General features: G+C 40.9%; 2 protein-coding genes across 7 annotated transcripts; both read right to left on the minus strand.

The window, feature by feature from the left end:
* Nucleotides 1-36,108: 36,108 nt before the first annotated feature.
* On the minus strand, nucleotides 36,109-238,959 carry CCDC85A (coiled-coil domain containing 85A). 6 transcript variants are annotated; one of them, XM_045884958.3, is made up of 7 exons: nucleotides 237,870-238,959; nucleotides 230,026-230,983; nucleotides 73,915-73,991; nucleotides 48,385-48,519; nucleotides 45,288-45,407; nucleotides 41,741-41,839; nucleotides 36,109-37,812 (listed from the first exon to the last, which is right to left on the minus strand). In XM_045884958.3, the coding sequence occupies exons 1-7, from the start codon at nucleotides 238,128-238,130 to the stop codon at nucleotides 37,723-37,725; spliced, it is 1,740 nt and encodes a 579-aa protein (XP_045740914.1). In that variant the 5' UTR covers nucleotides 238,131-238,959; the 3' UTR covers nucleotides 36,109-37,722. The 6 variants fall into 6 exon arrangements, with proteins under 6 accessions (XP_045740914.1, XP_064428557.1, XP_054365840.1 ...); XM_064572487.1 differs by lacking the exon at nucleotides 48,385-48,519 and having other exon boundaries at nucleotides 237,870-238,956; XM_054509865.2 differs by lacking the exon at nucleotides 41,741-41,839 and having other exon boundaries at nucleotides 237,870-238,956.
* Nucleotides 103,032-105,371, minus strand: LOC135361765 (akirin-1). Its single transcript, XM_064572488.1, has one exon. The coding sequence runs from the start codon at nucleotides 105,273-105,275 to the stop codon at nucleotides 104,697-104,699; it is 579 nt and encodes a 192-aa protein (XP_064428558.1). The 5' UTR covers nucleotides 105,276-105,371; the 3' UTR covers nucleotides 103,032-104,696.
* Nucleotides 238,960-288,358: the final 49,399 nt, after the last annotated feature.

Consider the following 288,358-nt stretch of genomic DNA (forward strand, 5'->3'; position numbering starts at 1 on the left):
AATTGGGTTATTGGTTGACATCCATCTAAAAGTATAATCTTTCCAGCTTTTCCAAAGCCTTTTTAATTGATAAAGACCCAGATTTAGTATATGAGCAGTGGAAGGATGTTGGCATCAGGGACAAGGATAACAACCCCAACACACCCTTTCCATATAATAGAAGATTGGAATAAATATTGGTGCCACAGAAATACCGAGAGAAATACCAGAACCTTCTAGGGACAAGGCATAAGTGGGTCCTTCTCCCCAGACTTTTGTGTTTCCAAAGGAAGAAATCTTATAATCAAAATTGTAGTCCTCTTCAGAGTACATGATAATCTGGCTTATTGGAATCATGTGAGTGATTATAGGAGCATCTTCTATTTCTATGTACTTGAGACAATAAATGAGTTTGATTGTTGGGAGTCTGATTTGGGCTAAGATATGAGATGTTTCCAGGGAAAAGATAGATGGAATTAAGCTTCTACCATTTTTCAGATTTCTGATTAATTCTCCCTATTATCCAGTTAAGGGAGCACATCTGCTTCCCCATATCCAGTTCCCTTATAAATTTCATTTCCCCATCATAAGGATACATAAAAAGAAATTACATTGCAGTTGTGTAGACTTCAATGTGGAGTGAATTCATGATCATCTAAATCCTATAAAAACCAAACCTTCAATGTCTCACCAATGCCATTTTTATTTTTTAAACATAGGGAAAGATCATTAGTCAAAGTCCAGATTTGAGAGTTATTCTCTTTTGAGCAGGGACAACCCAATGAAAGGCAAATTCTATCCAGGGCATGTTTTCCAGATGGAAGTTGATGAGTATCTTCAAAGACTGTAGGGGCCAAGGGCAGGCCACCCCAAGATGGGCCACTTTGACCTGAAAATTATTTTGAATTAAAGGCAATTGAGACTCTGCAGGCTCAGGAAAAACTTTTTGCCCCTCCCTTAACTACCTAGAAGAATCTAAGTTGGAAGTCTTTCCCAGACAAATGGTTATTACCAGAGATAAATTTTATGAGTGACCCACCTGTATGGCAGGGCAAACATCTAATTACCAAACATCTGCTTTTCTTTTTGCCTTTTACTTGTAATCCTTCCCTCCAAAGTCCTAGACTCCTACTCCCTTCTCCTTAGTTTAGGCTATCTGACACATGGCCAGCAGAAGATAGCATTTCTTACCATGTCAGTCTCCCTGACTCTGTGGAGTCTGATGGAGTGAGTGTGTTGAGAGTCTTTTTCTCTAAATTTAGGTTAGCAGGAGAAAATATTTGTGGAACTATTTCCTCAGGCTTAGAGACTCTTTGCTTAAATATGGTAGAGTATTTTCCAGCTACTGATCCATTGCCTCCCAAAGATAGTCTTTGTTTTTCTTTGTGTCTTCTATGTTTGTCATAATGTGCACAGGAGGTAAAGGCTGTTGCTAATAGACCTCTTGGAAGCCAATGCCACAAAATTGGTGGGCACTGGTTGAGCACTTAAAAGCTCTTAGAGCACTTGCCACTTAACTCAAAGACTCCAGTGTTAGGATAAGTTGGTCATAGAATGGGTTAGATTGACACTAGGTCATCTGCCAACCTCAAGAAAACTTTGATGCATGGAAATACACTGTAAAACAACACATAATCTCCAACCCCACAGCACATCCTTCTAGGCATTGGTTTGGCTCTGAGAGATGCAAGGCTTGGATAAAGCGGTTACTGTGCACATACTGGATAAGATTTTTCTTTTCATCTTGCTCATGTCCTAGGAGCTTGGCTTTGTGACCACTGAGAATATTCTCTTTGGTCTCTGCCATCTGGAGAGAGTACTTACTGGGGTGCACCTTGGTAGCCAGTTGAATAGAGTGGGTTTCTGAGTCTCTGGCCATGCCAGTTCTCAAGGGAGTGTCCTGAGAAGTCCCAGCCTATAAGAATCTTTGTCATTTGAACTTTCATTGCCTGTTAGTGCTAAAATATCCCTTGCTTGGTGTCCCACATTAACAGGTGTATGCCTGGAGGCGTCTGACGTTTTCATAGGAGACTGGAGACTTCGTTTTCACTACATCATCCTTACTGCCTATGCAAAGAAGGCTTTGCTTTCTTCCGTTGCCAGGTAAAATGGGGAGACCTTTGGCCCTGAGGCCTCAATCCAGCCCATCCCAAAGATGTTGCTGAAGACTCTTGGTCTCATCAAGAGAAAGAACTCAAGGAAATACACAACACAGTGGACGAGTGATACAAGCAAGAAAGCTTATTAAAACGAAAGTATACTCTCAAGATGGGAGAGTGGGCAAGCTTGAAGGAGACATCGAGCTACATGCCCTGGGTTTCTATCTTTTATTGACAGTTGTTATCTAGGAGATGGACTATTCATGATTTAGGGTGGGATGACTTGGGATTAATTGGAAGCAGGGTTCCATGACCACCACCACCACCACCCCCAGCCTTTTTTTTTTTTCCCTTACTTGGTCAGGGCTTTCTGGCCTACTTTGTTAGCCATCTTGGGTCTTTGTGGTTTGATCTGGCTTCTTGAGGCTTTGTTTTGGAGTGCTGCCAGGACAGGTCTCTGACTTTCTTGATAGCTGGCCATGACTACCTCTTTGCCTGTCTATAGGTATCCTATTAGAACCTAATCGCCTCTAACACTTAGACTGATTTTTAGAAGTAAACTTTTGGATTGTGGGGGCTGCATGTTCTATGCCCTCTCTGGAAACTTCCTGTGTTTTTGGTTAAGTCATTAAAAGGCTTATTGGTTTGAGTTACTACTGAAATTAAGAGCCTACTCATCAATGGCCACATGATGGATCCTTTCAATTGGCTATATTTAAAATACATATTTTTATAAAGGGCTCTAAATTGTCTTATTACCAGTTAGCCATAGGGACTCCCTTGATAAGATAAAAACAGAAATTAGACTTGAGATAAAAATGTCCGCATGCAATGTGAAATCCCCTTCTGAAAATCTAGCCTCATCTGCCTGTTTTAACTTGCCTTTTCCTACAAAATTTGCAGAGATATTTGACTATATTCACAATCTTCCCTTCACAGTGGAAACCGGTAACCAAAAGTTCTCTTTGCCCTCCTACAAATGATTGATGTTAGAAATGCCAATGTTCAGGGGCTAATAGAAACAAGGTTGAATTGTATATCCAGAAAAATGTCTTTTGTTAAAATGCTTTATATAAACTTTACAAAGGCACAAATCTTTGATTCTCATTTTAGTTAAAAATCTCCCTGATGCCAAAAATAGCCCCACAAAACAAAACAAAAAAACTCCCTGATATAAAGTGCAGTTTTCCCTAAAAAGATAGGCCTGTCCCTTAATATTCAGTCTGTAATCCAGGTCTTTGGAGAATTAGAAACAACAGTCTTTGTCTTACAAATCTCCACAAAACCAGAAATACAACTCTAGAAATAAATCAAAGCCCACCTATCTTTACTAATCTCAGAAACTTGCTTATTCTTCTCAAAATATTTGTGGGTATTATAAAAGATCAGGATAAGGGAACAAAATCATCCTGTTTAAGGCAGGGGGAGGGAGATAGATTTTAAATAGGAATTACCCTGAAACCCTAGGGGAAATCTTGTTTTTATTTTTACATTCTTTCTCTGTCCCTTGAAATTATAAACCTTGTCTTTGAAATGTAAACATAGCCCACAATTACCTGAGACTAAAGGAAGAAAAAAGGGTAGGAAGGGGCCTTTTTAAAGTATAAACTGCTGAAAGGGCTCTTGTGCCCAGACTCTAGCACCTCTGATAAGGGGCAGGTGTGTACAAACATGCACCCTGGAAAAAACGTAGATGTTCTCTCTGTGCCTTAGGATATACATTTTCTACACACACCCCCTTCCCCATTTTCTCTAGGACCTAAGAGCCATTCCTCGAAATGCAAAATTTAGGGAGAAGTTGTTCATTAGAAAGGAAAAAAAAAAAGTATTTGAAAATGGGACCTGAAATGCCCCTCCACAAATAAAAACAAAAGCTCTAAGATTTGTTTGCATTGTGCCTCAGTATTTGTATGTGTGTCCATGTTCGTTGTAAATGTGACTTTTCTCTACCTCCAGATGGTGTTGCTAAAATTAATTTGTAGAAGTTGTATGTAGTTGGTTTCAAGGCAAGTTTACTGGTAAAGATTGGGCATTCTAAAATTCAGAAAGATAAAAACGTAAGTGTTTTTCAAATTCATGTGACCTGGGAAACTACTCAGCATTAAAGCTAATGGAAGGCTGTGGGTTTAATTAAAATACACGTTTTTTAGAGTTATCAGCTTTAATTAAATTATAAAACTTTTATTCTGCATATGTTTACTGAAGGTTAAATAAGTTCATGTTTTGCAAAATTTGTCAGGAAAAAATTTAGAATAATGTTTACTCTGTTTAATGTCCAATAGATTTGTGGGTAGTCTATAAACATAATTGAGAACAAGTAAATAAAAAGGTTTGTAGGTAAACTTTCAAATAGCTTCTAAAATCTTTGGTAATCTGAAACTAAAGTTTTACTAAGTTAACTGGTGAGTACGGTTACATTCATCAAATACTATATCCTTTCCAAATAAAATAATGAAACATTAAATCGTGAACATAAGTTTATCTACTTTGGTCTTTCTACAGAAAACCTCAAGACAAATCTGTTAGTACAATCTTTCAATATAGCATAAAACAGGTTTACTATGAAAAAGCCTATGTTTCTAGAAGTTAGGAATATATCGATAAATTTGCCAATCTAAAGAATTCTGATGAAACACTGTTCACAATTATTTTACTGCTAGTTTTTACTAGAAAATAAAGTTTCCAAGTATGAAGAATTCTAATAAATGTAATTAGGATTACCGAAAATAAGAACTCTATACAAGGAAAGTAAGATACAGGTTTTTGGTAAGAAAGTATGAGGAATATGTATATATTTTTTTGACGGGGTAAAATTTTTTTTGTCCTAAAATGAGACTGATTTATTAGAGAGGGAAAACTGAGAACAAAATCTGAATGTAAAAATGTAGAAGGTTTATGGAGAAAGAATCTTTGGAAAGAAATCTTATATATGATCAGTATTGGCTAAGATTAGGATAAATTTAAGTAAATGCAGTGGTTTTTTTTTTTTTAAAAGATTTATTTGAAAGAGTGCGCAGGGAGAAGCGGGGAGGGGCAGTGAGAATCTAAAGCCAACTCCATGCTGAGCCTGGAGCCTGACGTGGGACTCAATCTCATGACCCTGAGATCACAACCTGAGCTGAAATGGAGTTGGGCACTTAACCAACTGTGCCACCCAGGCGCCCCTTGAGTAAATGAGTTTTAACATCAGAAGTACACTGGTATAAAAACTGTTTTTGTTAAAAGGACAAAGTTTCCTTGAACTATCAATATGCTTTTAAGATACTACAAACAAATAATTTTCTTTACGCTTTAAATTATCTGCCAAAAAGATTTTTTCTAAAACTTCCCGTTCATCAGGTCTTTGATTACTTAAAAAAAAAAGGGTCTTAATATTAAAAGAGCTAAATTTTGCTTACAACTATGTAAACTTCTGTCTTTGCCTTTGATGTCTTTTATTGTTACTTTGGTTAAATGGATAATTGTTTCATAGTGATTCATAATCGATTTAATGACCAAACCTCTTAATATTTTGACTTGCTTCCCAAATTAAATTCTAAAAGTCTTCTGACCATAGTGTAAGGTATTCCAAAGGGCCTAAGGAACATTTCAAAAATTTCATGAGAAATTAAAATGTGTTCTAAAAATCATATAAAAGCTTCTTAAAAATGTGCTTCAGTGAGACTCATGGAGTAAAAAAGTTGAGTACAGGTTTCTGATAACCTTAAGATCATAAAACTGAACTGGGTAAAAAAAAAAAAAAAATTTCCAGAAGTAGTGAAAAAACTGGATTCAAGCAAAACAAGAATTAAAACATGGGACTGAATAAGGAGGATAACTATAATTTTTATGTTTGAAACATTGCAGACTTAAATCTGGAAAAAACAAGGTTGGGTTTTGGGGGTTTTTTTCAATTTTATTAGGTTATGTTAATCACCATACATTACATCATTAGTTTTTGATGTAGTGTTCCATGATTCACTGTTTGTGCATAACACCCAGTGCTCCATGCAGAACGTGCCCTCTTTAATACCCATCACCAGGCTGACCCATCCCCCCACCCCCTCCCCTCTAGAACCCTCAGTTTGTTTTTCAGAGTCCATGGTGTCTCATGGTTCGTCTCCCCCTCCGATTTCCCCCCTTCATTTTTCCCTTCCTACTATCTTCTTTTTTTCTTAATATATAATGTAATATTTGTTTCAGAGGCACAGGTCTGTGATTCTACAGTCTTACACAGTTCATAGCACTCACCATAGCGCATACCCTCCCCAATGTCCATCACCCAGCCACCCCATCCCTCCTACCCCCCACCACTCCAGCAACCCTGTTTGTTTCCTGAGATTAAGAATTCCTCATATCAGTGAGATCATATGATACATGTCTTTCTCTGATTGACTTATTTCACTTAGCATAATACCCTCTAGTCCCAACCACATTGCTTTTTTTGGGTTTTTTTTAAGATTTTATTTATTTGACAGGGAACACAAGCAGGGGAATGGGAGAGGGAGAAGCAGGCTTCCCACCAAGCAGGGAGCCCGATGCGGGGCTCGATCCCAGGACTCTGGGATCATGACCTGAGCCTAAGGCAGATGCTTAACTAACTGAGCCACCCAGGGGCCCCAGTTGTGTTTTTTTTTTAAGAACTCCTGTTAAGCTGACTTACAGCAATTTGATTAAAATCTACCTTTCTGAATAAATTGAAATGTTTTTTTCGGCCTACCTAAACCCTCCAGAATTCAGAAACTGAATATTATATTTTTATGGCAATATATTTGTATAAGTTCAATAAGAATCTGTTCTCCTTGTGACAGGATGCAATTGAAAACTTACTACCAAAGCTTTAATTGCAGTGTCATATTTGAGAGAGACCTGTGTAGACTCAGATAGGACCAGACAGCTTTAAGAAACTAAGGTTGACTTTATGAAACCAGTAAATCCCCTTGGAAATATCAGCCTGATGCCTTACTACAGGGTTCCCAGCAGACTTAGTAGTTTCCAACTGCCTTAGATAGTCAGTTCTTAGCAGGTGCAAGAACCTCAGGATATATGAGGGACCTTGAGAAGAGAGGGATTTATCCAAATCTATAGGTATTGAGGGTGAAGTCCGATGGCAAGTATTTGGCTTGGTTTTTGGCCTTGAGAGGCTATTAAAGTTCAATCTAGAGATTCCTTATGAAAAGTTCCTGCAAAGCAGGTTTTTAAGAGCCTATATGATTAATTGCTATTGCTGCACTTACTTAAATAATCAGGCAAAGTGGTTTTTTTTGAAACGACTTATTTTGCAAACTTTTTTTGGTACAAATGAGGTGATTTAGGGACAAAGTGTAACACACCTTTTGTAGGTATTTTAGTACGGATTCTTATAAACTAGACTAGATCCTAATTTCTAGTGTCCTCCAATGCCTGTCAACAACTCTCAGAACTAACATTTCAAACTTTTCTCCCACATTTCTGACTTGGAATCATCTGAGAACTAAAATGGCCCTTTTTCCGGAAGCCCTGCAAGATGAGTATAAACAATATAATAGAAACTTCAGAGAAATCACAATAACTCTGTATACGCCATCTTGGGGCCTGTTGTTCTGTGGACCACACAAGGGTCACCAGAGACCTTGAACTATAAAGGAGAAAGATCAGATTGCCACTGCCTGCCCTCACTCTCTGAAGATTCTTCAAGCTTGACATCTACAAATCTTTTCGACTGGCTACCCTCAGAATTCAAACTTGTTAATAATTTGATATAATCATTAAGCATTGTTTATTTCCATAGAAATGCATCTTATTTAATACCTGATTGCTTGAATCATAGGCCTAACTTTGAAAACCTACCTGCATCACTGCCTCCTGAAATGAGATGAATGAAACTGACCTATTGTCAAGACTGAGACTGTTTCATCTTATTGAACCAATCTACTAGTTTAACTCTTAATATGGAAAACTTTAGGGAAGTTTCAGAGGAGGAAACTATAGCGGCTAAAGACAGGCCAACCCAAGATGGGCCACTTTGACATGGAGCTTATTTTGAGCTTAAAGGCAATCAGGACCCTGCTGGCTCAAGAGAAATTTTGTATCCCTTAACTCCATTGAAGAATCCACATTGGGGGTCTTTCCCAGAATGACGGTTATTGCCAGAAATAAAATTTATCTGAGTGACCCATCTGCATGGCAGGACAAATCCCATTGGCTCTTATTTCCTGGAAATTGTGTTCCTTCCCTTCGAAATCTCATGACCCTTCCCCCCCCCCCTTCTCTTTAGTTCAGGATGACCTATATACCTCATTTTGCCTGACTGTCTTTGGAATTTCCATGTCTGTGGATTCCCTGTATGTATTAAATTTTATTTTCTCCTGTTAATCTCTCTCCTACCAATTTGATTCTTAGTCCAGCAAGAAGGACCCTGAAGGGGATAAATTCTGACAACAAAAGAGAATCTTACATTTTTGCCGGTTAAGTTTTCCATCCCTCTAGGGATAGGGACCAAGCTATTAATTCAAGCATTTCATAAGTATGACTTCTCTGGCACCAATCCAACAGTTAAGTTTGCGGAATCAAAGTTTTTGCAGGGTAGGGACAGAAGGGTATAAGGCTTGACCATCAGTAATGAGGGTCACAAGAAAAAATAAAACCTTAACCCAGGACTAAAATCATTCCTAATAATAGAGGCTATTGTAAGACGAACTTGGAAAAAAAGCTGTTGGCTAGTATGAGTTCTAGGCAGAATAGAGCAACTAAAATATTAGATTGAGTCCAGAGGCCAAATACCCAATATGAAAGTAGTTAGTTTTTCTGATACTATAGGGGTTTATCAATTAAGGAAGCCTAATGTATGTAATATAGCAAAAAGTGTTAGGATACTTATTAGAACAACTCAAATACTTCAGTCCTTCATGACTAATTTCCCTAAGAATCTTGGATGTGCTAGGTGCCTGGGTGGCTCAGTTGGTTGAGCGACTGCCTTCAGCTCAGGTCATGATCCTGGAGTCTCAGGATTGAGTCCCGCATCGGGCTTCCTGCTCAGCAGGGAGTCTGCTGCTCCTTCTGACCCTCCCCCCTCTCATGTGCTCTCTCTTTCTCTTTCTCTCTCTCAAATAAAATCTTTAAAAAAAAAAAAAATCTTAGATGTGCTCTCCAAGTTAAAATGTCAAGCGTAAACCCATTCTTGGTATTCTTTATTTCAGGCAAAGAGTTCTACAAGAAGGAGTATAAGGATATATGTCACAAACTGTCTTATTTCTTCACAGAACAGCTGACAAAAAGAGCTTTCCCAGTAAGATGATTAGGAAAAAGGTTGTAAAGACAGTAAGTTATTGGTTTAAAAAAACAACAACAACATGGAAATACACAAGCCTGGTCCAATGTGTTGGGAAAGTTGTCTACCCAGATGTCCTCTGCTTCAACTCTGGGTCAGTTTGAGTCTGCAATAGGTTCTGGGGTCCAGTGTGTGGCTGGAGCTTTCTTTAAATGAGAAACATGGATCCAAGAATCAATGCCTTTGAGTTTAGCTGCATAAGGGTTAAGCATCCCTGGTAGGGTCCTTTCCATTAGGGTTCTAGGGCAACTTTGTGGTGCTGCCTTTTCCAGTAGACAAAATCTCCAGGTTGCAGATAACAGTGGGGAGGATGTTTTCATCTTCTAGGAGCATGCTATGAAAAGATTTTTCTACAGAGCATACATCTTCTAGGAGCATGCTATGAAAAGATTTTTCTACAGAGCGTATGTATGGAGCGAAATATTCCTCCTTTACCCTTCAAGGTCTTCTGGCTAGACAACAAATCAAATTTATATGAGCCAGATTAACAGGAGAAAAAAAGTTTTACTGTGTACACACGGATGCCAAATTATGAAACTGAGACCTAAAGAAATGACCAAGGAGGTAGTTTTTATACTTTTTAGACAAAGAGATAGTCTATGAAGAATTGACAGGACAAAGAATTTAATGCTGGGAGCTTCAATTGGTAAGAAATTCTAAACAGAATTTGGGCTGTGGTAGTAAATTAGTAAAAAGTAACAAGGGTTGCTTCTACAGCCTTCTGGGCCCTGAATTTCCTGCCTTTGGTGATAAGGCTGTATCTTTACCTCCTAGTATAGGGAGGCTATCTTTCATATGGGAGAGTTATTTTCTCTTTTCAGGGGGTATAGAGAAGGGTCTGGTGTCCTTCTTGAACAGGCTATCTCCTACATAACTTTTACTTCAAATAATAGACCAAAGTGGCACATCTTGGGTGGCTTGCCTTTGGCTCCCCCTTCCCTGGAAGTTTCACATGTTAAAAGATGGGTTGGTAGGTGGTTCTGTCTCAACAAACCAGTCTCTTAGTTCTGACAATAGGTCAGAAGTGGTGATGCAAGTGTGTTCTCAAATTTAAGCCTATGGTTCAAATAATCAGGTATTATATAAAAGGTATTTCTATGGAAACTAAAAATGGTTAATATTGTCTCAAATTTTAAAACAAGTTTTGGGATTCTGAGGAGAGCCAATCAAGAGGATTTTTTAGATGTCTGGCTTGAAACATCTTCAGATAGATTTGGATGAATTTTTTTCTCAAGTTCCCCCAAATATTGAGGTTCTTGTACCTGCTAAGAAGTGGCCTTCTTTTCACATCTCGTAAGGTTCCTGGGAACCCTGTGTAGGGACCAAGGGCAGGCCACCTCAAGATGGCCACTTTGGCATGAACATTATTTTGAGTTAAAAGCAACTCAAACCCAGCAGATTCTGGAAGAGCTATTTACCTACCCCCACCCCCAACTGTCTGCATGTACCAGGAGGAGAGCTATTAACAGAGATTCCTCTTTACTTAAGAAACTTCTCTGCATAATAGAGTACCTTTGTTTTCCCAACATCTCCTTTCATGTTCCTGATAATGGTCTACTCGCCTTTGTATCCTAGACCCCTCCCCTTTCCTTAGCTCATAGAAGCGTCATGTTGCCTTGCTGTCTTTGGAATTTCCATGTCTGTGTGGATTCCCCATAGTACGCTATCAGATTTGATTTTCTCCTGTTAATCTGTCTCATGTCAATTTGATTCTTAGTCCAGTTAGAAGAACCTTGAAGGATAAAGGAAGTAGTTCTTCCGCAACACGGGTAAGCAAGGTATAAGGCAGTTTTTCCAAGGGACTTTATTGACCCCATACAGTCATCCTTAGTTCCTAGAAACTGTTTGGTCAGGTCAGAGTCTATACATACCTCCTCAAAATGACATTCCAGTCAAAGCCTTGGTAATATAACCAATGTTTTCAGTTGTGTCTGGTCATAAGGAGAATAGATTCTTATTGAACTTATGCAAATATACTGTCATGAAAATAAAAGAATATTCACTTAGAGTTTCATTCCAGAGGGGTCAAGTGGGGAGAAAAGGATAAATGTTTGAATTTATTCACAAAGGTATATTTTATCAAATTGCTGTAAGTCAGAATTAGCTTAAGAGAAAAAGTTTTCTTAAATCTGGAAAAACAAAGATGAAAAATATCAGCAATATCTCAAACAAAAAAATCATCCTCCTCGATTCATTTAGTCTCATGTTACTAATTGTTTTTCTGCTTGAATTTGGTTCTTCCACTAGTTCCAGAAATCTTACCTACTTTAGTTGTATGATCTTAAGGTTATCACAAACTTGCATTCAGAGTTCTTTCCGTAAGTTCAGCTGAAGTTGAAACATATTTGCAGGAAGGTTTTGTAAAGCATCTCAATAAAAGCATAACCATCTATAAATGATAAAAGACTAAAAATGGCCATAGTTAAAGATCTGGTTAGAATTCATCACAATGCCATTGATAAAGAAATTTGGTTATTTCAGTGACACAACTTTCAAGATAGTAATACACCAGGACCTATCCAGATTGCTAGGAGTTTCATAAAATTTTTAGAATGTTGATTTTAATATACTTATGCAAATATAAAGTAAGAGGGTTTAGTATCACTTATTTGACAATGCTTCCCATGTACTTTAACATAACAAATAAGCATAATTATTTTAATATCTATTATGAGAAGCAAAACCTTTGAAATATTCAAGCAACCTTCTGGAATAGTTCAGTTACATTGCCATCAAAAGGCTTTATTTTAGAATTTGATTTTGGAACATTTATTTTCAAAATTAAAAGGCTTGAACATTTGATTAAATCAGACCACAGATCCATCATGGAAAAAAAATTTAACCGAAGTGACAGCCAAGTTTTTAAAGGCAAAAACAGAAGGGTTAAATAGTTGTGAATAAAAATCCGCTCTTTTAGTATTAAGAAGACTCAGGGTTGGGGCGCCTGGGTGGCTCAGTCATTAAGCGTCTGCCTTCTGCTCAGGTCATGATCTCTACATCGGGCTCCCTGCTCGGCGGGAAGCCTGCTTCTTCCTCTCGCACTCCCCTTGCTTGTGTTCCCTCTCTCGCTGTGTCTCTGTCAAATAAATAAATCTTTAAAAATAAAAAAAAAACACTCAGTGTTTTTGTTGTTTGTTTTCTGAATAATCAAAGGTCTTATAAAGACAAAGCGTAAAATCTTTGTTTTCTAGGCAGATTATATTAAAGGTGAAGAAAAAATTTGTTCATAATTCCTTATAAACTGAAAACAACAAAAGCTTTTTCCTTTTAAAGAAAAAAAAATTCTAATTTTGCACCAGTGTACTTTTGTATTAAGTTTCTTAATTCCAGTATAGTTAACATATAGTGTTATATTAGTTTCAGGTACACAATATAGTGATTCAACCCTTCCATACAACAACCGGTGCTCATCACAAGTGCACTCCTTAATTCCCGTCACCTATTTCACCCATCCCCGCACCCACCTCCCCTCTGGTAACCATCAGTTCTCTATAGTTAAGAGTCTGTTTCTTGGTTTATCTCTTTTTTCCCTAACCCATTCACTTGTTTCTTAAATTCCGCATTAAGTGAAATTGTATGGTATTTGCCTTTCTCTTACTTATTTCAATTAACATTATGCTCTCTAGCTCCATCCATGTCATTGCAAACGCAAGATTTCATTCTTTTTATGGTTGAATAATATTCCATTGTATATCTATACCACATCTTCTTTATCCATTAATCAATTGATGGATACTCGTGCTGCTTCCATAATTTAGCTATTGTATATAATGCTGCAATAAATAGATGGGTGCACTTATCCTTTTGAATAAATGTTTTTGTATTCTTTGGGTAAATACCCAGTAGTACAATACAGGGTCATAGGGTAATTCTATTTTTAATTTTCTGAGGAACCTCCATACTCTTTCCAATAGGGGCTGTACCAGTTTGCATCCCACCAACAGTGCAGAGGGGTTTCTTTTTAGCCACATCCTTGCCAACACTTGTTTGTGCTGTTGATTTTAACCATTCTGACAGGTGTAAGGTGATATCTTGTGGTTTTGATTTGCATTTCTGTGATGATGAGTGATGTTGAGCATCTTTTCATGTGTCTGTTGGCCAACTGTAGGTCTTTGTAGAAATGTCTGTTCATGTCATCTTCCCCATTTTTAAATTGGATAATTTGGTTTTTGAGTGTTGTATAAGTTCCTTATGTAGTTAGGATACTAACCCTTTATCAGATATGTCATTTGCAAATAGCTTCTCATATTCAGTAAGTTGTCTTTTAGTTTTGTTGTTTCCCTCACTCTGAAGTCTTTTTTTTTTTTTTAAGATTTTATTTATTTATTTGAGACAGAGAGAATGAGAGAGACAGAGAGCACATGAGAGGGGGGAGGGTCAGAGGGAGAAGCAGGCTCTCCGCCGAGCAGGGAGCCCGATGCGGGACTCGATCCAGGGACTCCAGGATCATGACCTGAGCCGAAGGCAGTCGCTTAACCAACTGAGCCACCCAGGCGCCCCGACTCTGAAGTCTTTTATTTTGATGTCCCAATAATTATTTTGCTTTTATTCCCTTGTCTGAGGAGATGTATCTAGAAAAATGTTGCTATAGCCAATGTCAGAGAAATTACTGCCTGTGCTCTCTTCTAGGATTGTTATGGCTTCAGGTCTCACATTAAGTCCATTTTAATTTTTTGTGTGTGTATGGTGTAAGAAAGTGGCCCAGTTTCATTCTTTTGCATGTAGCTGTCCAGTTTTCCTGACACCACTTGTGAAGAGACCATCTTTTTCCCATTGCATATTTTTGCCTCTTTTATTGAATATTAATTGGCCATATAATTGTGGGTTTGTTTCTGGGCTTTCTACCCAGTTCTATTGATCTCTGTGTCTATTTTTGTTCTAGTACCATATTGTTTTGATTACTATAGCATTGTACTATAACTTGAAATCTGGAATTGTGATACCTCCAGGTTTGCTTTTCTTTTTCAAGATTGTTTTGGCTATCTGAGGCCATTTGTGTTTCCATACAAATTTTAGGATTACTTGTACTAGTTCTGTAAAAAATATTGTTGTATTTTGATAAGGATTGTATTTTAAATCTGTAGATTGCTTTGGGTAGCATGGACATTTCAAAAATATTGTTTTTTTCAGTCCATGAACATGGAATATCTTTCTGTTTGTGTTATCTTCAATTTCTCTCGTGTTTTACAGTTTTCAAAGTACAGGTCTTTCACCACAGTTAAGTTGATTCCTAGGTATTTAAATATTTTTGGTGCAATTATAAATGAGATTTCTTAATTTCTCTTTCTGTTGCTCCATTAGTGCAGAGAAATGCAACAGTTTTCTGTACATTGATTTTGTATCCAGTGACATTACTCATTTATCAGTTTTAGTAGTTTTTTGGTGGAGTCTTCAGGGTTTTCTATATATAGTATTATGTCATCTGCAATAGTGAATGTTTTACCTCTTCCTTACCAATTTGGATACCTTTTATTTATTTTTGTTATCTGATTGTTGTGTAGTATTCTCTTGAATAAAAGTGGTGAGAGTGGACATCCTTGTCTTGGTCTGACCTTAGGGGAAATCACTCAGTATTTCACCATTGAGTGTGATGTTAGCTGTGGATTTTTCATGTATGGCCTTTATTAGGTTGATGTATATTCCATCTAAACCTACTTTGTTGAGGGTTTTGATCATGAGTGGATGTTGTACTTTGTCAAGTGCTTTTTCTGCCTCTACTGAAATGATCATGGGGATCTCATCCTTTCTCTTACTGATGTATCACATTGATTGATTTGTGAATATTGAACAACCATTGCATCCTGGGAATAAATCTCACTTGATTGTGGTAAATGATTTTTTTAAAATATTGGATTCAATTGGCTAATTGTTGAGGATTTTTGCATTTATGTCCATCAGAGATATCAGCCTGTAGTTCTCTTTTTTTTGTGACGTGTTTATCTGGTTTTGGTATCAGGGTAATGCTTGTCTCATAGAATGAATTTGGAAGTTTTACTTCCTTTTCTATTTTTTGGATTAGTTTGATAAGAATAAGTATTAACTCTTTCTAAAATGTTTGGTAGAATTCGCCTGTGAAGCTTTCTGTGCCTGAAATTTTGTTTGTTGGGAATTTTTTGATTACTGATTTAATTTCATTAGTGGTAATCTGTCCAAATTTTTTATTTCTTCCTGCTTCAGTTTTGGTAGGTTATATGTTTCTAGGAATTTGTCCATTTATTCTAGGTTGTCCAAATTTCGTTGGCATAATATTCTCTTATGATTGTATTTCTGGTGTTGGTTGTTTCTCCTCTCTCATTTCTGATTTTGTTCTTTGCATTCTCTATTTTGATGAGCCTGGCTAGAGCTTTATTAATTTCATTAATCTCAGAGAAACAGCTCCTGGTTTAACTGATCTGCCCTATTGGTTTTTTTTTATTTTTATTTTTTTAATTAACATAATATATTATTTGTTTCAGAGGTACAGGTCTGTGATTCATCAGTCTTACACAATTCACAGCACTCACCATAGCACATACGTATTGTTTTTTTAGTTTCTATTTCATTTATTTCTGCTCTAATTCTTATTTCCTTCCTTCCACTGGTTTGGGGTTTTCTTTGTTGTTCTTTTTGTAGCTCCTTTAGGTGTAAGGTTAAGTTGTTTATTTGCCATTTTTCTTGAGGCTTGAGGTAGGTCTGTATTGCTATGAATTTCCCTCTTAGAACTGCTTTTGCTGCATCCCAAAGATTTTGGACCATTGTGTTTTCATTTTCTTTTGTCTCCATGTATTTTATTTTTTGTTTGATTTCTTGGTTGACTCATTCATTGTTTAGTAGCATGTTATTTAACTTCCATGTATTTGTGCTCTTTCTAGATTTTTTCTTGTGGTTGATTTCTAGTTTCACAATGTTGGAGTCAGAAAAGACACATGAGGGGCGCCTGGGTGGCTCAGTCGTTAAGCGTCTGCCTTCAGCTCAGGTCATGATCCCAGAGTCCTGGGATTGAGCCCCATGTCGGGCTCCCTGCTCAGCGGGAAGCCTGTTTCTCCCTCTCCCACTCCCCCTGCTTGTGTTCCCTCTCTCCCTGTGTCTCTCTCTGTCAAATAAAATCTTAAAAAAAAAAAAGACGCATGAATGACAACAATCTTTTTGAAATTTGTTGACATTTGTTTTGTGGCCTAATATGTGATCTATTCTGGAGAATACTCTATGTGCACTTGAAGAATGTGTATTTTTTTTTTTTAAAGATTTTATTTATTTATTTGACAGAGTCACAGCGAGAGAGGGAACACAATCAGGGGGAGTGGGAGAGAGAGAAGCAGGCTTCCCGCTGAGCAGGGAGCCTGATGTGGGGCTCGATCCCAGGACCCTGGGACCATGACCTGAGCCGAAGGCAGATGCTTAACGACTGAGCCACCCAGGTGCCCCGAAGAATGTGTATTCTGTTTTAGGATGGAATGTTTTGACTATATCTGTTAAATCCATCTGTTCCGATGTGTCTTTCAAAGCACTATTTCCTTTTTTAAAAAATGTTTATTTAAATTGTAGTTAACATACACTGCATTTTTGGTTTTAGGAGTAGAATTTAGTGATTCATCACTTATATACAACACCCAGTGCTCATCATAATAAGTGCCCTCCTTAATGCCCATCTAGCCCATGCCCTACCCATTTCCCTCTACCAATCCTGTTTGTTCTCTATTGTTAAGAGTCTCTTATGGTTTGTGTCCCTCTCTTTTTTCACCCCTTCCATATGTTCATCCCTTTCATTTCTTAAATTCCACACATGAGTGAAATCATATGGTATTTGTCCTCTTTCTTTGCTGAGCATAAAATACTCTAGCTCCATTCACATTGTTGCAAATGGCAAGATTTCATTCTTTTTGATGGCTGAGTAATATTCCTGTGTGTGTGTGTTTGTGCATGCGTGCGCACGTGTGCCTCTTCTTTATTCACTCATTGGTTGATGGACATTTGGCAAAGTCAGTTTCCTTGTTGATTTTCTGTTTGGATGATCTGTCCATCAATGTAAGTGGGGTGTTAAAGTTCCCTATTATTATGTTACCATCCGTTATTTCCTTTGTGTTTGTTATTAACTTTAAGTATTTTGGTGCTCCCATATTGGGTACATAAAGATTTAAAATTGTTATATCTTTTTGTTGGATTGTCCCCTTTGCTAGTATATATTGTCCTTTGTCTCTTGTTCCAGTCTTTATTTTAAAGTCTATTTTGTCTAAGTATTGCTACTCCACTTTTTTTGACATTCATTTGCATGATAGGTATTTCTCCATCCCCTCACTTTTGATCTGCATGTGTCTTTAGGTTGAAATGTGTCTCCTGTATTCAGCATGTAGATGGTTATTGTTTTTTTATCCATTCTTTCACCCTATGACTTTTGATCAGAGCCTTTAGTCCATTTGCATGCAAAGTTATTATTGATGGGAATGTATTTATTGCAAATTTGTTACTTGTTTTACAGTTGTTTTTGTAGTTTTTCCTCCATTCCTTCCTTCTCTTGCTCTCTTCTCTCATGATTAGTTGGCTTTCTTTAGTGACATACCTTGATTCTTTTCCCTTTATTTTTTGCATATCTTTTACTGGTTTTAGATTTGTAGTTATCATTTGGCTTGTATATAACATCTTGTGTATATAGCACTCTATATTGAGTTGATGGTCATTTAAGTTTGAACCCATTCTTTCTCCTCCCTATATTTTAGGTATATAGTGTCATACTTACATCCTTTTATTTATCAGTCCCTTGACTGATTTTTACAGATAGACTTTTTACTACTTCTGTGCTTCCTACTTTCCCTATCCTTGCTTATAGTCTTTCCTTTACACTCTGAGTCCCCTTTAATATTTCTTGTAGGGTTATGTTTATTTAAGTGATGAATTCCTTTAACTTTTGTCCAGGAAACTCTTTATCTTTCTTATTCTGAACGTTAACGTTAACTTTGCTAGATAGAAAATTCTTGGCTACGGATTTTTTTCCCTTTCAGCACTTTGAATTATATCATGCCATTCTCTTCTGGGCAGCAAATATTTTTTTCTGAAAAATCAGCTGATAGCCTTATGGGGTTTCCCCTTGTATGTAACTGTTTTCTTTTCTCTTGTGGCTTTAAATTCTTTTTATTGCTACTTTTTGCCATCTTAATTACTACGTGTTTTGTTGTGGACTTCCTTGGGTTGATTTTGTCAGAGGCTCTCTGTGCCTCCTGGATCTGGATTTCTGTGTCCTTCCCCAGATTTGGGAAGTTTTCAGTTATTATTTCTTCAAATAAATCTTCTGCCTCCTCTTCTTTCTCTTCTCCTTCTGGGATCCCTATAATGTGAATGTCATTATGCTTGATGGGTTGCTGAGTTCCCTGAGTCTTTTCTCATCTTGCATATTTGTTTTCCTCTTACCTGCTCAGCTTGATTACTTCCCATCACTTTGTCCTCCAGGTCACAGATTCATTCTTCAGCTTTGTCTAGTCTACTACTTATTCCATCTAGTGTATTTCTAATTTCATTTACTGTGTTTTTCATCTCTGATTAGTTCTTTTTTTTTTATCTCATTAGGAGTCTCACTGATGTTCTCTGCTCTTAAATCCAGTTGAGTGTCTTTATGATCATTACTTTAAATTCACTATCAAGCATATTACTTTATCTACATTTCCCTTAGGTCTCTTGCTTTGCTTTTTTTCCTGTTCTTTCATTTGGGACATATTCCTCTGTCTCCTCATTTTGTCTAAATCTCTGTCTGTTTTGTGTGTTACAAAAGACGGTTTGTCTCCTGCTCTTGAAAGTATGGCCCTGTAGTGCCCTGCCATGCAGTGTCCCCTGTTCACCAGAACGTGGTACTTCAGGAATGTCTCCTATGTGTGAGTTGTGAACCCTGCTTTTGTGGCTGAGCCACTTTTTCCTTTAGTCATCTGCAGTGGGGTTCTCTTTTATGTTTATTTAAGTAATCTTTAGAGTCAACATGGCCCTTGAACTCATGACCCTGTGTTCAAGAGTCATAAGCTCTATTGACTGAGCCAGCCAGGCACCCTTGCACTGGGTGTCTTTGCCTGTTGTGGGCCGTGTTTAGTCCCTGTGGTGTTAGTGGGCTAGTCTCAGGACATCTTGGGCTTGAGCTGAGCCAGACTAGGCATTTTCCAGAGATACAGTAGTGTGGAACTACAAGGTACTTTCCCTGTGTTATCCCCTGAGAAGGCTTTGTTGGTTAGTGGGGCCTGCATTCAGACCAGTTGTCTGCCTCCAGCCCAGTGCTGGTATGTGTGGTTATCTTTCCCTGTGTCTGGGGCAGGAGTCACTTTGCGGTGGTAATGGCCACGGTAGGGGCTACTTAAACACTGCCAGGCCTGTGGCACTGCCCTGTATGGGCTCTGGCCTACGGGGTATTGGAAAGGATGGACCTGCTGAAGCTCAGCAGAGGGCAGAAGGTGAAGTAGTGTGGCAGTGGTAGTGCTATGAAGGTAGGTTGTTAGTCCCATAGGTGGCCATGTGTTTACCTTGGGTGGTGAGAAAGGGAAATGGTTCCTGCCAATTCCTTTGCTCCTGGAGAAATTTCACAAGGATTTCTGTCCAAATAAATCTTCTCATATGCCCCAGGTGGGGACTCCTTTTCCTGTCACCCACTTGCTCTCCCAGAGCCAAGCCCACGGATTTTTTTTAATTCCAGGTTTTAAGTACTGCTGCTTTTAAGAACTCATGAAATTCAGCTCCTCTGGTCTCAAAGCCATGTTATGGGGATTCGTCTTTCCCATGCAGGCTCCCCAGTGTGGGGGTCTGTTTCTCTGTCTCCTCCATGTAGGCAGAGTCCCTCCCTCCTTTTGGAGAGCCCCATGTGTGTGTTTAATTTCAGATCATTTCTCCACCCTTCCTACCCTCTTTGATGTGGCCTCTTCTCTATAGCTAGTTGTGGGATTTGTTCTGCTAGTCTTTGGGTTGTATAGTTGTATCTGTGGGATAAGGTGAGGCTAGGTTCCTCCTACTCTGCCATGATCCCCAGAAGTTGTACCAGTGTGCTTTTAATATTAAAACTCATTCTTAAACAAATTTACTTTAATCTTAGCCAGTACTGACCATGTATAAAATTGCATTCCAAAAGTTCCTTTTCTATAAGCATTCTATAACTTTTTTACATTCAGATTTTGTCCTATGTTTAGCCTCACTGTAGGACAAAAAAAAATTGGTTTTTCCTCAACAAAAATGTATTTCCATTTCACATACTTTATTGTATCAAAAACATACATCTTTTCTTGCATACAATTGTTCCCATATTTTTAGCAGCTTCAACCTCATATAATAATTAGAATTCTTAATTCCTTGAAGCTTTAACTTCTAGGAAAATGAATAGTAGTAACTGTGTTGTCTGTTTCAGCAGTTTTTTTTTTGGATTGGCAAGTTTATGAATATATTTCATAACTTTTAGAAACCTGTTTCTTCATAGTACAATCTTTTTAATAAAGCACAAAACATGTTTACTAATGGACCCAAATTTAGTTTCTCTGTAATAAGGAAGCCAAAGGTAGATAAACCTATGTTAAGTATTTACGGTTTATTATTTATCTTATTTGGTAGTGACCTAGATATTCAATGAATTCAACCTAATTCAGCCTAATTCATCACTTAGCAAAATTTCAGGATTTTAGTTTACCAAAACAATTTGGGAAAGCTGTTTTAAAATTTTACCTAGGGGCACCTGGGTGGCTCAGTCGTTTAAGTGTGTGACTCTTGATTTTGGCTCAGGTCATGATCTCAGGGCCATGGGATCAAGGCCCACGTTGGACTCTGCACTGGGCATGGCACATGCTTAGATTCTCTCTCTCCCTCTCCCTCTACACCATCCCCTACCTGTGTGTGCTGCATACTGGCAGGTGTTCTTTCTCTCTCTCTCTCTCAAAAAAGAATTACCTAAAAACTTACTACATCTGTTTGATTTACTTGTTCTTAAGGATTATGCTTAGATTATCCATCAAATCTCAAAACTTTGAGACATCAAAGTCAATCATTTTCCCATGCTAGTATTTCTTTTAAACATTTTGTAATAGACATAATAGTAACTTTAAGTAAACCCAGGCAAAGTAAAGTTTTTAATTTTAAAGCTGACAACTTTGAAGAGAGGTCTATTTTAATTAAGCACACAACCTTAAATTAGCTTTAATATTGAATAATTTTTCAGAGCACATCAACTTGAAAAACATTTGGGTTAGTTTTCTGAGAGTTTTAGAATGCCTGATCCTTATTAGTGCTTGCCTTTAAATCAACTACATACAACTGTTGTATAAATTAATTTTAGCAATACCATCCAGAGGTAGAGAAAATATATTTATAACATATGTATGGGCGTACATTTAAACACACAGACATATACAAACCAAAATCTTATGTCTTCTGTTTTTACTAATATTTGTGGAGAGGGAATTACAGATCTGATTTCCAAATACGTTTTTTTCTGATAAAAAAAAAAAACTTAAAAGTCCATATTTCAAAGAATGGCTCTTAGCTTCTAGAGAAGGTAGGGGTAGAAATTTGCATTATAAAGGCATAGGGACCATATCTGAGTTTTTTCCAGGGGGACATTTTGGAACATAATGGTTTCTAATCAGAGGTGCTAGAGCCTGGGAATAAGAACATGTCTAGCAGTTTGTATTTTAAAAAGGCCTCTTCCTCTGTCCCCCTTTTTCCTTCAGTCTTGAGTGATTGTAGACTGTGTTTATATTTCAAAAACATGAAAGAATGTATAGCTATAGGCAATAGGGAAAAAATGCAAGTTTTTAAAAGAGATTTGATATAATTGCTATTAAAAATTTTTCCCCTTAAATACAAGATAATTTTGTTCTAATATCCTGATCTTTTTGTAATATCTATAAGCATTTTGAGAAGAAAAGGTGAGGTTTTGAGATTAGTGAAGAGTAGGTAGGCATAGATTTGTTTTCAGAGTTACATTTCTGATTTTGCAGAGATTTGCAAAACGAAGACTTTTTTGGTAATTTTTTTTTTTCAAAGAACTAGATTACATGTTGAATATTAAGGAATTGACTCACCATTTTTTTCCTTTGGTATAAGTGTATACCAAAGGTATACACTTTTTTTTTTTTACAATGTTCTATTAGTTTCAGGTGTACAGTATGATTCAACAAGTCCATACATCACCTGGGGCTCATCACAAGTGCACTCTTTAATTCCCATCACTTATTTAACCCATCCCCCACCACCACTGCCCCTCTGGTAACCATCAGTTTGTTCTTTATAATTAAGAGTCTGTTTCTTGGTTTGTGTCTCTGTTGCTCTTTTTCCCCTTTTGCTCATTTGTTAAATTCCACGTGGGAGTAAAATGATATGGTATTTGTCTTTCTCTGACTTATTTTGCTTAGCATAATACTCTCTAGCTCCATCCATGTTGTTGCAAATGGCAAGATTTCATTCCTTTTTGTGGTTGAATAATATTCCATTATATATCACTTCTTCCTTATCCATTCATCAATCAATGGATACTTGGGCTGCATTTATATCTTGACTATTGTAAATACTGTTGCTGTAAACATAGGGGTGCACATATCTCTTTGAATTAGTGTTTTTGTATTCTTTGGGTAAATAGCTAATAGTTCAATTGCTGGATGGTAGGGTAGTTACACTTTCAACTTTTTAGGAACCTCCATACTGTTTTCCAGAGTGGCTGTACCAGTTCATATTCCCACCAAGAGTGCATAAAGGTTCCTTTTTCTCCATATCCTCAACAACACATATTATATCTTGAAGGGTTTTATTTGTTTGTTTTGGGGTTTTTGTTTTTTTTTAAGCCATTCTGACAGGGGTGAGGTGATATCTCATTGTAGTTTTGATTTGCATTTCTCTGATGGTAAGAGATGATGAACATCTTCTCACGTGTCTGTTTGCCATCTGTATATCTCCTTTGGAGAAATGTCTCTTCATGTCTTATTCCCATTTTTTAATTGTATTATTAGTGTTGAATTGTATAAGTTCTTCATATATTTTGCGAACCCTTTATTGAATATGTCATTTACAAATCTCTTCTCCCATTCCATAGGTTGCCTTTTAGTTTTGTTGATTGTCTCCTTTGCTGTGCAAGAAGCTTTTTATTTTGATGCAGTCCCAATAGTTGATTTTTGCTTTTTTATTTTCCCTTGCCTCAGGAGACCTCTCTAGAAAAAGTTGCTATGGTCAATGTCAAAAAGGTTACTGCTTATATTCTTTTTTTAGAATTTTTATAGTTTCAGGTCTCACATTTAAGGTCTTTATTTGAATTTATTTTGTGTATGATGTAATAATGAAGTCCAATTTCTTTCTTTTGCATGTTGCTATCCAGTTTTCCCAACACCAAATATCATTTGTTGAAGAGACTGTCCTTTTCCCATTGGATATTCTTTCCTGCTTTGTCAAAGATTAATTGACCATATTGCTGTGGGTTTATTTCTGGATTTTCTATTCCATTCTGTTGAACTGTGTCTATTTTTGTGCCAGTACTGTACTGTTTTAATTACTACAGTTTTGTAATATAACTCAAGTCTGGAATTGTGATGCCTCCAGCTTTGCTTTTCTTTTTCAAAATTGCTTTGGCTATTCAGGATCTTTTGTGGTTTCATACAAATTTTATAATTGTTTGTTCTAGTTCTGTGAAAAATGCTATTGGTGTTTTGATAGGGATCGCCTTAAATGTGTAGATTGCTTTCCGTAGTATAGACATTTTAACAATATTCTTCCAATCCATGAGCATGGAATTTCTCCATTTCTTTGTGTTGTCTTCAATTTCTCTCACCAGTGTTTTATAGTTTTCAGAGCAGAGGTCTTTCACCTCTTTGGTTAGGTTTATTCCTAGGTATTCTTTTTGGTGCAGTTCTGAATGGGGTTGTTTCCTTAATTTCTTTTTCTACTGCTTCATTATTACTGTATAGAAATGTGACAATTTTCTGTACATTGATTTTTGTATCCTGCACCTTATTGAATTCATTTATCAGTTCTGGTAGTTTTTTTGGTGGAGTCTTTAGGGTTTTCTATATATAATATTATGTCCTCTGCAAACAGTGAAAGTTCTATTTCTTCCTTAACAATTTGGATATCTTTTTCTTTTTTGTTATCTGATTGCTGTGGCTAGGACTTCCAGTAATATGTTGAATAAAAGTGGTGAGAGTGCACATTTTTGTCTTGTTCCTGATCTTAGAGGAAAAGTTCTCAGTTTTTCCCCATTGAGTATGATGTTAGCTGTGGATTTTTCATATATGACCTTTATTGGGTTGATGTATGTTCCCTCAAAACCTACTTTGTTGAGGATTTTTATCATGAATGGATGTTACACTTTGTCAAATGCTTTTTCTGCCTCTATTGAAATGATCATATGATCTCATCCTTTCTCTTATTGATGTAATGTATCATGTTGATTGATTTGTGAATATTGAACCACACTTGCAACCCAGGAGTAAACCTACTTGATTGTGGTGAATGATTTCTTAAATATATAGTTGGATTTGGTTTGCTAGTATTTTGTTGAGGATTTTTGCATCTATGTTTATCAGAGATATCAGCCTGTTCTCTTTTTTTGTGACGTGTTTATCTGGTTTGGGTATCAGGGTAATGCTGGTCTCATAGAATGAATTTGGAAGTTTTACTTCCTTTTCTATTTTTTGGAATAGTTTGATAAGAACAGGTATTAACTCTTCTTTCAACGTCTGGTAGAATTTTCCTGCAAAACTGAATTGTGCAAGACTGTTGAATCACAGATCTGTACCTCTGAAACAAATAATGCAATATATGTTAAGAAAAAAAAGGAAGTAGATAGCAGGAGGGGAAGAATGAAGGGGGTGAAATCGGAAGGGGAGATGAACCATGATAGACGATGGACTCTGAAAAAACAAACTGAGGGTTCTAGAGGGGAGGGCGGTGGGAGGATGGGTTAGCCTGGTGATGGGTATTGGGGAGGGCACATTCTGCATGGAGCACTGGATGTTATGCACAAACAATGAAGCATGGAATACTACATCAAAAACTAATGATGTAATGTATGGTGATTAACGTAACAATAAAAAGAATTTTCCTGCAAAGCTGTCTGTTTCTGGAATTTTGTTGGGAGATTTTTGATTACTGATTCAGTTTAATTGGTGGCAATCAGTCTATTCAAATTCTGTATTTCTTCCTGCTTCAGTTTGGTAGGTTATATGTATCTAGGAGTTTATCTATTTATTCTAGGTTGTCCAATTTGTTGGCATACAGTTTTCTATAATCTCTTGTAATTGCTTGTATTTCTGTGGTGTTGGTTATTATTTCTCCTCTCTCACTTGTGATTTTGTGAGTCTGGCTACAGGTTTATCAAAATTAATATAAGTGCTCTCTTCTCTCACAGTTTGCTGGCTTTCTTTGGTGATATACTTGGATTTGTTTCTCTTTATATTTTGCACATCAATTACTGATTTTAGATTTGTGGCTACCATTTTGTTTGTATATAATATCTTCTGCAAATAGCAGTCTGTATTACGTTGATCATTTAAGTTTGAATCCATTCTTTACTTTTCTCCTCCCCACGTTTTAGGTATATGGTGTCCTATTTTACATCTATTTATTTTGTGAATTCCTTGGCTGATATTTTACAAAAACATTCTTGACTGCTTTTGTGTTTCCTAGTTTCCTACTGTCATTTTTGGTGTTTCCTTTTGATCCAAAGAGTGCCCTTGACTATTTCTTGCAGGGCTGGTTTAGCGATCACAAATTCCTTTAGATTTTATTTGTCTGGGAAGCTCTTTATCTCACTTCTATTCTGAATGATAGCCTTGCTGGATAGAAGGTTCTTGGCTACAGATTTTTCCCATTCAGCACTTTAAATTTATCATGCCACTTTCTTCTGGCTTGGAAAGTTTCTCCAAAAAAATCCCTCGATAGCCTTATAGGGTTTCCCTTTTATATAACTGTCTTCTTTTGTCTTGCTGCTTTAAATTTTTTTATCACTATATTTTTGCCATTTTAATTATATCTTAGTGTGGATTGGCTTTTGTTGATTTTGGGGGCTCTCTGAGCCTCCTTGATCTGGATATTGTTTCCTTCCCCAGATAGGGAAGTTTTCATCTATTATCTCTTCAAATAAATTTTCTACCCCCTTTGCCCTCTCTTCTTCACGTATCCCTATAATGTGAATATTGTTGTGTTTTATGGAGTCACTGAGTTCCTGATGTCTATTCTCATTTTGCATAATTCTTTTTTCTCTCTTTTGTTAAACTTGATTACTTTTTATTACTCTGCCTTCTAGGTTATTTGTTCCTCCTTGGGCCACCTGGGTGGCTCAGTCATTAAGCATCTGCCTTCGGCTCAGGTCATGATCCCAGGGTCCTGGGATCAAGCCCCACATCGGGCTCCCTGCTCGGTGGGAAGCCTGCTTCTCCCTCTTCTCCTCCCCCTGCTTGTGTTCCCTTTCTCCCTGTCTCTCTCTCTCTCTCTCTCGAAATAAATAAATAAAATCTTCAAAAAAAAAAAAAAAGTTCCTTCTCTCCTCTAGCCAGCTGTTTTTTCCACCAGACATGCTTCTTGTTTATTGAGCCCTTTATTTCTGCTATGTTATTCCTTATTTCTGTGTCTTCTACTCTTTCCTCAAGTCCAGTGAGTATCTTTATGATCCTTACTTTAAATTTTCTATCAGGCATGTTACTTACATCTGTTTCACTTAGATCTCTGGCCATGGCCTTGTCCTATTCTTTGATTTGGGACAAATCCCTCTGTCTTCTCATTTTGTCTAAGTCTTTGTGCATGCCCTGTGTGTTAGGAAAGTGTACTACTTCTATTCTTGAGGGTAATGGCCTTATGAAGAGGAGGTCCTATAGTGCCCTACAATGTAGTGTCCCCTTCTCCCCAGGACCTGGCACTTCAGGGGGTGTCTCTGATGCATGCTGGCATGTCCTGCTGCTGTGTCTTGGTTGCTTTATTTTTCAGGCCACTTGTCTGCAGTGGCGCTCTTTGCCTGTTGTAGGTGGTGTTTGGTTCCTGTGGTGTTGACCAGTTTGGGGCCACCTTGGGGTTAAGTTTAGTTAGAGTATGGATCTGCCAGAGGTGCAGTAGCAGCAAATTGCAGGGCGCTTTGCCTGTGTTGTCTCTTGAGAAATTTTCATTGGTGAGCAGGCCCTGCAGTCAGACTCCTGAAGTGCAGGAGGGTGGGGATTTGTGTAAGCGATGTACATAATGAATGTTGGCACCCAGGCTGGCTCCTGCAGGTGTCCTGTGTTTATGCTGGAGGGTGAGGAGGTAAATGGCACCTGTCACCTCCTTTGTTCCTGGAGAAGTCCCTCAGGAAACTCTGCCCCTCTGGGACAGGCTCTAAGTTTAGTAAATAGCTCCCTCCCATATATGCCCAAGCATTTTCCAAACTGTTGCTTCTATGCTGTATCTCCCACGGCTGTTTGTGGTGCTGTGTCTTTAAGGGTGAGGACTTGGCTTCCTCTCACCTTCTGGGCTCCCCAGAACTGAGCCCACTGATTTTTAAAATTCCAGGCTTAAGTCCCAGTAGTTGTAAGACCTCAAGAAATTTGGCCCCTCTAGTTTTCAAAGCCAAATGTTATGAGATCGTCTTCCCCTTGCAGGCTCCTTGGTGTGAGGGTCTGTTTCTTTCCCTTTGTGCCTGTGACTACTTCCTTACTTCAGATAGTTTAGCTCCTATGTCTCTGCCTTTCTCTATCTTTAGTTGTGGAGTTTGTTCTGCCAGTCTTGGGGTCATTTTCTGGGTTATTTACACTGCTGTGTGTGTTAATTAGTTGCATCTATGGGATGAGGTGAGCTCTTACTCTGCCATCTTGCTAGCATTCTCTGGATCTTGTTTTTGTATCCATTTAGTCACTCTATGTCTTTTGATTGGAGCACTGAATCCATTAACATTTTTTAAAGAGATTTATTTTAAGAGAGTGAGCAAGCAGGGGGAGATGCAGAGGGAGAGGGAGAAGACTCCCACTGAGCAGGAAGCCCTACGTATCACTGGATCCCAGGACCCTGGGATCATGACCTGAGCGGAAGGCAGATACATAACTGACTGAGCCACTCAGGTGCCTCGAGTCCGTTAACATTTAAAGTAATTATTGATCAATATGTACTGTTGCCTCTTACTTTATGATTGATTTTGTAGTTCTTCTCTGTCACTTTCTTCTTCTCCTGCTCTCTTCCCCTGTGGTGTGATGGCATTCTTTAGTGTTATGCTTGGATTCCTTTCCTTCAGCTTTTGTGTATTGTTGATTTTTGATTTGTGGTTACCATTAGGTTCATCTATAACATAGATATCACAGTTTATATTAGTTGATGGTTAAGGTCAAACATATTGTAAAAGCATGAACTTTTTATTCTCCTCTCCATGTTTTATATATATGATGTCTTATTTTACATCTTGTCATATGGTGTATCCTCTAATTATTGAAGATATAATTGACTTTACTGCTTTCATGTTTTAACCTCCTACTGGGTTTATAGGGGATTGATCTACTTTTATTACATGTTTGCTTTTACATGTGAAACATTTTCCTTTTATAATTTTCTTCTAGTTATAGCCTTTTTTCACTGAAAGAATTCCCTTTAACTTCTTTAATTTTTGTTTGGGAAACTCTTAATCTCTCCTCAATTCTGAAGAACTTTTCTGGATGGTGTATTCTTGGTTGTAGTTTCTTTATTTTTTATTTTTCCATTCGGCACTTTGAATAGATCATGCCACTCTCTTTTGGCCTGCAAAGTTTCTGCTGAAAAGTTAGCCCATAGCCTTATGGGGGCGGTGGGGGTGGGGTGGGGTGGGGTGGTGGAATTCCCTTGTATGTAACTGCTGATTTTCTCTTGCTGCTTTTTTTTTTAAAGATTTTATTTATTTATTTATTTAATAGAATGAGAGAGAGAGAGAGCATGAGATGGGGGAGGGTCAGAGGGAGAAGCAGACCCCCCGCTGAGCAGGGAGCCCGATGCGGGACTCGATCCCAGGATCATGACCCGAGCTGAAGGCAGTCACTTAACCAACTGAGCCACCCAGGCGCCCCTCTCTTGCTGCTTTTAAGATTCTCTCTTTGTCATTAATTTTTTGCCATTTTAATTTTTATGTGTCTTGGTGTGGACTTTCTTGGGTTCACCTTGTTTGGGACTGTATGAATCCTGGACCTGGATGTCTGTTTCTTTCCTCAGATTAGGGAAATTTTCAGCTATTATTTCCTCAATTAAGTTTTCTGCTCCCTTGTTTCTCTTTTCTCATTTTGGGATCCCTATAATGCGAATGTCACTATGCTTGATGGTGTGGCAGAGGTCCTTTAACCTGTTCTCATTTTTTAAATTTTTTCTTTTGCTGTTCAGCTTGGTTTCTTTTCATTACCCTGTCTTACAAATCACTGATGAGTTCTGTATCTTTTAATCTGCTATTGATTCCCTCTAGTGTATTTCTTTTCATTTCAGTTGTATTCTTCATCTGTTATATATATATATATATATATACTGTTGAAGTTTTCACTGAGTTTATCTAATCTTTCCTCAAGTCTGGTGAGTATCTTTCTGGCCATTATTGTGAACTTTTTATCAGGCATATTGCTTATCTCCATTTAGCTCTGTGATTTTTGTTTTGTTCTTTCATTTGGGACATATTCCTCTGTCTCTTCATTTTTCCTAACCCTCTGTGTTTGTTTCTGTGTATTAGGTAGATAGCTGTCTCTACTGGTCTTGAAAATAGTGGTGTGGTATAGAAGAGGTCCTGTGGTGCCCTGTAGTGCAACCCCCCACTTGTCACCAAGACCAGGTGCCCCAGACATCACTCCTGAGTAGGCTGTATGCTCCCTCCTTTTGTGGCTAAGCACAATTACTGTGGGCATGCTGGTAGTTTGGACTGGCTGTCAGCCCAGCTGGCTGCAATGATCTTCGCTTGCTCTAGGCACACTGGGCAAGGTTTGATGACTGCACTGCTGAGAGGTCTAGCTGCAGCCTTTGTAGGATTCCTGGTGGGCAGGGCTGTAATTCAGCCTGGCTATCTACATTTAGCTGCTGGGACTACTGTGGTACACCAAAGGGCAGGACTTTCTCCCTATGCAGCATGCTGGGAGACTACAGAAAAGGCAGGCATACTGGTGTGTGGGGTTATCACCTCAGCTCCTCAGGACAGGAGTCACTTTGGAATGGCACCATTCTGTCAGGGCTGCCTGCCAGGTCTGATGGGGCAGGAGCTGCTTTGGAGCTGTGCCCTTCCGGGTGGTCTTGTTGTGTGGGGAGGGTCTTCAGGGAAATACCAGGCTGGGAATGGAGGTGCTAGCAAGTTATATAGAGAGTGTTCGCACTGGTTCCTGAAAGGGTCCAGATATCTAGGCTGGATAGCAGATATATGGAGGGCAAGAAAAGTGCCTACCAGGACAAATCTCCTGCAGATCCCTGCACTCCAGCACACATCCTAAGATTAGTGAAAACTCCTTCATGATGTATACCCCAGGTGGTTTTTAATCTGCGGCTGCTATGCTGTGTCTCAGGCCAAATTATTTAGTGTGCTGGCCCTTTAAGGGTAGGGACTCAGTTTCCTCTAATCCTTAGGCTCTCCTGGATTTAAGCCCTGCTGATTTTCAAACCAGATATTACAGGGATTCATCTTCCCTGTGTAGGTCCCCAGGGCAGATATGGGGTCTGATCCCCTTATGCCTCCATGCTCATGATATCCCTCCCATTTGTGGTTAGTTGTGTTGGGGGTTTGGTTTTTGACTATGCCTCTGCCCCTCCTTCCCCTTTTGATGTGACCTTCTCTTTTTTGACTAGTTGTGGCAGATCTGTTGTAATAGATGTAGTTATTGCTTCATTATGCTTATCAAACTAGGTGAGCTCAGGATCCTTCTAATCTGCCATTTTTCGCTGGATTTCCTTGTATATCTTATTTACAAAGAATTTTGATATTGGTGACAGAAAACATCTTGACTGAATATGATCTTGACTGTATATAATTTGTTGCTAAGACTATCACTAAGCAAAGTTTCCTACTGTGGCAAGTTGCCAATACTGCATATTCACAAGTCTCTGGAATATCGTGGTTTGGCCCATTTCAAAACTTTATGGTTTCTCCAGTGAAGACTTGCATTAGGCTCATCTCCTTGAGGGTCCCCTGGCTCCATTTTAAAACCTCCCTTGCCATAAATTACCCCATTTCATTTCATCTTTTACATACTGATAAGGTACACGTTTACCCAACCCCAACATAGGAAAAAGTGCAAGTCTCTATAGGATTTGGGTGCTTTGGAAAACTCTTATTTTCCACTTAGCATAGTGCCTTTTTACCCTTTTACTCTCTGGCAAAGAGCGAGCACACATGGGACCGAGGATCATAGCAGCAAGCCACCTTTGAGAAGGCAAAAATACTTGAGAAGTAAATTAAAGCTCTGGGCATCTCCCACGCAGGGTCACCCTCTGAGTTAGATATAACTGTAACTCTAAAAGGTATGAGTTAGGTGCTGTGGCAGAGACAACAGAAGGAGAGTGTACGCTTAGAATTTTGGTCAGCTTTGAAAGGGGGCAGAAGCCTGACATATCCCATAGAGCAACAGCTCCTAGCAATGTGCACTCCTTCAGGAGAGCTGCTCAGGAAGGAACAGCCTATCATGGTAAGAATGTCCCTTCAAATCAATGTGTGGGTTGAGAATGTTTCATCCATTCACCTCTCCCATGACTCAAATCCCACTTTGACTAAGTGGCATGCCTATTTGCAGCAGAGGAACACCATGTTTGCCAGCTTACTGTCTTTAGAAATGGTGGTGTCGATAGACCTGTAAATGCCTGCGCTTCTATTCCTATGGTGGCCCGAGTGGCCTGTAGAAAGGGGGTGGGGGAAATTCCAACTCATGTCTCATATGGGTCTACAGATGGGTCCGGTTGGGGCAACCTGCCCATATGGACTACAGTTACTCTTCTGCCCAGTACTAACACCATCTGGATGGAAACGAATGGACCACAGCAGCCATGGGCTGAACTCAGAACTGTTTGGCTAATGATCACTCATGAGCCCTGGCTGTTAACCCTTTGCATTGACATTGGGCTCTTCAAAGTGATTAACCCTTTAGCCCTACTTGCTAGTTTTTTTATTCTATCACACAAAGAGAATACAGAACCTCTTTTTTTTTTTTTTTGTGACAGTAAAGGAATCGCTTGTTTAGACACACTCTGTTTATTTCAATAAAACTAAGCTATTGTTGTATCCTCCAATTTGCTGTATTAGGAGACCATATATCCAAGTCATGGCATATACAGTGTACAATTTTATTGAATAAGATTTTGGGTAGTCTGTAACAGAATCCTAAATCAAAGTAGTTTAAAACAATATGGAAAAATTGAATCTATTTGAGAGTCCGAATCAGAGTGGACTCCAGACAAGGTATAATCGGTGTTTCAGCCACCTTTCTCCACTATTCTCTTGGCTCTACATTTTCCTGTAAGCTTTCTCTTCAGGATGACTTTTCTCATGACAGCCCACATGATTATAGGCAACAGAAAACTCTTAGCACATCCAGCACTAGACAGGAAAAAACCTCTCTCCTACCCATCCAATAAAATTTCTTCCAAGAGTTTAAATTGAAATGAGCCTTGTTAGGTCTTATTGCCACAATTGGACCATAGGAATGCCATGTGTTGATTGGCTTAAGACTGACTTCTTGAGCCAATTATTAACATGTAGGATGAGATTACCAAGGCCAGCTTTGAGTCTAGGCATTAATCAAGATTCAGCTCTGGAACTGGAAATTGCTTCTCTGGATTTACTGGAACAGTGTAGAGGAGGGGTATGTGTCTAAAGCAAAGGAAGGCTCTCTTAGGAGGAAAAGAAAAATGAATCCTGGGTAACCAATGTGTTCACATGCATGTGTGTGTGTGTAGCTTTTTAATACAAGGATTAGACTGAGCCTGAGGAATGGTGATGGTTAAAAAAAAAAAAAAAAAACCCTAGAGACTGTTACTTGGTCTGTCAGAAACCCATTCCCACCTAACCTAGATTGCTACAAAGGGAAAACAGATTTTTTTTTTTATAAGGCCTATCTGAAATGCCATGGTAAGATCATGCAGCTTGGCCCAAACCCAACGAGTCCATAAAATCAAAGGCCAATTTCAGACACTTTCTGCTTCTATAAATTGCATTCCTGATTGGCATATGAATCTGTTGCCATGGACATTATGATGTATATTGTATGCTATTGCTTCAGAACAGGATCTAGAAAACTAAGGGTCCTATGATGGGAAAGGAAAATTCTTCTTGGTAATGAGACCAGATGGAATTATAACTTGGGCATGAAAACTATGGAAAAACCCTATTGTAAAAATGAGAGGATCTTCTGTTTTAAAGGGACATTCTTAAATCTCAATGAAATGAGACCATACTGCACGTGTGTTTTATTACTTCAATGGTTTTGAGATAGCCTTTGACATTAAAACTTAAAATAAGGCAATTAAAAAACAAATATGAAGAGAAGGATGGAAGAATGAAGGAAGATGGTATAGGAAGTAAGGGAAAGCACTATGGGAACAATAGTAGCCATTTCTCTTAACTTTCAGACTTTTAAAAATCTTCCGCTGAATTCTGGCAAAATTTCTTGGCTTCAAGCCTGCTAAATTGCTCTCAGCAGTGTCCTTTCTGCTATATGGCCAATGTATTGAGTTTTTCACATTAACATTTTATTCTCAAGATGTGAAATTAATTCTTTATAATGAATGCAATACTTACCTCTTTTTGAGAATACTGGTCATACTTCTGAAAATCTCTTAATTATTTTCCTTGGATTCATTAAGTTGTGTGCTTCTGTTTCATAGTCATGGCTTCCCTCCAATGTTGGGTGATACTTGGTTGTATACCCATCTTAGTATGGCTATTTCCTCATTAACCTGTGTTTACCACACAACTTGCTGGAAGAAATGGGTCAGGATGCTGTGTTTGGGAGATACCTGATCCTAAGTGTAAGGGGGATGGTGGGACAAACTTCTAGGTAGGCTGTGTCCGTACTAATGATCTGGGCACCGATGGTCCTTTTTCCTCTGGGTGTTTAAAAAGTGGAAGGCTTTGCCCTGTGCCTCCAATTCAAGTATCTTTACTCTCTGCTCTGGCCTAGGAGAAATTATCCTTTGTTCTCTGTCTGACCCAAGGAGGGAGATTATATGCAGGAGTTAAAATGTTTAACTACTGTCAGTTGCCCCAGAAGCCCATACAATGCAGGTTCAAATTCTGCCTGATTTGGAATACCCTTGCAGCCATTCTGTTGTCAACAATACCCTCCGTCACGTGCTTTGAATAATGAATCCATTGTTCAACCAGATACTCTTTGTCTTCCATTTCTCAAGAATTTACCTTAATTGCTGGTTCATAGAGTACACTATTTGTTATGTTCTAGTGGGATTATAAATTAAATAGCTCTTCTACCATTTTTGGAGTTTAAGGCAAGAGGAGGGAGCTATCGCAGATATTTTACCATTTTTATGTGAAAGTCTTTATTCTCAAATGTTTTCAGTGATATGAAAATTACAGAATTAAATAGTTGTGGAAATTTTGTTTTTCAAACATATCATTCCTATGAGAATCAGACCATTATCCCTTTTTTCTCTCCATTTCCACCATTGCCATCTGGGATTGGCCAGGAAAAGGCCTGAAGATATATAGACTGGATGATCTACAGAAAACAGTGCTTGAAAGTTGAACTGTGCAGCTAGAATCTCTTGATGTGGTTCCTTCTCCTAGCCTAATGGTATGACATCGCCACAGCTCATGGGTCTAGGCTCCTATGTCTTGGAAGACTTATCATTGTTCCTTGTGGACTGTCAAGACCATGAGCTTTGGAACTATGGAGACTCTAAGGAACCTTAAGACGATGCAATGAGATAGATGTTCTCTTCTTTCAGCATGTCAGGACACAGAGGCTCAGCAAGGTTAAGTTGTTTGAACTCACAGAGCTAATTATAGAATGAATGCTGAACTTGCTGGCCCAAAGTCTGCTTTGCTAAAGCCAGAGAGCCTTTATTCAGTGCTGTATTTTATAAAGCATACTTTCTGTTGGCTCCAGCCAATGTGATGCATGACACGCTCATATCCAATGATGTATTACTGGATGTCACATCCTATCTGAATTTTCTATTGTGCCTTGAGCATGTGCTAGAAACTTGAAAGGCATTCATTTGAAAAGCTTAGATTATGATTGTCAGTCTGTCAGCTTCAAGGCCAGTAAAGATATTCTGCCAAGATGTATAAATTAACCTTTGTTCCAGAGAAAAGGAGATCATAAACTGGTCACATAAGAGAATGATGCCACACATTTTTATTGATAAACATGTTAGGTAATAGCAAGATTCAGGCCCTGGACTCAGTTAAAGTTGAGGCTAATGCTCAGTGTAGGAAGTCTTATTCCTGTCTTAGTGGTTTCCCAGAAATAGGTGTGTATGTGTGCATTTGCCAATTTATCTTTGTCATATATGTATATGTTTAAGTATAGAGGCCAAGTTTTCCACTCTGCAGTATTTCCCCCTAGTATATTTCCTCTTGTTGACTGCTTTAATAATTAATTTTAATGTATATGAATTATAGCAAGTGAAAGATTTTAACTGATTTTTAAATATTCTTAAATACAAATTTAAATTTTTAACTACATTATAACAGAACAGCGTGAATTGAGTAACGTGAATATTAAATCCCTCATTAGCATATTTTGAAAGAGTCCTTTGTTTTATATTTAAGATAATGAATCATCTGTATTACCATCATACAGAAACATTGTGCTACTTAGTGACTATTAGAAATCTACGCAATGTAGGAAAAACATTTTGAAGGAAAAACACTGAGATTAAATAATTTATTACCATTGCTAAGATGAACACATATACTTGATACTCAATTTTATGCAGAACTTTAAAAAAATAGTTTTAATACAGTATCAAAATTTACACAAGTATTTTGTCAAAAGACCACTGTTCCTTGTATTAGCTTCTGCAGTGTTTACTGCAGGCACAAAAACTTGTTTTAAGTGTCTTCAGAGCGTAGGAATACAACAATTTAAGGATGAAAGCTTTTCTACAAGAGAAGGTGTAAATATAGCGAGCAATTTTTTTTTTACAGAGTAATATAACATTTCAAAAAGAAAGATAAGCTTAACTGGTAAGCCAATTACAATAATTAGAGATAATGCTATAGTAAATTCATAAATATTTTCTGAAAACAGGGCTGTTTTTTCATCACAGTAACATTTTAAAAAGTATAACGAAAGTCCTTCACGTTCCTTCACCAATGACAACACACTGTAATGAGTCCATTTAAAAACATCTGCTATGAACCCAATCTTATAATTTTAAACTACAATAAAAATTTAGCATTCTGGCACATTCATACAAGAAACTATCATTGCATTTAAAAAAACACAAAATACCTATCATAGCATTTCCAATACACACAGTCTAGATATATATATACCAAAAATAAGAAACTAAGCAAAGCTAGCACCTCTTTTTCAAACCTCAAGCAATCTGAACAAGAGCTTTTAGCCTCAATAATGAAGGACATGCGTCAGTTTCATAAAACGTTAGCTGCTGTAGGCAAAGCTTTTTTCATAAATGCAGTGCAATATTTTAAAGTTTACATAGTTTATTAAATATAACAGCAGATCTAGAAACTAAATTGTAGAAATTGACATCTCACAGCTGGAAACACTTAGAAAAATTATGTTTGCTTGTTCTTTAACTGGAATTAATATTAACATCAATTGATACACTGAATGAATATGGAAGTTGGTATGTCCCCGAGATGTCTTCATGAATATAGTAAGATTAAAAGAAAAGAAATATTTATCTTGATCACTTGAAATAAATGGTACTCTCTGATAAGCACTCTACGAAGTCTTGCTACCCTTCTAGCTGGTAAAGAGAATTTATGTGGTATTTTTAGCACCTCAACAGTCAAAACAAAATCCCAGAAACCTAAGCTTATCTTACATCCAAATTCACTATGCATCAGGAATTCATAATTTGTTGACTAAAATATAAGAAGTAGGTGCCCAACTCCCAAACTTGGAAAGCTGGAAGACACCTCTTTCTCAACACAGCATGCTAGAAAAGTCCCACCATTCTGTGCAATGAGTCAACTCCTTCAAACCCACTGAGGCCCTACTGGATTCTTCTAATCATGCAGGTTTCCCAGTGACAAGCTTAGATCTGAGGAGTCAAAAACATTTTAGTTCTAATGAAAATAGTGGTACCCAAATGGTGATTTTCAAAGCTGTTTGAGATGAGCTGTTGTGGACATGGAAATGAGAGACGTGAAATACAGCATCAGTAATACTAAAGGTTTTAGAGGGAAAATATGTGCAATATACAATCACTCCAGGTTATTCAGTGAGTCCAAGCTTTTTTTCTTCTTTTCTCTCTCTGGCAGTGGTGATCTCTTGTTTGAAAGAGTGCCTTTCACATTGGTCCTTTGTACTGGTTTCCAGACAAATGTTGCCTAATTCCAGGACAGGAACCTGCAGCATCTCCAAGTTTCCTCCACACAACCTTAAGAAAAGTAAAATGCATAAATAAAAATAAGCATCTTAATTGCCCCATTCACAAAGAGAGTTGTGGTTTTTAAAGGGGGCTCTATGAAGGGGCAAAGAGGAATGTGAAGACGAGACGAAATACCTCCATGAATGAGCTCAAACACAGTGAAATGTGATGGAAGTTTCTAACTCATAAGAGCTGCTCAGTGGAGGGAACTACTAGGCTTTGTCAGCAATCAGGGTCAAAATTCAAGAAAGACGTGCCAACTTACTCTAGTTCATGAGTGGTCTGCAACTCAAGCTGTACACTGTGCACTTGAAGCTTACACAGTAACTCCCACTCTCTGACTGCACTGGTAGAGGGGAGGCATGGTCATTTTTTTTTTTAAGCTAATATAATTCTGTTAGCCACAATTAAGAACACATGAGCAAAATCATCCTGGTTTCCATATCCTACATCTTGAACCAGGGATACCACAATGTTTAATCCACTAAGGAAAAGGAAGGAGTTTTTGTTCTTGAGCTATTTAAGCCCTGAACTACTAGCCTTAGGGCCACTAGTCAATTTCCCTGGCTTTCCCTATAGAGTGGGGGGCCCTCAGTCATAAATCTTAGCTACCAAATAGTATAAAATCTCAGATTATCGAAGCAGAGAACATCCAAATGCAGGGAAAATATTAATACATTCAAGAATAAGTAGATACAATATGTCAAAAATTGAGGGACAACGGCAAAAGATGAGATTAAGAATATAAAGTAAAACCATGGAATTCACCAATGATATACCAATATGCTAATGCTAATTGGAAAATGCACCCTCCTTCCCCAGATTAACAGTCATTACCCTCCTTAGGGTGATTCGCTATGAAGATTATTTTCAGATTGATTCTTTACATAGCTCTAACATGAACACACCAGTGGGTTCATTATTGATATTTTTTTTGCATTTATTTTAAATAGAGCAGATACTCTAGGGTAACCCAATACTATTCATTGTTATACGTAAGAATATAAGGTGCTGTCTACCTTCATTCCTAAGCCAATGAAGCCATTCGTCTTCTTGTGGACACAACTATGTGGCAGAAATGACCTGTCCTATTTGAAGAAGAGTGTACTAATGGTCTTTAAATAGTAGGAAAGGAATGATCTAGCAATGGAGGGTTCAAGCTGCCCACAAGGGAGTTAGGGAAATTCTCATTTCTTAATAGTGAAAAGGTACAAACACTGAATCAGGGAGCCAAGGGATGCTACAAGACTTACTTTCTAGCCCCTTACATGGTATATACAAATACAGCTGACCAGAATGCTTTGAATGTCTGAATCTATCCTCTGCTGCTAAGCCAAAGACCTCCAGGAGCACTGACACAAAGCATTAGATGGTTACAACTCCAAACTGCAAGCGCTCTCCAAGTATTCCATTGTAGGATACCATGGGCCTTAACCCTGAAATTACTATGTGGTGAAAGAGTCCAAGGCGGCAGAACTCTGAAATGAGCCAGTGATTCTAAGGCAGACACAGAGTAGTGACTTGTTAACTAAAAGAATAGGTGGGTGTCTGAGTCCACCAGTCAAATATTTCAGCTGTTCTCAGGGAATTTATAAGAGCCAAACAGACCTAAAAAAAAAAAAAAATACCATTATTACAAAAAGATATACTGCACTTTAAGAAACGAAATCTATTTTTGTGGCACAATTTGGGAAGAGAATAAAAGCACCTCTTACTAATCAACATGATGTTAACAGTCACTTCCTTGGGACTCCTTGTACAGATGTTGACAACTGATCTCCAGGAGAAACACCAGAAAGAGGCAAAACTTACTATCCTAAGTTCTGAGGCTTCGAACTGATCTCACATTATAAGAAAACTCCATTTCTGTGACATTATTATAAAAGCACATAGTTCCTCTACTAGGTTTAACCACCTTAGCTTGTTTCTAAGAAATTATCTGTGAAAATTTCTCTCAATCTGTTTTTCCCTTTATTCTCCAGTATGCACTATGTGTGTTCGATGTTCAAATAATTTGTAATGGTGACAAAAATATTTTAAATCAACATCTTTTTGTCTTAGCTTTTAACAAGTTTCCAAATGTAAGAGTACTAATCATCAGATTGGTGTTGGCTTGCATTTTTTCATCAAATTTTGGGAATCAAAGACAAAAGTGGACAAGGACCCCTAAAGAACTGCTAAAGGCAAACAAGGAGGGCAAGCTTTTGGCTTCCTGAAAATACCTTCTACAGGGAAAAACACCACTGCACTGCATATGGTCTTTTGAAGCATTTTTGGAAATATAGGCCTACAAAAAGATCAACACGAACTAATCGAGACCCAGTCCATTAATACGTTTCTTCTGTGACTAAGAAATGAATTTTCTAATGTCCAGAAGTCTTATATCTAACAAAAAGGCAAGAAAACAACCAATCCTGACTTGTATTTTTACAGAACTTCACACATTTCTGGAAGATGCATTGCTTTTCATTCTTGGGGAAAGAAAATGGAAGGCCCCAGATTTACCCCATTTGGAAAAGTGGTGATTGCTAGTATTCCGAGGACATCTGGGTATAGTCCTGACTTACTGTTCATTAGAGAACAATTCGAGCAAGCAACTTTATTTTGGGATTTTAGCTTCTTCAAACATAAAATGAAAATGTGGGGATCATATCCAGAGCTTCCTCTGCAACCTGCTCAGGGGCTGTGGTGAAACTCCACCATCTGAATTACAAAGGATCCTGTTGTACTATTTGGAGAACCACCTGTGGAATGATCGCTGTGCTCCCTTCTAGTTCTAGAATTCCTAACGTCTGAACTTTATTTCTCATTCCGTAGTCAACAGATGAGAAGCAACAGGCATTTTTTTTTTAAGGTGTGTGGCTTAACTTTTAATCTGAAGGAAATATTCAAATTGAAAACCCTAAGGACAGGCTGAAAAGCTACAGAAGGTGTGAAGAGTGGTGCATTAGGGGAAATTATGACTTCTCGAACCAATGACCTTTTGAAAACAGATGAAAACATGCAGGAAAGAAAAATAACTTGGAAAGAATTTCAAAAGAAAAACAGCTACAACACAAAGAAGCAGGAGACTAAAACTGTGGCCCCAGCACATATAAAATGCCCAGGGGACTTAAAACATTTACTGGATTCCAAGAACACCTCAGGGAAGTAGATACATGAGAATATCTGGCCCTAATAGCTTAAAAGCATTTCTAAGCAATTTTGATAGCCTAATGGACAAAGAATAGGATAAAAGTACAATATAGAGCCAATTAAAATCAATGCTTAATCTCATTTTTGCTTTTAACAAATGTATTCCCCTACAATATTCTTTTTAGCTTTCTAACAAACTTCAGTTATATTCTTGATTAAATGATATACCTATGCAAATTACTCAATTTAGCCAGGGATTAATAAAATCCAAATCACATTATTGATATGCATCAAAACAGCATGTCAATTTTTTTTAACCATGTTCTGCTCTGATTTCTGTGTGTCCATTCTTATTCACCACTGAAAGGTAAAGATACTACTTTGCAGGACATGAAGTGTCCATATCACATGATTTTTTTTTTTCCAAGTATGGTTATAAATAAGTCTGAAGAAGGCTGTGTTTTATCACAGGTTTTTAAACACTGATTTTTAGGTACTGCTTAAAAGTATGAGACAGAAACCTATTTCTCAAAACTAGCACCACAATATTTTAGACAATAAATTTTTTAAAATGCTCATAGATCATTCTGGAATCCAGAAGTGGCTGATTATCGCTTACCTGAATATTTTATGACTTAATAAAACTGCAATAAAATATACTAAAGATAAAAATGGGAATTGGTTTTATTTTCATATAAAAATATAAAGGCATTTGGCCAGCATTTTAAAAAGTAGGTATTCATAAAGTAAGCTACGATGGGGCTTTCAACACAGAATACACAATAAAGCACATTAAACTTACATTGCACATTTCTCTGACTATAGCTTTTTCTGTCTCACTAAGGTCATTTTCATACTCTTTACCCTGTTGACGATCTATAGTTTCCTGAACATCCAAGACCTGGATTTGTTGAAAAAGAAAAGCAAATTTCACATGGAAAAATACTTGTTAGTTATGAATTAAACCATCAAGGAGCTCCCCTTTGTAAAACCTTTGGTTTTCTCCGTGTCTGCATATCAGAGTGGATTAATATATGGCAAAATTTTTAAAATAGTTGATCTAAAATCTAAAAGGGATCAATTCTACTTGACTTTCAAATGACCATGAAAAGCAATCTTATCACTAATAGTCAATTGAATGTATCTAATCGTAGACATTAATGAATTTAGTTAAGTGGGTCATTAAGATAACATGACTGTCAACCATTTGGAGAAATTCTCGCTCCACTGTAAAGATAAGCAGTATAATTAATGATCAGCCAAATAATCCAAATGATATGTAGACATGGCCTATAGAAAAGAGGACTAAAAGATACTGACAGGTGAAACTGGTCAGAACCCAGGAATATGTACATAAGAACTCGAGTGAACATGGACGCTACTGACATCACAGTTCTTGCCTGGACATGTTCCCAGGGCCTAGAAAAGGCCTATGCAAATGATAATATCAAAGAGAAAAACTGGCTCCTTATAGTGAAAATATTTGAGCAACACTTTATTTTTCATTAGAGCAAAGAAAGTGTTGGGATGAGATGCTTTTAAGCAATTTTAGAGGCCTATGATTCCACTTCTCCACGTTATCTCTAAATGGATTCAAAACAATTCTTCAAATATGTCTATAAAGCTTTCATACCATACTTTCTATAGGTCAAAAGGGGAGAAAACTTTGGTTTCGAGTGTTATTTTTTTCTATATCCGCTTATAAGCCAAAGCACAATAGAGCAAAAAGACCCAAGAAAACAAAACCCCCAAAATAACGCTTTTCATAAAAGCTCCTCCAAGAATCACCACTGAACTGTCACATTGCTAAACTCCTTGGTTCTGTTGTCATCCTGGTCAATGCTGATGGTCACACCTAAAGGTGTCACCTGAGAACTGGCACCAATGAACAGCTGAGCCAAAATAAATGAAGCATGAAGTGAGACCTTCATGTCAAGTTCATAGTCTACATGGATATTTACTGGAGTTCAATCCTGCAATAATCTAATTCACAAACTACTCCCTCATTAACTCAAAACATCTAGCCTTTATTACTCTGTAGGTACTACTACTTTAAGGGAGGATATCACGGTAGGAAACAAGCCTCACCCTGCTACTCCCATTAGAGTCCGTTCACATTCTTTCTACACTCAGAGGAAATCCTGACTACGCTCAGTGAATATTCATAGAAAACTTAACTCCTGGAACAAGCTCATTTGCCTACAAATTCAATTTCTAATGCACCTCAGAGAAGTGTACTTCAAATCAGTTAATTTCTACTAAATGAAGTGGAGCTCCAATTAATAGCATGAATTTTAAAGATAAATGTGGTGTTATTACAAGTGGGCTAATTTCTCACACTGATTTACAACACTTTCCTCCCAAACCACAACAAGTGTTTTCTTAAAGCCTAGAGATTTGGGGGGGGGGGGGGGGGCGTTGGAATCTATCAGAAGATGAGAAACTGAGCCATCGTTCTAATTCTTTCACAACAGAGAAATTTTATGTTATAAATCACCTCTAGGATCTGTGGGCTTTAAAAAACAAAATGCGTGAGTGGCTACATTTCTTCCTTTACATTGTGATATCCCTAAGATGCATTTACCACAGGCACATATTTCTGTTTCATGACACAGTTAACTCATGGAAGCAAACATATTCTGTATTCCAGAGCCTCCCCTTATGCTTCAGTTGCTCAGTACTACCCATCTGCCGAGTGAGGACACTTAACATGTTCTGATTATAACATAGTATCTTTCTCTCTTGAGATAAAAATTTTATATGAAAATTAGAGAACAAATTCAGAGAAAATTGAAGAGCTCCCCCTTGCCCATCCCTTCTTTTTAGGCCATAGGAACACAGGTGCAGTAAAAAATTGGGGAAAAGATTGCAGTGCTATCCACTATGCTGATCTGATTCAAACTACACTTGCCATTTAACAAGGCAACAGGTGGAAACCGTTTTCGATCCGAAAAGCAGAGCAATGTGTTGCTGGAGTATGTGCAGACGCTAACACTACAGGATTGAAGGCACTCATTTTTTATTTCTAGGATGCTTTTCAGATAGTTAGCGTCTGGTTCATGCTCAAGTAACAGCACGTTTAGCATGCTGCTCATGCTAAACTGCGTCCAAATGCTACTGCAGAGAGCAAGATGGTGGTCAGTTGATAAATCAGCACCCCCCAGATACAGGGCAGCGCCCCTCATTCTGGTGTGTCTTCCCATGCAAATTTCTCTCGGTTGCTCACTTGGTGAGTTATTCCAACCAAGACAAGATTGCACTGGCCACCAGCATGGTTCTGCTACCTTCCCTCATCCGCAAGCAGTATATGCTTGGGAGGAGCAACTCATTTCATGGAAGTTACAGCAAAATATGACTGAGGGAGCTAAATCTCCTGCTAAAACCAAATCAAATGCATATTTTGAATTTCTTATCTGCTTATTTGCTTTATGCATGCCAAAGGAAGTGTGGCCCACTCCAAAAGAGTGCATCTTCATGCTGCTGATAAATCATTCCAAAACCAAAAACATTTTAGTGAGGCTGTGAAACTCCTATGGCAAGTGTGGGACTAAAGCACGCTGCCTACTTTATGGCTCAGAAAGGTTTGATCAAGGCTATGTGTTAGGAATTACAGATCATTTGAAGGACGGTATTGATAAAATTTCAGTGAACCGTCCTAATTTTTAAGGTGATTTTTATTGCCTGCATCAGTTTCTCTTAGATAATATTTATATTATTAATTTTATGTATAGTGCTTATTTATTGGAAAGCTCACTATTGGCAAAGAAAATAATAAATTTCAGCTAAATCTTTTTTGAAGTCCTTGGAGGATCTGAAGTAAAAGCCAAAAATAAAACTAGCTTTCTGAATAAGACCCTCTATTTTCTAATACTCTATGGAAGAGCATTAACTAGAGTTTGAAGACCTAATTTCTATTTAATGAGGGATAGAGGAGGTTTTTAGTTCAAGATTTTCTTTCAGTTGGTTGCACCGTGTACGTCAATTGCATGAAGAAAGAAAAATCGGGTATCCTTCCTTATTTTGGCCAACTCTTGACTCCCTCTTTTGAAGACATGCATGCTACGGACACTGCACATCAAATACCCAGAACGAGAGTTTACACATATGAATATACATGCACATCAGACTTCAACTTCAATGCAGACTGATATGAATCACATTACTCAAAACAAAATGATAAAACTAGAGATTTCATCCAGGAGTACTCAAACTCGTTTCAAAAAAAAAAATTATACTTCAAAAATTATAGTATCTACGGTTAAAACAAGACTGTGAGGACTACCAGACTATAGCGAACAAGCCACAACACAACTGAAGATCTGGATAAACGGTTGGACACAGTTGGTTACCTTAAGAGAATGTACCACGGGTTCAGGCTGCTGAGAAGGTGTGGTATGTCCACTGAAGCTAGCTGGAGAGTTGGGTGGACTGTTACTCCCATCAGCCCCTGATGACAACCTAAAAGAACCCTTAGTAGAAAATCAACAACTTTGTTATTAAAACAAAAGTCGTTTATAACTGCATAGATGTCATTCAGTATTCAATTTCACTGCCAAATGAGAATCAGCGCTTTGTTAAGTTTTTTCTAGCCTGTCCTAAGATGCTCTCAACCTGTTAATTGGAATACACTTGCTGCTTGACCAGCAAGAACACTTAACCAAGAGCCATCTCTATGCGTGTCCAGATGTCATTTCTGATTTGCCAAAGAGAACAATGCCCCCTCAGGAATGCCCATTAAGAACATTTCAAGAATGATTTTTAAAACTTAAAGATACTCAAGAGTAGGGAATTTGTGAGTTACTCAGCAGCTGAGTTAAACATGCTCACTCAGCAAGACAAATGCTATATTCCATATGTCTCAAAATATGCACACATCACCTTCTTGCATTGGAGAAATGGTGTGTCTTATAAAACCCTTCTTGGAGGCAGAGAGATTTACCCAAACTCAGCATTTTCTTTAAGGAAGAATTATTTTTTGTTTTTTTAAAAAATAACTATGGCCACAAATTACATATTTGTACATTATTGACTTTGACTTCATTGCTGAAAAACCAGCACTTGGGCATGTTTAACTTGGCCTACGAGACTCATAGTCACCCATACAGGAACTGGGGAAAAGGAAAGCTTCAGTTATGTACCCTCCTAGAAAAAGCAGCCAAATGGGAATTTTCCAAACCTGTTTTTATGGAGATCATGACACTCGAAGGGCCTGAGAGATTTTAATTTCTGTCCAACAAATCTATGTATTTTCTTTATGCCTAACAGATTAATAATTGCTCCATTCACCTTGATCTTATGACTCTAATACCCTGAGAAGGAGCCACTGAAGATGGCTTCATAAATGGAAGACAACTGTGGTTAGGGACATTTATTTTCCAGCACCTACAGAAGAGCTTCTGTGTTGTGCATTTTGGGGATGGGAGGGAAAATCTGAGAGCAGCAACAGTTATAAGTATGGGTTTTATGCAGACCATACTATTTGTAGAGAATTTGACAATTCTCATTGATTTTTACAAAGATTATCATTTTTGCAATTTGGGGTATCTTCCCCCTTCCCTTGTCACTGTCCTTTCTTCCTACATCCTTGAAGGCTATTCTTGCCACCTCACAAGCCAACTGGACCCATGTTCTTTTCCTTGCTCAAAGAATTATGAAATCAAATCAGGTCCTGCCCCCACCCTTACTAGCCACCAGGGAGAGGAAGCTGTGGAATAGGACATTTAGAGGACCTCTCCAGCTCTGTCCTCCACTGCTACTAATAATTATGTTAATAGCAGGTGATGACACAGGAAAGCCAATTATAATAGCCCCAACACCTTCTGGGGGAAAAATGTCTATGTTTTCCTGTATTTGTAATTCAGATCAAATCGGACATAATAGTGCCCAATACAAATAATAGAAGGGAACTTATTAGAAATTTAAAGGTGGTGAAGGGGCCTACCATTCCCACCCCCACCCCCAACATTACCACCAGATTTTGGACATCCTCTTCCTCTGTAGAGATGAAATGTTTCCAAAATGAAGGAGTTCTAAAGGAAGCTCTTCTCTGAATAGCTCTGGTCCCCTACTATTCTCTTTCTCTACCTGCTACCACCCTTAGGAATGGTTTTGAAAAGGGCTCTGAGGGTGATGCGGAGTTCACTGCAAACTTCTCATTTAGGACCCACCAACGCAAAGCAGTTGGCCCTCTAACTGGTAATCTCACTGGGCAGGCCATAATTCTCGGCTATTCCTCCTTCCAACTCTTCCTTTCCAACCTTCTGCTGCCCAGCCCTTCTGTTTCAAATGTTCCCTTCCCAAACTGGCAAAATGGTAGGCATATCAATTCTAGCATGCTTTTGCTTGGGCATGGGGCCTTCGATCTTTCAGGGCATTTAGATTTAAAAGAATTTCTAAAATTAATGATAACTGGTTTCCCTAAACCAAATCCTTTGGGTAAGTTGGCATTGTTTAAACTTAAGGAGAGTCCTGTTCTTCCCTTAAACACTCTCTTATTTTTTTTTTTTAATAATAACAATACCTAAAGTCGGAACTGCACAGTGGGGAAAACTCATTCAAGGATTAAAGTTCTACTTCAAGTCTTCTTGGTAAGCCAAGGACTAGGTCACTGGAAAGATCAAGGTTCATATTTCACATGGTTATTGTAAAGTCACAAAGGTAAGCAAATGCCTGGTAAAGTTGTACACCAATGTGTGCTCCGTTGTTTTCTAGATTATAACACAAGCACTTCATTCTATCACATCCCATTTAATTACTCTAAAATAAAAGGCTATATATCTTTGTGACTGATATCTGGAGAATTATCTACCTACTCTCAGTTGACTAATACATTTTCACGTAACTATTTTTAAAATATGCTGAGCGAAATGTTAGTGAAACAACTGATTTGAAACAGTCCCTTGCAATTTATTACAATAACATTAAGCCTGTTTGTTTAAATTGTAACTTGGCTGGCTCAGGAGACAGGGAATTTAAAAAGAAGAAAATCTTAATAAAATTGGAAATGTGACTCCCAGCTTCCGGGTTGCTTGTTTCCAAACGACTCATGATCGCAGAGTGCACACACCACCTCTTGGGTCAGCGAGCACTTTTATAGGGCAAGGAATAGTTTTCTGGGCTGGTCTACAGACGATTCATTTTCATGGCCATGGACCTTTTAAACTCCTTTTCATGAAAGATGCAGGGTACCTTCCATGCATCTCCAGTGCATGGGGTTATTCAACTTTCAACCCCAAGTTCAGGAAAAATAAATAACAACACTGACGCTGACCGATTAGGAGATGAACGACTCTACTCCCAGCTTCCCTCCCCAGATTCAGACACACATAGCACCTTTCTTTCATGTGTACAGATTTACTCTCTCCCACCCCAGTGTAACTCTTCGTCTAGCAACAGAAGCCATCTGTATGCACAAGCAAACGCAGCAGCTGACTCATCTTCACTCACCGGGAGAGTGGGCAGGCATCGTCCTATTCCTCGGCACCCTTGCCACCACTGCAAGACCCGCCGGGCTCTGGGACCCCAGCCTTTCTCCATATTTGAGCTGTTTCTAGTTGGAGGTTGCCTTCTATTCTGGGTGGCCTTATATTTGGAACAATATAGTACAATCACTCAGAACGATACTCTTTCCCAAGTCTCAAGAAAGCAGATAGAACAAGAAGCTTAATGAAATGAACCACAATGACCACAATGGTAAGCTGTAACATGCACCTCGAATTAGGGGAACAATTAAAATAAAAACAGAGTCCTATTAGAGCTAATACTGATTTTTTTTAAAAAGGTTTTGACTAATTCTTAAGCTATCGAAAAGAGGTAGATGATAATGCCAAAATTCAAAAAAACGAAACAAAACAAAACAACACTGAAGCTACTTAGACAACTTTGTTTTGTTGGTTTTACTTGTGAGAAACAGAGAATTAACCGTTAAGTTTTCCTAGTGTTTAAAACTGTGTAACTTCAGAACTTAACAGAAATTATTCAAAATGCAATTGGGAGCACTATGCTCTTTTTTTAAGAAACACAAGGTGGGTAGATATATTCAGTAATACTTAGAAAAACTGGCACTGTATCAAATTCTCAGCAACATTTGTGCACATTGAAGAGTATGTAACAAGCTAAGGTCATTGCTGCGTTAAAATATTTTACATGGGACATACACATCATTATCAAAATTTCTATTAGTTAATCTCCAAATTTCTATACTGGTTAGAACTAGAGATAGCAGATAAATAAAAATTTTCCCCTAATTTTCAGTTTTTTCTATGACTAAACAGCATAATTTTATTAAAATTATCAAAAGCAAAATGAACTCACTTGAACAATTTCCTCTCCCTGACAACATTCACTAAGACCCTTATCTAGGTGTGCTATGTCCTAAGGAATAAGCATTTTTTTTAAATATAGAAAATTCAAATGGTTCCCAAATTCCAGTGTCTGAATGTATAATTTTAGGACACTAAAAAATGACAACATAATTCTTCAGTTCCCACCGATCTCTTTTCCTAGAAGCATGTGCTGTGTTGTGAATAGCACTGGTCTAATTTTCACTCTTCTCCAATGTTTGGAGGTTGAACAATGAAAAAAAGAGTAATGATGACCAGCAGTTGGTACTGGCAAATCTCTCTTCTGAATCTGTGGAATCAGTGGAACCAGTTACCTATTAAAAAAGTCAGCCACACATATTCCTCACATATAACAGAGAAAATTATATATTTGGACTATGATGATCATTTCATTGTAAGCAACACAGATTTGAACATGGCTCTTTCAGTGATCATCTCATGTGTCAGTGTCTAATTTCTTCCCATCAAAAGAATTCTATCCAATAATTTATAATATAGTTTATGGCTCAAAATCCACCTCTCCCCCCCAATTTGCATAGTTCTATTCTTGAGATGATCATTAAAAAGTACTGCCTTTTTGTTTTGTTTTGTTTTACAAACGAGTCCTATCTTCCAGATTTGGTTCCCTTCATTACTTAAACATCTCTCAGATCTTATGTTTTCGGATTCAGTGACTGAGTAAGACATACAGGGATTCCTACTTTCGTTCTTCCTTAATGATTGAACCTCAATGTCTCTCCATTGTAACAAGCTCATTATCATAACCATGAAATCTAAGGTAACATCTATAGCCATTTAGAGGCCTGCTGGAAGGAGCGGCCCTTTAGCTACAACCTTTCCCCACTTTTGTAAAGTAGATACAACATGAAAAAATAGCTGTGCCTTTCAGCATCTTGTAAACGGTTCTTTTAAGACATTAAATAAAGATTGCATAGTAGTATTAATCTGATAAGAGGGGGCAATATACATGGGCCAGATTTTTGTGGAAGAATAAACTACTTGGTGATATAACCATTTTAAAGGGAAAGATACTCTTAGAATCAGGATTATTGACTTTCTACTCATGTGGGCAACTTAAAAAAAAAAACTCCGGGTCATGGAAAACTGTGTTCTGGACTGGCCATCATTTTGAGCTTCAAGTAAATTGAATGGTATTTATGGGCTAATGAAAGCTAGCTCTCTGCTAGCTCTGTATAATTGTCAATGATGCTCTTTTCTGAAGGCTACTTCATAAAACGTAATGAGCCTCACTAACTCTGTAGGTAGAATTATTTTTGGCAATTCAGAGCTTGAAGTGGGGGAACCCAGATTCTGGCCATCAACTTGGAGAACAACTCCAAACCTTAAAAAAGTCACTTTCTATTTTCTGAGGAATTCTATTTTGCTTAGTTTTGTTTTCTTCAGTTTTCCAAAATTCCAAGTTTATAAAGAATGCCTGAATGACCCTTCTAGTCCCCTAGAAATCAGCTCCTTTATATCCAGGTATGTAGAGTAACCCATAAATTAATTGAGGTATCAGGAGGACCCACTCTAAATGCTAATAGCAAAGTAATGCTCTGCGTCAAGACTGCGTGGGAGGTAAATTACAGATTACTTACTATGTGGTAAGTACTCATTATAGAAATCATGAAATCTAGTGCTATAAGCAAACACCCTAGATCAAGACACAAAAATATCCCTTACTATCACTGAAGAAGATAAAATGTATTGGTACTGTTATGCCTTTTATCACATGTTATCTGGAAGATGTTTTTCCAAGAAAATTGAGACTTGAGATATTTTCTAATATTGTCCTTACAATAACAGAATTCTCCTCAGAATTAAGGGAACAAAAGAAGCCACTCAAATTTTTTAAAAGATCATCTAAATAAGAAAATATATTACTTATGGTCTCATTGAGTAAAATTATACTTCATAATAGGGGTTTTAAGAAAACCAACAAGATGAAGCTATTGTGATTAAGTTGTCTTCTTGCTATTTTATGGTTATATTTTATTATTTTAATTAACATTCTAGAAGTTTCCATTCTTTGGCCTTAAAGAAGACATATTAAAAAAATTTTGAACACAAAAAATATGTTTTTATATTTTATCATATAAAATACAGGCTTCTCACTTAGATATAAATCAGATGTAATGCATTTATAACAAACTTTAGATCCCGGCCCTCTTATCTATTATAGGAAGCCAACTATGGAAAGCTAAAGATCGATCGGCTAAAGTGGTTTCCTGTTAGTTAAAGATGTTCAATTTTTAATAAGATCTAAAGCTAGGTCAAACTATCAAACAGTGCATCAGAATGCATACCTAGTTTAGGAAGGAGGATGGATTTCCTTTCCTTATTATGGGACACAGGGAAATGCTTTGCTTAATTTCATCAGGAAAATAATACTTTGTTCAGTTTGACCAGTCTTCATTCTGACATACTACAAAATCGCACTAGCACACAAACAGAAGCTTTAGAGGTTACCTTGACAAACCTGTGAATGAGCTTAGAAATGCTAAAAGACTCTCTGCTTTGCTCTAATGCATGCTATTTAGTTGATTGTATTCAAACAAAAGTACATTTTTAAAATTTATATGAACTAACGTAAGGAATCTATTCAATACTGATTTAAAATATTAAGTAATTTCCTGGATTGATAGCTACTCATTTATTCACTTAAATATTTACTAAGCACCTACCAAAGGTAACATCCCATGCTACGCCAGGTAGATATCTAATCCAATAACTTTTTGTATAAAGAGCAGCCCAGTAAGTTCAAGTCATGGACTCTAGGAGGGTCACACTGCCTGGGCTCAGATTCTTGCTCAGACAGCTGGCAGGTATGTGACCTCCCTGAGCCTCAGTTTCCCCATCTATAAAGTGTGGGTAATTATGGTACAATGGTACCTCACTCGATGAGGCTATTTATATGAAAAGAGCTCTTAAAACAGCACCTCGCCCGCATTAAGTGCTCTGCAGCTATTTGTTGTCCTTATCATGAATGTGTTTGCTTTGCTTATCAACACATTTTATAATTTGTCAACCTACTTTCACATGTTTATTATTGAGAGTAGTTCTCGACCTGGGGTGAGCTGGCCCTCCTTCGGGGACATCAGGCAAAAATGCAGACATTTTTCGGTTGTTAAGATTGGGCAATTTCTATGGGCATTTATGGGTTGAGGCCAAGGATGCTGCTGAATGCCAGGACGGCCCCCACAACAAAGAATTATCCAGGTCAATAGTGCTCAAGTTGAGAAACTCTGATTTAGAGAAGGAGAACTGTGTTAGAAAATGGCAAAGCCAAATTTCTGACGAGAGCTTCGTAGATTTTGCAGATGAGGACAAGTCGCCCCCATGATTTGGAGCTTGTGATGATTTTAACCAACTGAGCCACCCAGGCACCCCAGCTTGTGATGATTTTAAAGGAAACTCTCAGCTTCAGCCCTCAAGTGGTCTAAGTATAAAGACATCTATCTTCCAACCCCAAATAGGAAATGGCTCTGACAGAAGGGAAATAATTAAAAATACCCCAAACATCCTACTGGTAACAAGGCTAGCAGAAAAAGAATACAAATGGGCAACACAGGGCAGTGGTCCAAAGAACAAAGAGCTCTCTGAGAGGAGACAGCATGTTGCAAGCACCTTAAGAATCGAGACACCAATCCCACAGAGAATAAAAGTGGCAGAAGGCGTTGTGTGGAAATGATGAAATAAAGCTTCCTTAGCAATACGGCAGGTAGAGATTCTGCCCTCAATTTTAAGCAGTCACACTAGGAAAAAATACAATTGCCAGCAAATAGAAATGAGGGCCCTGACCCTGAAACAACATCCCGGGGCAGATGAGAGCATTGTGTGATGTGCAGAGGGAATCAGAAATCCCTACCCGACCGGCGACCACTCTCTCCTTCATACGTAGCAAAGGGTTGTACTCTGTTTATGGGCTTGCCTCCTCAACAGATAGAAGACTTCCTGAGGGCGTGTCTGAGTCCTCAGAGTAGTCAGCCATGGAGTTCCTGCTTCATGTTAGGACTCTCCGAAATGCTGTCATTTAAAAGACTATTAAGACTAGCTAATATGAGCTCCTACTACATGTTAATACCTATTAAGACACCAACTGTTGGCCTGGTGCTGTTCTCAGTAACTGAATAATTTATGCTCCATAATTTTTGTATTGCAGTCTCGGAGATCTCCTATGTACCCGCTGCTTAGTTCCTGGGCTGCAAAGAGATCCTGGGGAGGATCCAGTTGTCTGAAATGGCTCAGAGTCTGGGGGGAGGATCGTAATAAAAGTGTGTTAATGTTAGTAACTGATACAGATGAACCAGTGTATACCAGCTGAACATCAGCTCTGTGCTCATTTGACTTTCTCCATTCAAGGCACGTAACTGTGGCCACAACAGTTACTTCAAGTCTGCATCTAGAATTATAACCCAAGGATTTTGAAACTTTGAATTTTACAAAGTCTCCTAAAGAATCTGTTGGGAATTACTGACAATTCACTTTGGAAAAATTTAAGAGTCATGCTCTAAATGAAATACGATAGGGCTCCAGATAAATTCAGTTTTCAAGAGAATAGTCTATTTCCTGTTCTAACTTTCTTCTATTTGAGTTTGGGTTCAGTGATACTTTTCTGCATCTTATGCTTTTCTTGATACCATACCAGTGTGATCCAGGATGTCCCTCTTTTGGTTCTGGTTTCTATTCATTCATATTCATAATTCTCTCTTCCTCTCTCATCCTGGAATAGGTATCTTAAAAACTTGCTTCAGGGCACCTGGGTGGCTCAGTCGTTAAGCGTCTGCCTTCAGCTCAGGTCATGATCCCAGCGTCCTGGGATCGAGGCGCCCATCGGACTCTCTGCTCCGTGGGAAGCCTGCTTCTCCCTCTCCCACTCCCCCTGCTTGTGTTCCCTCTTTTGCTGTGTCTCTGTCAACTAAATAAATAAAATCTTTAAAAAAAAATAAAAAACTTGCTTCAATCCTGGCTTTGCTGATGCACAAGTAATGATCATGTGGACTTTACTTTCATTGTTTGACAGATGAATATAATTACTCTGACCACTCACCTTAAGGTGAACTGATAAGAATCTGGTTCATAGCGCGGTTTTAAGCCCTATCACATTTTACAGTAAGATTTCATGTATCTTTGAGCTCCTTGAGGTCATTGTACTTGACTTTTACTATCTTTGCAATAGTGATGATTAGTACCCTAGCTGCAGATAGTAGTTGCTCAATAAAGATATTATTGGATGGTCAAAATCTAGGTGTGAGACTGTGGCTTTTCCTTTATCATCTCAAGAACAGTTGTGTCAATGCTTTACTCGTGTGTCTATACATTTGGTAATTAGAAGCCACTCAACTACTTGTCAAGTAACTAAAGCACACCTCTAGAGTGCTAGTGTGGCCTGAATCAAGAAGTGAAACTCCATTTCTGTGATGGTCCATATTTTGGCAAGTTAAACTCCAACTAAATTCCCATTATTTTTTTTTCCTTCTCATTACCCAGGTAACTCATATTTGAGCAAAATAAATTCATCCTGAAAATCTTGAATCACTTCTATTTCTAAAGCTACAGTAAAGCTCAAATATGTTAAAATAGCAACTGAAAAGATCACTGGGGATGGTTAGTAGACCAAAAGTAGAAATAGACTTATGACCAGGGCATCCAAAGTATATGCTGGTTCTCATCAAAATCATTACATAATGCCAAACATCAAGTGGTAAAAAATAAAATATCATCAAAAGAGATACTATTCTCAACTTCTTTAAGTGTAGGCCAATCTCTAAGTATCCCGGTGTTCCCAGCCAGGGAAACCAGAAGGTAAAATTTATTCACTCATTCTTCATTTTGTATGCCAAATAACGGCTAAGATTGAGGCCTGTAGAGTAACAGAAGAGATGGCAAGGAGCTTTAATTCAAAGAACCTAAAATTTTAGACACTTGCCCCATTCAGGGAATCAGAAGTGGTTCAGAAGGATGTGAGAGGAACAAGAACTGAGGCGGACATGAAAGGCAGGAGTCAGATTGTGGAGAAACTTCACCATGTGAAGGATTTTAAATTTATTCTATGCTAAGACATGAGCTGTGACAAGACCCGATTTGTGTTTTAGAGGCCTTTCTAGTAATAACATGGAGAATGATCTAGGTGGGACAAGACTGGTTGGGATGAAGTCCGATTAAGAGATCGAAAGAGGAGTCCAAGTGAAAAATGATCATTCTCTGCCTGCCCCCGGGCAACAGCGGAAGGAATGAAAAGGATAATACTGATGGACTGCAGGGCAGAGCCCTGTGAGCCTTTGAGGTAATCTGAATCCAGGATGGCTCCCAGCTTGCTGGTGGGGCACTAGCTACATGGTCATGCCGTTAACCAGGCCAGACAATGCCACTGCAAGTCAGGTATCTAACTCCTTCCTCAGATTTGAAAATCAAGATGAAAGAGGTAATTAACAATATAAAGCCCCAAAACATCTCTCTCACAGATAACCCCACGATGGTTTTCTTCTGACATGTAAAAGAGCTTGCAAAATCTTTAAATGAAAACTGATTGTAACTTCATGCCATGATGAAAATTTCCCATCAAATAATACAGTGTTCTCGGGAGAACAAAAAAGTAATTTTGAAGTACCTGTAACTCTAGGTGAAACTTGCAGATATAGAAATACAGTTTCAAAAATAAAATAAAATAATTACAGAGGTTAATGTGATGCCTTTTTATAAGAATTAGAGAGGGCAAACCCCAGAAGAAAAGAATCCCTATCTTGAAAGGGCTGAGACAGCAAACACCCTGTATGGCTGTAGCCAGAGTGACAGCAGACAAAGAATAACAATGAAGGCCTGGTTAAAAAAAAAAAAAAGCTGTTAAACAATAGGTAGGAAATGTGAACAATTACATTTACGTACATTCTGCTTCTAGGTAATGAGTTTATGTGCTAAATTCTTGTCTTTTGTTAACCACACAATCCCCAGTGAGAAACACTGAAATTTCTAGGAAAAAAATAAAGAATGATACATTTAAGTGGTTTTCCAATCAGGTTGACACTAATTAGTGAAAATTGATGGCATTTTTGCTGAGAAAAACATATCTGAATACTTTTAGGCTCGTAAGAATGGGGGTCGAGGAGGCCGGAGTAGGACGGAGAGTCAGGGCCTGCAGCTGAAATGCGCGTAGACACTGAAGCAAAAAAGGAACGCTAGTTAAACCCTGCATTTGGCTTGCTGAACAGAGCTGGCTGATGCTGGCGTTAAATCCCCCAGCACTCCTCAGAGCCCGGTGGTAGACGTGTAGACGTGCGCAGAGCTAGAGCCCCAGGGACTAACCAACTATTTAAGAGAAATACTTGCTGAGTTGACTGAGAAATATTACTCTGTGAGGTGGCGTTGGCTGCCCTGGCTTTGGCAAGAGGAAGAATCTTCTTTTCCTTCTTTTTCTACAAGGCCCTCCCCCCAATCCCCACCCCAGCACAAAATGGGAAGGTCAAGATGAGAGGTAGACAGAGAGGTAGAGTCAGCTTCATCCCAGGGCTGCAACCTCTCTGGAATGCGTATGTATACCCCCAATGAGCACAGCAGCTTGAGAGACTGCAGTTCTGCCCATGCCATTTGTTGGATGCTCCATCTTGGAAGATTCACAGTGACTTTATGCGTGAAGGCTCACAAAAACAGGAGCGGCCCAAACAAATCCAGACAGCATAGCCTCTGCGAACGTGGTGGAAATGAAATCTCAAGCCAGGAGCGATGAAATCCCCCCATTAATGAGAACACCATCAGGGCACAAGAGGAAGCATCTTGAAAACTCTTTTTTCACAAACAGCTCTTACTAGGAAGAAAGAAAGAGACTTACAAATAGGTTTATGTGTGTCCTACCTCATGACATAAATAACTTATGATGAAAAGCAACAGTTTTGGATTCAAACTATAAATGCCCATTTAAGTCAATAATATTCAGAAAGGTAAGTTGAGGACCCATCAGAGTTAAAATAAAGGGTAAAACTACTTTGCAGAATTAGCACACAAATCATCTGTAACTCTGGGAGATTAAAGAGGTTGAATGAGCCTTTCCTTCCAGTCTGGATGGTACTTTCTCCTTCCCAATCTTTAAATTTTAGAGTGTCCCAGGGCACAGCCCATAAACCTCTTTTCCCCTCAACATTCATTCAACAAGAAGTTCTAATTCAGTCCCATAGGCAAGTATTCTTGCAAATTTGTATCTCCGGCCCTGACCTCTCCCCAGACTTTCATCTCTATACCTAACTCTGCAGGTGATGTTTCCTCATAGATGTCCACCTCAAATGTACCATGTCCAACACAGAACTTGACTTTCCTGCACCTCCTAACCTGTTCCCCCCAGTGTTCCCCATCTCCATAAACAGCACCACCAATCATACAAAATTATTTAGATCAAAATCCAAGGAGTCATTCTTGATTCCTCCCAGGGCTGCCACACTGGACCACCCCTGGGCTGTCACTCACTGTACAGCCTATGTAAATAGTTCTTCCTGGGGTTGTCAGTACTCAAACTATGAAGCCACATGCCGCCTCTTTCCCCTATATTCCAGATCCAATCCATCATGAAGCACTCTCAACTCTACTTCAAAATATCCTATGAATCCAATGCTTCCTCAACATCTTCATTCTACCACTTAGTTCAAGCTACCACTACCCTCTACTACCTCTACTACCAATCTAGCTCCCTAATGAGTGTCCCTATGTCCTCCCCTACCTGCCTCTCACTTCTTCAGTCTGGTCTCTACCTAGCATTCCCAGTGACCTTCTGATAATGTAAATGTATCACACCCTTGCTCAGTTCCTCCAATGGCTCTCCACAAACTCAGACCCAAACCCAAACACTTGACTTTGGTCAACAAAGCCCACAGGATCTGTTACCTGCCTGTCTCCGACCTCACCTCCTGTTATTCTCTGTCTCACACACTCTATTCCAGCCACACTAGCTTTCTTGCAACTGTCTCCTCACACATGCCTAGTTCACTCCCACCGAAAGCCTTTGCCCTTGCTGTTCTCACTTCCTGTGATACTCTCCCATACCCCTTCTGATTCCTCCAGATGTCATTTCCTCAGAGAGGCTTCTTCTAACTCCATGTAAAATACCCTTTCACTCCAGTCACTCACAGTTCTGTACCCTGCTTTTGTTTCCTTCAAAGTGATTATTACTTCCACATATCACATATTTAGCATTTTTAAAATAATAGTCCACTAAAAGGTAAGCTGCATGAATTCAGGGCTGTATCTCCATTGTCTAAAGCAATATCTGTATGCAAGAGGTGCTCTCAAAAAATATTTGAGGGGTAAACTATTGAAAGAATGGCCAATATAAACAATCAGCTTTCCATCATCTACAGAAATCCCATTCCATATTTGTTAGGGGTTGTTTTGTTTATATGAAGAAAAGTAGGGGAAGCCCACTAATCACCTATCTTTAAATGCATATCCCTGCATCGATCTAACGATAAAAGTCAACATTTCTCATTCCAAATAGCAAGGTCACTGCTTTTGTCTAGCCTCTTTGAGATTCTGAATGTAAAAGATAGCATTAATAGCTGATAGAAAGCAGTTTCCCTCACCCCTACATACAAATCCTGACCACAGTTAATGCCACAAATGAAGGCTGCCTGGCTAAAATGTTCCGTTTCTCCTGAAGTCTCTAGGTCCAAAATTCTGAGAACAGTACCCTAGTAAAGACCTGGCTGAACCATAAAACGCACAGCTAAAATTTCCTGGAAAGTTCTATAAAGCAATGTCATAAAGCTTTAGAAAAGGCCAATTTTAAAAAGGAATTTTTAAAAGTTAGAATTTTTACAATAGTATCATCCTGGAAAACAATCAGGTTAACCAGTAATAATAAGTTTTCCTAAGCTAGTCAGAGTGGCCTTAAAAAAAAAAAAAAAAGTCTTTCGCTAGCTCCAGAGAGAAATGACCCGGAGACTAATGAGCTCTGTAAGCTTCTCACTGCCTGACCCTCAGCAAGTCACTTGTCCTCAGTGGAGAGGCTAAAATGGAGAGCCCTATCAATTAGCTTCATGTGGCGGCTGTGAAGGGTGACTAATAAACCTGATTGCAAGGCACTCTGAAAACATTAAGTGCTATAGAGAAGTTTCCTAATTGCCAGATCGCCATCAGTTGCCATGAAAGCACTGCGAATGCATCTGGCTCTTTTTAAGCTCTTTTCCACCCCTTGGCTCTTCTGATGTCAATCAGTCGTTGTGACAAAGACAAAAAGATGAGTGAGGATTCTTCTCACCCTCCTATAGGTCTCCTCCTGATCCACAGGAAACATGATGGAGACGCAAACTAGCCTTTGCACTCCTTTGTTCCTTCCAAAGTACCTTGCAGATCCCCATGAAGAGAGACTGCATGAATGGCCCACGGAAGGCCTTTCCTTTTTGTCCTTTTCAAGCATAACATAGATCATCATTAAAAACCACAGATTTGACAAAGATCATGGGAGAAGAGAATATGAATATGAACGACCTGAAAAATACAGAATTCACTTTATTCTTACTAGTGATCTCCCGATTTCTCACTCTACCCTGTGATGTCCTCACTTAAAGAAAAAGGGAGATTAATTGGTTTCCAACCTCCTTCCAAGCCAGAAAAGGTTTCCCTCATTCGCTGAGAGACATGGATTTAGAATTTCACTTGTCTGTGAAGGACTATATAGCATTTCATGTTCTTTCCAAGCTACCAGCCATGTGGTATCTATTTTAAAGACAAGCTTGCCCATGTTCTCTTTCCAGCAATCTAAGATGTGCAAGGACACAAAAGCAATATAATCACTCACTAACGTACACCTTCAATCACCAGACATATGGGTTTTGGAAAAGTACAAACTTCCTATCCATTAGTAATACAACAACTGTCCTGTAGGGGAGGACGTGCCTTTTCAGGTCAAATGCAAACATCTTGATCTCCAACAAATTTTCCCCCCAAAACTAAGTGGTTTGTTGGAAAGAATAGCTTTGCCTCTTCCCAACTACTCCTCTGGTTCACTCACAGTGCTTTTCAAATCCCACATATTGATAACTGAGGGCAGGTTTGGGAATGACAGGACAAAGGAAGTTAAGCCAATAAAAATATAAATAATACTTACTGGGAAAAGTTTTTGTATATAATAAATTATTTATGCACAAATGAAAATGTATATAACAATATGAGGGACCAATTAAAAAATGATATTAAGAGATAACCCAAGAAATTGACAAATGATTTCAGGGCAACATAGGGGTCAGCAAACTACTGTCGGAGTTAAATCCAGACCCTTTCACCTGTTTTATAAGTAGTTTTGTTAGAACACAGCCACAGCTGTTCATTTAGATATTCTGTTTTCAGCTGTTCTAGTGCCATGATGGCAGACAGGAGTAGTTGAAAAACACCATATGGCTCACAACTTTGAAAATATTTACTATCTGGCCCTTTATTTAAAAGGTTCCAAGCCCTGGTTGAGGGGATAAGAACATTATGATAGACTGGAATAGTCTGGGAATTTTTTGGAGAAGGAGGTAAGTGGCTTACAAAGAAACTATAATTGAAACAGAAGTGGTAAGTATTAAGTAGACAAATATTCTTTCCTGACTAATCAGTTATCTAGGGGCTAGACATGTCCTTAAGAATAATAAAAGAATGAGAAAATCTCCCATCCTGAGAGAATCATTATCAGAGCAATGAAGTCTCTCAGTGACTAGTAAAACAGATGGACTAACAACTCACTGGGTTTTTTGGTTAATTCCCAATTCAGACCCCAAGGATGCTACACCAGAGCTCTGGATGGTGATGGTGGAGATCGTGGTGGTGGTTGGTGGTGTTTTCACCACTATCTTGCTTCAAAAGAAACACACTTGCCATGCAACAGGTTTCAGCAAAACGGGAAGAATGCTAGACTAGTGGTAACAGAAAATCTGGGCACAAACCTTGCCTCTGCCCATGAGTTAACATTCTCTCACCTGCAAAACAGAGATCATCATAGGGGCCAGGGTCAGGATGGGACAGCATCAAGATGGCCTCAGTGTTGCTCCAATATACAGGACCTCAGCTGATAATCAGGATGTGGTTCTAGGGCTTGTGACAGCAACAAAACTCTAAGGTGGAACGGGCGACTCAACCAGCCCCATCCTGTGTGCTGTCTGCACCCTGAGGCTGACTCAACTGCAAGGGTTACAGGATTCTTGTAAATCAGCCATTTTGCTGTGGCCTAAGCTTTGTTTCTCACAGGGAGAACGGTCCATTTCAGGCTGCAGCCCCATCATTTAAGAACTTGTAAAAATAAAAGAATCGGGCACTATCCTTTTCATGACCTACAGCGTCTCTCCCTGGGCCCTAAAGACTTAAGATTCTGAATATTGAAGACCAACAGGATTGATGCCTTCAAACAGAATGAACATAAAAGATATACCTAAAATTAAAAGCATAATTTAATAAGGTGATAAAGTACTAAAAATCAATGTGATAGCAACAGTGGACATTTTCTAGGCTTAAAGACCAAAGTTCTATTGATTCGTAAGTTACTATAGCATCATTTACAGCCCTGAGAAACCACCCAGAATTGAGAGCTGTCTAATGACTCTCTCATGACTGATTCTGAAGAACTCTGTCAATATCAAGATCATGAGCAGGGTACTTGTTTTGAGTGAAAACCACTGGAGAGGCTACTGCTCTTACCTGCCCTCATGTCCATCTTAATCTCGTTCTCCAGTGTCAAAGGCTCAGTGGAACTGGTTCCCTAACCAAGAGAGTCCTCTTCAATTAAATGAATGCCCGTGAGGCCACATGCCTACCCTCTTCACAAGTGAGCATTTAGAGGGTCCTGTCTTAAATCGACCTCTCCAAAGTCCTTTTCTACTGGCAAAGAACCTGAGCTGCCATCACCAACTACTGTATCATTTGCAGAACTTACTGACAAAAGTGTCTGAGTTTTGCTGGCTAAGGACTCATGTGTTAAAATACAAGTGGGATAGAAACAGGGAATGGAAAGTGAATGGGGCTAGTTCCAAACAAAACAACAAATTTTAAAATGCAAAGTTGCAGAAGCTCCCTTTGTCTAAAACTCTTTGTGAAAAAGATGTCAAATTCGAACTGTAGCTTCTGTTAACTTCTGGCTCTCAATACATGCTTGCCATCCAAAAGGATAAAGACCTATCATTCCCACACAATTCATTTGTGATTAAGTTTGCTGGAGTTGTCATTTATTTGAGTATTTTATGTTTTTCTTGTATGAGATTTCTGGAGTTATGGACATTAAATTTTCTTGCATATGAAAATGTTTCAATAAAGAAATTGCCTTTTTGACATTAAGATACACCTGCCTTGGGTGTCAAAAACAGCTGAAATATCCTGGCTATCAAAAATCCTCCCTTTCTTAGAGCCAGCTTTTATGTAAGTCCAGGATGGCTCCCATCTGGTCCTGGGTTTATTAGTTATTTGTTATCTGTCAAACATTAGAACTTCTGCATTGCATGTTGTTCTGATGCAAGTAAGAGGCATTTTAGGTCAAAAAAAAAGAGAGAGTACCAAATTTGTTACACTACATTTGAGTCAGATTTACATTTCTCTTTGATCCTTACATTTCGACATGCAATCTTTTTCCTAATAAACTGTAGCTACATTAATAAAACTAGCAAAATAATTAGTCCAAGGGTTTTAAGCAAGGTGGTTAGTTGTCTCCTTGTTGTGCTTAATTTTTTTTTCTTTTTAAGAAATATTAATTCAAAAACTGCTTCTACTCAACTAACCTAGATTATGAAAGTTAGAAAAATCTCAAAGAAGATAAAAATTCTGAAAGAAGGCTTGATTATTTACATGCCTTGACTAGGGCACTCCTGAAATCACAAATATCCCAGTTGAGTCAATTTTGGGGAGGTACTGAAACCTGAGGACAAGAAGTTCTCCAAAGGAAAGGATGAGACCAGAGAGAGACACCTGAATGAAGAATAATGGAGTACTTTGAAAAGAGAGGAACATTTTTTGAATAGATTGACTCTTCGCCAACACTAAGTCTTCTTCCCCACCTCCATTTCTGGGCTTACCACAAGAACCTGTGGGAAGGAGTACTTGTCCCATAGGCTTTGGATCTGGAACAAGGTAGACCCCAAGCAGGAGTGGGGGGATTTTCTCAGCCCAGAGAATGTTGGGAGCCCCGATCATAGGATTCAGGGAAATGGCCAGGACATCACTGTAGCGGCCAGTAACAAAGTCAGGAGCAGACTTAAGGGGACAGGTGAAAACCCGTCCACTTGAAGGTAAGCCGAGAGAGCTAGGGCTCCATTTGTCCGACCCCAGTCTGTGCTGGTGTGGCCCAAGGAAACAGAAAACTGTTCTATTACTTTCAGGGATGCCACCTCTACAAATGTGGGCGGGTTGTTTTTCAAAACACTCCACTGCTTACTGATGTAGGAACTTCTTTGTAGAATTTCTAGAGTAAACCCCAAGTCCTCTTCTAAGACTTATTTACCTAGCCACCAAAGGCCCTTCAGACTTACAACAATTGAGGGGAAGCCCGTGATTTATTTCCTATGCTCTCTTCATACTGCTTCTCTACACGTGCTTTAATTAGCTTCATAGGATAACATGCTACCTGGTTATGTGGGCTCGATGGCACACAGTCTGAAAGATAATCCATAAGAGCTCCATGTGAACTGTAAAGGCAACACGGATCATTGTCTTACGGTGTACCCCTGATGATTTCTCTTTCATGCTCTGTGTCAAAGAGAAAATCTGAAGGAAGGCCCAGTCCACTGATTGCTAGCTCTTACTTCAGATGCTTTAGTGTCCAGAATGACTCCAATACATCAGCTATCCTTTGAAAAAGACTTTTTTTTCCTCTGGACATTGTTCCTTCTGTGTATCCCTTGTCTAGCAGACTTTGATTCATATGCAAGCCGTCTTGTCATTCTTCTCAGTCTATCACACCAGAAAAAAATAATGTATGTTATATCAGGTTTTTGTCATCTCTTTTTCACAGTAATTTCTTTTGGCTTATCTCTGAATTGGATTCCTGACAATTATGTTATATTTTAAAATAAGGACTACAGATGGTTTCCATATAAGTTGCAGGTAAATAAAAGTTAAATTTTAAACATTTCCTATATCGGTATACTCTTTCATCATCATTTAAAAAAATTCTCTCTGAAATGCCAGGTCTCCATTTATCCTATGAAATCCTTTAAAATATTTTTAAATGTGATTTAAAAAAAAATGTTTACATTAGTTTATGTGCTCAGGAAAGAATATTCTAAGTTCAGGTGATCTTTCACTATCATTTGTGCCAACTTTTAAAAGGTAGCTCCTGGGGAGCCCGGGTGGCTCAGTCAGTTAAGCGTCTGCCTTCTGCTCAGGTCATGATCCCAGGGTCGAGCCCTGCATCGGGCTCCCTGCTCGGCTGGGAGCCTGCTTCTCCCTCTCCCACTGCCCACCCCAACCTCCTCCCACCCCCGCTTGTGAGCGCTCTCTCTCTCTGTCAAATAAATAAAATCTTTAAAAAAAAAAAAAAGGTAGCTCCTTCTCACGTAATGACAGCTAATACGTAAATAATACCTAATAAGAGAATTCATACTTTTGGGCTCTCTTTGAAGTGTTGTGCTCACACACTGGATTTAAAGTACAGCTCCACAATGCTCGCAGGATACCACAGGGAGCACGGCAAAAAAATCACTGTGCTCTCTGGTGATGACTCATGTTCCAGCCATACCTCCTCTGAGCTCCTCTTTCCCACTAGTAGCACTAACTAATTCCCTGCATGTCTCTAGCTGTTCTCGACTAAAGACCCCTTCGTTCTAGGACTTAGACACAACACTTTTTTCTTCTTCTTTTTTTTTAATCCTTGAGCTCAGAATGTTCAGGGCTAGAAGGGACCACACTAACCAAATGAAGACAAAGACACCTTTGTTCCTGACCAAAGAGGAATCAATAATCATTTACATACTCATCTTATTTATTTTTAAATACGTATACTCTTAGAGAAAACCAGTGCCTTTATGTTCATTATGGAGGGATTAGAAAAAGAATAAAAATGAACATTAAGGGACATTAATGCACATTATCTCTCAAAATACACATAACATTACTCAGACTGGTATGTGAGCCCGTCTATACGCATATAAATGTGACATGAGCCTCACAGACATGTACCCTTAACTTTTACTTAAACAGCTATCTGGTGAAATTTGATTAACTTTAGAACCCAATGAGGTAGAATAACCCACAATGACATAAATATGCCCCTGTAAATAAAAGACCTAGTATGGCATAAAGTTGTAGTTTTAAGGAATTTAATATCAAAATAAAAAGGACATGCCCATTTTGTATATACATTATACATAAACACAAACTTTCTCTGGATAGAGATTCATGGATTTGCAGAGCTGAGCAGAACCTTCCATATCACCTACAACTATTCTCTTTGTTACTCAAAGCATAACAAGTTCACAAAGGTTAAGACCCATCATCTTGATCCAACAGCTAATTAGGCTAAATCCTAGCTCTTGTAATTTCTATTCTCTGTTCTAGCATATTCACAGGGACTCCTTTAATTACTTGGTAACTAAGGGTCCCAAATCACTGTTGACTATGTCTCAGCTTTCTAAAATTAACTCAGTTATGTTTTGCTTATTTTTCACACAATGCTAGCTTAAATATAATTTAGGAAATCTCCAATCACTTAGAAATTTATTTACTTAAACTGTTTTATTGTGTCAAAGAACCCCATTATTTGTCTCTATTACAGTGATTATATTTAGGCAACACAGACATTGCCTGTATTACATTTATATTTGTCTACTTTGTTTTTATAAGATATTAAGAGGCACCAACTTTAATTTTTAATGTGTTAGAAGTATGACTGATCACTTTGCTCAGGCCACAGCAAAACAAAACAAAACAAAACAAAACAAAAAACCAAACAACTAGAAGTAGAGATTTTTAAATGAGAAATGCCTGAACCCCACTGTAGGAAAGGTCTGAATCAGAGAGGAGGACAGGGTGGATTGGGTGCCTCTTTCACAGCAGAGAGGTGATGACCTCCAGTAAGAAATGGAAAGCAAAGTGAGGCTTCTCAAGCGGTAATCTTCCCATCTTTACAAGCTTTTATTAGACCCAACTTTTTACAGTTTACTGTTTTTTAATTATATATATCCATATCTCAACAGTATTTACATTTAACTAATTTAATTCCCATATCAAACATTACACAATCTTTTCTATTGTTTTCTATGAGACTGTTTCCTTACACAATGACAAAAGGAAAGACTGTTTCATCTTTTTTGATTTTTCACTTTACTTTGGATAAAAAAATTAAAAAGAGTATAAAGTCATTTCTCCAAGGCAACATTAATTTCTCTTACAGTTCCATCTCAAGTTTTCCCCAAATAGTCCTCCATGTTGCTTCTCATTCAAATATCTATGATCCTAGTTGATATTACTACACAGCAAAAATTTTTGCTGAGCGAGTCCTATCATTTTTTTGTGTGACAAATTCTGCCAAGGGCAGGTAACCAAGGTGCTATTTTTATGGCTACTCCAAATAAAAAAACATTTTTTAAATATGCCCTAGTGGTAGAATTATTATCATGCCAGTACAGATAGAAAAAGGCAGTCCTATTAAATAAGAATGGATACCACAGTCCCTAATAATTGAGTGCCTTTTAAATTCAATAATTCTCTTAATAAGTTTAGTAAATGGTATAGCTGTATTTTCTGTTGCATTTCTAGTTCATCTATTTTCTCTCATTAGAATGAAGACTTCAGTCCCTTGATCGAGTCCCGCATCGGGCTCCCTGCTCAGCAGGGAGTCTGCTTCTCCCTCTGACCCTCCCCCATCTCATGCTCTATCTCATTCTCTCTCTCAAATAAATAAATAAAATCTTAAAAAAAAAATAGTTAAAAAAAAAAAAAAGAATGAAAGATTCTCAAACAAGAACCCTCGAGCATGGGGTGGGGCAAAGAAGAATGTCAACTGTCCCCTCACTGTGAAAGCATCCATGTTGATTTTTGATTTTTTCCCCCATGAATTTCACTCTCCAGTATTTTCGCTAATACATTTTAGCTTTTCCCTTAATCCAGTCACCATTTATTCAAGTTTTCCAACATGACTTTCCCCCCCATAAATTTATTTTCCATATCTATTTGTCTCTTTTGTTCCAATACACCCACACCACTTGGGCAGCTCCCATCTGTCCTCTGAAAACTCTATTGAACTCTACATAAAAGCTTTTTTTCTTTTCTTTAATTATATAAATCATGGTGACTTAGAGAAAATGGCAACCCACAAGCATTATTCCTCTTGTGGAGTCCATTTTTTTTTCCCCCAAATAAGATTCTAGCAGCAACCAGCCCTTAATGGATTTAACGAATTTCTTCTATCAGTAGCATCCAGATTCTACTCTGGTTGCACCACATAGAGTTGCTATCCAATTACTCTTCAGGAATGCCAGAAGGGTAATTTCCAAGCATTAACAATTGAAGACTAGCACCACTTACTTTAAGCATCCTGTAAAGCATTACTCTGTGCCTGTTTTTTGTACAACAGTGGCTGATTTTTTTTTTTCCAGAGCAATTCCAAACCCTAGAAAAGCCAGATATTTATGGCCCTGTAAGACAAAAATGACTTGAAAAAGTCAGAAAATATGAAAAAGAGAAAAAGCAACAAAATAAGGCTCTCCACGGCAAAGAAAGGAGAAGCACATGAGGGAAATCTAGGTGTCAGAAAGAATCTTCTCATTTCTGTCCGGGACACTGGTAATCCGCATAGGTACACACCTGAGGGGTCTTTTCAGAGATGTGATGCTGGACCCGGGGTGTGTTGCCATGGAAGTGACAAGCTCAATTTCTTTAGAGCCCATGTACCCGCCTCAGCATTCTTGGCAATGGCGACAGGTTCCTTTCCTTTGTTCAGAAACTGCCCTGGAAACGGCCCTGCCTCCTTCCCAAAGCACTGCATTGTGAGGCCACGCTGGAACCAAATTACACGAGAGGAAGATTTTTCATTTCCATTCCTAAAATTAGACTCCTCTGTGTGTGCTAACACAACAGAAATAGAAACACTTGCTGAAAGGAGCCCACACAGTGGCGATCCGAGTTGCCACCTTTCAAACACATTTGCTCAACCCACAGCAACATGGGCAGGCATAGGACATGGGGCAGATCGGGGCAGCTTTACGGATTCTAACAAATCTCTCAAAAGTTAGTCTCAAGAGGTGGGTGGTTTGTTTTGGAGAGGGACTCTGGAGCATAAAGGACACAGAGTGCTTTCTGGGCAGATGCTGGTGCAGAAGCATTTGATGAGGGGGAACCGATTTCCCAGTAGGACTTTTAACAAATGTACTTAACTGACTTTGGAATCAGAGCAAACTGCTTATTTCTGGTCTCCTCTTGATGCAAAACCCAAACTCGACACAAAATAGGTGAGAAGAGTTTTAAAAAAATAGTTTTTCCCTCACGGTGATGTTGGAATAGTGACTGATTTCTTCAAAAGACAGTATTATTTATAATAAAATCATCAGCTAAGTGTTCTGATCATCTACTTTAAGATATTTTCTGGCTGAGTAGACTTCATTGCAGATATAGCACATAAACATTGTGGAGAAGTCTGGATTAAAAATCCTTGTGACCATCAAGAAAAGGATCATGGGAGGAGTTGAGAGATCCAAGCAAGATTTTTAAATTTGGGCTAAAATAACAAATTTCATGGGTACCTTAAAAACCACTACTATAACTATTTGTTCTCCTAGCCACCACCTACCTCTAATTCACTCTGGACAGAAAGACCCTCTCTGACCACATTCTGTTCAGTATGAATTTCTCATGCAGATATGTATGGTGTGTATGTTTGTACTAAACCAGGATTCTGAAGTATTTTGGAAATGTGTCAGGGAGAAGGCTCTATACAATGTAATTTTTTTTCATTTGTGATAGATACCATCTATGGCTTTAAGAAAAATGAATATTTACTCTAAATCTGATAAATCTTAGAGGGCTAAGCAAATCCAATGTTAATTAAAATAAATGTTTAAAAAAAAAGAATTTGACAATAAGATAAAAACAGATTCAGCAGCTTACTTACACTGAATGAGATAAATAGTATGAAATGATTAAAAGAGGTGCTATACATTTGCTAGAAGAACACTGAATAGGCCTACATCTTAGCCTGGGTCCATCCTTCATTAGCTGTCTGACTAGGACTCTACTTCTAACATTCTGTGAATCTTGTGGGCCTTAGAAAATGGGGTTGTCCAATGTGATATGTGAGGTTCTATCCAGCTTTGAAAATCTAGGATTCTTTACCCACAGAAAGTTTGTGTTTATGTATAAATGTCTATACACAAAATAGGTACATTCCTTTTAAGTTTGATATAAAACTCCTTGCAACTACTTTATACCATATTGGGTCTTTTATCAAAAATGTCTGTTTATGTCATTGTGGGCGACTCCACCTCATTAGATTTAAAAATTAATAAAACTTCATATACAGTGGCTACATTTAATTCACATACAATCTTCATTTAGGATTCCTATCCTATTAAATATGTACACAGCAGAGCTGACAGACCAGTCTGAGCACTTTTAGCATTCTGTGTAATATGAGAGGTTTGTTGCAATCCTATGAAATATTTTTGTATGTAATCAGTAAAAAAAAAAAAAAAAATGTGCACATTAGTTTATGTGTTCAAGGAAGAATATCCTAAATTCTAAATTCATTAAAGGGGACCTTTAATGATCATTTGTAGCAACTTTCCAAAAAGCATTTTTAAGATTTGCCCATGTTGTCACATATTGCAAGATTTCCTTCTTTTTTAAGGCTGAATAATATTCCATTATATGTATATGCCACATTTTCTTTATCCATTCATCTCTTGATGGGCATTTAGGTTGCTTCCACATCTTGGCTATTGTGAACAGAGCTGCAATGAACACAGGATTGCTAATATTTCTTTGAGATCCTGATTTCAATTCTTTTGGGTAAATATCCAGAAGTAGGATTGCTGGATCATACGGTAATGATCACTTGGTAATATGCCAAGTGAAATAAGCCAGTCACAAAAGGACAAATACCACATGATTCCACTTACATGAGGTATCTAAAATAAACTCATAGGAGCAAAGACTAGAATGGTGGTTGTCAGAGGCTGAGGGGAAGGGGAGATGGGGTGTTGCTAATCACCATGTACAAAATTTCAGATATGCAAAATGAATGGAGTTCTAGAGATCAAATGTACACCATGCCTATAAATAACAATAATTGTTATGCACTTGAAAATCTGGTAAGAAGGTAGATCTCATGCTGTCTTCCTATCAAATATATAAATAAAGACATTTTCTTTTCAAGTAATAACATAGCAAATAATACTGCATTTTCTGTTATTACTTTAGGATTCTTTTGAAATATTGTGTTCACAAACTGGATTTAAAGTACTGCTCAGTGATTCTTGTGAGATATTGTAGAAATTATGGCAGAGCAAAGAGCTACATGCTCACATGGGCTCCACGCTGATATTCCAACCACACCTCCTGTACCACTGGATAGAACGGACTCAATCTTCACTGCCTTTTTCTATGTTTTTGAATAAAAAGCCTTTTATTCTGGGACTTGGTAACTTCACCTGGATGTAAAACTGTACTTTACACTTTATTTATACTTAGGCCAACAAGAGGCTAGGAGGAACCTTGTCATTTTTAAACTAAGAAATTGAAGCCTTTGAATCTAACCAGAGAGAAATCCACAAGCACTTACTACACTAATCTCGTTTACTTTTAAATATGTATTGCTGGGACAAAGTTGGGACTCTCAGTTCATTATACACAATTTTACATAAAGTATAAAAGTAAGCATAAAGGAGATTTCTTCCTCCAGGAAAATGCTTTACATAATTAGGCTAAATGCTAAACTATCAGCAAAGAACCTGGCCACAGCCACAAAAGATATCCAATATACTTGGAATTCCAATTGCCAACTATATTCTTCTTTCCTGTTTATCTAGTTAAGAGGATATATTTTTATAAACTTGGAAGTAAAACAGAATACCTTTTAATCAAAGCACAGTGAGCAAGTTCCTACAATGGGAAAATCAAGTGTTCAGATATTGAGACTAATTTATGCAGAGATGTCAGCTAGTCACATTGAATTGACCTTGTAAATCAGCTAATATCATGCAGTCAGAAATAGTTTATGCAGGGAAAGCACATAATTATTGGTAATAGTACCAATAACATCCAAGAATAAGTCACATACGCCTTTGTGTTATCCAGTCCAAATCTCAGCCTTCCACAAGTATTCCCTTTACAGGATTCTCACTGCCTTGAGATTCACTTATTGCTTTCCATCCTCAGATCTCGTCTATTGTCTGTTCATTTCAGTTGTATTTATACAAGTACTTGCAATTGGTGGTCCTATCATATATATCTTAGCTATAAATGAAGGCAACACTCTCCAATACAGAAATTTAACACAATATTGTTTTTGAACTGAGATCTATTGTATTCTTTGCATATATGTCCAACAGCATATTTCAAACAATGGATTTTCTTTTCACTAAAGTACCCTGGACATGTAAAAAGCTGTTTAATTCTGGGCACCTGGGTGGCTCAGTTGGTTAAGCAACTGCCTTCGGCTCAGGTCATGATCCTGGAGTCCCGGGATCGAGTCCCGCATCGGGCTCCCTGCTCGGCAGGGAGTCTGCTTCTCCCTCTGACCCTCCTCCCTCTCATGCTCTCTGTCTTTCATTCTCTCTCTCTCAAATAAATAAAATCTTTAAAAAAAAAAAAGCTGTTTAATTCTAAAGCACTGTTTTTCCATTTTAACATCTCTGAAATCAGCAAGAATCCGGCATGGTATAATCGACAACATCTTTTTTCATTCTTAGTGCTACATATGATAATGGTCCATTCCACATCAATAACATCTTAAGATTCAGTAAAACATGATCCTTCCTAGGCTTTTCTTGTGGAGAAAGAAAACCTTCTTTGATAGAAAATAGCAATGCCTTTAAAAACATATGTTTTCAGACTTTAGTCTGAAAAGTTGTTTAATCTCTTCTACTTCTCGACTGTGCAAGCACTCTGTATTTAAATATGCAACACTTGATGTATCAAGTACAGTTGAAGACTCCTCTGATTTCTCTTCAAGACTTCTAACACTTCTACAGATTTTTAAAAATCAATCCTGTAATCATTTCCATATTTGGTGTGCCTCTTTTTAAATAACATAGTATCCATGCTAGCATTTCAATGTTTGACATGAGCCTCAATTCCCACTCAGAGGGAAACTAAGAAACTGATCTCTTTTTTTTCTCTTTTCATTTACATTCCCAGTTGCCCCAGAGATGGTATAGTCATATAGAATATTCACAATAACCGGATTATATTTTTAGGTTTCTTGGAACGCAAAGAAGTTAGATGTTTTCAGTCAAGGGTCCTGGCACAGTCGTACTGTGAATCCCATATAAAAGGACAAATGGCAAAGAAAATTTTAAAAATGGAAAGTATAGAAAAGCAAAGAGAAAACGCTGCCAGCAGCATCTTATTTTATGATGCAAATAATCCCTTCTGTCAACATGAGTATTGACATATGCATAGTTTGAGAAGGGAAAGAAGTAGATTCATTTCATTGACTCTCATGATTTTCAGCCAGATGGCTGGCCAATGAGAGAAAGAGAAAGGCATTCTGAGATGCAGTACCTGACAGACCAAATCATCATTAATGAGCAAACGTAGTTTGAAAACAAAATGAGGTTTAAAAGACCTAAAATATCTTTGCAAAGTGTTCATATTTATGTGTTTTCCCCTGAATTATAACCAGTCTTTGTCTTCCCATTTAAACTACTGTTTGCTTAGTTTTTTTAGGGGTGGATTTTCCCTTAGTCACTTAGGAAACAGAAATAATCACCCGAATGTATAAAGAACACTAGTGACTAAATGCTTAGAAAACTCCGCTCATAAAATATTAAAATACTACCTCCATGTCTGTAAAGGAAACCAACCTCGAAGATTTGTTCAACTCCTCAACAAAACATTCCCTGAGAACCACCACCTCAGCCAACATCATTCTCATCAAGATAGTTCAGCCCATAGAAATAATATTTTAAGTAAAATATATGGTGAGGCATTAAATCCCAGAAAAAGTGCCACTTTAGATTCACCAGGGAAAAGAAGTTAAGCCCCACGGTAAAGCTGTTAGTTACTGTCATGGCTTTGTTGCACTGAAAGATCACAAAGAATTTTAGCAAGTACTAATTTCTGTAACATATGAAATCTTCAAACTACCTACAGCTTCCCTGAGCCCATAAATTAGCAAAATTTTTATTTAAATAAGAGTCCCTTCCCTATATTCGCCAACTACATGCATGATGTATAGGAGTAGTACTAGCAAAGTATTTTTTCTTTCTCTTCATTTTTCTCTTTCTCTTGTCTTCTTCCTTTCAAAGTTACATTGCATTCTTATTTCAGACATCTGCATCCTGTGGTATCACACTTAAGAACCCAGATAATATGATGGTCATTATGGAAAGCAATCACACTCTACATTGATGAATGACTATTTACAAAATGATTTCTATCATTTACAGGAGAAATGTAATTGAGACTTTAAATTCCAGATAAAAATGCTACAACTCCAATGACACTGACTAGCTATGAGCTTCTGGAAGTCACCCACCTGGGGCAGCATGCGATTTTCTTCCTCCAGCTGTCTTACTCTTGCCTCCAGCTGCCTAACATAGGACAAGGTTGATTCTAAAATTAAAAAGAAAGAACTCACATTATACACACAGGTCTTGTTTAGTGCACTGTCAGGATATTTCTGGTTCGATTTATTCAAATCAGGTAGTGACAACGTAGTTATTTAAAAAAAAAAGTAACAAAAGCCATTGAAACCACAAGCACTTTGAACAATTGTACCATGTTAAAGACAATTAGAGGAATTTATTGGGGGTGAGGTCGTAGGGTTTCCTACACCATGCCGCCCTCAGAAGGTCAGACATCTTGAAGACACTTACTCCCTTTTCTACTTATTCTGGGCATTTTGAGCTTTCAAGGAGCTGTCCCCACATAAGACTTTTTGTAATGTTAATTATAATCAAAATAAATTACAAAGTCATATTAAAAATAGAAAATTAAAATATTTTCAATATCCAGCTCCCTTAGTTTTCCCAAAAAAATACTTCAAGTCTTAAATGCAACATTCATTCTTTTCCCCAGTCTCCAGATATTATGTCTGCAATCCAGAGAACAGCTACCAAAGGGCTAAGTGGAGGGGAGGCTAAATTTTGACTTTGATTTTGGCTGAATGTGACACAGACCCAAGTTTTTCCCAAATCTTTAGGTAAGCCAGGGGCTGACTTTAAAACTCATTCTTGTTTTCATTTCTTCAGGAGCTCAGGAGTGTGCTACCTGGTGACAATCACCATTACGCTGAGAGTCTGTTCCATATGAACTCTGAAGTTCTCTAAAGAAGAGTTTCACTTTGAGAAACAATCTGACAAGAACTCTTCATTAAAGCAAAGATATTCACCTGCATCACATAGCAACATAGTTGCCATTGATTCATTGCCCAAGAACAAACATACTTCAGGTATAGTAAAATGTACATGACAATAGAATTCCTCCAGCATATTTCCATAGTTAATCTTAGAGCAGCATAGTTAATATTAAACCTCAGCGCATGTTCTTCAGCTTCAGAAACATAAAATAGCAAGAAGCAAGACCAAGATGGTAGCGCATTTAAATGGTAAATATTTGGCGTCCCTAACAATTTGAATGGATTTTGATGCAAATTAATACCTTGAGCTGAAATTCATCCTGGAAACTCTACTTTATAATTTTTATATGGAAATTGGTTATATGAACTCAATTCCATTTTTGTGACCTTCAAAGCAGTAAGATAGTGTTTTATTTTCTTAAAATAAATAAGAAACTTCAGTCCTTAATTTGCAAATATAACAATTAAGCTCATCCCTGATGGGTTTACAGCCTGCCGGTTTTTTCACAAATGTTTGCATAAAGTCCCCATCACTGACGTTAATATAACCACCCACCGATCTCACACCAGTGGGCAAGACTTAGTTTTGAGCATCCCTCATACAAGACAGAAACACAACGTAAAGAAAACTGAAGACAGTTCCTAGAAATAGGCTCTCATTTTTTAGCTCAATGAAATGTTAAGAGTTTGCTTTACGGACTCTTCCAAATGGCAAAAAAAAAAGAAGCATAAATGAATAACATATTGATTTTATGAATCTGCTTTACTCTAGCAAATGAATAAGTGATTTGCAGATCGTCAAAATATGAATGTAAATTGCCTGATTTACAGTTTTGCAAGCCCCTCTCTACTCTAGAAAAACAACCACTTGATAAGGGCCATCCAAGTGAAAAGTTGCTCAGAAATGTTCTACTTACACCAAGGAAAAGTATATAATTCTTTTCTCCTTTGTTCATAATTTATACCTTATCTTTATTGTCCCTAGACTGCACTATCCTCAAAGCCGTGATACTTAAAGCAGCTCAAATGACTCTACACAGAGTGCTTTGGGTGACATTTGAAAATGTCACTGAATGGATTTTAATTCAGTAACTATCTTCAGTCACTTTAATCTACTTCTTTTTAAAGTTTTTTCAGTTTACATATTCGATGGTTTCATTAAGCGTCAACCTATATTATGAAAGACCTAGCATGTCAGTTCAAAAAAAGAGGGTAAATTCCTGAATTTGGAAAACATGCCTTAAGTCCAATTTTTAATGTCAAGTTAAAATAGATGAAGTCCATATCTTTGTTTCCAAGCATTCACTGCAAATATAGGCTGGGACAGAAAAAGATAGGAAACATTTTAGATTGGTAAAATAATTTTTAGAGATTAGCTTTACAAGATAAAGGCAAAGCAAAGGAGAGTTTTGAGTTCATTCATTCAACACATATTGTGTCACTGGTTTGTGTCGGGCACTATTCTAGGGTTGAGATGAAGAGAAGGCGAGTTACTGCAAGACTTAGATTTCTCAGAAAACAAATTCTGCTTTAGGATTACATGCCCATGTTCTGTGTTCCAGAAGGTCCTATTGTTTCAGGCTGTCTCTGTTGCAATTATTACTTAATAGTGAACAATACCACAATGAAAAACTCCTCAGGGGATGGGGCTGGGGAGAACAGGAAGAATAGGTGATGCGCATGCATAAATAAGAGAATTCATGCTGTTAGTTCTTTTATTCATCAAGAACCTGATTATACAATTCCTTAATGGGAGTGAAGTATGCAAACATTTTTCTGGAATACACTGGGTCCTCAAGTCCCTTTATAAAAAAACCATTGAAGAAACTACCCAATCCTTCCCCTGTGACAGGAAAGAACAAGAAACATTTTGTTAAGCTTTTAGAACTGTGAGATTTGTGACTCCTTCATAGGCTAGCCAAGCCTGACTACTAGTACAGAGCTAATAATGGGATAGAAAATATGTAACCATTTTAAAATAAGACATAATAGGATAAAGTATAAGAAACTCCATACTTGGGTGCCTGGGTGGCTCAGATGGTTAAGCGTCTGCCTTCGGCTCAGGTCATGATCCCAGGGTCCTGGGATAGAGTCCCGCATTGGGCTCTCTGCTCCTTGGGAGCCTGCTTCTCCCTCTGCCTCTCTCTCTGTCTCTCGTGAATAAATAAATAAAATCTTAAAAAAAAAAAAAAAAAAGAAACTCCATACTTTTATGTACTTATTTATGTTTAAAGATTTTATTTATTGAGAGAGAGCGAGCAGGAGCGGGTTTGCACAGAGGGAGAGGGGAGAAGCAGACTCCCTGCTGAGTAGGGATCCCAACTTGGGGCTCTATCCCAGGACCCTGAGGTCTTGACCTGAGCTGAAGGCAGACGCTTACCTGACTGAGCCACCCAGGCACCTCGAAGATCCATACTTTAAAAATGCACCACAATGTATATCCCAGTCCTAGCTGAATACTGGATAAAACACTGGAATAATTTTCTTGTAAGGAAGAAAAGGAGCCCCTTTTATGCTATAACATATTTGGCCATGTTGGTACAACCCCTTCCCCAGGCTGCTTCTTCCCTTTTCTTCCTCATTCAAGGGACTTCCAAAGTGGTGTCAACTATAAAATAAGCGGGTTTTCCATTACACACAAGGGATGAGGGCTGCCGGTGTGCATTAACCTAAGAGAAGTATCTGACAAACACTGGCATTCTTTTCTTAACTGAGGTACAGTTGAAGTACAATGTTGTATTCGTTTCAGGTGACTACATGGCGATTCCACAACACTCTACATTATGCTGTGCTCATGGTGACCGCTGTTAAAACTTCAATTTCAGGGGCGCCTGGGTGGCTCAGTTGGTTGGGCGGCTGCCTTCGGCTCAGGTCATGATCCTGGAGTCCCTGGATTGAGTCCCGCATCGGACTCCCTGCTCGGCAGGGAGTCTGCTTCTCCCTCTGACCCTCCCCCCTCTCATGTGCTCTCTCTCATTCTCTCTCTCTCAAATAAATAAATAAAATCTTTAAAAACAAAAAAAACAAAAAAAACTTCAATTTCAGAATGTCATTTTGGCTTTCAGAACTCTGAGAATGAAGCTCCTGAAAAACAGCCAAACACTAGGCTATACTAGATCTACATAGATCTACAATGTGTTCCAGAAGGACCCGTTCTTTCAGAAGTATATAACTGGCTGTGGGGAGGGAAGAAGGGAAAATAAAGGAAATGGTAAGGTAATGTGAAATTTAGTGTGAAATCATGCGAAACATGAGCCCAGAAAGATCAATATTGGTGGCAGTTCTCAGGAAAGAGAAACTTGAGCTTCACGGATCAACAGAAGTTTGACAGGCCAGAGAGATGAAAGCATAGCCACAGGATGAACAAGGACCAGAAGCCAAGAGTGATCCTGGTGTAAACAGGGAAGAGGGAAAGGAGGCACACCAAGGAGGAGAAAGGGACATACTGGGGATGAGGAGGAAAGGCCACGCTGCTTCCCACAATCCAGGGTATGAAAAGCCAACATCCAAACCCAGTTATGCAGATGGCGATTTGCTTTTAACATCCCCAAAAGGTATTTTCTTTTCCACCATGGGAAACCAAGGATATCCACCCACTAGAAACTAAGCAAGGTTAAGCAAACAATACCGATGTGAAAATCCAGTGACATTGTCAAGATGTTCTCCGGGTAAATCGTGGATGTATTTTCAAATCAGAAACAACTTATTGCCATGTATCTTACTTTTCTTTGAACCTACATGTAAAAGTCCACAGCACCTTTCCCAATAAGACAAGTCTAAGAAACATTCAATAGTCACAAGAATTCCATTAAGTTCGTACCTTCTAAATGGTGCCAATTTTAGAACTGGGATGTACCTTAGAGGTTTCCTAGTTCAGCCTATCCTTGATCTCCTGACTCATTAGGCAGATGAGAGAATAAAACCCAGAGGGTAATAAACTTGGCCTCTAACACTGGAGATTAAATACATTCAGAAGATTTTGTTTCATTGCTGGGACATCACAGTGACTGCCATCTTGAGTATTATTAAGTGATAGCAAACTTCTTACATAAATTCCAAGTTCTTCCTTCTTCCTGATTTTAGATATTCTAGATAGATCTTTACTTAAAATAACTTGAGGGATGTCCACTATCACAACTGCTATGCAACATAGTATTAGAAGTCTTAGCCACAGCAACCAGATAACAAAAAGAAATAAAAAGCATCCAAATCGGCAAAGAGGAAGTCAAACTCTCACTCTTTGCAGATGACATGATACTTTATGTGGAAAACTCAAAAGACTCCACCCCAAAACTGCTAGAACTCATACAGGAATTCAGTAAAGTGGCAGGATATAAAATCAATGCACAGAAATTGGTGGCATTCCTATACACCAACAACAAGACAGAAGAAAGAGAAATTAAGGAGTCAATCCCATTTACAATTGCACCCAAAACCATAAGATACCTAGGAATAAATCTAACCAAAGAGGCAAAGGATCTGTACTCAGAAAACTATAAAATACTCATGAAAGAAACTGAGGAAGACACAAAGAAATGGAAAAACGTTCCATGCTCATGGATTGGAAGAACAAATATTGTGAAGATGTCAATGCTACCTAGAGCAATCTACACATTCATTGCAATCCCCATCAAAATACCATCCACTTTTTTCAAAGAAATGGAACAAATAATCCTAAAATTTGTATGGAACCAGAAAAGACCCCAAATAGCCAGAGGCATGTTGAAAAAGAAAAGCCAAGCCGGCGGCATCACAATTCCGGACTTCCAGCTCTATTACAAAGCTGTCATCATCAAGACAGTATGGTACTGGCACAAAAACAGACACATAGATCAATGGAACAGAATAGAGAGCCCAGAAGTGGACCCTCAACTCTATGGTCAATTAATCTTTGACAAAGCAGGAAAGAATGTCCAATGGAAAAAAGACAGTCTCTTCAACAAATGGTGTTGGGAAAATTGGATAGCCACATGCAGAAGAATGAAACTGGACCTTTTCCTTACATCACACACAAAAATAGACTCCAAATGGTTGGAAGACCTCAATGTGAGACAGGAGTCCATCCAAGTCTTAAAGGAGAACATAGGCAGCAACCTCTTCAACCTCAGCTGCAGCAACTTCTTCCTAGAAACATTGCCAAAGGCAAGGGAAGCAAGGGCAAAAATGAACTCTTGGGACGTCATCAAGGTAAAAAGCTTTTGCACAGCAAAAGAAACAGTCAACAAAACCAAAAGACAACTGACAGAATGGGAGAAGATATTTGCAAATGACATATCAGACAAAGGGCTAGTATCTAAAATCTATAAAGAACTTCTTAAACTCAACACCCAAAGAACAAATGATCCAATCAAGAAAGGGCAGAAGACATGAACAGACATTTTTCCAAAGAAGACATCCACATGGCCAACAGACACATGAAAAAGTGCTCAACATTGCTCAGCATCAGGGAACTCCAAATCAAAACCTCAATGAGATACCACCTCACACCAGTCAGAATGGCTAAAATTAACAAGTCAGGAAATGACAGATGTTGGCGGGGATGCGGAGAAAGGGGAACCCTCCTACACTGTTGGTGGTAATGCAAGCTTGTGCAACCACTCTGGAAAACAGTATGGAGATTCATCATAAAATTGAAAATTGAGCTACCATACGACCCAGCAATTGCACTACTTCGTATTTACCCCAAAGATACAAATGGAGGGACCCGAAGGGGTACGTGCACCCTGATGTTTATAGCAGCAATGTCCACAATAGCCAAACTGTGGAAAAAGCCAAGATGTCCATCGACAGATGAATGGATAAAGAAGATTTGTGTATATCTACGATGGAATATTATGCAGCCATCAAAAGGAATGAAATCTTGCCATTTGCAACGACGTGGATGGAACTAGAGGGTATTATGCTGAGCAAAATAAGTCAATCAGAGAAAGACATGCATCATATGACCTCACTGATATGAGGAATTCTCAATCTTAGGAAACAAACAGGGTTGCTGGAGTGGTGGGGGTTGGGAGGGATGGGGTGGCTGGGTGATAGACATTGGGGAGGGTATGTGCTATGGTGAGTGCTGTGAATTGTGGAAGACTGTTGAATCACAGACCTGTACCTCTGAAACAAATAATACATTATATGTTAAAAAAAAAAAAAAAAAGCAGGAAGGGAAAAATGGGTGAAATCGGAGGGGGAGACGAACCATGAGAGACTTTGGACTCTGAGAAACAAACTGAGGGTTCTAGAGGGGAGGGGGGTGGGAGGATGGGTTAGCCTGGTGATGGGTATTAAAGAGGGCACGTTCTGCACGGAGCACTGGGTGTTATACGCAAACAATGAATCATGGAACACGGCATCAAAAACTAATGATATAATGTATGGTGATTAACATAGCATAAAAAAAAAAAAAAACCTTGATATTTTCCTTGGACAACATCCGGGACTTGATTTCACTTCATTTTACCTGAAATGTCTTCGATCATACAAGGTAGCTGGACTGTTTCCTCTGCTAGTTTGAAAATAATCTGCTCAAAACGTTAAGCCCTCTCACTTCCCCCTGCTTTCTAAAGCAGCATTTTTCTCTTCGTAAGGGAACACCCACCCTTGAAATCACCCACAAATTACTCTGATTATTGTACATAAAAGGTTTATTGTTGGTAGTTGCTACTGTCTAAGGTTTGAAAAACTTCTGAGTGGTTTTGATTAGATGAAGTACCATTGGGTCTCCAAAATTTCAGGGCAGAAAATAAAATCTAGTAATGGTCCATTCTAAGACAAATTACAGCATTTGGAAGAGCACACAGGAAGAAAAGCACTTGGAAGACTTTTGCGGCCATGGGTTTATAGATGGAAGCTTTTCGGTGGCTCCCTCAGAGTTAGCCCCCTGAGCCAGAGAGAGACCAATGACCATGTGATTTAAGTCTGGAGGCAATCTCTTCGATAAACCCCAACTTCTAAAGACACTGCTTGCATTAGTTCCAAATTAATCCCACCATCCACAGGCTTTTGCACATTCTTAAGGAAATTACTTCAGAACTGTGTTTTTAAAGAAATTATTACTGTTCTGACTAGAAGTGTTTCTCTTTCTTCCTCAGGCAAGCACAGAGCAGCCTCCTACTTAGAATTCATATTAGCTCCAGAAATATAAGTGATTACATTTCTCACTATAATTTGATGCCTTTCTTATTAAAAAAATCTTGTTGGATCAGCATTTTCAGATTTGCCTGGATATTTAACTCCGACTGCCTTATTCATGGGCAGAAACAGGATTTTTTTCTTTAAATGGGAAATTTAATTGTCCTAAATAAATAAAAAATGATGTCAGGTCTTGTTCCAGTCCATTAGCTATGGGGCTAATTTTACTCTTCTCAGACCCTTCCCTCTGTGCCAACCTGAAAGAGATAGGAAATATTTTTCATCCTGTTCCTCCCATGTGGAAACCTGGTCACTGGTTATTATTCACTGGCTCCAAAACCCCTTAGGTCTGAGTCTCTCTGACACCTTCCCTTGGCCAAATACTCAACTCTGCCTAGTGCAACACTCCTTATTCTTCTATGCGTGGTATAAAAAGTAGCTTTCTAATGATTAGGACAACCCGATTGGAGTATATTGCTTTGTACAATAACAGGCTTCATGTTATTGCAGGTATTTGGAGAAAGCTCAGGAAGATGCCACAGAGATTTCTACCTGTGCATGCTCTTGGGCCGTTTGAAGTTCAGTGATCCTAAATTTTTAAATTCTTTCCATTCCATGAATATCTTTTAGTTTTACTTCTTTTCAACTCACTTGCTAATAAATCATGTATTGAGTGCCTTATGATTTCTCTTTATCTACTTTCTTCTGTTATTTTTTTCTCGTGTTTTCATTTTTTGCCCAAATATGTTACGTGAAAATATTCCCTGAACTTCACACATTGACCAGTGGTGTTCCCTGCAGGGGTTTAATACAGACATGTCAATTTACTTTAATATCAAGACTTCTTCACCCAACAGAGAGTGTCCTTCACCCGTGTGCCAGACGATGTCCTAGGTATTGGGGACACGGCAGCAAGCAAACACGGTAAGAGTCTGTGAGTTCATGGAGTCTGCATTTGGGGCAGTCTGGGGCGGAGCGGGGGAGGCTGGGGAAGACATGCAATGAAAAGCAAAGGGAAGGTGACCTGTGCAGAGAGGACAAGACAGTACTGGTGTAGCGAGATCTGGGGAAGTACAGCTATGTTAGGGAGCATAGCCCGGGAGGAGCTCTGAGGCTAAGGTTCTGTGAATAAGCCAGCTATGTAAAGACCTGGGAGAAGAGAGTTCTAGGCAAGGTAAGTGCACAAGCCCAGGCTGGGAAGGCTCGCATTCTGGAATCCAGTTGTGAGGGGGGAAGTGAGAGCCACCGAGACGGATCCATCTGTCTTGTCACCTTCCTCCACTGCTTAAGGTTTTAAAATGCTGTCCTCTCTTTGGCTGTTACCCCTTAGCCCTAGACTTAAACCTTTTGACCAACAGGCTTCTCTTGTGATAGAAACATCCGCACTGTGTTCGGTTCTGTTCTCTCACACAACCCAGTTCCCATCCACCTGGAAATCCTGTTGACCTTACCCCCAGAATATCCTGAAAACCCAACCTCACCAGAGTCTCCTAACCGGTGTCCCTACTTCTGTTCTTGCTTCCTCTCCCAGGTCCATTTTCATTCAAATTCTCTTTCAACCCACAGTGGCCAGGGTTTTCTTTCTAAAATGCTAAGCCTGCTCATTTCTTTCTCCACTCAAAACTCTGCAGGAACTTACCATTTTGCTCCACATAAAAGCCAAAGTCCTTCAGAAGTGCAGCAGGGCCCCATATAATCTGGCTCCCCGGTTGCTGTCTGCCTTCACACCACCACGGGCTCTAGCCACGCAGCTGCCTTTCTGTCCTCAACACCCCAGGCATGCTCCTGCTTTCTTCTGTCCCCGCTTTCTGGAATGCTCTTTCCCTCCACCCCCCGACCCCTGAGAGCTGCTCGGCTGACTTCTTCACTTCCCACAAGTCTTTGTCCAAGTGTCAGCCTCTCCATGCGATTCACCGAGTCCACCTCATTTAATCCCTCCACCTGCCCCCATCTCTACCCTATCTTCCTGAGTTCCAAGCCTGTTGTACTTACTTTTCTCAAAACACTTCATCACCTTCTATCATACAAATTACCTTGTGCACATGCTATCTTTACTGTAGAAGTCCTGCCTCTCCCCATCTCCCCTTGTGTAAACTCCACAAGGCAGGGACCTTTGCTATGTTGAGCGATGCCCTCCAAGTGCCTAGAAGAGTATCTGGTACAATTAAAATTTATTCAGTGTGTCAACCAGTTATGCAGACAGTGCTCTGAAAGGGAATTATTTTATAGCACAGGTCTATGCTTTTCAATCACTCCAGCATTTAAATGGAGCTTAGTATCAATTCCGTTGTGCCATTTGAGAAACATACGAAAGAACACTAAACTTTGGGTGGAAACTTGGCAGAGGTTCTCAGATTATGCCAGATCAAATCACTGGTGGGTACTTTCAGTAAGAAAATGTGACATGTGCCAAGCAGGTTAAAAAAATTGTGTGTGTGTGTGTGTGTGTGTGTGTCTTAGGGGGTTGGGGAGGAAGCGAGAGCAGGAAAGAGAGAGAGAGAGAATAGAGAGCAGAGAAAGGGAGAGACAGGTGTGGGGATGTATAAAAAATGGACCATTTCTACCACTAATAGCTTGGAATACAGTATAAATGTCCTGCAGCTGGAAATGTGCTCTAGTTAGTAAGGTTGCTTTCTGGTTAGCAAGGCGCCTTCCCTGAACATGTCCTCCCGGCCCGTCTCTGTGAGGGGCGCCCTGAGGATGCAGTAGCACACGCAGCTGTGGGGCACCGGCAGGTGTCTGCTGAGCCTGAGGGAGGGGCTCGGGTCTCTCAGAGGGCAGCTGGACGGCGGCAGGGGGCCACGGTCCTTATCAAAACGGGTTATGTTTCTTCGAGAAGGGGAAAACCTGTCATTTCGAAGTTAAAGGAACCAGAACAAGGGGCTGTCCTGTTTATTTCAAATTTGAATGAAGGCTGAAAATACCGCATCTTTTTCCAAGAATGCGCTGACAGAAAACATCGTGAATGCTCTTCTCCCAGTGCCCCCCAAGTGCTGTATTTTTTGAAACAGTCTAGATTTGGTTTCATTTTCTGTAAAAGAGGAAATGGTTAAATGGATATTGAAACCCGACGACTTGCATGTAAGTCAATTTCGAAATCAGAAAAAAACGATCCTAACTTTTGTACCAGAAAATAATCACCATAGATTTGTCCTAGTCTCTCCTCTTCCCAAATGAAAGCGTTTTGAAAATGGGAGAGAAAGGCACTTGTGTATTTGCTGTCATCCACCTGGCCTATTCCTTGGTAACAGACACGCGATGGTTTTAGCCTCCATTTCTCCCTCTCCCCCCCACCATATATATAAAAGCTGGAGGCTCCATATAGCAAGGTCCTGCCTTCCAGTTCTTTTCTGAGCAGCCTTATGACTAGCACAGAGCTATGTGCTACAAGGTGTTCAATAACTTATTGATGAAGGAAGGAAGGAATGAACATCCCATCACCCTGTTCCCAAGAGCTCTCGCTCCTACACAAAGTTTGTGCTTCCCGGATCCTTTGAAACAGTTAACTCCAAATGCAGTCAGATTTCCACCTAGAAAACACACAATGACATGCAATCTAAATTGAAGTCTGGTTCAGAGGAAACTTTTGTGCCCTAAAATTGCCTTCACTTTTACTATTCCCTTTGAAAGCTCCAGCCCCACAAAGGAGGCACTAGGTAAATAGCAATAAATTGGCAAAAGGATGGGGGACTATATGGAAAATATTTCAAACTCTAAAGAGCTGTTTAGCATAAGTACCATTTTCACAGCTATTTGGGGTTCAAATGCGTCTTACTTTCCACTGTTACGTTGTTGCTGTCCTTGTTGTCATTTCCCAGAGAAAATAACTGCCTTTTCCCAAGGCCAGAGCATAAAAACTGATGTCATTTTAATAAATGTAACAATTTTCTTCAATGTAGGTGGCACCCTTGTAAGCGTATCTTGTCAGTATTGTCAGTGAATGCATAAGTAAATTTGTAAAAAAAATTTTCAAAGGACAGTAAAACCTACAAAAAATGTTACTCTCTTCAGATAATTATTTGGACTTTCATATATTTTTAGATTGTTTTTAAAAGCCTGTATATAGTTGTTTCTGTCATACTTGTCAGTGAAATAAAATTAATTTTTATCAAATTATACAGCAAAGCATCATTAATTTGGATCCCATCATTTGGGAATTCATAAAAATTTTGTTCAATTGAGCCTATATATGCTCTCAGACCTGGCTATGAAACCGTTGGCAAAACAAACTCCCCAATGTTTTAGCATCATCTATGTTCACACAAAGTGATAGATAATGGATGAATCTAGTCAGATAATGGACAGTTAATTTAGATAAATGAAACTGGAAAGACCACATACTTCGGAACATTTTTTTTTGTATGTTAGCTCTTTTGGTATATTTATCAAAAAGCACTCTGTAATCAAAGGCAGTTAACATATATTTGAGTACTAACTAGGTTCTAAACACTGCTTCCTGTGCTACAGACACTCACCGAACAAAAAGGGCTCCTCTGCTTAAGGAACATTCTCGTATGGAAGACAGACACGCACACACAGACACATAAACAGCCATGGTGCTCTCCCAGACACCCTCCACCACTTGGCTTAGGGGAGTGGATCCATCCTGGATGCTGGATCATCCGAGAAACATCTGAGGCATCCAAGTTGAAACTTGAAAGGGAAAGTCTCCAAAGTGGAAATGAGCTGCAGGCACTCCAAGAGCAGAAAGGAGGCTTGTGTGGCTAAAGCGAGGTCAAGAGGTGAGGCGAGAGGAGAAAGGATCCCACTGGAGCAGGAAGGAGACCAGACGCCCAGCATCAGTGGGCCAATGCAAGGAGCCTGGATTTCATAGCGTTCACAGTGAGGAGCCATAACAGAAGGGGGCTGGGCCACTATCATGTGACACAACTGATTTACTTTCAAATGCTCTTCCTGGCTGCTCTATGGAGAAGAGAAGAACGTGGGTGAAGGCAGAGTGATGGCTGAGGAGGCCTCAAGGTGTGCGGGGACAGGACTGCGGGTTGCAAGTGAGCCACAGCAGTGGGGCAGAATGCACTGGCCTCCCTCACTACGTCTCCTAGAGGTGGCAGCCACACAGCACATGCACAGAGTAGAAGTAAGGTCTTACGGGGAAAAGAGGAATCAAAGTTACAGCTACAGTTTTGACATGAATAGGGGTGGTGGTGGCAGTTGGGGGATGGCTTGGAGAAGGAGCACGACGGGGATCTGAAATCAAGAAATCTATTTTGTTCATATTAGGCTTAATATTTGTACTAGATATGTGAGGTAAGACATAGGGGGTGACTTAAATGCACAAGTCTGGAGCTCAGACAAGACACTTGGGGTTTTGGTTTAAATGTCAAAGTCAAGAGCAGAGAGCCAATGTGGAAAGGAAGCCTGAGGGCTAGAGCCCGGTCTGAGTATGGAAGGCTGGGGGAGGAAGCAGCATACCTCTCCACAATCCCTCCTCTTCCCAGCCCTGAGCCTCGGAAAGCTGACCACCACCCAGCCTCCATGGCAGACACAGCCTGGATCTGTGTGTCTTCCACGTGGGAACGCTTTAATGAGACCCCTTTATCCATCTTCATTCTCACCTCTGTTTCAATTCCTAAATCCAGTCCTCCCACTTTCTTGTTGATCTCCTGCTGCCCCATTTAGCATGCTCCCCTCATTCTTCACTGTCTGGGACCCTTGCCCTCCCACAGTAATTTTGGAAGGAGGGAAGTAGAGCACAGTAGCTAACAGTCCTAGCTCTATGGATTTTAATTTTCCCTCATCAAACACAAATATCGCAGCAGATGATCTTTAAGATTCTTTAAGACCCACGATTCCTGGGTATCAATTATCAGGCACTTTACAATAATCCTTATGAGTGGTTTAACACTAAAGGCAGCCAAGATAGGATCTCTAACAGTGGATGTATATTTCTGCTGTTTCATTTATTCATTAGACAGATCTTGTGGAATATCTACTATGAATGAGACCTTGGGGAAGCAGAGAATATTTAAGACGATGTTGTAATGTTCTGAGAAATAGGAGAAAGCACACCCATGTGATGGATGCATACTAGTTCTGATTATGGCAGCTCAACACGCTTATCTGAGGTTTGTTCACATTTTCAAATACTGTCCTTTCACAATATCTCCTTACAGATTTCAGTCCTAACTCTGTACACTTAAAAACTCTTTTCCACCCAAGAAAATCATCAGGGTAAGAAAAAAACCATCTTAGTATAAAGGAATATTAACTGATGCCATTGATGAGAACAAAGTACTGAATGTGGGCAAAAACAAGGACTTGAAAAACTTTAAAGGCACTACTTAATCTAAATAAAATGATGGTACTCTAAACTTAAGATAACTTTTTTTCTGCCACTAGTAAAATTGATATAGGAAGTATCTCAAAAGTCCTATTTAACACAGCCAATACAGGGCAACTTGAACATGTTCATCCTGTTTTTCACGTCCTTTGATTTTTAGAGACACTTCACAATAGTAAAGTAGGGAAAGGTAGGGAGACAGCATTCTAGTTAGGAAAATTCCTGCTGACCTCAAAGTTCATTTGGGCTCTTCTAGATTCACAAGCATTCAATCATTTTGTCTTCACTAAACAGTTGCTAAGCAACAACAGACTAAGCAATTTGGTCAAGCAAGTAAATCAGATGATATAAATAATGGCTAATAACTTTAACTTGATTTATCATGCGTCAAACGCTTTGCTAAAAGGGCATATGCATTTTTCACATGCATTAATGCATTTAATCCTCACTGCAAAACTATTAAGCAGGTATTATTACCCCCATCTTAGAGATGAAAGACTAAAGGCTTAAAGCTGTTGAGTAACTCCTCAAAGTCACAAAGCTAGTGAGCACAACTCTGGACCTCAACCTGAGATCTGCTCCCATGAAGCCCACCATCTGCGGCACTGTGAATACTCCTCTTTGCTGGAGAACATAGGTCCTGCAGAGAGACAGAGTGAAGGCTAAATAAAGCAATTATCAAAGAATTTGACCAGCACCAGTACAGTCTGATTTAAATTCCCTTATCATAATCGAGCACTACACCATTACTCAACTGATGCATTTATTGACAGAATGAAAACTGTATTTTTCCCTGAGATGCAAATTAGCGCATCACCTCTTTGGTTCATATGGCAGTGCCTTCAATTAAGCAAGAGTCAGCCAAAGTGGAGACAGTAAGTTTCACAGTCAACAAAACCACCAAACCATCCCAAGCTAAACGCCTGGATCTGCCAAATCATCAGTGCACTTAATAAATGCAGATGCCAATCACAATGCAATCTTTGGAAACATTCACAAACTTCTTACAACCCAAGTCTCGGAAATCTTCAGTCTTGGAAGAAAATGATGACAAGGCAAAGGGCAGTTTCTCCTGGCTTGTAAATGTCTAATTCTTGTTCTCAAAGTAGCTGCCTTCCTGAATCTCCCCTGGATCCTCTTCTGGACAGCTGGACAACCCAATGAAATGTTCACTCTGTTTAATTTAATGTCACCACTCTCAAAGCTGTTAACATTCTTCCCGGTGATAACAAAAGACAATTTGATAGAAATCACCTAACAGAAGTAACCACAGACATTTGTACAGAGGTTGCTTATTCCTCCAAATCAAATATATCAATACACTGTTTTTATTTTTTAAAGATTTTATTTATTTATTTGACAGAGACACAGCGAGAGAGGGAACACAAGCAGGGGGAGTGGGAGAGGGAGAAGCAGGCTTCCCACTGAGCAGGGAGCCCGATGTGGGGCTCCATCCCAGGACCCTGGGATCATGACCTGAGCCGAAGGCAGATGCTTAATGACTGAGCCACCCAGGCGCCCCAACGCACTGTTTTTAAAGTAATCATCCTTGTCCACAAAATCCTATGGACTCTGAAAGTATGTATCAGTATTTATGGTACAGGAAAAACAAGTAGGTACAATACATTTCTATACCTAAAATAACTGTTATCTTCAAATAATGGTTTGTCAAGCTCTGTACAGTCCAAAATTATACATACAACAATCAAAAGGATATTTTTTAAAGATTTATTTATTTAAGGGGGAGGGAGAGAGAATTTCCAGCAGACTCCCCACTAAGTGATGAACCTGATGTGGGGCTTGATCCCACAATTTTGAGATCATAACCTGAGCTGAAATTAAGAGTCAGATGCTCAACTGACAGAGTCACCCAGGTGCCCCCAAAAAGGATATTTTAAAATAATTTTGGCATACAATGAATCTATTAAATTCTGTTCTAATACTAATTTTCAGATTGATTATGTATTACCCTAGAATGTTATATGCTGTATTATGAAATGGCATTCTTAAGTCAATGATTTTTATTCACCTTCACAAAACATAAGAGTGCTTCCTTAACCTTCAAAGCAGATAGCATTGAAAATCTAAGTTTTCACTGACTTACTTCTTGTCAGTGCATAATCATTCTAACAGTTTAGGGAAAACCTTAAATCATAAATAAAAAATAAATTTATAAATAAAATTAAAGAAGAAATAAACTGTGAAATCCTAAAACGAACTGTGAACTCCCAAGTTCCTTAGGGAAGGGATTGTGTTTTATTCATGTTTATAACTCCAAGTCTGGCACCAACATTAAACTCTATAAATAATTGTTATACTAAGGGGCATGTTTCTTCAACATGAAAATAATGACCTTTGAATATTTTAAGAGTTAAAAACATCTCTATAAAGTTCAAGTGTATGAGAGTGAAGACAAAATGCAAACAGTTGGCTTCAAGGAAGAAAGAAAACTGTAAATAAAGTAAGTAGAAGTAAAAATAAAATCCCAATAAAGACATTCCCCTGCAGAACACACTGATTTTAAAAAAATGTGGAGGGTCTACCTGGTCCCCAGTGGCTTGAGTGGGCACTTGAATTTAAATAATAATAATAATGTTTTTATACATTTGGGAAAATTCCATTCTAATAAGATGTCTCAGGGCAGGCAGGGTGGAGGGAGGCTGGTCAAAGAGGTGTCTCCTGCTAATGTTTCTTTAATTAATAATTAACATTATTCTATCCCGACTCCTCTAGGAGTACACAGCTATGAGGGCACCATCATTGTGTAAAGAGAATTACAAGTCTGTTTTTTCCCTGAGAATAAACTAAGCTTATGCAAGAACTTAAAATGATGCAGTAGAGGGTCTGCTAGCAGAATTGCTTATAAATACATCCTTCTCCCCACTGTGTATAGCTCAGCTCTCTGCCATTAGCACCAACAACCCAAATGGGGCTTCTGTTTGAGGCTACTGGCTTAGCAGATTTACTGAGAAAGAGCTTCTTTAAATCATCACATTAGACCCAAGAATGGGACAAGATGAATTGTTTTTAATTTCCATTCTGTCCTTAAGAAGTACCCAGGAACATTAAGGTAGAATAAAACAGTATCCCATGGCCCATGTATAGTCAAATCCATAAAAAATGATGGATACCTCTTACATTTACAAATACATATATCTTTTCATAACGAGCATTTTAACAAACTGATCTATAGGTAGATTAATCTTCTCCATCTAAATAACAACTCACTTGAAATTTATTTTCCTATTGCTGTCTATGCGGGGATGACAGAGAAGTCAATCTATCATCAAGAGACACCAACTTCTCTTATTCCATCACTCCTATCAAGCCAAGAATTTAGCTCCAATATACATGGAGAAAAATAAATTACTTGGAAGGAGTGCTTATAATAATTCTGAAGACAGTGCTCCTCAATTCTGTGTAAATAAGGTAAAATCAGCCTTATTTTTATAGAGGCTTAGAAAAATACTTGTATTGTGATCACTACCATCACGGCATATTTGATACATACGAAGGGAGGAAACAAAAGTTTCCAAGCTTAGCCAAGTCCTCCATATCAGGTCAGAGAAGGTTCTACCCCAGGAAGGGAGCTGCAAAAGGAACTTTCTCAAATGCACGAGGGTCAGGAACTGCCTGTTACTAATCTTCTGCTCACTCTGATCTAAATAGCAAGCAGCTGCACGGTAGCCCCAAAGTTAACTTCACCAGAGAGCCTCCCGGGAGCCCTAACCCAGCCTCCATTTCTTCCACTGTCAGAAGCTAAGTTCTGTCTTGCTCTTCAGTCTCCCCGCACCGAGGTCTATGCTCACTACCCAGTCACACTGTTCTGTGGGGTCCAGTGAATTTCCTAGGCAATTTCCAGGACATTTCACAGGGTCTAGCCTTTAGCACTTGGGTCTTCTGCATGACTTCAGCATTACAGTGGTATGAGCTGTTTAATTCTATTGTGTTTTCCATGTATCTTATTCCACTTTTATCAGCACCTGGAAAGTACATGTAATATTTGTTTCAAAACAACATTCACCAATATTGTGTTCTTTTAACTGGCCTTTTAAAAGTTATTTTTTAAAGATTTTATTTATTTATTTGACAGAGAGAGCACATAAACAAGGGGAGCAGCAGAGGGACAGGGAGAAGTGGGCTCCCTGCTCAGGGGCTCCATCCCGGGACTCCGGGATCATGACCTGAGCTAAAGGCAGACACTTAACCAACTGAGCCACCCAGGCACCCCTAAATAAATAAAATAAAAGGTTAAATAAAAGGTTTCAAGCTTTAAAAAAGTCTCTTAATGTTCGCCAACGCATTATACATTTTTATGCATTGTTTTCACAGTAAAATGGAACATGTCAGATCCAAGGTCTTAGAATATTTCCTTGGACAAAGGATTACTGTCTATAGCCAGAATATTCTGCCCAACTCGTCCCAACCTGCTGTATTCCTGAGAGTCTGTGTACTGCATGTGGATGCTTTCAATCTGCTCTGACAAACTAGATTCCAGGCTTAGGAACTGGACCTGGACTCAATCCACAAACCCAAAGTCAGGCTGGGAAGTGGAGCACTGAGCCCTTAAAGAAAGCAAAGGCCAGGTAGGAAGGCAGGTACTAGACCTTCAAAGGAGGCACATTAGGGACAAAGGTCAGGCTTGGAGATTCCTGGGGTTGCCCTGTGCCTGACTTCCAGGACCAGGCATCTTTCCTATTCATTTGCTTCTACTAACTTTAACTAGAAATCTTCCACAGTTCCAGCTCTCATCCGACCCTTTCTGGAAGGTAGGACGTGCAGAGAAGTGAATCCGAGGTGATATTCGGGAAGATAAACAGCAGAGGAGGGGGCCTCCTTCAGCGGCTACAGGCCAGTGATAGAGCAATGGAGCAAAAATCGGAAATTTTAGAAGTCGGCTGTGCTGAGGAATGTCGCTCCAGTGGCTAGGCGGGGGGTGGATCCCTTGCTGGGCCAGTGTGGTCTCAAGACCCTCGGGGTCACAGAAAGACCGGGGGTGCCTGAGTGCGGCAGAGGTCCTAGGTATTGGAGCAGGGAAGCCAGCTGCAGAGGAGGAGCCCAGGCGCGGGCTCTCAGCTCGGGGTTGCCATAGACCGTGATCCACGGCACAGTCGGGCCACTGCTCCTCCAGCAGGGACCCAACAAGCGGCAGATCCGGGGAGACTCCCCTTCCTCCCCTGGGAGGAGCGGCGCGGGAGTGCACCGCAGGGATCTGCTGGGTTTGGAGACTCCACACAGGGTCAGGTCCCAGAGACAGAAACGCTCGGTCACAGGCCGGGTGAGCACGGAGTGCAGCCGGAGACCAGGGAGACGGGAGTGATTGACAGCTTTTCTCTGGGGGCACACTGAGGAGCGGGGCCCCGAGTTCTCGGCTCCTCCGGGGCGAAGATTGGGAGGCCCCCATTTTCACTCTTGTCCTCCAAAGTTGTACAGAAAGCTTGCAGGGAACAAAGGCTCCCAGAGCAAACCCGAGCAGATTACTTAGCCCGGACAGGGCAAGGGCGGGGCAATTCCGCCTCCGGCAAGGACATTTGAGAACCATGGCAACAGGCCCCTCCCCCAGAAGCTCAGCAAGAACAGCCAGCCAAGACCAAGTTTACCTATCAATGAGAACGGCAGAACTCCAGCGCTAGGGGAATACTGCACATAGAATTCATGGCTTTTTTCCCATGATTCTTTAGTCTTTCAAAGTTTTTCTTTAATTTTTTTTTTAATTTTTCTTTTTCCCTTTTTCAACCAACATCTTATCAATCCCTTTTTTAAAAATTTTTTATTTTTCATTTTTAGAGTCATAATCTATCCCTTCATAGTAGTTAACCTTATTTTTGGTATATATATATAAGTTGTCCTCTCTTTAAAATTTTGGGATACTGTTTCTTCTAACAGACCAAAATATACCCTAAATCTCTAGTGTATGGCTTTGTTCTAGTCTCCTGCCTGATCACATTCTTTTTTTTTAAATCCTTTCTTTTTTCAACCAACTTCTTATCAATTCCTTTTATAAAATCTTTTAGAATTTTCATCTTTATAGTCATATTCCATCCATTCATCATATTTACCCTTATTTTTGTACATATATAAGATTTTCTTTCTTTAAAATTTTGGGAGGCACTTTCTTCTAACAGACCAAAATATGCCCAAAACCTAGTGTGTGACACTGATCTATGAACCAGGCTGATCATATTTGAACATATTCTGGTTTGTTTGTTTTTATCTTTTTCTTTTCTTTCTTTTCTTTTTTTTTTTTTCCATTCTTTCCGTTTCTTCCCCCTGGGTTTCAGGTCTCTTCTGATTTGTTTAGTGTGTATTTTTCTGGGGTCATTGTTACCCTGTTAGCATTTTGTTCTCTCATTCATCTATTCTCCTCTGGACAAAATGACAAGATAGAAAAATTCACCTCAAAAAAAAAAAAAGAACAAGAGGCAGTACCGACTGCCAGGGACCTAATCAATACGGACATTAGTAAGATGTCAGAACTAGAGTTCAGAATGATGATCATAAAGATACTAGCTGGGCTTGAAAAAAAGCATGGAAGATATTAGAGAAATGCTTTCTGGAGAAATAAAAGAACTAAAATCTAACCAAGTGAATATCAATAAGGCTATTAATGAGGTGCAATCAAAAATGGAGACTCTAACTGCTAGGACAAATGAGGGAGAAGAGAGAATCAGTGATATAGAAGACCAAATGATGGGAAATAAAGAAGCTGAGAAAAAGAGAGATAAACAACTACTGGATCAGGAGGGCAGAATTCGAGAGATAAGTGATACTATAAGACGAAACAATATTAGAATAATTGGGATCTCAGAAGAAGAAGAAAGAGAGAGAGGGGCAGAAGGGATATTGGAGCAAATCATAGCAGAGAACTTCCCTAATTTGGGGAAGGAAACAGGCATCAAAATCCAGGAGGCACAGAGAAGCCCCCTCAAAAAATCAATAAAAATAGGTCAACACCCCGACATCTAATAGTAAAACTTACGAGTCTCAGAGACAAAGAGAAAATCCTGAAAGCAGCTCGGGAGAAGAGATCTGTAACCTACAATGGTAGAAACATTAGATTGGCAACAGACCTATCCACAGAGACCTGGCAGGCCAGAAAGGACTAGCATGTAATATTCAGAGCACTAAATGAGAAAAATATGCAGCCAAGAATACTATATCCAGCTAGGCTGTAAATGAAAATAGAAAGAGACATAAAAAGCTTCCAGGACAAACAAAAACTAAAGGAATTTGCACACATGAAACCAACCCTACAAGAAATATTGAAAGGGGTCCTCTAAGCAAAGAGAGGGCCTAAAAGTAACATAGACCAGAAAGTAACACAAACAATATACACTAACAGTTACCTTACAGCCAATACAATGGCACTAAATTCATATCTTTCAATAGTTACCCTGAATGTAAATGGGCTAAATGCCCCAATCAAAAGATACAGGCTATCAGATTGGATAAAAAACAAGACCCATCAATATGCTGGCTGCAAGAGACTCATTTTAGACTGAAAGACACCCCCAGATTGAAAGTGAAGGGGTGGAAAACCATTTACCATGCTAATGGACACCAAAAGAAAGCTGGGGTGGCAATCCTTCTATCAGACACATTAGATTTTAAACCAAAGACTGTAATAAGAGATGAGGAAGGACACTATATCATGCTTAAAGGGTCTGTCCAACAAGATCATCTAACAATTGTAAATATCTATGCCCCTAACATGGGAGCAGCCAATTATATAAGGCAATTAATAACAAAAGCAAAGAAACACATCGACAACAATACAGTAATAGTGGGGGACTTTAACACCCCCCTCACTGAAATGGACACATCATCTAAGCAAAAGATCAACAAGGAAATAAAGACTTTAAATGACACACTGGACTAAATGGACTTCACAGACATATTCAGAACATTCCACCCCAAAGCAACGGAATACACATTCTTCTCTAGTGCCCATGGAACATTCTCCAGAATAGATCACATCCTAGATCACAAATCAAGTCTCAACCAGTACCAAAAGATTGGGATCATTCCCTGCCTATTTTCAGACCACAATGCTTTGAAACTAGAACTCAGTCACAAGAGGAAAGTCAGAAAGAACTCAAATACATGGAGGCTAAAGAGCATCCTACTAAAGAATGAATGGGTCAACCAGGAAATTAAAGAAGAATTAAAAAAAATTCATGGAAACCAATGAAAATGAAAACACAACTGTTCAAATTCTTTGGGACACAGCAAAGGCAGTCCTAAGAGGAAAGTATATAGCAATACAAGCCTTTCTCAAGAACCAAGAAAGCTTTCAAATACACAACCTAACCCTACACCAAAGGAGCTGGAGAAAGAACAGCAAATAAAGCCTAAACCTAGAAGGAGAAGAGAAATCATAAAGATCAGAGCAGAAATCAATGAAATAGAAACCAAAAGAACAGTAGAACAGATCAATGGAACTAGGAGCTAGTTCTTTGAAAGAATTAACAAGATTGATAAACCCCTGGCCAGACTTATCAAAAAGAAAAGAGAAATGACCCAAATAAATAAAATCATGAATGAAAGAGGAGAGATCACAACCAACACCAAAGAAATACAAACAATTACAAGAACATATTATGAGCAACTCCATGCCAGCAAATTAGATAATCTGGAAGAAATGGATGCATTCCTAGAGATGTATAAACTACCAAAACTGAACCAGGAAGAAATAGAAAAGCTGAACAGACTTATAACCACTAAGAAATTGAAGCAGTCATCAAAAATCTCCCAATAAACAAAAGCCCAGGGCCAGATGGCTTCCCAGGGGAATTCTACCAACATTTAAAGAAGAATTAATACCTATTCGTCTGAAATTGTTCCAAAAAATAGAAATGGAAGGAAACTTCCAAACTCGTTTTATGAGGCCACCATTACCTTGATCCCAAAACCAGACAAAGACCCCATCAAAAAGGAGAATTACAGACCAATATCCTTGATGAACACGGATGCAAAAATTCTCACCAAAATACTAGCCAATAGGATCCAACAGTACATTAAAAGGATTACTCACCACGACCAAGTGGGATTTATCCCTGGGCTGCAAGGTTGGTTCAACATCCGCAAATCAATGTGGTACAACACATTAATAAGAAAGAACAAGAACCACATGATCCTCTCAATAGATGCAGAAAAAGCATTTGACAAAGTACAGCATCCTTTATTGATCAAAACTCTTGAGAGCATAGGGATAGAGGGTACATACCTCAAAATCATAAAAGCCATCTATGAAAAACCTACAGCAAATATCCTTCTCAATGAGGAAAAACTGAGAGCTTTCCCCCTAAGGTCAGGAACATGGCAGAGATGTCCACTATCACCACTGCTATGCAACATAGTATTAGAAGTCCTAGCCACAGCAATCAGACAACAAAAAGAAATAAAAAGCATCCAAATCGGCAAAGAAGTCAAACTCTCACCCTTTGCAGATGGTATGATACTTTATGTGGAAAACCCAAAAGACTCCACCCCAAAACTGCTAGAACTCATACAGGAATTCAGTAAAGTGGCAGGATATAAAATCAATGCACAGAAATTGGTGGCATTCCTATACACCAACAACAAGACAGAAGAAAGAGAAATTAAGGAGTTGATCCCATTTACAATGGCACCCAAAACCATAAGATACCTGGGAATAAATCCAACCAAAGAGGCAAAGGATCTGTACTCAGAAAACTATAAAATACTCATGAAAGAAACTGAGGAAGACACAAAGAAATGGAAAAACGTTCCATGCTCATGGATTGGAAGAACAAATATTGTGAAGATGTCAATGCTACCTAGAGCAATCTACACATTCAATGCAATCCCCATCAAAATACCATCCACTTTTTTCAAAGAAATGGAACAAATCATCCTAAAATTTGTATGGAACCAGAAAAGACCCCGAATAGCCAGAGGCATGTTGAAAAAGAAAAGCTGGTGGCATCACAATTCCGGACTTCCAGCTCTATTACAAAGCTGTCATCATCAAGACAGTATGGTACTGGCACAAAAACAGACACATAGATCAATGGAACAGAATAGAGCGCCCAGAAATGGACCCTCAACTCTATGGTCAACTCATCTTCGACAAAGCAGGAAACAATGTCCAATGGAAAAAAGACAGTCTCTTCAACAAATGGTGTTGGGAAAATTGGACAGCCACATGCAGAAGAATGAAACTGGACCTTTTCCTTATACCACACACAAAAATAGACTCCAAATGGTTGAAAGACCTCAATGTGAGACAGGAGTCCATCCAAATCCTAAAGGAGAACACAGGCAGCAACCTCTTCGACCTCAGCTGCAAGCAACTTCTTCCTAGAAACATTGCCAAAGGCAAGGGAAGCAAGGGCAAAAATGAACTCTTGGGACGTCATCAAGATAAAAAGCTTTTGCACAGCAAAAGAAACAGTCAACAAAACCAAAAGACAACCGACAGAATGGGAGAAGATATTTGCAAATGACATATCAGACAAAGGGCTAGTATCCAAAATCTATAAAGAACTTCTTAAACTCAACACCCAAAGAACAAATGATCCAATCAAGAAATGCACAGAGGACATGAACAGACATTTTTCCAAAGATGACATCCAAATGGCCAACAGACACATGAAAAAGTGCTCAACATTGCTCAGCATCAGGGAAATCCAAATCAAAACCTCAATGAGATATCACCTCACACCAGTCAGAACGGCTAAAATTAACAAGTCAGGAAACAACAGATGTTGGCAGGGATGCGAAGGGGAACCCTCCTACATTGTTGGTGGGAATGCAAGCTGGTGCAGCCCTCTGCAAAACAGTATGGAGGTTCCTCATAAAGCTGAAAATAGAGCTACCCTACGAGCCAGCAATTGCACTACTGGGTATTTACCCCAAAGATACAAATGTAGGGATCCAAAGGGATACATGCACCCCGATGTTTATAGCAGCCATGTCCACAATAGCCAAACTATGGAAAGAGCCAAGATGTCCATCAACAGATGAATGGATAAAGAAGTGGTGTATATACACACACACACACACACACACACAATGAAATATTATGCAGCCATCAAATGGAATGAAATCTTGCCATTTGCAACAACGTAGGTAGAACTGGAGAGTGTTATGCTGAGCGAAATAAGTCAATCAGAGAAAGACATGTATCATATGACCTCACTGATATGAGGAATTCTTAATCTCAGGAAACAAACTGAGGGTTGCTGGAGTGGTGGGGGGTGGGAGGGATGGGGTGGCTGGGTGATAGACATTGGGGAGGGTATGTGCTATTGTGAGCGCTGTGAATTGTGTAAGACTGTTGAATCACAGACGTGTACCTCTGAAACAAATAATACATTATATGTTTAAAAAAAAAGATAGCAGGAAGGGAAAAATGAAGGGGGGAAATCAGAGGGGGAGATGAATCATGAGAGATTATGGACTGTGAGAAACAAACTGAGGGCACGTTCTGCACAGAGCACTGGGTGTTATATGCAAACAATGAATCATCGAACACTACATCAAAAACTAATGATGTAATGTATGGTGATTAACATAATAAAAAAAAAAGTACAATTAGAAGACTGTTAAGCAGCAAGTCTGTATCTGCCTCAAACCAGCTTGGTCATGGGGGTCATGTGATCTCTTCCCGCTCTAAAATTCTATACACCTCTATTCGCAGTGATGTATCCTCGGGCATCTGGGTGGCTCAGTTGGTTAAGCATCTGCCTTTGGCTCAGGTCATGATCTCAGGGTCCTGGAATCCAGCCTGTGTAGGTCTCCCTGCTCAGCAGGGAGTCTGCTTTTCTGCCCCCCTCCCGGCCACTCCCCCCGCCCCGCCCCCACCAACTTGTGCATGTGTGCTCTCTCTCTCTCTCAGATGAATAAACTCTTAAAAAAACAAAGTGATATATTCTTAGGTACAGATATGGCAGATTACACTGGCTCTAGCACTCTGGTCTGACAATACAAACATGCCAGTAGATGACCTATGCAGCAGTCATCAGTCTTCATTAGAAGAATAAGAAGATGGATTAGATTCTAGAAACTTTGTGGTGATCTACCTAGTCAGTTAAAGAAAAAGGAAAGTAATAGGATAATCCCCCATCTTCACATCAAAAGGCCACAGGTGGGGTGCCTGGGTAGCTCATTGGGTTAAGTTCTGCCTTCAGCTCAGATCATGATTCCAGGGTCCTGGGACTGAGCCCTGAGTAGGGCTCCCTGCCCAGCAGGGAGTCTGCTTCTCCCTCTGTCTCTGCTGCTCCCCGCTGCTCATGAGTGTGCGTGCTCTCTATCAAATGAACAAATAAAATCTTAAAAAAAAAAGGACCACGGGACTCAGGATGGAGGTGATGTGGATAAAGAGGTAAAGAGGAACTGGAGGTTACATAGCAACAGGTAAGAAGATCCACGAACCACTTGGAATTTAAAAAATTCTTTTAATTCCTTTTTGTAAACAGAGATAGAGATTTTAAAAAGTTTAAAACTCCAAAGACTGTTTAAGAGCATCAGTCAGACTACTCTGCTGGGGGCTTTGAAACAAACACCCTTTTCAAGTTCCTTCTGAAAAACTCATTTCCTATTATGAGCACAACTCCAGTATTTCAGGTAGAATTTCCTCTTAATGAGGAAGGAGAAGAGTCTGGGGACAGATGAACTGGGTTGCTTGGCTAAGTATTTAATTTCCCACTTAGCTTTGCAAGTCAAGATAGACAGCCTTAATTCAAACATGAATATTCATGAAAAAATGGCATAATGTTTCATTTGGAGAGAAGATTTGGGGGAAATGCTACATCTAGCAATACCAGCTTAGACTTTCTGAACTGCTCCTTGCTGGTGGAGGTGTGTGCTCCTTCATACTGAAGGAAACCTCCAATTAACATGGAATTTATTTTGTGAAAATATCTTTACAGATAAATTGTTCAAATAGATGGCTCGGAAACCAGAGCAACTATATATTTTAATTAAAGTTTGCTGCTTCAAAGGAAAATCTTACATAATTGGTACCTACACGTCTTTGCTGAATTGGCTTAGCTATGGGAAATACAGGCTTTTAATAATGGGAAAAGAAAAATCTTTTACCATCTTCCATTTACTACGTGCATCTCTTATACTCTATCAGATAGCTTGAATTAATTTTCCGATATGCATAAAGCTAAAATTTGCCCTCTGAATAGAAAATCCACTTGAACACAAAATAGAAAAAAAATTATAATTCTGGCTTAAGAATGGATTTCCAGCCATGGATAAGACAGACAAAAAAGAAAAAGACATTTTAAAAACCTTTGAAAACTATTAATACTTCCAATTTATTTAATGTCAATGATGTCTGTTTACTATAGAAAAGTACCATTTTGCCATTTTGTGAATAACTGCCTGAAACAGAAATGGGACCCTCTAACCACACATTTATTTAACAAACACTTATGGGCAGTCAACCATGTGTCTGTACTGAAGAAAAACAAAATCCAGATAAGGTATATTTAACAGAACACCCCTTTACTATGTACTTTTGGGACACTTTGTTTTTTTTTTTTTTTTTTTTTTTCATTGGTCATTTATCTTTTATTGTTTTCTTAGTCAAACACTTAAAGTACAAATTCTAATTAGAGAACGTGAGATTTTGATGTTAACAAAGGGCTATTCATACTGGAAAGTTGAGAATTGCTGCTGCAGAAAGGAACGTTTTGGTCTTCAGATCTAATGAAGACCACTGTAAGGAAACCTGCTATATAACAGTATCAAATGCATATTTTATGTCTCAGGCTGTGCTACTTTCTTTACATGGGCTATTTAACTTAATCTCGCATTTGAAAACAAAACCCAGTGATGTACATACAATTCACCTTCATTTTACAGACAAGAAAACTATGGCTCACAAATTTCAGTAGCTTGGCAAGGCTCACGCAGCAAACTAAACTCTAGGGCTACATGTATCCAAAGGCCATTCCTTTACTACACAGCCAACCCATCCTCCCTGGCAGGCAGAGAAGATTCACCATGTGTGACAGGCTGGCCCAAATTCTTGTATTCCCTGATGTTCTTCTCCTTGGGGAGCTCTTAACAATTATCTGCCTCAGGAACTTTGATCTCCCCTGTACTCCTCTGACCTAAGCATGAATACCTACTCCTTTCATTCCCCCTTAAGCTTAAGATTTTACCAAAAGAGGATAACTATTATTAAAACAAAAACCTATAACCACGGTGGTAGATATGGCTGTTCTGAGACCACAGGTCCTGGCCTATCCTTACAGGTTTCTGTAGGTTGACTTCCTCCCTGGGCTCTGACCTAACTCCATGGGACAAAGACACTTCCCTACCTGGGAATGCTCTTAAGTTCAAGCTCTAGAAATCAAGTCTAAGGAAAAACTCCTTTTGTTAGCCTAAGGCCTACATTATAGGTCCCCATTTTCTGTCCTAGGAACTGTCTCTTCTCCGGATAAAACAGACAAACATGTCTAGTCCCTTTTGAGGAGATTCCAAAACCCAGCCATGGTGGTATATGTGGTCTTACTTATCCTATGGCCCCAAAGGGCAACCATATCATAACAGCCTAACAACACTGGGAGCAGTAAGAGAGTGTCTATCATTTCCCTTTATAGAAACCTACTCTACCTCCCAGCCAGAAACCATATAGTAGGGGCTGACATTTGCCCCACATCCACTGATTCTGTAACAAGACATCAGTGCAGCAGCGTTCCCCATTCCTGATCCATCCTTCAGGACTTCTGATGGCCCCCTCAGCTGCCCTTCCTTTGTTTTGGTGTGACTATCCCACTGTAAGGCCACTCCCATGACAGCCACGGCTAGCTCCTCTTCCAGGAACAAGTGACTACCCTGGAAAAGGAAGAGATGAAACAAACTGCCCTTCAAATATTAAGTAAAATAATTCTTTAATTATTTAAAGATCACTGATGGGCTTTTAAAAAAAAGTCTATAAATCTTAAATGTAATGTTTTACTGGGGAAATGGTTATAGCAGCCTCACATAAATTATTTGAATTAATAAACATTATCACAGTATTAAGAAGGCAAGGTAAACAAATAGCTTAAGTATTTTATTTGTTTGCAACTAAGCTTGTTAACACTATATAATGAAAATGTACAAAGAATAATGTTGCAGTTTTTGGTTAGATTTAAGTCAAAGACATTCATTAATAAGGAATCTTCGAATATGAATATTCCAGAATTTCTCTAAGCCATCTGATCAGAACAACTGTCTCTGAATATTACCTTACTTTGGAAGGTACTGGCATACACTTGAATTAAACTCAGAATTTTTCAAAATAAGCCCTAATTAATAAAACTATTCTATATTCAAACTAAAACAATTTTAATAGAACTTTCCTTTCCAGAAACAATAATAAAGGAAACAAGGCATTTTGTAAAATGTGGTCCTGAACAAGTCACAGTAAAAAATAAATGTATACTTAACTTCCACCTCCTCAAAACAGAGGCTACTTTCTGTTCCACAGCCTTGGAAACAAGGTGAAGAACAGTCTGTAAGCAACTTTGGGCAGGGGTTGCCAAAAACAAAGCTCAAGCAGTTGAACATGGTCACTTCTTAAAAAGAATTTGGGGGAGCCTGACCACAAGGATCCAAATTCTGTTTTTAATAACCGATACAAAGGCAAAGTGGCTCCTCCAAAGTAGCAGTGCCACCAGGGGCTGGCCCAGCCCCACGCTCACCTGTGTTGTGCTCCCAAGCAAACCCTGACGCTCCCACTCCAGGGAGACTTTTTCTTTTTAGAGGTTCAGTGTCCAGGGAGCTCTGTGTGTGAATGAGGTGAGCACAGACTCCACATGGGTATTTTAAGGCTTGGAGTCAAAGTATTTTTCAACACGGCTAGGCAGAGTCCATGTGTCAAACGGCCCGTCTCCAGTTTGTCCTAATCCCTCACCACGCATTTGTAGACCTAGGACCACAGACCTTTGCTATGTCATCATAATCACACCTAATGTCCATCCTAACTTATGATTCATATTCTGTGCCTGGAAACAGTCCCTGTATTTAACAATAATACCTACAACATAAAACAATCCACCGTTACAACTTATATGGTCACAAAACATTAATGATCTTCTGTAGACCAAGCAAATGTTTTTAACCATAATTGTCGTGCATCAAATTCACAGCCAGAATCCCCAAGACCAAAAAAATTTGCACAATACAAATAATAACTTAAAATACACACACACACATATACACGCACTCTCACACACACTTCTTACAGAACTGTGCTTGGGGAAACTCCATTTGTTGAGAGCCACTGAGGGCATATTTTGCTAAACTGCTGCTCCAGGTATTTTTGTTTGGAAAATCTATCACAGTAGGGCACAGCTGTTTATTGGATGAGCAGAAAAGAAAGATATGCTTGTGGCAACCAGAAAGTTTTAAGGTCTTTCAAGTTGTATAAAATGGACCTGCAGAAACGTTTAAGTGTTCTCAGGATGCAAAGTTGGAGCTGAAATGTGATATCAAACCAGTTGCAAAAAGTGTACAGCAGCCATCTCTTGAGGTCAAACCTGGTACCCAGATATGCAAGAAAGCTTCAGGACACATAGCTTGTTGGCCTTGTCCCATATCGTCGCATAATCTGATCATGTGTGAATTTCACAAAAGATTCATATTGTTCTGCTAGTTTGGTATTGAGGATTTGCTCATACTCCTCCCGAATTTTATCTTCATAGTCTTTTAAGAGACGCTCACATATTATTCCAACTTGTCGGAGGGTAAAGGTGGGCTGGTCCTTCTTCATCCAGGAGGAACCTGGAGAACTAGGTGCTGTGAGTGCTGAGGAATGAGGCTGACTTTCCGAAGTACAAGCTTCACTCTGATTAAGAACAACTTCTAAATGTCTCCACCTCTGATAACGACTATATTCTTGTTTTATGTTCTGAAAAATTTGTTCCGGTGTTGGAAGGCGCCGCTCGCTGCCGGGCGGGGCGGGCTGCTGCAGAGTCGGCGGTGGGGTCTGCGTCTGGAGAAGTGGCGGCGGCTCGGCGTCCGGGGGCCTGAGGCCCGGAGTGGGGCCGGGCAAAGGGGCGCAGCGCCGCCGCTTCGGGGAACCAGGGCTCAGCAGCGCCGCCTCGAACTCCATGGGCCGCTTCAACGTCGCCCCGCACGCCATGCCGCCGAGGGGCCAGGGACCAGGAGCGGACGCGGAGGTAACTGCGGCCCAACCTCCAGCTCCTCAGCGGAGCTCGCTGGGACACTTTGTTTTATCCCCACAATAGTATCATCACGATTCAACAGATAGGGTGGACGGGATCTAGCAAAGGTTAGTGACTCCTTCCAAGTCAAGTACGCAGACTGTGTCTACATGTGCAAACCAGTCCACACCTTCAAAAGAATTGACCAGTTAGCTTCACTGATAGTTCTCAATTTTTGTAAATAATAAAGCCAAAACCAAACACTCAGGTGAATCACTGGACTGATTTTGCTATGCATTCAATAGGACCAAAGGTCTTTTGTGTGGGTCCTTGGACACAGTTAAAAGCAAAACTACAATTCTAAGATTTTGCCTAACTAAATATATGAGAAAAAAAAATGCAAGATGCGATAGGATCATTTGGTCCCTGACATCCAAGAATAGGTTATAAAAGTTAAGTGTCCATATAACCATATAAGTGTCCTGGCAAAGATTAATGGTTAAAAGCTACCCAAACCAGGGGCACCTGGGTGGCTCAGTAGGTTAAGCTCTTGGATTTGGCTCAGGTCTTGATCTCATGGCTTATGGGATCAAGCCCCACATCAGTCTCCGCCCTCAGCAGGAGTCTGCTTGGATATTCCTTCCCTTCCCCCACTCTCTCTCAAATAAATCTTTAAAAAAAATAAATAAATAAAGCTATCCAAACCAAATTTGGCATGGGACAGTTCTTAGGATGATTCCAAATGAAAATTTGAAATTTATTTTACTTGAAATTTATAATCTCATTAGCAGTCAACCAATCCAAATCTCTAAGTTCTTTTAACAAATACATCTCAGGAATGTTTAATTATTATGATTACTTAATTGTTAATATCACATTCCCCTGCCACCATTCAATTCTGGTCCCAGGTCTCCCAACACTGAGTCCATCACCAAGCAGGCTAATCTGCCCATTCCCACCAAGCTGGGAAAATTCCAATTTAACCCTAAGCAGGGAAGCTGGATTTATTATTCTTTCTGTCTGCAGTTACTCTGTTTACACACATTCATTTTCCCATATCCACATGCCACCTCAAAGAAGGTGGTCTTACTATGGTCTTACCTCCTCAGCTGCATACATTCCTTGAAGGCAGGAGCCTGACTGACACTCCACAGTGGCTGGTGCAATGTGGTATAAATGGCATAAATGCTTGCTACCTGAGTAAATATTGTCAGTCTTAAAGTCATTACTGTAAGTAGATTCAATCACTAAAACACAGTCACGTTTACTTTTACCGTTTATTTTATGAAATTTTCCAAATCCCAAAAGGCAGCTGGGGGAAAAAAAAAGTCAAGCTGTTCTTAAGTTATTTATGCAAAATGCAGTCTGATAAAACAATTAGTATTTCTTTCCTACTCTTGATGACAAAATGTTTAAACAGATTGTATTGAGGAATTACCTCAGCCAACCCCATGGGACGTGGGCTGATGGGCAGAATTCCAGAAGCTTATTTGTAAATCAATTGTTTAGAACGAGGAAAACACTTTCCCACTGACAGAAATGCACGGGGTGGGGGTAAGTTTTCCAGAAGCTTCTAAGAGATGAAGTTAAAGGGGCTGGAAGAGAAGCAGATCTGGGGAGGCTGACTTTATGCCCACCACCAGGGCTCTGTGAAGAGAACGAGGAACAATTACAGGCGCTCGCCACACCCCTTCCTCTGTGTTGTGGTCTGAGAAACAGAGACAGGAAATCCCTAACAGCAGTGGAGTCCCCACCATAACTTTCAAGAGGAAAAAGAGAATGAAAAACCAAGTTAAAATTGAATGGAAGGAGCCACGTGTGGCTACCCAGCTGGACAGGCCATTTGTGTACCAGCGGCCTCATGGATGAATGGTAGACATACTTGAGGGTATGCTCCACTGGCAGGCATCTGAGAAACCATGGAGCCCAGTCCTTCTCAAATCGTGAGTTTCCAAACGATAGATCCCCTCACCAGGTCAACGGCTGCTCGGGGGAAAAGACATTCCATGGTCAGTCAGTTTGAGAATCACTAGGCTAAATGAAAATCAGTCATAGGTCATCACTGGCTACTTTAAGATAATAATGAACACTGTATATATTGGCGATGTTGGAGGGAGATACACCATACAGCATTCCCCAAACTATTTTAACACAGAATGTTTTTCACAAAAGATAACACTATGTAGGTCATAGGCTGGAAAACGCACATCAACCCATCCTCTGCATTTTACAGATGAGGAAACGGAGACCTAGAGAAGCAAAATAATTTCTTGAGATGGCAAGGTTATATGTGGAAGAGCAGGGACCAGAACTCAGGATTTTCCTACTCCAGGTCCGTACTCGTTCTTCTATGGCAACACACAGCTTCTAACTCTAGCTCTGACCACAGGTTCAATTCTGTTAGGCAGCTGTGCCTCAGCCCCACCTCCTCTCCTTAGGATCCTGGGGCTCTGCCTTCCCCCTCCCTCCGTGGCTAAATGCCTGTGCTCACTGAAGACTGCCCTTGACTACTGTCCCTAATCTATTCTACTTAATACCTGATCCAATCTCAACTGCCAGCTCACCTGTATCTCTGCAGATTACCTGCCACCAGAATCCCCATCACGACTTGGCTGATCACCAGCCAAAACCCACCTGCTGCCCTTCATGGACCTCTTCAATAATGATCACTGCTTGCAGCAACACCATCTCCTGATACCACACACTCCCTTCACAGGCTCAGCCCTAACTACCTGCCTAGAATGCCCCCTCTACCCCGGGGCCTCTGCTGAGTCCATCCAACCAAAGTCCCCGCCCTCCCTGTGAGTATCTAGTACTCACATTCCATCCCTGTTCCTCTGTGGCCAGTCCGCCCACCCACTGAGCTATTTGTTGCCACAGGCAACATCCTGTACAATGCTTGTAGGACCACCTTCGGCCACAGCAAGTATCCATGGCAACCAGAGGGGTCCAGCAAATAGAATTAACGTCCACAGATGATTCCCCCAAAGTTAGCTTAGCCAACAGATGATTTATCAGAGCAATGAATGTTTGGCATTCAAACATTCCTCTTTGTTGCATCATGCTCTGCTGGGCGACTCCATGCCTTAAAGTGAGAGCCTGGAAGGGAAAGCCAGCAGCGCTAGCCTTGCGTGGCCTCAGGAACAAAACCCTGCCCAGGAAAGGAAGCAAACGAGGATGCAAACCAGGAGATCAGCCCTCCTTATTCTCGCTTCAGATTCATTAAACGTTATTGATGGCCTATGATGTGCCAGGTAATATAAGGAATATAAGGAAATAGAACACACACGAGACTTGCACAGGCGAGTTAGAAAAACAAAGCCGATACGTATAAAAAGATAAATATGCTTCAAATGGCTATTAAAATCAAAATAGAAGACAAAGTTTTCACACAAGGGAACATGATTCATTGCCAACTGGCTCATATAAACAATAACAGCCATGAATATTCCAAGCAATAATGACAATCCCTCATCTATGGTAATAAAAGACTTTCAGAATGCAAAGGGCAGTAAGATCATCTGATTCACCCATCCTTCCTTAAAATGGGCATGTTAACAGCTAATGCATGTGAGGCTTAAATAAGATGGGAGAGAGGAAGCATTTTAGAAGCATAAAGAGCTCTACACACTTAGCTAACATGCTTCTGTATTTCGGAATCAAACCACAGGCTAACAAGTCTATCCTTTTTTATACAATACTTCAGAAATAATACATTGACTCAGTTTCGGGACGTGTGCATATCATCAGATTTTCAAAATTTGAGATGAATGTAATTAGTACATAGAAGGCACTCAATATCAAATAAACATTAAAATTAAAGCGCTGTGCAGATAGTATTTCCTTTTGTGACCTTAAAATCCTTAAAATCACTTTGTGAAGTGGACACTCTTAAAGTAAATCATCTTTCCCACTGAGACTATACTATAATTGGGTGTTTGTTTCTGACCAAGGATTCAGTATTACAGCTATTGCAAATATGATCTACAATCTTATAAATGCAAAGATATTATCGTCTTTACAATCATGGAAAGTACTAAAGTTATTCTTCAAACCCTATGATATGAGCATCGTGCATGGTACACATAGATTAGACAAAGGGCCCTAATGCATTATAAATTGTACCCACTTCACAAAATACAACCCTATTATGTTATAAATTCAAGCCCAACCTACTGTAACTATAGTCAACATTAAACAATTATCAATGCTTTTTTGTTGTTGTTGTTGCCTTTTTGGCATGGTCTCCAGGTGTTTGAACATAATCCAAGAAATTCTGACTTAGGCCCCCATTTTCTCCTGAACCATGTCTCATGACAAACAGAGGCTTTCTAAATAATTTCATTAACAGAGAGTTGTCGTTCAAGAAAAAAGTGCTTGGCAGGTATTTACTACTGATAATAATAGTGATGGTGGTGTTTCTACACCTCCAAAATTAGTCTGGAGATCACCATTACTGCAACATTATTCTTCATTTTCCCCAACCTCTTGCTTCAGTCAGAGCTAGAAAACCAGATGCCCAACATCACACCTAAACACACAGTGCTACCAGGAAGCAAGTACCCCTGAAACTCCGCTATCTACTTCAGTTTCCAGTTTAGTTCACCTTCCGAGTGAAGCCATGCTTCTCGAATATTAATGTGCATTCAATCACTTATGGATCTCCTTGCACAGATTTTGGTTCAGTGGTTCTGAGCTGGCCTGGCAGTCTTGCTGCGACTCTGTGGACTACCCTCAGAGAAGCCAGGCGTGAGAGCACCAGGGATACTGGGCTCCCTGCTCTGCCTTGCACCAGCTCTGAGAACTTGAGCGAGTCACACAGCCTTCAGATCTGGTTTTCACTTCCAAAAGGGAAATTGTACTGCTACATTTTTGGAATCACTGTAAAGATAAATTGTATTCACATAAAAGCTTCTGACAGAGTCTCCTTGGACGTTAGTTACCTTCCCTTTAGTGCAAAGTCAGTAAAAACAAGCACAACCACAATGATTAAGAGATTAGCTTGAGCTTTTAGGAGCAGTCTGGAAGCAACTCTCACCAAAATTGCTAAAAGCCACAAAACACCAACATCTTATGTTTAAGCACTGATGACAACGGTCACATGGAGAAAGGCATTGAGACCTGAGGAAAGGTATGAATTATGCAGTGTGAATGAGGAGAGGAGAAAAATAGGAAGCAGTCAAAGAGGAAGGTTGTCCCCAATGACTGACTCTAGAGTTTGGGATATTCAAGTTTGTATTCTCTTTCTTTCTCTTCCCCTCAACCTCATCACCAGAGATTACCAAGAATTCTAAAGAATTTTAGGAACTGAAACAAAATCTAAATTAAAATTATTCTTTCCTTCCTATGTTTTAAGTCAAAACACCAGCCCATAACAGTAATGTATCCATGGAAATGGATAAGAACACTGCCACTTAACTTACAGGAGATTTGGGTGGAAAAATTGATTTTACATTTTCTTCCTGAAAGTCACCAGCATTGCAAGGATCACGAGTTCCTGGAAGATCTGAATTCAGGATAGAGACCAAAGGCTCAAGCTGTGGGAGGAGTAGGGATTCAGCAGTCTCATTTTCGGTCTCTTCAGACCTAAATGAAGTGGGAAATCAAACAGAACTAATCCTCTCTTCCTGAAAAGCATATGCAGTTGTCTACACAACCTTGCTTCCATTTTGCTTCCTGGAAGAATTCCTGGCTGCTTCTTTTTCTCAATGGCTCAGAGGGCTATATCCTTACACAGATGTTAAAGGGACAGCTGTGACAATAGAAATCCCCCCCTTTTTTTCCCTTTTTTCATCACTGGGGCAATTCTTAAATGGGCATTCCCAGAGGCAGCCACATAAAGACTTAAAAAAAAAATAGTAATCAGAATACTACTAAGCCCAGGGAATGTGAAACCAATTGAGAATGTTCTCAGATGATCCAATAAAATAAAGTTGAAGCAGATCAATTTTTTGTTTGTGAGCTTGATTGGTCTGTTTGCATTGATTTAGTTCTCAATGTAGAATCATCACTGTGGTCCAACTTTGCAAAGGCCTTGCTATAAGTTAGAATAGAGGAAATCCATTTTGACTAAAAAGAATTATTCTGCGATTTTTGTGCATCCTAGACAAACACTGGGATTTCTTGTTGCTTCTGGTTGCAGCAGTTGACAGGAATAACAGAAAGCTAGATTCCAGCAAGAACATGGGTTAACCTCCTCAGGATCCTAACCCTGTCCTTGGTCCATCAGAAACCTTCTTGTATCGGGGCACAGCCCACCACCCCACCACCTTTGTCAAAATAAGCAAACACTGCTCGACAGCCAGCGACACCAGTGGGCATGGCCATGACACTTCACCCAAGGCATGCCTCTGTCTCCCCCAAGACGGGAAGTATGGGTTAAACAGTGGCTGGACCCAGAGACAGCAAATGACCCTACCCTGTCACAGTTGGATGGGACTGGGAGTATGTAATTTCTTCAGGCCTCTGGTTTTTCCTATGTCAGGTGGGATAAAACAAGGCAAAAGTTGATGGTGTGAATACTGTGACTCCTCCAGGGCCCTGTACAAAAATGTTCAGAGGGCCAAAAACTGAAGGAGAAAGGAAAACAGTATTTTTCTCTCTTAGGCAAAGTACACATTATGTTATAACCCCTTAAGCAGCAACCATCAAGTCTAGGCATGGGGCTGACATCCAGCCTATGGTGGATGTGGTGCAGTCAAGCCAGCCTCAAACCCCATCGCCATCCTTTGGGCCCTCAGCCAGCATGATGGTCAGAGTCAATGCCAACTTTCACGCCAGGGTACACCATAGCTTATGTGTTTAAATCCTTCTTGAAGCTCTTGTCTGAATGGGACCATCGAAAGATGAACCATTAACAAGGTGACGCATTTCCCCAGTTCACCAAACCATCTCAACATTCCAAAATCACCTCTGTTGTTACCCAGATGTCACACACAATCTCGCCACCTCTCACATCAGCATCACTATTACTTTCTGAGCAATATTTTACACTGTGGCATCAAGCAAGCTATGATACCATAAAATATTTTAGAAACCAAGCATATAATGCCAACTAGGGTCTGTGAAGCTTTTGTGATAATTAAGCTGGTGGTGTCACTATGCCATAAGCTGAGGCTCATAAGACATATTTACAAAACTGCTGTGATCTGTGGAGCCACCTATCAGATTTAAGAGCGGAGTCTGATGTTAAGAAAAATTTAATTTTAACCATTTTAAGGACTCACGGCATAAACCACATATTTTTTTCTGAATAGTGCTAGGGCAAGAAATAAAACCTAAAATCTTACACTGCAGTTATTTTCCTATGAAAATGTTTTGTTACCTAAGTTCGTATGTTATGTTTTCTCTTTATTTTTTTTCCATAGAAGGAATGCCTAGGTCCCCATCTGACCAAAATGAATCTTATTAACTCTAAGCACAAAATTATCATATGAATAATAGTTTCCCAATTTCTGGAGAAAGCAGCCTTAAGGTCCAGTTGACAGTTTGGAAATTTGGAAGCTGGGGAATCCACCTTTCCTTTCCACCTCCAAAAGGAAGTTCTGGTTTCTGGAGAAGACTTTGGTCTTCATCCCCTCAGTCTTCCCAAAGGTACATCCTTCTCGCCCTCCCTGAAACAGCCTGTAAGTTGCAAGACTAGGATTCTGTCTCAAGTCTGTGTGACTCCGAAGCCAAAGCAGCGGTCTTTGGGGTGCAAAATACACGTGTACAGATTAAATGAGACAGTACGTGACATGGATCTGCCAAAGGACTGGGCTCAGTAGACATCCAATAACCACACACAAGTTCTCTTTCCTCTTGCTCACGAATAAATGTCATTCAGGCTGAAGGCCCCACTTTGCTTTCAGTAAATGTTAGTATCAACAGAGAGAGAACCTTACAAAAAGTACAGTGGGCATTATTAAGTTCACTTTTCCAGTTGAGGGAAACTGAGGGTCAGAGAATTCTAGTCTCCTCACCCCACAGCAATGTTCACACAGCTAAAAAGTAGCACAGCCAAGATTTGAACCTAGGTCTTTTTGAGTCCAAAAGAAAGCTCAGTCTTGCTAAATCCCATCTTAAGTAGATCTTCACAGTTCCACAGTGCCCTAAATAAAATCCCCTCCCTAAAAGGACATTGGCTGAATCCAGAACCTTTCGATAATCTATTGATGAGAGATCCCCCAACATTGCCCTCCGTTTTAGTTCAAAAGTAGGGATGAGGGATAAGGGGAAGTTCTTTTTACAGAGGTATAGACAGCTTAAAGAGTGGGCTTCAGAAGAGGAACATTCTGATGAACATAAATCTCTCTCTTGTGGAAGTAGCCAAGATGTCCTTCAGTAAGTGAATGAATCAAGTGTGGCACACCCAGACAATGAAATAATACCCAGTGCTAACAAGAAATGAGCTATCAAGTCTTTAAAAGACATGGAGGAATCTTAAATGCATATTGCTAAGTGAAAGAAGCCCATCTGAAATGCTACATACTGTATGATTCCAATTATAGGACATTCTGGAAAAGGCAAAACAATAAAGGCAGTAATAAGATCAGTGGTTGCCAGGGGTGGGGTGGGAGGATGAGGAGGCAGAGCATAGGATTTTTAGGGCAGTGAGAACAACCTCTATGATACCATAAAGGTAGATATCTGTCATTCTACTTTTGTCCAAACCCTCAGAATGTACTACCGCAAGAATGAACCCTAAAGTAAACTATGGACTTTGGTGATTATGATGTGTCAGTGTGGGTTCAGCGTTTGTAACCAATGTGCCACTCTGGTGAGGGATGTTTATAAGAGGAAGGCTATGTATGTGTTGGGGCAGGGGGTAAATGGGAAAACTCTGTACCTTCTTCTCAATTTTGTTGTAAATCTAAAACTTCTCCAAAAAATAAAGTCTTTTAAAAAAAAAAAAAAAAGTCTTGCCGGGGGAAAAAAAAGTCTGAACATGTTGAACTACATTGGCTTCTCATGACTAGGTTCAGGGACATGTCAAGATATGCTCCAGATGGTCTGGGCTGGGGTCAAACGGCCAGGTCATCAAAGATCCTCCTTAAATATCCAGTTGCACTACAAAAATAAAAACAGGATGATCTGGGAGTGAATGAACTTCAGGATGGGAGTGACTCATAGAAAATGTACTTCCTAAAGATACTTAATTGTTTGCTATTGACAGTGATGTCATCAAGGCTGTTCTCAGAAAGGCCTTTCTTTCCTCATTGTTACAAAGACTCCAATTTCTTCTATGGAAAGCACAGGAAGTAAATTATAAAGATAACCCACCAGATTTCTCTGGTTTGAGCTACAGTTTAAGAATTTTTTTAGAAATTCTTAACCTTATTTCCAGCTTAAAAATCTGTATTATTAAGAGTTACATAAATTTTGAATCTAGCAAAACCATTCATTTTAAATTTTCAATCAACCTGAACTAGGCAAAATGTCTTTGTAACATAAGAAAGCTGGGAAAGGAAAACTGTATCCCCTTTCAGACAATAATCTCATTGAGTCTAGCAGTATCCCACTATAACATCTTGTCCAGAAGGACAGGAGTTACATCTTGCTCATTGCTGTAATTCAGCACCCAGGGTGGGCTTGGTACATAATTGATATTCAATAAATATCTTTGCCTAACCAGGTGGCAAACACGCTTACTTGAAATTTCAGTATACCTGGCAGATCTCCAGCTAGAAACAGTATGGGTCATGCTATGGATCGCATGTTCATGTTCACTCAAATCCCTATGGTGAAGCCCTAACCCTCAAAGTGAGGGCATTTGGAGGTAGGGCCTTTGAGCAGTAATTGGGTCATGAGGGGTGAGCCCTCATGAATGGGATTACTGCCCTTATAAGAAAAAACACGAGGATCATTCTTCTCTCCCTCCATCATGTAAGGAGACACCAATCAAGAAAAGGGCCCTCCCAGAATGTGATCTTGTGGACATGCTCAGCTTAGACTTCCAGTCTCCAGAACCATGAGAAATAAAGTTACGCTGTTAAGTCACCCAGGCTATGATATTTCTGTGAGAGCAGCACCAGCTGACTAAAGCCATGACATGGGTTTACTATAATAAAATAAAGCATTTCTAATTCATACTTTTCACTAATTTAAACTTAATACCACCATAATTTCTCTGATTAAACTGGATGTAGGAGTATGTAAGTGGTTATGTAAAGAGTTAAAATTTGGATATTTCTGTAAAACATTTTCAACCCAACTGAAAAATTGTTGTTTAGGAAGTTGTCCTTTCTTGTTGTTCTGTAAACCTCACAGAACTTACAATACAGGGGAGAGACTGCAACCTTCCTGTTCATGTTCTTTGTATAGCCCTATCATTTTGTACAGCTCTGGCACCCGGCAAGCATTTAATACAATTTTTGTGAAGAAAATGAAAAAAGGAAAAGACAGCAAGAGACAGGAGGGAATCTCTTTTTAGAACAACTTTATAGTTTGGTTGAAAAGAAATGTATCAGTCTTCAAATTGTCATTTTGGGTACCTAATGTCATTATCTGGGAAATAGGAGTACTTGATTATTAAATCAGCAATGCTGATTACAGAATCAGAAGTGCTCTATGCTGAATTAAATTCAGCAATTAATCAAAGCCAGTGTGCCTGCCTGTAAATATCAGTATTGAATTTTAAGCATACAAACCAGCCAATCGATTAACACCAAGACCATGACTTTAATCGGTGAATGTTGAGATACAATTTGCTGAATTCTGCAAGTAATGAAACCTCAGTCATTGTTGAAGCCTAATATAAGGTAAACTGAGGCAAATTAAAATTTTGAAAAGATTATTTGAGCAAGCATCAACTGAAATCAGGCAGCTTCAAACAAAGTGGTTAGGAGCACTCTACCAACAAGAACTAGGGGCAAGGTTTTATAGTGAACATGTGGAAGCAAAACAAAGAAATTATTTGATTGCTTATAACTTAAGCAGTTGCTTTATTTGGCCAGGTCCAGTTAGCTGTTTGTAAATGGCTGTTCTTAAGTCTCACTTTCTCATATTCACGTGTATTGACTCTGGGTTAGGTTTTGGTTCGCTTATGAAGCTGACCAAGACATCAGAGCGACTTGAGTAATGGTCTTCTTCTTTAAAAACTTTAACAAGCTTGATCTTGCTGCCTTTGAGGCAGATACTGAAATTACAGAATCTTTTGGAGTCATCTACTGGCTGTGCCTTTGCCTTTTGAATAAATCTGGAAGCAGAGGTTGTGTACTACAAAGATTATACTCTGAACTGCAAACACAGAGCACTATATTTTCACGTTTAAAAGCACAGGAACCAAGAAGCAAACGTTGGCAAGGATGTGGAGCAAAAGGAAACCTCATGCACTGCTGGTGGGAATGCAAACTGGTGCAGCCACTATGGAAAACAGTATGGAGGTTCTTCAAAAAGGTAAAGATAGAATATATCCTGTATTCATTGCAGCATCATTTACAATAGCCTAATTATGGAAGTAATCCAAGTGTCCATCAATAGACAAATGGATAAAGAAGATGTGGCATATATATAATGGAGTATTACTCTGCCATAAAAAATTAAATCTTGCCATTTGCAACAACATGGATGGATGTAGAGTGTAATGCTAAGTGAAATACGTCAATCAGAGAAAGACAAATACCGTATGATTTCACCCATATGCGGAATTTAAGAAACAAACCAAATATGAATAAAGAAAAAAAGAGGCAAACTGAAAAACAGACTTAACTCTAGAGAACAAACAGATGGTTACCAGAGGGGAGGGTGGTGGGAGGATGGGTGAAATAGTTCATGGGGATTAAGAATACACTTACCATGATGAGCACTGAGTTATGTACAGAAATGTTGAATCACTATATTGTACACCTGAAACTAATATAACACTGTATGTTAATTATATTGTAATTAAACACAGGAAATGGAGACTGCCCAAGTTCAAATCCCAACTCCACTACTTACCAGCTGTGTGACCCAGGGCATGTCACTTGACATCTCTATGTTTTAATAAAATAATACCTACTTCACATACTTGCTGGAAAATCAAGTTAGTTAGTACCTGGGAAACACTGAAAGTAGTATCTGCTAAATTGTGACTGTTCAGTAAATGTTAGCCATTACTAAAAAGCCTAGGTATTCACCTCCATTCCTTACTGTGACAATGTGTCAATAGCATTATGTACTAAATATACTCATGACAACTATTATTACTCTTTAAATTTTCTTAATAATCCTGAAGATAATCTTCCATGGATTGTTAAAATAAACATTAAAAAAATTTTAAGCATTTTTTTTAAAGATTTTATTTATTCATTTGAGACACAGAGATAGAGAGAGAGAGCATGAGCAGGGAGAGAGGCAGAGGGAGAGGGAGAAGCAGGCTCCCAAGGAGCAGGGAGCCCGATGCAGGACTCGATCCCAGGACCCTGGGATCATGACCTGAGCCAAAGGCAGACGCTTAACCATCTGAGCCACCCAGGTGCCCCAATCTTAAGCATTTTTAAAGGAAGCCTAACTAAAGTCAGACATTTTCTTTAAAATATTTCAGGTAGGGGCGCCTGGGTGGCTCAGTTGGTTAAGCGACTGCCTTCGGCTCAGGTCATGATCCTGGAGTCCCGGGATCGAGTCCCGCATCGGGCTCCCTGCTCGGCAGGGAGTCTGCTTCTCCCTCTGACCCTCCCCCCTCTCATGTGCTCTCTCTCATTCTCTCTCAAATAAATAAATAAAATCTTTAAAATATTTCAGGTATGTTTCTATCGCCTAGATTATCCCATGGATAAAACTTAGAGGGAGCATCAGGTGAATTCTTTTTTTTTTTTTTGTACATTTGCTATATCAACATTTCTGAGTTTCATTTCATTTTCTTTTTCTTTCTTTTTTTCTGAAGATGTTATTTATTTGACAGAGAGAGACACAGCGAGAGAGGGAACACAAGCAGGGGGAGTGGGGGAGAGAGAAGCAGGCTCCCCACGGAGCAGGGAGCCCGATGCGGGGCTCGATGCGGGGCTCGATCCCAGGACCCTGGGATCATGACCCGAGCCGAAGGCAGACACTTAACGACTGAGCCACCCAGGCGCCTCATTTTCATCACAACATTATTGTGGGTAGCCCGACAGTTCTTCCCATAATTTGGATTTCCTATTCTGCTGCCAGCATAGATGAGAGTAAAATCGCAAGTGTTATTTCACCTCATAGTTAAGTGTGGCCTGGCGAACTCTCATATAAATGCCCCAGTCCTAGAGGAATTAGTGATGTCACTTCACATAAGTCAGGCTTGCTTGCATATCCTAGTCGTCAGATTTAAAATTCATCTCAGAGTCCATCGTCAGCACCATTGTTTAGTGTGAGTGTGAGAGTGTTTCAAAAACATGATGTATTTGAAATGTCAGTTCTGTGAATTCCTCTTAAGTCCAGAAAACCCAAATGATAGGTGCTATCTTCAATTCAAACTGCAGAATCCAAGGGGACTCTTACTGTCAGCGGCACTGGTCATAAAATGTGATGGGATTCCCGATAATACACCCTAACCCCCAATGAGAACACACTTAAAACAGCCCAGTTCATAGCAGTGCAAGGAACCATCACAATTGCGACCTAATTGAAATAACTTAGGTAAAGGATTTCATTTGACAAAAATCACCAGAACACAGAGATCTAACATCGACTCTTTCTGCTTTCTGCTCCAATCTTTCTCTTTCACAGCTCCTCCTGGCTTTACTTGATAATAGGAACTTCCTCAACTCTTTTTTTTTTTTTTTTTTTAAGATTTTATTTATTTATTTGACAGAGAGAGAGACAGCGAGAGAGGGAACACAAGCAGGGGGAGTGGGAGAGGGAGAAGCAGACTTCCTGCCGAGCAGGGAGCCCGATGCGGGACTCGATCCCAGGACCCTGGGATCATGACCTGAGCCGAAGGCAGACGCTTAACGACTGAGCCACCCAGGTGCCCCATCTTCCTCAACTCTTGATGTCAGATCCCAAAAATGTCCTTGCAGATTGTGAGCTTCTAAGCAACCTTCATTAAGAGATACTCATATCAACCAACATACTGCTTGTCCATTAATGATGCCAGAACACAACATACTTAACTTATTGCTCCTTGCAGTCGACAAAGACAGTTGAAAACTTTTATGGATATAATTTTCTTCCTTCAATCAAAAAAAAAAAAAGCTCATGGTATTTTCTCATCTGCACTATAAACCTACCCACCATTCAAAGGGGAAAAATAATAGTTCAATTCCTCTAAAGACAAACTCCTCATTTTCCCAAATTATCTGCTCCAAGCAATTACCATCCTTGGAATGCCTTTACTGCATGGTGCCCTTCAAAAGCCCTACTTATTCTTCCAGGTTCGGGGTTCGAATCAAGTTCTTTGCTACTTGCTGTCCTTGCTGTAGCAGTCCTTGCTGACCTTCCTTCTTGTCTGCATGCAACAAATACCAATCAAGCATACTCTGTGCCAGGTCTTGAGCCAAGAATTGAGGGTGCAACAGAGAGGAAAGGAACAATTGATGCCCTCTGGGTTCCTGGAGTCCAGTATTGTGTCTTTTGAATTATCTTTAGTTGAAACACAAAATCATGCCCATGCTTTCACTTCAACATTACCTACTGATTACTTACTCTGTGCCAACGTGTGGGGGATTGAGGGTGTAGAGAAGATGTCATCTTAGGCTTGAAGCAGTTTACTCCAAGTCTGGTACAGGGAATAGGCAGATAAGAATTACAATGCAATGAGATGCAATCCTTTCTGGGTCGAGGAGGAGACTGCAGATGACTTCACAGTGGTAGCGCACAAAGGGCAAAGGCGCCATGTTGTGATGTGAGCACCATGGCACAGAGGCACAAAGGGGTAAAAACAGTGCCAGGGAAGTGGCAGACAGGCCAGGAATATGGGCAGAGGCCAGAAGATGAAGAATCCCTTGCCCATCTCTACCAGGACCCTCGGCCAGGGCAGTGGAGAGCCATTGAGAAGTAATAAATGGAAGACTAGACCAGATTGCAGACTAAGGGTATAACAAGAAACTAGTAAAATAGTTGGGAAGACAGTATAATTCCGTAAGTAGCTGATGGGAAGGAAGAGAAAAATTCAGAGAACTGAAAGATATGAGGACAGAGTCCACATGGTGGGGGGGTGGTGAAAGAGGAAGATGCTGAATGTGAGAGACCTGCATTCCCATCTATGCTTTACCTTCCATGATGGTGGGCGCCATGTTTCAAACCTCCTTTGTATCACAATGCTCATCGACTGCAGGGTACAGCACAGACAAGAGGACTTCCATACAAGTTAGCCAATTGATTGTTTAAGAAAACAAACCAGCAAAATGTTTATTTTAACTGGTTTGAGCTCAATCTGGAGGAAAAAAAAACAAATGTACTCAGAGACGATGAGATAAAGACGGAACTCAATTCTACTAAGACATGGAATAGTAATATCACTTCCAAATGGATGAAATTTTATTTTTAATGGAAAAGAAATTATTCCCTGGAAAGTTTCAATCTCTTTCCTTATTTTTAGCCCTCTAACATATATATTAAAAATGTTATGATAAGCTTTTTAGGATCTGTGATTTAGAATCCTATATATGCCCCAAATGCCTTGTACGTGGAAATTACTAAATAAAAAAAAAAAAAACATAAAACATGTAACCTTGCAACTATCAGAAGTATATTCAATCAGAAATCTCTAAACCCATTAAAAATCATCTACTTTGCAATCATCAGCCTGTCCTACGAGTTAGGTACCACCATCAGCCTCTCAGAAGACAGACAGTACATTTGGGAGTCACACAAGAGGAGGAAAGGCCCGTTGAGTGCTCAATATTAGCAACATTTTATCCCAGATAAATGTTAACTAGACAGCCCCAAACAAACTTTTTTGTTTCTCTTTACATTCCTTGCCTCCTGTGCAATGTTCAGTCTTACTTATGAACCCTGGGCTTCTGTTTATCTCTAAAATGGGGATAGAAATAGTTCTTAACTTCATGAGGTTAACATGAGGATTAAATAAGTCAATATGTATAAGGTGATTAGAAAAAACAGTTTAAGTGTTCAATATTTCCTATAATAATTATTTTTTTTGATGGACCTAATCCTAGGACAAAAGTCCAAAGAATGTTCTAACTCTGCATTTTGTGAGAAATCTATGACTGGAAACACAATCACCACTGTTTCCAGCAGTCTAGAGGCTTTACACTTGAGATCCAGAAAAGCAATCAGCAGGTCTGTCCCAAGGAGGCATGGAGTATAAAGTGGAGAAGCACTGGCCTGGGAATCCCGAGGTGAAGCCTGGCCTGACTCCTCCCTGTCTTAGCTCAGCTGGACCCTGAGCACATGGCCTAACTTCTCCCCGACTCGGGTTGTCAGCTTAAATGTTCTGACAAGGCCTGTCAATTTCATTTATCTCATAGGGTTCATTTGAGCATCAAATGAGAGGAAAAGGATGGAAATGCAATTTACTAAAATTCCATTCTCAGTTCTCATAACTAGGCCGACTGGCTGTAGAGAATGGGATAAGAGGAAGGCTTAGGAGAGCTGATCTAAAAGATGCTAACAAATATGATGCACATGCACAGTGTGAATCTCACATTGGTATTGTAAAAATGAGCTTTACGGTGAAATTTCGATGTTAGTCTAAGATTAGGTTCACACCAGAGAACAGTAGAAACAAAGATGTCTTTGTATTGGAAATATGGTATCTAGACACCCTAATCTCTGTCCAGATCTCCTCATACTAGCAAATAGTACAAAAACAAATGTATTTCTCTCAGATTGTTTTCCTCCTGTAATCAAGTGGTTAGTTTTTCTGGTCCAAAATCCTGGGGGGCCATGCCTATGTCATTTTCTGGCAGGTGGGAAAGAGGAAGGAAATCTCTAGGGGCCAAAGTGGTGCATGTTACTCCCAGTGGTGTTACAACCCAGTCTCCTTCCCGCCCACCACCTCAAAACCAGTCAATTTCTCTCAGAAGCCCCTCATTATATGTTGCCTCATCTATCCAAGTATCTTTTTCTACTGCCCTATTTCAAACAAAGCCTTCACTCTTAAAGGAGCAGATCTATTTACTTTCTTTTAAATCCTACCTTTTAAGCCATTCTTTATGCATATAATGTCCATCTTCTGCTTCAGCACCAAGAAAAATTCAAATTCCATACTGTCTATAAAGTTTCTCAACACCCCAAGCACCATCTCTGAGGACCTTTCTCTTCTCACTTCTTACTCACTTGGTGCTAATCATATAGGGTCCAAAAAATCATGGTTTAACCTTGTATCCCCTGTGTATCAGAATTGTGGGTGGCAGGCACATGCTTGTTTAAAACAGAGGTTCCCTCACTCTAGCCTCAAGAAATTCTGAGTGGGAAGAGGTAGCCAAAAAAACTATTTTCACCAGCACCTCAGGTGATTCTCTCAGGTGGCAGGATGGTCCTACTCAGAGACAGTGTGCTGTCATAAATTCATCCTGTGACAGAACTCTGCACACTCATATGTGTGCACACACACTCAAAACATACTCAACACCCTTGCCTGACACATTTAGTGATCACGCAGTAATTTGATTTGCCTCATAAATATGTCCTACAACACAAATGAATATTACATTGAGTGGGAAAATATTTTAGGGTAGAGCTTTTTATTATTTCAGCCTCCAAAGTCTAGAGGTTCAATATTTTACAAAATTTCTGATGTAAAAACTTATTAGTGGCTTGGACAGATTCGAAAAAAAAAAAAAAAGGGGTTGAATATTGCTCTTTTGATTCATTAATGCTTATTAAATAAAACCAGGGTTTCAAAATCCATATTACTTAGGTAGTACTCTAGGCTGAGCTCTATAGTTGGTGTTTGCAGGAAAAATTATTGCGATTAAATATGACTCAAAGCACAGACTTGTGAAACAAGATCCATGGACCTTCCCAGGGCAAACATCGTAAATGCAATCATACTTGCAAAAAGCACCATCCCCCCCATGAGCGATTAACAAGAGTGGACCAGCCCATCCACACTGACTGCAATGGCCAACACTGTCAGCTGTTACTATCACATCGGGTTATGTTGTACATACTATGGACTGTTTCCTCAAATGCTCTGAGAACAAATTAAAGTATAAATTCCCTGCGTCTACAAACAGAAAAGTAGTCCATATTTGACAAGTGTCAGCACTGTGCTGGAGGAACCTCTGTTTTCTGTATATTTCTTTCCCACCCAACCAGAACCACTTGATGAGACACGAGCCGGCGCCTCCCCCAACCTGGCTCAGCCTTGTCCCCAGGTGACTAAAGTTGCCCATAAGTCAGAGCGGGGCAGGGGAATGCTGGGGAAAACTAAGTCAACTCACTAAGCATAAGCATTAAATTATACTTGCTGATAGACTACATCTGAGTCTATTTTCAGCATCAACAAATGCTGTTCAAGTTCACTCACCTTTTCAACAAATATTTACTTAGAACCTACTTTATATAATGTATGGTATTTATCCTAAAGGGTCTTTTGATCTGGATCGTAAAGTTGAACTCCAGCCATCCCATCTTCTATGTCCTATCTTATTCCCCTAATATCTAATGCTGTACCTTGATAACTTGTTTAGCAAGACAGTTCCTCCAGGTCTGGGACCTATGGAGTCCTTTCTCTGAATCCTTGTCACCTTGGAGGGGCCTGAAGCTTGTATTTATGTGTACTATCTGTTTCTGAATGCAGGCCACCACTAGGATACACCTTTACGTCACTCAGGTGCCTCTTCCCTGCTACCACTCTCTCCTGACACTCTCTCCTTCCTTCCCTAGAACAAAGCTTATCGAACATGCCAAAGGCCAACTTTTTCGACCAGCTGCTCACCTCCTCCAGTTTTTCCCATCCTGGTTGAGTTAATTCTTCTAGTCCCCATCATGTCCTTGAGTCACTGCACCTGGGAGCTCTAAGAAATGTATCCTCATACTTGAAATGAATCACTGCCAGTCTTTGGTTAATAAAAATTCACATGCCAACCCCATGTCAGACACATACGAACACAGCGGTAGAAGGCAATGGGGCTGGGGGAGGGAGCATCAGCTGATTTCATGAGGACAATGGCAGGGATCACAGCTAACATGACTTCAGGGATCTAATTCAGATTGTGTTTTTGCTTAGAGTGATGTTTTTCCCACCCTCTCCAGTTTCCTGATTCAGGACAAGTAGTCACTGGCTATTGTCCTTTGTAATCTACAAGGCAGCTGGAGCCTCATCCTCTGAGTCAGACAGACTGTAACTGACCACCTTCCATTCCCAGCATTTTCTTTCTCACATCCATGCTGCTCATCCAACCATCAGCCAAATTGCCAAGAAATTTGTTTCCAGTGGCAAAGCTAGGGAACAAAAGACGTCTGCACTCCAGAACAGAGTACAGCCTCGGGATCCCAAGCAGAGATTATGAATTTTAATTCTCTACTGCAGCACAGACGTACCTAGGCAAGAACATTAGAACAGGCTAATCAGGAAGAAATCAGCAGGGGGCATCTGTGCCAAGGATCACTGACAGCACTCTAAACAGCACAGCCAAGGCTAATAGCCTCCTTATATCCTCTCCTCCCATTAAAGATGCCCTGAAAACAAGCTACCCAAGAATATTGCTGCAGTTAGCACAGTTAGCAAATTGGCAGGTGATATTCTCTAAGTGCACTAGGCCACGAGTTGAGGATTTCCTGTGCACCCTTTACTCTTTCAGACTGAGTGCAGTTCTAAGAGGAGTAAGAACAGAGGTACAAGCATAAATAATGCATGAGAACTACAGGTGTGGAAAGCTTTATTCAGACCTGCCACGCTAATGCATGCCTAAGCCTGGTATTTGCTACAATGTGACTGGATTTGCTACTCTGTGTGTCCAAAATGGTAATGAGAATGACAGAGTTGAAGAAGAATCTGTACCTGTGATCCCGTCCTTAGCCCCTCTCCAGCTGTTCTGTCTCCTCTGTTGCCGCCCCTCCCAGATCTTTCTCTCCAGACCTGGGAAATTTGGCTAGGTAATAAAAATCACAGCATTTCAAAGGCCACAAAAGTAAATAGAAGTGATGTGTGTGGTTAAATACTCTACTGGTAAGGTCCTAAATTCCCAACCTTGCAAAGCTTTATTTGCAAGTAAGTTAGCAGCCTCTCCTATTTTCCAACTGTTCTCAAATCTTTAGAGTAGTGACAAACCAGTGATCTCTGGACTCTAGTTATCCTAGAAAGAGTTGAAGAAAATCTGAAACTGGAAAAGGGATAGTAGGCTTAAAGGATTCCCTAAACTCATCACGTTCTCCGAGAGTGCATGACACCATATATATTAAGACAATTTTCCTTAAGAATTTCCGAATTAAGGAAAATTTAGCTGTGCCCCAAAATAGAATTCAGATATAAATACTTACTGAGAGTATTAATATTTTCCTTCAACTAAATGTGGAACAAGATCACTTTTTTTTCCTTTTCCCATAATGCAGCTTATCATGTGGTTGAAATAAGAGCTCTCATGCATTTAGGTTCCTTTCAGATCTGAAATTCCATGATGCTCCCCAGGCGGTGTGGGTGTCTCTAGAACGTATGCTCACACCAGAACCCTCACTTCTACAGTGACCTCTGCATGAGACTCTGAGCACTGGGTATCAGATTGGCCTCGTGAATTCTCTCCTGTTGCCATTTCTCAATCCATACTACTCCGTCAGCTTCAAATTATCCAAAAATATCTCCTTAGCACAGGATACCATTCAGTTAGTGCATCCACAAAGAATCATCATTTCTCAGTATGACATTAACCTCGGGAAGGTTCCGTGGTTATGCAAGATGGTTCTGGTGCCTGGGGCATGACCCTGTAAATCTCTTCTGCAGTCTACGTGTGATGGCACAGCTGGAGAATCATAGCTTAAACCTTTCCTGGAGATGACTATGTGGTTGACAGATCAGAGAGTCTCCAACATGGAACAGGTTGGAAAGTATGACCATTTCACAGTACCCCCCCCTTTTTTTATACAGCCCTAAACACTCTCAGTAGTTGGTGCCAAGCTCCAGCTAACCATCTGCCCAGTGCCCCCAATTTTGCCAGATGGCTAAGGTTTAAGGAAGCTCTGGACCCAGTTCCAAGCACCACCATCGAAGGCCATCGAGTTATCTCAGGAAGCAAGCTCTGACACTCAGCTTAATTGAGTGAACACATATTTCTCCCACCAGTCTCTGCTACTAGAATGGGCCAAGAATAGGCCATACCCTTTCCTTAGGGACCTCACTGTGTGACACAGGAAACCTACCCATGAGGAGCCACTTTCCAGGGCCTCCACTGTGATTCTATTTGAAATAAATCATCATTCAGTCAATGAACTCTTGTTATTAAGTAGCTACATCACAAATGCCTCAACTCTCGGCTCGAAAACTTGAACAACTGTATACACATGCTTTGGAGACAAAAATATACCTTTGTCACACAGAGATCCCACCATGGAAAACACAGGCTAGTACAAAGACTGGTATCCAAAAAACCTAAGAGAAGAATGTGGTTTTCTAAGCACAGAGCTAGAAAAGAGGCACTGCCTCTCTACTGTCCTGAGCAAGTTCCCCCAACTCATCTATACTCCACGGAACATACAGGTAAGGATCCCTTTCAATGAAGCAACCTCGCCTGGCTTGTTCCTCATTTCCCTTGATCATCTTAGTGCCACTGTGGGAAACATCCATAATGTGCTTACAGACCCGTACCTCCACCTCTCAACAAATAAGTATTTCCTCAGTAAATCCCAATGAGAGTGCACTCTAGAAAAAGCAGGGCTTGCAAAACATCTCATGTTCATTTTTCAGAATTCAGAATGAAGTGACTAACCTCTGATATACAATAAAAATGATTAAATGCAAACACTTCTGAGACTCTGTAATAAATATTTTATGTATTAATAGGTTTTCAAAAGTCTTATTTCATTTTTACTGCTTTTCTGTATGGCCTTATTCTATTTTAGTACATGCAACGAAATGTTCTTCCACGCAAAAAAGGAGGCATTTCTGGCCCATTTTAAATAAGCAGTGGATAATTATTGTGCTATTAATTTGTTATGTAAATTGTTTAAATTGCTAACTCTTTCCATTATTAGAAACTGTGCATTCCTTCCCAAGGAAAATGGAAAATTCCTTTCCAAAGTAAATGGTTTCCTCCCTCGTGCCCCAGATACACCATCCAGGTGCTCTGTCCCAGGATTACTTCCCAAAAGCAGCCATAAACTCGATGAAAAGCATCCAGTGTAATGGTTGCTTAACACTCACTCAACGTCAAAACCCACCAAAATTTTCTTCCCTACTCTAGAAGCTACCCCCTTGCTTTAGGAGAAAGCACTGGTTGGGGACTACCCGAATGCCTTCGTATGGTAATGCCCAGGTGCCCGGTGATCTTGAGTTGCCTTCTCCTTTGACAGGCTTAGGTATGTTTCAATAGTCTCTCTTCCTCATTTACATTTGCTGTTTATGGAAAAGGGAAAGAAGCAAACTATTGCATTCTAGTAAGTATGTTACAAAGTCATTTCCTCACATCATGGCACAGTTCAGCAAAAAAATCTTTTTCTCCACTATTAATGACTCCTTGGGATAAACCTTTCACACAGGTGCTGTTATGGTATGGACCATCAGACACATATGTAAAGCTTCTAATAATTGGGAAATATTGAGGAGGAGAATACAAAGAGGCAATGAAAGCTAGGCCCATCAGATCCTGCCAGTGTGCTGAACTTCCTGATGTTCTTTTCACAGAGAAAAAAAGAAAATTGCTGCTTGTAGATTTCACATTGTATCGTTCCAATTTTAGTATATGTGCTGCCGAAGCGAGCACTAGATTTCACATTGTAGAAACGGACTTCTTTTTCATTTTTCAGGCCGCCTGCCTCCCCTCGCCCTATCGATAAGTAAGAAAGATGTCAACACTTTGCAGCTTTAATTAGAAAGTAGTAGAATACACTGTCAGCTAGATTTGCAGAATCCTGACACAGAAATCCTGAGGCACACAGAACCTGGGCAGTGACACCGGCGGCTTCGCACCCCACCCTGAGGCCAAAAGCTAGTATGGTGTGGGACCAGGAGAGATTCCCCCAAGCACCTCCTTCCCATCCTATCCCCCAAAGAGGTCCCTGCCATTAGATAATGATGCTAAAGCTCATGGAAACAAGTTACGACACAAACACCACCTTCTTAATTTGAACAGAAATGATGTCCAATAAAGAGACGTGACCCCTCTCTTTGGGACTGTGGGCTTCTGAGCCACGCACACTGATGGCTCCGGTGAGGGCCCTTAGGGTAGACTCCAGCAACATCCTTTAGAAAGAGGTCAACCTCCTTGCCTTTAACCATGTATAGGCTGAGGTTCTACATCACAAAGAGTGAAAAGTTTCAGCGTGCTAGTGATCAGTTATGCTTAGGTTATTGCCATGGGTCAGGTCTGGTCCCTTGTAATGAAACCAACCCATCTGGGAAATCACAGTTTAAAAAACACAGAGGAAACCTTGATTTAGGTCTTATTCCACAAAAGAGAAAAAAACAGTTCAGGATTAAGATGAGATGCAATGTTCTAATGATCTTAAAAATAAGTGTAAGGGAAAAATTAATTCAGTAAGTATGCTAGTCAATTGGCTTCTTTCTTTGAAGCTGTGACTTTTTTTTTTTTTTTTTGAGGCAGTGTCATTTAGGGAGGTGTCCATTCAACAGCAACCAAAATAAGAAGAAGAAAAAAAAAAAGAAAAAAGAAAACAACTGATAAGTTTTAAAAAATGTAGGCAGGAAAAACAAACTCTGCAACTATTACCTGGCACATTCCTTTAACAGTCTGGATGTGGTAAATACACTGTTTTGAATCCCACACTCACATCAGGTAATGCACATGATTCAATGGCTCAGGTTTTGGCTGTTCTGTGTCCAATCCTCATGAATGCCCGAATTGTTGTCATTATTCCCACCACCACCCCCCACCAACGCATCCTGGGTATTTCAGACACCTAGCAATTGGAGGCACTGCCTTAGGAACCACCATGTACTTCCTCACAGCTGAACTCCCCGTGACAAGATTTACATTGGACTTAAGGTCTTAACTGTGGTATTTTCCAGAAGTTCCCTCCTCCAGCCCAGCCACATGGACACATTATCACCTTTTGGAAGGTGCTCAGGTATGTGTTTTATCTGTCATCGTCAGTCCCTACAAGATCACACAGCAAGGGACTTGGAGTGGCAGTGGGTTGGGGTGGGGGATGTAAACCCTCAATTCTGAACAGTCATTTCAGTGGAATGAGCAGTTAATTCCCTGAGGCCACTCCCAGATTAAGGGTGTCAGGGATTGGATGCCACTGACTACAACGATTCCTATAGAATAAAAACAAAAAAACAAACAAAAAAAACTACCAGGACCTGGAAAACTGATTTTAAAGTTCCATCTCTGGTGTACCTTTGGCTTTTCTCTTCATAGAATCTTCCAGACTAGAACATTCCAACTTACACCTGGTGGGCAGCAAATGGATCACTAATAGGCCACAGATATTGCTCCCCTCCCCCACTGGAGCAGCCATCCGGTGTGCAGGGGAGCTGAGCTCTGACTCTGGTCTTTTCCAGCTGGGGGTGACCTGGGCCACTCACTTCACCATGCTGGACACAGATGCTCATTTCCTGTGTGCCATGACACAGAAAGGCTGCTGTGTTGTTCTGTTCTGCCCTCCTCTCCTCCAACTGGGCTATCAATTGGGATCATAAGATTATCCATTCATTTAAAATATCTGGGAAAAGTGACACCTTTATAGGCTTGCATACTTGTTTTCAGCTCCTTTTTATAGACAATTTCATCAATGTGCACCACAATGGGATGGGATGATCTAGCCAGGAACCAAAATGCACAATGCCTACATCCTGTCCTGTCAATGCCTTCATGGCCGCTTTGGAAGACAGATGTATAAATGGCGTATCTAAGGCAACTGAGCACCAAGGGTGTACCGGATAGCACAGAATGCATCACGTGCAGTCCCTCTGTTGACTTCTGCCCTGGTCTGAGACGGATCCCCGTGGCCTGCAACTACACAAGCAGGCCAGACCAATTTCTATTCCCTCATCCTGCCTTAAATCCAAGAGCTTATTCACACTACCTTTTCTTCTCAGGGGACTAAGACAGGGTTGGGGAAAGTAGAGGGATCTGTAACTCCCTCTGAAGGCCAAAATGGAAAGGTTGAGACCAGGGGAAATGAGAAAAAAATGTCTATCCTTTCTCAAGTTTAGAATTACCCAGCAATTCAAAATGTGCCTTTGCTGCAATAGTCACTGTTATTACAGAGGCTCGGGTTTCACTGCGACATTGCCGCCGATCTGCCCAATCCTCTCCATCCCCGATGTTTCACCACGGGCCAAACTAGCTTTGGCCTTCTCTCAGCTGGCCCTACACCAGCCTCCAACTGGCCCCTCGGTGTCTACTCCTTGCCCTACAACTCTCTTTGTGCAGGAATCAGCGTGAGCTTCCAACATGCAAATTCGGAGATGTTACTCCTCTCTTTAACTCTGCAAAGGTTTCCCATTTTTCTTTGAATAAAAGCGAAACAGGTAACTCCGTCTGCCTAGTCTGACATTTTCCATCTCCATTTCCAACCTCATTGCATGCAATGCAATTATTAGTCTGCAAAACTCCAAACTCCTTGGGCTCTGAAGGCTCTTCAAACATTCTTTCCCACTTTAGGGCTGCTGTACTTGCTCATCCCTGATCTCCTCCCAAATTTCCAAGGAAATGTAATCCTTTCATCCTTGAGGTTTCAGCCTAAACATCATCTACTCAGAGAGGAGTTCTCTGCCCACACTAGCCAGAACAGCCCTGTTCTCCCTCACAGCCAAGGGCTGTTCACAGCACTCACCACCTTCTGTTTGCATTATCTACATTAGGCTTCAGTCCTTTATATCTTCAACTCACTTACTAATGTCCTGTCATTCACTATTCTGTCCCTAGTACCCAGCACAGTGCCTCATAGTGAAGGACTCTCTTAGAACTTGCTGAAATGACTGATCCAGGAATAAATGAGAACCCACAATATGGCTGGATCCATCTATGCATATTTTCTTGTTGTTGACCCTCTACTCCAAGATGAAGACATCAAGATTTTAATTCTCTCACCATTTTATTGGACTCTTCAATATTTGTCTCTAAGTAAGAAAGCAATACATTTAAATTTTCAAGACCGGAATTTCCCAATTTATCATCAGTTGTGCTAACAATGACAACCATACAACCTACAACATTAGTTCTGACAATTATCCCCTCAAAAAGAGAGACATGATCAAATGAATCTAGGAAACATTCCACATTATTTCTTTTTTTGCCTTGGAAATTCACAATGCACATTAGTATATTAGAGCTCCAAAAGAATTATAGTAGAGAAGCCTGATTAACTGTGTCTAACCCAAGATTTTCCATACTTGACAATAGAACCTTTTTTTTCCTACTACCAATTAACAACCCCAAGGACTAGTATTTTCAAGAATACATTTTAGAAACAATTTTCAGATAAATATATAGAATACAATGTCAATGTATCATATGACCTCACTGATACGAGGAATTCTTAATCTCAGGAAACAAACTGAGGGTTGCTGGAGTGGGGGGTGGGGTGGGAGGGATGGGGTGACTGGGTGATAGACACTGGGAAGGGTATGTGCTCTGGTAAGCACTGTGAATTGTGCAAGACTGTTGAATCTCAGATCTGTACCTCTGAAACAAATAATGCAATATATGTTAAGAAAAAAAAAAGAAGAAGAAGAAGAAGGTAGCAGGAGGGGAAGAATGAAGGGGGGGAAATCGGAGGGGTAGACGAACCATGAGACACCATGGACTCTGAAAAACAAACTGAGGGTTCTAGAGGGGAGGGGGGTGGGAGGATGGGTTAGCCTGGTGATGGGTATTGAGGAGGGCACGTTCTGCATGGAGCACTGGGTGTTATGCACAAACAATGAATCATGGAACACTACATCTAAAACTAATGATGTAATGTATGGGGATTAAATAAGAATAAAAAAATAAAAAAAAGAATACAATGTCAAATGCAGTGTTTTTAAGAGACATTCACTAGGTTTAAGATAAAGATACTGGTGATAAAAATTTGCAACACTAACAACGATAGTTAAAAGTCATGATCTCTACACCAGAGGTTAATTACATGATGATATCATATATCATAATTATATGACAATTGTCATCTACATTATTTACTTCTTCTGTTTATCTTTTGGACAGTTAAATGGTCACCATCAGTGATGTTACTCTGAGTTCAACCCAGAGCTGAGTAAGCCTGGAAGTGTTCGACAGCAAAATTTCACCATGAATGCAAACATAATTTGTTTGACTTTGTTTGCCATAGCTGAGAGGCAAAGAGCCATGCATATTTAATCATAAACGTAGGAAATAGCAAAAAGCTTTTCTTTTCCTCCACCACAAAAGATGGATTTTCTTAGGGCCCCTCCCACCAAAACCAGGAAGAAAACAGAGATGTGACGTTAGCATTGGTAAAAAGTTATACCTCTAACATTAATGTGGATTATATAGTTAATAAGAATCAAAATAGCTAGAATGACAGAGAGATAATGGATTAAATCTAAGACTGATCTTTGAGTGATTATAGACAGATTAAGAACTCACTACAATTGAAATGTTAGTACTGATATAAGAACAAGAGAGGGGAACTGTAGAAGGATGTGGCCCACAGTAGCAAACAGAGCAGAAAAGCAGACAGGAGAGTAACTAAAACTGGGTAATAGCAGGGAAAGAGGTTCTGGGTCAGAACCTGTTCAATCACTACCTCCCAACTCCTTTGGGATGAGGTCTGACTGATAACCTAGTACCAGAATTTGTTCTTCAACTTGATCTGTAGTTGCAATATAAATTAAAACAGAAAGCACCTGACAGATTATATTTTACTACCAGCATGTTCTTATAGGACTAGAAAGAATGTCATGGTGGGCTATAACTTTATCCCTCAAAAATAAGAATATTAAACTGCACTAGTTGAGAATTCGTGACAATTCCAACAAGAGAGCTGAAGTTATACCACATGCTCTTTACAGAGCGTGTAAACAGACAAACAGTGGGAAGAAGAGGACAGAGGTACCAGCTGAGGGGGTTCTTTGGGATCCAGTGTATGCTCACTCCCAGCCCCAGACCCCAACTATCCCCCACTGTCACCCTTGCCCTGTTTTGGATTTTATACTCCAAGCAACCCAAACTATGTTGCCTCCCGCACATGTCATGTTCTCTGAGGCTGATCCCTCTGCTCAGAATGCCTTTCTACCATCCACATCACCCTCTCTTGCCCAGCTAAATCCTACTTATCTTTCAAGGCTCGGCTCGGGTGCCTTCCATTAGCTCCCCTCCTCCTCAGTCTGGGTTAAGTGCATCTTCCAGTCCTTACACAACTACATCAGAGTATTTATACTATAATGCATGGCCTATTTACTCGGCCATTTATTTGACAGGCTTATATTTCCAGTGTCTGCTATAGTGAATAGTCAACAGTGATTGATAAATATATGTAGAATGGATACGTGAAAAAATCCATTTGTAAAAAGAAACAGAAGAGTGACAATCTGGAACTGAATTCAGCCAATGATCAGAAATCGTGGGTTCTGGAGCCTACTGACTTATGAGTACTTCATTTGACATGCCAATCACAGTTTGGGCAGCTCTGCCTATACCCAGGAACACCGGTCTATATCCCAGGCTCCTATTTCTTCCCAGGGCAACTCTTATACCCTCTCTGCTTAAACTACTGAGACACAATTGCCGTGTTAGTGAAGGGTCACCGTAAGTGGGCACAAGGCTTTCTGCACACAGACTGTTAGAAATAATTATCACTTTTCCATCACAAAGAGCAGATGTAATGGCCCCCCACAAGTCACTTGAACTATTAGTGCAGACATTGAACTTCAAATTTGCAAGGATCACTGACCAGGAAAATGGTGTTAATTATGGTGCTCTCATTTCAGGATCTACCATTTAGGCAGAATCAGATTTGCTTAAAAAAATATATATTGATTTTACTATAATGATGGTGGGGGAAGCAGAAACAGGGCCCCAGGAAATGAAATGTATTTCTCTACTGGTGTGTTCTAAAATATGCCACAAAACTTGGTTCTGGAAATGTCATTTTCATGCCAAATTAAAAGTAAACATAATTATGTGTAATACACCAAAAGTACCTAATTAAAGCACTCTGAGGCTAAAATATGCAGAGAGACATAACTAGTTCTAACTTATTTCATACTAATTTCATTATTTATTTATTGAAAAGTGTCACTCAAAAGCATTAAACTCGTTTGTGTTTATAAGAAGAGCTTAAAAACTGGCAGTGATTTTCATTATAATTCCTTCCTGGTTTCCTGCTTTGGGAAATATATAAGCATCTGAGTATTTTGATACTAAAGCGGGGCGGGGGGGGTGGGGAGAACACAGGCAGTTTTAAGGATGGAGAGGCGGCAAATGAAGATAAAGCCTGATGAGTCAGGATGAGCTTGCTGCAAATAAAAACACTGGTATTGTGACCAGTTATAAAACTATCCATCACACTAATATGAAGACCTCAGCCTCCTTCAGTCCACTCCATCCCTCTGCAATGAGTAATTACCATGGTGGCAGTGCCCTCTCTCAGCTGGTGGGGAGTGAGCTGTTGATCACCCCCAAAGGCACTGGATCCAGAGGTGAGGCTGACACCAGGCTCTGTGAAGGAGCCTCCAAGAAGGGCTAGAAGGAGACATGGCTTAAAGCTTCCACAGAGAGCCCCTGCCATGATGCATGGCAGTTCCATGGGGAAAAGAGAAAACCAGAAGATAACAGGAAAGGAACTTAAGAGGCCTAAAGCTCTGCTCCAAATTGGTAAGAAAACTTCACACTCCCCAAAGTATTTCAATTTATACACACAGAACGTTGTGTGTTAGGTGCTAGCATGGCACATTTCTTAAAATCAGGCTAATAGTGAAAAAGGAAAGAATGTGAAAAGGGTAAAGGTGAGAAAATAAAGGAGAAATGCCAAGAAAGAGCCAAGAAAGAAGAGCTACATAAATGCTGGGTCTGACAGTTGAGCTCATCATAGACCTGGTAGGAGAAGAATGTAGGATGACAGAGAATCAGTCATGGAACTCCAACATGCCTTCCACAGAGAATGTTACTTCTAGTTATGATAGAATAAATTGGAATTGGACTTGCCCTCCTGCCACAAACCAAAATGTTGGATGGAATACTGGCAACTGTTTCCAGACTAAGACAACAGGAAATGGAAAATAGTAATCTCTGAGAGAAGGGAAGCTCACAAGGTGAGTCCACATTTGTCCTGGCTTTATACCTAGGAGCACATTCTGGAATTGGCACAGGGTGGCAGAACCCAAGCAGAGCACTATTTCCCTAAGCTTGGAGACTGGAGCTTGCAGCCACTGAGGCAACTAAATTTTGTGGGGGCTGGGAACTGGAGAGAAAGGTGCTCTCTAGGGAGTTACCCAGAAGTCTGGCAGTCTCCCACAGTCCATGACTCACTGCTGGGATGTACAAGTGTGGAGTAAGGCTCTGTCAGGCCTAGCAGAAGGTAGCTGATGCAAGGCTGAGACATATGCAAAGCTACCAGATGCTGCCCTGTGCTGAAAGCCAGTGAAGCCCTGCTATGCCCAGAGTGGAAGAACCTCACCTATCACCTTCGCATTCAGTTAAGACCAGAGAAGGGCCATACTTGTGGAGAAAAAAAAAAAGATACTCCCTAAAGTAAGGAGTCATGCCTGTTCTAACTAAGAACAAAATCTAAACTAGTGTAGTCCCAACAGAGAATGAAACCAAGTCTGACAGGATCTAGAGAATCCACCAGTAATTTAACTACTGGCCAGAAAAGAAGCCAATCTCCTTCGAAGAAGACAATGCACTTAATATTGCCTACAAGAGTTATCCTAGTTGTCCAATATATGATAAGAAATTACAAGTCATACAAAGAAGTAGAAAAATGTGACTAATAAAAACAAGCATTCAATAAAGAGACACAAACAGATAACCCAGAGGTAGGAATGAGTAGACAGGATTTTAAAATAGTTATTTTAAATATGTTCAGGACTTAGAGGAAAATATGGACATATGCGTGAACAGATGGAAAAATCTCACCATAGAAAAAATTAAGAAAACCAATTCTACTGCTGCAAAGTAATTTAAAATTAAAAATTCACCAGATGGGCTTAATAGCATATTGGACACTAAAGAATAGAGGATCAGTGAACTTGAAGACAGATCAATAGAAATTATCCATTTGAAGAACACAGATAAAAGTATTAGCAAAATAAAGTGGAGCCTCAATGGAGAGAGTCTCAGTGACACCAATGGTCTAAGAAAGAATGCAGCAGAAAAATATTTAAGGAAATAATAGCTGAATATTTTCCAATTTGATGAAAAACATCTACCTACAGATCCAAGAAGCTCAGGAACCAGAAGCAGATAAATACAAAGAGAATCACAACTACATGATGTCAAACTGCTGAAAACCAAAGATACAGAGATAATTGTAAAAGCAGTCAGAGAAAAACAAAGACGTTGCCTCCGAAGGAACAAAGATTCAAATTACAGCTGACTTCATCAGAAATAATGAAGACTGAACAACAATAAAACAGCCGTCTTTACATTTTTGGGGGGTGCAGGATGGGGAACAAACCCTGTAACCCTTATAAGCCCATAATTCTATACCCAATGACTATATCCTTCAAAAGCAGAGGTGAAAGAAAGACATCTGCAGAAAAGATAAAACCTAAGAAGATTCATCTTCAGCAGACCTGCACTACACAAAGATATTTCTGCAGGCTGAATGAAAACAACACACAAAACTCACAATACAGGAAGGGAAGAAAAGCACTGCAAATGGTAAGTATGTAAGTAAATACAAAATACAACCTACCTTTCTTACTTTCATTAAAGAAAACTTTGTAAAGGCAAAATAATATCCTTACGCTGCATGGTTTATAATGCACATAGAAGTAAAATATAGGACACAACACACAAGGACAAGAGGATAAATGTAATTATATTATAAAAAATTTCTTACATTGTACATGAAGTGTATAGTATAAATTCTGAGAAGACTGATAAATTCATTTGTGCAGTGTAATTCTCAGGGCAATGATTTAAAAATACAAAGGGTTAAAGCTAAAAATTTTGATTAACAGTAAATTAATCTAAATATTAAGGAAAAATGAAGCAAAGAAAGGAGAAAAAAAGAAAGATGGGACAAATAGAAAACAAATGGTTTTCCTCAACTCAATCAAAGTACACTAAATTGAAATTGACAAAATACTCCATTAAAAAGCAGAGACTGCCAGATGGAAAAACAAAATCCAACCACATGCTACCAGAAAGGGACTAAAACATATGAGGTCAAGGTAAAAGGACAGAAAAACATATACCATATAAATAATATGTATTTAAAAAGATGGTGTGAACATATTAACAATAACAATAAAAAAGACCTCAAGTTAAGGAGTAATACTGTAGTTAAAGGATAATTCATAAGGATAAAAAGGCAGATTTTTCAGAAAGATAAAACAGTTATACTTATGTGCATAAAAACAAAACTTCAAAATAAGAGAAGAAAGAGGTGATAGAACTAAAGGAGAGACAAACCCAGAATCATAGTTCAATATTCCAATACACCTCTTGTCAGTAATTGACAAAAACAGTAAACCAAAAATTGGTTAGGATTTAGGCATTTCAAACACTATCTACTAATGGACATTTTAAAACCATTACATACAAACCCTGGATAGCTCAGTTGGTTAAGCTACTGACTCTTAATTTCAGCTCAGGTCATGGTCTCAGGGTCATGAGATGGAGCCCCATGAGAGGCTCCATGCCACAGAGCCTGTTTAAGATTCTCTCTCCCTCTCCCCCTCCCTGCTGCTTGCAAACACGTGTTCTCTAAATTAATTAATTAAAAACCATTACATCCAGAAATGTCAGAACTCACATTCTTTTTATGTGCAAATAGATTCTCTAGAAAGAGCAAGTCAAAATAAATTTTAAACTGTTGAAACATTACAGAGAATGACATATAAAAATGAAATAAATTAGAAATCAATGTGAATATCTAGAAATTCCTCAATATTTAAAAATTAAAGACAATTGTAACTACCCTGTTTGTCAAAGAAAAATATCACAGAGAAAACTGAAATTAGTGAGTGATAAACACACAAGATATCAAAATGTATGAGACACAGATAAAGCAGTTCTTAGAGGAAAATACAGAGCTTTAAATACCTAGAAGAGATAAAAGGCTTGAAGTCCATCATCTAAGTTTCCTTTTTAAGAAGCCAGCAAAGGGGACAAAAAATTAGATGGATAAAGATAACAAAATTAATGAAATAAAAAATAAAACAAAGTTAAATGTTGCTTATTTAAAGGATTACTACAACTGATAAAATCAATACTGATTTTTAAAAAAGGGAGGAAAACACAAATTGCAAACATCAGAAAGCAAACAGGTTAGATCCTACAGATCCTACATATGAAACAACCACATACTAATTAATTTTAAAAACTCAGATGAAATAAACACGTTCCTTGAAAAACACAAGTTACCAATATTGATTCAAGAACTAGCATAACTGGTGCCAAAATTGAAGAATAATTTTTTTTAAAGTTGCAGATCAAAATTCTTCATAAAGATAGCCTTAAAAATTAATAGAATATCCAAACCCAGCAAGATGTAGAAAAAAAGAGTCATGAACAAGTAGGGTTTATTCCAAATACACATTTGGTTTAATAGTCAAAAATCAATGTAATTCACTTTAAGAGAATAAGAAAAAACATATCATCACAATAGACACAGAAAAAATATTTGACAAAATTAACACCTATATATGATGAAAACTCAGAACCTGGGCAGAGTGTTCAGCATTATAAAGGACATCTGCAATAAAGTGACAGAGTGCTGGAATAACTAGGATCCACGTGCAAGAAAGTGAATATAGACACAGACCTTACACCCTTCACAAAAATTCAAAATGGATCACAGGCCTAAATGTAAAATGCAGTACTTAAAATTCTTAGACCATATCATGGGAGAAAACCTAGAGGAACTTGGGTTTGGTGATGACAAAGACATGATCCATGAAAAACAATTGATAATATGGACTTCATTAAAATTAAAATCATCTGCTCTGGTAAAGACCATGTCAAGAAAATAAGAAGACAAGCCACAGACTGGGAGAAAATATTTGCAAAAGACACATCTGATAAAGGACTGTTCTCCAAAATATACAAAGAACTCTGAAAACTCAATAATAAGAAAACCAGATTTTTAAAAAAGGGCCAAAGATCTTAACAGATACCTCACCAAAGAAGATATACCGACAGCAAATAAGCACATGGAAAAATGTTCCACATCATACATATGTCATCAGGGAAATCCAAACTAAAACCATGAGATACCACTACACTCCTTCTAGAATGGGCAAAATTCAGGACACTGACAACACCAAATGCTGAAGAGGATGTGGAGCAACAGGAACTCTCATTCATTGCTTGTGGTAATGCAAAATGGTACAACCACTTTCAAAGACAATTTGGCAGTTTCTTACAAAACTAATATCCTTACAATACCATCCAGCAGAAACAGTCTTTGGTGTTTACTGAGAGAAGCTGAAGATGTATGTCCACACAAAAACTTGCCCATGAATGTTTATAGCACCTTTATTCATAACAGTCATAACTTAGAAGTAATCCATCACACCCTTCAGTAGGTGAAGTGATAAACTGTGGTATATCCACACAATGGAATATTATTTAACGCTAAAAAGAAATGAAATGCCTTAACCATGAAAAGGCATGGAGGAAACATAAATGCATATTACAAAGTGAAAGAAGGCAAAATCTGAAAAGACTACATACCGTATGATCCCAACTATATGACATTAAGAAAAAGGAAACACTACAGGGACAGTAAAAAGATCAGTGGTTGCCAGGGGTTTGGGAATGGGGGAAGGAATAGAGAATAGATGGAGCACAGAGGATGTTTGGGACAATGAAACTATAACATTAATTTTGGTATCTGCTAATTCTATTATGGTTATATGGGGGGGGGGGAAGGTCCTTACTTCTCCTATATCTGAGGGATACACTATATACACTAGTATTTACACCAGGGATTTCTTTTAAAACACCCTAGATGCATACTTCTATATAACTTTTGCAATCAAAATGTAAAGGATAAAAAGATGGCTAACCATGTGAAGGTTTTAGGTTACAGCCCCATAGGATTTGATAACCAATGGTTTTCCATCTGTCAGAACTCTAAAAATCACCTCCTGTTATGTAGCGAAGATTATTTCAGCTATATACTTAACTGGCTCACACACAAAAAAATGCTACTGATGAATAATAAACATCACAAAACAGGTAAAATCAGTTAAATGAAGAAAGAGAAATTTTAAAAACTCAATCACACTAAAAAAAACGTGAAAGGTAATAGTGGAATACTGAATGCTTTTCCTAGGATGCTTTCCTAAGATTTCTATTCAATATAATACCTGAGTTCCTAGCATGTACATTAAGGCAATAAAAATAAATGTAGATTGAAAAGAGATAAAAATGTCTTCATCTGTACATGATATTTTACACAAAAAATACTAAATATTTTATTAAACTACTACTGAGTATTTAATATTGTCACAGGATACAAGGCAAATATATAAAAATCAACTGTATTTTTCTATATTTGCAAAAAATAGAAAATGTTTTAATGCCATTAACAATACTATAAAAAAGTGGTCAGAAGTATATTTAGGGAAAGATTTGCAAAACCATTATTCTGAAAAATTAAAAAAAAACTGCAAAGAGAAATCAAAGAAGCCTAAATAAATGGAGGGTAAAAAGAATGGCTCAGTATTATTAAGATCTATAAATTCAACACAATATAAATCAAAATCCCATCAGGCTTTTTTAAAAGCTAAACTGATAAATTGATTCTGAAATATATCTGACTTCAAATGAGCAAAAAAATCAAAACAACAAAATTTAGAGAATGCATGCTACCTGCTTACAGGATTTATTATAATGCTACAGTTACCAAGACATTGATGTATTAATAGGAGGATAGACAAAAGAACAGAGTCCAGAAAAAATATATTGTCAATTGATCTTTGACAAAAGTGCAATGGTAATTCAATGGAGAAACAATACTCTTTAATAAATTGTGCCAGAACATGGATATCCATATAAGAAAAAAAGGGGACTTAAATTTCCTTACATGACAAAAGAAAAAATAACTTGAAATGGATCACAGATCTAAAGGTAAAATCTAAAATGACAGTGCTATTTAAAAATATAGGGGATAACATTTGCAATCTTGCAGCAGGGAAAGATTTCTTAGAAAGGATAAAGCAAGTACAAACCCCCACATTTTTAAATCAATATACTGGACTAAAACTAAGATTTCTTGTTCATCTATTAGGAAAATTATTACATTTTTAGGAAAATGACAAGTCAAGCTAAGGCTGAGAAAATATTTGCTATTTATATGTTATACATTTGTGACATATATGAAAAACAATTACAGACTATATAAAGAACTCTAACTCAATAAAAAAGAGGAACAATCTAATTAAAAGGGCAAAATATATGAACAAACAGTTCACTAAAAAGATACACAAATGACCAATACTCACAACATAAACCGTTCATCATCATTATTCATTAGAGGAGTGAAAATGGAAACGGCAAGATACCATTATATACCCACCAGAATGGCTCCAACTAAAAAGCCTGAAACTACCAAATGTTTATGAGGATGTGGAACATTGGGAGCTCTTATACACTGATGATGGTTGGATGAAATGGTACAACAACTTTCAGAAATTATCCGCATATTTTTTTTAAATAAAGCTCAACATACACCTACCCTATGACCTCCAATTCCACTCTTAAGTATTTACCCAAAATAAATAACATATGTCCACAAAAAATGTTGCACATGGCTTTATTTATAACAGACCGAAACTGGAAACACAAAATCCAAGGAATACAATCATGTATAAACAAAGTGTCATATTTATATAACTGAACAGAACATATATTACTAAAAAAAGGAGTGAACTGATAATACACACAACAACATGTTTTCATCTCAGAAATATGTTTAGTGAAAGACTGCAGACACAAGAGTAGATACTATATAATTCTATTTGTGTGAAGCTCAAAAAAGGCAAATCTAATCTGTGGTGCATTAAATAAGTGGTTGTCCAAGTGGTTTAGAGATTGAATGTAAGGGGGTACAAGGTTACTTTCTGGGGTGATGGAAATGTCCTACATCTTCATTGAAGTATTAGATCTATGGAAATACCATTTTTCAAAATTCATCAAGTTATACACTAATGATACATGGATTTCACTCTTGAAATTTTTACCTAAAAAAGGTCAGAATGTAGGACATTTACAAATACTAAATGCTAAAGGAGAATGTGAAATTTCATTAGTTTGTGAATGTACCTAGTTCATAATACAGCTCAATTAGGATATGGTACTACCTCCTCACCAAAAGTGTGTGTGTGTGTGTGTGTGTGTGTGTGTGTGTGTGTGTGTGAGAGAGAGAGAGAGAGAGAGAGAGAGAAAGAAAGAGAGAAAGAGAAAGAGAGAAAGAGAAAGAGAAGAGAGAGAAAGAGAAAAAGAGAGAAAGAGAAAGAAAGAGAGAAAGAGAGAGAGAAAGAGAGAAAGAGACAGAGCAAGAAAGAAAGAGAAAGAGACTGAGCGAGAAAGAAAGAAAAGAAAGAAAGAAAGGAGGGGTAGGGAGAAAAAATGGACCAGAAATGACTTTTCTGTTAGGTGTATTTGCTAACATTACTGCCTCTCCCCCACATCATTCTTCACTGATACTGTCTAACACTTAAGAAGGAAATTAGGGATTTTCTCTGTAGCTGGATCCCAATTCCTATCACTCTTGGTGGATTGCTTAGAGCTTTAAGCATCTCACTCTCTTTGACAAAGAAATGGCTCACCCAAAGCCATGAAGCATTTTCAAATACTAAGCTCTACTACACTTGAGATGTCTCTAAATAAGATCTAAATTGCTCAGTCTATGGATGAGAAAACTGAAGTCCAGAAAGGATGATGACTCTAACTGAACCATATAACCTCGAGGTTAAGAATGAAGCACCCCAGTCCAGCTGGCTCAAGGAAGAGCCAAATTCAAATGCCAGGCCAGTGAAATGGCATGAATTTCCATCAAATTCTGCAGAAGTGAATGGAAAGTGCTGCACAGAGCGAAAAGGTTCTAAGAAAGAAGGATAGGCACCATGTACAAAGAGAATGCATGCCTTGTGTTTAGGAGGGGTTGGGTACAGTTTGCAAAGTAGTTTAAAAGGGATATTAAAACTTTTGGATTTTTTTTTCCAGGTTTTAGATTTAAGGATTAGGGATAGTGATAACAGTAAAACTGCAACATAGGAATTTCTAGTACTCATCACTCCTCCCTAAAAATATCAATTTGAACTATCTGCACAATAAAATACCTTCATAGGAGCCAAGGATTCCAGGTGAGAGATTATAGCATCTGGTGCCTGGTGAAGTTCAGAAATAAGGAAAGCGCATTGAAGAGGTTAGAAAAGATAGATTGAACCTACCCACATCACCCCTCCTCCCATGCCCAGGAAGACCAACAGAGAGAGACACCCTCCCTATGGAAGAAGGAAAGTGAAGTCAGCACTCAACGTTCACCATGGATCTCAGAACCAGCCCACCTCAGCGAGAGGCCAGCTCTTACAGCCACAGGTAGTATCATATGAGCTCCCACAAACCCAGGACCGCAGCTCATCCCTATCTATAACTGTGGGCTCCTGCAGCCCCAGGTGGCTGATCGAACTGAAGAATTCAATAAAGAGCTTCAATAGAAAACTCAACCAATGAGAACTAATGAACAAGAAAACAAGTCATTTGAAATCATCCACTCACAGGAACAAAAAGAAAAAAAGATGAACAGAATAAAGAAAGCCTATGTAAATTATGGGATACCATTAACAGAAACAATCTATGCATTACTGGAGTCCCAAAAGAAGAAGATAAGGAGAGAGGAGCAGAAAACTTATTTAAGAAATAATGGCTGTGAACTTCCCGTCTGGGGAGAAATTCAGACTTCCAAGTTATTGAAGCTTATATGTCACCCCAAAATACCAACCTAAAATGATCTTCTCTCCAAGACACATTCTAATAAACCTGTCTAAAATCAAAGACAAAAAGAATTTTAAAAATAATAAGAGAAAAAGAATTTCTCACATATAAGGGTACGCCCTCTTAAAGCTACAAGCAGATTTCTCAGTAGAAACCTTGCAGACCAAGAGGGAATGGGATGATATATTCAAAGTACTGGAAAAAAAGACACACACACACACACACACACACACACACACACCTCTTGCCAACCAAGAACACTTTACCCAGCAAAGCGATCTTTCAGGGATGAGGAAAGATAAAGACTTTCCCAAACAAACAAAAGCTATGGCCTGCCTTACAAAATGCTCAAAGTTCTTCAAGCTGAAATAAAAGCATAGTAATTAATAACATGAAAACATATAAAAATATCAAACACAATGTTACATTTAAGTACATAATCAAATTTAGAATGCTTTAATATAGTAATATGGTAGTGTGTCAATCACCTAACTCTAGTATGAAGGTTTAACGTACAAAAGTACTAAAAAGAACCAGAGCTATAATTGTTAGTGAATACACAATATAAAAACAAGTAAATTATGACATTAAAAAAGTAAAATATAGGAAGGGGAGTAAAAGGGTAGAATATTTGTATGTGATTACAGTTAAGTTGTTACCAGCTTAAAATAGACTGTTGTATTTATGTTTTATGTAAGCCTCAAAGATACTGCAAAGCAAAAACAAAGTATACACATAAAAGATAAAGAGATGGGAAACAAAGCTTATCACTATGGAAAATCATCAATTCACAAAGAATGACAGCAAAAGAGGAAGAAAGGAACAAAGGAACTATAGTTAGAAAACAATTTGATGGCATTATTAGTACTTACCCATCAATAATTACTTTAAATGTAAACTGATTAAATTATCCAAACAAAAACATAAAGCTGAATGGATTAAGAGAACAAGCCACAACTACAAGTTACCGATGAGAGACTCACATCAGTTCTAAGAACACATGTAGGCTCAAAGTGAAGGGATAGAAAAAGACAGTCCCTGCAAATAGAAAACAAAAGAGAGCAGTGGTAGCTATAATTTTACCGGACAAAAATAGACTCCAGTCAAAAACTGTAACAAGAGACAAGGTCATTACATGATAAAGGGGTCAACTCATCAAGAAGATATAACATTGCAAATGTACATGCATCCAACACTGATGCAACTAAATATATTAAGCAAATATTAAAAGATCTGAAGACAGAAATAGATAGCAATACAATACTAATACGGACGTCATTATCCACTTTTAACAGTGGATAGATCATACAGATAGAAAATCAATAAGGAAACATGGGACTTGAACTGTACCTTAGATCAACTGGACCTAACAGCCATACACAGAACATTCCACCCAAAAGAAGAATGCAAATTCTTCTCAAGCAAACACAGAACATCCTCCAGAATAAATCATATATTAGTTCAACAAAACAAGCTTTAACAAACATAACATTAAAATCACACCAAGTGGGGTGCCTGGGTGGCTCAGTCGGTTAAGCGTCTGCCTCCAGCTCAGGTCATGATCTCAGGGGTCCTGGGATCAAGCACCACATCAGGCTGTCTGCTCAGTGGCAAGTCTGCTTCTCCCTCTCCCATCTGTGATCTTTCTTGCTCTTGCTCTCTCTCAAATAAATAAATAAAATCTTAAAAAAAAAAAAAATCACACGAAGTATCTTTCCTAACCACAAAGGTATGAATCTCAAAATCAATAACAGAAGGAAAAATGGAAAATTCAGAAATGTGTGGATGTTAACATACACCTGAATGCACAATGAGTCAAAGAAGAAATCCAAAGAAAAATAAAAAAATATTATGGAAGAAATGAAATGGAAACACAATATACCAATACTTACAGGATACAGAAGTTCTAAAGGATGAACACCTACTTTGAGAAAAAAGATCACAAACAACCTAACGTTATAGCTCAAGGAACTGGAAAAAGAACAAGCAAAGCCCAAAATAAGCTGAAGAAAGAAAATAAAGACAAGGCATAAATTAACAAACAGACTAGAAAAAAACAATGGAAAATACCAATGAAACCAAGAGCTGGTTTTGGGGAAAGATAAAACTGAAAAAGGAAAGAGAGAAAAGCCTTAAATACATAAAACCAAAAATGAAAGAAAGACATTACAAAAAAGTTGGACAGCCTAACAGAAATGGATCCATTTCTAGAACATACAAACATAAAGGGAACACAAAATTTGAACAGATCAATTATGAGAAAGGAGACTGAAACTGTTATCAAAAACCTTACCAAAGAAAAATCTTGGACCAGAAGACTTTACTGGTGAATTCTATCAAAGATTTAAAGAATTAACAGCAATCTTTCCCAAACTGTTCCAAAAAAGAGAGAACCACATTCAAACTCATTTTACTAGACCAGCATTAACTTGAGTCAAAAGCCAGAAAAGAACACTACAATAAAACTACAAACCAATATCCTTGATGAATATAAATGCAAAACTGCTCAACAAAATACTAGCAAATAGAATTCTACAATACATTGAGAGGATTATACACCCGGATCAAGTGGAATTTACTCCAGGGATTCAGATGGCTCCACATACACAAATCCATAAATGTGATACAGCACATTAAGAAAATAAAGGATTAAATTCGTATGATCTTAATAGATGCAGAAGAAACATTTGACAAATTTCAATAATGTTTCATGATAAAAAACCCTCAGAAAACTGGGAATAGAAGGAATGCACCTCCATATAATAGAAGCCATAAACGACAAACCCACAGCTAACATCATACTCACCAAAAGTCAAAAGCTTTGCCACTAAGATCAGAAAAAAGATCAGGATGCCCATTCTCTCCACTCCTTTTCAGTATAGCATTGGAAGTCCTAGTCAGAGCAGTTAGGCAAGAAAAAGAAATAAAAGGCAACTAAATTGGAAAGAAAAAAGTAAAATTGTCTGTTTGTAGAGGTTATGATCTTATATATAGAAAACCTAGAGACTCCACCAAAAAACTGTTACGTGTATTAAATGAATTCAGTAGAGGATACAAAAATCAACATACAAAAACCAGTTATTTCTATACACTACTGAGGAACCTCTAAAGAAGAAATAAAGAAAATGATCCCATTTACAAGCATCAAAAACAATATTTAGGAATAAATTTAACCAAGGAGGTAAAAGATCTATACACTGAAAATTGAAGACATTGATGACAGAAATGGAAGACAGAAATAAACAGAAAGACAGTAAATTCTCATGGATTAGAAGAATATTGTTAAAATATCCACACTACCCAAAACAATCTATGGATGCAATGCAAAACTATCAAAATTCCAATGGCATTTTTCACAAAAAGAGATTAATCCTAAAATTTTATGCAAACACAAAAGATCCCCAAGCGATCCAGATAAAAGAGAATGAAGCTGGAGGCAACATAATTCCTGATTTTAAACTTTATTACAATGCTCTAGTAATCAAAACAGTATGGTATTAGTTATGAAAGCAGACACTTAAACCACTGGAACAGAATAAACAGCCCAGAAATAGGCCTATATATATACAGTCAACTAATATTTGACAAGGAAGCCAAGAATACTCATTGAGGAAAAGATGGACTCTTCAATAAATGGTGCTGGGAAAATTGGATATTCACATGGAAAAGAATGAAATTAGACCCTTATCTTCTACCACTCACAAAAATCAGCTCTGGATTAAAGACTTAAATGTAAAATCTGAAACTGAAAAACTACTGGAAGAAACCACAGGGGAAAAAGCTCTTGACATTATTCTTAGCAAAGTTTTTTTTTTTTTTTAGCTAGGACACCAAAAGTGCAAGCAATGAAAGCGGGACAAACAAGTGGAAATGCATCAAACTAAAAAGCGTCTGCACAGCAAAACAATCATTAAAATGAAAAGGCAACCTATGGAATGGGAGAAAATACTTGCAAACCATCTGATAAGGGGTCAATCTCCAAAATACATAAGGAACCCATACAGCTCAATTGAAAAAAATATCCAATTAAAAATGGGCAAAGGGCTAAGAAAGCAGAATATGTCCCTCCCATGCCAAGCCCCTGAGACTGAGGGTTGGGCACTGCTTATAAGGACAGGGGAATGAGGTGAGCCCAAAGATAGGTATCAGCTTGAAGAATTTGGCAGGACCAGATTGGAGTGGGCTTTCTTAGATATCTGTAAGTGACCAGAAATCTCCGTGATTACCCAAGTTATCATTAAAAGAGCAATTCAACACGGCCTGGTAGAAGGCTGTGATTAGAGGAAAATGAAACCATTTCATCTATGTACCCAGTCTTGTGTTCACCTCAAACAATCAGTTTATGTTATGAAAAAATCATTTTCTTGGTTTTGTTCTTGAAAAGGGGGAGGGGAGGAGAGGAGAGTAAATACCCAAACCAACAGAGGATCTAGAAATTGGCATGGTGGAAAGACACGAAAGACACCCAGGTTCTAATGACACTTCTATATGGACAATCACCTACTAAGCCTCTAGCCAGAGCTCATGTCCTGAGTACCTGACTAGTATATCCAACTGTCTACTGGACAGCTCATTCCAGGGTTTTTAGAGCTCCCCACAGTCAGAATGTTCAAGATTGAAATTGTAGTCACCTACCCTCACCTCACATTCTCTTCCCATGTTCTCAGTTGATCCAAGAAACATTGTTCCTGTGCCCTTCCAGTCTTCATTAGCTCTCACCTGGCCTGCTGCTTTTGCTACACCCCTCCCTCCTCTCAGAATCATCCCAGAATCATCCTCCATGTTCCTGTCACACTGATACTTCCAAAAGGCAAACAGGATTACATCATATCCCCATCTACAATCCTTCAAAAACTTCCTGGTGCCTTCTTCGGCATGCAAGGTCCTTGAGGATATGGGTCACACCTACCTCCCCAGCTGTATCTCCCACATATCTTTACATGTTTCCCTAGTCTCACCAAGCTGTTTGGAACCCCCCAATCTCTCCTGAGTTACGTCCCCTGCATGCTGCTCTGTATCTCCCACATCCTCTCATAATATCTAGTCTGAGTTACTCCGACTCATCTTCTGAAACTGAGCAGAAGTCACACATCTCAGAAACCCAGCTGAGCAAAGGGCCATTCTCACTACATTACGGTGTTTTCTAAGAAGAAACTACTAACGGGCAGCTCCTTAGGAGACTAGACTGACCGTCTAGAGCCTCGTCTTATTCAAGTTAGCATACTCTACCACTGGGCAGAGTGCCTTGTACACAGTAGGTGCTCAATAAATGTTAGCTGGAAAAAATAAGGCATGAATGAACCAATGAAGATATGGATTCTGTCAAGAAGGTCTTCCAGAAAATTCTTGAAATGTAATATGAGGCAATTATACAGCAAGGTCAGCTTTGCATCCTGCCTATGACTTTACACTGGTCACATGAATTTTTTATGCTCCCCTGTCTCCATTGTCATATAGAGAGATTGGTTAAATAACCTCTAAACAATTATTTTCAACTCTAAAATCCTACAGTGCTAGGATTCTGAGAATCAATAAGGAATTGAAAGCAGGAGAGATTTTAATTGGACATAAGAAAGAACCTCTTAAGGAAGAAAAAGAGGATTTTCTGCTCCCACAGTTTTCAAGAAAAAACCAAACCACCATCAGCTCTAAAAGGTTTAATCATGCCCCCCAAATGAGGAAACATGCAAGATGATTTTTAAATTTTATGTCCTTTCCCACTTTGTCATTTGAGGATACAGACATCAAAGGCAAAGGTAGAAGTTCCCCATTAGGGAAGAGCAGGGAAAATGTTATCACTGACAACTAGGCACCAGGATCCAGCTTCCTCACTTGAGCTGCTATTATGAAAGAATCAAGACAGTCATTGAAGGCAGAAAGGCATGTCAAAATGAGAGGACTCTGTGCCCTTACAACAACCTAGCAACTCAGAGTATCTGAGATTTTGTCTGCTCTTGGAAGGTCTGGAGACTATATTCTCTGCTCCTTGGGTTGTATAATAAGGCTGAGATCTTAGGGTTTTTTGCACTGACTAGAAACTAAAAAAAGTTAGCTGCTGAAGCAGGATGCTGCTTGCCTAAGTGGTCACTGGTTTGCATTTGCAATCCAGATGTACTATCAACTTTCAAGTCAAAATATACTAAGACTTAAAAACTGCCCAGGTCACTCTAACCAGTCATCCTCAGGAAGCAGTGTACCAAGAGCCAGTAAGCAAAATGAAAAGCACTGAAGAAAAAAGGAATTCCTTGGCCTATAACCTTGCAACCTAATCTGTGCATATTCCTGGGAATAATTCTACAGTTACACCCAAAAGCTTAAGTAGAAAATAAAAATTAATGAGTTTCTAAATTTGCCTAATAGGAATACAAGACGGGGAGGTGCCCTGTATCTATGTCATATAGTGTGAAACTGTCTCCAAGCTATCAATCTCACTCAACTGATTAAGTGTGAAATAGTTTTCCTGAACCAAATTTAAAGAGAACTGTTATGGAGGATGAGGAAACATCATGAGGTTAGCCTACAAGATCTTAATTTTTCCATCTCATTGTCTCAGTCTTTTCTCCTAAATTGCTAAACTAGACCTAGTTTGGTACCAAATGGTACCAAAACCAAAGGATAGATTTACTCAGAAGGCTCACGATGAACTTTTGCCTCCTGTTTCACAGAAAGGACAATCAACTTATATTTTGTTTGCTATCAAGTGAATTGTGTCCCCCCAAAGTCTTATATTGAAACCTTAACTACTAATGTGATGGTATCTGAAGATGAGGACTTTAGGAGATAATAAGGTTTAGAGGAAGTCATAAGGGTTGGGCACCCATGATTGGATTAGTGCCCTAATAAAAAGAGACATCAGAGAGCTGGTTTCCTCTCTCTCCTCCCTGCCTGCATGCACATCCCCAAGGAAAGGCCACATGAAGCCACAGTGAGAAAGTAGCCATCTGCAATCCAAGGACAGAGATTTCACCAGACATCTAACCTTGCTAGCACCTTGATCTTGGACTTCCAGTCTCCTGAAATGTTGAGAAATCAATTCCTGTCATTTAAGGAACCTCATCTATGGTATTTTGTTATGGCAGCCCAGCCTAAGACACAGATTATGCTTAACAGATTGTAATGGTTAATGTCTTGTATCAATGTGGCTGAGCTATTTTTAATAATGTTTGATCAAACACTAGCCTAGATGTTTCTATGAAGGTATTTATGGATGTGATTAATCTTTACAATCAATAAACTTTATGTAAAGCAGATTATCCTCCACAATGTGGATCCAATCAGTTGAGGGCCCTAAGAACAGAGACTGTAGTTTCCCAATAAAGCAGGAATTATGCCTCAAGACTACAACGTAAACTTTGCCTGAGTTTCTAGCCTGCTAGCCTGCCCACATTTGAGACTCGAACTCACAACATTACCCAAATTTCCAGCCTGCTGATCAGCCCTATAAGCTTCAGACTTGCCACCCTTCCCCAAATGTTCCTTAAAATACCCACATTTTTCTGTTTGTGCATAGATAGAACATACACATACACATATGCTCTTTGTAGAACCCTGCCTAATATACAATTTAAGAAAAATGACAGAATGCAAACATGGAATCAATAATCAATGATGGGATAGAGTGGGGGTAGGGAACAAGGAGAAAGAAAACAACACATAGATCTTTCCGAAGTTATCCACAAGGGTTGGGGTAATTTACAGAGCTTACTGGAGTACAGAATAGTATTTTAGACTTATCAACTGATTTGATTGGTAAGTCTAAGCAAAGATAGTTAAATTAAAACTTAGTATTACCCACTCTGATCATGTTTACTTTAATGTTGTGTTTTACTTAGAGATAATAATGGCCTGGTTTTCTCACTTGCATAGTTTTCAATTCATTCACCTTTTTGCCATCAGACACGCCATATGCCTGACAAAGGATCTCCCCCCTCCATAAACAAACACCAGATACTCTGTCAACTCCACTTTTTTTTTTTTTCCTGGAGTCCTTCTACACCATTACCTCCCAGTCACCCTACTCCTACAGCCAGCTCAATGACACAGCTGTCATCCTGGGACTGCCCTTCTCCTTTCTCCAGCATGGCATTGTCTTTTTCTGGAAGTCACGTCCTCTTCTTCCTTGATTTATCCATTCATTTTGTTGGGGTTTTTTTTCCCTTAATACTTATTTGAGAGAGAGAGAGTGAGAGAGAGAGAGAGAGAGAGCGCATGAGCAGGGGGAGAGGGAGAAGCAGACTCCCTGCTGAGCAGGGAGCCCGACGTGAGGCTGGATCCCAGGAACCTGAGCCGAAGGGCAAATGCTTAACTGACTGAGCCACTCAGGCACCCATTATTCATTCACTTTGTTTAACATCCTCTAGTAACTTTCCAAGAAAGAGGAGATGAAAGGTATATTTTTAAATACATTTCTGAAAATATTTTACTTCCTACTTGATCGATCATTTGCTTGAGAAAATATCAAGTCGAAGATAATGCCCCCTCTATTTTTTTATTTTACTTTTTTTAGATTTATTTATTTTGAGAGAGAGAATGAGAGAGAGTACATGAGAAGGGGGAGGGTCAGAGGGAGAAGCAGACTCCCTGCTGAGCAGGGAGCCTATGCAGGACTCGATCCTGGAACTCCAGGATCATGACCTGAGCCAACCTGAGCCGAAGGCAGTCGCTTAACCAACTGAGCCACCCAGGCGCCCTCCCCCCTCTATTTCAAAGGCACTGTTCCTTTGTGTTCTAGAATCCAACATCATTCCTGAAAAGTCTGACTCAAATTCCTTTCTGTTTCTTTCTTTTCCCCTCCTGGTTATGGAATTCCACGATGGTTTTCTTTGGTCTAGGTTTTACCCCCATAGACTAGGGTGCCCTTTACAAGTACACATCTTTCTGCATTTTGATGTGTTCAAAAAACACAGGTCTTCAGATTTTTTAAAAAATGCTTCTTTGTTGATTTCTGCCCTCTTTTTTGTGGTCTCTTTCTAGAGTACTGGATTTGACGCTCACAAACAGAGCTCCTGTTTTTCTATCTTTCATCTCCTTTTTCCATGTTTTTCTTTTTATTTACTTTCTAGGAGAGTTATCTTCCAAATCTTCCTTTGAATTTATTTTGGCTAAGTATATTTTTATTTTATTTTTTTAAAATCTGGATCTGATTTTATTTTTTTTTAAAGTCAGGTTTACTGGGGTACAATTTACATAGAGTAAAAATTCACTCTTTTTCCCCCCTCCTTAATGGTCATCACCCAGGTACTCCATACCCCTACCTCCACCCCTCCAGCAACCCTCAGTTTGTTTCCTATGATTAAGGGTCTCTTATGGTTTGTCTGCCTCTCTGGTTTCATCTTGTTTTATTTTTTACTCTCTTCCCCTACGATCCTGTTTTGTTTCTTAAATTCCATAAATGAGTGAGATCATATGATAATTGTCTTTCTCTGATTGACTTATTTTGCTTAGCATAATACCCTCTAGTTCCATCCATGTCATTGCAAATGGTAAGATTTCATTCTTTCTGATGGCTGAGTACTAATCCATTGTACATATACACCACATCTTCTTTATCCATTCATCTATTGATGGACATCTCGGCTCTTAGTATATTTTTATTTATAATACTTCCTGTCTATTCCTTAATTATTCCTTTCTCATAGCATTCTTTTAATTCATAAATGCAATACCACCCCAAATCTCTTTAGGAATATCAAATATGGTTATTTTGACATTTTCTTATCTCAATTTTCTATATTTCTTTCTTTTTTTTTTTAATCTGTTCCTATCAGTGTTTCTCCCACGTTGAAAGCTTTCCTCTAATGCTCTGTAATCTTCACCTGCCTATTCACATTTACAAGTTGAGGCACTAAAAATCTGTGGATGGCTGAAATGTATGGGCTAGGTACTTTGCCTTAGAGGCTTCAATGAAGAGCAAGCAGCCAGAGAGAAGTTTTTTGTTTCTTTGTTTGAGAGGCTCTCAAATATAAGGATCTGGCAATCTTTTCATCTAGGAGTCATTCTGTTTCACAAGACACTAATTTTCTACTCTCCTGCCTCCAGAGCACCTACCCTATAGATTTACTGAGTCTCCTGGTTGTAGTCCCGTGTCTTATCTTTGCCCTCTGCTTTGTATGCGATATCCCTCCATGTGGAGCTTCCCAGGTAAGTGCTAGGAGAAAGGGATGGGAGGCTGGTGAGGAGATGATCATGTGATTGTGTTAGGTGGAGAGGCAGACAAGGAGCCTAAACCCCCCTGTTCCTTAAGAACCTCCTGAATAAATGTATCTTGGCAGCTTTCAAACCTAGCTCACCGCCACCTTCTGTGATACCCGCTACTTCTAAAGCCATTAGAAGCTATATAAGGTGAATCTACTTGCTTTTGGTCAGTATACCACTCTTCCAGATGGTGGGTGGTAGCTTCCTTTGTTTTGCTACGTTTGTTTTGCTAAACTTTATTAAAGTCTATTACCCACTGGTGCCCATTTTCTTCGGCCTTGGAGATCAATACCACTTAATGAGTTTACTATTGTTTGGTAGTATTTTGTGGGGAGAGGGTGAGGAGAAAGGAAGCAAGTGATCAATTTGTCGTATTAAACTATGTCCAAAGCCCCAGATGATCTTAGTCTCACAACACAGCGGGCTAACTTATTTGGAAATGAACACCACCAACTGGCCCTACCCCCATGCCTCATAGCTTCCCACCAGGGTTCCTGCTCTAGGCAGAAACTGGAAAGAAGCCTGGAGGGAAGCTTACAAATCCAAATGGTCCAAAACTCGAACCTCTACCCTTCACCTCATCAATGCCGTCATTTGCCAGACAGCAAGGACTGGGCCAGGTAAGGCCTGCCACTGACTGAAGAGCCCAGATCTGATCTATTTCTGCCCCCTGAGCATACGGTCTTTCTGCTGTATCTGAAGCAGCCCAGCCCTGACCTGATCTGATGCTTCCCTCCTTCACAGGGGAAATGCCTGCTTTTGTCTCTGTGCCTAACCTCCCATCAGGCACAGAGAACTCCAGCAACAAAGACCTCTTAATTAGTATAAAGTTTGGGGATAGAATGATGGATTGGGAGCAGCCTGAAAGAGAGAGGAAAGAAACTAAAGGACTTAATACCCCTGGCCTGTTTCTTTATAAGGCAACCTTTAGCATCTCTGCCCTGAAACTCACCCACATCTCTGATACCTGCTGTGTATTGTTTGTGGATCAAAAGCAAAAGGTGGCATAAAACAGGGCAGGGAGCAGCTCTGGCTCATATACAGGGCATCCCACACTCCAGTGAATGCTCCTGCCTTCTTGGTATCTGAGCCCTGCCAGCCTAGCCAGTGATACCTATCTGCTCCTCTCCACTACAGCTTAGTTGTCTGAATGCGATCCTGTGCTTTGCCTAACCACACACAGATCTCCCAACTCTCCCACTGTGCTCCGTCCAATGGTAATTCATTACTCCAATTATTCTTATCCCTACTGAGGACCAGTTCTTGGCCAAAATCTATAGCTCCTCAGAATTGACCTATATCTGACCCAAATATGACTCTAGCCTCATAACTCCAGGTTAGGAAATCCTACAGGAGAGGTGATGTTATACTAATTAGTATAGGTAGGATCTGTACTAGTAACAGATCCCAAGTCTGTCCGCAGCTCCAGTGTGTGTTCAATGCCAGTTCAGGTACTCATTAGCTGTGGGATCCTGGGCAAGTCACTGCATCTCCTTGAGCCTATTTCCTCATCTGGAGAATGGAGAGAATAATAAATTCTAATTCAAAAAGTTGTGAGGATTCAAGGAAATAATATAGCAACTATCAATTAACAGAGGACATGAAACAGAACAAGCACGTGATACATATTAATCCGCCCCATCAAAGCTGACCTGAAATAGTAGCCAATTTAGTGGTTTTCCCATTGTGGACTGCATAGACTATCTGGGAAACATCACACAGACCCTGCTTGCCTTGAGTTCCTAAGTTAATCACCTTTACCTCTAGTGCTGATTTCTGGATGCTTCTAAATCCTTTGACCTTCAAATACACAAACAGCCAATCTTTCGGACCCACTACAATATAAAATGCACATTAAAATAGCACAAACATAAAAATGGGAGGTTATTAGTTAGTTTGAACTTGTAAAAATCACATAAAAATAACTCCTCTAGGTTTAACAGTTCTTGATTTAAATGGAAAATTAACTATTCAGGGGCACACAGTAATTGACATAATACTACAGGTATCCACAAAGTATCTATTACTTTTCATCCCAGGTGTTCAAATGGAATGTAGGATACTATTCCATTCAAAGCTTTTCTCATTCTTTGGTATTTTATGATCACATTTTCTTTGGAAATCTGAATAGTAGCAACATTCTACCCAATTACCCAGGACTTTTTAAAAATCAGCCTTCAAATACCTTATGAATTAATAGGAGAGTGAACTTTTTCTTAGGTATTGTTATTTGATATTAAATTACAAAATTATATGAATGATACTTAAGAAAACGATGCTAATTCTAATTCTCCCACAATTCCTCAAGTTGTCAATTTCCAATCAGTAGGCTAAATCATCAAAACTTCCTGGATCCTACCTATACTAATTAGTATAACAGAAAGGTGCAAATCAGTCAATCTGGATTGACATAAATACATGTATACATCCACTGGCCAAGATCTTCATAATTCCTGCAGTGGAATGAAAACAGCTGGGGCATACATGACAGGCTATTTCTGCACAAAATGGAACTGCCACTCACTTAGACTGACAATGCCATTACTATGAGGAAGCATTTAGCAGACAAGACTCCTAACAGCATTCCAACTGACATATATACATACCCCATGTTAAGTATAAAATAAAAATCACCAGCAAAGCTAATATAATAGTGCTGTTTATGGTAATGGATCATCGGAGATAATCCAAGGGAATGAATGGGTGTTAACTTGCATCTTGTGTCCTGAGTCAGCCTAACATTTGCATATCCTCACTTAAAAAAAAAAAAAAGTAACAGCTTTCTATCCTGGTTGCTTTTTTAGCAAGGAGGAGGGTAGTGCTAATGGGGAGGAGGGGGACAGCCTCAATTAAACACAAGGGGACTTTCAATCACATGCTTAAATTACGAGAACTGAATGTGACCCTGGGGATAGGAGCTGGTGAGAGGAAATGCCACACTCTTTCTCTGGAGAGCACTCTTGGTGATGGATTTGATGGATCATCAATACGTATTAGCTAAGGCAGATTTACTGTGACCATAAGGAAGCTTAAGCTTTAGGATTCTCACTTGCATGGGCCTCTTCCAACAACTTGGGAGGAGCCCTAGCAGTGTGATGGTTCAGTCTTACGACTCTAAAATCTGCACGAATGAGATATATTACCACTACCATTAAGATTGTTTCCCTCTATTCCTCTCTCCTCCAAGTATTCCTTCTCTATACACCCTGCCAGACACATGTACCTACCCCCTGCCAGGTGGTGTGGTGACATCTATGGGCATTTGGGACCCCGATAAAGAGCATTTGAGTTGCGAGTACATTAGGTTGGTATTTAGTAGGATACACTTAGGAGTTTCTACATGATGTAAGTTATTGCTAGGTGTCCTGGTGGAGAAATGGCTTCCAGGAATGCTCCTGTCCTAATTCCCCTCTGCATCATGATCCAAAGACACAGGACCAGGGATGGCAAAATAAACTGCCCAGGACCAAAAAGGAAATAGAGTGGGGAAGGAGAAAACAAGGCTTGAAATAAATGTTCAGAGCCAGAAATCAGTTTATGGAAAAGTCTTCCAAATCTTCCAGAAAGGTATTTACAGTGAAAGAAACTTGACTGAGTTTCCCAGTTTGACAGCAGTGCTGAAAAAATGTATATGACATTATTATTAAACCATAAAATTTTCCCAAACCAGCAATAAAAAGCAAAGTCCAATCAACCTTGAGAGAGGGAAAACAATTCTCTTTCTAATCTCTTCACAGAAAATATTACAAAAATCAGGATGTGTGGATAGCTCAGTTGGTTAAGCAACTGAGTTCTTGATTCTGGCTCAGTTCATGATCTCAGGGTCATGAAATCAAGCCCCGTGTCAGGCTCCACACTAGGCGTCGAGCCTGCTTGAGATTCTCTCCATCTCCCTCTACCCACCCCTACTTGCATTCTTTCTTAAAAAAAAAAAAAGAAAGAAAAAGAAAATATTACAAAAATCACTGTTGTATGAAGTGATCAAAGACCATGCAGCCAAAAGTGTTTTTTCAAACAATAGACAGTGGAGGCATTTAATTAAAATATTACATATTTCGGGGGATATTATATGATAATGGTATTTCTCACTTTTTTAAAATACGTAATTTGCTGTGATTTCTTTTCTCATTCTAAAAATTCCACTGTACCAATCTTTTGTTTTCCTTTAAGACGTCCTCCAAAATTTTATGTTTTAGGCCTCACAAAACCTAGGTCTGCCTCTGCATATTAGATCCTTGTCTTCAACATTCCATAGGGTAAATGAATAGTATTCCTGATGTATACGTGGAAGCCTCAGCAACTTAGAAACTTGACTTAGTATTAACCTGAAGAGCTCATATAAATCTTCTAAAAATATACAATGCAATAACCCAAATGTTTTAAAAGCAAAATTTAGATTTTCTCTATTTTGTATATCAAGCTTCAAGGGCATCATTTAATCATCACACAGAAGACGTCAGAGAAAGTCTAGGAGATTTATCCTTGAAATTAATTTTAAGAAAAATGATTGGCATAGGCTTCTAAAGGCTAGCCAACATCACACAGACATCACTGGCTGTTACACCATTGCCCATTTAGCCTTTTTCTCTAAATTATGTTCAAGGAGAAATTCCAGATGTTCCTAAATTCTGGGAGTTAGATATTGACCAAAAGGTTTGCATTTTAAGTGTAACCTGGGAGGGGGGATTCAAAATAGTCCTGAAAAAAAAAAAAAAATAGTCCTGAATTATACTAAATCTAGCTCTCTAGTGTTTCTAGTGAAAAATGGGCCTATATGGTTGCCTCCTGAGGTTAACTTAGCCAGTTTTATGCTTTATGAGGGTTGTGAGCACTCAATAAACTTGCTCAAAAGCCCCCTGGGCTCACCCTGGATGCCAGCAGGCCAGAGCCACGTCCCATCTGGTTTCAGTCAGAATGAACACAAGGGGCTATGCACTGTGATGAACACACCAATTATCTTTTTGAAGAAGAATCCAGAACGTGCATAGATAAAAACAGATTAAAATTACTCAGGAATGGACCATATATGTAAAAACACACTTGAAACACTACCATTCCCAACGGGTTTCATCCATCTTTTCACAGATTTGAGTTTTTGTGTCTTAAGAAAAAAAAAAAAAAGGCATCAGAAATAGCAATACTGGTTTTTAACGAGCTCTGCCCAGGGAGCTGGCTTGAATCCTGTTCTGTAGCCTTGGCCAGGGATGGTGAGAACTGGCAGGAAAGCAGGGTCCAGGGGGTGGAGAAGTTGATCTCTATTTTTAGGGCCAGTGAAAATTGTTCCATTTTAGAACAGCTTCTACTCCTCAGTTGGAAATACCACAAACCAAGCCCATGAACATATTTCATGGTCCGTAATTACGTACTACACTAGCTCTACATGGCATGTTCAACAACAACAACAACAACAACAAGGCTGTCTTCATGTGTGCAAGCACATGAAGATTCACAAATTTAAAAAGTCTCCAAAGATCTTGTTCTCAGGCGGGAATGGGTCTTACAGCTGCTCACTTTTTCTGCATACCCAAACATGTTCCACCGCCTGCCCCCACCCCTGACATTAATGGCCTGCCATCTTGTTCTTCATATAACAGCAGCAGAGAAGCCTTCATTAACTGCTAATATATTTTAAACGTCCTCATTTGTACAGAGTGCTAATAATCCTTAATGAAGAGGATATCACTGAGGGTCGGGGCCGTAAGTGGGTGAGGACAGCAGGGACGGAGGAGCTTGAGCAACGGGAATCAGGAAGCTGTTAACCCTTGTAAGGCTCTGAAAATCCAAAGCCATAAATGCTAACTTGCACATTTCAAGGCTTGCCTCAACTCTTTTCATAGAAATCAGGGTTAATCTTTGCTAGTAGCCGTGTTGTGAAAACTCTTCTCCACAGAAGAGATTACTCCAGTAAGTGGGTTCCAGCAAAGGCAACTCTGACACTGGCAGCAAAAAAGCATCAGAAGGAAGAACATTTTTTCTTTCTATAGCTTCTCCTTCCCCAGTCAGTGCCTCCTTTTCTCCCTTTCCTGCTCCCTACTCCTTGGGGTTGCCGGTGGCATCCATGGGCAATGGCTGCCTGCACCTCCCCCCAACCACCCCCTCCACACACAATGGCACTCTGGTCACGTCACATAGCGGTATGTGCTCCAGAAAAAAATAAAGGAGGGGCAGAGGTAACTCGAGGATGAGGAGGCTGTTACTGTGTCATCTTATACAGGCAGGTCCAGGAAGGCCTCCTTACAGAGGTGACATTTTACCAGAGATCTGAATTTCTAAGGGCCTCACCATGCAAAGTAACTGTAGGTAGAAGACGGAGGGAACAGCACACACAAGAGCCCTGAGGCAAAGCATACAGGGTGCGACTGAAGAGCAGGAGCGCAAGGACAGCATGGGGAGGACAGGGGGGGAGCCTGTTGGGAGGGGAGGAGAGGTCAGGGATAAACAGGGACCAGCTCACAGAAGGCCTGCCTCTGCAGTCCTGTCAGGACTTCTGCGCTCAGACTAAGAGGGAAGCAGTCTGGAAGGTTGTGCAAAGAAGAATGACTTAAGGACAGGATGGCACTGGGTGCCGTATGAAGGGCAGCTGGGAGCAAGGGTCCCAGGAGGGACCCCAGTGAGGAAGCGATGTAATGATCCCAGAGGCAGATGACGGCATCTGAGACCCCAGTGCTGGTGGGGGGATGGGGAGGGAAGTGGGGGGATTCTGGAGAGGTTTTGAAAGCAGAGCCCATAGGGCTTGCTGGTATTTTGGATATGAAATTTCAGAGGTCGATAGGATGGGAGTCATGGGTGACCGAGATTCCTGGTCTGGGAAATGAAAAACAGGACATTACTATGCAGGAAGACTGATCAGGCAGAGAAAGAAGCGGGTTTTGTGCGGATGAGGGCATTAGAAGTCTGGTTTGGGCCATGTTAAATTTGAAAACCTACTGGATAGTCAGAAAGAACTATCAAGGAAGCAGATATAAAAGTCTGGAGTTCTGGAGGGAGGTCAAGGCTATAGATAAAATTTGAAAGTCAAGAGCACAGACCTGCTTTAAAGGACTGTATACATACATGAGACCAGATGGAATCATCCAGGGAACGAGAGGACTCAGAAAAGGGAAGAGCATCAAGGATTCAAACTCTGGGCAGTCCAATGTTTTAATCTGTAAGTTGGAGGAGATAAAAATAAATTGGGAAAAAGGGCTGAGAAGGAGTCCCTCATAAATTATTCTGTTTGCCCCACTGTAAAAAGAGAATGAATCAGTTCATGGGTTTTCAAGAGCCAAACTCTCTACTGGAGGAAGGAGGCTGCTAAAGTGTCTATACCGTCCCACTCATCGCTTTCCAACACAAATTGCTCCCATACACATAGGCATACTCTCTTGCTCTCAAGAACACACTTTCACACACACCCTCACATCCAGGTTGTATCTCTATAGGACAAGCCCAAAATACAGCTAAAGTGCAAACTTAGGAGAATATGCTGGGGACTATCCCGGCTAGGGCTCCACGGAGGCAGGAGGATCTGAGAGCCTCTCTCCACAAACCCAAGGAGGCAGGCAGAGTACGGACAGGGCATCAGGGAACTCACTGTCGACTTCAAGATCCTGTTCCCCAGAGGGAACAAAACTCGAAAAGAAAATTATCCTATCCACAAACATTCTTGCAAGTTTAAAAGAATTTGTATCTTAATCGAGTTTTCATACTTACAGAGCCCAACACGATCTACGAGCTCTCTTTAGGTGTATATGGAGTGCAAAACAGAGGTCCAGGATATCAACGCCCCTCATGCATCAGGACTTTAGCAATCCCTGAGGGCAACGGGCTGCCTGGAGGAAGTCCGTTTACCTCTGGGTGATACTGCATTTCTGTACAAGATGTCACAGTGCCCAGGAAAGGTCAAGTTTTACACACTCCAATTAAGTACTTTCACTTGCTTTTTGCTGCTTGCAGTACTCCTAGTGCTATTCTGAACTAAGTATTCATTTGGTCCCTGCTGGTCTCTTTGTTAATCAACGCTTTAAGTGGTCTTGGAAAAAAAAAAAAAAAAAATGTTCTGAGGCACCTCTTATTTTCCAAGCAATGTAATTGAGGCTGTAGTATACTTTGCCAAAGTAATGAAATGATCCAGTGGGGGAAGGAATGGGTAAACCAAATGCCCTGTTTAGAGGCACACGGCTGAGCATTTACATTTTCTATTTGTGAGCTACCATGCTGGCATCAATCAGATGGACATTCTCTGTGCTAAGGACCTTGCCTGTGAGGACTCCATTGGAAAGCATAAAACTGAGAAGAGACAGTGATGCACCGTGATGCCCCGCCTTAACCTTACCTTGAAGGTAAGGTCTGACCGTGCTGTGGTCTCTCACAAATACAACTGCTGTTGGTTACCAGATACCACAGAGAATTTAATGAACCCTTAGCAATGTGTGGATTGTTTATTGATGGCCACCATTGGGGATGAGTGTCTCCCAGTGAGGTGAAGACAACTCTTGATTACCTGGGGACAACTGAGTTACACCAGCTTATTCAGCAGTACCTAATGGCCCAGTCCTGGCCTTCTCATGTAGGAAAAAAAACCTTACAAGATGAGGCAAGTTGAGTAAAAGCCAATTTCCTATTAGACTGAAAGAGACATTTCCAGCAATTAGTTACAGGAAAGAGTGAAATAAATCTTCATGAACAAATATTATTCTGTTTGAAATAAATCCCCCAAATATCTGATGCACTCCTTGTCTTACCAAATTTTGTTTAAAAATCCAAAATCAGTATTAGGTTAATTCTGAATACCCACCCTTCAGTTATCCAAACCTCAATCAAGACAAAAAGAATCAGTTTACCACACAGCTATAGGAAATTAGCCCACACCTCCAATGACCCTCTCAAATTTCCTCTACAATCCCATTCCCCTTCTAGGCATGTGAAATTGCATCATCACAGAGAAACTGGGCTCATGCACAGCTGTCTCCTCTTAGCTACAATGCACTCTAAAACTCTCCGACACATCATGTGGCCGAGGTTCACGAAATCCATGCTGAACGAGAGTATGGGTAGTTGATTTCATTAGCTCTTTCCTCGTTGCCAAAGGAGCTAGGACAGTGGATGCTGGAAAGGGGTAAGTGTGAAGGGCCAGCCCACAGCTAGGGGTGGGCCTCAGGGCCACGGAGTGCGACTATCTGGGAGTATAAGGGTATATGAAGAGTTCTACAAAAATTCATTTCACCCACAACACAATTTGAATCAAGTCACTAGCATTGTTTCTACTTTTCAAATGGCAAATTTATAGCAAGCTTATTCTCATTTCACCAGATGGTAAGTAAGTCCTTGAGAACAGGGGCTGTGCCATGCATATGCCATATATCATACCTTGCATATGTTTGATGCTCACTCATTAAATGTTGGGTAAATTGAAGTAAAATGAAGCATAGATTTTGTGAATATAATGCAAATGATCCTACTGGGGTACTACAATGCATGCAGAATTTCAGATGGCTTAAATGAGATAAATCTTAGCATATGAATTTGGTTAACTGACATATGAATGTTCAAAATGGCAGGACTGTGCCAGAATCACTTTGGATGCAGTAGGATATACACACAACATTTATGAAGGAAAGAGGATGAGAACACCGAGCTTACAAACTACCTATCTTGCTGCTCTATTTCTCTCTGCAAAGCTGAGGGTTTCAGTTCTAGCCTAAGAATAGCACCATATGTTTGTACAGCCCTATGGTTTTCAAAGTGCTATCACAGGTTTCTCCACAATCTCCCTAATGAAGGAGGTTTCATTTAAGAGATTAAGAAAGCTATATTTCACAAATTTCCCCAACATCACCCGGAACAAGACTGATCTGGGATGGAAATCCAGAGTCCTGATGACTATTTAGGGATGTGGCAACTTCATCACTAAATCAGATGTTCTTTTTCTTTTTCTTTCTTTCTTTTTTTTTTTTTTTAAAGATTTATTTATTTTAGAGGGAGAAAGAGTGTGGGGGAGAGGGACAGAGGAGGGGAGAGAATCTCAAGCAGATTCCCTGCCGAACACAGAGCCTGACGTGGGGCTCGATCTCACGACCCTGGATTCAAGACCTCAGCTGAAATCAAGAGTCCGATGCTTAACCAACTGAGCCCCCCAGGTGCCCCCAGATTTTCTTCTGGGAAAGATGAAAACAAAACTAGATACGTACAAGATAGTTTTGTAACGCTAAGGTGCATTTAAAAAATTGTTTGTTTTTGTGAAAGCCAGATCTATGAGAAACAGAATCTAATAAAGATTAGAAACCCTGGGACAGGATACAAAGACTATTCAGGCTAAACGAAATATTTGGCCAACAAACTGAATCACTGGAAAGGTTTTAAAAATGACTCTCATGGGACACCTGGGTGGTTCAGTCGGTTGGGCATCTGCCTTCGGCTCAGGTCATGATCCCAGGGTCCTGGGATCGAGTCCCACATCGGGCTCCTTGCTCAGCGGGGCGCCTGCTTCTCCCTCTGCCTGCCTCTGTCTCCCTCTCTCTGATAAATAAATAAAATCTTAAAAAAAAAAAAAATGACTCTCACGTATGTGTCCAAACAACCTTCTTCTGATACTAAATAACCTGGACAGGTACGGTACATATACTCCCAAAGCCAATGGAGCTTATGCCAACTCCAGACAACCTCACCCCCAAAAGATGCTTCCTGGCAGCAGCACCGAGTGAAGCAACTCCTTGGGTCATGAAGGCACCACGATCGCGCACACAGCCTATCCTGCTCAACAGGCGAGACTGCTGAGCCAAGCACACGGCTACTCCGGCCGGCAGATAAACTCCCATGACATTAGAGCAGCTCAAGAAAAACTGGACAAATTTATCATGTTCATGGAAGCCCAGGTTTGAATAAATTAGTTCCACTAAAGTTGTATTTCAAGCATGACGTCTCACATTATGGGCAGTGGCAAACATCATCTTAAGAGTACACTGGCCAAAAGAAAGATCCCTGCGATTCCTTATCAGAATCCACCATTATTTTTTTAACCACTGCCCCCACTCTGATCTAATCCCTAGGAAAGCCAAACTCAAAACAATCCCTTCTCCAGCAGGAGGCCAAATGGTGTTTTGGGGAGAGCATGCACTACTGGTCACCTTCTTTTGTCTGTTGCCCTATTTGTTCTTGGTTTTGTGGTTTGGGGAGAGGAGGGGGGAGGAGTTTGAGGGTTGGTTTTTTGTTGTTGTTTTGTTTTTCGGTTCCATACTATCTTTCTAGACTTCAAGATGCACACTGACTTCCCCATTGGTATTTCACTGCTTCCCATCAGTCATCCTGTTCTCTGGCTCTCTGGTTCCCTTCACATCCTACTTCTCTTATCTTAAATGCTAACATTTAAGCAGGTTTGACCAAGGGAGTATTGAGGTCTCAGCAACACAGATTCTTAAGGAAGTGGGCCCAGATGGCTTTGGTGAAGACGAACCAGTTATCACACTGGCCCCAACGGGGAAGCAGGACAGAAGGCAGCAGCGGTGAGAGTGTTAAGCACATGCCCTTCGTCTTCCTGCCCCCACTCATCCCTGCATTTCTTACCTCCTGGCTTTTGGTAAGATTCTAATGGATAAATCCAGACATTCTCTCATTCTCCATTTTCCTCGGTACCCTCCTTCTGCAAACTCTTCCATTGGCTTCTCTATCACTCCACTGGCTTCATTCTTCTCCCTCCCTGCCTGCTCCTCCTTGATCTCCTCCCACAGCCATACCTCCTCCATCACCTCCTCACCTGGTGCTGCCAGACCCTGGTCTCCACTTGCTTCTACATCCTCACACTCCATTGTCAGAAACTGACTCACCCCTTCTGTGCCATGTCCATGGCTTCAGGGCAGCATCTCAAAGGAGAACATCTGATCATTCTAATGTGTCTATGATTTAAGAATTATAAACCCAAACTTTTTACCTTAGCTGGTCCCAAATAAAAGACAGTCTTTCCTCCTGATTTACCTATTTCTGTTGATGGAAAGGATTTCAACAACTCATCACCATCTTCACTCCCTTTTCCTTCCCCTCCATCAGTAGCTAATACGCAAAAGTTTGACATCCACATCTTTTTTATCTCCTCCTTCGTGTCAGGTTCAGAGTACAGCTCTCCTTGTTTCTATCTTTACAATTTCTCATTTAGATCCTCAAAATAGCTCCCTACCTCAACTCCCTGCCTCCAGCACCTCTCCTAACCCGGCTTATACATGCCTGAACACACACCTGATTCCACTTCTTAAACATACCTCAGCTCCTCCACTCAAATGTACCAATTCCTCACATAGGCATCTAAGAGCTGCCAACTTTGGCCCAAGCCTTCCTTCCTCCCACGTATTTGTCACGTGTCACCTCTACTCCTGTACCTTTGTTTCTGTCAGACTAAGGACTACAGACACCTCGCCTGTGCGTGCCTCCTGTTTTGCTCCCACTGCTTTCTGCCCTCACCTCCACCTCCCCATCTCCCTTTCTCACTACCCGCCCCCCCCATAATATAGGTTCAGCTCATAGGAGGGCTCACTTTATTATTTTTTAAAGATTTTATTTATTTATTTGACAGAGAGAGAGACAGTAAGAGAGGGAACACAAGCAGGGGGAGTGAGAGAGGGAGAAGCAGGCTCCCTGCCAAGAAGGGAGCCCCATGTGGGACTCGATCCCAGGACCCTGGGATCATGACCTGAGCAGAAGGCAGACGCTTAATGACTAAGCCACCCAGGCGCCCCGGAGGGCTCACTTTAAATACTACCTCCTTCATAAAAACTTTCCTGGTCCCCCAGTTCAAGACATCACCTTCCTTTTTTATTTATTTATTTTTTAAGATTTTATGTATGTATGTATTTATTTATTTATTTATTTGACAGAGAGAGAGCGAGCACAAGCAGGGCGAGCAGCAGACAGAGGGACAGGGAGAAGCAGGCTCATCAAGCAGGGAGCCCGATGCAGGGCTCAATGCCAGGACCCTGGAACCATGACCTGAGCTGAAGGCAGACACTTAACGACTGAGCCACCCAGGCACCCCATCACCTTCTTCTTTTGCACTCCTATGGTACTTTGGATCTCATCTGTGTCATCCATTACATTCTAGGTTGTATTATTTTATGCCTTGCCACCATCTCCCAGATACACATACATATATGATCATCTACTACAAGCTCTCTTAAGTCCAAGAGTGGGTCTTAAGTTTCTGCTTCCAGAAGGTATATACCATAACACCTCACACATGGAAGGTATTCGTTAAACATGTTGCCAACTGAAGAAAATGAAGAAAAGCAAACAGAGGTCCATCACCGGCTAACTTCTAAGGTCACGGGTCATTGGAGTTATTCTACATTCATGGTCTAGGAAGGGTGCTCCTATGTGGACTTCAGATGAATGTTCCCCCTATGAGCTTGCTCCTTTTCTCTCTCAAATATTTTTTTGACAAGTTGAATCTGGCTGAGATTACTACTACCACTTTTTTTTTTAAGCACAAAGTGAAAAATAAATGGCATTCATCTAGCAACAATTCACGACTGTGTTCTGATTTTTTTAAAAATCTCTTCAGGTGAGTCTGCAGGGCTGTTTACTCTCTTTATAACTTCTGGAGTCACAGGGAGCTTACTAAATTCATGTGGCAGTCATTCACACAGCGTAGGCATTAGGCCAGGAGGTCTATATTTATCTAACTGGACAAGGGAGTCAAATCCAGCCAAACAATAACTCAGTCACCTGTGTGGCTCTTACATTGGGATAAAAGTGGCCTGCCCTCCTTTGAATTTTTAGAGTGAACACTGAAGACCTAATCCTCCAAAAAAAACAAAAAAACAAAACTGACTTAATACTGCAAATGAAATTCTTAGGAGCGTAATTCATTCCCTCCCTAGGCATGAGTTGTTTTAGTCAACCACTTTATAATTGCATTTTCTTTAGGCAATTCACAGCTAGGTTGACTGACAGGTTTTAAAGTAATAACACTGATCAATAGGCCACCAAGGACACAGTGTGCCCACTTAATAGTAACAATAAGCAGGTCCCTGACGTCTGAAAGATTCCCATTAATTAATTCTCATACACAGCCCTACAAGGTACCTTGACTCCACTTAAGAAGATCTGTAGTCAATTTCACCCAGCAGGTTGATTCTATATTCCCATAAAAACAGAGTAATAAATGCACAATTATTCAAAATGCAACATGGACTATTGTTTTACATTTCCCAAAAGCAGCCCTTTCATAGGGTCCTGCATAGTTCTGGCCTGTAATCAAGATATATTTGAATTCTGATGATCACGAGCTCACTTGAATATTGAGTCCTGCTGGGCAACTTACTATACATTTCAGGATTATGAACAGGAAACCTCTAAGAGTCTTGAATTCTATACAGGTTATATTCATCTTTTCATCTCTCCTCTCATCCCCTTCATCACCCCCAAAGATATCTATTTTTGAAGTCTCCTGAAGAATCTACTGCTCTTATCTGTAAGAAAGAAATACCACCCCCCCACCCCGCCCCACCGTTACCAAGGCTAACTCAGGACACGGTCTGCTCTTGTCTCTCCTAAATCCTCATCTTCCTGTGTTTTCATTGTCTCTTTGTCCACAGAATCATGATTCTAGGCCAACCATCATGTCCAGGATTCACTCCCTCCCCCCTAAAATCTTCTAACCCATGACTTTAATAATCTCCCGGAATTCCATCATTTCTTTCTCCTTCCTAGATCATCAATGACCTCCCTCAATTCTCTAACCCAGGGACCTGGCCTCATTCTCCATCTATAATGTCTACAGCATTTGACAGTGCTGGCCACTTCTCCCTTCTGAAATGCCCCTTACCTCCTGTAACTCCACGGGCTATACTTTGATTGCTCCTCTTCTCTCTGGAGCAGTCTGTGTCTTCCTGGTCCAGCTGCACAGAATGGTTCCCCAAGGGACAATCCCTACCCTCTTCTGTTTTAGTTTCACCTGTCACTCCTTGTTGTACTGCTCTCAACATGCCTTCTCCAACTCTCCCTTCTAGAGCCTGAGTCCTGAATTTCCAATGGCTTGTTAGACATCTTCTCCTAAAAATACCCCAGACTAAACATGACCTCAACCAGACTTACAGTCCCTCTCCCTAAAAGCCTCCATTTACTTCCTTACCTTTGTGAACTGTGTTTTAATTCTACACTCACTCGGGTGCTAACAACCATCTCTTTCTTCTTGACTCCTCCCCCTCTTTTACCACCCACATTTTATAAGCCACAAAACTGATCTGTCATTTGTATGGTCACTGAGATGTTCTGCTCCTTTGACATAGCCATAATCACACTTCAGTGAACGTCATTATCGCCTCACACAGAAAACTATACCTTCCAGTCCCCTGCAGCTGGTGTGGTAGTGTGAGCGGTCTGGCCAATGAGCCATGAGCAGAAGTACTTTACTTCTGAATGGGCAGAGGGAAAACCAAAGCATGAGAACTCCATGTCTTCTTTTCTCATGCTACAATGTCTTTCAGTGCTTTAGAAGGAGAAGCCTTTATTTAGTGGGGTCCCTGATTACCTATGATTAGGACCTTACCAAGCTACATCATTCACATAGGGGCAGGAAGAACTAAAACTGTGATGCTAAGTGCCAGGAATCTGGGGCTTAATGGGCTCCTCACACATAACCTGGTCCGCCTCCTCTCTTGTTTTTCAAACTGCCCAACTAAGACAATGCTTTTCTCACCATCCTCTCCTGTCCAAATAATACTATTCTTGCAACGGAATCATCACTTCCCCAGGGAAACTTTTGCTAATGCCCCTCACTAGAACCAGTCCTTATTTATGTTCTCACACACCACATATTTCTCCCTTATGGTACACATCATTGTCTTTTGTTTAACTAATGTACATTTCCACTACTAGCCTAGAAGCTCTCAGAGCAGGGATGTGATGCTTGTTTTAGTTCACCATTGAAACCCAAGGTCCAGCACAGAATAAAGAAATAAGCACTTGCAAACTGAGTCAATGTTATTTATCTTTTTTTATCTACAGTGTCTAATGCAGCACTTGGTACAATACTTGGTTTTTAACAGGAAGTAATTAATCAGTATGGCACCATTGTACACAATAAACATCAGCATAAATGTCTCATCACCTCTATTCAATCGTTTCAGGGCAAGATCCACATTTATATCCTTAACACCACTGTGACCTTCTCTACCTCAAGTGGAGAGAGATAGCATCACTAAAACCCGTAGAGAGTCACCAGCGGGATTGTAGGGTCTCCTCTGAGAATTTGCTAAGAGTGCTTTATGAGCTGCAAACAGGTAGTAGGTGTTAATCCTTCCATACTCATCAAATTTAACAGTTATCAGGGACACTCGGGTGGCTCAATCAGTTAAGCGTCTGCCTTCGGCTCAGGTCATGATCCCAGGTTCCTGGGATCGAGTCCTGCTCCAGGCTCCCTGCTTCTCCCTCTACCTGGCCCCCACTGCTTGTGCTCTCTCTCTCTCTCTCAAATAAATAAAACCTTAAAAAAAAAAAAAAGTTATCATCATTCCTTCAAATACTTGAACAACCACTCCTGTGAACTCCGGCCTGATAAAAGGGAAAATACACACAAGCTACATATGCATACGTGTATGTATATATATTTGAGTGTGTGCATCTCCTCCTCAAGAGTAGAGCTGAGGGCAGTAAGTTAGGAGACACAGGAGAAATGTGGCACTTTCTTTTAATACCCAACATACCAAACCATGACTTAGAGCCAATATTTGCTTGGATGGACACAAAACTAATTACACCTGTCCTTTGTTCTGCCAACTTTGTTCCAGACCTATATTCTGTAAAGCCATTTTGGTTGAACTGACAGATGATCTCAGCAACTGGCATCACCATTCTTTCATGTTTCCAAGCCAGAAACATGGAAGGCATCCTTGACATCTTCCTCTTCTGGTCTTTGGGGCTGATCTATCAACAAGTCCTGTCCATCTTTGCTACAAAACAGCTCTCTAATCCACCCACTTCCCTACATTGCTACTACTACCCTGGACCGTGCCACCTCCTCCCCAGCTTAGAATATTGCAAAACCCTCCTAACTGGTCTCCCCACATTCACTATGACCCCTCTTCAATCCATTCTTTTCCCTGCATCCAGAACGATCTTTACAAAACACATGTGATCCCCCAACTCCACTGCTTTTAGGATGAGTCAAAACCACATATGATAGTCCATGAGACCCAGCATGGTCCAGCCTTACCTTCCTTTTCAGCCTTCTCCTGTACCAAGAAAACTTCTTTTCCCATCATATGCTTATCTTTTATTCCTCAAAAGCTTCCTGCTCCCTCCTGTCTCAGAATTCCTTACCAGGAAACTCTTCCCTCAGTCTTTGCCTTAATTCCTGTCCTACTCATCCTCAGCTCTCAGCTCAAGCCATACTTCTCTGAGGAAGGTTCTCCTGGCTTTGTATTTGACCCATGCTCCAAACCAGCCTGCACTGTTAGAAGTTGCAATTACAGAGGCTGCAATCCTTAGATAGGGAGGAGGAACTTAAAGGGAATTCAACAGGGGCTTCTGGGGCTGGTAAGGTTGTGTTTCTCAATCTGGTGCTAGCTACACAAAACTGCTGAGTTTGTGAAGATTCATCAAGCTGCACACTTAATATGTGCACTCTCTTATATGTATATTATACTTCAATGAGAAGCTTTTAAAAACTCCCAGAGCACCTTGATCCTAGTCTATTTCTCCTGTTACATATTATGTCTTTGCCCAGCTGCAATTTTACACCACTGGATTTACGGCTAACCCTCTGCCATTAGACCCTCCGCTCGGTGGAGGCAGGCTGGGTTTGCTCACCAGAACCCCACAATGCCTGGCCTAGGAAAGCACCCAAGAACTACTACGTGATTTGGCCAGTGAACCTCTGATGGGATGAATCTCACAGAAAACAGAAAAAAGGTCAAAGGGAGGGGCACAGGCTCTCTGTCGAAGAAACAATGGTTGCGCCCTCCCTCCTGCAGTGAACATTCTATTCTCTCGGGGTCCCTCCCACACGCCAGTGCTCAGGCTGGTGACGAAGCACAAGCTCATCTTAGAGAGGCCAAGACCTGCATCATTAGGCAGAAGGAAAGAATCAAAGGGCACCAGACACAGGGAGGGCAGCAGAGGAGGCACAGTAACGAGGCCAGGAAAAGCACGGCGCGGCGGAGCGGGCCAAGGGGCAAGGCGCCGGCGCCCACACAGCCATGAAGGGAGGAGCGGGCCGGCCGCCGGCAGCCACGCAGCCCAAAGGTGGCTGAGCCAAGAGGAAGGTGCAACTTGATAAAACGTTAAGAATCACGTTTACTGTAAGAACAGAGAAGGGAAAAGCAGCAGCAGAACCCGATGAAAACGCGCCGGCGAGAAAGAGAGAGGCCGCCAGGCCAAACCGGCAGCCAAGACGGCTGAGCCACCACACGGGACGCAAAGCCCCGCGAAACCTGCCCACGCCTTCCCAGCGGCGTCCTCACTTTCCGCTCCGACCGGCCCGGAGGTTTCGGGGGACACAGCCACCGTCCAGCACGCGCTCAGTGCGCGTTCACTAGGCACCGAACGGGTGCCAGGCAACGGGCTGACGTGGCGGCACAGAGCTTCCGGCTGACTTCCGGGTTCCGGGGGGCGCGTTTGCGCGAGGACGCGAGGACACACCTGGCCCAGGTAACAGCAGACGAAGAAGAGTTTGGGGCCAAAAACATCCCACAAAGAAACACGAACACACACACACACAGGAGAGCTGAACTAGGGTGGAAAGAACAAATAAAAAGGGGGCGCCTGGGTGGCTCAGTCATTAAGCGTCTGCCTTCAGCTCAGGTCATGGTCCCAGGGTCCTGGGATCGAGCCCCGCATCGGGCTCCCTGCACTGCGGGGAAGCCTGCTTCTCCCTCTCCCACTACCCCTGCTTGTGTTCCTGCTCTCGCTATCTCTCTCTCTGTCAAATAAATAAATAAAATCTTTAAAAAAAAAAAGGGATTAGGGTGAAAAACAGAACAGGAGAGGTGGGAGGTCAGGGCAACATACTGAGAATCTGGCAGAGAAGAAAGGAAAAAAGATGACATTTACAGTAAGATTTCTGCATCTAAAATCCTTCAAATGTCCTTCTAATATTCTTCTGTTTGCTCTGGTTCAACACACCCTCTGTGGCAATGACCAGTGTCACTCAACGAACAGAGATCTGATTGCTTATTAACCAAGCTCAATTTTTCAGGATGTTTAGGTTTTTTTTTTTTTTTTTTTTAAGAAGTATATTTTTGCAAGTTGAAACACAGTATAACCCCTTCCTCTAATGCATCTACTTGTCAAAACCAGGAAAGAAATCCTTAATTCACTGCTTCTTAGAAGACCTGGAATTCTCAGTCCTCCAATGTCCTGACCCGGGCCCCCCTACCCTCCCTGAAGCTCTCCCTCCCTCCCCACTGGTGTCCTCACTGGTTAGGCTGGCTGCCATGTCAACCACCATGCCAGAAGTCCAAGGAGAGCTTTTCCTCCCCTATTTTCCCTGGCCAAGTCTACATCATCTTACTCTTGGTACACAGTGTAACATCCTTCTCAACAATGTTCCCAACAGAAAATTTACTTTGTTTTCTAACTTCAAACTAAGAATATCTTCCAAAGGTTGCATATACACAGCCCTGGGTGCACGAAAATAATTGTAAAAATCCTCTATAGTTTTTATGCCAATTACACAATTGGGGCCGGGGGACATTTCTATTGCTAATGCTTAGAAAAGCATTCCAACGTAAAATCTTGCTATATTTTAAGTGGGCATCCCCAGAACCAGTAAGTACCAAGCTTTTAACGAGAAAATACTTGCTTCCAGAGGCTTCCTGTTGTCCCACAGGCCCTTCCCATCTACCTCATGCTCACCATATTGTTGAGAAGCAAACCTGTGAACACACAGATCTCGTCTGCACAGCCTGGCCTGCCCTTCATGGTTGTTGGCACGCCGAATGCATTTACTGCCTCAAGAATCTCAAAAGCAGAGGCAGAGCACAGAATGAGGCAATGAAGCCATTTAAGTATAGCTATGGCTGGACCTGGCAATGTTACAGCAAATTAAATTTTAATGAGACACAGAAAATGCTGAACCTTCAGAAAGTTTATCAAAGGAAGGGGCATCTGAAGGATACAAATGCCCCAGGGCCCAGGTGTAGACACAGAAGGAAAACTACATGCCAGGGCCACTCAAGGTCAAGAATTTGCAAACTACACAGACATCCAGATGTGAGGAGACCAGCCCTCTGCAAATATGCTGGCTTTGACTCACAAGGCAAAGCAAATTGATGCAGGCTTCTTCCAGAAGGCTTCGAGAAAACGGATATGTAACAAGGTCAAGTGAAAGACACTGTCTAGACAAAGCCAACCGGCCTCAATACAGCTGCTGACCAGGGACCCTGTGACCTGGAAGCTGCCACAGGGTGGCTTCTGAGGTTGCTCTTCAGGGACGGACTCACAGACGGGTCGTGAGCAAGATTGTGTGTGTGTGCACTCCTCTAGACTCTCTCTACCCTCCTCTGCCCTGTTCTCTGCCCCAAAGATTGCATCACCCTGGCTTCCCCTGCCTCCTAGCTTCTCACTGGGCTCCACCAACAAGAAGCCCTGGCAAGAGATGGGAGTCAAGAAAGAGAATAAGGATTCTCTCCCTGCCAGGCTGTGCTGTGGCAGTGGGTACACCCCTCTACCTAAGGCAAAGTTTGCGTCTGCTGGCCCCTCTCCCCTGTGACAGCCACCTCCTCCCCTTGTCCTTGCATGTCTGGTCCATGTGGATTGCAACCATGGGCTCTCCTGGCCTCTGGCTTTCCCCTAGTTACTGAGCAGCACTTGCCGGATACTGGACAGAAGGAAGAGAGTGAGATCCTGGACCCTATTCCCTCGGTGCCCTCCCTCCAGTGCCACCTTGGACTGGTGCGGTCATTCCCTGACTGAGGTTACAGCCCCTGTCCTTATCCTCATTGCCTAGAAACTCCCCAATTCTTATGGGGCCCTGACTGATACAGGCACTCACCTGATGTGATGTCCGGGACAACTGCAACAGCGAAGAATATGGGTTCTGGCATCCGACTCCCTGATACAAATTCTGATTTTGCCAGGCATTAGCTCTGTGCCTTTGGACGAGTGATCTGCCCCCTTCAAGCTTCGTCACCATGGGGATCCTAATGGAACCCAGCTCAGAGTGTTGTCATGACAATTAAGTTGTGTGTGACATTTACCGCACTCCCTGTCATGTAAAAGTGCTTGAAAAATGTTAGTCATTATTGTTATCACAATTATTATTTACAGCCATCACTCTCTGGCTCCTCCCTGAATTGCTACAGTTGCCTGAAATCCACACTTTTGTGATGAGCCTCTATATTGCTAGAAGCCACTGTTAAAATAGAAATGTTTTGGGGATATTTGGGAAGTCTCTGTAGCTTCTGCTCATTTTTTTTCTGTGAACCTAAAGCTGCTCAAAAAAATATGCTCTATTAAAAATATAAATAAAAACACCTCAGGGAAGAGGACACATTCAGCAGCTAGGACCAGCTACCATTCCGAGCAGGAATCTGCCCAGAAGCAGCCAACCTGTGGGCCTGGATAGGCAGAATTCAGTGGATTGCCACAATGGGAGTCCTGGGATGCCAGGGCCTTTGATCAGGAAGCAAAGGCTTGAGAGACAAGCTGGCTACAAGACAGAGAAGCCAGCGCTGGGAGGGAGGTGGATAGGCACCAATGGCCTGTGTTATCTGCTTCCCCATTTCCCCAAGAGCAAACCACATGGGGCCGAGAAGCACATGAGTGTCCTTCAGAGTGCGCCACCTGCACCTCAGCACCTGATCAGGATCTCAAAACCAAAGGTCACCAAGGCTGGAGACCTGAGTAAGGGACCCCCATACAGGGCCAGCTATGCCCAGAAAAGGCCCTTCACCTTAAATCCATCATCCCTCCTGCCAGCTGGCAAAGCATGCTCCCTCCAGAGCCAATGTTTCTGTAGAATATTTAGAGAGCAAAAGCATTTATCATAGTGATATAACCCGATTTCCAGAAATTGAGACATCTAGAAACAGGCATCTGAGTAATATCACTTATAACCCCTGTCACCTTCTGAAATGATCCAGTGAGAGAGAAAGACAAAATTGCTGTAACTTTCTGCCAAGCAGGTAAAGCCTGAGTACAGCTGACGTGCCTCCCTGCTCCCCGGCAAACAAGGGGCGCACTTCTGAGGACTCTTGCTTTCCTCTCTGAAGGGCTCGTACCTCCCTACACAGCTTCTGGTACCAGCAAAACACTGGCCCCAATTCCAGTATCCCCAGATTTTCCACTTGTTGATTGAATCAGAGCATTCCTTCCTTTCTCCTGGGATCCAAAGGAAAGAACTTAAAAGGGCTGTATTTTACAAGACTGTATTAAAAGAGAGACTATGACTCCCATCCTCAGTGTCCTTCATATCCTCTCTGATGTCTTTTTATTTGTTTATATTTTTTAATGGTCTGGTCTTTTCCATTTCACCATTTTACCGAAGCATAAAAGGAGACCCTTACCAGTCACCATCGAAACAAGACCGTTTGGAAACGCCCAAACAAAACACTTCACATTTAAATACGATGACTTCAAGGAGCCCATTTGTCCCTGTGGACTCTACTGCACTAAAAACCTGAACGCTTTTAGAAAAAGCAGGACAACATTCCAAATACTTTAAGATCATTGAGTGACACCCTTTTAGTCCTACCAGGTGTGTGCTCTATGCAAGGCAGAAGGACACAAGAAAAAAATGTATCTTTCAAGTCTCTCTGCTTTTCCTTCCAAGGAAATATTCCATGTACCTGTTATGTTCCATGTCTATAATCCCCAGGTAAGTATTAAAATCAAATTTAAATTTCTCAGGACTCATTCTCCCCAGATACCGGTGGGTTACTGTTACTTCTCCCAAGCAACATGGTCTCGTAGCAACCCAATGTCAGAGAGGCTCAGTGCCAACCCAAACGAGGGATCATGACATCGACAGGAAAAACTCTGGAAACTCACGGTGTTCTGGTCACCTTCAGATTACCCCATATTATTAGGCAGCCACACACCAAGCCAATCTCGGCTCCTGGGAAGAACCTGTACCATGGCACAGTCATGTTTTGAGAGGACATCATTTAGCACGTAGCAGATCTGAACCCTTCCAATAACAACATTAGAGAGCGGAGCCTCGCTGAATTTTCATAGGAAAATATTGTGGAAAATCATAAAAATCACAACTCCCTCAAGTCCCTCACACATACTTCAGCTGCAAGGAGGACTAGAATCAATTGTTCTTTTTCAAAAGAAGCACATTTTCAAACCATGAAGTCAGAAGTGAAAGGGCCTGAAACCATACCTGCAGGGCAGAAACAAATCCAGCAAGTCAATGTTTTTTATTTTGTTCTCTAACCTCAATGAAAAAAGTCTATCTGTGCTGAGTCCCCTCTTCCTCTTATGTGTTTTCCTTCATTACTTTACACTGAGTCTACCATCTTTCCAAGAAATTGTTTAAAAACAAACAAACAAACAAAAAAAACCGGGACACCTGGGTGGTGACTCAGCCTTTGGCTCTGGTCATGATCCCAGGGTCCTGGGATGGAGTCCTGCATTGGGCTCCCTGCTCAGCAGGAAGCCTGCTTCTCCCTCTGCCTGCCGCTCCCCCTGCTTGTGCTTGCTCTCTGACAAAAAAAGTAAATAAAATCTTCAACAACACCACCAACAAAAACCTTCTGTCCTTTCCCCAAATATCCCCATTTAAGATTTAAGTGGTGGGTACAGATTTAAAAAGTAATGCACACTCTAGGGAAAAGTTTCTTGGCAATAGCAGTTCCTCTCTACCCTCAGGGTAGCCTGGTTTTCCAGTGACTCATCTTCAATGTCTAAAACCCAACGAAGCAATTATCCTCTAAAGGCTACCCAACAGTGATGCTAGGACTTGCCTGCAAGTGCCAATTCAAATCACATACCTCCATCATCTCCCCTCACAGCCCAAATTCCACTGAATTTTGTTAAAAAGTATAGAAGGAATCCCAACATAAAACCTTTTCCTCTCAAGACAGTAGCCTGAACATCAAGTTGATTTTAAAGATAAAAAACATTATACACCATGACCACAGAAGATTTATCTCAGGAATGCAAGTTTGGTTTGACATATAAAAATCAACATAATACAGCATATTAATAGGATAAAGGACAAAAACACATCTGATAAAATCCAATACCCTTTTATAATAAAAACACAACAAACCAGGAAAAAGCCAAATTTTCTCAACCCAATAGGAGGCACCTATGAAAAACCCACAGCTAACATGATACTTAGTAGTTAAAGACTAAAATTTTCCTTCTAAAGTTAAAAACAAAATCGGGATGTCTCCTCTCATTACTTCCATTCAACATTGTACTGGAGGTTTTAGATAGAAAAGTTGGGCAAGAAAATGAAATACTGGAAAAGTAGTAAAAACTATCTCTCTTTGTAGATGGCATAATCTTGTACTTAGAAAATCCTAAAGAATTCACGAATAAACTATTAGAGCTAATAGTGAGTTCAGCAAGTTTGCAGGACACAAAAATCAAGTGCATTTTTAGGTAGAAAAATTGGGCAAGAAAATGAAATATTGGAAAAGTAGTAAAAACTCTCTCTTTGTAGATGGCATAACCTTGTACTTAGAAAATCCTAAAGAATTCACAAATAAAATATTAGAGCTAATAGTTCAGCAAGTTTGCAGGATACAAAAACCAAGTGTATTTCTGCACACTAGCAATGAACAATCCAAAAAATGAAATTCACAATTTCATTTACAAGGGCATCAAAAGAGGGGTGCCGGGGTGGCTCAGTCATTGAGCGTCTGCCTTCAGTTTGTGTTGTGATCCCAGGGACCTGGGATCAGCCCCACATCAGGCTCCCTGCTCCGTGGGAAGCCTGCTTCTCCCTCTCCCACTCCCCCTGCTTGTGTTCCCTCTCTTGCTGTGTCTCTCTGTCAAATAAATAAATAAAATCTTAAAAAAAAAAAAAAACAAAAAACCAAGGGCATCAAAAGAATACTTCGGAATAAAGTTAACAAAAGACATGCAAAGTATACATCCTGAAAACCACAAAACATTGTTGAAAGAAACTAAAGATGCCCTAAATAAATGCAAAGATATCCCACATTCACTAATCATGACTTAATATTGTTAAGATGGCATTACTCCCTAAACTAATCTACAGTCAACACAATCCCTATCAAAATCCTAGCTGGTTTGGGGGCACCCGGGTGGCTCAGTCAGTTAAGTATCTGACTTCAGCTCAGATCATGATCTCAGGGTCCTGGGATCCAGCCCCATGTCGGGCTCCCTGCTCAGCGGGGAGTCTGCTTGTCCCTCTGCCCCTCCCACTGCTTGTGCTGTCTCTCTCTCAAATAAATAAATAAAATCTTTTTTTAAAAAGTCTAGCTGGTTTCATTGAAGAAATTGACAAACTCATATGAAAATACATACAGGGGCGCCTGGGTGGCTCAGTTGGTTAAGCGACTGCCTTCGGCTCAGGTCATGATCCTGGAGTCCCGGGATCGAGTCCCGCATCAGGCTCCCTGCTCGGCAGGGAGTCTGCTTCTTCCTCTGACCCTCCTCCCTCTCATGCTCTCTGTCTCTCATTCTCTCTCTCTCAAATAAATAAATAAAATCTTTAAAAAAAAAAAAAAGTACATACAGAAATTCAAAGGATCCAGACCAACCAAAATAATCTTGGGGGGGAAAAAAGTTGGAAGACTCACCTTCCCAATTTCAAAGTTTACTACAAAGCTGGAGTAATCAAGATAGTATAGCACGGCCATAACAGCATACAGATCAGCAGAATAAAACAGTCCAGAAGTAAACTCTCACATTTATATAGGACTGATTTTCAAAAAGGATGCCAAAGCAAGTCAATGGAGAGAGAAACATCTTTCAACAAATGGTGCCGGGACAACTGTATACCCACACAAAAAAGAACGAAGCTGGACCTCTACCTCATACCATATACAAAAATTAACTCAAAATGGATCAAAAAATGAAAAGTAGGAGGCAAAACTATAAATCTTAGAAGAAACCATGGGCATAAATCTTCACGACTGTGGATTAGACAGTAGTTTCTCGGCTATGACACCAAGAGCACAAGCAGTCTAAGAATGGGTAACTTCGACTGCATAGAAATTAGAATTCTGTTGCACTTCAAAGGACACAATTAAGAAAATAAAAAGCCCACAGAATGAGAAAAGGTATTTGCAAAATCATATCTGATAAGCAGCATGTAATCAGATTATAAAGAACTCTTAAAAAGAAACCCAATTAAAAAATGGCAAAAGATTTAAATAGACATTTATCTAAATGATACATGGAAATGGCTAGTAAGACATGACAAGATGTTTATTAGTCATTAGGGCAATGCAAATCAGAACTACAAGAAATACCATTTACACCTACTAGGATGGCAATGATCCAAAGGACAGAAAATAACAAATGTTGACAAGGATGAGGAGAAATTGGAACCCTTATATGTTGCCAGTGGGAATGTAAAATGGTACAGCTACTTTGGAAAACAGTTTGGCAGTTCTTCAAAAAGGTAATCAAAGAGTCATCATGTGGTGCAGCAATTTCATTCCCCGAAGAACTGAAAACATATGTCCACACAAACACTTGTACACAAATATTCATAGCAGCATGATTTCTAATAGCCAAAAAAAAAAAAAAAGGAAACTCTAATGTCCATCAACTGATGAATGGATAAAAGATGGTACCTCCATACACTGGACTATTACACAGCCTTAAGAAGAACTGAAGTACTGACCTGCTACAATAAGAACAAACCTTATGATTATACTAAGTGAAAACGGCAGACACAGAAGATCACATATTGCATGATTCCATTTGTATGAAATGACCAGTATAGGCAAATTCATAGAGACAGAAAGTATGTAAATGAGTGCTAGGGATTGCAAGAGGGAGAAACGGGGAGCAATTGCTCATAGGTATGGGGTTTCTTTTCAGAGTGATGGAAAGGATTCAATCTGGGATTACACGGTATTGATGGCTGCACAATCCTGTGAATTTACTCCACACCCTTTTAAAAGGTGAATTTTATGGTATGTGAATTACATCTCAATTTTTAAGTTTTGAACTCTAGTGCTATGTAGATTTTAAGATTATGCAAATCTTGGTTAAAAAAAAAAAATCAAGCAATTCCATTTAAAAACTTTCCATGGAACAGACATAAGCATATAAAACGACAAGTTGATAAAAGGACCAAGTTATGATGGTCCTTGAAAGTATGATTCCAAAAGCCTTTTGAGGACATTTTCCAACAAATGATCACATCATATTGCCAGGAGCTGTCACTGAAGGGTCAGAACAATATGCTCACTGAAGGAGACCTTTCCAAAATCCAAAACTGGGGAAAAAAAATCTTTAGCTTGGTCTGAGGAATCAATGGTGAACACCCTTAGCAAAGCATAAGTCAGCCCAAAAATATTTTTAACAATTCTTCATCATAAAAATGAACACTGCCAATTTATTTCTCAAATAAGCTATATGTCTCAGTATTTCAGAGCTGTTTGCAAGGTTCCAGACCCTAACGTATGACGTGATTCGAACTGAAATGCACATGGCTAGCTCCCAGCAACATGTAGCTTCCTACAAAATTATTTTAAAGAGGAAACAGGAATATGCCAGATAAAACCCACTGAGAGTAGTCTGTCAGCCAATAACAAGGCATTAGTTCAGGCTTCATAAGCAGATTGCTTTTTTTTTTTTTTTTTTAATTTTATTATGTTATGTTAGTCACCATACAATACATCTTATGCCATTTCTCTTTTGGGCTCCATCATCCAGAGGTTTCTCTCTCCTGCCCCCTTTTGAACAAAGCAAACAGTATGACATGTGCCTTGAGTCTCAGGACATTTAATTATCTCTCTTTCTGACCCAAACAGGCTGTCCGTGCATATTCCACAGTCATAGAGTGACCTTGACAACCAGCTCAATAAAAAGAGACAGTGAAATATCTACGGGGGAACCTCAAAACACACTCTTCTCTCTTCAACATTTTAAATTTCGTCACACTTTGGGCGCCTGGGTGGCTCAGTTGGTTAAGTGACTGCCTTCGGCTCAGGTCATGATCCTGGAGTCCCAGGATCGAGTCCCGTGTCGGACCCCCTGCTCGGCAGGGAGCCTGCTTCTGCCTCTGACTCTCCCCCCTCTCATGTGCTCTCTCTCATTCTCTGTCTCAAATAAATAAATACAATCTTTAAAAAAAAAAAAAAAAGGAAAAAAATTTTGGCACACTTTAGAGAGGAAATCTACCTCTCTTTTCAACTTTCCCTGCATTTATTTATTTTTTTTTTTTTAAAGATTGTATTTATTTATTTGAAACAGAGAGAATGAGAGAGACAGAGAGCACATGAGAGGGGGGAGGGTCAGAGGGAGGAGCAGACTCCCTGCAAAGCAGGGAGCCCGATGCGGGACTCGATCCCGGGACTCCAGGGTCATGACCTGAGCCGAAGGCAGTCGCTTAACCAACTGAGCCACCCAGGCGCCCCTCCCTGCATTTAATTTTTAGCTGCCAAGTGAATTCTTAGGCATAATCCACTTTGCTCTTAGATAAGTATCAAGCATAAGAGTATGAGGCTCCATCTCATGAGAACACAAAATAAAAAGATATAAAATATTTAAATAATTTCTAGCAAACACTCATCTCAGACCACACAGCTATGGTTACAAGTGCACATGATGACTTCCCGAATGAGTCAATCCTCCACGAAAAGGGCTGGTTTTGTGTAGACTGTGCCCAGGACTTGAAATGATACAAGTTTATCCTTCTTGCACAGTACCTAACAAATGGTCTTGTATCAAGAAAATGATCAATTCTTTGACCGGAAAATGAATGAGCAGGTAAGCCAACAGCACCATTTTGTCACTCTAAGCAAGTATCCCCATAAAAACAAAGCCTCCAGGGGCGCCTGGGTGGCTCAGTCATTGGGCGTCTGCCTTCAGCTCAGGTCATGATCCCTGGGGTCCTGGGATCGAGCCCTGCATCGGGCTCCCTGCTCCGCGGGAAGCCTGCTTCTCCCTCTCCCACTGCTTGTATTCCCTCTCTCACTGTCTCTCTGTCAAATAAACAAACAAAATCTTAAAAAAAAAAGTCTCCAAAATAATTTTCAAAGATTTTCTCCACATTCTAAATGTAATTGTACAATGTACAACTAAAGGAAACTACGGGCTATACCGACTGTGCCATGAGGAGTTGTATTTTTAACAAAAGGATTCATTATGTTCTATGTTTTGAATGACGAAGTTGAATGCTGAGTGCTGCTTTTCTATTAGCCTGCCGCCTCAGGGCAGCAAGGCACCGTATAAGGAGCAGAGATAAACAGGACAGGCAGGCCAATCGGGGTTCAAAGCCCAGCTCCACAACGAATTGGCTGTGGGTGAACTTGAGGAGTTCACTTTGCCTCCTTAACTCTCAGCTTTCAACTTCGTAGAACAGACATAACAATGTCTACCCTTTAGCGTGGCCATGAGGCTACAACACGACAACAAGGCTCTCATGCCCACCACAGCCTGTGGCACCGCTCACAGGAGGCTCCCAACGGAGGTTATCTTCTTCACTTACAAAACAAAGGACACTTCCTTACACATTCTGTTACAGCCAACTTTGTTCATTTTTGTTATCATTCGATGCCAGAGGTAGCGGAGCATCACAGTTAACCAGAGTTCCAGTAAAAGAGAGAGGAGATGGGAGTTTGAATCCTAGCTCCACTGCATACTGCTGAGAAGATCTGGACTGAATTCCCTAACCTCCCAAATGCAGTCTATCTTTGAAATAGGGACGAGACATTCATGTAAATTGCTTAACAAAGAGCTTGATAAACATTTAGAGATTATTGTTATGAATGATCAAGATGCTTACATGTTTTTTTTAATCTACCAAATTCCCTTAAGGTATAAATCTATTGAATCTCCATTATGGAGGAAAAAAGCGACCTTACACCAGAAACACCTGCAGACACCTGCTTTCTGCCTCCTGCAGCCAACCTTTCCAGTCAAATGAGCCAGGTCTGCCTGTGATTTGAATTATAACTGTAACAATAAGCTTGAAGAACTAAGTGTAAATTACAGTGCTAAGTCATGACAGCAATCTGAAGAGAACCTCTATCTGGCTTTGACGAGGCGCACAAGCCGTATTTAAGTGAGCAGCTGTCCACACTGGGCAAGGTCTGTGGTTAGCCCTCCTAGCAAGGCTATAGATTATGGATCTATCCCCAGTGGGAATCCCAATATAAATGCCAAAAGAAGAACCATTTAGAAATGCCCCTTTGCACCAAAGCGCACTTTGCATGGATAAACCAACTAACGTATTTTGATGAGCCATGTAACTAAGTTCACAGGAAAGCTGGACAAGACAGAAAGAATAGGATAGAATCAATTTTCTTTGGGGAATGGGCCCTACTTTGTTGCTAACTGAAAAGACAATCTAGTACACCTCACGGGTGACTGCATCATTCACACATTCAGGTGTGAGACTAGGAATAAGAACCATGGGGACAGAAGCAGCCTGACAAATGTGCACAAATATGAGGCCAAAATGCCAAAGCAGCCATTTACAGAGACAAAAGAACGTCTTCAGAAGATCCAGGTTCTTTCCTTTCCTCCATGAAACTGCATGTTTGTTTTCTCTCATCTGCCCCAAGTCCTCACCCCTTGTCCTGATACCATGCAGGACGTTTTTAGATCCTGAAAGAGAATATGTAAAAGGTGGGTGGAGAATTAAGAGGAAATGAAAACGAATTTCTCATAGAATGTCAAGACATGTGAGGTCACGCCTCCTCAACCCTCTGTGAGTTAGTTGCTCTTCCTTTTCCATCTCCACAGCACATGAGCTTCTCACCTCCTCTCATTACCATCTGTACCTGACTTCGAACTCAGGGGAGGGGGCAAGACCAGAAATGGACTCGATAAGTCAGGCCCAGCCTCGTCACCTCTCCTGGTCTCCCAGTTGCTCAAGGCCCTCCCCTTCCCCATTCCATCAGGCACATGACCGTGACCATGCCACTTTTCTGCTCAAACACAGACAGCAGCTCCCTACATCCTCCTAATACCTGTCAGAGAGCACATGCTAGGTACCAGGGACTGACAGCACACGGACTTTTCCTGCAGTACTCCCAGTGCTTGCATGACCCTGGAAGCAAGTTATTGTTCTGTCGTTATTATTATCATCATCATCATCATCCCCAATAGTATTCAAACTCCATACTTGTATTTTCAGCAGTTTGTTTTCAAACTTCTTACTGCTTTGCAGTTCTTCCCTTTTGATTCTTGCTTGTGACTTTCCAAGTAGTAGGAATGCTCTCCTACTAACTGTATACCCCCCCTTTTTCAAAGGGGATCTCAAACACACCTCTTCCACAAGGACTTCTCATACCGCTTAGCCAAAACTAGCAGTCTCTCTTATTACAGAGCTTTTTAGTACCACCCATATGGAACTTTCATTTGATTTTGTACATCTCTCTCCTCTGCTAGACTGACCATTCTTCAAGAGACTTAATATCATGACGTCAATGCCTGTGTTCAACATTAGGTGCACAACACACATTTGCTCAAGAAACATCTTATAGATCAATACTAACTTTGAGGAGAAAACCTCATCTCTTTATCATCTTATGCATCTGCTTCTCTCATTGATTAGATTTTTTAAGATTTATTTGACAGAGAGCGAGCCAGCGAGCACAAGCAGGGGGGTGGGAAGGAATGGTGGGCGGAGGGACAGGGAGAAGCGGACTCCCCACTGAGCAGGGAGCCTGATGTGGGGCTTGATCCTGGGACCCTGGGATCATGACCTGAGCCGAAGGTAGACACTTAACTGAGCCACCCAGGCACCCCTGATTAGTTCTGTCTTTTCCCTAATTTACCTTTTTCATGCATATGTAAAAACCAGTATCAAATAAGCCTCCCATGGCATTAAATTATTTTTCAAAGTACATCTAACGACGGTTATTTCATCAAGGCTCTGGTTAGTTCTACAGTAAGTGGACCTTAACAAAAGATTATAGGAGGAATCTATGTACCTACTCTATTAACTATTTCAAGTAATGAGATTATCCACATTTTTATTTAGATAAGTTTTCAGATTAGGAGTCATCAGTATTTAGCTTTATATTTTTCTCCTATCACACCGCATACCATGGAAGATGGCATTTCATATAATTCCACTGAAGATATTTTTAGCTTGGGCATAGGTCTCCAGGAAGTTTAATGGAAATTAATGACCCCAAAACCTTACATCTGTTTTGACTTGTTTCTGATTTTAATAAATGGTTTCTCACAACCTGAGATCAACTCATTTATACCCAGGCTTATATGTATATGGGAACATTTCCTAAGCTATTTCTATCAGCAGAGATGATAAAAACTGGTCAACCTTTCATAATGTGGTAATTATTATTCACCAAATAATTAAACTATAGTGTCTTCCTTAAGTCAGCAAACAGGCAGGACAAGAAAAGAATGTGTAAATACTCAGGTGAAGGAAGAGGAATACATAATTAAGGGGTTAGAAAGACTAGATCAATTCTGAATACCTTTAAGAAAGGTCTAAGCTGGCTCCAGAGGACATGCATATTTCAAAGGGAAATGAAACACGGAAAGGAGAAAAAAGTGGATGATAAATGATGGCTGACGGAAGTGAAGCAGGCAACTTTGAGGAAAACACTGAGGAGTCCCAAAAGAACCCAGATGGGAATAAGCATGAAACCCAAGAGAAAATGAAAATCCATGGAGGCTTAATTTTTTTTTAAGATTTTATTTATTTGAGAGAGAGAGAGATTGAGAGAGCGAGCGTGCACCTACTTGCAAGTGGAGGGAGAAGGAGATGCCCCGCTGAGTGCAGAGTCCAATGTGGGGGGTGGGGGTGGGGCTCCATCTCAAGACTCTGAGATCACATGACCTGAGCCAAAATCAAGTCAGATGCTTAACTGACCTGGGCCACCCAGGTGCCCCCCATGGAGGTTTAATTTTAAAAAAAAAAAAAAATCAGAAAAGTAATTGTAGATTTATTTTTGAATAGCTAAGAGTTAGAAAAGAAAGACTAAGCAGACTCAGAGGGGGGCCAGTCCAATACAACAGCTATTTACTGAGGTCCCAGCAAGGGCCAAACAGCCATGCTAAGAGCTGCTGAACCTACAAAGACAGAAAAGAAAGACAGACCCTGCCCTTCCAAAGCCCAATGAAATGACAGCAACAAAGCTAGCACATACCTAAAAACCACGATAGATGGCAGATTGAGATGACTGTCAGGAGAGAAGCACCTAGAGGTAAGGAGGGAAAGGAGAAAGCTCCCTAATGACGGAAAGATCTCATGAGCACATTTGAGCATGCACGTTATTCTCATTCATGGAGAAACGAGAGTTACATGAACACCCCACGCTGCCTTGTATTAAAAAGCAGGAAGAAGACTTTCTCATTTTAATGTGGTTGGGCTGGGAAGGAAGAATGTGGAAATAAAGGACCAGAACAAGCAATACCCGTGCTACAGTGTTAAGTATAAGGAAGTATCCTTCAAACACTGGTGAATACGAGCAGCCACGGAAAGATGTTCTAGGCGGCATTTCAGGGCAGAGAGCATTTGTCAGGTGCTGTGCCACTGAATCTCCAGAATAAATTTTATTCAACATCTTAGCACAAAAGTGTGAAAATAATACTTGAAAAACAACTCAGCTCTTGGTACATTTCCCATTGGATTATGCATCAGCTGACTTTTCCCCTTTTTCTCTTGACCTAAACTGTAAGGAGGATTTTTTTTTCCTTGCAGACTTAACAAAATGGGGTCAACTCAAGCAAGCATCAGTAAAAAACAACAACAAAAATAAAAAACATGGTGAGTAACACATCCCAAGGGCCTTCCCTCAAGGAGCTTACAGTAGCTACAATTCAGAGGTCGTCTGAAGGCCATTCTTAGATTCTCAAGTACAACACTTGAAAACTCTGATAACATCCCTTAGAGCTGAGGTCAGCCAGCCCTGGGCTGAATCCAGCCTACCGCCTGTTGTTGTATGGCCCAGACACAAAGAAGGAGTTTTACATTTTTAAACCGTTGAAAAGGAAGTTCTTTCAATATACTTTATGACACATGAAATTATGAAATTATCTAAAATTCAAATTTTAGCGTCCATAAATAAAGTTTGATTGGAACACAGCCACATCCATTTGTTTACATCTTGCCTATGGTTTCTTTGGCACCATAATAGCAGAATGAGTAGTTATGACAGAGACCTATTGGCCCAGAAACCCAGCCTAAATATTTACCATCTAGTTTTTTACAGAAAAAGTTGGCTGACTCTGGCTTTAGAGCGTGCCAGGATTCCCCAACACAAATGTTTAACATGTATTTCCTCTGCTATGTTTCAAAAAGATGAGACAAGAAAGCTGTGTAGTTTTATCATTACAGAACAGGCTCTGTAGTCAGAAAGACAGGGCTCCAGGCCTGGCCTCTCAGTCACCAGCCGTGTCATCCGCCTAGTGACTTAACTCATCACAGCCTCAGTTTCCTTTCCTGTCCAGGAGAGTACTATCAATCCACACCAACCCATGAGCAGTGTAGGTTTACCAGAAGCTGGACAGGCTGGTGAGTTCTTGGCCTTGCCTTCTTAGCTCACATGCAAGCCTTTCTTCTTCCATGGGCACATTTCTGACATGTTTGTGTTTTCACAACACAAAAGGCATTGGTCATATGATAGCACAAAAGACAAATCCCGAACCACAAATCCCGTTTTCCTGGTATCAGTCATTCTTAATGCCGTTCAAATCACAGATCACTTTGAATACAATCATGTATTCATTCGCTCAGCAAATAATTTAGCTCTCATGCTGTGCCAGACACATTGCAGACGGCAGCAACAGGGCACTAAACAACAATATCCTGGGGGGGGAAACCGCTAATGGAAATGTGTACCCTTATATATACATATACATATATACGTATATCTCATATATATCAAACATATTTTTAAATCTATATGGGGGGCAGACCCAATGGACTGGATGTGGAGGGTAAGGAAATGCAAGACATCAAAAGCAAGTAGTAAACTTTTCGCTTGAGCAACTGGTGCCATTTCCATGGGAGAAGCAGCTATGGAGAAGAAATCCAGAGTCTTAGACACTTAGACATCCTAGTGAGAATGTTAAATAGGTATTTATATATCAGAGTCTGAATCTTGCAGACAAATCATGGCTACAGGTATGGATTTGGGAGTCCTCTGTATTTAGGATTTAAATCCATGGGACCAGATGAAATTATCTAAATATTTAGGTAAGAAAGGGAGGTATCCAGAAGAGCATCCTCCAACACTGAGAGGTCAAGGAGAAGAGGAAGACCAAGAGCCCAAGTGTAAGAGAAATCACAGCCAGAGGAGGAGGCAAGAGATCATGCTTTGCAGTTCACTTAGGCACCTAAGCGACTTTCAGTAGCTAAAGAATAGGACAAAAGCACTATCTGAACCAGGAACAGTTTGTTCTTACTCTTTTATTTCTTCCAATATTCCTCTACCCAGGACCAGCACCTACCATGCCCTCAGAAGGCCAGTACTGGGGAGCAGGGGTTGTGGTGGGGGGAGCAAAAAGCAAGTGCTGAGTGACAGCTAAGGTCCCTCCACTCATGGAGCTCACATATGGGTAGATGAAGACACAACAAACAAGAAAAAATAAACAAATACACAAGAAATTCTCAAATGGGATTACTGCTTTAAAAAATAAATAAATAAACCAGAGTCAGAAGCAGAGAGGTTTCTCTAAATTGGATGCTCTGGGGAAGACTCTGAGACCTGAATGACAAGAGGGAGCAGCCACAGGAAGAGCAGAGGAAGAGGGTTCCATTTATGCTTTTAGCATCTCATTTCCAACATTAAGCTTAAAGCCACTGGAAAATTATCCAGACTTTGCAGTTTAGCAGCAATATTTCTAACAGCAGGAAAATAAATATGAACTCCTGGGATTGCCTATAAAAAAGAATCAGTCATTACTTCTTTTATGAGGTTTTCAATGACCGAGAGAGTAAGGAGCAGGGAAAAGTAACAACAGTTTGTACTTTTACTGCTGGTGTCCAAGAACTACATCATCTGCCCTAGGTATCTATCCCTAGAGTAAGACTATGTTCCTAAATTATCAGTCATGAGTTACTAAGATCATAAGCAGAGAAGAGTTTATTTAGTTCAGTTAGTCTAAGTAATTGGGCAAATTTCATCCAGCCTCAAGAAAATGTTTGAAACAAAGAAAATGAAACTAAGCATGAGCTACAGGGAGTGGAAGGCTGGATATGTTGGGCTCAATATTGCCTAATACCTGGCTAAATTTCTCTGGCTGATTCTGAAAATGACACTGTCCAGTATTAAGAAAAAATTGGCCCAGCAATACTTTCTCAAGCATAATTTTATGGACAACACTAAGATCTGTATCGACCTCACCAAAATTCTGACAATTAAGAAACAAATTTTCCTAGTACAGTATCAGAGTCCAAATTCAGGTACATCTTGCTAGTTGTAAAGCAAAGTGAGCTCAAGGTGAAAGTCCTATCGATTGCCTGGTGAAAACCCATTTGCTGAGATTGATTCATCTCTGCCTTAGAAACAACACAAAGACCATGTAGGCATTTTAAGCCAAATTTGTCCCATATACTGTTTTGAAAAATTGATCACATTTTCATGTTTCATTTAGAAGAAAAATCTAGACTTATAGATTTGGCTGTTTATAACGGTGCTTCAACTTGATTCTTCTATCTTTAAAAACAAAACACAAACAAGTTTATGGTCACTTGGAGCAAAAATCAGAGGTCTATGATAGCAAATGTGCTGCTCCTTTTCCTCGCTCTTACTTTTTCCCTCCTCTTCTCTACACTCCGGGCTTCCGACCAATACCCAAGTTTTTACAAAACTTTGCAAAACTAAGGTCTAAAGATGACTGGCAATCAGTGACCCATCGTGTTTGCCATGATTACTGGCTACGATGTTAATAATCTTACCTGAAAAATAAAATGTTTCCAGTTTTTCTATTAAAAAACTAGAGAAAACATTACACACGCTCAAAAAACTCACCCAATCAAAAGGAAGAAATAAGACAGTTGCAAAATAGTACAGATATTCACAGACATGAGTCTGTGTCTTGATTAGGTAGGATTAAGCTCCTTATAAGCAAATACTGGAACACACACACACACAGGATATAAAATGGACAAATGACACTTTGGATACATCCAAAATCTCAAAAAATTCCCAGAGGGGATGGGGGATAGGTCCTAATTCTGCTGGTAAAAGTCCATGTCACAGCAATCCTGGTCTATGGTGGGAAAATCCTGTCCTTGGCTTGATTTTACATAACAAAGAGACTCTTAACCAGGCAGAAGTTTAGGGTCTTCAGAAGCCTTGCAATCATCCCAGGTACCCCGTCCCTTTATTTCAGCTGTGCAACCGCAAAGCCTTCATGTGGAAGTTCATTATTTAAGCATATTACTATCCAATGAATACAGTTTAGAAGGTACATAAAAACTTCTCCCAACTTAATTTCGCATCTTAATAAGGTCAAGTGGAGTACAAGTAAAGAAATAGGAGGAGGGGGCGCCTGGGTGGCTCAGTTGGTTAAGCGACTGCCATCGGCTCAGGTCATGATCCTGGAGTCCCTGGATCGAGTCCCTGGATCGAGTCCCTGGATCGAGTCCCGCATCGGGCTCCCTGCTCGGTGGGGGGTCTGCTTCTCCCTTTGACCCTCCTCCCTCTCATGCTCTCTGTCTCTCATTCTCTCTGTCTCAAATAAATAAATAAAATCTTAAAAAAAAAAAGAAATAGGAGGAAAAAGGTAATGTGTAGGCTTTTATGTTCTTGCCTTTTAATGCTGAATATTAATAATAAAAGCAAATGTATTATTGTATACTTACTGCGTGCCAAATAGTGTGCTGTCTTATTTAATTCTGAGAACAACCTTATATGACATGTACTATTATTATTCTCAGCTTATGGGGAAGGAAACTAGGACACAGAGATGTTAAGAATTGTGTTCATATCACAGAGCTTGTAAGTAGCAGAGTCAGAAAGCAATATTGGACTGGCTAGCTTCACAAAGGAAGTTCTTAATTACACAGTTACTGCTTGATGCTCAATGGGGGAACTTTAGTCCTCAGCTCTGCTCTGTGCCACATCCTTGGAAAAAAAGCATCTCAATCCCTCAGCAATTCAGTCATTTCCAGGATTCTGAAATAGCAAAGCTCTGTGTGCACAACACTGAGTCCTTCACAGTTCTTAAAATCAAGGTAAGCACATTTTGAAAGGGGCCATCAGACCAGCAACAAGCCTCATTAAGCCCACAGGATGCGGATGGGAGGGCGGTTCTGAAAAAGGCCTCCAGGGCCCTTGTACTCACACAGGGGACGGTGGTTAGACCTCTGTCTATAATGACTAGGCTGGGCAAATCTTCAAACCAGGAACCCGAGTCTCAGCCAGAGTAGGCTACACAGCTCAAATGGACAAAAACCAATTCCTGCTTAAAACATTTCTTAGAAGACAAATGCAAAAACAAAACAAAACAAAAAAACCCGATACCATGGTCCATTTTCTTGTCCCTCCAGGCTATTTTTCCACAAATAATGAAATCATTTTAATAAAAAAAATGAATAATAAAACCCTGGATTATTTTTAAAATCTGAAAACATTATATCTTCCCTTCTGTTGCCAAGCAACACACTTTTGCTATGATACAATTTGAGACCTTGATTAACATTCTCAGTTGTATAGAAAGGATATAGAAACAGGATATCTTGATTACAGAATGAAGTTTTTAAAAAAAAAATAAATGAAAGGAGAAAGAACTAGGAATCATATTAAATCATTTGATTTTTATACTGGAAACAGTAAGCCATGGATTCTTCAATTTCTGAAAACTCAGTGTGCAGAATAATAAAGAAGAATTCTATGCAGCTACTCAAATTGCTGCAGCCATGTAAAAACATAGCAAAGTCACTCTTCCCACATTAGCTGTAATCATGCACTGTCAGTTCCTGAATGGTTTTCATTAGCTTTTGCACCTTTTAGTGTTAGAATTTGCCTGTTGAAATTATTCAGGATGCATCCTTGCAAGTACTCATATAACAAAGAAAAAACCACCAATATTTGGGTACAAAACTCCAAAGCTACAGACCCAGTCCATGTTAACAGCCTTCTACTTGAGCTATGAAGTCAGATATCAAAACTGTGGGCAGAAATTTTAGAGAGATTTTAAAGGTGTGACTACCATGGTTGGGTGACTTCATTAAACCTATAAAGCCAGTGGGGAGAGTGGGAGGACTAAGGAATGGTAACATTTGGGAGATACAATGAAGATACAACAGTTCGACAAAACAGAAGAAAGAAAGGAAACTTGCAACAGCAAAGCTAACACCAAATGTAATGTAACAATATGCACTGAGGTTAAAAAGATCAAATTGGGAAAGTATGATTTTATGAGCAAAAGATCTTGGACTTTTAGCTGAATGGAGGTTCAATATACGCTATAATACAGTTGTTTAAAAAGCATTTTTAAAATGAGTGAATGCTAAGCTCTGGGCACTGTGCTAAGTGCTTTAGATGCCCCCAGTTCTATGTGATGGCATCCTTTCTCACATCCATTCAATACACATTTAATGAGCACACACTATGGTCTATAGGCACCGTTCTAAGAACTGGGTAACTGATGGTAAGCAAAGCAAAACAAATACAGTTCCTGCCCTCATGAAATCCACAGGCTAGAGGAGCTCCTTTATTTTATGGATGAGGAAATTAGGCACATTCAAATAACTTCCCCACAAAGCTAGTAAGTAGCAGGCCTGGAGGAAGACACTCCAGTGTCTTTGATTCCAGAGCCTACAGTCTTAACCACATTACATATGTCCTGACTTGGCAGGTAATAATTCCATTGTACCTTGCAATGATACCACACCTGGAAAATTATCTTCAGTTCTCTGTGATGCATTTTAAGAGGGGCCTTGAGTTCCTCTCGATACATTCCATTTTGTCAATCAGGATAATGAAATATCTAGAAAATGTATCAGGAATACTCTCTAGGTTGTATAACCAGGAAGGATTTAGCTGGAGATATGATAAACATCTTTACCTAATAGAAGGATTTTTACTTTGAAAAATTATGCTTAAAGTCTTAAGCATAAACCAAAGAGGACATAATGGGGGGTGGGGGGAATGACAGCAAGGGGGCAGATTTCAGTCCAACAAAAATAACTTTCTGACAGAAAATATGACCAAAATTGATTATTGGTGGCTTTAAAACAAAATAAAGTCCCATGAACTAAAATTCTTCAAGGGAAGAATGGCCAATAAACCACTGGTGGTGATGTGGAGGGTATGTGTTAACTGAAGGTTGGATCAAATGGCTTCTAAAAATCCACCCACTTTAATATCCCAGCATTCTAAAGGAGATTCATATACTTTGTTTTCTGACACACACACAATTCAGGTAGCTGGATATATTTCTGTATATAGAAGGAAAAAAGCTCTACTTTTCTCTTTTCTTTTTAAATCATGTTGATTATATCAAGGAGAAAAGCTCAATTAAGTATCAAGTTATCTTTAACAACTCCCTCTAACACTTGCTGAAAATACCAAAACAACAAAATAACAAGAAATGGCAGGAAGGGGCTGAAGCCAACCCAGGAATTGAGGATCTGAGTTGTAGAATATAAATGACTATTAAGAACAAATTCTCTACCAGCAAATCTAAAAGGCTTCAAATTCTGACAATATGCAACCCTATCAAGTCCACTGAGCATAAGTGTACATTTTAGTCTATGTGAACTGTACTCCCTGGAGTTATTCAATGCACAATTTGCGAGGCCATATGGCCCAACCCTGCTTATCCTTTTTAAGCCAAGAGAACATGACTGACCCTCTCCCAGTTAGACACACTGAGTTCCATTTCTACTGATGCCCAAGGCTTCATAAGCTCAATTTTTCTTTCACCACCACCTCATGACAGCTGATGGTACATCATTACAAGACTGCCTAACACAGTGATCAAATTGATTTTGATCTCACTGGCCCACTGCTCTGAGTATATATCCTAAGCAAGATCTTTGTCTGGTTATGACAAAAACCCAAAACCAAAAGCTATTTTTTAAAGATTTATTTATTTATTTATGAGAGAAAGAGAACACAAGTGGGAAAAGAAGTGAGGGGGAGGGGAAAGAATCTCAAGCAGATTCCCTGCTGAGCATAGAGACCCATGGACATGGGGCTCAAACCCTTGACTCTGAGATTATGACCTGAGCCATAACCAAGAGTTGGTTGCCGAACCGAATGAGGCACCCAGATGCCCCCAAATCTCACTATTAATAAAAGCAATAATATTTTCTTTTAAAAAGCTCTATTTTAACTTTTTTTTTTTTTTTTATAAACGAGCTACAAAAGATACATTTTTTATTTTTTCATCCTCTCAACTTGCAGTTAAGGTTCTGGTAATGGAAAATTGCTTGAGATTTCCCATGCATACAGTGTTATTTATCTCTCAGCCTTTTTGTCATTCTAGAGGATCAGCTGCTGAGATCAGAGGGGGTACAGCTGCTGGGAAGGAGACTTAACTATGGTGATGAAAGTCTGAAACAGTTACAGAGGGCCACGATAAAGGATGTTAACCGAGTCCAATAAAATAGATTCTTTAAAAAAAAAAATGCCTAATTTGTTAATTATGTGATCTACTATACAGAAAATTCTAAGGAATCCACTAAAAACTATCAGAATAAATGAATTCAGCAAGATTGCAAGACAAGATTAATATACAGAAGTCAATTCTATTTCTACATACTAGCAATGAACAATCCAAAAATGAAATTAACAATTCCATTTATAAGGGCATCAAAAACACATGAATAAATTCAACAATGTAAGTATAAGACTTGTACATTGAAAACTGCAAAACATTATTGAAAGAAATTAAAAAAGATCTAAATAAATGGGAAGACATCCCATGTTAATGAATCAGAAGCCATATTGTTATGCTGGCGATATGCCCCAAATAGATCTACAAATTCAATGTAAACCCGGTCATAACTTCAGCTGCCTCTTTTGAAGAAACTGACAAGCAGATACTAAAACACAGATGGAAGTTTAAGGGACCCAGAATAGCCAAAATACTCTTGGGGGGGAAAAAATTGAACAAAGTTGGAAGATTCACATTTCCCAATTTCAAAACTTACTATACAGTTAAAGTAATTAAAACAGGTGGCACTGGCTTAAGGACAGACATATAGACATTTCTCCAAAGTATACATACAAATTGTCACTAAACATGAAAAGTGTTCAATATCGTAAGTTATCAAAGAAATAAAAACCAAAACCACAATGAGATTCTTCATACCCATTAGGACAGTTATGAAAAAAAAAAAAAAAAAAGTAGACATCAACAAGTGTTGACAAGGATGTGGAGAACTGGAACCCTCACACACTGTTAGAGGGAATGTAAAAATGGTGCATCCCCTCTGGAAAACAGCCAACAGTTCCTCAAAACGTTCAACATATATAGGTGCCATATGACCTCACAATTCTACTCCTAGGTATTTATACAAGAACTGTGAAAACGTATGTCTACACACAGTTTACATACATGTTCATAGAAGCGTTATTTCTAAGAGGTAAGATATGGAAACCCAAATATTCATCAATTGAGGAACAGGTTTAAAAAATGTGGTATATGCATCCAGTGATTATTGTATTATTCAGCAATAAAAACGAATGAGGTACTGATACATGCTAGAAGATGGATGAACCTTGAAAACATTATCTTAAAATGAAAGCAACCAGTCACAAATGACCATTCATTATATGGTTCCATTTATATGAAATCCACAATAAGCAAATCTATAAATACAGAAAGTAGATTAGTTATTTCTTCAAGGTTATGGGGAAAATGGGGATCAACTACTAATGGAATTAAAAGAGGATTCTTTTGGGGGCAGTGGAAATGTTCTAAAATTGTTTGCAGTCATGATGGTGCAAGTGTGAATATACTAAAAACCAATGATACATATACATACATATATTTTTTTTTAATGGGTGAATGTTATATGTGAATTATATCTTAAAGATATGAAAGAGTGAGAAGAAAAGTACCAGGGGGAATGAAGGAAGGGAAGAGAGCAAAGACAATAAGCACCACCAGAGAGCTGAAGTGAATTCTAGAGGATTTATTTAGGGGAATGGGAAGACCCCTGCCATCATGTCTTTCTTAAATCTGACACAGCCATTCCAGATATTTCAGTGACCAGCCTTTGGGGCAGCAACAGTGTCCCTATAACTCCATAGTAAGGAGCACTTTCAGCTGACTGCATACAGAAGTAAATTCCCCTTTAGACTTCTGATTTAGGCTACTGGCTAGGAATATCAGATTGCAATTGTGGGTTAGGATGGTCAGGTATTTTTTCCCTCTTTGATGTAAGTAGCGATCCTTTAAAATGGTGATTATTGTATCAAAGATGGAAGCAATGATTCCAACCTATATTTTCAGAGGATGAGATGGAGACTTAACTATTGAGGGTCATTCATTTTTCAGGGCTCTGTAGAGTAGTGCTTAACAAACTATGGCCCATGGGCCAAATTCAACCTATTGCCTGTGCTTGAAAATAAGTTTTGTTGGAACAGACATGCCCGTTCGTTTACATGTTGTCTCTCATTGCTTTTGTGCATAGTTCAATAGTTGCGACACAGACCCTTGGCCTGCAAAGTCTAAACCATTGACTCTCTGGCCCTCTATGGAAAAAATTTGCTAATGGTGGCTCTAGAACAATAGGATTAATTCAACTTTTTAACAAAGGATTTGCATATGCAAATCAACACTCTCCTCTTCAAAGCATCCACTTAATTAGATGGTTTATGTTTATTTCAGTGATGCTACTGTTGCTCAAGGCTTTTTTTGAAACTCCCCTTTGGGCTGTCTTTAAGACCTGAAATGTATGCTTTTTAATATTCTAGCAATGGAAAATCTTGGCACTTATAATAGGTAGCTATTTGGAACCAAGATGGCAAATCAAGATGGGTTAAGCTATCATTGGTTTAAAATCAGGGTTAACTCGGGGCCCCTGGGTGGCTCAGTCGGTTAAGTGGCTGCCTTCGGCTCGGGTCATGATCCCAGAGTTCTGGGATCAAGCCCCGCATCGGGCTCCCTGCTCAGCGGGAAGCCTGCTTCTCCCTCTCCCACTGCCCCTGCTTGTGTTCCCTCTCTCGCTGTCTCTGTCAAATAAAAAAAATAAAAAATAAAAATTCTAAGTGCAAGGGCCAACTTTAAAAAAATAAAATAAAATAAATAAAATCAGGGTTAACTCTGAAACAAGTCAACTGGCATTCCCATGTAGCATGTAAATTGCCTTCAAAAGCAATTTCAAATGGGTTCCAAAACTGATTTTTGAATAGAAACAGAATCTTTGGAATAATTGTTGAACCTCCTACTGCCATTATTTTGAAAAATAAGCTGATTTGGATGTATAAATTCTGGTATATTGGTTAAACCGGTCTCTTTACTTCCCAGTCACATCTCATACTGGCAACTTAGGATACATTTATTATCAACGGGTGGGAAAATGTGTCTGATGTGCCCCCTGAATATTATGTGCCAGGAAAACAGATTTACAAAGACATTAACTCTCCATGGTTCAATTATCCTTGATGGGCTCCCTAATAGCTGGAGGGCCTGTGCATCTTCTTCCCTGACTGGGTCCAGAAATTCATTCTTCTATAAAAGAGAAATGTTCCAGTTCAGTGGTTCTCACAGGGAATACTCTTCTGTGCATGACAGCAGATAAAAAAAGAGGGTCCCTGCACTTCAGATGCTTTCCAAGTCTTTTGCCTAAGGTACACCATAACAAGGGTTATTTCATTAATTTCGCTTTTAAATGGGGATCGCTTTTAAAAGGACAAATAGAGGGGTGCCTGGGTGGCTCAGTCATTAAGCATCTGCCTTTGGCTCAGGTCATGATCCCGGGGTCCTGAGATCGAGCCCCTCATCGGGCTCCCTGCTCATCAGGAAGCCTGCTTCTCCCTCTCTCACTCCCCTGGCTTGTGTTCCTTTTCTCACTTTGTCTCTGTCAAATAAGTAAATAAAATCTTAAAAAAAAAAAAAAAAAAAAAGACAAATATAGGCCAAGTTCTTTTCTCAGAATTTATACTGTAATGTTCACAAAAGCCAATGCAAAATGCATCACCCAGATTTTCTGGTTTTGCAGTCTTTAAAGTGTAGTGAAAAATCAATACTTAAACCTTTAAAGAGTCAGAAATCTATAACCTAGAAAAATCTTTAATTTTTATAATTCTGTTTCTAAATAGTTTACCATTTTCTTGCCCATCTATAATTTGACAATTTTCTTAGACAACTTGCCTTTACTGAATCTTTCCATAGCATTTGATTCCTTTTCAGAGAAAAATAACTCTCATTTACAGTTCTAGTTCAACAGTCTGTGCAGTATTTCATTAAATTGCAAGATTTCAATAATAACAAGTGCAATGGACATACACACGTTTGGGAATACACGCAGCTAACTCCCAGTAAGCAAACAATTCAATTATTTGGGAGAAATACACAAGCTTACCACGGAGTATCCTTCTAGCTGCAAATGCCAAGGGCATCAATATGTTTTATAGCAAAAATGGAAAGCTTCAGGCCATTAAGTTGGGTGAGTGGCAGCCGGTTGAGTAAATATCTACTACCTCATAAGTGCATACGTGGTACACAACCCCGTGATAGGACATAAATGCCTTGGCAGCTGCAAGTTTCAAATGCCCAGAGAAACCTTGCATGCAGGCTGATTCTATTCTTGAGTGGCCATCTAGAAGTCCATCTAAGACTTCTCTACGAAATGATCTGTGGCTCATCTCTTATTCATAAGCAAGGGCCGGTTATTAGTGTACCAGGAAATGGAGTCAGGAAAGCAAAGAACCACAGAAAACATCTAGAGAATGAGGACCTTAAATGGAGAGGTTTTCACAGAATGCAAATTTGTCTGGAAAAAAGAGGATATGCATCTCTGGCAAATCGCACTGTTAGAAGATAGAGGAGGGTCAGTAACGTATCCTTCAGACTGAGAAGGCACTGTGAGACTGAAAAACGAAGCAGGCCATTCCGTACTATTTACGTGTGGTTTTTTTCAGGGTAACTTACTGAGGGAAGCATCAGGCAGACAAAAGATCCAGTACTATGTAGCTGTTCTCCAGCCCATATGTGAACTTTAATCCACAGTGAGGGGCAGTGTGGCGAGGTCAAAGGGTAGTTATCTAACATGACACCTTTTGTGCCCCACTTTAGGGAAGACCAGAACAAGCCTTCCAGTCAGGGCTTACATTAAGCTCCAGGGTCCTGGAACAGGTAGCCTTGAGGGAGGTCATCGAATGGGCAGGAACATGATGGAGGGCCAAAGATGGAGTCAGTTTTGTCAGCACTCCTACACCCAGATGCTTTAAATCTTTAGAATTAACCTCAGTGAAGTCCTCCTTCTCCCCCACATGATCCAATCCAGTGGGCCAAATGTCAGGAGGGGACAAAAGGGTGGCAGTGGCTTTGGTGGGAATGGAGAAGTCATCTAAGAACCAAGAGACCCTAATCCTTGGCCTCCTGCATATTGCTTTCCTTCTAGTCTCATGGAAAAAGTTATTACAAGCTATTTTTGGTAGCCGGGAGACAAGTTACCAATGGAGAACAACTTTTATTGCTATTTTGTTAGATAAAGCCAGTCTTACTTAGCTTTTAGACAATCCATTTGCGGTTTGTCCTATCATTGAGCACACTGACATTTCTGTAAAGTGATCTTCCGGAATGCCACTCAGCTACTAAGAAAAAATGATGAAGTACAGCTGCCTTCTCAGAAATGTCTGACTTGCTAAACTGTCTGCAATGAGAGGAATATTAAATGATGGAGTTTCTGGAAAACAAAGCACCACACCATGTGGTTTTGTTGTCTGAGCTTATTCTTTGAAATCACATTTATCTTTCTTCCGAGTCATTATGAAAAGGTAAGCTGTTTGCAGAAGCTCAGTGATAGCTAACGGACTCGCTCTAAATAATCACATCTTATTCTCCGTTATGTGTGTGTTTTATGTCCTTAGATCATACAAGCTTGGCTTCATTAAAAGGAAAAAAAAAGTCTAAAATGTGTATTCAGCACATGGAGGTTACTTGATTTACCAGCCTTTTAAGTGAAGAATATAATGATGAGCAATGGAGTTTAAGATTAAATAGGAAAATGGAATTAAAAGGGATTATAGAAGGGAATATTTGTATCTACATTGACAAATATTCACGTTCAAGAAAGGATCTTCTAAGAACATGGTATCTCAGAATTCCCTGAATGCGTCTTGACTTCAGAACACCATGCTTTCATATGTACGGTCTGCTACACTCTTATGGCCCTTCTTCCATATCTCGCAAATCCCAGCATCTTTAACCCTTTGGAATTAACTTCAAGGAAGCTCTCTTTCTTCCCCCACACAATCCTTGCTCCCATGGATCACAGTAGTTTTGTTACAGTTATCACACTGTACTGATACGGTTTCTGTCACTCCTGCTGTATTTCAGTCCCATGAAGAGAAGGACAAATTCTGGGTCTAAGTTTTATCTACCCCAGGATCGAGCATTAAGCCTGCTCTATAATGGATATGGGGAAAATATTTACTAAATGGATGAAACAGAAAAAGGAAAAGAAAAAAGGTGGCTAACACAAGGTCAAAAGTCAAGTGAACATGCTGTTCAAGTGGCCCAGAAGCATATGATGCTTCATTTGACACACAAAGACCTCGGAGCACGGAAGAGGGGTTAACAGCCAGGCACGAGGCGAAAGGCTGAGGAGTGGGTCTTGAGAAACAGGAGGGACGAGGGCATTCCAGACAAAGAGAAGCAGCAAACACACACAACATACCAAACCGTCAGAAGGGCGAGGAGAAGGCAGAATCTGTGTTCAACTTCACAAGCACTTTGTTATTGCAGCAGGATGAAGCAGGGGATGGTCACCAAGTAAGGCTAGACACTTTAAAATGGGGGCATTTTTAAAAAGATTTTATTTATTTATTTATTAGAGAGAGGAGAGAACACAAGCAGGGGGAGTGAGAGAGAGAGAGAAGCAGGCTTCCCGCTGAGCAAGGAGCCTGATTCAGGGCTCGATCCCTGGACGCTGGGATCATGACCTGAGCCGAAGGCAGATGCTTAACCGACTGAGCCACCCAGGTACCCCCAAATGGGTGCATTTTATTGTATGTAAATGATACCTCAAGACAGATGTTAAAATACAAGATCAGATCATCTTTTTTACTGAGCCAAGAGTCTCCACTAACATTCTTTCTTCCTATTTCTGGCAGATATCCACCCCCCCCCAATGATTCCACAGAGATCCCTGAGAGAGGAATCTGTTACTCATCTTTGTTATTCAGCTTTACCTCTCAGAACATCTAACAAGGCCTGGCACACAGTAGGACTCTATAGCACTGCTTTTAGCAGTGGACCTCACGGCCACGTATCTGCGTGCGCACAGAGAGTCAGTGTGAAAGCAAACAACAGCCTCCACAAAATTCAGCAGACGCCTGCGTGACTACCAACCTCCTTCGTAAATTGATGCTCATCACCGGCCTTGTTAATACACTAAGAAATAATGGCGGGGCTTGGGGAATTCAGAGCTTGATTTCAGGAGACAACCTCTCATAGACCCAACACATAAATGAGAACCAGCATGCCCTTGCGGAGAAAAGGATTTTCTCACCTCAGTGACAACATTTAGATCTACCTTCCCTCCTCCTCGTGCCTCTGCTGCTCCCTACAGCTCCTAAGAAGTGACTTGAATGATTCAAGAAGTCAAATACAATTTCTGAAAAGTTTCACATTAAAAACCTCTGGGCACGAGGCAACTTGCCAAGCTTCTTCCACAAGTCAGTGTGGCAGGAAAGAAGGTGGGGACCGCGCTGGACAAAAGGAACTCAAGGGCTATGGCAGCTGGATACCAACAGAAGGTGACACAACCCCGACTGGACAAAGCAGCTCCCAAGGATATCTGAGACAACTGTTGATTTTGAATGTGAACCAGGTCATATGTTAAGCGGCAAATTTATTAACCTCAAAAGCTGGTGATTATTAACTGGGGAAAAAATTACAAAATGACACTTCAAGTATGATTTTTGGGGGGCTAAAAAACAGGTACACAGAAGTGCATGTGAAAAAAACGTATGGTGTTAACAGTAATCCCTAGTGGCAGGAAGTTGGGTTTTCATTTTCTTGCAAAATTTTCTGCAATGTCTACCTATTGCTATTGTAATAAAAAGGCTCTTAATTTTAAGAAAGTAGAGAATGACTTAGTGCTTCTTTAACAAGTAAATCTTAGACTAAATATTTTAGATTACTATACTAAGACTAGAGTTCCCATTTTCAAGTTGTTTTTTAAACTTTTCTTTCTCACAAATAGAAAATATTCAGTGCTATATCCACAGTCGTAACCTATGATGTATCTGCTGAAATTACTTAAAAGCATTTTGACTGAGGAAAATTTTACGTTGAAGTTTTTTTATTTTTTGTTGCTTTTGTTTTGGTTTCTGAGCAAGATTTTTCACACAAGATGTTGTATCAGACAAGATGCCATATGTCCCCCAAACCTCAGCAGGAATAACTCGGAGTCTGTAAAACAAATTTAATGATGCTTTTCCATAAATTGACTTCCCTATGATCCTTAAAATATGCACATATTTTAAGAAACCAATAGTGAGGCAAGCCTAATTAAGAAAGAGATAATTATGACTAACAAAAAACATTGGCAAATCACGTTCAGAGATGTATATTAGGATGTTTGCCATGATTTTCATGTACAATATAATAACTGTACATTGTATGCTTTAATCCTTGGATAATTAAGATACACTACATTAGGCTTTTAGAAAGAACATCATTGTTTTGAACATTTTGCTTTTACTCCATAGAGAAAAATCTTTTTTCCTTCCATTCTTGATGTTTATGACTTTGGGAAGAAAACACTTTACAAATCTTTATATGGCATCATCACATGTGGATAAAAAAGTGAAATAATTATCCACTTATTTTAGCTTTTAACACGAACATTCACATATTTTTAGAGCATTAAAAAAAAAAAAAAAGTCATGACCTCTCACTGAAAATGGCTAAGCAAAGGAATTCAACTGCTTCAAAACAACCAAAAAATTAAACACTGAAGAAATTTCTTTGGAACAAGAACACCGTGGCAACTTCAAAAGGCAAAATACAAAGCATTTAAGCAATGGAGGGTAGTTACATACCTCCTGCTATGTTAGTGGAAGTGGGTTTCCCTAAAAGCTCAAGTCAGACGAGGACTCCAGAAGAGGCCCATCCAAGCATTAGGACAACTAGATGGAGAGGTGTAAGTCTGCAGGGGCTGGTTAGAGGGAATATATCTGGAGGCAAGTAAGTTGCAGAAGACGCCACAGAATGTCACGGGACATACAGCTCACACAAACCCTCTTTATACCTGCCCCGGTGTTACCTGTGACCTACACTTAGAGGAGGGAGCCCACCAGCAGGAAAGCAGGAGAGGTGACAGTCTCTAACTTAAGTGTCTTTGCTGTGAATCCCATCACCTGATCAAGCCTAACATCTAAGGGAGGACAAACCCTCGCAGCAAAGACAGTAACCTATTTGGTGAGAGGACTTTTGAAACAAAAATCAAAATGTAAATTTCAGATTAGCCCACTTCACATTCCTCTTGCCCCATAAGCAAAAATGAAGAACATAAGAAAAACCCACAATGAAACAGGATTTTCTCAAATAGTTCCCCCTATCTGCTGAGAAATTTTAGATAAAAGAGCTCAGAAACAGACAAGTTCAAAAATGTGTGCGTGCACACGTGTGTGTGTGCATGTGTGTGTGCGTGTGTGTGTGGCTGGCAGAGATCAGATAAAAAAAGAGAAATGAAAATATTACTGAGATGAAAACATTAGGAAGAAATAGGTGAAATAGATACAGCTAAAAATCACAATCAAAAATAAGGTGGACAGGATTAAGTCACCATAAAAGGGAATTGGGTGGGTGGGTGGGGGAGACAAGATACATATAATTGGTGCTTTGAAAGAAAAGCATGCCAAAAAAGACTCCAAAATCGGTCCCACAGGTGGTCAAGAAGGAACAAATAACACCTAAATGAAATAGGAGGTCACATCTACCACACTGACAAAAAACGTTTAAGTCTTACAAACAGTAGTTATTGGCAAGCCTATGGCGTGCTGGGAGTTTCGATCACTGCTGGTGACCGTGTAGCTGCAAACACCCGTTCATCCACTCTGGCATCACCTGCCACGGCTGCACACAGACACAATCCACAACTCAGCAATGCCATGGCAAAGCACACACCCAGCAATCACAATACATGCCTACACGCATCACTATACATGCATACATTCATGATAGCTTTTTTGTAATTGCCAAAAACCAGGGCACTTGGTGGGGCTCAGTCTGTTAAGCCTCTGACTCTTGATCTCAGCTCAGGTCATGATCTCAAGGTCATGAGACCAAGCCCCACGTCAGGCTCCACATTTAGCGCAAAGTCTGTTTGAGATTCTCTCTCCCCCCCTCCGTCGGCCCCTCACCCTGCTCACTCACACTCTTTCTCAAATAAATAAAATCTTTTAAAAAAATTGCCAAAACCCCGTTAACATCCTTAAGCCCATTAGAATGGGTACATATTTTGTGGAATATTCATGCAGTGGACTACGATACAGCAGGGGTCAGCAAACTTCTCCTGCAAAGTGCCAGGTGGTCAATATTTTCCACTTGGAAAGCCTCGGATCAATATCGCAACTACTCAGCTCTGCACTGGAGCACAAAACAGCCACAGACGTGTTACAGAAACAAATCAGTGTGGCTGGTTCCAATTCAACCTTATTTATGGGCAATGACATCTGAATGTCATAATTTCCATGTCACAAATGCTTTTTCTTTATATCTTTTCAATCACCTAAAAATGTAAAAACCATTCTCAGCTTGCAAATCATATAAGCATAAGCAGTGGTCTAGACACAGCCTACAGGCCAGAGTTTACTAACTACTGTTGTACAGCAATAACAAGGTATAAATTCCAACTACCTGCATAAGATTAGTGAGTCTTAAAAGATTCAGTTAAAAAAAAAAAAGTGAGCAAGTACAAAAATACATACTAAAAAAGGAAAATCATAGGGTATCAGTATAGAAAAAGCATTTAAACAAAATCCAACATTCTTGATAAGAACTCCTAACAAACTTGACAAGACCTTCTTTAACAGCCTCTTAACAAAGACAGGAACTTCCTTAACTTGATAAAAAGACATCTACAAAAGCCTACAGCTAACATCATACTGGATCCTCTGCCCCTAAGATTCAGGACAAGGCAAGAATGTCCTCTCTATGCAAATCTAGGCAACATTACACTGGAAGTCCTAGATAGAACAATAAGGAAATAAAAAGCATAGAAACTGGAAAGGAATAACACCATCTTTGCTCACAGAGGACATGACTGTCTACATAGAACATACCAAAGTGGAGGAGGAAAAAAAAAAACCCTCCTAGAATAAGCCAGTATAGCAAAAATATAAGGTTAATACATAAAAGTCCATTGCTTTCCTATATACCAAAAATGGACCATTGTAATTTGAAATTTAAAAATACCATTTACAATAAAGAGATATTCTGTACTCATAGATTTAGAATACTTAATTTCATTATGACATCAATTCTTCCCAACCTGATCTATAGGTTTGATGGCATCCCAATTGAAATCCTAGCAAACTCTTCTGTGGATATCAACAAATAGCTTCTAAAGTTTATGTGAAAAGGAAGACCCAGAAAAGCCAACACAACACTGAACAAAATTTAGGGACTCACAAAACTCAACTTCTATAATTACAAAGCTACAGTAATCAAGACAGTACAGGATTAGCAGAAGGACAGACACATATCAGTGTAACAGAACAGAGAGCTCAGAGATACATCAATATAGTCAATTCATCTTTGACAAGAAACAGTGGTAATTAAATAGTGCTTTCAACAAATGGTGTTGTCTGCATGCAAAAAAAAAAAAAAAAAGACACGAACCTTAAACCTTTCACAAAAATTCCAAATGGCTCCTATATCGAAATGTAAAAGTAAAAAAACCCTAGAAGATAATATAGGAGAAAACCTAGGTGACCTTGGATTTGACCATAAATTTTTAGATGTACCACCAAAAGCAAGATCCATGAAAGAAGGCATGTTAAGTTAGAGTTCATTAAAGCTGAAATTGAAACACTCTGCTCTGCAAAGGACACGGTTTAAGAAAATGAAAGGACAAGCCACAGACTGGGAGAAAATATTTGCAAAACACCTATTGGTAAAGGAACTGTATCCAAAATATGCAAAGAACCCTTAAAAGTTCAAAAATCAGACAAAACAATTCAGTTTTTAAAATGGGTAAAAGATCTGAACAGACATCTCACCAGAGAAGATTTACAAGTGGCCAACACACAAAAAATGTTCAACATCATTTGTAATTAAAGCATACATACAGTATGAGCTCAGTAAAGCTAAACTTACCACCAGCTGTCATGTCCTGAACTGGTACAGACGTTATTATAAAGAAAAGCTAGGGACTGGTGACCCTCAGTCAGGACAGGGACACCATCACGGAAAGATGGGGGTAGGAAGGGGAGAAAAGGGAGCCTCTGGGGAGGCAGATAGGATCTGGATCTTCACCCAAGTGGTGGGTACTTGGGAATTTCCTTTATAAACAATTCTTAGAACTTAGAAATTTTAGTTTCATTCCATTTCCTGTTACATGTGACCCTAAGAAGGCTAAATATTTTAAAGACGTAATGAAAGATAATTTCTTGAAATTAAAAAGTAGCCACATCCAGAGGGCCCACTCCATCCCAGGAAAAAATTCTGAAGCATCAGCATCAAGACAATACACAGGGGAAGTTCACTGGACAATTTTCTAGGCAGAAAAGCAAGCCGCATTCATGGGGAGGAAAAAAGGTTGCTCTTATTTTTCTCCAAAGCAACACTTTAAAAAGGCAGGGTGGGGGGTGAGGGAGTATAGACTTAACCTCAGTTTATAAAATAATTTCTATCCACCTACCTTTCATTTATATTATGCCTGGAGAGAGGTGTAGAAGGTTCACAAATGTGAATGGTGTTTATTTCTGGACAATCTTGGCTTTTTTCCCCAACTTTCTGGACTGCTCAGGAATTTTTTTATTATGGTAATGTGCCATCTTTATAAAAACAATGAAGTCATTTTTGGGGGAGGGGAGAGGTAGGCATATCACTTTTTACTTTGATAAGGTTCAAAGTCTGGACTCTAGGCTCAAACTGAATTTGAATTCAGGTCTGCCTTTGACCCACAAATAAATTCAACTGTTAACCATGATTTATACAAACTCCTCCTTTCCCATTCTTTTTCTTTAATTGTGCCATCTTCAGGTCATCTTAGATACTAGCTATCACCTGGGGAATAAATAGAGGAATTTGGCCAGCAAATTGAAAGAAAATTCACCCCCCTGGGTACTTAGCATCCAGATAAAGGCTTTTGCGTTTGTTATCATTGATCCTCACCTACAGTTTCGGAGTCTTGTGGCAATCAATGAAAAATCCTAATAATTCACCTTAGACATTTATACTGTGCGTACCCATGGCAGACATCAATCTAAATGTTTTATATACATGGACTCAATATTCACAACATCCCTAGAACGTAGAAGTTTTTATTCTCCTCTTTCTACAGATAAGAAAACTGAGGCCCAAAGAGGTAATGTAACTTGTCAGAGGCCAGATAACTAGCAAGTGGAGAAGCCAAGACACCACTTTTTCATAGGGGACTATCCTTACTGTGTAGTCTTGTCTCAAGAGAGTGCTCGAGATTAACACGTACGGTCAGTCAAGCCCACTTCCCAAAGCTTATCCAGCCTCACTGGGCATATCTGCTGCCACATCTTGGCCTCCCACCCATGGGCCATACACTGCAGCTGACTGTGAACGCTCCTCACCAAAATTCCAGTTCAATACTAAGGGGTGCCCTACCCAAACTGGGTCTTACATGATCAGGTCACATTTATGAGAACACACTATTTTTGTTTTTTCTATTTTCAGTTATTAGACTTTGCTCCTTCTGTGTCTGAGTTGAGGCAAGAAAGAAAACTTACTGCAACAGCAACTTTTTTATACTTGATATAAATACTCTTAATATCCAGTCATTAAAAGTGCATTAGTCTCTTTTCAAGGGGCTCCTAGAGAGCATAATAATAAAAATTTTAAGAGGCAGCTCAATCCCCGTTTGGCCTAGATCCTAGAGTCTGGGTATTCAGACAAAAGTCATCTATCTCCCCTCTTCCTCCAACCTCCTAGAAAAAGGCAGTTCCTAGAAGAACTTTTGTTTGAAACATAGGTAATTTTAGCTTCAGCTCTTGGCAACACAAAGAACCTGCTGCCAATCACAGCCAAATCTAAACTTTTCATAAAGCAAGAATGTGGGTCCTGATTGCTACTGTACCACCTCGCTCCCCAAGCCTCCTGAGCTACAAGGCGGGAATGCAACACAGGTAGATGTAAAATATTAACCCAATACCCTCATACCAGGCAACAGGGGCCCAGACTAAGCAGTGAGCTTGAAACTGAAATTCTGGACACACTCAAAGCACATTCAAATGCTTATTTCTTCTTTCATAAACAATAATGACCAAGGTGATTCATTTGACAGTTGTCAGCTGAAAGAAGAGTAGAGCCCTACTCAAGACTGTAGAGTCAGTCCAGAGGTCTTCCTCTCTCATTCCCTTGATTCTGTGATGTTACATGCTCTTCACATTCAGTTAGCAATAATTAACTTGCAGTACGAGGCTTATAATTTCCTAAGCTGCTAAGATTAAAATGACACAATAAGGAGCTAAGACGTGAACGAGATGGCTATCCAACTGTCAAACCAACACAAAATTAGGTGCACTATTATTTCTCCTCTGGAGGAAGGAAGGGACCTAGCATTTATCACCTGCTACTCTTATATGCTACTTAACAGTTATAAGTAAAGGGAGGCTCTGAGAAATGAAATAGGCTGTCCCCGAGAATATGTAGCTTAGGAAGAAACGAGAACCAGAATTTGCAGAGTGTGCCTCATTCTGAATTCATGTCCCACCTACTATATGGGATGCTCTTGAGAGAATTATTGGTGGAAATTCAGGCTGTTCACTGAGGGAACTGATAAATGTGCAGGTGCACACAAAGGAAGGTTTTTCTTGACATCTACCAGGGAGGGCTAGATTTACTACTTTCTACTACTGTAATATACACAAATACATCAGCAAGATACATATCTAGATCTTCCTTGTTCTCCCCCCAAATACATAGTATATGTTCCTTTTCGGCATGAAAGGCACAGAGAAGGATTACCTCCCCCTGTCAAACAAAACCAGAGTAAGGTCCTCTACCCCATTATAAATAGACTGCTATTCTGCAAGATTAGTTCTGGAATGGAATCACCAGTGGGGTTCAGTCAGCCAGCCATTCCATAAACATTTACCCAAAGTCCTACCTATGCCCAGTGTTGATACAGAGACAAAAGATGGTTTCTGTCTTCAAAAAATCTGAATTAGAATTGGAAAGACAGATGAAAAATAATTATTACATTGCATAAAGATTCTGGAATGCTACAGAAACCCAAAGATGGAGCATTTGGTACCAAATGGAAAAGACAGAACACTGGCCAAGGCTTCCAGTATAGGATTCAGCCAGGAGTATCTAGAAAGTGCCTGGAAACAAGTGACCAGTTATGACTGGAGCAACTTAGGGTGGGAATGTATTGGAGCAGAGGAGAGCAAGCTGGAGATGAGGTCGAAGAGCTAAGCTGGGTCCAGATCAGGTAGGCCCTCCTGTGCCATTTACAACAGAATGTTTTATCCAGAGACAGAGTGATGCCTCTGTCAATTTGTTAGCGGGGAACTAACACGATCTGATGGAGGTTCTAGGAAGATCACTCTTTAAATAGAGCAGAATGGAATGGGGAGATATTACAGATTAGCGGAACATCTAGGCAGGTGGCCCATTTACGTGGGTCTGAGCTAAGAGAGTGACAGTGGACAAGGAACAGATAGAAAACTATCTAGGAGAATAAACTGCCAAATTTATTGACGGTCTAGGATGATGGGCAACGGAGGGACTGGGGTAACACCAAATACCCCTACCAGGACAATTGTGATACCTTCACTGGAAGGACAGAGCTGGGTAAAAATGAAAAGATAATAATTTTAGATACTTTTCCTTAAGTGTCTCTTTAAACCATGGTTGCTTTAATTCTAACACTCCTTGTAGTATAGCACCCGTAATTAAGATTTAATTATTTACAATGACAGTGATGACAGTCACAGGATATTTTTTAAGTAATTTAAAAAATGAACGGTTTGGCCCACAGTCTCCAGAATAAGGAAATACAGGAGGAAATGCACGTATCCAGGGTAAAGAAATAAAGCAGTGAATACATGAGTAAGAGAACTCATTTTTGCAAATGAAATTCAGAACATGGCCAACATGAGCATGAATCACACCTCAGTGGGTTATCTCCCCCAGCGAAAACTCAGACATCACTTCCCAAAAGATGTTTGGAGTGTGAGTCCACGTTGCCTTCCACTCATTCCCCTAAAGGGAACACTTATTATAAATGTTGACAGAAGATGAACTCCAAATTCTAGTTTTAGTTAGAGTTAATCTAAATTGAGAAGTCCCACAGAAGAGCAGTAATCTCTAATTCAAATGCCCTCAGGGACAGTCAGATAATAGACATCAGTAAAGCAGTCTGGACACAATGTAATAGGGAGTGAACACAACAGCCAATGGAACCAGTCGGCCCCCTTTGTCGGTTTGAAAACATAGTTGCAAATTCTTTGTATAATTAGCCTATCAAGAGGTGGAGTATCTGGCCCTTTGTTTTCCATCTTGGTGGACTTGAGACTGCTCAAGCCAACAGAATACAAGAAAGGGACACAGTATGATCTCTGAGGCTTGGTCCTGAGAGGCCAGGTGGCTTTTGCCTTTTCCAGCTTCATCGTGGATCATCGAGTCGCCATGTTGGAAGGCTGACTACCCTGAGGCTGCCATGTTGCAGAACACGCTTAGAAAGAACACATGGAAAGCTGGAGGCTTCAGACAGATTTGGGGGATTCCCAAGGAGCCCCGAGCTCTCCTGGCCTAGGCACACATGTGAATTACTACTCCTTCAGATGATTCTTCTCCCCAAATTTAAGCCTCCCCAGATGAGGCCTTAGCCACTGTGGACTAGAAACAAACCATTCCCACCATGCCTCGTCCAAATTCCCAACTCAGAGCCCATGAACATAATGAAAGGGTTGCTGTTTTACAATATCCAGTGCCAAGATGGTTTTTTTACACAGCAAGAGGAAACTAGCAGGCCTCAAGAGAAAGCTAGGGCCTGCCCTATTGCCCCTGACGCTGACCTGAGGGAGCACAGGGCCAGTGTCGGCAGACCCTCCCCTTTATCAAAAGAAGTCAGAAACTGAGATCTGTAGGTGACTTTTTCGATTGTTAGAACACGGTGTGGGCCAAACAAAACATAATTTTGACTGGGTTTAGTCCTTGACCCGCCAGCTTGCACCTCTTCACGTAGCATATAGATTCTTTGGAGGCAAAGAGATGCACCCTTGACGACAGCCCCTTTCAGAGAGCACACGGGCAGTGTGGTTCAGACCACCTTGCCCTCACCACTCGGCATGGACCAGCTTTGGTTGCTGCTTTTTGTTAGATAACACCAGGCAAGAGGCAGCTCTAGGAAAGGCTGAGAAATTCCCCCAAATATTCCTAAAAGCTAAAGAAAATCCCGGAGTGTTTTAACTCTCCAACAGATTAGAAGGTCCTATGCTAACACCTCAAGCCACGGTGAAGACAACAAAAGCCGAGGCCAAGTTTGGAAGTCATAAATATGAGCTCAAGTGGCACGCCTGGGATCCAAGACCCACTAAGCAGACCAGGAATTCAGCTGTGGAATCAAAGGTGAGCACAGAGCCTAGGACACAATAGCAGCTCAATAAAACATAAATGTATAAATGTATAGACAGATAAATAACCACTTCAACAGATGACTTGACTAACCTTCCCTTACACTGCATTCTGGCATCTCCAAAAAACACAAAACCACAACCTAATCCAGGTTTACATAAGGTCTTAAACTAATGTAAGCTGCTAAGTCCCTAAAATAGAAATGACCAATTCTCCCAAGTTTCTATACTTGTTGGGGACCAACCAATACAGGTAGTTCATTACAGTTCACTATAGATTAAAACCTTTGCCCAAAATAGAAGTATTAAACAACCAAAAAAGGCCATTCTCATTTAAACTCCATAGTGGGGAGTCTTGTATCCAAGCCAGCATTGAGTTCCGAAAGAAAGGAAAGAACAGGCCTAAAGAAGGCCTAAATTAATCTTGTAAAGGGCTAGGGTTTTGTTTTAATTTTCTTTATAAGCAGCAGAGAAAAGAAGTCACATGAGACTCGGCAGGAATATTTACTTTCAAATAGGTTACATTCAACCAATTAGCATTCTATTTACTTTCCGTGAAATCACTGTACCACAACCATCTGCACAAGTGAGCTAGGATATAATTACCCTATCAGGGCTGAATATTAAAGATGACTTGGATACGAACGCAATTGGATTGCAAAGTCAAATCTGCCGCCGTTCTGTGATCTGGTCAGGAGGCCTTCAGAGAAGGATGGCTCGAAAGGGCCAGACTTTGACACCATGGCCAAGATTTTTTTTCCTTTCCTTTCTGCCTGCATTAGACCCCAGGCCCATATGCACAAGAAAGTCCTTAAAACAGGTGAAGAATGCCTGCTATCTCCTGTCTGGATTATAAATGGGGGACTTTTGAGATTTGATATGGGGTACCAAAGGAATTCTGGTTTCTCCAGTATTTACGGGTGGATACAAGACCAGGAAGGGCCAAGAGTTGACAAGTAGATGGGAGGAAACACCCTGGAGACTAAGAGCCAAGGCTGCTGCCAGCTATCCTGATAATGCTCCTTTCTCCTCCACGTCCCTTTTAGCGTATGTCCTGGGTGAGCCTGGAGAACAGGGTGGAAATCTTGCTTGTCATCTCGAAGCCTATAAAAATCACTGTGAAAGTTTCTGAGTCAAGCTGAGCTCAAGAACATTGCTTGACCTCACAGCAAGTGCTTCACCATGCACCCAATAAATTCTAAGATGCTACTCATCAAACCCGGCTTTTCTTGATTTACATTAACCGAGGATTCCAGGAGATGTGACCACAGGGAAGTAAAGGATCCTGTGTTGCTACACTGTATACCATTGCTCCAAAATACTCTGCTACAGGGAAGCCGGATCTTCAGTGAGTTCAGGTAGCTGTTGGCAGAAGGTGAGGCGTGTGTGTGTGTGTGTGTGTGTGTGTGTGTAAAATGGAGAGGAGACACCCAGAACCAAACGCCATTTTACAGATAAAATTAGTCATTTTATTTTTTCTGAGCTAATAAAATTTAGTATCTTGAATACTATTAAAAAGTAGCTCTTGGGACATGTCAGTGGCTCAGTCGGTTAAGTGTCCCACTCTTGATTTCGGCTCAGGTCATGATCTCAGGGTCCTGGGATCGAGCCCTGTGGCCGGGCTCCCTGCTCAGAGGAGAGTCTGCTTGAGGAGTCTCTCTCTCTCTCTCTCTCTCTCTCTGCCCCTCCCCCACCATGCCTGTGCACATGCACACAGGCACATACTCTCTAATCTTAAAAAAAAAAAAAAAACTAGCTCTTAAATAAGTAAACCTTCCTATAAGAACTCAGAAGACAGGCAATTAAAGGAACCTCAAACTCAACCTTTTCAAAAAGGAACCTCACTGAGGTCACAATAAAACTCACATTTACCTAATTAAGTTATTAAAATAGAAGTTCTGCCCAGAAAGTTCCATAACAAAGAAAGGAAAAGGGAAGGTGCAACAGGAAACAACGAGGTGTTTGGTGTCTTCAAGGATAAACATTGTTACACTTATGCAGCAAATTCTGTTACTTTTTAAAAAAAAAAAAAACTAAACTAAAAATTATCAGCACCTCAGCAGTTATAGGTAGAGGTTAGCAAAAGCTTCATTTCCTTTACAGAATTTCTATTTTGTTTCCTCTCCAGCCCCAGAAGGCACCACAAAATAAAGAACACGTGGTGGAGACCAAGGAGAAGAACCTAAAGGTCCAAGTTTTCGAAGGAGTGCCAATTTGAATGTCTGCCTCTGAAAAAGAAAATCCCCGTGCCTACAAGTTAAATTAAGTCCCCATGCCTATCCTTACAGATGTGACCAAGTACACACATTCGGTGATGAGAAGAATCCGGAAATGGTGTTATGGGGGACCATCTATACACTGGTCCAGAAATCTGGCTGCTGTGTCCAAAATGTTTGCTTTTGGTGTCTCTGGGTTGGACCAACAGTTTTTGAATTTTGTAAAGTCAAAGCTGTTCAAGCAAAAGCTAAGTGTGAACAAAGCAGGTGACTGCAGGGTTGCCCCAGCTGAAAGGTGCCAGTGGTTGGGGTGAACGGGGTAGCAGAGCCTGCCTCTTCCCCCTCACTTGCTTCAACAGGTCTCCCAAAGAGGCTCCACAGACCCGCTAGGGCTTTGAAAATGATCGGAGACTTAGCATACAATGCCACAGGCTAAAATGAGGTCACAATACTAAAATGGAAAAACATCAAAGATAATGAAATAGAATGGCTAGATTAGGTTAATTTTCCTATCTAGACTAACCAAAGGGCCAACAGGCTTCAAGATTATTTTTTCCCTTTTTATGGTTTTAACATAATTAGTTTATTGATTTTTACTTAGCACTATCTTTCTGCCTTCCAGGCAACTAGGCCATATTTTCCCCCAACTCTTACAACATCTTCATTACTGACTCAGAAGATAGATTTTCTTAACCGGTAACGCTCACCGTAAAACTCCTCCACTAAAAAGAAGTAGTAATTCAGCACAACCTTTGCTAGAAAAAGTAAAATAAAATAATGGAAGAGGTTTATATGATGGCATAAATCTGGGTATACAGACCTCTGATCACTGTACAACCGCTTAGCCCAGGAACACTTAAGGAATTAAAAAAAAATTAGAATTAAACTGAGTTATAAAATCCCAACAAGAGTTTGGTTTTGTTTTTTAATGCTAAGAAACCAGCTTTCCAGGTCCACTTAGTTTGATTACAACGTCTAGAGAATGAAAAACATGTGACGTTTCTCCCCATTTGGACAGGAACCCTGCTAGTAGGAAGCACCCACGCACAGCATTTAACACTCTGTCTAGCCCCTGTTTACTTTCTAAAATGATCTGCCACATTTTTTTTTTAAAGATTTTATTTATTTATTTGACAGAGAGAGAATGAGAGACAGAGAGCATGAGAGGGAGGAGGCTCAGAGGGAGAAGCAGACTCCCTGCCGAGCAGGGAGACCGATGCGAGACTCGATCCCGAGACTCCAGGATCACGACCTGAGCCGAAGGCAGTTGCTTAACCAACTGAGCCACCAGGCGCCCGATCTGCCACATTCTAACAATGACACCAGCACAGATCTACTCACGTCCTCATCATTTCTCCAACACTGTTTGCTCAATTTCATCTCTCGCAGACACCCCCACCCCTCATGCCCACTTACCCCAGATGCAGGCACTCCCTAGGACTCAAGCTCACAACATGCCTTTGTAGGTGGCCAAGCCTGGCAAGGCAGCCCACGAGCCATCTCCCAGGCCCACAAAGGCCCACAGCACCAAGAATTCATTCTGTTTGGTTCTTAATCATACACCTTCCCTGTCACTTCCATCCCCCCATGGATGTGTCACACCATGAACTTCTAGCATGAAGGGGCTGTGGCTCGTTTTTCTGCTCTACCTCACCCAGCATCTATCACCGTGCTGCACCCACAGGGAACACACAGTATTTGTTGAACAAACCTGCATGCATTATTCCTAATCATCCCCCATCTATACATGGAACAGTGCAGAAATACACAAAGTGAGTGAGCCATGAACGGAATGTGGTTTTCTACTACCACCCACACTCATGAGTCTTTTATCCACTCATGCCTTCCCTTACTGTCACTTATGTTTGTTTTACTATGTTGTTTATCACAGGACACACTCTGATTAGCCTTTAATTTGTTGTAATAAATCTCTATTATCCTTGGCATTGTTTAGAACTTGTAGCTGCCTGATGAGTCAAGGCAATGATTTACAATGAAATTGCTGTTGATTTTGCCCTTCCCCACACTTAATGTTACCCTCCCAATTTCATTCAAGAGCCTTACTCCAAACTCATTCAAACACCAGCTATAAAGTAATAGGATTAAAATGAAGAAAGGTGAAAATGTCTCCACTTTGTCCAAAGGTTTCAGAAAAAGACCACTGGAATCTGGTTAGATGGGACATAACCTCACACGAAGAGCCTGGTGCCACGGAATTGTCATTGGTTTATGCTCTTCGAAACTCTAGTTGATAGCCATGCTCTCCCATCTGGGGCAGAGATGGCAAAGAAACTTGAGAAAAACCCAGCCTGCAGTAGAATAGCAAGTGAAATCCCTCGTTCTGACTTTCCAGAGCACTATTCCACTAAGCAACGTGAGAAACCATGTAAGCGTCCAAACAGAATGCACATGATTCATACACAGCCAGTGCATTTGCAGTCCACTGAGACCTGCTCGAGCAGAAGAAACCAGACATGAGGCAGATTTTAGAACTGTACAAAGCCCAAGTCACCTCCACTATAGCCTCTTCAGCTCCTTGTTCACCCACAAGGTATTCACACTCATCAGTGTGGCCACTTCAAAGGGGACGGGGTCCGTTCTGACGCTGCTAGGAGAACTTCGACAACCCTGACAAGGGCCCTACAAGGCACAGTGAATGGTGCAGAGAGCACGTTAGCTCAATAGTCCTCATGTTGTGCCATGCACAGCAAAGTCTCCTCCTAAGCAAAGCCCTCTTGGATACCATCCTTACTGCTCTCAGTTAGGAGCCCAGCCCCAGCAGCACAACCGCTGGAGGAAGATGGGTGGGGTAGCAAACAGAGAGAGGAATCCCCAATCTAAGCTGGCCAGACCCGCAGGCTGATGGATCTTTCTTCCTGTCCTGGGGAGAAAGGAGGCAAGAATCTGGTAGTAATACCTGGATTGTGATTCCTGGCTTCCACCGGGTCACACGGACTGTGCCTAAATGAAAAATCCATTAACTCTCAGAATTCGGTTTATCAAAGAATCTGGGTGAAACCAGATTTCCTACAATAGCAGGGATAAAAATAAAGTTCCTAAATGTACTGGACCCTGGAAATGTACCTGGGATTGCATTGTTAAATCTGAACTCTGGGCTACACATTATTCCAAAAAAACATTCAAGGGAGATGCAGCAATACAATGTTGCCAGCTGTTTTAGGGAGAAAGAATGACCTTTAGTAAATATATTTTTTTCCTGTTTTAAATGTCCAAATGATCTTCCAGGAGATGATAGTGTTAGATGAGGATTATTTCATAGTCCACACCTAAAAAAGGTAAAAGGTTGGCAATTCCAAGTTTATTTTTAGGTCTTCTATAACTGGAAAATTTAAAATATTCTGGGACTATGGACTTACAAGTTCTCTATCGGGAGCCCCTTACTTGAGGGAGAAACTATTTTGTTCACAGAGGTTGGTGGTGTGCTAAATGTCCCAACAGCAAGAAAGTAGCAAAGTCAATATATGCAAATCACCAGCTATGTAACTGTGCCATGACGCCTTATTTTTAAAATAATTTATATTGAATTTGTGGGCACTTCATCAATCCAGGGGACTCCACGTGAACAACTTTGAGGTCATTTTCTCTAGGGATGTACTTATGTAACCGACTCTTCCAGTTTTGTTTTAATGCTTTTGAGGATAGTTGACACACAATGTTCACATTAGTTTCAGGGGTACGACATAGTGATTCAACTTCTCCATACATGATGCTCTGCTCCCCACTAGCATGGCTGTCGCCGTTCACCAACACTATTCCAATACACGGCTGTACCTTCTATTCCCGGGTCTTATTCGTTCCCTAACCGGAAGCCTCTATCCCTCACTCCTTTTCACCCATTTGGCCCATCCCCCCCTCCCTCTGGCAACCATCTGTTTGTTCTATTTATAGGTCTGGATTCTGGTTTTTATTGATTCATTCGTTTTGTTTTAGATTCCACATATGAAATATATTTGTCCTTCTCACTCCGACTTACCTCATTTCCATAGGTTTTCCACCAATTTACATTCCCACCAACAGTACACAAGGATTCCTCTTCTCCCACATCCTTGCCAACACTTGCTATTTATCTTTTTGATACCAGCCAATCTGACAGGTGTGAGGTGACAGCTCACTGTGTTGATTTGCAGTTGCCCTGATGAGTGACGTTGAGTGGCTTTTCGTGTGTCTTGATGCCTTTTAAGTTACTGCATCACACTATTTTTTAACTCCATGAAAGATTTTATTTTTAAGGGCTTTTAAATACATTTTAAGAGACCTATCATTCCTACTCACAATTAAAACAGAATTTTGCTAAAGGTTTATAAAGTTGTTTCACTGCTGTAAAGCCTCAAATCAAGTTTAAATGCCACATGCCAATTTAAGGATCAACATTTGCCAATTTAAGGATGGTTATCTAATATTACTTTAATATATGGGTGAAATTCAATAGATACCCATGAATATAAAAATAACCAAATAAGATTTGTGAATATGTATAATTGTCCAGCCCAGCTCTTTTTAAAACGAATGCCTATTGTATACACGGCTATATAGACTCTAGTGAGAATAAGGTTTCCATCGAAGACGGATTTATGTGCTAGACCAACCAACCCCAAAGTGGGCAGTTCTGAGAATGCACCAGGTCAAGCCAAAAAGATGAAGGGTGAAAACCATGTGGCACATAGTGTTAGGGTAAGAAGCACTGAAGTATCAGTCTTCAGTGTAAGTGTTAAAGGGACAGTATAAAAATAAACAATTTTCAAGCCTGTTCTTCTGCAGATTTTGAAAAGTTTAATGGTGCCGAACAGTTTCTCACGAACGTCACTATGCTGGTGGAGCTATTCATGGCAAACCACTTGGATAATGTTGATTTCTAGACCCCTAATTGGTCATAATGCTAAATGTACTCTCTCCCAAAATACCCTCACATGTCAAATGTGCAGCTAAGTTCAGCCAGTTCCCCCCATGGCTCCATGACTAGGACAATTCTGGTTGGTCCCCGGAGCAAGGCCCGTCCATCAACATAAGACAGGTGCCCGTTAAGGGCATGCTCTGCCACACAGACCTTTTGAAATTCTCCATGGCCTTGACCCTCACACTGCCCCTGTCTGCTAGTTCATGTTCTTCTCTACTCTAAGTTGACGCTTAGCTCACTTTCCTGGGAGCTGCATCTAATCCATCATCTGCATAGAAGACTAATAACTTGCCTTGCAGGGTCTTATTATCCTGTTTGGGTGAACTGGCACTTGCTGTCTAGGGAAAGAGAAGAGATGCTGAATTAATGAGCATGGTTAATTTGAATTCTCAAGAGTGGTTCGACAGACCAAGCTGCTTCGAACAGGAATCTGCAACTCAGATATTCTGACCTTTTAAATGCCATCAAAAGTGTAATGTAAGTGTACTCTACTTCTGCCTATAGTAGCATAAATCCGAGTAACTGGCTTAATTAGTTTTGTTTGCAGCAAGCTGAGTTATTAAAAAACAACTCCTTGAGAGCAGTTGGTGTTGCCATCTGGCCCATCCCCTTGCTCCTAGTCTCTCTCCCTTCTGTTTCTTGCAGTCCAGAAGCTGACATGCCTCCAGACACACAGCATCTTGGCTGTGAATGCAACTGGATGTGTGAGGACAGGACTAAGGTCAGTCCATCTTCCCGAGAATATTTAAATGGAAGGAATATGGCCTTGAAGTGGGGGGAAGAGTCCATGTGGGAGGAAAAAGGGCAGTAAGGTGTTAACCTGAGGCTAGGACCGGGCTACTCCTACTAAGACCGTCTTTCAGGAGCTGTCCATGGAGCTGTGAACCATGTACCCCATCTGGCCTCATCAGAGGTTCCCAAGCAACAGATACGAGCTCACCTGCTAGACCACCAAGTCTGCTAAGCCTGAGTCTATGGACGTTCACCTTGTCTCATTCTTATCATTGCAGGGCTCTGGTTTTCAGGAATTTCTAATTGCACTGGAGGAAGAATGGTTCTCTAGTCCATTTAGGATCTTCACTATTAACATTACCCCTACTTCAAGTGGCAAAATCTGTAAGATTAAAGATCTTCCTTATAAGATGAATTCTGTGCCCTGTGAGTCAGCTTGATTTTGGCCTTCTGCTAACTGGCAACTGGCCTCGGAGAATTCATTGAACTTCTCTGGAAGTCAATTTTCTCCTTCAGAAACTGGGGAAGTTGAACTGGATAAAACAGTACTTTACAGATTTAAATTCTAGGATTCTGACTTCCTGAACTAAATACAACCAGAGTGTCCTAATTTCTTTCTATTTGTCAGCATTAAGATATCCATTCTTAATGGAATAAAACATACATGTGTGTATATGTGTGCATATATTCACATGTAAATATCCATCACTAATTAGGTTTTTCTACTGGTAAAAACACACACCACACCCCTACATGCAATCATGCTTCTCATCACTTGTGAGCCAACTAGCAATTATGGGCACTCAGGGAGCTGTAGCTATATACAATCCAGATCAGGGTTTTCTTCTAAAAGCCAAAAGACCCCTTAATAAGTGGAAGGAAGGAGGCACTTGGGTGGTTCAGTGGGTTAACCGTCTGCCTTCAGCTCAGGTCATGATCCCAGGATCCTGCGATGGGAGCCTCCCATGGAGGGAACCTGCTTCTCCCTCTGCACCCCCCCCTCCCCCCGCTCGGGCTCACTCTCTCACATGCTCTTAAAAAAAAAGTCTTTAATGCAATAATGAACACACTGGACTAGAAAAGCCGTCTCACTGAGGAAACATCAGAGACCTTTGAGTTTGTGGCCAAAAGTTAACCAAAACATTCTATCCCTCAACTCTATCAGCAGGCAAAAGTAGTGCTATTAGTACCTTGTTTGCAAGATTTTAGAATGTAAAGATTCACCATTTTCTTTTATGTACCTGAAAGTAAAGGGGTATAAAGTCATTCAATAGTGAAATTCTATCCATTTAATGTTCTATTGAATACACATACAAGAATACTAAGTACAATGTAGGTGCGTGCACAGAATACAAATAACTGAAATAGTCTTTGAGAAATCCCCAAACCCAACCCTTCTCCCTAACATATCCTGTCTTATAGAAAAGCCTACCGAAGGCCTATGTAAGGATCTGAAGGGAAAAAAAAAAAACAAACCCTAAAATATTATCGAAGTTTTCACTTATCTGGTAATTAAATGCACGCCTGGTTTCAATCCACATCCAAGACCACAGCCCAAGACCTTCTGCACCGTTCCCTAAGGATTCAGGTACGGAAGCTCTAAACTACATACCTCTTTGCTGGGTGAAAACTGTAAATGACCACCCAGCAATGTGTGAATAACCCAGTTATGGTCTTTTATCTTAAGGAGGACAAACCAGTATTGCCTTCATAAGGGCGATAATGCAACCTGCTATTTCTCACTTTCTCTAACACCTCTTCTGCCTCTCTCCTCTTAAAGATGCTCTGTCTCAGAAAGAGCAGCCCCTCTTTTTATTGGAAACTCATGAGCAGCACTCTCAAGATGAGGCCATTTATGTCAGGGGCAGCAGTAACTTGAACCTCATTCTTCTGCAGACTAGAGACTTTTATAAATTAGAGCTGAGATTTCATGCCTGTATTCTCAAGCGTCCCATGGTCTGAATCTCACATTTCCTAAGACTCTTGAAAATCAGCTCTTTTCACAACATGAAATATTTTTAATTTCTTATTCCAAACAAAATATTCTTAATATTTCCTAGAATCAAATTTAAAATAATTTTTCAAATGGACACAATTTTTCCCCATAACCGTTATGTACTAAAATAGTATTAAGGGAATCTTGGTTGTGCCTAAGTCCCCAAAAAGCAAACATTTCTGAGTTTTTATATTACAGGAATAGCAGAGTTTTCTTAAGTACAGTCAAGACCCAGAAAAGTCGTCAGGAAGAGCCTTGAAAAGCCAAAGGACTTACTGATGCAGGACACACGGACCATGCACCATAGCTCATGCATTTTACTGCCAGAAGGACAATTTAAGGTCATTCACTCCGATTAAAAAAAACAATTCTAATCAATGTGGTTATCCACTTTCCCAAAGTATGACCAGCCAGTAGAAAGAGAACAGAATTTAGAAACAGCAGTGAGAAAGAAAGTTAAAGTCAGGCCTGCTGAGGGCAGCAAGGAATACTGCTGTGGGCATGCTGGGGCTTGAAGTAACTGAAAGTCTAGGATTTGAAAGTAAATACGGAGTAAGAAAAGAATAGCCATGTGGGGCCATCTGATGTAAGGACTCACAGTTCTATCATAAGAGTCTCTGAGGCCTGTAAGCATCAGAAGGGGCTAAAATTGGCAAACTTTGAGAGCCTAAGGTCATAAATTTGTCTGGAAAACTTACTCCATCAAGCATACACTGGCCCAATGGTGCTACACAAGTAAAACTTTATTATTTTTAAAACTTTGGCAAAGTTTATCTTCACGTTCTTTTTCTGACCAGGGGAGATTGACTAAGATCCCTACACAGCTGCCTCCAGAATAATCGATCATCACTGTGAATAAATGTCTATAGCCTCATAACAGATCACTGTGTCTGTACTCCTTTGACGCTTCTGAAAAGGTAGCCAATCAAACGGAATACTCACCATAACTTTGTACTCTTCTCCTGCTTGGTTTTAAATTACTTCTGTTAAGAAGATAAATGCATCACTAATTCAATGATTTTTTTTTTTTCTGTTAGATCTTCTGGCAATGAACCAAAAATACGAACATTTAATTGACTTCAATTGGGTCTAAAGAACATGACCACCATCAGCTGGAAGGGATTCTAGACTTCATAGCAGCAAGTGGCTTCCACGCGTGGAGGGATGCTGGATGCCAGATGCAGCTGAAACTGGTTTGACTAAACAGAATCAAACTGAATGTGTGGCATTGTTCAGATACAAATTTATTTATTAACAGAAATATATACACACATATATAGATTATAGATACAGATAATCTTTGGAAAAAGGAAAAGGGTCCCCTAGATTTAAAGAAATTTTATAGCTTTATTATTGCCAGTGGAGTTGAAAACCTTAAATTTTACTGGAAAATACCTTTCTAAGCCATCTAGGTTTTCCAATAATAGCTCGCCCTAGCTATTGAGCAATTTCATAAACTATATTCCCAATATTAAGCTTTCTCTATCATTAAAACAGTCATGAAAAATGCACTATGCTTTGCACACACAAGTATAGTATGATAATTGCTTCTATTTTTCAGAACTTCTTAAACTGATGTCCTATCGAAGTGTGTATGAGGCTACCAAATTACCATACTGAAGCTTAAAGATCAAAAAACATCATCTACTTCTTTAACCACCCACACTTCAGTTCACACAATAGAAAACAACACTCTGAGATCCTCAGTTTAAATCAGTTCTGGTATTCTGTAACTGTTCAAATTTTTCTCCCAAGAGACATTTAATTTCTATTGTCAAAATTCATTCATAAAGGATATTCTGACTTTTTCTAAGCAAAATAAAAGATTTATGAGAGCAATTACGCTATAGTGCCCCACTACTTAATTTACAGACCACCCTGCTTCAGAGAATTCCTGCTGGGCTCTTCCACACACAGGTTATCTTGCCCCTCGTAGATAAGATCATTTTGTGTTACCAGCGTTTTTCATTCACTCATTAATAATCTCAACAGAGAATAAGAAGAAATCTGAAAATTCAGAGTAAAACTTATGAGCTGGGCGATGTGAAATACAGTATCCTTGGTGGGAAATATTCATTAGCACTGCAGGCGTTACACGATCTACATGCGCCATCAGCATGTGCTATAAATGGGTTAGAAATTCATGTGCTTCCCTGTCAGTCTGGACGTGAAGGCTTTAAAAAGTAGCCCTGAACTACTCATATGCCAGAGCTTCCCCAAGTTAACCTAAAAATCCCATCCACCAAAAACTCAAATTTTCAACCCATATAACAAAGGTGTTATCTGAGAACCTTGGTCTGGGGATGAGGGATGAAGCTTCACAATACCTGCTAGGGTCAGTCCTTCTCAGGCTCGGAATTCGACAAAAGAAAGAAAGATGTTAACTTTCTTCTTCCCAAGAAGCTCGCATTCCTCACCACTTCACGCACGTCAACCCGTCTTATAGAACACGCACTCACCTAGGGCAATGGTTTTCACCTGGTCTGATCTTTAGAATCACCTGCGGACCTCCTTTTGCAACGTACTCAGGGCCAGACCAATTCAATACGCATCTGCACGTGGGCCCGAGCACTGGTGATTATTCAAAGCTACCACGGTGATTTTAATCTGCAGCCAGGTTGAAAAACACTGCTCTCTCTGAAGCAGTGGTTTTGAATCAGGGGCAATTTTACCCATTCCCTACCCCCTGGGACCATTTGGCAACATCTGAAGACATCTTTCATTGTCACAATTGGGGGTTGCTCGTGGCGAGAGCCCAGTATGCTGCTAAACCTCTTAAAATGCATAAGTCAACCCATTACAACAAAGAATTATCTGATCCCAATGTGAGTGGTGCCATTGTTGAGAAGCCCTGCTCTAGAGAAAGAACTGGGGGGAGACACAACCTGCTATGTCTCTGGAGATCCCCTCACAAAAGAAGGAAGGAAGCACTAAGAAGCTTTCAGGAGGGAGGTGAACACTCACAACCCTGACACTCCATCCACAAGGCCAGATGTAATTCTACATGGAGCCAGTGTGACACAAATGAAGAGTTTCCTCATGGGTGCTCTCACTGGCTAGCGTGATGATGAAGGAGAGCGTGAAGCTACTGGTCACTGGAACATGTTCTAAGTCCATAAAGTAAACGAGACCCACCAGGATAGCTAAGCAATTTTTCTTAGAAGGACGATAAACAACAGAGTAATGTTTCTTCTCATCATTCCTTCTCAGTTGCTGATAACCAGCAATATGTGCCCCTAGAATTAAAATAAAACTACTTTTATGACTTTTTCAACTAGATTCACAATGCCCAATGGGTGAACCACTCATGTGGGCTCCTGATCATCAGAATCATCTTTGCCTGGAAGGTCAACAACAAACAACTATTGCTGGAAGGACCTGAGTCCACAACGCCCGTGACCTGGGCTAAAAAGCTACCTGTTAAAAAGCACAGATCCGCTAGTCGATATCTGGAAGCAAAACGCCTTGGTTTCACTGTGGGAGGGAACACTTTAACCTAAGAAAGTTTGACCCAACCTTGGATTTCAATGGGATCAGGGAAGCGAATCCCCCATTCTCCAGGAGGCTATCTATTTGGGTGCATGTCTAGATAAAAGTAGCTAATCAAGTACTTAATTTACAAATCTGGTACACAGCAGTGACTTGAACGAACAGACAAATGCCTTAACGTCTAGATGTAACCATGTTAAATCTACTTCCTCTTTGCACATGGTATTCTCTGCAAATTGAAAAACAGTTGAATCATAACTTCTAAAAAAGCAAATGCACTCGTGAGCACATTACTCAAGTTGGAGGGTTTTTTTCTGTTTTGTCTTGGCTTTTGTTGTTTTTCAATCAGCTACTAATTTAAACATGGCTATACAGTCTTAGCTATTTTAAAGAAAGGAAAAATGCCCCCAATTCACCCTTATACCCAGTTGGAAATTAAGCTGTTTTAACCAAAGAAAACTCTTGGATACCCAGTTCATCAGCTGTTTCCTCCACTGAGTTTGTAACAAGATTTAAAGACGTCCAAGGCACAGTCAACTAAAACAGTAATTGTTTTCACTGATGTTCCTTCAGGGCGCATATGTGTGTCTTTTTGGAGGGAACGTTATAAGTAAGACCATATTGTCCCAATACGTGCTTCTTTTCGGTTTCATTCTGCCACAATGCAGACACACTTCCACCCGCTTTCATCTACTTTTTCTTCACTCAAAACCCTGCAAGTGCTCATCCAAATCACTCATTATTTCACACAAACTCCAAACAGAATGACTCTGTACATGACTCAGCAAATGTGCAATTTGGGATTTAGCTCACTACAAGTTCCTACTTGTTTCTAGGCCAATGATTCAACCAGAGTGTGGGGGGATTAAAAATATGAAAAGTCATGTCTTACCATCCATATCAAAAATTAATTTGCAAGGGCAGGATACACACAGGCCCAAATTTATAGGCTGATGATCCATAAACACCTCATTGTGCCACTTCATTTTCCAATCAATTACTGAAATAAAAATGCAATGCAAATGCACTACAAATATACTTTGGTGAGGATATCAACTTCCAGAAGATTTGTCACTTAAGAATGAGAAAACCTGATGTAAACCTAAGAATTAAATACAGTGTCATTCTAAATAATGCATCTATGTTACACCAAACTCTTAATTGAATAAAATGGTTAAATTTTAAAAATCATTTGCCAGATCATGAAATCTATCTGAATCCAGGCAATAATAAGTCATGATGTAATGTCATCCTCATCTAGAAACATACCTTACTTTATGCAAGGTATTGCTGAAAAATTGCATTTGAAATCTTTTCTTGTGAGTTAAATCATGCCTTGATTAAACTAGAGGAGTTCTTTATTTAAAAGAGCACTTTGGGAAAGAAAAAAAATTGTTTTGTATGTACACAACCTGGCCCCTAAGTAATTTTTTTTTTTTTTTTGGTTCCAGATACAAGTTTTCCCTAAAATAGTAAACATATTTACTTCTCATGCTCATTAAAAAGTAACTGAGAAATGGAAAAGTCATTAACTTGAGCTTTCCCGTTAACCCATTACTCCCTGAAGACAAGCTTCGTGGCTAGCAGCTCACGTCATCTGTGGTAACACAACTAAAATGACTTTTTAAATGACTTTCATCTCTTGTGAGAAGTACACAGCCAAGGCCGCCCACAGCAATCAGGGCAGCTTCTGGGCCAGTCCTGGGAAGAGTGAGTGAGGGTGCTATTAACTTAGTAAAGGCCCCAGCCAGCCAGCTAGGCAGCCGGGAGGCCTCAGCTCACTGGTGACTTGGCTTCTCCCACCTTCCACCCTCCCAGCCCAAACCAGAAAGGAGCAGCATCTTCCCCACCCTGTCCAATTTCATCTGCACATAAAAGAGCACAGGATGCGTTAGAAGCCAAGCTTCAGGAGTCAATTTTCAGCACCAGGAGAAAAGGATTAGGATGAAATGGGATCCAACAGGTAAAAATCCCCAGGTGCAACACTGAGTATTTACCCCTTCATGTCACTCACTGCTCACACGGGCCGCCCCCACCACCGCTCAGAGCTTAACTGCACACAGACTCGGTGGCAGCTTTCAAACAAAGCGGAAAAGCTCAGGTATGTTGGATGAAAAACCCCACAGTTTATAAAACCAAACGTTTTCGTTCTAGCTCAACTCTAAGTAACATGAGGGGTTGGGAGGGGGTTGTGTTTGTTTGTTTTAAGAAATGATTTTTTTCCCCCTCTCTGGAGCTCAAGTGGTTTTAGGACCAAGATGCAGGAAATTCAACCCCTTCCGAAAGGTTTAGGGTCTGGTTTAGAGCGATCTCAGCAAATGCAGTGGATATTACCCTTCAGAAACCAAAGGAGAGTCCAAATACATCCTTACATGTTCAAGAGGAACATTTAACCAACCCGGGAGGCTGTCTCACAGTGTAAAAAAAGCATGCTATTCAAAGTATGTTTAAGGGAGTTTGGGAGAGGGGGGTGGGTTTTGAGAGTATGGAAGGAAATCATTTGATGTGCTTCTCCCACAAAGGGAAGTCCCCCGACTGAGGACAAAATCCCCGAGGTAAAGTAAGGCGTATCTACAGGCATTCAGGGAACACGGCATCGAGCCTGTGAAGGGACACCATATTTCTTTTCCAATGTTACCGTTTTTCATAATAAATATTCATTTCTTTATGCACATAAGCTGTTAACTGGATTCAAAAACCTTTTTTTGGTCAGCCGTTGGCTAAGAACCCCAATAGGACACCGCACACAACTAGGAAAATACTCAAGTTCAAGACTGGAAATCCTTAGCTTGGTTCTCAATTTTTATCTTCAATCCCCACACATCTCACCCTGACCACTCAGAGTCCCGCGGAATTCTTGTTCCTCTCCTTCCCCTAACTGCTTATCGCCTGTCTTCGCCAGGCTTACTTGACTGCGAACCGTACAAACTAAGACAAATCCAGGGGAAGAAACACACGGAGCCTGGGAAGCACACGGTTGCTCCTCTCCCCAACCCACCCGCCCCCCATCCGGCAGCGCCTGCACTTCCTCGGGTGGCTGGGAAGCCCTCCAGGGTTCAGAACTCTCTAGCGAGTCGCCCCAGCCAAAACGGCTCCCCAGCACGTACTGACCCACCGTTCATGCCACTGTAGACACTCCGGTGATGGGGTGACACGTCCTCGGGCGCCTGCCTTCGGAGGGTACCCTCCCGGCTGCCTCCGCCGCTGCCTCCGCCTCCTCCGCCCACATGTTTGTGATCGGGGCTCCCCCCAAAATGTTGTTTGAGGTGCTCAGGGCTGGTGCCCCTGGCTCTGGGTAGATGCTCCAGGCTCCCACCGAGGGCGTGTTTCTGGAGATGCTCGGGGCTCCCTCCGCTGTGCCTGGCGTGTTCAGGGCTGCCCCCGGGCCTGTGCTTCTGCAAGTGTTCCGGGCTCCCGCTCAGCACGTGCTTGGGCAGCGTCTCGGGGCTGCTCCCGGGGTGCGGGTGCCTTTGCTGCTCGGGGCTGCCCTTGCACAAGGGTTTGTGGTGCTCGGGGCTGGGTCCTTTGAGTGCTTTTGGGTGATCCGGGGTCCCGGAGGCTCTGGGTTTCTGTAGATGCTCGGGGCTGGTGCTCCGGTGCTTGGCGTGCTCCGGGCTGCCCTCGGCCCGGGGCTTCTGCAGGTGCTCCGGGCTGCCACTGCTCGCGTGGTGCTTGTGGTGGTCGGGGCTGTCGGTGCTGCCCGTGCTGGAGGTGCTGCTGCCGTCGCCCACGTCCCGCACGTAGGGCGCCGTGGAGGCGGCGAGCTGGCACAGGCTGGCCTGGCTGTCGATGGAGCAGCGGCTGCCCGCGCAGCCTGCGCCCTTCTCCTCGTCGAGCAGCACGCAGAGCTCCTTGAGCTCCATGTTCTCCTTCACCACCTCCTCCTGCTTCACCTCCAGCTCCTTCAGCTTCTGCAGGTATAAGGCCACTTCCTTGTGCATCACCCCAGCCGTGTAGCGGCCCAGTCTCTGCCACTCGCGGGACACCCTCTTGCCTTTCTGCCGGTCATCATCCAGGAAACAGCAGAGGTCCCTCAGCTCCTGGTTGTCCTCCTGGAGTTTCTGGTTGATATCCTGAAAAGGGAGAGAGAGACAACCATTCAAGGGAGGTACACAGTTGAGGCATCCTCAGGCTCAGACCTCCTGGGGGGGAGGCGGGACTTGGTGAATTCTCTGTGATATTAGGGGAGGAGGGGAGAAGCTGAGAGGAAGCTGAGGATTGTCATAAAAATAACAATAACGGGTATTGGTTATGCTCCCTGCCCAGTGCTTACTTGTATGATCTCATCGAATTTTCACAAAACACTTGGAGGATAATGATTTTCATGGTTCTTGGGGGGGGGGGGGAGGGGGCTGGACCTCACAAAGCTTTACTTGCCCAAGGCCATCCGGCCAGTATCTAGGGAGCAGCCAGTTAATTCACAAGAAACCACTAAAAATCCAAGGATCCCCTGCCCCACCTTCCGGGAAGAAAATGGCTGCTTGGGACCTGAGAAATGCTTAAAAGCTCTGAGGCAACACGCCTTCCATCAGCACAAACATAAGCACTGCCCGGTGTTCGGCCCTTGACAGGGGACTAACAGCCCGGTTCCCACAGGGGACCAGCACAATTGCCCTCTAGCCGCATTTCTGACCCGCGCATCTAAGCCCTACTGGCTGAACCCCCGGCGCATCTCCCAGGCATCCCACATGAAAACTTGAGCAATGCCAAGCTCTTGTGGGATTTTCAAAGCCCCCTCCTCAAAGTGCCCCTCTCAGCAAATTCTGCCTCCACCCATCCTGCTGCTCTCCCTAAGGGCCTGTGCTTATGCCTGGCGTCTCCTTCTCCCTCACCTTTCACTTCTGAACTAAACAGTTCTTCTGAACCCATTCCCATGCGTGGCAGCACCTCACTGCCCTTAGGATAAAGTGCAAAATCCTTCAAGTCTCCCAAGCCCCCCAAGCCTCTTAACCTGGCCTATTTCTCCCACATGAGTGGTGGTCCACTCACTCATTCACAAGGATTTAGTAAGCATCTATTATGTGCCAGGTACCAGTCCAGGTGCTAGGGATGTATCAGTGGACACAGCAAACACCTTCACATCCTACAGCTTTCATTCTGGCGGGAAAAACTGGCAAAAGGTAAGTAAAGAGCACAATGCCACGTCGTCAAAAGTGCTGGGAAGAAAACTAAAGTAGGCTAAAAAATACTATTTTTTAAGAGAAGGTACCTCACTGAGAAGGAAAACGTTTGAGCAAAGACCCGGGTGAAATGAAGGAGCAAACATCTGAGGGAAGAGGATCCCGGGCAGACAGCAGGGCAAGGACTTGCCCTGAGACGAGTATGACTGATGTCGCAGCGAGGCCAGTGCGCCTGAAGCACAGTGAGCACCGAGCGCCGAGCTGGGGGAGGAGGTGGGAGAGGTGAGACCCAAGAGGGTGGGTGTCGGGGCTGGGTAATGCTGGCGCCTTGGCAGCCACGGGAAGGACTCTGGACTGTTGGTGAGCTGAGGATAGAGGAGTGACACAGTAGGTTCATTTTATAAAGAATCACCATTGTTCTGTGTAGAAAACAGACCAGAGGAGGCCGGTGGTGGATAGAAGAAAGGGAGACGAGGTAAGGTGGAAGCCAGGAGAGACCAGCGAGGAGGCCACCAGGCTAGTCCAGGTAGAGGGAGAGGATAGCGGCTTGCACAGATGGTAGCAGTGGAGAAGGTGGGACCTATCCCCTGACCCCCAACTGAGCCCCACCACCACTGCCTGATTTCAGGGCCCAAGGAAGAAGCCCTTTCCCTCTTTCACTTGGAATGCATTCGCTTAAACTTCTATACAACCTAAAGGCCTCACTTTTTAAGTCACTTCCCCAGAAGCCGTCCCTGACCAGTAGCCCCTATCTAAAGGAAGTTGCCTTATACACTCCACCATTACCCCTTTTATTTCCCCTCTGTGGCACTCATTACAATCACATATGGTTGAATGTGGCTACGAGAACTCACCAGACTGGTCCTGAGCATGGAGGCCCCATCTATCCTGTCCACCTCTGTGTGTCCAGAACACAGCACCCCCACTGTAGACACCTGAACCAAGGAACTTTGAAAACGCATTGTGAGGTTCCCCCTGTATCCTCCGGTCACACTGAGAGTGAAGGGACCGTTTCTTGAACCGTTTCTTGGTTTGGTGGCGATGAACCAGGGGCGGTCACGGGGTTGCTACCGAAGATTTCCCCTGCTTTCCAAAGCCAGAAAACCTCAGTCTTGGGACTCGGTCATCCAACCCAGAACTAGAGGCACTCACACGAGACTTGATCCCCGTTTACTCAGATTTATTCTAACACTTTGCCTGATACTGGTGAGAAAATAAACTATAAGACATCTGCCAACCACAGCTTGCTTCCCCTGACAGTCTTGAGGCCTAAGATGGGAGTCATCCTGAGAAGAAGCGGATCTTGCGCAGCGTGGTTTTAACTCCAATGCTAACTCTTGGCATCCCGACTATTCTGTTTCCTTGTTTCTGATGCCCACCTCTTCCTTCTCATTATCACTTTCAGACCTCAGGCCTGGCCATTTCCAAACTCCTCCCACCTGGGTCCCTGCCTTCGTCCGCCCCATCCTCTATCTTTCCTCACCCACCCAAGTCAAGCTCTCCGTGGCCAGACTGATCTTCAAAATCACCCCCTGAATGTTCTGTCTCTCCTGCATCAACCCCATCCTCTCCCCTTTACCAGGAAGATGAATAAACCCTTTGGCCAAGCCAGGAAGGCTTTCTCCTGCCTTTCCACCTTTAGCTCCCTCTTTGTCAGCTAATCATGAAGCCTGATTGTATCTAGCTTCCCAATTAGAAAATCCTGTCCTCTTCCCTATATGAACTTACCTAAGAGGAGAGATGCCTCTGAGAAGTCTCGCCTAGCGCTAGAACAGCTTCTGGCCTCTGGCGGCGACAACCACAAATGAATGAATGAAGTAAGTTTCCCACTCACCGCTTAATGCCTCTGAGATACACTAGCTGGAGCACTCATCGGGCATCATTTTTTTTTTTTTCTTTTCTAGTGTAGGTATCTTAGCTTCTGGGGGCAGACTCAAGTCTACAGTCATCCTTTGCACAGCTGACAAGCTGACACGCCCAGCATGGCGCCTTGCCTACGGTACGTAATACGTGTTTATGGACTGACCAGTGCTTTAAAGCCCTAGGCCCATGGCCAAAACAGGATACAGCTCTAGCTACTGAGGAAGGATTTCGTATTATTGTCTCAGTAAACCCCTGCAAGGTTGGAGTCTGTTGACATTGATGCTTTAAGGGAAATCAGAAGCTGTGGGGACTCTGAGAAAATAATACTAAAAAAATTTAATCTTTCTAAGCTTCAAAAATTATTCTACATTTAGTTTAATCCTGGCATTTCATAGAAAGTTCAAGTCATATTCTTCTCCATCTAAATGAACTTCCGTCTGAAAACACTTCCTTTTGACTATCCCACAGCTATTCCTGATTTCTCCAGAACTGGGAAATAAATAGGAGCAGTACTACCCCGGGGCTTCGTGGCGTTAATGCCTTTCCGAATGGAGTGAACAATATACTGCCCAGAATTCCAGTTGGGGTAGAAGGGGTAACAGCCTACTTAGCTTTCTTTATCACCACGCCTTCTTCCAAGAGTAAATAATATTCTTGGGGATACAATTCTGAGCGATTTCCTTTCCCGTCTGTGGAACAGCTAAGCAACCGATTGGATAATCACTTTATAAAGCAGCTTCTTCCAATCTGCTACATTAAGATTTGGGCTTTCTTTTTCAAAACACAAACTGTCCTTTTAACATTGCCACTGGCCACCAGATGTTATCCATCTGTCTAAAGTGGACTTTTAAAAGATTCAATCCACCTCATAGCATACCACTCAAATTTTCATACATAAGATTCTCAAGTACTCTATCTGTGGTTAAAGAATTGTTCTAATTTGTAATTTTTCTTCACTGCAGGGAGGGGTATTGGTGTGTTGGGGAACAGAGAGGAACATTAATGCGATGCATAACAAATCTACAGACCCTGTTCCCCCAAATCTGCCCCTTGTCCCCTGAAATCCCAGGTCGGAGCAACCTGAGCATTGGTATATGCTCAGCAGTGCACAGACATGGTTCTCAGAATCCAACTCCTTATAACAGCAGAACCAGAATCCCCTTTCTGCACCCTTGCAGGATCCCACATTCTAGCCAGAGAAGGTCAACGAGCTGAAAGAAAAGAAAGCCAGCCTATTTTAAACAATGTATATCTGTGTGACATTGAGAAAGCTATTTAACCCCATCTATGGATCATTTCATCTTCATCAAACCTCTTACAGAATTAGCAGCCCCATTTAGCAGATGAGAACACTGAGGCTCAGAGAGGTTACCAGCTTGCCCACGCTGCCCAAATTGTCAGACTCCACATCCTTTCTCTCTCCACTGTCCCGCACTGCTCCACCTCTGAAATGTTTAAACACAGACAAGTCAGCCTGTGCTGGGACCCAGGCACAGACGCCTCCACAGAAAGACCTAGCACTCCCATCCCCCATCTCTATAGCTGCAGTATCACCTCGTAGCCTTGAAAAGATTTCTTGCCATTTCAAAAGCAGATCACAGAAAGGAACATAAACCAAGAGAAGCGTTGTGGCCTTCATTACCCTAAATGTACAGTCCTCAACTGGGAGTCCCAAACCATCAGAGCCGAAAACAAAACCCCAAATCCTCCTCTAGTTAAGGCAAACTAAGTAAGTGCACATATCATTTACTCAGTCAACCACATTAATGGATCACGAGGGCGTCCAGGGATGTTCTGGCTAAGATGATGGACAGGAGGGGGAAGACTGGCCGCTCAGCGGGGCTTCGCCACAACCCCTCAGGGGTGGGCCAGAGGCCTTGGAGGCTACGATGCTGTAACTGGCCAGGGATGACAAAAAGGAGGAGTAGAGGCTGCGTCAGAAAGTATACAGCCCCACCTTTCTGAACCTGATAAGGAGGTGGACAGGAAAGTCTTTTTAAGCCAGGTCATGAATCTAGACCCCCAGGAGATTCTCCTACTTGGGGTGAAACTGCCCTTAGCTGACCTAATAGGTATTTCTCTAAATGAAGCTACTAGAAAGAAGACCAGGCTCCCCCACCACTCACACATAGCTCCCCTCAACACACACACACACACACAGACACACAATCCACACAACCCAAGAGAACCTTCAAGTATTTCTGAATTATTATGTCGATGCTCCATACTATTAAAATCCTTAGGAAATTGATTAATTACTTAATTAAAAACTCTTCCAAGTTACATTATAGTTCAAACCATGGAAGAAGATTAAATTGGAGGGTTATGAACCCTAAGCTTTGCCTAAGAAACCCAATCCTGGAGGTGCATGCCTATACATTTACACGCCTTCTCCTGATGACAATATCTACCATTGTTTTGTAATCAAGTCCAGCATTAAAGCTTCTCCTACATGATCCTAATATCTTGTTGCAACCCCCTAGGAGATGGTTATTATCATTTGCATTTTATTGATGAGTAAAATGAGGTTCTGATAAATTAATTACCCAAGCTCACCCTCCTTAGCGAATGAGAATTCTAGATGCGAACCCACCTCTGAGATGATCTTCTCACTACACTAGCCTGTCTCTAATTCCCCAAGAGTCTGGTACTTAATAAATACTCCACTAGTAATGAATTAAACCAAAGGAGAGTGGAAGCCTTGGGATTTTTTTGACTGGGATCTTTCTAACTGCCCCCACTCTAGGAAGTAGATGACAAGTGAGTTGGGGCCCCGGGGAAGGCCATCTCCACCTGCACTGGACCCAGCACCCAGGTGAGCATCTCTTTGCCCCAGAATCCCAGAGCTGGAGGCTGAGGCAATTAAGAAAGTGTCTACAGCCTGAGAAGTGGGGTGGGAGTGGAAGGGGACAAGAACAGCATGTGCCTGCAGGAATTTGCTCCCTGAGGTCCCTGCAGTGTTTTCGTGTGTGTGTCTGGCTTCCTATAAACAAAAGCAGAACAATGAGAGGAAGGAATACCAGCAGGCACCAGCACAAGCAGCGAGGAGAGGAAGTTTGCGGTGCTGTGCGCGCTGGCAGGGCGGATCCTGGCCCGTCTCCTACAGCCCCGCCAGCAGGCACTCGGCTGTCACACTCAGAGCTCTCCAAGGAGAAAAGAAGTTGATGGGGGTTTGGCTTTCTTCTTTTCTTTCTTTTTAATTTTTTTTTTCTTTTTTCTAATAGCAAAGAGAGAAGGCTGGTTCATAAAGCAAAGCATCATTGGCTGACACTTGGGGTGGTGCCTTTCAAATCCCCTCCAGCGCCTCAATGCTAGATGAAATTATAATCAAATTGGGGGTGAAGGGGAAAGGGGGTCAAGGAACCCCAGATGACGCCATCTAAACTGGAGAGAAGGAAAGCGCAGGAGCAGGTAGAAAATGTGAAGGCAGAGCTTAAGCTCCTCTGCACCGGGTGACATACACCAGCTGCGAAGGTGGCGCCCGCGACTTCTCCCTGGGCACCCCGCCAACCCTTCTCCCCAGCATTGGTGCCCTTTCCTCATCCGCCGGAGAAGTCGTGGCTCCACAGCACCCGTATCCACGATCCCCAAGGATGAAGATCCTCTGGACTCGCTCCCTCGATGACCCTTTCCCCTGCCTGTGACCCGGCTCCCCAAACCACCGATTTTCCAGGCTTCCTAGGAAAATAAAGGTTCTGCATGCCCATCACCTCCCTCCCTACTTTTCAGCATCCTCGGCGCCCTCTCCTGCGGCCACAGAAGATCCCGAGTGAGAGCTCCACACTGGCTCGCCCCAGACAGGGAAGAGGAGACCAATCACTTCCAAAGTTCGGAAAAGTTTCCAAAGGGCTGGGGATGGGGAGCAGGGGGTGCTGACCGGGAGAAAGGGGAGGATCACCTGTTGCCGGAGGGAGGGAAAGTTTGCCCGGCCCCACCTCCCCGGAGCGCCCCGCTCCCCGCCCGACCCCGCGCTCACCTTGAGCCCGCGGATCTCGCCGAGGTGCAGCTGCAGGCGGCGGTTCACCTCGCGGATGAGGTTGCTGTGGTCCAGCATCGCGCTCACCTTCTCGGCCTCGGCGCGCCGCAGGCTGCGGATCAGCTCCTCCTTGCTCCACTGCAGCAGCTCCTCGTCCGACACTTTGGACAGGTCCTCCGCGGCGGCGGCGGCGGGCGGGCCGGCAGAGGCTGAGGGACAACTTTCCGCCGCCGCCGCCGTACCTCCGGCCGCCTTCGACATGGTATCCGCGCGGTGGCAGGTGCGAGTGGGTGGAAGAGGCAAAGCGACTCCCGAAGGCGCGGGCGCGGCGGGGCCGCCTCCGCCCACACCCCTGTGCGCTCCGGCGAGTCAGCTGCACCGCCCGGCGGCCGCTGGGTTGGGGCGGCAGGGGTCGCGCTGGGCGGCCATCCTACCTCGCCATCCCCGCGCGCGCGCCCGCGCACCCCCAGGGCCGGGCAGTTACCCGCGCGCTGCTGCCGAGGCGCGTCCCAACTCGGCGCACGTCCATGGTGAGGGGCGCCGGGGAGCGGGCGCCGCCGCGGGAAAACCTCGGGGAGCGGCGGGGGCGCCCGGGGGCCGCGCCCCGGTTCCCCTGCCCTCTCCTCCGCTCGGATTCGAGACCGTCGCCCCCCACACTCTCGCACACACGCGCGCACTTTCCTCCCCCTCGCCCAGCTGCAGCCCCGGCCTCACTGCGCTCCTAGCGAGCTAGGGCGCGCCGGGCTTCGCGGCGCCTCCGGGGTTGCTCGAGCGACGCCGCCGCTGCTGCCCGAGGGCTCGGCGCGGCCCGCCGGCTGCGCTCCTCCCGCCGCCTTCGCTGCGCCCGCCGCCGCTGCTAAGCTGCTTGGGGAAGCCTGCGATTTGCAGAGCCGAGCCGAGCCGAGCCGAGCCGAGGAGGGGTGGAGGGTGGAGGGGTAAAGGCTGGACCGGCAGGAGGTGGAGCCTGCAGCCGGGGCCGTCCGCAGCCGGCCGCACCTCCCGCGCGGACCGGACGCAACTGCCGCTAGATCGCCTCCCGGCCTCCCGAGGCGCGCTCCCCGCTATCCCGCCGGGGAAGGCCGGGGGCGCGGCTCCTCCAGCGCCCGGGCGCGGGTGGGGCGGGATGCGGGAGAAGCGTGAGAAGCTGTGCGGCCCGGGCTCTCGCAGGCTCGCGCGCGCCACCATGTGGCGGAAGGAGCTCCCTCCTCCGCCCCCTGCGCGCCAGGCTTGTCACCTTGCGGGGGAAACAACGGGCGACCAAAATGAGAGACACTTGGTACTTGCAGGGATTGGAGGTCAGGGAAGATGATGATAGATAGATAGATAGATAGATAGATAGATAGATAGATAGATAGATAGATAGATAGATAGATAGATAGATAGATAGATAGATAGATAGAAAGAAAGGAGGACCTGGGGGATAACTGTCGGTTTCTACTTTGGAGAATGGAAGACAAGGTCGATGGCCAAAAAAAAAGTGTGTGGGGGCGTGTAGGTGGGGTGGGAAAGGAAGCTTTAGGAAAATCCCAGTGCTCTGAAAAGAGGAAAGAAAGGCTTTGCTTCGGGGCACTACTCTTTAGGGACCACCCACCCCCCAGGCCTTTGGCTTTTCTAAAAATCCACTACTTTGTGAAGAAGCTTCAGGGGACAGTATTGGATCTTTTAAAGTTTTATTTGAAAAACATCAAAGCCTTAAGGGGAAAATAAAATACCTTCACCTCCAGGTTCCCCAGGCCTGGATTTTTAAGGTCAGCACAGTCACCTCCCCTCTGAGCAAAGGACAGCCCCTTAAGCAGCCGGAACTGCCTGCCTGCCGCGGAGATTTCCATTTTCCTCCTGCCGCAGGCAGTCAGTTCTTATGGGGTTGGCTTTTTGAGATGGTAATTTCTGGAAGTGGGTATTCCCTGTCCCTGGGTCCTATCTTTGGGCTACAGAATTCCCTTTCCCACCTCCCCTGTTCTACCCTCCCGTTGCATGGGATCAAACCTGAGCTGTAAGCATGTTTCTTGCTTGAAGAAGTAGATGCACTTGTCCTGGGCATGTCATTTCAATGAATACTCCTCTCCAGGATGGAGACTGGGCCAGAAAAGTGCAGGAACTTAGCGCCCCCCCCCCCCCCCCCGGGCTTCTGAAAGCCAGGGTGCAAAGGGAATAATCACCTGGTAGGATGAGGCTCTGAATCAGAGTCCCTCCACCAGCAGGTCACTGTGCATCCCTTAATAAGGCTACCACCTTTTAACAAACAATCAGATGGGGACTTCTGAGACAGCTTCCTGGAGAGCAAGGAAAGAGGATGCAGCCCTCTGACCTAGATGGCCTTAAAGTTCCCCTCAGCTAGACTCTAAACTTTAGACAGGTTTCTTCCTGACTGTAGGTCCCTGGCCTCTCTTTTCTTAGAGCACTTCCTTTAGAAAACTTGGACTTGTGAATTTCTTTCTCTGCTGCCTTGAGTTGTAAATCACCTCCCAGCTTCTCACCACCCAGGAATGTCCAGCTTTAGGACCTGGGAGCCATCCCTTGGAAATGTAATTATCACAGAAGATAGCCCCCCAATCTCTCCATCTCTCTGAAAGGTGAGGAGTCTAACTTCACTAAGTGTCAATTAGCAAACATAAATGGTCTAATCACCCAACTCCCCCCACCCCTTCCCATTCCCAGTGTTCTCCAGTACTTTCCCAGTAGCCCACCTTGGGGGCTTAAAAACCCTACTGCCTCTTAGGGCCCTGGGTGGCTTAGTCCGTTAAGCATCTGGCTCTTGATCTCAGGGTCTTGGGTTCAAGCCCCACGTTGGGCTCCTGGCTGGGCATGGAGCCTACTTAAAAAACAAAAACCAACAACAACAAAAAAACACCCTCCTGCCTCTTATGTCAGAGGAGTTGAATTCAGTCTCTCTCCCCTTGGGTTTAACTACAAGTGAGATTTGTCTTTGACACCTCCTCTACTCTCACGTCCACAGAAGGCTCTCCTCAACACAGTTCCTGAGACCTCTTTTGACACAGGAAGAGAAAATACAAGTTAGAAAAATATGAGTCCTGTCCCTGTCCGTTGTTAATTTGTCTCCTTGAACAAATCATCTCACCTTATTGGGCCTCAGACAGCTAATAAGGTAATGGACATGAAGTGCTTTGTCAAGTTACCTACAGAAATGCTACTTTGTTATGACTAGTAGTACATCTGCCCAGCCCACTCTCTGGAAATAGGAACCACGGCATCTGGCTGGTTTTTCCTTCCACCAGGTTTGTTCTTTAAGAGTCCTGTTCCAAAATCCAAAGGCCAGCGCCCTTTGCTGCTAACACTCCCAGACGTTTAACACCTAAGCAGCTATTAAAAGGCAGATAGATGGCTGAGAGGAGGAATAAGACGTGAGTTGAGAAGTCAAGGAAGAAAGAAACCAAAGAAAAATTTTCCACAAACTTATATACACTAGCAGCTACTTACTACTGGGCTAGATCACCTTGATGAAGTTTTGATGTTTCTAATTTTGGTCATTGATTCAGGATAATTATTGAATGAATGATGTTGCTTCATGTTGCTAAGGTCATGTGTGTATCGGGAACTGCTAAAAACAGACAACTCAAAACACAATCACTTAAAGAAGGCATTTATTTTCTTGCACATAACCGACATTCAGTTGAGGGTTAGTATGATGTCTTTATGATATCATCAAAAACTTAGACTCCTGGGGCGCCTGGGTGACTCAGTCAGTTAAGCAACCGACTTTTGGTTTTGGCTCAGGTCATGATCAGGTCGTAAAATCAAGCCCTGCGTTGGACTCTGTGCTCAGTGTGAAGTCTGCTTAAGATTCTCTCCCTCTCCCTCTTCCTTTCCCTGGTCCCCTCCCCCCACTCACACTCTCTTTCTCTCTCAAATAAATAAATAAATAAAATCTTAAAAAAAAACAACAAAAACTTGGACTCCTTCTTTCTAATCAGCCATCCTTAACATGATTGCCTCCTGGCAACAAGATGGCTGCTGGAGTGCTAGCCATCCATCTCCATCTGGGGCAGGACAAGGATAGGAGCAAATGGCAAAAGGACATGTGCCCCTTTAAAATGTGTTCCTAGTAATATGACCCAGTGAATCTCATTTACATCCTAATAGCCAGGGCTTGCCATGTAATCACCTCCCACCTACAAGGGAAGCTAGGAAATTTTTAAAGCTAAGCACATTAGGGGTGCGCAGGTGGCTCAATCAGTTAAGCATCTGACTCTTTTTTTTTGTATATTTTATTGAGAGAGAGAAAGTGTACAAGCAGAGGGAAGGGCAGAAAGGGAGGGAGAGAGAGAATCTCAAGCAGACTCACCGCTGAGCGCGGAGCGTGATGCAGGGCTTGATTCCACAACCCTCAGATCATAACCTGAGCCGAAATCAAGAGCCAGATGCTCAACCACCTGAGCCACCCAGGCGCTCCAAGCATCTGACTCTTGATCTCAGTTCAGGTCTTGATCTCAGGGTCATGAGTTCAGGCCTGTGTTGGGCTCCACACTGGATGTGGAGCCTACTTGAAAAAAAAAAAAAAGATAAGCACATTAATGCCACAAGTAAAATCAGAGTTGTTTTAATAAGAAATAAGATAGATATGTGATGGACAGCTAACAGTTTGGTACGCAACCCTGGCAGCAGATTCTGCATACAGTATATGGAGGTATCTAAAAACCAGCCATAAACCACCGTAAGTCCTTGAGCCCTGATGGTTTTCTCTCATCTGTTGTTTTGAACCACCTCTGTTCCATCCACCGCTCACTATTGCCCAGACCAGGCTCTCACTAGGTCTCAGCTGACCTTCCTCACTGGTCCCTCTGACACCTGCATCACCTCTCCTGAATCTGTTTTCCACAGAGCTGCCCCAGTGAACCAACTACAAAGTCAAGTCCAGCTGCTTCACCTCTAATGGAGACTGAATCCTTGCTCAGAGTTCTTCACAGCCTGCCGGTATAATTCAGACCACCCTCTGCATGTGACTTTGCAGTAGCTCCCACGGAGGGGGCAGAGTATATCTTCCCTCCCCAGGGATATTGTGCTTGGCTGTGGGCTGGTGTTGCTAATGGAATGTGGGTGTACCTGAGGTGGATCCCTTCTGTTTGTCCCCTCACCGTCCTGTACTTCCACATGTCACCGACAGAAGAGCTGCCCAAGGGCAGCTGCTGTTCCTTTGGTCTCCACCCAGTGCCACCGCAGGCATCCTACAGACCCTCACCCTGAAGTAGGGCCTCCTTCCCCTCGCAAACTCTCACATCTGTGTGCGAGAGTATGTGACCGCTATATAAGCCCCCGAGTTTTGGCCAGATACATCAGGCAGCATGGATGCAATAGTTAGCAGGTACAGCTCCCCTGCCTAAATCCCTTCAGTGGCAACTCAGTTCCTGTCCATGGAACAAAGCCACATTCCTTAGCAGAGCGCATAAGACGGGTGCGGTCTGGCCCTTGCCTCCACTCCCATCACACCTGGCCTCATCTCATACTTTATCAGTGCCAAACTGCCCAGAGATCCCCATTAGCAACTCTCCATACCTCTGTGTCTCCCGATGCTATTCTCTCATGTGTGGAAGACCTTCCCTGCCTTTATCCCCTGGACGAATCCCACTGGATCCTTCTACCAGCCTCGTCTCCTCCAGATCCCTGGCATCAGCCCATACTTCTCCAGTGAAGGCAGAAGTGAGTATCCCTCTCCACTACCATAACCTTCAGCATACCTCTAGCCCAGCGCCTAAACCGGAATAGTGAACTACAGGAAATTACAGGTGGAAGCTCATATTAACCCATCCCAACCCCAGCAGAATAGTTTAGCTCTAGCTAGAATTTAATATTATCTCTTTTTCACTTTCTCCAAACCCTGTGCATTTCTGTCATGCCCTGTGAAACTCCTCGATGCAATCAGAAATGATGTCAAGGACATTGCTGAGTGTGTCCCAGATGCCTTATTACAACACTACACCCTCATCCACATGGTCCTGGGGGCTCGTTACTTTCAATCTTACAGACACTGTGAATTATGCAACTGGTGTACATTTCTTTTTGCACTGGCTGCTGGGATCTGATCTAAATTTGTGGCAATTTAAATAAGACTTAAGGAATATGACTTGTTGACTAACATGGCCATTATCATTTTTTTACTTTCAAATTTCTCCCTCTTAATTTCTTCTTTTTTACCTCTGTAAGTTTCCTGATACACATATACATACGCATGTACGCATATATACATACACACGTGCATATACACACATACAAACATATGTGTGCATGTGTATGTGTGTATGTATACGGCAGAAAATGGAAGGAAGGGGCAAAAGGGGAAGGGACATCTTGTCTCCAGTCATAGACCCTATAATGTTTTCTCTCATTTACTTTGAGGTCTTCTCCCTCTAGTAGCTCCTAAACTCTGTGAAGCCAAGGCCCACTTGCTAACCTAGAGTCAGCACTGAATAAAAGAGGGAAGGAAGGAGAGAACAAGCTTGCTCAAGGCCTTTGTTTCATTTTTTTTTTTTTATCCCCCTCGTTTGGAAAGCCTCATCACCTGCAACACACATAGAAAACCTCTTCCTTTGGAAAATATTAATGACTTTTTAGTGTATGCTATTTTGGAAGCCACATGAGTGCTATGCAGTTCAGAAAATTTTTCTAAACTGTCTAAATGTAGGATCATATGTTATTTTAGCATTAGCCTCAAATCACTGTGAACTGCACTCAGGTGACAGGCTCACCAACTGGTGCTGCTGGACATAAGTAAAGGTACGGCATGCACAAGGCTGAGGTTTATCTCCTGTCTACCTTGTGTCAGGCAACAGGCAAGCTATTGAAACACCCCATCTTGCTCCACTAAGAACCAATTTTCCAGGCCATACTTTAAAGCTCAGTGAAGTGCACTGGATTTTTGCTTCATTACCTAATTCTGAGTCCAGATCCAGAGAACACGATAGTTGTGTGGAAATGGGACGTAGCTGGCAATCCCAGCAGTAACAGGAGCCTCTGGTGGTGGTGGGTATTACTGATGGATGTCTCCCAAACCTGCTGTCCCTGGGAGCCTCTGTGAAGGTGCTTTGCCTTGATCCGACCCCACAAACCAAACATTTAGAAGCTGGCTGGCCTTTACTGTATTTTGTTCTGCCAGGTCCTATAGCAGAAACTGCCGAGGAAGGGTTCATCTAACTGCCAGAAACACCCAAGGCAGTGAGGTCCCGCCAGCCTGCCCCTCAGAGTGTTGAGACCCCAGGTGTCTTCTGAGTCATGAAAACAACTGCTCTGTTCCCTCCCCACCTCTGCCCCCATCTGCTTTCTGTGGGTGAGGTGAGGCATGCATCTCAGGGAGGAAAACTGAAAGCAGAGGATACTTCAGGAGCCCAAACTTTCTGTTGTTTGTAAAGAAAATGGGCAGACCCATTGGATAGTCCCTGGGCCGGTAATGCAGTGTCCACTATTAACCCTCTTCCAGGTCTCTACCCCACAGATTCTCAACCTTGGCCACATATTAGAATCGCCTGGGGAGTTTAATGCATACGGATGCCTGGGCCTCTCCCTAGAGATTTCTGATTTAAGAAGTCTGGGGCGCAGCTTGCCTATTGGGGGTTTTCAAAAACTCCCCACGAGATTCTGCTGTGCAGCAGTCTGAGAATTACTCTTGTAGATGGTGTAGAGCGCTGTCCAGTAGACATAGAGCACAAACCACAAGTGCAAGCCACAGATAAAATTTTAAAGTTTCTAGTAGTTGCACTTAAAAAGTAAAAAGAAAGAGGCGATACTAGTTTTAATAATATATTTCATCTAACATATATCCGACATGTCATTTCAACATGTAATCAACATAAAAATTGTTAATGAAATATTTTGCATTTTTTTGTAGTAAGACTTCAAAATCAGGGCATCTGGGTGGCTCAGTCATTAAGCGTCTGCCTTCAGCTCAGGTCATGGTCCCAGGGTCCTGGGATCGAGCCCTGCATCCGGCTCCCTGCTCAGCAGGAAGCCTGCTTCTCCCTCTCCCACTCCCCCTGCTTGTGTTCCTGCTCTCACTATCTCTCTCTGTCAAATAAATAAATAAAATCTTAAAAAAATAAAAAAGACTTCAAAATCTAGTGTGTGTCTTACATGTACAGCATATTTCAATCCAAACAAGCCATGTTTCAAGTGCTCAAGAGCCATCTGTGACTGCCAATATTGTGATCACCAGTAAATGGCTACCATATTGGACATCACCGCCGTAGACCATCTGGTTGGGGGAGGGAGTGGAAGAATAAGAGTGGCACCTGTGGTGGGCTGAACAATGACCCTGCCCCACCTATCCATCTAGTAATCCCTAGAATCTGTGAGTGTTACCCTTTAATGGCACTAAGGGACTTTGCCGATGTGATTATGTTAAAGATCTTGAGAGAGAGCAATCATCCTTGCTTATCCTAGTGGATAAATGCAATCACATGTATCCTCATAGGAGGGAGACAAGGGAGATTTCACAAATGGAACAGCAGGTGATGTAACCACAGAGGCAAAGACTGGAGTGATGAGTAAAGTAAAGGAATGCTGGCAGCCCTAGAAACAGAGAGAGTCCAGGAATGGATTCTCCTGAGAGCCTCCAGAGGAAGCGCGACCCTCCTGCTACCTTGATTTTAGCCCCGAAGGACTCATTGCAGATTTCTGGCCTCCTGTGAGAGAATTAATTTCTGTTGTTTTAAGCTCCTAAACTTGTGGTCACAATAGGAAACTAATGTAGGCCATTTAATAAGAAGGCACTTCCTTTTTATCTGTATGATTGAAGTTATCACAGTCTTTCTTCTTTTATTGCTGGTTGGATACCTATTGATTTTTTTTTTCCTTCGGAGGGCAGGGACCTGTCTTATTCATTGATGAGCCCTCTACCACACTTAGCAAGTAAAGCGCTTGTTGTAGGAGCACAGTAAAGCACCAGAAGCTCAGCCTCGGGGATGCCCAGAATCTGGTGCGCATTCAGGAAAAGCGAGAAAGGCTGCCTCCCGAAGAGGTCTGTATATGGGAAAGCAACAGATCACAAACATCCCCGATGTCCATTGGAACGCCTGCCTGCCCGGCCCCTTGAAGTGTCTTTGAGAAGCCGTGACCCCGGGAGTAGAGAAAAGGAAGAAAGCACTAAAAGCAGGACTGCCTGACAGGTCTGACCTTCCACAGGAACTGGCCTACCCCTGCCTGTCTCCACGCAGACCCACCCCTATGCGATCTGGAAATTTCCAGTCCTTTTGCTAAGCTGCCTGAAATAGACATAGTTAAGAGTCTCACAAGTGAAAATGCCTCTTCACACATTTGCTCAATAAGAGAGCTTTTCTCCTAGCACAGAAATCAGCTGCCCTGAGGGTGTGGAGGTTTGATTAGGATGTCCCTCTTAGGCAGTTTCTCAAATAGCCCAACCCTGGCAGCAACAGTATCACCTGAGATGCTGGCTTATCATGCCCCCATTCACTAAAAATGATAAATGACAGACGGAACACTGAGGTATGGAACCTTCCAGGGTGCCATAATCACATTGTGACTGGACAGGAGCTATCATGGATGAGGCACACCATCTTAAGGAATCTACTCTGGGACAGACGTTCTTATCCCATTTTACAGCTGAGACTCAGGCCAGACTCACAGTTAATGAATGCGGAGTATCATCCTGATGATCACCTTCACCAGAAGAGACAGGAGGAGTTTGAGGACTCTGCAGGTGGCTCTCAGGCCCTCAACCGTCCATACAACCTTCAAGGAGTGGTGTAGGGTTTTCACTGGTATGTTCAGGGAGACCCAGGTTTTTGGTGTTAGCGGTAGAGCAAGCGAAGAATGAGAACAGGCTCTGAAGTTGACAGAAATGGAGTCTTTATGCCTTTGCAACCTACAAAGAGTCCTAATTGCAGAATAATTTGCAGGCGAGTTGTAAAGATTTCTTTCATTTGTCTGGTAGCATCTGCAGATGTTCATAAAGCATGCTCTTTCCCAGGGGAATGTCTGCATGGGATGCTCTCTGCCTGAGCACCACTATCATGCTGGATAATTCCTAACCCTTCAAGCCACAGCCTGATGTCACTGCCCCAGAGACCATCCCTAATCAGGTCATCTAAAGGACCTACTCCTTCATCGTGAGTTCACCACCTGCTTCCTTCACAACCCTTATCCTTTGCAATTATTTGTGGTTTGTTTACTTTCTGCTTTGAGCGGGGAGAGGGATGAAGGAAGGAGTTGTATTATGCCTGATGCAAAAGATATTCGGTAACTCTGGGACTGGATAACTTGCAGGTGTTTAATACCTGCTCATCAGCACAGCAAGCCACTAACTGCCCTGTGCTTTGTAACAATCCATACTCCCCCCAGGAACGCTAATTCATTTTGCCAGGGGCGAGGCCTTGGAAATGTGTGTTTGAAGGTTGTTTCAGGGCTGATTCTGATGTAATCAGTCAGTAGAACAGCATGTGGAACAGACCCCGGTGCCTGCCTCCCTCACACAATTTTTATTCTCTTTGCAGTGAGAGTCATGGCAACAACCTGACTCACACACTCATTTCTGCGTCTTGGGGATGCCTGAGAGTATCCTCTGAATCCTAATTGCATGTGTACCACTTGTCTGCCTGTGAGAAGCCATGAGTTCGATTTTAAGGCTAATGTTACCTTTTATACACTATGATTTAACACTCACCACAGTCTTCGGGAGAATATTCAGGGCAGCAGAGAAATTTCTGGGAAACTCATTCCAAGGCCCTTGGAAACTGAAAGCGACATACATCCTTTGGGGGCTTGTAAAAGAACTGGAAGCGAGAGCACCTGAGGTTGACCAGATGGGCTCTCAGCAGGCTTGCATGATGGAAGAACACTCAAACACTTTCAGCAATAGATGGGCAGCTGTAGGGTGTAGAGTTCCAGCCGCACTGGGGTAGCACCAGAAGAAAGAGCAGAAATGACATGAAACACCTGGACCCTTACTATTCATAGTGTGGCCTGTGGACCAGCAGTGTCAGCTTCGCTGAAGACCTTGCTGGACACTGGGAATCCCCATCCCCACTCCAGAGCTACCCAGTGGGAAACTGCCTTTTGATGATCTCCTGGCGATTTATAAGAACATCAACATTTGAGAAGCGCTGACTTACACCAATGGGAAATAGGAGCTTGGTGAACCAGAGGAAATTCCTTAGAATTTAGGAATTCCTTAACTTTCCTCAAGGAAATTCCACTGTAGACATATTCAAGCCTTGATCATATCCAAAGAGAGTGTCAGTCAGGGAAACAGGGCTTATCACTCTTGCATTCTTGAATGTCCTGTTTCCTTGAGGAGGGTATAAGTTAACTAGGGCCAAGGAGTGTTCGCTAAACTCCTTTCTGTCCCTCACGGTGTGCAGCCTTGGGAACTAGAATTTGGTTTTTGGTAGGCAGTGACATCAGGTAAAGATCATTCTGAGGGGTTGAGATATGCTTCTGCCATTTTCTCTTAAATACTCTGGGCCTAGGAACTTTAGCCAGCCCTCCTAGGATGATGTGTGAATATGAAGATCACAAAATTTTAGAAAATGCTTTAGGAATGTTATTCATGCTCATAAACATAATGTCCATTCCTCAGAGCTGGGTCTTTCCAGAGTCAGAAGTGTGGCTGTGTTGCTTTAATCTGCATTAAATGCCCCAGAGGCAAGGTTACATAAAAGTGCAAGAAATCAAGAAACCAATTTGGGTAGCAGCTGAAAAACAAAACAAAAACAAAACATTCGTTCTCTAGTTCATTGACTTTTATCTTCTCCCTAGAGCACAAAGAACTCTCAAGCACATCATAATATCCCCGGTACTCTTTCCTCCCCAAACCCCCTCTGCTCCCCTTCCCCCCACCCCCCTGCCCCCACTGTGAATGATCACCAACAATAATTCTTATTTTGAAGGGACTGCAAATATGACCTCACATTTAGCCTCTATTGCAGTGATCTGTGTGATATCGCAGTGCCCGGAGTACGTACAGTTTGAGAGCTTTTTTAGAAAATTACAGAACAAAACAGTTCTGAGATATATGAGTGGTGCGAGTGTGTGTGTGTGTATGTGGGTGTGCATTTGTGTATGTGTGGATCATTGCCTTTACAGCAATTAGAAGAGAAGAAACTTTGGACAGTGAAAGGAGAAAACTAGACTAAAATATATAATTCAGCCCAAGTACACATGGCCATTTTCCTCAAGAAATAAAACAAAAATTAAAATCTGCCCCAGCCAGGATCTCTAGTATTTGTTCTTGAAGGAAAGTATGCTCCTGATCATACTGTTCTATTTTTTCAAAAAAATGAAATGCTTCGAAAGAATGCACTAACGTTCTGAGCGTTCCATAGGCCTGTGAGGAAGGCTGGAAAGAGCGTGGGAGCTGGGCAGCTGCTCAGCCAGAGAGACTTCCCCTCTAACCATCACCTCGCCACAGGGACATCTGAGTGTCCCCTCTGCAGCTCTATTTGCACACCTTTCAAATGAGAAGGATAACAGGCATCAGTCATACTTCTTTGTATTAATACAATGAGAGGAACACGTTTCAAAAAGTACACATTGACTCACCAAATGCAATGTTTGAGTAATTTTTTTTTTAAGATTTTATTTACCTATTTGAGAAAGAGAGAGACAGAGAGAGAGAGAGGGAACACAAGCAGGGGGAGCAGGAGAGGGAGAAGCAGACTTCCCGCTGAGCAGGGAGCCCAATGTGGGGCTCCATCCCAGGACCCTGGGATCATGACCTGAGCTTAACCACTGAGCCACCCAGGCGCCCCATCATTTGAGTAATTTCTATGGCTATTACTCATCCCTATTTTCCTGAAACTCCCTCCAGCAAGCAAAGGCATTCGCAGGGTTCACCACTAATGTAGCAGAGAAATGGAAGCCCTTAGTTGCTTCCATTCCTCTGGAAGAATCACCCATATTCTAAGACTCACGCTGAGACCAGGCACTTTACAGCACAGCCAAACCTAAGCTAAGAGGGCATGTGGGGTTGGGGGGAGGTAATTTTTCAAATTATGCTCATCAGCCCCCTTCCCACCCAACTCTACACTCATTGCCAAAGCCTTTGGAAAACTATGCGGGAATTAGCAAAACGCACCCCTCTCTTGAGTGGTGTCTCAAATAGTGTATCTCTTCATATATATAAAATAAGGAATTAGCCCAGACAGTTATGGAGGCTGGGAGGTCCCAAGATCTGCAGTCAGCAAGCTGCAGACTCAGGAGAGCTGACAGTATATGTTTCGGTCTGACTCCAAGTCTGAAGGCAAGGGAAGACCAAGGTCCCTGCTCAAAGGCAGTCAGACAGAGAGCAAATTCTCCCTCACTCCACTTTTTATTCTATTCAGGCCTTCAATAGATTGGATGAGGGTCACTCACATTAGGGAGGGCAACCTGCTTTACTCACTCTACTGATTCAAATGTCAATCTCATGGCGAAACACCCTCACAGACACCTAGAATAATGTGTGGCCAAATATCTGGGTACAACCACCTAGCCAAGTTGACACATAAAATTATCCATCACAAGTATGGTGCGTGGACCACAGGCTGCATTCCACTCCCCCTCTGCCTATCAGCTGGGCACACTCCTGCAGAAGACGATCTACATAAACACACACAGTGACCTGCCCTCCATGTGAAGGACCACCCTAAGAGATGGCCTCTTCTCCAGAATCAGGGCCACTGGAGCCCCGCCTTTGTGGCTCCCTCAGTCCCACCGTAGTTTCTGGACTGACACGGGTTGGGCTCCAGAATACCCCCAACAAAGGGCATTTCACCTTACGATTCGTTTGAATGCAGCCTCTAATTTTTTACCTGGGGGCCCACCAGACAAGCATCCGAGTTCTATGACTTAGGGGGGTCAAGGGTACAATGCTGAACCCTTCCTTCCACTGAGGGAAGCACGGCGATTCCCCTGGACTGGCGGGTCTGCACAGCACATTCAATGCCCACCCCCCCACCCCCAGCGAGGAATGAGAGGACAGAGGAAATCTAAAACTGCAGAAAGAGGACAAAAACAAACCAAAAAAACAAATTAAGCCCACAAAGTAAGGAGCCATGCAAATGAACAGGGGCAGAAACAGAAATAACAACTGACAAAGCATTCAGTGAGTCCTGAGTCCCAGAAATGGCACTTCTACAGAACGGTGGCATCTGGCAGCAGTCGGTGTTCACCAGCCCCGGACTGGCCGCTGTCAAGCTTCAACGCATGCGCGGCAGTGAGGCGCGGGCCGTGCGGGGCCGGCTGCGGGAAGCAAACACATGCTACCTGCACCGTGTCTCCGCGAAGAAGAGGGTGGCATGTAAAGTTCCCCACTTAAGGCTCACACGTACAATATATAAATGTTTCATGAAGCAAAGGGTTGGAAAAATCGCAGTTCCAAGTGAGTTAAAAAAAAAATGGTTTAGATGTTGTCGGCTAAGAAATATAAACAGTGCCACCAAGGAGAGCTCGAGAATACAGTTCTCGCCATGGTAACAGGTTTAGAAACCAAATGTGACTCTGATGTGGAAATGCAATCTTTCATGCCGGAGGAATAAGCACGAATTGCCTTGCCTTAAAATATACTTTCAGTGTCCACCCCTGAGATATAAAAACCTGGAAATGAACACAGATCCAAGGAGGGAGAAGTTTGGAGAATGGGGCTTCCAGGTGATGTTTCAGGCACAGAGTGTGAATGAACTTCTGGCCTTCAGCCGGCCAAATGGATGGTTGTCATATGGAGAGAGATGCATTTGCTGCTAGATCAGCGGCTAGTCTGGTAGAAACTCAGCTTAATCACAGTGACTGGAAAATTCCAGGCCAGCCTGCCTAACAAAAACCATGGACTGGACTCCCAAATGCCCTTAGTATTTGAGCATCCACTTGGAGAACCCGGACCTCAGTCTCCTAGGGGAAGAGAGTCATCATCCCTGTCCTCCTCCCCAGTCCAGCTGCCTGGCCAGCTTAGCCTGGCAAAGCCTCCCTTCACGCACATTTGCGTGTCCAGCGACTGCCTCAAACCTAGACGGTCCAGACCTGAGCTCCTGACAGGCTCTCAGACTCGCTCACCCTGCGGGCTCCCCATCTCAGCAAATGGCAGCTCCATTCTCCCAGCTACACGGGCCAAAAGCCATGGGTTCATCCTTGACTTTTTCTCTCATACCCCTCCTCTAATCAACTGTAATTCTAATGGCTCTACCTTCAAAATATATCCAGAATTTGTCTGCTTCGCACCTCTCCTACTGCTAGCCCCCTAAACCAAGCCACCACCACTACCCCCTGCCTGGATTACTGCCATAGCCCCCTAACTGCACAGCCTGCCTCCTCCCTTTGCCACCCTGGGTCTGTTCTCAACACAGATCATGTCAGATCATGTCACTAGTCATGTAGTCAGATCATGTCACTCCAACATGCAGAACTCTTCGATGCTGCCATGTCACTCAGAGTGAAAGCCAAAGTCCTTAAACTGACCAGCAGGACCTACAATCTGTTTTCCCCATGTCTGTTCACCTGTCTTGCCTTATCTCTGTTACTTTCCCTTTCATTCACTCTGCTCCAGCCTCACTGACTTTGTCCCCTTCCTTTAACATGTCAAACTTTGTTCCACCTCAGGGCCTTTGCACTTGCTGCTCCCTCCGCTCATAATACTCCTGTCCCCGGTGCCTCACTCCCTCATTCCCTTCAGGCTTTCAGGTCTCAACTTCAGCATCTCCAGAAGGGCTTCCCAGACCATGCTGCTTTAAATGTAACCCCCTCCCCATGTGGACTGGCAAAGAGAGGGAGGGGGGTGGTCTCTCTCCACACCAACTCAGAGTCTGAGGCTGTTTAATGTTTTACCATCTTGTAGCTGAGTGATCTGGAACACATGACCTCCTGGGCCAGGGAAGGGAAGAGAGAGTTCAGAAGTGACACACCGGCTCTAATCCGCCTGGATGGAGGGATGGCATAGACCAGTTTCATGCATAGTTCATCCGGCTTCAGGTAGTCAAACAGTTTTACCCAGCTGCAAAAGGCCTAGGAAGTGTAGTATTCTACATGCTCAGGAAGGAAAGGAGAACAAGACATGGGTGAATTTCTATATCATGAACTATGAGCTGTTTCCTTGGAAATCCTTCACTGCTTAGGCAGTAAGGGTTTTTGTCTCCCTATCTTACTGTCCTAAGGTTCATCTTAGAGTGATTCCTTTTCATTCATCCACTCAACAAATATTTTTTGAATGCCTCCACACACTGAATGATGCTGAAGATACAAGACTACATGAGGTAGCCTTGGGTTCCTAGCTGTGGTGCCCCAAGGCAGTGGGGGGAGAGGGGCACCGCAATATGACTCCAGCTGCCCCCACCTCAAGTCAATGGCATGCTGCACATGCCCCATTGGGTGTAAGTGCGGGATGGACAGAACAGTCCTACTCTTCCCAGGAACACTGATGTTGTAAGGGGGTGCTACCAATTTAAGCATTCCTAAAAGTTCTTGCAGCCGTCTCAGAAACTTACAGATCCATTATAGAAACATGTAGCCACATAATTAATCATGATCTCCTTTATTCAAGAAATAACAACTCATAAATGTGTATTTAATCTTCTCAGAATAATGAATTGATCACAATTTTCTTCTTTTTGGGACCTCAGGCAGACACCATGAAATCTTTGGCTGCAATTATAGGTGAAAATCTAAACAAGCTTTCAACAGCAAGGATATAATTTAATTTGCTTTTAATGTAATGTTTTGGAGTGGGAAATGTAAGATAACACAACATTTATAAATACAATTTATGTAAATTAAAACCACATATTCTCAAAACCACAAAACACTACATATTCTCCAAGGAAGCATGTATATCTGTTATATATGGTACACATCCTAGAATGGGTGCGTATGGAAGAACACGGGAAAGGACTGGGGATCCGGATGAAAGGAGGGGAAATGACAGAATGAGAGAGCATCCTGGCATGGACCATGGTGCTAATGTGCCATCAGCTAAGGAATATTACTAAATTGTCAGATATAAATTTTACATCTTATTTTCCACCTGTTATACTTTGTCTCAAAGGCATGAAAAGATTTTTCCACACTAAATTTTTATTTTATTTTAAGATTTTATTTATTTATTTGAGAGAGAGAGAGCATGAGTGGGGGGAGAGGGAGAAGCAGACTCCCCACTGAGCACAGAGCCATAAGCAAAGCTTGATCCTAGGACCTGAGATCATGACCTGAGCCAAAATCAGACACAACCGACTGAGCTACCCAGGAGCCCCCACACTGAAATTTTTAAATGATATGTTTCCCTATTTATAGAATTGTCAGATCTTTTTCACATGTGCACTCCAATCATACTTTACTGTGTCACCCTGAGCTATTGCATTATTCTCATGTTAATAATTACAGAGAAAACCATTTTGAGATGGGACTATGGATTAACAAAATAGTCCCTATAATTTTCTAGATCTGAACCAAGAATCCATTAAACATTTTATGAAGGTTCTGTTTGTGATTAAAATGAAGGGAACCCAGCTTATCATCAGTGTGAGTGTTCATTTCACTCATGTTAAGACAAAAACTGACAAGGTATTATGACCCACTTGAAGCTGAGAGTTATATTAAAACCCAGGTTAGTGGGGCGCCTGGGTGGCTCAGTCGTTAAGCGTCTGCCTTCAGCTCAGGTCATGATCCCAGGGTCCTGGGATCGAGCCCCGCATCGGGCTCCCTGCTCCACGGGAAGCCTGCTTCTCCCTCTCCCACTCCCCCTGCTTGTGTTCCCTCTCTTGCTGTGTCTCTCTCTGTCAAATAAATAAGTAAAATCTTAAAAAAAATATATATATATATAAAAAAAAAACCCAGGTTAGCTTTTATTAACTAATCAAGATAACATTATTTAAACTCTTTTTTTTTTTACTTTGAAATATAAAACCCTGGAAGGGTAGGTAGATAAGCAAGAAGTGGATAGGGTCAAAATCCAACACCAATATATTTTCTATTTTTCTAGAGATGATAGCTAGTTCTAGTATCTTGTCACTTCAATAAATGGATCTTCTTTTTGAAGGGGGCAGGGAGAACACTCACACACAAAACAAAAACTAGCCTGGATCCAGATTTAAATTTTACTGACAGCAAATGTTACCTTAAGAAATCACATTCTTAATTCTACTGTAATGGATATAGCAATAAAACAAATGTGATTTTTCAGCCTATTAAGCACACATCAATACAAAAGTGAGACATGCTGGTAATTAGAAAAAGGTGGCTTATTCCAAGGCAAAAAGTTTGCACTTAACAACGTTTGGAGGACAGTATTTTTTAATGGCTGGTTATTATTTTAAGGTGCCACTAAGATTTAGAAAAGTATATGATTTTTTGTTAAATGTGCATTTGCAAATCCATTGACCTCCTATTACTTTGAACTACTGGCATTTGTGATATAATTTTTTGTCGTGTTATGTAGATTACTTGAGTTACACTGAACAGCCTATAAGATCAGATGCGTTTAAAACTCATAAATGCAAGCTAATGTGAAAAACATTAAGAAATCAATTTTTATGTCTTGCTTTTTTAAAAAATGATAACCCTCTCTACATCTGTGGCTCCTATGATAGTCACTTCTTCAAATATGAGACATAAACCTCTTTTATATCACATATTGTTATGGACTGAATGTGTTCTCCCAAGTTCATACGTCAAAGCCCTATCCCCCAGTGTAGCTATATGAGTATACCGCACTTTTGGAAAGTTCTTGTTACACCACTTCTCTTTTATGAAAGGCTGACATTAGTACCTGTTTCCACTAGCTGAAAAATATCCAAAGAGAATATGCACTGTTATGAAACAAGCAGTTACTGTACTGATGCAGGTCTTTTGTAAAAATGAAGTGGTATAATGAGAACTTTCCAAAAGTGGGGTGTAGTCCTGGCTTTATGTCATTTCGGCTTGCAAAAGGTTTCACAGAAACACTCTACTTTTGGATAGCTGAGGAAAGCTGTATTTGGAGATGGGGCCTCTGAGGAAATAATTAAGGTTAAATGAGGTTATAAGGCTGAGGCCCTGATCCCATAGGGCCTTAGCACTCTTTCTCCTCCAAAACACACAGAAGAGGTCATGTTCATACAAAAGGCAGCTGTCTACAAACCAGAAAGAGCCCTACAAGAACTGAACTGGCCAGAACCTTGATCTTGGACTTTTAGCCTCCACAACTATGAGAAAATAAATTTCTGTTGTTTAGGACATCTAGTCTATGGTATTTTGTTATGGTGGCCAAAGCAGGCTAATAAATAATTATTCCCTGTAATTTATATATTTTATTGGTACTGTGCACCAAACAAATTTGATTAAGGTATTAACTGATTGGATTCTACTAAATATATAAGCTTCTTCTACTATCTAGACTTTGAATTCATTCTGCAAATTGGAAATTATGAATATATGGCATTCATGCTACCATTCTCCATTCCTAAATAAATGGTAGATTACTAATTGATCACAGCATTCGTTCCTACTGAATCTAGACCAGACTTTATAATCCTTGTCAGCAATCTAAGCAGTCACCATCCACAGATATATACATTTAAGTTGATCTGTTTGCCATTCATGTATTAGACTATAAACTCATTGAGTGCTTGGATATTATCTTATTTCTTTTCTACAGTCTATAAACCTCCATGTGATAGAAGCTGAGTAAATTCTCACCAAGTTAAATAAACTGCATCCTAAATATAAGCCTTCTATAAAGAAAGTGCCCTACACAGGAGCTTTGGGTCCTGAGTCAAGATAAACTTGTCTTGACTCTACACAAATGCACAAAAGTGTACTTTTAACTTCAACTGAATTTTTATCAAGTATGAATAATGAGTTATAACAATGATCATCATAATTCATAACAATAATGCATAATTCATAATAATGATTGGTTCATTATGCATCATTATGGAGGAAGTTCAAAGCTGGAAGATGCAAGGACACAAAGGATTGGAAAGCCCAGCCCCTTGCCTTGAGGAACCCCCCATCTAGTTGAGATAGCAGGCTCTTACACATGAAAATCCCACTCACAATAGGAATAAAATGTGACAACTGCCATTGCGAAGTAGATGGTTTTGACAATAGGCGCATAAGGGTTCAGAAGAAAGAGGGAAAGATTTTCCTTTAAGGCTAAAAGGAAATTTGATAGATGAACTAGTTCCTGCAGGGTACATTTATTTTACCTCTGTTTTCTCATAACAAGCTCCCCTGTGGTCTTCTGTTGATTTATCAGATTAGCCTATTCCCCAAATAAAGATATACTTTCTACACTGCCCCACCCCATCATATACAAAGCAGACAGAGGAGAATGATTTTCTAAATCCTTAAGCTGCCTGGGAGATGCAACATGTCCTCTCTTTGAAGACTCAGTGCCCCATGGTCAAAGTCTTACCATCCTGATTTAAGGTCTCCACACCCTCAATAGAAATTTGCCGGAACAGAAAAGATGTGAGACTACAAAACCATCTTTGAGGCCCAAATTCTAAAAACTAAAAATTGATTGGTTTTCTACCTGCAGGCAGGCACTTCCTAGGGCTATTCTGAGTTACGTCAGTGGAGCAGAATTTAAACCTTTAACTAAGAATTTGGTCTTGCTGCAGAAGAAAGAGAAATTAAGGAATTGATCCCATTTACAACTGCACCAAAAACCATACGATACTTAGGAATAAAACTAACCAAGAGGCAAAGGATCTATACTCTGAAAACTATAGAAATTGAGGAAGACACAAAGAAATGGAGACATTCCATGCTCATGGATTGGAAGAAGTAATATTGCTAGAATGTCTATGCTACCAGAGCAATCTATACATTCAATGCAATCCCTATCAAAATACCATCAACATTTTTGACATAGCTGAAACAAATAATCCTAACATTTGTATGGAACCAGAAAAGACCCTGATTAGCCAAAGCTGGTGGCATCACAATTCTGGATTCCAAGTTATATTATAAAGCTGTAATCATCAAGACAGTACACTACTGTCACAAAAACAGACACATAGATCAATGGAACAGAATAGAGAACCCAGAAATGGACCCTCAACTTTATGGTCAACTCATCTTCGACAAAGCAGGAAAGAATATCCAATGGAAAAAAGACAGTCTCTTCAATAAATGTGTTGGGAAAATTGGACAGCCACATGCAGAAGAATAAAACTGGACCATTTTTTTACACCATACACAAAATAAACTCAAAATGGGTGAAAGACCTAAATGTGAGACAGGAATCCATCAGAATCCTAGAGAACACAGGCAGCAACCTCTGTGACCTCAGCTGCAGCAACTTCTTGCTAGACACATCTCCAAAGGCAAGGGAAGCAAGGGCAAAAATGAACTATTGGGATCTCATCAAGATAAAAAGCTTTTGCACAGCAAAGGAAACAGTCAACTAAACCAAAAGACAACCTACAAAATGGGAGGAGATATCTGCAAATGTCTTATCAGATAAAGGGCTAGTATCCAAAATCTATAAAGAACTTATCAAACTCAACACCCAAAAAACAAATAATCCAGTCAAGAAATGGACAGAAGACATGAACAGACATTTCTCCAAAGAAGACACCCAAATGGCCAACAGATACATGAAAAAATGCTCCACATCACTTGGCATCAGGGAAATACAAATCAAAACCACGAGATACCACCTCATACTGGTCAGAATGGCTAAAATTAACAAGTCAGGAAATGACAGGCATTGGAAAGGATGCAGAGAAAGGGGAACCCTCCTACACTGTTGGTGGGAATGCAAACTGGTGCAGCCACTCTGGAAACAGTATGGAGGTTCTTCAAAAAGTTAAGAATAGAGCTACCCTATGACCCAGCAATTGCATTACTATTTACCCAAAAGATACAAACATAGTGATCCAAAGGGACACCTGCACCCTAATGTTTATAGCAGCAAGGTCCACAAGAGCCAAACTATGGAAAGAGCCCAGATGCCCATCGGCATATGAATGGATAAAGAAGATGTGGTATATACATAAAATGGAATATTACTCAGACATCAAAAAAAATGAAATCTTACCATTTCTAACGACGTGGATGGAACTAGAGGGTATTATACTGAGCAAAATAAGTCAATCAGATAAAGACAATTATCATATGATTTCACTCATATGTGATTTCACTCATATTTAAGAAACAAAACAGGATCATAGGGGGAGGGAGGGAAAAATAAAATAAGATGAAATCAGAGAGGGAGACAAACCATAAAAGACTCTTAACTACAGGGAACAAACTGAGGGTTGTTGGAGAGGGTTTGGGTGGGGGGATGGTGTAACTGGGTGATGGGCATTAAGGAGGGCACCTGATGTAACGAGCATTGGGTGTTATATGCAACTGATGAATCACTGAACTCTACCTCTGAAACCAATAATATACTACATTAATTAAATGAATTTAAATAAAATAAAATCAGAAAAAAAAGAATTTGGTCTTGCTGGACTGGTGGTAGTGAATCATCACTGTCCTTTAAATTACCAAGAAAATAGCCGATCACCCAGCACACCATAAGCAATAAGCAAATCAGCAGGACATTTTGCTGAGGCGGATGTTTGTTGGCATTTGATTACAAAGAGATTCTAAATCATTCTGCAAGTCTGTTGATTTTTTTCAAGTGAAAACTAGATAAAAAAGACAAAGTATTAAGCTTCCCATGCATGAAGACTCCAAAGACCCTTTAAGGCTCTGAAACCAAGTGGCATCCCGGGGTTTTTGGAGTAGTTCACTATAGTAGACACTAAGAGTCATGCCCCACATTACTTTTTCCCTGGCAGTCATCCAGTTTATTTATAGAATGAGATAAAAGAAAAGACAATCCCCAGGCTCCATGCTGAGTCCCATAAAGAGGCATCTCCTGTTTTCCTCTAAATTTAAAAAAGCACAAGGAGAATCTTGTTTTCAAGATGTAGAGCCACATCCTCCTACCTCCAACTCTTGAACTTCAACCCCACTGTCCTAGGAACCTGGCTGTCCAGGAAAGGAACCAGAATCTGGTTGATGGAGCTACATATTTTTAAGAATGTCAAAATGACTTCATTTCTGAGAAGAGCTTCCTCCACTTAAAAAGGACAAATGTTTCTATTACTGAGTGACTCACTTTCTCCAGCTGTAAACAACTGAAACAGCACTAAGGACAGAAATATTGCAAAAGGGGAGGAGGGAGAGACAAGGGCGACTGCTCTTATTTTTTATTTTTGAGGAGGTAAATAGGCAGAGGACTCTTACTGACCCCCTCGTTCGCCTACCTCTCCCAGCGCCCAAGCAGGGAAAGGAACAGAAGCAAGAGCATGTGCCCAGTCCTCCAGAACCCCGCTCTCCCTCCCCCTCACCAGCTCAGTTGGAGAAATCACAGTGTCAGTGGTTCTCTGGCTCTTCTCAAAAGAGAAATCCCCAAAAAGTGAAGAGTTCTTTGCCTGGAGTCCCAGGGATGAGAAGGAGAAAAGAAAAGAGAAAAGAGGAAGAAAATCAACATTATTGAGCTCATGGTTAATGCCAAACATGTCATATTCTAATTAATTCCAGCAATCAACTATGAGGAACTAGAGTCAGATGAGACCTAGGTTTGAATTCTAGCTCTGCTACTTACTAGCTATTTGACTCTAACCTCCCTGAAAGTAGTCTCACCTGTAAAGTGGGGCTGCTAATAACAATCCTCTAGGGTTATAGAGAGAAGATTACATGAGGTCATGCACATGAAATACTTAATAAAAAAGTGGTAACAAAAATTTATCAAAATGTAGCTCTATTTTATAGGCGAAGTATATGACTCAGAAGGACAGGTGACTCTCAACCAAGTGATTCCCAAAAGATGGCACATCTCCTGAGGTGATGCCTGACTAGTTCAAAACATCAGACAAGCATGCATGTGGCTTTTGAAGGCACATGCATTCTCTATACATTCAGGAGTCACTTAGTATACTCCCTTCATAATTGCATGAAATACTGATCTTTAGAAGTTACTTTCAGATCCTTCATGTCAGATCCCAGGCCATCCTAGTGGTCAGCTTGAGGACCCAGCCAGCTGAGGGCCCCCTGGAATGTCTTCCTACCAGACGAGACTCTCCTGTTGCCTTCCTCCTCCTCTCCTTTGGATGGGTTCCCTTGCCCTTAACCCCCCTCAAACTTCTGGCCTGTACTTCAGCAGCAGCCCCTCTCCTCCACTCCTTCTGTGGGATTCTTACCCATGGATCTCGTGGTAGAGACCGAATTCTCACCAAATATTATACTTAACTCTTCTACATTTCCTGACTCCCTTAACATTACAGGGCCATCTGACTCGTTGTAGCCAGTAAAATGGGTCGAGAAGTGACATCCATCCATCACCTTTGCACTGAGGCAGATAGAGGCGATGCAAGAGTCTCTGGACTAATTTCTCCTGCTATGGAGCCCAAAGTCTACATGACCCAGATGTGCGCAGGTACTAAAATAGCAGAGCCTTGGTTAGCTTGGGTTCCTGAGTGGCTGCGTGGAGTGGATCATTACACCATGCCACACAAGATACTTTGTCTAAGTCAACTTGTATTTTGTTCAAACACTGATTTGGGGCTGTGTGTTATTACAGCACAATCTAGCATGTTCTAATTTATATCAAATTCAGTCCCTGCCTGTAAATTAGAATTGGGTCTCTTGCTCTTGGCCACATCTCCAAGATTCCCGTACAGGGTCCCATTTTGCCTCTCTGATCCTAGCACACTCTACAGCAGATGCAGAATGTGAAGTTCTTATCATCATCCAGGAGTTTATTATTTGCATCCCTCCTTCCCTTTCTCCCCCAAATCCTACCTCAACCCCAAAGAGGTCAGGAAGTAACCCAGCTGGAGATTTGCTAAGTCACCAGAATAGAGAATGGAACAGGGAGTTTTCAGCTGATGCAGGGAGTCACTAGAGCAAGGAAGAGAAAAGTAGAGAAAGAGCTGACATTTTAGAAATTGGGGTAAGTGAGCTAAATCTGAGATTTGCTCAGAAGTAAGAATTAAAGTCTTAGAGTCTTGGAGCCAGTGTTTTAGGATGGAACAATAAGGCCAAAGGGAAAGTGAGTAGAGATCAAAAGTGGATGGTCCTGGGCAATTCCCTCCTGCCCCGGTTGGTATATGTGGCTCACCTCTATTGGGTCAGTGGGTAAATTTGCGGAGGTAATTCTGGCTGGCCTCAAGGTATCTACTAGCACAGAAGCACTGACCGATCTACCATGCCAGGTGATCTGCTAACTCCTCTCACGCTTGTAAATGCACAGGGTTTATTCCATGCTCTTCAAGGCAAGGGTTCCTCTTTCCCCCAAAACCCACTGCTTCATGCATCTCCCATCAGTGGGCTCCAACCCAACACGCTTATGACTTGCTTCTTATTCTAAAAGCTTATTCACTTGTGTAATGCAATTTCCCCAGAATAAGCACAGAGCTAATTGAGGAACTTAATGACTAATTTCTCAAGCCAAACAAGATGTTCGCATTACATTTTTAACATTTGAGTTTGTGACCAGATTATCTGATTTGTCTATGAAAGCAATAATCACACCTTACACCCCAAGTAGCATTAAAAATCAATGTGCAGTGGAAAAGTTAATTAAGGTTATGAAATATTAATTATCCTTTTCATTTAAAAAATCCATTCTTCCCTCATTTGCTCTATACTCAAAGCTGAACTGTAGATGATGTATCTCTGAATTTACAAGGCTATAAGCAGTGATATTTACAAGATAAATCTGCATATCACATACTGAATATTCAATGAGAAGCAGCAGACTGCCCAGCAGCCCCTCTATTATTGATACCCTGCATATCTGGAGAGATGGTAAATCTTTGCTTACAGACCAAATTAAATTTATGATTAAATGTAAAGTCAAAAAGCCTTTTATTTCAGGCCCCAGGAAGTAGTGATAGGAGATATTGTCACCAATGAGCTTTCTAAAATGATCCATTTTAAATAAAGCTGAAAGCTTTACCATGAAGGAACCCTGAGTCACCTCTAGAGTGGCTTTCATATCATTAAATTCTACCTGACTTTATTTAAGAGCAGATTTATCTTTTAAAAATTGTTTTTTCACTTTGTGCATATGGGACCTGATATATCCTATTCACCTTCTGCCAACACAATACTACTCATTCCTACTGAACCTGAGGAAGGCAAGAATTTATGAAAATGTGTACATTTAAAATCTGAAACTGTAAGATATCTTCAAATTCTAAACCCCTTTCTTTTATACAAAGCTGGTGCTACTGTTAGAACCTGTGGAGGTGGTTCAGTTTAATTTTTATTGTGCTTTTCAGACTACATACAAGTTTTATTCGATGCTTTGAGTACATTAATTAAATGGTCAGTATCAAGTTGAAATGGGGTAGCCCATCAGAGATGATGCCCCTACCCCAGCTTTTACAATTGTAGCAGATTCTACTTCTCTTGTAAGAAACTTCTGGGGGGTGCTATCCCTAGAAGGGGAGGTGTGAGCACCGCAGAACCAGTTAAGGCAGTCAATCTTATAAAAGGAATTAGGAGTACTCCATCGTCCAGGACCCTGCAGCATGCATTGTCACTCCCTCACTCACCTCTACAGTCCAGTGACTTCTTACTGCAAATGGTTATAACTCTGCCTAATGTCTTTCTTCTCTGAGGGTGGCAGAGTGTGCTGAGAGTGCTAGGGAGGTGATGCCTCCAGCAGAAGCACTCAGCCAATGACCAATGAGGACTGGATGGATAGACTGCATTTTATTTGCCTCTCAGCTGAGATAACTCTGAAGCATGTTCTACCCTACCTCCTGGAGTTCCCCAGGATGGTTGAGCTTCAGTTGCCCAGGATACCTGATACGTATTCTTCAGTGGCTTCCTTCACCTCCTTATTTCACTTCTCAACCCCCTTTCCAGTATTTCCTCATCACCTCCTTAAATAAACTTCTTATAATTGAACCCTTGTCGAATAGTCTATTTGTGGAGAAATCCAAAGACAAGTCCTTTGTGCTTCTGAGGATTCAAAAGAAAAGCTATCTGCCTCCAAGTGGTGGATACCTAGACAAAGAAGGGTCAGTAATTCTGGGTCCATGAGATGATGAACAACAGAATCACCTCTGATCCTAAGTTGGTTGCTGCAAGAGTCCTGGGTGGTAGTTTCACATGGAAACATGAATAAGAAGACTTCCAGCCTTGGAGTCCAACCATGAGCAGTGTGGCCAAAGTTAGCCTGAGGGAGTATGATCATACCCCCCAAGACTTACAGTAGGAAAAGCAGGATCCTATTACCACTCCCTTCACAGCAAGTAACTAGCAACTGTAAGAAGGCAGTGCAGCACTGAATTTCAAAAAGCAACATAATTTGGTGATGGGAAGCATCAGCTACTGTGGTTACTGAGTCCAGTGATGCTCTACTTGGGTACAGAGGTTAGAGCAAGCATTATGGCTGTGCTATCCAATATGATAGCCACTAATCATACATGGCTATTTAAATTTGCATCTAAATTAATGACAATTAAATAAAATTAAAAGTTCAGTTTTTAGTTTGACCTAGCCACATTTCAAGTGCTTAGTAACTACCTGCGGATACCCTTACGGCAGAAATTTCTATTGGAAGTAGCCTCCCTAGTTATTGGGTATTTCAGGAAGAGGGGAAATCTCGAGGAAAAAGACATACCAACCTCTTGACCATAAGGGACCTAATGTACAGTGTGGTGATTATAGTTAACCACATAGGGTTATACACTTGAAGGCTGTTAAGGGAGTAAATATTAAATGTCTCATCACAAAGAAGAAATGGTAATTCTACGAGGTGATGGAGGTGTTGATTAATGCTCCAGTGGTAACCATTTCACAATATGTAAGTGTATCAAATCAATGTGTTGTACATCTTAAATGTACACAATGTTATATGTCAGTTATATCCCAATAAAGCTGGAAAAATAAAGAGGGATAAAAGATATTAGGGTAATCATTAGAAAAAATAAGAAGACATGCCTTTATCTGCACCCTAAGTTTGTGAAGCTCATATTGTTATAGATTTATAGAAGTTACAGAATTACTGCTAGAGTCTAGAAATTATATAGGCCAACCTCCTGACCTAATGTTTTACAAGCTAGCATGAAAATAAGATAAGTGTACCTGTGACTACTGGAAAGAAGTAATACATGAATGCTAAGGGAACTATAAAATCCCTATTGTAAATTAAAGAGGCAGAGGTTAATTTTAACTGGGATCAATAAGATAGGCATGGAAGGGATGGCATCTTCAATAAGCCTTGAAGTCTATGTAGGATTTCAGTAGGTGGAAAAGTGAGGGGAGGAGAGGCACTCTGTTCTAAGACAGAGGCAAGAAAGCAGAAACTGCCTTTGGGGAAGGTTTAATAGATTGTCTAGTAGTGAACAATAAAGATGGACCAATGGCCTGGGGCCACTTGAAGGAGAACCAAGAGAGCTGAATGGGTCTCCTTCCCAGCACAAAGCCAGAACTAAAGACCCTTTCTAGGTAGACAAGACTCCAGATCTTTCCCTCCATTTATCCCTCCTTAGCCAGCTATCCTTAGGCTACAACATGTGATTCCTCATTGCCAGATGGGCCCACAAAATGTTCTAGTGACCTATGCCCTCAGGGACAGCCCCTGTCTAAAATTCTGAATGTCTTGAGACTAATTCTGATACACTACTTGAAAGTGATCCCTCCACTCGTCCACTCAGAGCAAACAAATAGAATACTCTCGTTTTGATGGTTTGACTGCAGAAAAATGCTCTGTTATGATGCTCTGTCCTGATCCCCACTCCAAAACCTTATAAAACGGCAGATGAAAGAACCTCAACTTTAAATCACTTAAGCAAACAGGGGATTTGTTGTAAGATTGCAGGGTAGCTCAGAGAATCAAAAAGAAAGCTTAACTTCTGAGCTTTGAGCAGGATAGGGAGGGTAGCCCTAAAGACCTCAGAAGAAAACAGAAACATGCACATCACTTGGACTTCCCCTGCCTTGCCTTCATGCTGCTCTTCCAGGGTGTGCCTTATCCTATCTGTCTGCACACAGGCTCTGTTGCCCAGCCGTGGACACAGCACCACCCCTGCAAATCAGCCTCCTTGTGGTTCTATCAGCAGAGCAGGGCAGCTCCCATTTAAGAAATTACAAGGGAGAGGGCGGAGCAAGATGGTGGAGGAGTAGGAGACCTGGATTTCATCTGGTCTCAGGAATTCAGGCGGATAGGGATCTGAACACCTACGAACTCAACAGGAGATTGAAGAAAAGAAGAGCAACAACTCTCTGAACAGAAAAGCGACCACTTTCTGGAAGGTAGGACGTGCGGAGAAGTGAATCCGCGGCGATATTCGGGAGGATAGACGGCGGGGGAGGGGCCTCCGTCAGCGGCTTCTGGCAAGTGATAGAACCACGGAGCACAAAATCGGAACTTTTAAAAGTCTGCTCCGCTGAGGGACGTCACTCTGGTGGCTAAGCGGGGGGTGGAACCCTCCGGGACAGTGTGGTCTCAGGACCCTCGGGGTCACAGAAAGACTGGGGGTGCCTGAGGGCGGCAGAGCTCCCAGGTAATGGAGCAGGGAAGCCGGCTGCAGAGGCGGAGCCCAGGCGCGGGCTCTCAGCTCGGGGTGGCCATAGACCGTGATCCGCGGCACAGTCGGGCCACTGCTCCTCCAGCAGGGACCCAACAAGCGGCAGATCCGGGGAGACTCACCTTCCTCCCCGGGGAGGAGCTGCGCGGGAGTGCACTGCAGGGATCTGCTGGGTTTGGAGACTCCACCCGGGGTCGGGTGCCAGAGACAGAGGCGTGCGGTCACAGGCCGGGTGAGCACGGAGTGCGGCCAGAGACCGGGGAGACAGGAGTGACTGATGGCTTTTCTCTGGGGGCTCACTGAGGAGCGGGGCCCTGAGTTCTCAGCTCCTCCGGGGCGGAGATTGGGAGGCCGCCATTTTCACTCTCATCCTCCAAAGCTGTATGGAAAGCTTGCAGGGAACAAAAGTTCCTGAGAGCAAACCCGGGCAGATTACTTAGCCCAGACCCGGCAATGGCGGGGCAATTCCACCTCCAGCAAAGACATTTGGGAACCACAGCAACAGGCCCCTCCCCAGAAGATCAGCGAGAACAGCCAGCCAAGACCAAGTTTACCGATCAATGACAACAGCAGAACTCCAGCACTAGGGGAATACTGCACATAGAATCCATGGCTTTTTTACCATGATTCTTTAGTCTTTCAAAGTTAATTTTTTTTTAATGGTCTTTTTTTTTTTTAATTTTCTTTTTCCCTTTTTCAACCAACATCTTATCAATCCCTTTTTTAAAAAACATTTTTATTTTTCATTTTTAGAGTATTATTCTATCCCTTCATAGTAGTTACCCTTATTTTTGGCATATATATGTAAGTTGTTCTCTCTTTAAAATTTTGAGATACAGTTTCTTCTAACAGATCAAAATATACCCTAAATCTCTAGTGTATGGCTTTGTTCTACTCTCCTGCCTGATCACATTCTCTCCCTTTTTTTTTCTTTTTTTTTTTTAAATCCTCTTCTTTCTTTTTTCAAACAACTTCTTATCTTATCAATTCCTTTTATAAAATGTAACCTAAAATGGTAGAAATATTAGATTGGCAACAGACCTATCCACAGAGACCTGGCAGGCCAGAAAGGACTGGCAGGATATATTCAGAGCACTAAATGAGAAAAATATGCAGCCAAGAATACTATATCCAGCTAGGCTGTCACTGAAAATAGGAGCGATAAAAAGCTTCCAGGACAAACAAAAACTAAAGGAATTTGCAAACACGAAACCAGCCCTACAAGAAATATTGAAAGGGGTCCTCTAAGCAAAGAGAGAGCCTAAAAGCAACATAGACCAGAAAGGAACACAGACAATATACAGTAACAGTCACCTTACAGGCAATACAATGGCACTAAATTCATACCTTTCAATAGTTACCCTGAATGTAAATGGGCTAAATGCCCCAATCAAAAGACACAGGCTATCAGATTGGATTAAAAAACAAGACCCATCAATATGCTGTCTGCAAGAGACTCATTTTAGACCGAAAGACACCCCCAGATTGAAAGTGAAGGGGTGGAAAACCATTTACCATGCTAATGGACACCAAAAGAAAGCTGGGGTGGCAATCCTTCTATCAGACAAATTAGATTTTAAACCAAAGACTGTAATAAGAGATGAGGAAGGACACTATATCCTACTTAAAGGGTCTATCCAACAAGAAGATCTAACAATTGTAAATATCTATGCCCCTATCATGGGAGCGGCCAACTATATAAGGCAATTAATAACAAAAGCAAAGAAACACATTGACAACAATACAGTAATAGTAGGGGATTTTAACAACCCCCTCACTGAAATGGACAGATCATCTAAGCAAAAGATCAACAAGGAAATAAAGACTTTAAATGACACACTGGACCAAATGGACTTCACAGACATATTCAGAACATTCCATCCCAAAGCAACGGAATACACATTCTTCTCTAGTGCCCATGGAACATTCTCCAGAATAGATCACATCCTAGGTCACAAATCAGGTCTCAACCAGTACCAAAAGATTGGGATCATTCCCTGCCTATTTTCAGACCACAATGCTTTGAAACTGGAACTCAATCACAAGAGGAAAGTCAGAAAGAACTCAAACACATGGAGGCTAAAGAGCATCCTACTAAAGAATGAATGGGTCAACCAGGAAATTAAAGAAGAATTTTAAAAATTCATGCAAAAAATGAAAATGAAAACACAACTGTTCAAAATCTTTGGGATGCAGCAAAGGCAGTCCTAAGAGGAAAGTATATAGCAATACAAGCCTTTCTCAAGAACCAAGAAAGCTTTCAAATACACAACCTAACCCTACACCAAAGGAGCTGGAGAAAGAACAGCAAATAAAGCCTAAACCCAGCAGGAGAAGAGAAATCATAAAGATCAGAGCAGAAATCAATTAAATAGAAACCAAAAGAACAGTAGAACAGATCAATGGAATTAGGAGCTAGTTCTTTGAAAGAATTAACAAGATTGATAAACCCCTGGCCAGACTTATCAAAAAGAAAAGAGAAAGGACCCAAATCAACAAAATCATGAATGAAAGAGATCACAACCAACACCAAAGTAATACAAACAATTATAAGAACATATTATGAACAACTATATGCCAGCAAATTAGCTAATCTGGAAGAAATGGATGCATTCCTAGACATGTATCAACTACCAAAACTGAACCAGGAAGAAATAGAAAACCTGAACAGACCTATAACCACTAAGGAAATTGAAGCAGTCATCAAAAATCTCCCAACAAACAAAAGCCCAGGGCCAGATGGCTTCCCAGGGGAATTCTACCAAACATTTAAAGGAGAATTAATACCTATTCTTCTGGAACTGTTTCAAAAAACAGAAATGGAAAGAAAACTTCAAAACTCGTTTTATGAGGTCACCATTACCTTGATCCCCAAACCAGACAAAGACCCCATCAAAAAGGAGAATTACAGACCAATATCCTTGATGAACATGGATGCAAAAATTCTCACCAAAATACTAGCCAATAGGATCCAACAGGACATTAAAAGGATTACTCACCACAACCAAGTGGGATTTATCCCTGGGCTGCAAGGTTGGTTCAACATCCGCAACTCAATCAATGTGATACAATACATTAATCAAAGAAAGAACAAGAACCATATGATCCTCTCAATAGATGCAGAAAAAGCCTTTGACAAAGTACAGCATCCTTTCTTGATCAAAACTCTTCAGAGCATAGGGATAGAAGGCACATACCTCAATATCATAAAAGCCATCTATGAAAAACCCACAGCAAATATAATTCTCAATGGGGAAAAACTGAGAGCTTTCCCCCTAAGGTCAGGAACACGGCAGGGATGTCCATGATCACCACTGCTATTCAACATAGTATTAGAAGTCCTAGCCACAGCAATCAGACAACAAAAAGAAATAAAAGGCATCCAAATCAGCAAAGAAGTCAAACTCTCACTGTTTGCAGATGATATGATACTTTATGTGGAAAACTCAAAAGACTCCACCCCAAAACTGCTAGAACTCATACAGGAATTCAGCAACATGCCAGGATATAAAATCAATGCACAGAAGTCAGTGGCATTCCTATACACCAACAACAAGACAGAAGAAAGAGAAATTAAGGAGTCGATCCCATTTACAATGGCACCCAAAACCATAAGATACCTAGGAATAAATCTAACCAAAGAGGCAAAGGATCTGTACTCAGAAAACTATAAAATACTCATGAAAGAAATTGAGGAAGACACAAAGAAATGGAAAAACATCCCATGCTCATGGATTGGAAGAACAAATATTGTGAAGATGTCAATGCTACCTAGAGCAATCTACACATTCAGTGCAATCCCTATCAAAATACCATCCACTTTTTTTAAAGAAATGGAACAAATCATCCTAAAATTTGTATGGAACCAGAAAAGACCCCGAATAGCCAGAGGAATGTTGAAAAAGAAAAGCAAAGCTGGTGGCATTACAATTCTGGACTTCAAGCTCTATTACAAAGCAGTCATCATCAAGACAGTATGGTACTGGCACAAAAACAGACACATAGATCAATGGAACAGAATAGAGAGCCCAGAATTGGACCCTCAACTCTATGGTCAACTCATCTTCGACAAAGCAGAAAAGAATATCCAATGGAAAAAAGACAGTCTCTTCAACAAATGGTGTGGGGAAAATTGGACAGCCACATGCAGAAGAATGAAACTGGACCATTTCCTTATACCACGCACAAAAATAGACTCCAAATGGTTGAAAGACCTCAATGTGAGACAGGAGTCCATCAGCATCCTAAAGGAGAACACAGGCAGCAACCTCTTCCTAGAAACATCACCAAAGGCAAGGGAAGCAAGGGCAAAAGTGAACTATTGGGACGTCATCAAGATAAAAAGCTTTTGCACAGCAAAAGAAACAGTCAACAAAACCAAAGGACAACCGACAGAATGGGAGAAGATATTTGCAAATGACATATCAGATAAAAGGCTAGTATCCAAAATCTATAAAGAACTTCTTAAACTCAACACCCAAAGAACAAATGATCCAATCAAGAAATGGACAGAAGACATGAACAGACAATTTTCCAAAGAAGACATCCAAATGGCCAACAGACACATGAAAGGTGCTCAACATCACTCGGCATCAGGGAAATCCAAATCAAAACCTCAATGAGATATCACCTCACACCAGTCAGAATGGCTAAAATTAACAAGTCAGGAAATGACAGATGTTGGCGGGGATGCAGAGAAAGGGGAACCCTCCTACACTGTTAGTGGGAATGCAAGCTGGTGCAACCACTCTGGAAACCAGTATGGAGGTTCTTCAAAAAGTTGAAAATAGAGCTACCATATGACCCAGCAATTGCACTACTGGGTATTTACCCCAAAGATACAAATGTAGGGATCCGAAGGGGTACGTGCACCCCGATGTTTATAGCAGCAATGTCCACAATAGCCAAACTGTGGAAAGAGCCAAGCTGTCCATCAACAGATGAATGGATAAAGATGTGGTAGATATATACAATGGAATATTATGCAGCCATCAAAAAGAATGAAATCTTGCCATTTGCAACAACGTGGATGGAACTGGAGGGTATAATGCTGAGCGAAATAAGTCAATCAGAGAAAGACATGATCATATGAGCTCACTGATATGAGGAATTCTAAATCTCAGGAAATAAACTGAGGGTTGCTGGAGTGGTGGAGTGTGGGAGGGATGGGGTGGCTGGGTGGATAGACATTGGGGAGGGTATGTGCTATGGTGAGCTCTGTGAATTGTGCAAGATTGTTGAATCACAGATCTGTACCTCTGAAGCAAATAATACATTATATGTTAAAAAAAAAATAAAGAAGATAGCAGGAGGGGAAGAATGAAGGGAGGGAAATCGGAGGGGGAGATGAACCAGGAGAGACTATGGACTCTGAAAAACAAACTAAGGGTTCTAGAGGGGAGGGGGGTGGGAGGATGGGTTAGCCTGGTGATGGGCATTAAAGAGGGCATGTTCTGCCTGGAGCACTGGGTGTTATACGCAAACAATGAATCATGGAACACTATCAAAAACTAATGATGTCATGTATGGTGATTAACATAACATAATTTAAAAAAAAAGAAACAAAATGTAAATGCATTATTTGCCTCTAAAACCGGCTTTTTGTCCTGACTTCCATATAGCTCTACTACTGCTAATAATAATACCACCATTCTCTCTGTATCTGAGGCTTTGAACCCCATCTCTAGATGCCTTCCATCTCAGCCCTTGCATAGAGTCACAAAGCCTAGCAGTTCTTCATCCTAGCTCCTTCTTAGCTCATCCTTTCTGCTCATGCCCACTGGCACATCCTTAGTGCCCCAGGGCCCCAAAGCCAAGTCTGGCCCACCACCTGCTTTTGGTAAATAAAGTTTTATTGGAACACAGCCATACTCATTCATTTCTGTATCACCTATGGGTACTTTCACACTACAACAGCAAGGTTGAGTGGTTGAGACAGAGACTGGCCCTGAAAACCCAAAGTACTTACTCTTAGGCCATTTACAGAAAATGTTTGCTAACTCCTGCACTATAATATTGCAAACGGTGTGCCCAGCCTGAACTTCTTTCCAGTTCTCCCTACTTTTTAAAAAAAATGCCCTAATCCAAACCTTGTACTAATGAATTACCCTACCTATGAACCTTAACACACACCCACACACCCAAACCCACACATTGAGTTTTCTTTTTTTAATTTTATTATGTTATGTTAATCACCATACATTACATCATTAGTTTTTGATGTAGTGTTCCATGATTCATTGTTTGCGTATTAACACCCAGTGCTCCACTCAGTACGTGCCCTCTTCAATACCCATCACCAGGCTAACCCATCCCCCCACCCCCCTCCCCTCTAGAACCCTCAGTTTGTTTCTCAGAGTCCATAGTCTCTCATGGTTTGTCTCCCCCTCTGATTTCCACCCCCCTTCATTTTTCCCTTCCTACTATGTTCTTTTTTTTTTTTTTTAACATATAATGTATTATTTGTTTCAGAGGTACAGGTCTGTGATTCAACAGTCTTACACAATTCACAGCGCTCACCACACACATAGAATTTTCAAAAAGTCTCTGACTCAATGTCCTCTCCTCAGAGATGAGCTCACCCTCTCTAAAGATTTCTTTCACTCTGTTCTCTCCTAGCACCCTGTTCTTTGAATCCATTGGGAGAAACTAAGCATTTCTTTATTGGATTTTACTTAATTATTATCTGCCTCACTGCTCATAATAGCTCTAGGGGGTCAAGCATTATGTCCATTTATCTCTCACTCCACATCTAGCACCTGTCAAAGAATAAGCTCTGAAATCATATTCTTTCAAATGAGGGATGTTCTGTTCATTCCCATTTTCATTCTTTGGCCTAGTACGAGATGGCTCTATTCTATTTTCCAGTCCTAACTGTATACCTCACTCCAGGTAAACTGAGATAACCATCGTTTCCCATGTACACAATGTACTTTCTCACCTCTAATGCCTCCTTGTCCCTCCCCAACACTACCTCCTCTATCATATTTGCCCAGGCTTTATCTTCCAGGCAGGCTTAATTCAAGCAATTATTCTGGGAAACCATGTTATAATGAAACATGTTTGAATAATGTAAAGCCAAAGACACACCTCATAAAGATGTTTCCTATAATGATCTTTAATAAACATAGTTTGATACCCTCATGCCAAAGTCAATGATATAATAGTGAATTTTACATGAGCCACGCAACAATGCTTTCCAGGTCTAATTCTCTGACAGGCTTCATTCAGGGACAAACATTAGAGTGTAGACGAGTGGTTTACATAGCCTTCAGGTTGTTTTCCATTAATATTATTTCTCTCAGTCCCAGTTTTGAAAGTAATTGAGTACTGATGGGTACTAACAGGTATCCTTATTCCATGTTTCAGTTCAACTGATCTAGAAATAGGACTGATAGCTTTGTGTGAAATCTGAGGAGCCTAAGACTCATGCCTACAAAAAAGGTCAACACCCATTCAATGACAATTCAGTGATAGGAGGATGCATCCTTATATCAATCATGATGACATGCTATACCTAGGATACAGCAACCTGTCTACTAAGAGCATAATAAATAACATGCTTACCCTATTCATAAATGAGAATGTTTCAGTGTCAAGCCTGTTGCTTGAGGGTCTACATCTAGCTTATTAAAAGAGACAGTGAAGTTTTCCCAAAAATAGCTGAAAAGGGAGAAGCCACAATACATCTGTGTGTGTGTGTGTGTGTCCCCTCCTTTGTTCCACACATTATGAATGTAGCTTCAGATTGCTCTTGCTTCTGAACTGTTTATTCATAACGAGTTTGTTATTGACAAGAACCCCTAGAATTTTTTTATGTTGTTGCTAATCACATATTTCTCTTCTTTGCTCATGCAGCTGTTATTTTAGGACACAGGAACAGGAGTATATACACACAAATACATGCATACCCAAACTTTGTTCTCCCACATAACTTTATGTCAAGTGCAAATGTTATAGGTATGGGCTCCATGACTTTATTCAAGCCATTTAAACTCTGTTAAGCCCAACAAGAGCCAAACTAGCTTCATCACACCTCTGGTCTCTTCCAGTTGACGTTCATTATCAATCAGTACCTAAACAGGCTGTTTTGCCCTCGAATCCAGTTCTTTAACATGAAAACATTAAACAAACAATATTGACCTCCTACTATGGACCAGGCATCTTGATTGGTACTAAAATTTCAGCAATAAAAAAGAAGAAAGTTGGGGTGCCTGGGTGGCTCAGTCAATTGAGTGTCCTACTCTTGATCTCAGCTCAGGTCTTGATCTCAGGGTGATGAGTTTGGGCCCCCTGTTGGGTTCCATGCTGGGTAGAGTCTACCTTAAAAAAAAGAGACAAGAATAAAAGAAAAAAAAAAAAAGGCCATTTCTAACCTCCTGAATCATCAAGTGAAAGAAAGCTATAAAGACAGCGAATAAGAAATAATATTTATTGAATTATACACTATTTTAAACACTTTACTTGTATGGTGTCATTTAATGCTCACAGATAATAAACCCTAAAGAAAGTACTATTATTTATATAGAGGAAAACTAAAGTTCAGGAGATTAAGTAATTTGCCCAAAGCCTCTGGGAAGTGGTGGAAACAGGCTTCAAATTCAGATGGTCTGTCTCCAAAGATGGCACATTTAACAGTTCTGCTATTTAAGATCACTACCCTGTTTGCTCACAACTTGTGCACCACAAAACTTAGAGGGGGATAGCTCAAGTGACTACAGCCTACACAATCTCATACAGCAGACCAAAGCCCAGACACCACCATTTTGCCTTATCCTATGATTTTTCTCCACCTGGCGTCTAAGACAAAAATAAACACATAAATGGAAGGAGATGAAATGGAAAATTTTCGAGAAAGACACAAACTACTGAAATTGACTCAAAGAGAAATGGAAAATCTGAAAAGACTAATATATAAGGAGATCAAATTAATAATTTTAAAACTACCCACAAAGAAAAGTACAAGCCAACATGTCTTCACTGGTGAGTTCTATCAAAACAATTAAAGAAGAAGTGATCAAAACAATATGATACTGCCACAAAAATAGACACATAGATCAATAGAACAGAAAAGAAAAGCCAGAAATGAAACCACAACAATATGGTCAATTAATCTTCAGGAAAACAGGAAAGAATATCCAATGGGAAAAAATCTCCAACAAATGGTGTTGTTGCAAAAGAATGAATCTGGACCACTTTCTTGCACCAAACACAAAAATAAATTTAAAATTGTTTAAGAGTTAAATGTGAGACCTGAAACCATAAAAATCTTAGAGGAGAACACAGTCAGTAACCACTCTGACATCTTCCTTTTAGATATGTCTCCTGAGGCAAGGGAAACAAACGCAAAAATAAGGGGTGCCTGGGTGGCTCAGTTGTTAAGCGTCTGCCTTCAGCTCAGGTCATGGTCCCAGGGTCCTGGGATCGAGCCCCGCATCGGGCTCCCTGCTCGGCGGGAAGCCTGCTTCTTCCTCTCCTACTCCCCCTTCTTGTGTTCCCTCTCTCGCTGTGTCTCTCTCTGTCAAATAAATAAATAAAATCTTTAAAAAAAAAAAAGCAAAAATAAATTATTGGGACTTCATCAAAACAAAAAGCTTCTGCACAGCAAGGGAAACAATCAACAAAACTAAAAGGCAACCTACAGAATGGGAGAAGATATTTGCAAATGACAAATCTGGTAAAGGATTAGTATCCATAATATATAAAGAAATTCAACACTCAAAAAATAAATAATCCAATTAAAAATGGGCAGAAGACATGAATAGACATTTTTCCAAAGAAGACATAGAGATGGCCAACAGATGCATGAAAAGATGCTCAACATTACTGATCATCAGGGAAATAAATACAAACCAAAACTACAATGAGATATCCCTTGACATCTGTCAGAATGACTAAAACCAACAACATAAGAAATAATAGGTATTGATGAAGTGGGATGCAGGGGAAAAAGGAACCCTCTTACACTATTAGCGGGAATGCAAACTGGTACAGCTACTTGGAAAACAGTATGGAGTTTCCTCAAAAAGTTAAAAATAGAACTACCCTACAATCCAGCAATTGCACTACTAGGTATTTACCCAAAGAATACAAAAATACTAATTCAAAGACATACATGCACCCTAATGTTCAAAGGGACACATGGCACTGCCAATGTTTATAGCAGCCTTATCTACAATAGACTAATTATGGGAACAGCCCAGTGTCCATCAACTGATAAATGAATGAGGAAGTTGTGAAATATATATATATATATATATATAATGTAATATTACTCAACCATAAAAAAGAATGAAATCTTGCCATTTGCAATGACATGGATGGAGCTAGAGAGTATAATGCTAAGCCAAATAAGTTAGTCAGAGAAAGACAAATACCGTATGATTTCACTCATATGTGGAATGTAAGAAACAAAACAATCAATGGGGGAAAAAAAGAGAGAGAGAGAGGCAAATCAAAAAACAGACTCTTGGGGGTGCCTGGGTGGCTCAGTTGGTTAAGCGACTGCCTTTGGCTCAGGTCATGATCCTGGAGTCCTGGGATCGAGTCCCGCATCGGGCTCCCTGCTCGGCAGGGAGTCTGCTTCTCCCTCTGACCCTCCTCCCTCTCATGCTCTCTGTCTCTCATTCTCTCTCTCTCAAATAAATAAATAAAATCTTTAAAAAAAAAAAAAAACAGACTCTTAACTTGAGAGAACAAACTGATGGCTACCAGAGGAGAAGGGGGTGGGGGGATGGGTGAAATAGATAATGGGGATTGAAGCGTTCACTTGTGATGAGCACCCGGTGTTGTATGGAAGTACTGAATCACTATGTTGTACACCTGAAAATAATATTACACTGTATGTTAACTAAATGGAATTTAAATAAAACCTTAAAAAAAAAAAGAAAAAAACAAACAAGAACAATCCCAAATCATTACAGATTCTTCCAAAGAACAGAAGGGAATACTTCATAACTCTTCCTATCACACCAAAAGCACAAACAGCCGAAGAAAAAATAGGTAAATTGGACATATTTTGTATTGCAAAAGGACACCACCAAGAAAGTGAAAAGACAACACACAGAATGGAAGAAATTATTTGCAAATTACATAATGAATAAGGAACTAGAATGCATTTTACACACACACACACACCTCAATAATAATAATAAAAAAAAACTGTAACCCAATTTAAAAATGGATTAAGTGTTTGAATAGACATTTCTCCAAAGAAGACATACGAATGGACAATAGGCACATGAAAAGATTCTCAATATTATTATCCACTAGGAAAATACAAATGAAAACCACAATGAAATGTCACTTCACATCCACCAGGATGGCCAAAATAAAAAAGATAGATAATAGCAAGTGTCGGTGGGGAGGCAGTACTTGGAACACCCAGGCACCACTGCTAGGGATGTAAAATAGTACAGACACTATGGAAAAGAGTCTGGCAGTTCCTCAAAAGGTTAAATATAATTACCCAGCAATTCCAGTCATAGGTAAATACTCAAGAGAAATGAAAGCATAGATCCATTGGCAAACATGGACATGAATGTTTATAGCTGCATTATCCTTAATAGCCAAAAAATGAAAACCACCCACATGTCCATCAATGAATGAATGGATAAAACGTGATATATCCAGATGGATAATATTGATATTATTGGATAATAGATTATCCCATTCCAATATTATAATGGAATATTATTCATTGATAAAAAGAGATGAAATTCTGATACCTGCTGCATCATGGACGAATCTTGAAAACTTCATGCTAAGTAAAAGAAGCCAGTCACAAAAGACCGCATATTATCTGATTCCATGACATGAAATGCCTAGATTAGGCAAATCCATAGATACAGAAAGTAGATTCGTGGTTGTCTAGGGCTGGAGGGATTGGGGGGAAAATGAGCAGTGATTGTCAATGGGTACAGGTTTCTTTTGGGGTTGACAAAAACGTTCTAAAATTGGTTGTGGTGATGGTTGCACAACTGTGAATATACTAAAAATAACTGAATATACTAAAAATAACTAAATGGGCGAGGTGTAGGATATGTGAATTTATCTTAATAAAGTTGTAACAAAAAGTGATGGAGTGAAGGAAGGAGGGAGAGAGTTCTCTTTAAATATGTAATATTAAACACACTCGTTTATCTCTCCCCAAGATCCCAATAAAGTGGTGATAAAAGAATTTTTTAAAAAGACATAATCCCACAGGGACAAATAATATGGGAGAATAGAGCACAGCAAAGTGATGTCAACACAATTTTGGGTGTTGGAAAGTAGATGCATGAGCATCACCTTGACCTAGCAGACTCAGGAAAGCTGAAAAACAAGCTTATAGAAAAAGACAGGATGGAATACTTACACTCCAGAAATCTCCAGAAAGGCTCACAAATTAGAGGCATCAATTAATTCTGAAGAAATTGGAAGTACAATTAATTTTGAAGACCAGAGTATGGAATAAGGCTGAAAATTGGAGTCCTGATTGAAAGTTTATATAAGAGGGAATTAAATCCCCTTCCCAAACCCATGAAGCTAGGCTACAAAGCCCACCCCCACCCCCACTCTGCTGCCTTAGCTGGAGAGAGACAGACGGTTTCCTCTTTTTTTAAAAATTTTTTTTAAAGATTTTATTTATTTATTTGACAGAGAGAAACACAGCAAGAGAGGGAACACAAGCAGGGGGAGTGGGAGAAGGAGAAGCAGGCTTTCCGCGGAGCAGGGAGCCTGATGCGGGGCTTGATCCCAGGACCGTGGGATCATGACCTGAGCCGAAGGCAGACGCTTAACGACTGAGCCACCCAGGTGCCCCCGGTTCCCTTTTTTTATTTTTTTATTTTTAATCTAAAAAATTGAGGTATGACATATAACATTATATTAGTTTCAGGTGTATAACATGAGTCCATATTTTTATACATTAAAAAATAACAATAAGTCTAGTTAAGGATATCACCTTGCATACTTAACAATTTTTTTTTTCTTCTGATGAGAACCAACAAGTGGCTTCCTTTCTACAGAAGTGGTGGGTCTCAGACTCTGGGCTCAGGACTCAAGCTCTGGACTCAAGGGATCTAAGTCATAGAAGAGGGAGGAGTGAGATAGTCAACTAAAAGCAGGGGAATTGAATACAATGCTCTATATTAAAAGGTAAGGTCTGGGAATCTCCCAGAAAGTAAAACAAAATGGCAAAGAGATGGGAAATAAGAAAAAAGACAAGAAAATTGGAGCATCAATCCAGATGGTCAAACATCAAAATAACAGAAGTTCCATGGATAGGTGGGTAGACAAGTTCAGAGAAAACAAGAGGAAATATCATAAAAGAAATAATGCAGGAGCTCCTGGGTGGTGCAGTTGACTAAGCATCTGACTCTTGGTTTTGTCTCAGGTCATGATCTCAGGGTCATGAGATTTAGCCCCGTGTGAGGCTCCACACTAAGCACAGAGTCTGCTTAAGATTCTCTCATTTCCTCTGCCTCTGCCCCTCTCTCAATATAATGAACAAATATTTTAAAAAAAGAAAATGCAATAAAAATTCCGAAAACACCAAAGAATATGTTTGTAAACTGAAAGGACCTACCAGGTATCCATCACTGTGAAATTTCATGACTAGGATTTTGGAAGATGATGGAGCAGTGCCTTCAAATCTAAGGGAAATTCTGTCCAACACAGAATTCCTTATTCAGCAAAATCATTAATTAAGTCTGAGGGTAGAATGTAGACCAAGAAAGAGAAAATTATGTAGTCTAAAATATTGGGATTCATGGGATGCCTGGGTGGCTCCGTCGGTTATGTTTGCCTTCGGTTTAGGTCATGATCCCAGGTCATCGAGCCCCACATTGGGCTCCCTGCTCAGTGGGAGCCTGCTTCTCCCTCTCCCTCTGCCCCTTCCCACCACTCATGTTCTCTCTTACCCGCTCTGCTCTCTCTCTGTCTCTCAAATAAATAAATAAATAATCTTAAAAAAAATAATAAAATACTGGGATTCAACACCAGAGAGAAGCAAACAAAATGCCCAGGATGCTGGTAAGGAGAGCCTCTGGATGACAGCTGAGCTTTAGGCCCAGAAAGTGGACAGCTAAGAGCTGCAGGATGGACAGAAATGGGGGAGGAGGAATCTGAAAGTTAGGGAAGGTCGAAAGGTCAGAGGGGCATGGAGGAGGGTGGGTGTGCAGAGATGACTTGAAAAGATGACTTGATAGAGAATCTTCAAACTTCAGTCCTTTGGGGTTGAGCTAAGTGAATAAATAGAGCCAATCAACAGGCCTACAGAAAAGAGGGGGTTCTACAGGAAAAGGATAAATTTTGAGGTACATAATTATAATTTAATTGTAGGTCCTTCCAAGCAACCTCACAAATCATTTTCTTCTTCCCCATCCAAGTTTTAAATCATTTGATAAATAAAAGTAGGAATTCAGATCACTGTTTTTCTTCTTCATGATAAAGGATTATTTAGCTAATGTAGCTTAGTTTTGAGAGCCAAATGGGCTTTGAACCCCAGAATTGGGCAGATTTTCCCACCCAGGCAGAGCAGTGCTCCAGGGAAAGCTTGCGCCTTGGCAACAAAGAGCTTCCAGTAGGCAGAAGGTCAAAGGGCTGATCCTAATCTACCACCCAGATGAAGCCGCGCCTCCTCCCCAGAGAGAAGCCAGTAATAACGGAATAAAGAGCAAGAAAGAACACAGAACATGTAGGGGAAATCCCCCCTCATGGAAGAAGACATTAGGAGCAGGGAACAGGCTTTCCCCCAACACTAACAATGCCAACACAGCGAGTTCACCAGAAATTATAACAGAGAAGTGTAAGAAGTGTGAGGGAATGCAGGTGTGTATGGTCGCAGAGGCTTAAGACAGCTGCAGCCCTATCTTTACAATAGAAAGTCAATGCAGAGTGTTAAAATGGATAGGCAAGAAAGGACAGCAAAATATATTAGGTGGCAATAAGTAGCTACCAATAGCTAAAAACAGCTCCAGGAGTTGAAGGAGGCAGGCTTGGGAAGAAAAGTCTGGGAGGGGAGATGTAGAGCAGAGAGCTCCTGCCCTTTCCATATTAACACTTATTTGTCCTGCTCTTGGACTTCTAAGATGTTGGGTTAGGTTAGAACATACGAAATTGTGAATATTTGACTATTTATGGCTTTTTAAAAAGGCAATGCCATATAGTTATAGAGTTCACCTAAAAATTTAACAGAAATCTCACTCAAAAAACCTTTTTAGTGAAAGGAAAAGGAACGCATTGCCCCAGGATCCTTTCAGTGAACAGCTCGGCTCTCGGGCTGCAGATGGGGCAACCAGGTGTTTTCCCTTTTCCCTCCTCCTAATGACACGGAACTTCAACAAATAGCTTCACCTCCCTAAGTGTAAGGCTCCTAGTATCTAAATAAGATAGTGCCGGAAACCAGAGTTATTGGACAAATTAAATGAGATCACGCAGGTAAAACCCCGAGCGCTGGGAGCATTCAGAGGCATTTCTGTTACCCTCTGATAGATACACAGCCCCTCCAGGCTGGACTTGCTTTCCCGACCATTAATGTTTGTTCTATGCTTTTCAACCCAGAGATCATTCTTTGTTGCAAAAAATGAAGATGGACAGAAGTGAGAAGCTCTGATTTTTCTGTATTCTTGGCCAGAACACAAGAATCCCTCCAAGCAGCAGACCCACACGCACCCTCACCCCTTGTGGGACTTACTCTGAAAGTCATTTTATGGTGGTTGTCGCCCTGAGCACTTCTTTTTTTTTTTTTTTTAAAGATTTTATTTATTTATTTGACAGAGAGAGACACAGCCAGAGAGGGAACACGAGCAGGGGGAGTGGGAGAGGGAGAAGCAGGCCTCCCGCAGAGCAGGGAGCCCGATGCGGGGCTCGATTCCAGGACCCTGGGATCATGACCTGAGCCGAAGGCAGACGCTTAACCGGCTGAGCCACCCAGGCGCCCCATCCCTGAGCACTTCTTAAGAGCTCCTGGAAATTAAAGCCCGCATAGTACTGGTTTCGGAGGTCTTGCCTCTCATCTCTGGCTTCAAGCACTTACATCTCTCCTTTGTAAGTGTTCTCTTGAAGAAATCAGGACTCATGGGTGAGCTCCTGTGGAGGCGCCCCTGTCTCCCTAAGCACCCAGTTAATTACTCGTCACTGGGTGCATTTCCATTTGCAGAGTCACCTCCAAGGTTTTGAGAGTTCCTGGTCCCCCGTGCACCGCCTTCCCTCCAAGTACCCGCTTCTCTCGGAACTCTGGAGCCCAGAGCCAATGCCTCATGAGACTCAGCTTTCCTCCTGGGCTCTCACTGCCTCTGGGATGCCATGGTCACTCTCACAAGACTCTCACTCCCCATCACCCTCTCTCAGTTAGAATTAGATCTAAATCAGCAACTCTGCTGGTTACTTTCTAAATAAGCAGGGAAATAACAGCTAATCCGAAAAACCCTACGTGTGTGAAGGTGTTTGTGGAGACATAGTGCAAATGAAGAAGCACCAGTTTCCACTCAAAGGAGCAACTCTAACCATGAGACTTGCTGATAGTCTGTCTGGCCAGCAAGAGAGATGATGGTTTGGGCCCTGGATAACTTCTGGATGTCTCTTCAGTCGTAATGTTGAGCCAAATGGCCACTCATCTAAGTGCACACCGTCTGGGTATCGGGAGGACACGGAGCTGTGCCGTTCCCTAGCTGGGAAGAACAGAGCATCCTGCCTCGTCTCTGAGCCCCTGCTTCCCACCTGTAACCTGAGGGCGTTGGACTGGGTGATCGCAGAGACCTCGGCCCTTTGACGGTTTCAGGATTTTAAGTATAGACTGAGGGTTTCTCTTGACAACTAATGTTTGACCTAAAACAAGTATCTTATCAACGGAAGCATGTTAGAGTTCAAATAAGAATTTTCCAGAGTAAGCTAAATGTACTTTCCATCGCTTTCCATGTTTGCTTTTACATCTTCACCAAGTTCTCTTTTACTAAGTATTCATTCCTCTGCAAATGAGACCCCCATCAGATCTTTTTTTAATCTATCGTTCTCTTTCCCCAGTAGATGGCATCCCATTACAACTTTCAATTACTTTCTGCCTACAAAGGGCCTACAGCCCAGAAAATAAACAGTGAAGAGCCTGTGGGGAGCATTTGTTTATCAAACACAGATAAATAAGAGAAACTTCATGTTAAATATCCACCTAACATATTCATTGATTTTTCTAAAATTTAAACAATCATCTAGGTTCTGCATAGAAGGTGTCATAAAGACATTAGAATGTTTTGATATAGATACATCAAACTGTTTTATGTTAGAACTGAATCCTGCCCTTCAAAATGATGAAACTTTGAAATTACAGCTGATCAAATGATGCTGTCATATTGCTATTTAAAAAACATTTAGAAAATCATTCTCCGGAAATATAATCTCATGATCAGTTTCCAGCCTACCTGAGAAAAAAAATCTCAGTGCCTCCTTTTGACAATCCCTTCCCGATAGTACCATCTTCCTGGATAATCCTCACATTCGAGTTGTTTGGGTTTTTTTAATTTCCCCTTGGAAAGGCTATTTGCAAATATTTCACACGCAATGAAATTTGACCACTCACTTTTAATGATTTTGGAAGGAATAGCACTCATCCACTTATTACCTTATTTTCAGCCCATATGTTCTGTCTCCCAGCTGGCTGCTTTTGCCATGGATTGGGGAGGTGGGGGTACAGCATGGCCTGTATTGTAGGAAGATTTATTCTAGGATACTGGCAAGCAAAGAAGCCAGTAAGTGAGAAGGGAAAGGCCTCTAACACTGGGAAACATGAGCTTAGAAATTTGAATTTAACTTCTGAGAAAAGTAAGAAGGTGAACAAAGATCTCACCAGCCTCAGGTCAGGAAGAACCAACCCCTGCTTCAAGCCTGGCAGTGGATCAGGAACCCAGTCCTACCCATGTAGGTCTTACCAGGATTAGTGTTGCTGCCCTCAGCCCAGAGCTCCTGGGACCAGCCTGGCTACCTGATACCCTTGGAGCTAGAACCATCATCATTTATTACCTGAATGTATTCCTGTTTCCCTACTGGAAGGGAAGCCCTGAATTACTTTTCTGGGGAATCTAGCCCCTTTAATGCATGGGGGAGTGCACAAATATGTTAACACCCAGCCCAACCAACAACCACCTTGAATCTGACTGACGTGTCCTTACCTGCTCTCACCTCAGGCACTGGGTTCCAAGACCTTTATTCTCCAGCTCCTAAAACCTACCTCAAGCCCTGCTTACTATGCTGACATTCTTTCCCCACTGCTGTGAGCTTCGATAAACTCCTGGGATTGGGCACCCTAGCTTTTCCGGGTAAGAGATGGCCCCCACGGCCTCCATCCCCACACTATTAACTCCCTGCTCTCTGCCTGGAGAAAAGATCAACATCTGGCTCTAACTTCCTTATTTCTAACAGCTGAGTTAACCCTCAAGGTCAGTTGCATGATCTTCTAGACTTCTGGTTACTGAACACTTAAAGTTTCCTAGGCGCCCAATCCTGTTTGAGTTGGGTTTTCAGTGATTTGCTCCTTTGGCTCCCTCTGGTGGTCAAAGCCTCACCGACCGGCCACTGCACAAATTTGTAGTTTTGATGGTCTGCTGATTTATGGGCACAGTTCACTGGCTTCCTAAGGATATGAGGCTACAGTTTCAGTTAAGTGGTGGGGGAACTAGGCCACCTGACTGCCAGGTTAGGTTTCCTTGGGCAAACCCTCACCAATTCTGAACGACTTTCATATTACCTTCAATATGTCTGCTCCACAGCATGAAAGCCCTCGGCCATGGGAACGGGCAAACTAGGATGACAAAGACAATTCTACCAGGAGCCTGTATTTCTATAGTATTATTGACTTTTTCTTTTTTCCTAATATTTATTTAGTATATAGTCTGTGCTGCTCTTCTAAGCACTTTTCCTGTATTAATTTATTTAATTCTTAAAACAACTCTGTGGGGTTAATGTGATTATTATCCCCATTTTTTAAAAGAAAAGATGGCCATACGTTTCTTCAAATGCCACAAGCTAGAAAGGACAATAAATATTCATTTTTCAGCTTCATGCACACAAGTTTGTGAATCACACGAGCTGTTGAGTCCTAAAGAGGCACCAGGCTTACAGCAGTGACCAAGACAAGTCTCTTTGCAGGACCTACAGAGCCTAAGAAGAGGTGTTACTCAACTTCACTCAGAAATTTCAAGCCAAGACATTTAGGAGATTAACCAGTAACATATGGGTAAGGACCAACTTCCAAACCAACTTAGGATGGAAGAGAAAGGTTCTAGAGATGCATAGGGCATCTGAGATGGGCCAACACTGTGGTCTTCCAATAGAGGACCAACTGTCCCAGTTTCTCTGAGACTGAGGGGTTCCCCAGCATGTGGAAATTTCAGTGCAAACACCAGGAAACTTCCAGGAAAACAAGAACAGTTTGGTCACTCTATCTTCCAAAGAACTGAGATTTGCTTTAAACTACTGGAGACTCCAAGGGCCTTCTGTTTCACCTCAAAGTTCACAAGGTTCCTGATTTCATTTCATTGGCTTCCATCTTCCTTCAACACTCATACGCAGATGGGGTCTATACATCAAGCTCTATGTCACCTCCTGGGGACTTTTCTAGTTGTTTTAGTACAAAAGAAAGAAATCCTTGGCTTCTTGCAAAGAGTAATAAGCTTGGTACCCCCAAAACAGAACTAGCAGGAAATATTTTTTTACGTTTGGATATAAAGGAGTTCAGAACATGCTAATCCCAAAATATGCCACTTTGCCATATTGATTATTTTGAGTTAAAGGCACTTGAAAAACAGTGGGTATAAGACAGACACCCTGACCTTCCTTTTTTTTCCTGAAAATAGGTAATAAAATTCCCATGTGAAAGATGCCCTCTCTGTAGCAGAGGAAGAAACATTCTCATCACCAGGGACAGGGAGTCAAGGCCAAGAGAAATCTGTAAAAACAGACCTTTGTTAAAATAACCCTTACTTTCCTTTAGTCTCCCCATATATTTTAGTATCCTTCCATAATTGCCACTCTTTGTTCAACTTAGTATATAACCATTTCTTTGGATCTTCATTTTCCTTGTAATAGTTCCCACACACATAAAAATACAATTCATATGCTTTTCTCCTGTTTATCTATCTTACGTCAGTCCCAGATGGAGACCCTAGGAGGTTGGAGGGACATATTACACCCCATCCCCCATCCCCGCCATGGATGAACTAATAAAATTCAGATCTCTAAAAAATTTGGAACATTAAGATGGGTGTGAGGGAAGGAAGAGACGTCACACAGTGGATGTCCCTCAGGCCCGTATTAGCCAATAAAATGGCAGTCCCAGCGGACCATGCATCCGAGCTGGTGCCCTAGTTCTTTATATACAGGAATTCTTATGGGTACTTTTAGAGAAAACAATAAACAAATAACCTTGGCTAAAATAAATACATGACTGAAAGAACTCAGAAACAGAAAGTTAATTTGATATAGCCAAGCGATTTATTTATCCTTTCTTCCATCTTGCCAAATCTAAAATAGTCATAAAAAACAAGAAGAAAGATAACAACTTAAGTCCCTGAGTTTCTTATCTCCTTTTTGTACCTTAACTAGTTAGATTTCAAATGACAAGTCTTCCTGGGTTTGAGCAGGCACATAAAATCCTGTAAAAGAAGAGACCTTCCAAGGACTTGCCTCCAGGAGAGCCAGCCCTGGTCCTTTGGTAAGCCCTACCACCCACGTCCTGCCTAGCTGCAGTTTCAGACAATTGTCCCAGATCCTGAGCATTTCCAGCTGGCCATACTTGGATCCATCTTCTTCTCAATCTTGATATTTGGCTCTGACCTCTGAATTTAATCCCTGTGTTTAGCCCCTGTAAACATGATGTTTAAACATCTTCTTCCATCATCAAGATTTCAGCTATAAACTTTGTCTTGAGACTCCTCAGAACAACCTCATAAACCTAGGAGGAAGACTGCTAAGAACCTCTTCTTTCTCTTTTAATGACAGAGAGATTGGGGGTGGGGGAATGGTGGGCAGAGGGAGAGGGAGAGAGAGAATCTTAAGCAGGCC

Source organism: Mirounga angustirostris, unplaced genomic scaffold (assembly GCF_029215605.1).
Source record: "Mirounga angustirostris isolate CCGP_5_RB_7025 unplaced genomic scaffold, mMirAng1.0.hap1 SCAF_10, whole genome shotgun sequence".
Classification (NCBI taxonomy): Eukaryota; Metazoa; Chordata; class Mammalia; order Carnivora; family Phocidae; genus Mirounga; species Mirounga angustirostris.

Bases quoted from the DNA above. Each gene is read 5' to 3' on its own strand.
- LOC135361765 (XM_064572488.1), bottom strand. From the start codon at position 105,275: ATGGCGTGCGGGGCGACGTTGAAGCGGCCCATGGAGTTCGAGGCGGCG.
- CCDC85A (XM_045884958.3), bottom strand. From the start codon at position 238,130: ATGTCGAAGGCGGCCGGAGGTACGGCGGCGGCGGCGGAAAGTTGTCCC. The intron at 41,840-45,287 runs GTAACCAACTGT...CAACAAATCCAG, and splicing joins CCGTGGTACATTCTCTTAAG to GTCTTGGATGTTCAGGAAAC. The intron at 37,813-41,740 runs GTAAGTTTAATG...ACTTTTCTTAAG, and splicing joins TAGTCAGAGAAATGTGCAAT to GTTGTGTGGAGGAAACTTGG.